Source organism: Pieris brassicae, chromosome 4 (genome assembly GCF_905147105.1).
Source record: "Pieris brassicae chromosome 4, ilPieBrab1.1, whole genome shotgun sequence".
Classification (NCBI taxonomy): Eukaryota; Metazoa; Arthropoda; class Insecta; order Lepidoptera; family Pieridae; genus Pieris; species Pieris brassicae.
The window spans coordinates 16,402,522-16,690,879 of record NC_059668.1 but is presented as its reverse complement, the minus strand read 5'-3'; the positions used below and the strand labels follow the sequence as shown (position 1 = coordinate 16,690,879).

The following is a 288,358-nucleotide window of genomic DNA, read 5'->3' as shown; positions in this document are numbered from 1 at the left end:
TAACTCATATTTGGAATACATTCAAATATATTTAAATAGAAAACACGTGATGAAATTTCGATCCAGTGTCGAATGGTGCATCTGTTTATATGCATCTGAACGTAAATGTTTATTATGTAAGTAAACAATGAAGATATTTATTTTCGTTTGGATAATATTAATGATCAATGATGCCTTATTTGTTTGCAAAACTCCGCAAAAGCTACGCAACGTGGAACAATTAATGAAATGAGCAGCTTCTTCAAACTTTAAATGCTAAACAAAATTCATATATTACATAATTGAAAAGGTAGAAATAGATAGTCTTGAGATCTGATAAGGATTGTATGTCAGAAGGCTCGAGGCTGCGCAGACGGATGCGCGTAACTCCAATCGATCCAAGGACACTTATTTTGCTAGAGGTACACGAATTCGCCACTTCATCTGTACAATTGCTATTTTAAGATATCTATGAATAAATATACAAATTTACTATTAAGACAACATTCGCTGAGTATACTCAAATAACATAGATTATATTTTAACTTGCTTATTACCGCAGATTTTTAACTTATTTAATAGGGTAAGGTACAGAAAAGGTTCGAAGCGTTATGCTAATCGTGGATTTATCGACATTTTATTAGACAGTTGTTCTTTTCGAAAAAATAACCCACGAAATATGCAATGCACTTGGTATTTGCCTGTATTATTGAACAGTTAAGCTGTTAAACAAATGACACTCTTAATGATTAAAGTTTGCAAAGACAATGCGTTACAATTATCAATTGTGATAAAATAAGAATTGAATAAAATATGCCTATAATATATTGCAACATTGCAATGGCATATTTTTGGGTTCTTCATACAGTTTTGTCTTAAATCCTTGCATGAAGTGAAAATTGCATACAAAGAGATTTAATTAAATAACCATGTGGATAATATAACAATATCTGTGATAACATTCGTTGTATAATTTCTCAGGTATCTTTTTCAAACTAAAATGAACAAATTACTTTTAAAAGAAATATAATTTTCATACTTTACAATTGCCTATTTTCATATAAATTTATATTATACATAGTCAATCTTTAAAACTGGCTTTGCTTCATTCTAATGAATTAAGCATAATTAAGAACATGCTTGTGTCTCTAATTCAATAATAGTATAAAGGACCCTCTTTAACTACTTTTTTAAATTTATAAAACGCTTATAAATGTGTGAGATTGTGTTCTATACATAACTGGGCGTTAAAAGGGCTTTAATTAATATTAAATACATTTACCCTAACCAGATGCCATATTACGAATGTAGAAAATCCATGGACGCCATATGTATTGGCCACCAAACCATGGAAATTAAATATCAATAAACTGATAATTGAATGGAAAAATACTTTAAAACACTTTAGTCCGATTAAATAAATTAGTCTAGAAGCTTCTTATGTAGGTTTCCCTAGCGAATAACTAAGTACGTAATGTATGGTATCTTTCAGTTATTTCTATTTTCAATTTGTTACTATCAATGGACTCTTGACAAACCATTGATTCACACCCATTTGTGTTAAACCTTTTATATCGAAAAGTATCGAAATATATTCATGAATAATTTTCTTTATTTTAAGTAAAGATTCTTATGTTTGAAGTCCAAAAGTCCATAGGTTATGTAAACCATATTATATCTATAATCATAACGCGTTAAATTACACTTGATTTTAATTATTTTCATTGTCATATTGTTATCTCGCTTTAACTTCCGGTAGAGTTATGCGTCTGCGCAACTATATCCAATGTGCTAATTACCTGAACTAAATGACCCTTCAGTTATTTATTTTGTTTTGTTTAGTTCTGCATATATTTCAATAGCTAATTCAGAAATATTTTCCTTACATTGAGGTTTCTACTCTGAGTCTTCAAATGGTACGCCAAATTAAACTGTTTTAAATATTTAACCAATATTATCTACTTAGATAGACAGATCGAATCTAAAGATAACTATGAAAGAAAAATCAGTTACACTGTTAACAGTCTGCGCAAATAGAATATTATGTTATTGAATTATATGAGCGGAATTAAACTTTGTAAAATGAAAAGAACTTATGCTAAAATGTACACGACCTTGTTATGTAATGGGGTGGTTGTCAAACTCATTACATACTATAATCAATACTCTTTTTCTATATGAGAAAATTGTATATTGCGAATAGCAAGAAAATTTAATTCGGATCGATAAATCGATTTTCCCTCCATAATAATACGAGACGAATACTTACCCCAACTCGATCCCGTGCGTCCCAGGACCTGCCCCGTCTCCGAGTTGTAAAGGAAAATCCTGAAGGACTCCCATTTTCCCAGATCTGGTGGGGGAGCATAATACTGTTCAGTTACTTTAGTCTTGTCTGCCATGGTCGAACGCTGAGCCGGACTGCGGTGCGGAATCGATTGTAACCGCTGTGCACCCTCTCGCCCCTCTTCAGGTCCCTCCGCACCCCGTCGTACCCTCTGCAACCCTCGTCGGTTACGTAATGATTACGTAACGCTGCGCGCGCAACTTTGAAACCAGAGAAAATCCCGCCTTTATATGCCAGCTACTGTAGGGCGTGGAAGCACGAGGGAGGTCAAATTTAACTGGGCACGGAATTAGGCTACGATATGAAGTATTTTGAAATGTGTTTGACTGACATTTGAAATTATCTATAAATTGTGGATTGTTGAATTTAACTTCGCCAAATACACTTTTTTATTATCAAGTGTTATATATATTTTGCCTGACTGCTAGGAAAGGCTTCATTCCGGTTCAGGTGTTAATATTTTGATATTAAGCTTAATAAGAACATAAGCCAAAATTTATTGTACCCGAAACTAAATTCTTATAAGGCCGACAACGCACTTACAAGACTTCTAGTAATGTGTTAAGTGATGGCGGTATCGTTTAACATATCGGTGTATATCATTTTATACATATTACTTAAGTCATAAGCGACATACCTTACCTGTTAAACGACGAAAACGTTTGACTGACCCATATATAATTAGTAATATAGTATTTTTTTAAAACTGATGCAGGAAATAAAAATTTAGTTTGAACCATGTATTTATTCAAATATAAAATGCGTTCACAAACACAATAGCTTAAAAATATACGCCTGACATATTTCTCGCAGCAAAAGTTAACACAGTGCATTGAACTGTTCTATTTTGTAGGATAAAAATATATACTTGGTTTAACTCCATAAAAGTTAAGAATCAAAGCTAAATTTTGTCAACTTAAATGGAGTTTAGCTCATTGCTTACATAATGTCTCATAATATCAATCTTATCTGTAAAACGTATACTTAGAGCATTCTACTTTGCATGACATCTTTTTCAACTTTTTCTGGAATCGGAGTATCATTCATCACATCAGCTTGAGGTTTCGTCCACGCTTGGCAGACACAGGTGGGTCCCTGTCCTGATTGCCCATTAGACACCATGAAGCCTTGTCCGTTAATTTGTCCAGAACCATCGCTGCCACTTCCTTGGAACTGCCCATTTGTACTTTGGTACTGACCTGTTCCAGAAGTACCTTGATAGTGCTGTCCAGAGCTACCTTGATAAGAACCGGTTGTTCCATGATATTGACCTGTACCACCTTGATAATGGCCACCGCTTGGTTGGCTGGATGCTTGACTTGTTCCTATGTATTGTCCACTTCCGCTGGCATATTGACTACCATGGTTCAATTGATTTGGCACATTTTGGTAGACAACTTGGTATTGTTGATTTTGGCCTTGTGTGGTGAAACCTTGATTGCCGGCGAAGCCTTGGAAATTGCCATTTTGTGGAAAATTCTGTTGATTATATCCGTTTTGATAGTTAAACTGGTTCTGTGCATTGAACTGTCCCTGATATTGAGATTGTGCGTTGAATCCGTTTTGAAAATTAGCGTTTTGGTAGTTGTTTTGAGAGTTCCATTGTTGAGGGTACTGCTGGTATGGTGGGTTTGGTTGAGGTTGCTGCGTTGGTTTGTTTTTATGACTTTGTACAATGTCTATCACACCATTAATGAATTTTTCTGGCAGAAGAACACCTGTACGAACGTCTTTTGTGGTTGTTGTTGAGGTGACATCACGACTTGCAATGGCTAAGATCTGTTAAAAGATTAAAATTATTATTTATAAATTATTTAAATAAACCAATTTACACTACTTAATTTATAATCCCAAATATTTGTGTTATAAAATGTTTATTTACATAGATACTACACAATAATTGTAATAAATATACTAACTTACATATTACCGTAAACTAAAAATTTTATTACTTTAAAGTATATAGTTAGATTATCGAAAACTGATATATTATTATTATCATATAATATTTAATTCGAAAATCAATTATTATTTGTTAAATACGAGGAAGTGCAATAAATAGTGATAATGAGAACTCCTTGGAAAGAAAAGAAAATGCAGATGCATGTATAGCCCAGACACTAGAAATAATAACAATTACACAATTAGCTTATATATAATTACGCTTAGACTTGAGAGCAATATTCATGTTCCTCCATATCCTATATCGGTTGGGCGTTGGTTTGCTGAGTTCAAGCGAGAACTTCCATAAAAGCGGATCTCCGCACCGGACACCCTACACCCTACACAACTGATTAAACGTCGAATAAATCTACAAATCTGTTGGGGCTAGTTACAATAAGATCTTTCCCGATTTTTGGCTTGCTTCAAAACTATAGACGAAACATGGCGTAGCGACATCTAACTTCTACGGCATCAATCACTGCGATGACGTCATATCCTGAAACGTGCTTACCCAGTTATGCCGGCCACTAAGAATATGTACCAATTCTAGATCTTAGGCACTGGGGCCTTTGGCCTCGCTTTAGGAGTTGGAAGACCATCATCTCCAACTCCAAAAAAAATTATGTCGATTCTGTCCACCAGTGAAATCACGGGCTGTTTTTTTGGGACAGCCAAAGGTTGCCTTAATCATGGAACCACAGTTAGACAGAGAATTTTACGCAGGACAAATAATAAAGTTGCAAATTGCTAACGCAACGGCGTGCTATCCTGTGTAAAGTTGTTTCATTTACTATGTTAACGCTTTGTTAATATTCAAGCAGCTGGCTTCGAATTGATGAAACGTCCTCCATATTCAAAAAACCGAGCTCCTGGAGATTTCTACCTATTACTACGGTTAAAGGAAATTCTCAGCGCCTACTGAGTCATCTTCAATTGAGTCGCCGCGGTACACCATTTTTTAAGGGATCAGGAACACGGGAATATATATTTTTAATAAGCGAATTTTAGCTTTAGAAATCTGGTAGGTAAAACAAAGTAACATTTAATAAAAAAATATTGCGTCATACTCAATATCACTTCTTATTGAACACTCCTGGTATTTAAATCTTTAGCTGTATTCTGTAATTATAATTATGTATTGTAAAAAGTAAGGACATTATGCATAATATAGTTAAAACTTTTTAATAATTTATAAAACGCTTGAATAATTTTAAATCTCTTTTTATTCTGTAATTATAATTATGTATTGTAAAAAGTAAGGACTATTCTGCATAATATAGTTAAAACTTTTTAATAATTTATAAAACGCTTCAATAATTTTAAATCCCTTTTTATTCTGTAATTATAATTATGTATTGTAAAAGGTAAGGACATTATGCATAATATAGTTAAAACTTTTTAATAATTTATAAAACGCTTAAAGTATTTTAAATTACTTTTTATTCTGTAATTATAATTATATACTGTAAAAAGTAAGGATCTCTAATGATTAATCGAGACTTAATCAATTGTTTGCATTATAAATTAAAACTTTTAACTAATAACTTACGATTAAGCAGACGGTGTACTTCACTTCCATATCGTCGGACTGAAGGTTCCTTCCGTGATGGTGAAAATTCCCAAGGACGCGCTTTTATATTGCACTCGACAAGATAGAACCTGCCCCTCTGTCCTTTCTCTTAGGGCTGCCACTAATCGAAATATATTTTTAATCAGTTAACTAGGTCAAAAGTTAAAGAGGCCTTTTATAAATATATTTCAAATACTACTTCAATATCTACTAGCTAATATAGTAGTGGTGATTTTTAACCGTCGCTTTACTGGTAACGCACAATGTTGCTAGGATGTCCTAGATTTGATTCTGAGTGATAAAATGATTTCAGATTATCAAAGACCAATAAAATAAAGGTGCTGCTCTCCCTCCAACCGAAAGGGATAAGATGTATATACATACATAGCGGTCGGATTAACTTTGTTAGAGCGTTTCAGGGTATGACGTCACAAAACAAACTGTCAACTTTGTGTGAAATGATAGACACGAAGCAATGATCCTTTTATTAATAAGTAAATATAAACAAACCAAGAAAAAAGAAAAATAAATCTTTAGACAGCCCTATAAAATTGCAAGTTGTTCTGTATCTGAGTGATGTACCGATGTGATCGAGGAGGCGGTGCGCGAAATATCTCGCCCTGTGGCCTACAGTCCCGCTATACGAAAATTAAGTGATGTGTTAATAGTGATATCGATAAATTATGGTCTGTTTCTGCGGATTCACCCGTATTCATTTAAAGTAAAAGCGTGCGTGGTAATTGAGTATTATGTAGAAGAGTTACAATTATGATGTCTCCTTAGATATTCAATGAAATCAAATGATTGTGTTTAAAATAAATTTATATGAAAGACATATTTATTTGGTAACCAGAAATCCTAATGGATAAATATTTTTTTATAAACCTTCAACACCTTGGCAAGTTATCAAATATATATTGCAGAACAAATTTGAGTATCGTATCATTTATCATCACGTGAGCCTTCTGCCCGTTTGCCCCCTGTTCAAATAAAAAAATTGAAATATACATAGTCTTTGGATTAATCAAACCACCAGAAAATGCAATAATATTATTTTTATTTATTTATACTTTGTTACCATAATACACATAATTATACAAACAAAAAACAAAAAGTAAGTAGGTTACATAAGTTATTAGGTAACAGGCGGCCTTACCGCTAACAAGCGATTTCTTCCTGGCAACGCTAATATGGGAGAATAAAAAAAAGAAACACCTACAGAGGGTAAAGTACAAGAAGAGCATAGTCGCAAGTCGAAATAACATACAACAATAACTAAAATTAAATAGAATGAAAAAATATAAATAATAATATGTGTAAACAGACATGTAAAAACTCTGACAAAGGTTAATTAACTATTACGTAACGTTAACGTATAAACACAACCAACCGAAAGTGCAAGCAAAGGAAAAAATCATACGAGCAAATTTAAGTCATTACAGAAACATAATTAATCATCGATATCGATTGTGACGATTGCATCTCTAGACAACCAATTTGCTGATTGACGCCGGAGCCAGGCAGTCCGTTCGATACAAATACTTTTTTGTTTCTTTTTAATAAAATTAACTTGATCATTGTCGATTGAGGATTTATTATCTTAACCCCGATCGCATTCGCGGAAGGCGCATTTGTACTTCCATTTGTGAGGTAATTTGATTTTAAAATTACGTACTTGTAATAACTTTAAGGATAAGTATCGTAAGAACACTGAATAAAATACTGTCATAATTTAAAAAGGCAATAACTTTAACTTCCTTTAAAGTTAAATCATTAATATACAATTTCAATTTTACGGTAGGGTATTAAGGGATTGAGAGATGTGACTTAGCACAAACTATGACTTCAATATGGAGCAGAATCTCTATCTAAAGTTGGGCCATGTGGTACAAGTGCGTGAAAGATTTATATATATTTTATACATAGTAGATATAGTAACAGCCCTGGTTTCGTATCCTGAATACATAATTACGGGTACTGTGCAAAGTATGTTTACAACTAAGAGTCTCCTTTAGAGATAAAACTTCTTAAGTGTCTTGTCAAATTTATGTACATGCAAGACTTTCAAGTAAATGGAGTCATCATTATTTACATATCTTGTATAATTTCTATATTATCCCATATAGTATCCTATGGCTAATATTACCATATGTAGTTGTAAACCCAGCAGACACGAATTCCATTTAATATGCAACAAATATTTGATTCGAGTTGGTACAAATACAAGTCTTATCATGCTATAAAAACATGAACACAAAGATATTCTTAGATAGAAACACATTCTAACAGCCGCAATGTCTTCTAGAATAAATAACTTGTAAGATACATAGCCATTCATCCACGGACTCTTATCCCTGGGGTCGTAGTTTCATTCCCCGGACTTACCACTCGCTCGTACGGTGAAGGAAAACATCTAAAAGTCTACAGTGTGTCAGACACAGAAGGTTGATCATCCTCGTATTAGAAACGATTAGGACACAGACACAGAAATCTAAGACCCAGACCTAACACATTTTATCGCCATTGGTAATTTCTTTTTTGCCATTTTATTAATAGATAACTTCTGTTAATTCCCGACACGTTCCTAGTTCCTCCTCACTAATTCACTAACACTCCGCACATTCGCAGGAAACGTCTGGTGTCGAGGCAAAACTAATTAAATGACGTCTGAAATTATAAATGGGAGGTGAGATTGCTCGATTATTCCTATGTGGGGTCAGGGATAGCTTCATGCAGTAAACACGCATTACTGAAGGGAATTCCGGGACGAGTCTAGGCTAGGTATATACCTAGTCTAGCCATAAATTATGAAACAAGGTAAAAAAAATGTTTTTCTATTGCAAATAATATTGTTTTACTTTTACAGTGTATTAGTTAAATAGGTTCTAGGTGTTATCTTCATCTCCCGAGATAAAGTATTTTCGAAAGTCTTTTAAAGTATTTTTAGCTTTCGGACAGGATTTCTTCAAATACTTTTGCTTACTACTTTGACCACATTTTTCGTAGGAACAGTTCGCGGCGGCCAGATCTTTTTCTGTCACAAACAGAGGAGGTCTCGTTGTAACTATTAATAGCCAGGTACACAAACATTTTACTAATACCATGCGTTTGGAGAGTTTTAAAAATTGCATTTGGCTATACCTACTTTGTGTAATGCGATTCACGCCACACACGCCATTTTAATATCGCAAAATATTGTACAATGTATGATCGTCGAAATGAGAAAACCCAATGAACAATGATATAAAAATGACAGATTCTAAATTTAAATGTAATATTTTGTTAATATTCAATTGTAACAGTATTAAGCATTTTAGAAGAACAACTAAACGATTTCGACTTCAATGCTGAGTTTTTGTACCGCGCAATCCGCGTAAGTAGCGTTGAGCATCAATATCTGTATATTGATAACTGTCAATTTATTACCTATATCAATCACGTGATAGAAATTATATAATATACTGGTCCATAAATGCCGGCACATACCCAATTAAAATCCACAAGGAAAGCGTCCCAAACAGATGCTGTTGAATGATTTGCTCTTGGGATAGCTATTGAAACTTGCAGTGTGAAAATACAGTTGCAGTTGGGGCAGAGGAAATCGAAAAGACGTGGAGCAAGGTAAAACAGGAAGGTTTACTGTGAACACATATCTGCAGAAAACTAACACGTCTGATGTAACATAAACCAATATTATGATAAATTCAAATACTTGTTACCCGCGACAACGCTTAAGCTATCCCCAAGCTAACTAGGTATATTAAAGAAAACCTCCTACAAATCATATTAAAGGTCAGTAATTGTCTAGTGACGCATTACATCGTCCTATTATCCTGTGTCGGTTGACGGTTGCGCGGGCGCATTCATTGCCTGCACACTACTCTCCCCATCTTCCAGACATGTAAGTTGCGAATCTTTTTAAAAATACTATTATCAACAGATTTAAATGTCTAATTATTAACATTAAAGATACAAAATAATACTATCATTTATTCGATGCGTCAATCTTTAACACAATTATATTGTGAATTATTTATTTACTATTATTTATTTATCTTTATTTTTTAACAATTTTATTTAATTATTAGGACAGCCCCAGATGAAAGGATTAAGAATATATTTTTTAATCAATGTTATAAATATGTTTTATTTTATTAATGAATTATACAACATTATTCGAACACTATACATCAGCTTTATAGATACTAACACTTCTCTTTCAGACCAAATTTTTCAAGATGACAGTGAAAAAGCGTCCATCAGACCTCTCCAGTCTGGAGCGTTTCAACATGTATTACCGGGAGAAGGAAACACCACTCTCAAATAGTCAGAAGATGAAGAGATTCGTCTGGAATCCGAAGACAAGACAGTTCTGTGGCAGGACCGGAGCTAGTTGGTGTAAGTTTGCAAATCCCAAAGTAGTTTTATTTTTTTCATCTATTAACTTTTAGATTTTAGTTAAAAATTATTTGTCTAATTGTCTGAGTTTAAAACTGTTGTGAATCAACGCAAATCAGCTTGAGAAAACTAAGTAAGGTAGGTAACAAATTGATTATAGTATCTTGTCTGTTTTTTAAACCGTTAACTTATTGGCCACAAAAGTTAGCGCGAACAGAGCGTACATTTACGTATTTACATTCATTATTACATAACAATAAAACTTAATTTACTTTGGTATTGTTTAGGAATATCAGGAATGAATAGCATTACCCTTGGCAAGGTTTAAAACTATTTAGAATTAGAATTTCGGTAGTTAGAAGCAAGAGCAGTCAAGGTCCGCACAAGACGGCCCCGCCGGAAGCGACGCCGGTGCAGAATTGGACTCATTGCTACATCCTGTGACACTGCCACACTAGTTGTGGCTAGTAGCGTCCAGTTTGATCTTGAAATTAATACTATTCAAAGATTTTGAGTATATAAGCAATGAGTTTATTTAATTTAGGAAGTTTTCGTTGTACTATGATGTGATTAGTAGAAAAAATCTACAAAGGTTCGAATTCTTTCTATTCTTATTTTAAAAGCCTTATAAGTGATACTACTATACTACTTCCACTATATTAGTAGTTCACTCGTAATACTTTGTGTATGCGTATGTATAAAATCAGTAGAATTGTTATAAGATAGGTTGTGAAATCTTCTTCAATGCATTTGAAAAATGCTGTAACGGATCGGTATGACAGCTGTAAAGCCTTCGAAATGTGTAAATAAGGTAACAAGTTTGAATTTGGACAGGTTTAATAAAAAAATATAAGTAAAATATATATTTAAGCAAAAAGAATACTGTTTAATTTACTCGTAAGAGACTGTTTGAATGTAAGACTATTGAAGAATTTTAATTTTTCAGCGAAAATAGCGTTATTTTACTTTATCTTCTATTCGGCGTTGGCTCTACTCGTTGCGATATGCATGTGGACCTTCCTCCAAATGCTAGATGCTCGTGAGCCTAGATGGCAGCTGGAGAGCTCAATTATTGGAACCAACCCAGGTCTAGGCTTCAGACCTACTCCACCAGAGGTCGCGAGCAGCGTAGTCTGGTATCGGGGAAACAATCCGGGAAGCTATCAATTGTGGGTGAAGGAGCTATCGACGTTTTTAGAAGGTACTAACTAGTCTTACTGCAATTATACTATTGAGAAACAAACGCAGATGACTATGCTCTAAGGGTACAGAAGCGAGAGACTTAGAGCTTCGTCAACGCCGTACGTCAAAAATGTATTGAATTTTGATGGCTCGCGCTAAGTCTCGTTTTAGAATACCACCCTAAAACTTCATCGCTCATCAATAATTTCCCTATGACAATTACCTATTACGCATAGTTAGGAACTAGAAGGAACACGAAAGAAAAAGAAGGAAAAAGACTTTTTAATGTGTTCCTATATTTTTATGTTTTATGCTCATCACCTTGATTTTAGTAATAGAAAATAATTACACTGATTTTGTAGTACATACTTAGACAATTCTTTAATAACCTTTGTGACCTTACTTTTGCATGCCATTTTAATTAGCTGAAATTTCGAATGTTGTACACATGCAAGGGACTAAACTACCTCGTACATATGTAGCTCCGAATATGCAAATAAGCTTTTTATTCTTTATTTTAGCATACAAACGTGATGGGAAAAAGACAATTGCCGGCCAAAATATTCACAATTGTGATTTTAAGCTACCGCCTCCTGCCGGCAAAGTCTGTGATGTAGATATCAGCGCCTGGGGCCCTTGTGTTGAGGATAATAACTTCGCATACCACAAATCAACGCCGTGTATCTTCTTAAAACTGAACAAAATTTACGCTTGGAAACCAAAGTTCTATGATAGTTCTGAAAACTTGCCTGAACAAATGCCCGTTGATTTGAAGGAACATATTAAAAACATGACTGCGTATGATAAGAATTATGTAAGTAAGGAATTCTATAAGCTGACAACGCACTTGCGTTTTGCCATTGTGATTATCCATGAGCAGTATTGTTTATGATCTGGCAAATAATAGTAAAATGTGAATCTAGTATCAACAATTACCTTTAATATGTTACTAGTAGAAGAAATGAATTTTCCACGAAATAATATTTGCCAATCACTTTAATTACCAAGGATTTAACAGTCCAAAACATAATGAAACATAATATAAACAACCAAAAAACTGCTTCTTGTTTAAAGAAATATCTAACAAAAAAAAATATGTACGGGCAATAAATTTGCACCCGAAGAAAGCTTTGTAAAACGTATACCAGTTTTATAAATAATGAGTATTCATTGATCTAAAATAGTAATAATGTTTAACAGCTTAACATGGTGTGGGTGTCATGTCAAGGCGAGAACCCCGCTGATAGAGAGAACATTGGACCCATTCAATATTTGCCTTATAGAGGTTTCCCGGGTTATTATTTCCCGTATACAAACCAGGAAGGTTACCTCAGTCCTTTAGTTGCTGTTCATTTGCAGAGGCCTAAAAGTAAGTGTAATTTAATCTATCCATTAGGCTGATATAAAATGTAATAGTATCCGAGTCACTTTCGTTTTTCATTACAATTATTGTAGTGAGTAGACAGTGAGTCTTCATTTGCTCTTTTTAAACTATATGGACATATATTCGTAACGGTGTTGCGAGTCATATGTAATATTGTATTTGCTTTACGAGACCACATTTAAATGGAATTCCTTATAGACTATAATATTCATTGAATACGACTAATCTAATTTGAAATTCACGTATGTAATTTAAGTTATGTATGAAATAAACTTTCGTTATTAAAATTATTAAGTGTATATATGTATAATTCATAATTTTATATTGCCAACTTATGTATTGTTACCAACCAGAAATTTCTACACAAATACAACCGTGAACCTTAACTATCAAAGCTGCTTACGTCTGATACATAATAAATTACTAAATTACATAACTATTACAGCCGGGATGCTCATAAACATAGAATGCAGAGCGTGGGCCCACAATATCAAGTACGACCGAGGAGAGGGCATGGGATCTGTGCACATTGAGATAATGGTCGAATAATTCACGCACAAACGACGTAAGCTAGTTTGAAGAATTATCAAATTTATCTGGCGATTTTCATTTGATGGATCTCAAAACTAGACATACGGGCGTACGACAAATTGTAGTTATTGCATATTCATTTGAAGAATGTTTGAGTAAATTATTGAATGATATGTATTTGTATTTTTTATTACTTCATTTAAAAAAAAATATCACGTGCGTGGCTAAACGTGCAAAACACAATTGAGTGTATTCAACTAAAATGTCAAGGATTTAATTATAAACTTAAAACTCCAATAAAAACAAAACAATAAGTTTTGTTGGTCGAACAGTGGATCGCAAAAGTGTAGACACATAGACAGATATTCAACTCGATTAGAATGTACCTAAAGCATAAGACAAAACGATGGCTCCTTTCGTATGATTGTCATTGTGTCTGTGACTTACTCAACCAATCACAATAAAAAGAAATGTCGCTAGGTCTTACACTTCAGATTCTCATAATCCGGGATACATCTTTACAATTTTATTTTGTTTGTTATTTTGTTGTGTGTAATCTCTTTGAATATTTTCTACATGCAAAAAGGCTTGTGACCACAGAACTTCTATAGTCCTATTATAGGCACCCACATCTCGGTCTCAAAGATGGTCTATAACTGGAGTGTACAATAATGTGTAGAGGCAAAGAAACTTTATTATTATTTTCACAATATCTTTTTTTTTATGTTTTGGTTGGTGTAGGTATAGTATGGGTAATGAAATAATATGTAACTCAAATAGGATTTAATAACTTCTCTAAAGTGCATTTACAATAAATACATAACATCAACATACATTTCCAATGTTTCGCGGAACCGACGTTTCCAAAGGCAAATTCAAGGCACTGCTTTAATTAACAAATAATTATTAGTTCGTCTTGGTTGGTCTTCGAAAACTTCGAAAAGATATTTAAGTATTCGTTTTATTTTTAGGTTTTAATTGAACAATTTTATCAGAAATCTTTGCTATCAGAATTCTATCATATATGTAAACATTTGTGCTTAACATCCATGGTGTGTATAAGGAATATTTTTTGATTCGATATCCGGTTAAACAAAAAATTTAGTACCTATTTGTGTAAAAACAGCTGGATTGAGAAGTCTTAGCCTTGAAGCAACAAAGGAGTGAAGACTTGCTTGACAAAAATTTTCCAGTTCAGTTTCCTAAGCAATAATTAATTGTAAAACGAAGTAGATTATTTAGTAATTACGAAAAATATATTTAAATAAAAGTTGTTAAATAGTGTTTACTAGCCGAGCCTTAGTAAAACAATGTATTGTTAGGAGACACAAACAGTTGTAAACCAGAACTTCAAAAAAAACTGTAATCTTTTGCTACAGATTGTTTATCGAATTTTACAAAGTTCCGCTTACATTTTTCACAAAAAAAATATGTTTGTACAAAATGTACAGAACATTCGCCTCCAAGACTCTAAAATAACATTATTTTAAATACAATTTCATCTAATATACTAGTTCAGTACATTGACGCAGAAATGTGCGACAAGCAAAAAAGCAATGTTTTCTTAGCGTAGACTATAGAACAAGAATTCTTATAAACTTCACACTGTGGTATCAATAACAACTAAGCAGCAAAAAAAGAGAATTTCCCTGATTTTCTCTTAAGTTGTTTAATTAATCTCTTAAATTTTATATATTTAGGTATTATTTACTGTTTGGTTCGAACGCCGCGAAAGACGCGGTCTACGCTAAAAAGGTTTGTATATCACTTGTAAAGCTATAATATATATAACGTATTTATATATAGAGATTATTTTAAGATCATGTATAAATATTAAGAATTTAAATAATTATGCGTACAAAAAACCTACGCACGAAGGTTACTTTTAAAAACCTTAATAATCTGAAATTAGCCGGTTTAAAAAATGGCGCTATCGACAAAACCCAAATTCGATATAGTTTTTTAACTGTTAAAATCGGAATAATTATAAGGGTACAGACTTGTTTAGTAAATTTTATATATTCAGTAATTTACATTAGTTCGCTATGAAGTTTATAAGAACCCTGAGAAAAATTGACAAAACCTAGTCCACCATAATCTCGAGGTGAGTGGAGCCCATTCTCTCCTTTAAACTCTCAGTGAAGACAATGTTGCGCGCCCAAGCTCTGCACCGGATGTTTATTATTTGACCACCTGGAATAAAAGAAGGTAATACTTTATTCTCCAAGCTCAAGAAGAATGTACTGTAATGTAATTTGTTTTGGCTTTGTATAATGTCTAAGTGTTTTTTTGTAATATGTATTTGTAAGCTGTGAAATATTACTTATAAATAAATAAAGAATTATCTTAATTGACTACAAAATTATACTAAAATCTTAAATAATCAAGAAAAGTTATTTAGATCTCGCGCTGCATTTACACCTTAGGAATTTTAACACCAACTACTATTTACAGAAAATATGTTATTATATTATTTATTATATATTTCGTGAATACCCGGAATTCGAACATTACCGATATATGCAGTCTAGTTTGCAGTAGGATATGCTAAATGAATAAATGTAAAATTGACTTCGCACAATAACATTATTTGTACATTTTTTTAAAAACATTATCAATAAGAACGAAACTAATTTATTATTTTAAATTAAACAAGCATTATTCTAAGTTTGAACACTCACGTATAGGATTTAAGAGTTGCACAGCGACTAGAGGACTGAGGTATCCGGGGGTATTGTTGTAGGGGAAATATATCTCCGGTAGTCCAGGATATGGCCAGTACCGCAAAGGTCCAAGTGATTCTGTGTCTGCTGGCCGCTCGCCCATGCACGATAGCCATACTTGGCGACGCTAATATATGATATTAAATATTAAGCACCACGTACCGACAGTTAGTTGTAAAACTATATTATTGTATACTACTATAAGCTTTATAAATTTATTTTGGGAAGCTCTTTAGGATAATGATCCTAAACAGAAAATATATTTGACAAAAAAAATTATAACTATATTGCAGTAACTTGTACTTTATTGAAGCGATATATTAAAATTCAAGCAAGTAATTCTAATAAACTGATTTCTATGTGCTTCCATACTGACTAAAGTTAATTAACTTTCATCCGCATGCAGGTCAAAATTTCACCCAATATTCGTTTCTTAAGAATTGCTTAAACACAAATACTTATAGATTTATCTTTGACGACGACAACTTCCATACAAACGTCTACAGTTATTTTAACCTCTTCAACATACGGGGGATGTTGCTAAAAATTATTTACAATATAATATATAGTAGCCTATTGTCTGTAAGATATTAAAGTTTAACGAGAACTATTTTCCCTTTGTAAGAAATTACACTAATCCTAATTCTTAACTGTTTAACATCTTCAAGGCTTAATCGGTGTTGCAATGAGTACGAGCACCATAAATCATAAGTATAAATAAAATACGGGACTATTTAAAATCAATTTAAAAAAATTGCCAACGTATAACAATATATTATCAGCCTTATAAATCGTGGACTAAAGATTTTAACTACATATGTGTTATTTCCATATAAGAAATGATAAAACAACAATTGCCGACACATACTTAAAAATTATGATAAAAAAAACTTTTTCATTTTATGTTCGGGCTTAACCAAAGTGCAAGTGGTCTTACCTCTTGTGGTGTTTTAGTGGTATTTATATAGTTCAAGATGTCCGGTGGCATATTGGATGGCAAGTCACCAGGATCGTCGTAAAACTGGGGCTGCCAATCGTATATCTACAATAATATAGTTATTGACATTTTATGTGTTCATTATGCTGATATTCATTCTTAAGAGAAAATGTTAAATTTATCAAGTGCTAGATTACGGGACGAATTAAATTTGAAAGAGGACGTTTAGGCCATGTATATCGGAAGAATGAGAAGCGGCTTACAAGTAGCAACCGCAACAGTAGATGGTGAGGTCGGGACGGGGTCGGCGGAACAAATCCGGGAGGTATTATACAGAGAAGGGACAAGTTAAAAATTCAAATAACCAAGGAGTATGCAAAGTGGATGAAGCGAGAGGGGTATGTCAGGGAAAAGGGCTAAAAAATACATAAATTTGATACCGGTTATAAACACACCTCAATATCAAATAAGTTACTATTATTGTACAAATTAGAAGTGCAAAAAGCATACTAAAGTATCTCGTTCAGACATCCTAATAAAATCGGGTCTAGTGGCGCTACAACCCAATGCACAAGTCTCAGATTGCATTAGTTTCTTTAACAAGAAAAAGATCAGCCGTCTGTGCTCGATTTGTGGATTAAAGGTATTTTTTTAATTGCACACTAGAAAAATACTGTTTACACTGGAATAACTACTGATATGTAGTCTTATCAAAATATCTTAAATTTCTATAATTATATAACCTTATTAAGTTTTATAATCAGACAGGGCGTGCCATCAGCGTAGCCATAGTCGTTTTCGCTGGAACACGGCCCCAGTAGGGACGTGTCGAAGGCACACACTTCACCCGCATGACGCCTCTTCTGCTGACAATCTACTTGGTTATCTCCTTTGTTGATTAGCAGAGATTTATTCTTATAAGCTGAAAACGATAGTATATTTATTTTTTAATTATAGATTCAGAACAAATTAAAACGTGTAAAACCTCTTTATTAATAGTTCTAGTTCTTATTTAGCTGATTTAAAAAATGTGTGCGTGTAGTAGTGTACACACGTAAGAAATTAATCTTCTTTCTGACCTTATTTAAAAAATATATATATACTATATGGAACTTTATAGAAATTGGTTAAATAAAGTTACATGAGAAAAAAAATAACAAAAGGCTTTTATTATCATAGACATGAATACAAATAATACAATTATTTAATTTTACCTTATTACTACTAATATAATTATAACTATCATTGTTATCGTTATTATATATTTGTGTTATTAATGGATTCGAATCTTTTCGAATCCACCGTGGTAGGGACAAGAAAAAGATGGCGCGTAACGGAAAAATGTAACACTTAACCGAATAATGTGACGCATAAGCGAAAAATGTGACCCATAAGCGAAAAATGTGACGGATTTTTTTTTCCAACGCCGATAAAGAATTTTCACTTCAAAAAGTACACTTCTTAATTTTATATTTTATACAGTATTTAAAGCAGATTTAATACTAACGTGCTAAGAATTCATCTAAATTGTCCGTATACTTTTTGTACGAGGTTTCATTGTCCAATCTGTACCAGATAAGAGCCCCTTCCTCAAACACAACAGGCCTATGTCCCATACCGGGGTTGTTTCCTGAAAGTAATTACATAATATAATTAAACAAATTAAGGCATTAAGGCAGATAATTTTTTTTTGTTACAAGTATATCGCCGAACGAAAAGTAGATTTATGGACAAAGTAATATGACTAGATTCGTCTCCCGTAGAAGTATGACTCCCGGTTGTAAAAAAAACGTATTGTATTTAGACATATGGGTATATTTCCTGAAAGACCAAATAGTTAACTCGGTACAACATTTAGTAGACTGAGTGGAATTAAAATAAATATAAATTATGTAGGTAGTAACGAAACACAGTTTCCGCCATGTTCAGAAGCAGATAATTTCAATTTTTTTTTCTCCTGACTTTAGATATGTATATATTTGAATATAGAGCGTCATTTTCTTTTTAATTAATTTTGATCCAATTATCATAACATAACATTAGTCTTATTATTTTCCTAGTAGCAAGTAGGTGATCTTCTATGCTTGACGCGTGCTCGCAGTATCGTCCACCGTACGACAGTTAATTGCACGTATTATATTTCTAATATATGGACTTACCAATAATGGAGTCAGCGAGAGTGAAGTAGGGTATATGCTCGTCCACGGATGCGAGAAGACCACACATGCAGATAGAGAAGAATATTATAATGCAGATGTACATCACGAGGTAGATGAGGCCTATGACTCCTGTAAAATATTGATTAGTTTTTAAACTTAAAAACTAAGTTTATTGATTGATTTATATGGCAATTGGATATTGGTAGTCAAGCTAAAGCCCAAATACTCCGTTGGACTAGTCATCTTGAGAAAATGGGATATCGAAGTGTTAAAAAAGCGTAAGTAAAAATCTGTATGTTTATCGATACGGACCGGCCCGTCACAAGCCCAGATCAGTGTATTTCAGTGATGATATACTTAGTTTGGCCACAAATACTGTTACAATTAAAAATAAACAAAATATTACATACGAATTTGGAAGCTGTAATTTTTATATGATTGTTCATTGAGTTTTATCATTTTGTCGCCAATACATTGTACAATATTTTGCAATATTAAAATTAAGTGGTCAATAGGTCAGTGGTCAGGTCAATAAAGTTTATATTTCAGGTTGATAAAGTTTATATCTCAATTTAATAAAGTTTATATCTCAATTAATTAATAATTTATATAACCATTTTTCGGCACTAATTTTCACGAGATATTAATTAAACATTACGTAATTTGCCTTAAGTTTTTTTTATCGTGGACACAAAAGTTGTTCGTAATTTGTATTGATTTGTTATAATACATATATAGTGTATTTGTATCGCTTTTAACTAAAGTACAAAATCCTTTAAGATCACATGGAATTATAAAGCATACCTAGACAATTATATATGTAGAGATGTAGAAATACGTGTGTGTGAAAATATGTGACCAACTAAAGCCTTTAGATCTATATTCTAATATTAGGTATCTGTCATAACCACACTTGCCTATCCATTAAAATAAATGTTTTGGCGTGTGTTAGTGATGGACGTGTATGAATAATATGTAAGTATAGAATATTGTGTTACGAAACCACAAACATATTTCTTTTATTTCAATAAAACCACAATGTTGTATTACGTATCAACAAGTATGGATATTCAATTGAAAGATATATCGCTTACAAAAACAACCAGTAGCACTACTACCTTTAGGGCTAGGCCTCAAAGTTCTGTATATGTTTTAAGTGACCAACACCGTTTCCTCGTGATATTTTCTTTACTGTACGAGCGAGTATATAATGCGCACATAAACTGAAAGTCCATTGGTGAACAACCCTCGACCTCAGAGATGAGAGTCGCATTTCGTTACAATAATTGATTTTAGAATCATAACAAAATTATTAAACGCTTCACTCTACTTCAGGTAACGTATACGCCTTATAAAACAAAAACAAAATAGTTTCAGGAACTAATGATTTTTAAGAACCTTATCGCTCGTAAATCATCAATCATTAATTGGTAAAACCATTGTTAGAAGCAATCAAGAAGATCAAATGAAGCGTAAAAAGCTAAATAGCCATGATTATGGAGAGTACTTTACAAACTCCTAATTCCGAAAATTCCTCTGAGAATATCCCAAATGACGCGATTCGGACGTGGTCGAAATAGCTCGGTCAGGGACTGTTTACATTTACGTAAATCACACCAAATCATACTTTATGGGTTAGCATAAATATTTCTAGATCATATACAATACATTATATACTAAAAAAATTCACATAGACGGGAGCTAGATACTCGTTATAGTGTGATCATTGCTTTTGCTGATAGGAATAAGCATTCTATAAAAATGTAACTGTAACCTTTCGGTAATTACATTGAAACAAAAATGATAGCATTTTTCTCGTCCGCTCTACACTTTTGATTTGGGTTGGTAAAAAGTCTTGGCGTCCACAGTGAGAATCTTCCAGAATTTTCTTCTTCAATGCAAATTATGATCTTTTTTTTAAATGAAGTTCATAAGTGTTTACACGTACCGAGGTATAAATAAATTTTCATTTGATTGATGGAAACTAAATAAGAGGTTATAGTACAACGTATTTTTGTAATAACTAATAAATATCTTGGTTATCTTAATTAATTATTAGTTCGTTTAAATGCTTAGGTTATGCTACAATTCAAACCCAAATACTGTAATAAATTTGATAGTTCACAGCGTGTGTACGTCTTAGTGTGAAAGACTTAATATCGATTTGTAATATCGTAATATGGTCAGTTGACGCATAACACAAATAGAACCTCTCCCATCGGGAGGTTGTCCCCACCTCTTGACACACACTTACGTTACATAGCCAGGACAAATATAACAATTTTGGCGCTGGGAGCGGAAAGTTTTTTGTTTCTTTAATCATTATTTTTATTCACAAGTATTCTGTGAGTGTGTATACCTTAAATTATATTCAGAAAACACGAAATTGGATGATGATTGATAGTCTTATTGGGATTAAGAAGTCCAAGCACAAAAAAATAATCAGAAAATACATTCTTCTACGAGCGCCACAAAATTATATTTGTTCTGTATACATATAATTCTTCTTAAGTTGTCGTCCCATTCAGGAATTATTCTATATATCTATGACTACAGATACCAAACATCTGAAAAATAACAGTCTGAAGTCTTTTTCATTCATTGATCAGCCGCTGTCCAGTATATTACACTCGTCACAAGAGCTCAAACGATTATATGTCCAAATTAGAACTATTGTTTGAAGATATTATTAGTTGAATGAAATTGTATTAAGTCTATTGGGACTTCAAAATATATTTTTTAAGAAAAAATATAATATACTAACAATTTTTGTTTAGAATGTGACAAGGTAAGTAAATTTTTCATAAAAAATATACAGAATTGTTACACAAATTCGTTACTACTATCTTTCAATATATTCCCCTAAAGAACAAAACTCGTACGTCAGGTATGTACATATGTAGTTTTTTATCGTATTGAAATTCTGCATAAGTAGGTATAAAATGAATGCGGCTAGTGTTCAGGGTAATCTGAGTTATGGCTTCCAAAATAGATGCTGAAAGCATGTTTCAACTGACCATTAAATATGAATGCATTACTTTAGATCTAGCCTCGATACGAGTTTGTAAAAAAATATTACGATCCATGATGGAATCGCATTAAACAAAATTTATTGAGTGTTCTGGTGTAATAATTTTATCTTAGAACTAACCGTGTTCAAGTCGTGTCGTAGATGTAGCCGCGTCGTAATAACCTTTTTCCATAAATGGACTATTAAAATGTTTTTTCTCCACTTAAGTTTATGAGGTTCAATGTATTTTTTTTATTTAAAAACCCTTGCCAAAGCTGGTACATAAAATAAAATATCATACAAGATATAATGTGACAAGCGCGTATAGGCAAACATAAAAACACAGAGCAAAAAAACGATTTCTATATTAAAAAACTACAGGAGGAACACTGATTTCAAAGTATGAAGGAAGCAACTATGGATATCCATGCCTAGATTTCATACGTGAATAATCATTGCCTAAACATTTAAAACGATGTTAACGTTTCGTTAAAATACATAATACAGTTATACTCGTAATATTTTACTAATTATTTTTAATTAGAATCCAGATTCAAAATAGCGAAAGAAGCCCCTACAACTTTTTACTTCTTTATAATATGAGATACAATGATGTTCTAATTTTGAATTTGTTTATTAGAACTATTAATTATTGAAGTGATATTGTTAAAGTTCTTCTGCATCTGCGTCAAAAATTAATAATTTGTGTGGTTTATAAATTAAAACGTTCCTTTATAATCGACAAGAAAAAATACGTTTAATAAGAACTTTATGTAATCTTGATGTATAGCTAAGTCTTGAACTTTAAGATTCCGAACATGAGTCACTTTTGGTGTAACGTTCTTAAACAAATTTAAAAAAAAATTGTGAGTTCCAGGAATGGTATATCATGTAATGTGGTGAAATACATTTATAATATACTTTGAGTTTTAGGAAGTAACAATACCTAGCCCGACTTTCAACCGCGAGACCAGACTTTGGATAGACTAGACCTATCTGTAAAGCAATTTACTTGTAATACTTATTCGTATCAATTGATAGCTTTTTGATTTTAATTAATATAAATGGCTAACAACACCGTTGTGGTAATCGCCATTTAAATAAACAATTATACAAAGAGTGGAAATTTACAAACACGTGTTTATACTCGTAATCAAGAAGAATGGATGGACTCCGATATCTTATAGAAACCTACAGAACATTGTAATATCATTTTTGTTTTAAAATAAGTTTAAGACACTTTTCGGTCGTAAATGAGCTGAATGAGATGACCAACGGCTCGCATATAAGGTTAGGCTAATACATGATTATAATAAAATCGATATATACTGCAAAAACCTTTTTTTTAAATTCACAAATTATAACTTTACCTATCGTTATAACCACGAAGGTAGTATAAAATTCAAAATAACGGCCAACTCACCCCATCGTTTTGGCGTTCGACCCAGAAATTTTCGTTCTTCCGGATCCCAGATCGCATATTGTATCCTCTGAAGGAAAGGTCTTTGTGGTGGTCGTCTACAATAGTTCACAACTCCATTTGCTTGGTCCACACCCATCTTGCTCTGCCCACCGAGGTATACTGGCCAAGAAAAGCGGCATAGATTGTATAGGGGCGTAGAGCTAGCATAGATCTGGGTTAGGTTTTACCGCTCCGTTGTAGTCTCGTAAAGGCTGTACGTAGCTAATACTCGTAATATTAGCTGGCTTGTTAGTAAACGTTTTGATGTTAACGTTGCTACAATTTAGTTAACAGGCAATGGTATATTTTTGATTGTTTTATTAGTGAAATGGACCTGTTCTAGACCTGAGCTAGACAAATATAAATATGTTTATTCTATTAAAGACCTTTTCATGACCCATCTCAGAAAATATTAAAAACGATACCAACGACTAGTAGATAATTGCTACTGACTTTTAAGGACTTAGTGTTCTTCAATTGTTCCAAATAAAAATAGTTCTCTGGTATGTCTGTTCTTTAATCTTTGCCGTCCAGATCCGCCCAAATCTGCCAGCAACCGCCCGCCCAGCCCTGACCAATTAGTTCCCGATACTATTAGCTAAGTGACGAAGGCAGTGTTGTTTGAACTAGTTAATTGAGGTCCGAATAATTCAATTATACTAGGAAATGTGATCGAACCTTAATCTAGATTGAATTTAACATTGACGATTACTATTAACAAAATAAGTTCAACATCAGGGATATGTATTCAGTATAAAGGTGAATAACATTATATTATTTCTGCAATAATATAAAACAAAATGTCTTATTTGATATAACCAGACACAATTAAACTTTTGCAGAAATCAAACATATATTTTCAGTACTTATAAGTGATATAAGGATTTACATAAGTTTTAAGAAAAACAAATTCTGTATGGGTGATTTCATTTATTCATTATAAATCTCACGTACAATTTTGTACTAATAACAGGTAATATTAAATTTACAAAACACACACAATTTTTAAATAAATACCAATGTTTACCAATTACATTAATATAATACGATAGATGTACAATTTAGTACTACATTATACCTATATTAAGCAGTAAGTTGTTTCAATTTAAGAAAATTATTATACACTAGGCAATCGTTTTTAATTGATCTAATTCAAAGGTCTTCTCAATCATCTTCAAGAGATTTCCTTGGTGGATTTTTAGTTTTAATTTTATTAGTAAAGGTAAATTAGGTAAATTACTTAACTAAGCCTTATACGATGTAGCATATCAATATTGTTGCTTTTAAAAATTATATATTTTTTTAAATTTAATTTTTAAATAAATATACAGTGAAATTTTCATTTGTTTATTCACATGAAAATATGGACGACCCGTCAGAAATCTATAACTTCGCTATAACAAAATTATTTACAGACGGGAGTAAAACATCGGCGGGAGTGGGAGCGACTTTGGCATAACGGTACCGAGACAAAAAATGGTGAGGCTGACTCCCTACTGTACAGTGTTCGCAGTGTCATGTTTGACTAAGGGGTGGCGGAATGCGGAATACGGCAATGCTCAGCCACTCTCGCTCCACATTGGAAGCCATCACGGCAATTGAACCCTTCTGTGTGAAGGTGCACTTTGGCATACCGAGAAAAGAGAGGGCGGACGCTCTTGCTCTGCCATCGGGGCGACGGGGACGCGAATAGGGTAGGACGTTTATCCGCTTGTGACGACTGACAAGACTCAATACGCTTGACACCTGGAATAAGCCCTAACAGCCTCAGTCACAAAAAAAAATATATGCAAACTCGGCATACAAACAAAATAAACACAAGGCGCTTTGCACCTCACATGGACATTATTTATTCAAACTGAAGTGTTCGTCACAGTTACCCCGCGTGTAACTGTGACGAAAGAACCGACCAAACGGTAATCCTTTTACTCGTTGACTGTCCGAGTTCAAAAGACCCAGGTGGGATCTGGAGCTTGGGACTGGTATGAAGGTATCCCGGGCTATCTGAATATATTGCTTGAGAACAGATCGCAGCGTAAAAATTATCCAGCCAGCGGGCTCCACCCCACCCATAAATATCATAAGGATATTTCCGAAGTAGCTGTCTCTCGAGACCAGCGGAGGACGCCAAGCCTTTTAAGTAAAGGTCCCAACAAAAGTGCCTTTTTAGGAAAGGGGAGATTTTGACACTCACCTACGGCCTAGCTTCTCGGCCTCAGATCTGCCTTATCGCGTGCCTGATATGCTACTGTATATAAATAAAAAAATACACAAAAGAGCATTAGCCATTATTAAATTTACTATAGTACAGCCCTCAGCGTAAACATCCGTACTTTTATTAACTGCTAGTAATAGAACGTTTGAGTGATACGTCGCTGCCTCTAAAATATTGAGCTAAGTGAAATTTTGGGCGCCGAAACCCAAATTAGTTGGTATATAGAGCAATGTCATACATGTAAGATGAAATTAAAACTTTTTTGCTTAAAAATCGTTTCAAAAATGTTAATAGAATGTTTAACCTATTTGGATTTGGTCGTCACCGGAAAAATTAACTAATACGAAAACATGTGATTCGCATAAAACAGTGCATACAGCATCATAGGCCAGAAGATACATACCAATCCTAGAATAGTGTAGTCAATGTAGTCTTGAAAAATATTCCAATACGCCAATTTAAACCAGTGAAACTTTGTGTAATTTTAACATAAAAAATAGTGATAATACACAATATTTGGACAATAATTAAAGACTAAGTACGTCCTGATTATTGTCAAATTTAAATATAATTTATTATTTAAAACATTTAATTAATTCTAAAATGCGGGTATATGTCCTTAAACTAAATTATTCGAAATGGGAATGATTTATCTATCTTAAAATTAAGGTTAACGGGTGTTCGTTCTTTGCTTCATTTATTTGAATAATACTCTAATTACCAATAGTTAAATGTTCAATATATATTCTAACTGTGTCGTCTAGGTCATATATAACTTTAGATTTTAAGTTAACATCTCGAAATTATCTACTTAATATCGTTTTGCGTTGAATTAAACAATCGTTTCGTTGAACAAAACAATATGATCCATCACAGTGATATCAAATTAAAAACAGACACAGAAATGTGTTTGTTCCCATTTGGTTGCTTTATACAAAATATATGAAACAAACAAGAATAACCAAATCGCGAATAAATTCCTATTTAAACCTCGAATTTACATAACTAGTAGTTGTACGTTAACCGATTACTCATCATACCTCTACAGATAATAATAAATTAATGCCAATTAATATTACGTTAATGCCTATTTCTCAAAATATTTTATTTGATTCCAGCGCCATCTGTGTTCGTTGAGTTAAGACTTGTGTTATCTTCGACGTAAAGTTGAATACGAGTGTAACCAGATGGCTCTTTCAAACTCTTGTTGTAAATAATATTTTTAGCCCATATTCTGCATCGAATCGTCGTTGGGGTGTTCGCTGAAAATTTTAATCATTTTTATATTTAATATATATTTATTTATCTTATAAATTATCTCTCTATAGTTAAGCCAGTACTTCTAACCCACATTATGTAAATTTGTTATAATTGTTTATTTATAACACTGCAATTTACTAATTAACATCGACCATTTTATTTTAAAACATTTTATAATATGAACTACTTCAGTTGGAGTTGGTTGGAGCCTGAAGAGCCACACCGCAATACATATTCAATTACTTAAAACTAATAACAATAATCAATGGCGCTACAACCTTTTTAGGTCTGGGCCTCAGATTTCTGTATCTGTTTCATAATAGTTTGTGAATTGAATAGGCAAGTAGGTGATCAGCCTTCTGTGCCTGACACACACCGTCGACTTTTTGGGTCTAAGGCAAGCCGGTTTCCTCACGATGTTATCCGTCACCGTTCGAGCTAATGTTAAATGCGCTTAAAACTAAACTAAAGCCTTAATAAAAAGATTAAACAAAAATAGAATAGCATTAAATTTTATCAAGCGTTTAATAAAGATATTACTCACCAGGTGGCGTTACTTTAATCGCCAACACGGGGCTAATATACCCAACTTCATTTTGGTAGGGGTAGAATCTACCCGGAAGGCCGCGTCCCCAAGGGTATTCGATACTCGTCGCATTTGACACTTCATCCACACAGGATATCCAGATTTGTTGTTGCTGAAAAAACATTTAGATAAAACATATAAATACTCCAAGGGATACGTATGACATATATGGTTCATTTCTCATTGAAACTGCTATAAGGTTAATTTCTTATACGTAATTTTATAAATAGTTTTTTAGTTATAAAAGCAGATATTTTTTCTTATTTGGACCTAATAAATTTAAAATTGTATTACCTCCATATCTGGTAATGATGAAATGTATTCCGAGAGGTGATCAGGCATGTCTGTAGGTAAACTTTTCGCAACATAGTATTGTGGTTTCCAACCGTAAATCTAAAACAGGCAGCTTACTGTTAGTGTGTCAAATGTAAATAATAAATAAATAAGAGATGAGAGATAATAATCAGATGTACAAAGGTATTTTCTTAAACACCATTCATAGTATATAAATACAATTCCACTCATGTCTTAAGTTCTTTCCGTCTATTTCTGTCAAATTGACTTAACGTAATTACTGTGATGACAGATGACAGCTGACATTAGTTAAAACAGCAAGTCGACTGAGTTTTTATGAATCTCCCAACCTAATTTAAAACCAAAATCTTGCAATACTTCAATATATCATTATAAAATCTGTGCATGTCCTACCCTATTTAACTTAATGAAAAAGCATGGTGATGTGGGATAGCCGAAACTTTCTTCCTCTTTGCAACCCTTCCTCGATAAATACCACTTTTCGGTGGCGTAATCTGAAAATTAAAAAAAGATCTTAATTTATTTGAAATAGGAATCTCCGTAAGTTAATAATTTTGTATTATTCTTTATAGCCCAGCGGCAATGTCTGTGTGCTATTTGTGTCTTTGTGTGTGTTTTGTGTAAACTTCGTTTTAATGTGAACTTGTTAAAAGTAACAATATACTATAAAAAAAAGATAAAAGTAATTGTCGTTAGTAGTGTTTACAAACATGGTACGTTATAGTGACTGATGCGACGCCATTTGCCTAGAGATGCATTTTGGCGGGTTTGATATAAATGGATAATTAGAACATAATTAAAAATAACATTAGGTGGTATAGGTTGTATAGTCACTAAAAAATAATTAGATATTTTAAAATCTTGATTTTTTTAGAAGCAATCGGATTAAAAAGTAAGCCTCACATTAAACATAAAATTATACTAACCCCTAAAGAAATATTTCAGTTCATCGACGTAGATGTCATAACTGCTTGTGTTAGTATTGTCTAAGAGGAAGGAACCGTCCACGGCCGGTCTGGACGCAACTCCCGGATTCGCTCCTGGAATTCACAATTAAATTTATTTTTAGCTTTTCCTGTGTTAGTCGGAGTATTTGACAATTATATTTTTTTCATTCTGATTCGCATTAGTACAAGAAAAAGCAAAACAATTTAGCACCGCAATATTTGTCACTCCCGTCAATAGGAAATTCTCGTGTCATAGTGTTCCTAACCAATCTGCTCCAAAACGGCTTGACCGACTTTTATGAAATTGTTTGTTTATATACACATATTTATATATTTTGGCACCTTTTTTGTAGTTGTATTCATATCCATATAACCTTACATTTCATCCTCCTTCTACTAACCCCCTTTTTTAATAGCGATATTAGTACTGTAACAATGTTTATATGGCAAAATAACAATTGCCGGGAGTTATGTAAGTTTAGTTTAAATTACATTTAAATATGTAGAAGCGTAAACCAAATGTAAACAATCATCTCACACTTGAAGCCAATGTCTTGAATTTTGATCTTGCTTTAGTTTTTACCACACTGATAAATTGTATTTTAACATTCTCGTTTCCGACAATATCCAAAAACATAAGTGTCATTTAGATTTATGAACCCTTAGATAAGCCAAGTTTGTTTTTGTTAGCGTCGCAACCCCTCTACCCTTAATTCTGTGTTAGTTATACGCTCATATTTTAAACCATACAAGTCAGCTGTTACATAGCGCATCGCGTCTATATATTATCACTACAAGTCTTCTTAAAATTAGGGGCCGTGGAATAATATAGAAATATCGGTGACCTATTTCTAAAATGGAATGGGAATACCGAGTCGCGATCAAAGAATGGAGTAAGGTGATGGACGAAGCTTTGTTTTCACATAAGAAGACAATTCAGTGAAAGTGGGTGCAACTCGGTTACGCTAATAGGTCAGTGCAATTAATTCCTAAAATCGGTTCAAACTTTTGAAATAAGCAATTTGTCTTCTTCTTCCTTCTTTCTTCTCCCAAAGCCTGTCCTATGCGTATCCTTAATAATTCAGTGCAGTGCAAGTGATTCATAAAATCAGGTCATATTTCTTTGAGAAATATAACTTTCAAAGCCTGTGCTTTATCTTATATATGTGTATTCTTAATAACTTCATGAAATGTATGTTTAATCTTATCGCTTTTATCTTATATTTATATATAATATATGTCTGTAATGTAATATGTATCGTAGTCATAGGCAGTGGAAGTGATTCCTAAAAGTGGGTCATATACTTTACATTAAGCTTACAATCTGTTACTTCCAAGGCTTGTACAATATCCTAAATATCTTATATATGAGTATTATTAATAACTAGTATAATAAAATGTGTATAAATTTATCTTAGATTGATTCTAATGTATGTTAATGTCATTTGTATCGTTGCTATAGCGTAATCAATATTGACCCACAACTAAATCGAGCTGGCTAGCATTCGACCTAGTAAACATGTCTGAAGAGGAGCCATTCCTACACTTTATTACTGGAAACACCGAAGATCCACGCAGGAGCATCTTCAACGTGCTTCTCTCTGAGGGAGAAGTTATCTAACCTTACATTAGTTAAGTTACATATATATATTATAGTAAAAATTAGAAGCGCAAACCATCATCGCGCATATGGCATCAAAAACTCAAGTCGATACAACATGGAGCCTCATATATTAAAATACAATTATTCTTGTTTCCGATAATGTCCAAAAATGTCGATTTCACTTGTACTGAAGTATCACTTAGATTTAATAACCTTACATGAGCCAAATTAGTTTTTGTTACTATCGCAAACCCACGCCCTTACTTTCATGTTAGATGTTTCATGTCACGTTTTAAACCATCAAAGCCAGTTGTTACACATCTTCAAACTAAGAGTTTTATTTTAAACATATCCTCATATCATAAAAAAAACCGAACTAGTGCATGATACATTTACCCCGAAAATGTATTATATATATAATATTATTTTTTTGTAACGAAGATAATAAAATCTATTATAACGTAGTCAAGTGAATAATGCATTAATAACATACCTATTAATGAGCTCTCGAGAGTGTACATAGGCCTTTTGTCATCTATGAGCATAAGCAACACTCCCATACACGCTGCAAACATGGCTGCCAACACTGCGTAGAAGATCAGGTAAAAAACCAACGCGATTCCTGAAAAGTTAGATTGTTTATACAAAACTAACTTAAAAGTTATACACCATATACTATTTAAGGGACCTTAGGGGCAGATTTTCCAAAAAAATTACCCATCATAAAAGAGAAATAGAAACATATTTTCATATCGCCAGGAAAATGGTATAAGCACAAGTCATTTTGATGTATGTTTAGGCATTAGAACCCACGATAACATTTTCTTTGATAAATATGAAAGTTATATTTTTATAATGAATTTATGTCCGGCTGATGTCATGTGGAACATGGTGTTATGGTTGCAAACGTTGTGTAATACAAAAAAAACTTGGCGATTAAAAAGAGTGGCGGAGAGTTTATTGCCAGTTCTTCTCTTCCGTTCTACGTCCTTGATTTGAGAACTGGCAGAAAATGTAAAATTAGAAGCATTTAATGTATATTTCTTTTTTATTGACTTTCATAAGTGTACATTGTGTTACGTATATGAATAAATGATTTTTCACTTTGACTTTTATGTAATAAATTGATGTCATTTTGGTGTTTATAATTAGACATTGAACATCGAATATTTTGAACTCCACTATTTTGGATATATTACAAAATATTGAAGATCTGAGTGGGAATTTGTAACCATCTGTTTAATTTTAGTTTTATATACATTGTAAACTAATAATAGTATAGTTAGTTGGATCTACTTAAAAAGGGCATAGTTTATCTTTAAATCAACACAATCAAATCATAATCATACTAATTGTTAAAGATATTGCTTTCCCTCCCTTCTAAAAAGTCCTAAAATTTCCATTTATCCAGGTCAATTCCTGCGGCTATTTATTTACAGTGAACTATTGCGTCCGCGAGCTATTTCAGTACAGTACCGGTACATTCAGACTCGTTACGTCACAAATACTGTCATACGGAACGTACGTTATACACTATATAGTTTGTGATATTTCAGTGTAATATCTGAAACGGTTAGAAGAAAATTCGCTACGCAGCCATAGCGAGGAATGTATAGTATAAATGCCTCCATGCTTCATTTTTTCGTCACAACTTTAAGCAGAAGGCTGCTAAAATTAAATGAAAACATCAAGCCGTTCAATTATTTCTATACGAATTTGATTAACGATGGCCAGACACGGGTGTCGAGAAATTATTTGGTCCCAATTATCGACGAAATAATAATATTGCTTGCTTCCTCCCGACCTTCAGCATCGCACTCGTCAAGTCAATCAATCTCTTCGGGAACAAGCAAGCGATAACGCTAGTAATGGTTCCTATTCGTATAATTTATAAGAATTTTAAAACTTTTTGTACACAAGACAATTTAAAAATTCGGTTTTAATTAATAATAACACTCGAAATACTTTGACGAACGTTGTTCGCATAACATTCGTTTAACTTTTATGCATGTATGTAGTATAGAAATAGGAAGTTGCATATAACATTATTTCCAAATAGTAAGTTTTTTTTTATTTCTGTGAGAAATATTTTTTAATATAATTTATAATAATATAGATTCCGCTACTGCCGCGTGGAATGACATTTTGACAATATTTTTTTAATGTGTGTAGCCCTAGCCATACGAAGGACAAGAACGTCCTTTCTGTCAAATTGTGCAACTTAGCGTAATAAAGACACTTTACTCTCGTACCTAAGTACTCGTATAAGTGGGTGACTTTATAAGTTACTTAGAATTTAGATATAATCTAGACATGTAGAACAAAGTGTCGACACTTTGCAATTAAATTATAAGTTTAATTTTTAATTAAATGAGTTTATAGAAGTTGCTCTCTTTGAGACATATGATGGCAACTGACATAATTAATATCTGTTCTATATTTGTAAACATATAATGTAAATAAAGATATTAAATAAATTATAAAAGTAACATATCGTTATTGTTACAATGACCTGGCAAAGTAATAACTCGTAAGAATAATTTCGATAAAAATTATTTTATTAATATAAATTTTTAAAGTACTTTCTCGTTTTTCCATAACAGAGTACCAAAGTGGTGAAATCTATGAGAAATAAATATTTTATGATCTACTAAGACATACGTGTATTATAGTTTGTATAAAGACCTGTCAGTCGCTAGGCATAGGGCAGATATATGTCGCCGGGAATAGAAATGAGGACTTTGATGCGAGGACTGTGAGTAACTGTAATTATCCTCGGCGTTAATAAGCTCCGTCCGTGTTCCACCCAGACTGGTGCGGATATCCTGGGGTGGACAACTGTCCAATGTCTTTGTTGCCGATTCGAAATTATAGAATTGACACCTATAAATACTCATGGTATTCTCGCTAAGAGAAATAAAAAAACACCTAAATACAGTAATGTTACTGTATATCTTTGAAAAGTATTGGTACAAAAAACATGCTTATTATATCATAAACATTTTAAGTGTGTTTATAAATTTAAACAAACTTAAAATGTAAAAGAGATCGCACATAGTTTATAATAATAGTTTTCGCTGGGACTCGAGCCTATTGTATAACCCTACCTTGTCATTCAGGAGACCACAATGTATGTCCTTGAACGTGCAAAGGAGCGACCAATGGGGACTATTCATATGGTAATTGGATAGTCAATAGTTATTCAAGAGTAATGAGGGTCACATATTTCAACCGTTGCTACTTGGATACTGTGCCCTTACGAAAAATCTAATGACTATAGAATATCAGGCGCGAAAATTACACGAACTCACTTCTAATGTAGTAGTAATAGTGAATAAAAAACCGAAAGTAATAATCATTACCCAAAGTGCCTCCAATGATACAGATAAAATGTAGGCCAAACGAAATTGTCGATTTGACTTTACTTACACAGATATTCAATGATTACTTATAGAGGATCATCATACCCCTCCTAGTGAATAAGACTAATAAACAGTTACAACATTTAGTTTTCTTGTATAAGGCCAATTTAAATGTATATTTTTTATAATTGGGGCATAAATTATTTAGATATATTCATTTTTGCCTTATGTGACAATAGAATTGGAAATCAAATCGGCCAACAGTTCATATTTACTTACAATACAAGTAAACTTTATAACTGATAATAAGGGTTAATTTAATGATTAATTAATGTGGAATTTTATAACTGTGATAGGATAAAACATTGTTTATATAATATACTTAATTAATAAATATACATAAATATTAAATTCGTTTAAAACATACGACAGAATATAAGGTAAAAACACTCAAATGTCTCTGTCTTCAAAAGAAAAGAGCGTACAAATTCTTAAAACGCCGGCAACGCACTCGCGAGCCCTCTGGCATTGAGAGTGTCACTGGGCAGTATCACTTAACATCAGGTAAGCCTCCTGCCCGTTTGCCCCCTATTTTATTTAAAATATATATTTATCTCATATTCGCATTAAGTACGATATAGTAACTAACAGTGCGTCAGTCGTTGGCTATTTACTGCAAAGGTTTTCCTAAACAAATAATTCATACAGCCTTCTGAAACATTTTTTCTACGCAATTCAATCAACTTCATAAACTAATTACACTTAAAAGCCGACGTTACGGAGGCATTTACCTGATAATACGACCAAATAAGTCATTATAGTATAAAAAATAATCATTTGCGGTCTGCACTTAAATCTATTATTTCATTATTCAAGAGGAAGGGTAAACATAGTCGCTGCAGTCTGTATACTTCAATCATATGGTCCGAATCAAATACTAATTGATTTGAATTATCTAATCTGTATTTTTTTTACCTAGTAATTATTTCAAGTAGTGAATTTTGTTTTTATGTATTATAAAAGTATTGTAGTGAATGTCGACTCGGTGGAAATGTGACCATTTTGTGTTAAACCGGCGCGTCGCATAATAATCCGTATTTTTATAAACGTTCTGACATTTTTGTGATATTTCACATTTTCGAGAATTATAAAAAATACTCTCTTTGTTACTCTTTTTGGTCCGAATGAAAGAATATGATATTTGATAATATTCCTAGATAGATGCGATAAAGAAGCTAAGATTTGTGGAACGTGTATATAGTTGTTTTTAAACAATGTTCTAATAAGGCTTGTTTTCAAGACGATACGCATAGATAGTATAATTATATCTATCTATGTACAATCATATTCATTTATATGAATAAATATGTGTAAATGTTTATTTAAGTGCAAAGCCACGATAAGTGTGTTTAAACTGATATGAATAGCAAATACAAATATAATAACATTATTCTAAGGTGGGTCGGAAATAAAGCAAATAAATGCAGATGTTTACATCATAACAACAGCACTAGTTCGTGTAGAGAAAATTTATCGTATTTACTTTCATAACTTGGTCGATTATGTTCTTGGATGCGCTTAGCGCGTGATCTTAGAAGTATTATGATTTCAAATAATTGTTATTAATATTTTATACAGTGTAACCTCTTTATAACGACATTCGTTATAACCAAAACCTCTATAACGTAAAAATGAGTTAAATTTGTTTGGATTTACACAAACCCATACATTCTTTATAACGCAACATCCATACTCTATTACGAAGAAATATTTTCCTATTTAAACATCAACAACATACTTAAACGTAATTGTTTTTATAATCAGCTAACAAAACTAACCTTTCCAGGTGCCGAAATTTCTAAGATAGACACCTGAGGTCATTATCAGCCATCTCGCCTTTGTTATTGTTAATTGAATTAACATAACACGTGTGCCATTATTCTTAGATTGCATTGCCTGTAGGAAATTTTGGTCTCAGTTACTAAACGCACCAATGTCAACTACCGTGTATTACAGTAAACCAGACCAATAGAAATTTTGTACACAACAAATTAATACATCTGTGTTCCTATAAATGACACCTACAAGCGGTATTCAAATATTTAATATTCAGCCTGCGTTTTGTAGCAGCTTACCGCTTATTAATATTTCATGTGGTTTACTGAATATTAGAATATTTCTTGTAGTCTAGAATAAATGTTTAGTTCCGAGTACTACTTCTTCATAAAAATATAGAGTGACTGCAGTGTGGCGTGAGGCAAATACGATCTTATAATTTATTAACAAATGAACTTACTTTGGATCTTTTATATATAAAACAATAATATAATTTACTGGCATCAAATCATAAGAACATACATTCCAGGCTTTATGTGTTCCAAAGTATTTAAACAAGTTAGTTTTAAGTTAAGTTTGGTAGGTAAGTAATTTCATAATTATTTGCTTATTTATATAATGCCGAAGATTTGTTACATTGTTACAGTCCCATTGGTGATTGTGCCATTGACTATTTGTCTTAATAAGTTATTATTAACCGAGATTTTTATACATGATTTTAATTGTTTTTCAACGATCATAAGGTTAGTCTGACTCGTGAAAAATTCATGTTAAACATTCAAATAATATACATATTTATTCATAGTGACTTGTATATTTGCTTTCGCAAATAACAATTTTCATGAACTGATTAACATAGATTGCATACGTACCTAGTTAGCAAATGCTTTTACAGTAAAACTATATTAACAAAATTCTCACGTTTATATTAGATATTAGGAGGATTAGAGGTATTTTCTAAGGAGAGATTGTATTTTTGGCAATAAATTAGAATTAAAATTACATACAGTGTAAGAGACAGATACTTTAATAGTTACACTACTTTACTGAAGAGTTCTACGCCTCTTTCTGTCAAAATATGTATTCGCTTATTAGTATTTATGAAGAAGTCTGTTATACTTATACTGTTACGCTCTATTATAAAACCATAGACAATATGTATAATATACCTAGATAGATATTATACTGAATTTCACAGAACCGATTAGTATCACATTACAACAAATATGAGACGATGTTTTGATAAACAATTGTTCATACCGCACGGATTCTATGCATATGCAATTAGTTTTGTCACGAAGCATTGTGTTATTATTGAGAAATTACATAAATTCCAATAGGTAAGATATTATGATCTCTATAATGGATTTAGAGAGATGAATTTAGCAATATTGTAATAAATTGTAGATGCATTTATCACATTAAAGTTGTTACGGGAGAGCTTGCCAACGTTACGAAGATAGTTGCCATAGATTCTATCATTTATATTCCATTCTCATATTTGCCTTATAATTAATAATCAAAAATAGATAATACTTATATTAACCTAAGAAGTAGGTACTACATTACATATAAACCACTTTTTATCCACTTTTTGCAGGACACTCTTAGTTTAACAAGAATTATCATATATATATATATATATATATATATATATATATATTGTGATGTTCTGGTGTTTGCTTAAACCTGTTAATCTCGAGACCTACTGGATCGAGTCGACTACTACTTTTGTGTGTAATGTACAGAAGGAGGAAGGCTATATAACATCTCGCTAAGACCAAATTAACAACCGCAGGGCAAATTATATTAATTAGCTCTTAAAAGTATAATATACTAAATAATTTGGATGTACAATATCCTGCGTGAACATATTTGGTTAAGAAGATGCTTTCGTATGTGACAAAAAAAACTATCTATAGGTTCAATGGCGTAGACATATGCATCAACGACTTCAAAACAAAATATATAAGTATGCTAAATCATCTTATTTCAATCGAACCTTTATCAATTATTTGATATACAATAGCAAGTAGTAGGTAGTAAATTTGACAAAAGGTCCTGGTCCGAACCTAGGACCTGGTTCGAGAACGAGGGTCCTTACTCTGTAACTTCCAATAGTAATACCGACGATTTTTATTCCACGCGATCTCATGGGTTTGGATCCCAAAGCAACATACGGATACTTAAAGAACCATACCGAAGTTGCATACAAAAACGTCGGAATCGGTTTTTTGAAAGTTATACAATATACAGTATATAGAGTACAGCAGATATACGTATAGCGTGTACCATAATAAATAAAACCCCGTTCCATTTACCTTTGCAGTCAATTGTAATTTTAATTAATGACCTTTGAACGCGTTAAATACGGCGTTACGTTAATATTTTAATACCCAAATAGCTATTAAATAATGTGTTAATACACGTAGTCGTAACAATCAATGTGTCTACAGATTAAATATTCACAAGAATTAGATTAGACGAAATTAGATTTTAAAAATATTATAGAATTTTTGTTTGTATAAAACAGTTCTGGAGAATGTCGTAAATATAAAAATGGTAAGGATTCGTTGAGTGTAGCACAGTAATGTATTCATATCTTATTGCACATAATACATATCAATAACATTTATTGTGTATCGTAGTAAGATTTTAATGTTTAATTTTATATGAATATTAATTAGTTATCAAGTTTATACATTACTGCATGCTAATATATATAAAATATAAACGCGTTCGAATTCATCAATATTATATATCGACGGCAGCAAAGAACAAAATGACATCTGCATTTTTGCCAAATTTGCCAAACCTGTTTTTTGCAGAATTCTTTGCTTTATCTTATTATCGTTATTATGTATATAAACACACTAGAAACTTAATAAGCTGATGCGCGCGTATTTGGAGATTTGGAGAAGCCAACCTATTTTTAAAAGAGTTCAGAGACGGTGCATTAATTACACATCCCGAAAGCCTATTCCAGTCGGCCACTACTCGGTTTGGAAGAAAGTTTTTTAGGGAATTTGTGTTATATTAAGTGATCTTCAGTTTAAAGAACTACCCCTCAAATGTGTATTTTCACTTAAAATAAAAAGCTTCTCAATTCCTGGAAGATTTTATCGGTTTCAATGAGATTTCCTCTTAATCGCCTACTTTATAAATCAGTAAGGTCGAGTGCTTTTAGACGCTCCTTATAAGATTTGTTTCTGGGTGATTTAATCATTTTCGTGGCTTTTCTTTGAACCCTTTCAAGCATAGGTACTAATATCCTTTATGAAATAAGGATCCCAAATGCTGTGGACATACTCTAATACTGGTCTAATGTAACATTTATAGATCTTTAAGAGTGTTCTTGGTGAATGATTTTCTCACTAAATAGAGCATCGAATCTTGTGATATTTTTCTTTCTCGAAAAATTGTTTTTTACTCCAATTTTATCACATACGTTACATGCGTACTTTTTATACGTTATTCACGTAATAGAAAAAATAATAATGTAAAAAAAATCATTTACACTGTTAAAAAAATACTTTGTAGAAACTGACATATACAGTTGTCCTTGTGTGTTTCGATTGATTCGGGCGCGTCAGCTGTTATAGACAAAGATATCAGTTAATTGATTGTTTTATAAAATTTAGTCCTATAAAAGGTTCTGGTAGTATTTTGCGACTACTGATAGTCGTAAGAGCCAATGACGTTATTATTAAGCACCTAATACTTTTACCCGCCTGGATCTTTGTTTTTGGTCAATATAACCAGTATGTTCTTCGAAACTGTCGTCGTAAACGGTTTTGACTGTATATTGCCAATAAAATCTCATTAATAAATAATTATCTGGTCCCAAGGAGAAACGAATATATGACGGTTGACTCCGTTTTTTTGTTATTTCGACCGAATTAGAGACATCTTCCACATTTTGAAAAATAATAAAATTATTGATAATCAACTCAATAATTTTATTATATCTAAATAATTGATTATATTATAACAATTAACTATTTGAAGATATCTTTGATATTGTTGATGTTATACCGTTATTGCACTAAAAACGTTCTCCTGAAAACTAGTGATTTTGTATTGACCGATTGTTCTTTGCTGCCGTCGATATATTTATAAGGTCTAAATGTAATCCATAATATTTACCTATCCGTAAATATCTATTATTAATCATAAAACCTGCTTACCCTTGTACGCTTAAACCGCTAAACTTATTAAGATATATTTTGTTTGGCAATGTTTTCTGTCATAATAAAATATTTTTTCTTAATAAATAAGAAGAAAGTAAATGAGAAATAACATATATTAATGTATTAATTTTAACACGTAAAGCCTTAAAAACGCTTAACATAATTTTTTATTACACGTTTCTTACATTCAACCCGAATGAAAAATGCCAGGCATCAATTGTGTTCCCAAATGTGGGTAGCAGATAGCTGTCAATCAAAACATTCGAACAGGTTTTAATTTAAAAAAAAAACTCACCCCAGCGTTTCGGAGTCCGGCCCAAAAAGCTTTTGTCTTCTGGATTGTAAATTGCCTTACAAACCCTCTCCCATAGGGGCCCTGAAGTGGGTGGAGTTCGAGACCAATCCGACGTATCAACACCATTCGATTTACCCGCCATTTCTTTTAACTTAATACACGTCTGTTAATATCGGAGGTATAACTGCGACTGCGCGCGCGCACGTGTTTGGAATCTCATGACATATGGGAGCGATTGATGTACACAGCGCATTTCTTCTGCCCACATTTCATCTGGTTTATAAATAAGCTTAGCTTCGATGAAGGGATTTTATACCTGAAATTTACGTTCGGACGGTTCAGTCTTATATAAATGAGGTGAGGTGAGCAGAATAACCCTGAGGGGAGGGTGCAGTAGTTTCTAGTCGAGTATTTGGGTTCATTATCATGAATTTACATTGTAGATTTTATTTTCTACAAGAGATCTTTTTTCTTTAGAATTACTACGTAACTATCGCTTCGTAAACATGCCCATCTCAAGCAATGCAATCCGAACGATGCGTTAAAAATCTAATTCAGAACGCGCTCTGGATTAGTTACTACGCCATTGCTTTTGGTGCAATTAGATACTTACCTAAATGTATTGCCTGTCTGCAGTCTTTCAATTGATTATATCGATCCTGCTATATTTGTAATGCAAAACAGCTATCGCAATAATAACTATACTCTTTTTCTAATTACTTCATATATATGACATACATATTATCTAGTAGGTTAAGATACACCATAACTTATGATATGTGTCCATTTAGTTTTTTGTATTCATATAAGATTAAAATAAATAAAAACAATACTTATACAATATTAAAACACACAAAAACATCTTTAAAAATCACGAGAATTCTAAAGTGAAAACATCTGTTTAAAATAAAGATTTAAATTGTTGCAGTAAGAGTTCTATTTATTTTAACTATTTGATTTATTTATAAACACGATCAAATCTTTGAATGAGTTGAATAAAGTGTATGAATGGCGCCAAAGCTAGCGCAGCCATAGATTACGAAAAAAAAACACTACAACAGACTACAATAATAAATGAAACGAAGTATATTTTTAAATATTTAATATCAAAATATACAAAATATATCAGATACACACAGTTGGACGGTATAATTACTTTCTAAGTACGAGCAAAACTATATAGTACAAGATAAATGTAAAAAATAAACTGTAAAATTAAAAAAGATGCATGCGCTGGCAATGTAAAGTTTGTATGATAACAGAAATTAATGAATAAAACAATACATTTTTAAATTTAGGCTCTGAAACATAAAATGTAAAAACCTTAATTATTAAATAGTTACGAGGAATGAAAATGTATCTGCAATCGAGTTATACGGTTAACACAGGATATAAAATATGTATGTATGTATAAAATACTATATTTTGTGTGCCGATTTGATTTTATTTTTAAATAAAAAAAAATCCTATAAAATAATAAATGCTATATTAGGATTAAAGTATTGTTTATATAAAACTAAGGTGGGTTGCTAATTTGTGTAGGTAGACTACAACCGAATATAATGAATAATATTAGATACAAAACGGACTCGTTCAAATAAAATTAACGAATGTTAACACGAGCTTTTACTATTTCCTCGAACAAAAATGTTTAACACTGCTAATGAAAGTCACCCGAAACAAATAATGTAATAAATGCGCGTTTATATCCAATTAAGTTTTATTTTAATGTTAAGTACTTACGTACAAAAGGAATCTGTTAATAGAAAATAATATCATGATTCATTTATATTAGACACAAAAACTTTTTTTAGATAAAACTTCTATATACCCGCAAAAAAAAATAAGTATATCGATTATAGTGAGTCATTTATTAAACAGTCCCTAAGGATACGAATTAAAATATATTTAAAACACACTACATACTAATTACATACATTACATATTAAGGAATGGTAAATATAGGCACAAATGTATGGACGGATAACTAACTTATATGAGAAACATTAATTAAGTCTTATTGTCACTATCGTGGCCTAATATAAAAAAAATGATTTTAGTATCAGAACACGACATCTACATAATCCCATAACAATAATTAAAATTAGTAATTTAGTTTTAAAACTTTCAATTGAAACAGATTCAAATTATAAAAACCAGATCCATAAACAATTATAATTGTCAAATTTAAAAGTAAGTTAAAATATTTTTAAGTGCAATATTCAAACATAAATGCTAAGATAAATCTGGTTAAGATCTGGCACTACTGATATAGAAAACCTTATATAAAGCTACTCTTGCGACCAAATATATATTCCTCTAACGAGTATAAAAAACTAGCATACACGATAAAATTTTATGTAATGTATGTCATAATATAAGAGATTACAGCATATAAAATCAGATACAAATTCCCTTTGATAACCAAACCTAAAAAAAACCTTACTTTTATTTATATGTACCCGCATAATTTGTGTTTTAAAAAAAAACAGGTCAAACAAAACTATTTTACAAATACCAAGTCTAATGTCAAGTATTGTATGATGGGAATTTCATAATAGATTATTTATTTTAATTTGGTTGTGTAAAAAATGTCAGTCTATTCAATCATAAGCTCAAAATGTACCACACCCAACTTTTCTCTCCTGTCATATTTGATATTCTGTGCCCAAGCGCGGCACTCAATGTTGATCACTATACCAGCTGAAATAAAATATCTTCTATGTATATAAAATCATCAAAGCTGTTATTTGTTCAAATTAATTGCATGAAAATTAATTTTAGTACTACAACACCCAAACGTAGAAGATATATAGAATATCTGATAAAATTAATATGCCAACAAATAAAAATGACACTCAACCTCGAACTTATGTCACAAATTTATTATCACTTCGTTCCACTACAATATTTAAAAAAATTGCACATAATTATACCAATGGCGGCCTTATGGGTTTCGAGCGATCTCTTCCAGGCAACCACAGTGAGTAAAGGAAAAAAAATGTAATAAATTACATAAGATAGACAAGTAGTGCAAAAGTACATGTTATACACAGTTATTAAGACAAAACTACACAGGAACAAAAAAAAACAAACGAAACTAACAAGATGATACATTAAAAATAGAAAGTAAAAAGACACGTAAATCACGATAATTTAAGATAAGTCTCACGTCAGTAACTAGTTAGTAAGAAAGCTAGGGATACGATGTGGACAGGTAATGTTTGTACAGAAGAAATTTAATTATTCTGTAAAAGTTAGTTCAACATACCTTTGGGATTCTGCAAATGTACTGCAACCAACGGACTAAGATAACCCTCAGCATTGTTGTATGGATAGAAATATCCTGGAAAGCCTGGATATGGAAGGTAAGTGATGGGTCCAATGTTTTCCTTGTCTGTCGGTGTCTCTCCTTCACAAGACACCCAAATCATATTTGCCTGCAATAATGCAGTCATTGAAGCATAATTTTATTTTAATATCACAGAACCGCTGTGGCTTGATCGAAAGTGGCATAAGAGATAGCTAGAAGAATATTAGTATGATTTTGCTAAAGGCAGTTTGTTTTAGACAACTAAAGGAGGTACACGTATAGCTTATAACCTGAAGTATTATTGTTTTTAGTTGAAAGGTACAAAGTGTTACATTTAGAAATGTCTGAAATAATATATTAGGTCCGTACATATGAAATTGGCGTTTTGTATGGGAGGAACAAAAAGTCGAATATTTTTTAAATATAATATATTTAATTAATCAAAGTATGAACCATTGTTTTCTATGCACTTTTGCCATCCCATAGATAGTTCATTGATCCCTTTACCAAAAAAAAATCAGTCGGACGGGAATCAATAAAATCTGTGAAGGTGATTTGGACTGCCCCATCAGAGTTAAATTTTGTCCCTTGCAAGAAGTTGTCCAAATTTCGAAAAACATGGTAATCTGATGGAGCAAGGTCCGGGGAGTACGGAGGATGTCTTAGACATTCCAATTGAAGCTCTTCTAATTTGGTAGCCGTCTGTTGTGCAGTGTGTGGTCTAGCGTTGTCGTGAAGTAGCAGTGACGTGGAGCGATTGACCAGCCTAGGTTGTTTAGCCGCTAGCTTTTCCATCATGGTTTGCAATTGCTGACAATAAACATCAGCCGTAAGTAGTCTGGCCAGATTTGAGAAAACTGCAATGAACAATACCGGCACTAGTCCACCAAACGCTTACAAGTAACTTTTTGGGGGTTAATTTTCGCTTGGGGCAGGATTTGGCTGGCTGGCCAGGATCCAACTATTCCGCTGAGCACTTCCGATTATCGTAAAGAATCCATTTTTCATCACAGGTAATGATTCGGTTTAAAATACCTTCATTATTGTGCCGGTTCAGTAATGTCACGCAGCAGTCGACGCGCGTTTGCCGGTTTGCTTCAGTCAATTCGTGAGGTACCCACCTTTCAAGCTTTTTAATCTTCCCAATTTCCTTCAAGTGAATTACAACAGTTTAGTCACTAACACCGCAGCCTGCAGCTAACTCGGACGTGGTTTGCGATGAATCCGCTTCCACAATAGCCTTCAATACTTCATTATCAACTTGGGTCTCAGGCCGTCCACGGGGCTTGTTCTGCAGGTCGAAATTTCCAGAACGAAAACGTTGGAACCAAAACGAACTGTGTTTTCTTTTGCAACATGACCGCCATACACATCATTCACCCTTCGAGTCGTTTCCGCAGCACTAGTGCCACGGCGGAACTCGTACTCGTAAATAATGCGAAAATTTAAGTTTTCCATTTTGTAAAATGAGTGACGCAAACAGAAAACAAATGAATGACGGGTCATCGAAGCACAAATACATGAGTAAATAGCTGTACAAATTTGAATTTGAAATTCCTAACCAAAGAGGAGGTATTTGAGGTCAAACTGGCCAGTACGACAAAACGCCAATTTCATATGTAAGGACCTAATATTTGGATTACAAAAGTACAATTTATTTATTTCAAACACAAAAACTTATATCTATAATTTAATTAAAATAAATTATTGATGTATATTAAAATAAAACCCTTTGTAAATAATTATAGCTACATAGTTTTTAGAAAAAATATAATTGTAAATAAGATATACTAATTGATCATAAGTTTTCATCAATGTCAATCCACTAAGATATCTCTGGACTGAGAAAATATTATAAGACTATCATTTTTTACATTATTAATACATACATGATCCATATTATTGAAAGTGATATTCCTTATGTTATCTTTGAGTTCAATAGGCATCTCCACAGGCAAATTGTTTGTGTCATTGTAGAACTCAGGTCTCCACCCATATATTCTGAAATATTAATATTTTTACAATATTTTCTATAATTGACATTAAATGACTAAATGTGCATTTTTATTATTATACCATATTATAATTATACAATAATAAATTACTTTTTATCAATAGTTCAAAGTGTTTTTACATGGTATTGTAAAAAAGGATATTATTTAAGGGTTTAACAGAATAATAAATCATGAACGACCAAAGCATCAAGCAATTGGTAATATATTTAACACTATCTACAATCATGGTTCATACCTGTTAAGTTTTAAGAAGATACATGGAGATGACTTATGAAATGAAAAGTGATTTTCTTCTGTACATGGATCAAAACCCCTGGTAATATCAACATCACACACTTTCCCTGGTGGTGGAGAGTTTCTAAAGTTACAGTTGAATATATTCTGACCAGCGCCTACCGTTTGACCCTTCTTTTTATACACTGTAAAGAAATATTTTTTAATATATTAAGTCCACACTTGCCTAACTATAGCTCAGAAAATAGATAGATTATAATATATTATGAATAAAATATCTATTTATTTTCTTTACTTGCACTTACAGTTAAGGAAACCAACATGTCTTAAAACCTAGAAGTATGTGTGTCAGGCAAACCACCAAAACCTGCTGGCAAGACCCATGTAGGGTTGTAGCGCCACTGGATTATTATAATTAATACCAGTACATACTTCACATTCTCGTGAATGAATTTAAAACCAATACTTAAAATTCTTGCATAATATACAGATAGCAACTTTAGTCTAGCAGTACAAGTTTAAATTTTCAAGGTATTGGTGCCCCAGGTTTTTATTATATACATATATAATAGTATTTCAACAAGTAATGCTTGCTCATACCTGATAGAAATTCAATAAGCTCATCTTCCCAGTATTTGTAACTTTCATAACTAGTACCTTTGTACCAAATAAGTGTACTTCTTACATCATCTGGCAATGGACGGAAACCCAGCCCAGGACTACTTCCGATTAAACTACCTTCTTGTTGTAATCGTGGCACTCTAGGATTAATAAATTGTTGCAAGAATGTTGCCATACATACTGAGAATAATGCAACTAGTGCCGAAAGAAAGATTAAATAGAACAAGAAAAGTTTTCCTGAAATATTAAAGAAGAATTAACACAAGATATATATAGTTTATATTGTTTTCCATATATGGAACACTTAAACTATAGTTAATTTAAGAGAATGTATTTAATATTATAATTATTGAATAATTTCTCTTTCCGAGTCACATTAAATTGATAAGAATAAAACAATAGGATATTGCTATTTAATGCCTAATTTCTTTATATTATTTAATAACATTACCATCAATATTTGTGAGATTATTGTTTAAGCATTCTATATGATATCATGCTTGTTACAACATATTATAGAAGATTTAAGGATTAAAACTTTGTCAAAACATTCTAGGGTTTCCAAGATTAGATATTAACCTCAAGCAAAAGAAATACACACTATTTAACTATTGTTTAATTAATGTAATTTGTATGGCTTCTTGGACATGATACTAGTAGTCGAATAGTTAACTATAATATTTGTAATCAAAATCTGATACAATAGATAAAATAACTCTTAGGTTGATTTTGAGTTATCATAAGCATAGAAAAGATACTTTAGTGAATTAATGTTAGATAAAAATATATTTTATAATTTGTATTGTTCAAAGAAAACACTTTTTTACCGGATTGTGTAATGTTTTCTTTAAATGTGGAAAAGCTATGTTAACAAAATTATGCTATGTTGTATTGTTCGGCTCAAATTGAGCTTTGAATTTAAAAGTGACGCGCGCCACGCCCAACGATAAACATTAATCATACAAAAAATCAGTATGTATTAAACTTAAATAGAGAAATATGACGAAAATAATATTAATTAATGTCTGTATTAATTCATCATAATCTTTAACAAACCCCATCTTTCAGGTGTTCGTCCGAAAATTTCCCTAGTGTCTTCATTGTACAAGAAGTCTGAAAACTTTTGTTTTCCTGGTTTTCTTGGCTTTGTTTCTATCTCAAATTCTTCAAGTTTCGGATTTCGAATCATATTTAATTAGTTTTCTAATAACTTTTTTAATAAAAAATATTTATTACAAAACAAAAGTAACGTTTTTATATTGAAACCGCCGCAACACCATAACTATGGTACTAGATCTTTAAGTCTGACAACACAACAGATATGGTAGCCACACAGATTAAATTAGAAAGCCTTCAAATGGTCATAGATTTCGAAGTTAACCGAGAACCACAGTTCAATTTAAGCAAGAAGGAACGATTCAACAGACAGAAAGACCTTCGACTCGAAGGCTTTAAGCTGGAATGGTGATCCAACGAACACCTAATTCGAACAACAAACTGGCACTCGCTGCAGACCGCCCTTGTACTAAAATAAATTATGTATATGTTTCCAGAGACTAAAACAATTTAGCTTCAAAATGACGTTGCTTCTGTTTTACTACTATTTGTCAAGACAAAGGTATGTGACATTTAAAACTACCCCTATCAAAATCAAAGTCCCCAGCCCCTAAGTTCTTTGTGTACGTTTTCAATTTTTGTGCATTCTCATAAAATACCAATTTAAATAAGTTGACTCTCCGCAAAACATACATAAAAATCTAAAAGAAAAACTCCAATAATGTCTTTCCCAAGAGTATTATTAACAGTTGGTTTCATTTCATTATTCCATTCTGCATTTTCAGCAGCTCAGCGTAAGTTAATATCTGGTAGTCCTATGAAAGCTTTAATCGTATTCATGATTCAAATTAATTGTTATAATTTTTTAGACCGTTCCTATCTACGTATTACATCGCAGGAGTTCACAACGTTACCTTTAGATGTGAGTGATTATTATTATTGATTAATTACTCCACTGTTGAAATAATTCAAACCAATTTCAGAGCCTTGATATCTTATTTTTTTATTGATTAATAATATTGAAGCCACCATCACTTACAAAAAAGATGCTTACATATTATCAATTTTCTTTCAGATAGTCATACAAGCAGTTGGGAGCCTATTTGCAGTCATGTGGGGTGTTATGTGTATTGCTGGAAACTTAAGGGAAATACAGGCAGCTGCTGAATTAAACAACTCAACCTGGGAAACACAAATGAATCTACCTTCATTCTACATATTTAACCACAGACAGAAGGCGTTGAGCTCAGAATATGTACAAACTTCAGGGAAAGGAGACTTGGAGAATCCTGAATAAATATAGCTTTTCATAGAGTTTACTTATTAGTAGTAGTAGTTTATTTATATTGTTAGGATTAATAATTGACATGGGCGAATGTTTAGAAGATGCTTTTTGTCAATCTCTTCATTAATAATATGTAAGAACCATGTTATAGTTTTCCTAATTAAAGTATTCAGGAATCATTTTATTAAATATTTATTTTGGGTTACACATTGAATTGAAATATTAGTGTTGGCAGAAGCATTGCTAGATTTAATGGGTGTTAGTCGCACACTTTAATAAAGTTATTTTCAAACATACTACATATTATGTGTATTGAGTAATGTATTAAAAGTTTTATTTTTTTAGTTACATTTTAATATAGGGTAACATAATTCTAAAATAAAAGATTAATGTTTGAATTGGAAAATTATTATTTTAGTCAATTTTTTTTTTTAGTTTGTTTATTGAGGAAGACTTTATATATAGGAGAGGAATATAAACACATAAAAAAGTAATTCTGTTTAAAGAGCTTGTTTTGGTTGGTTGTCATAAATGTGAAAATGTTGTAGGATTGGATTATTCATACTAATTTTTATTATAATAACAATTTCAAAGCTGCTTCAAGAAACAATATTAATCCTTAACCAAAACAATACTTTATTCGTGATATATTCCATAAAATTTACCATGTTATATAATTTGATTGATTTCATGTTGATAAAATAACTATCAAAATAAGTGTCAAGTATACAAACAAACATTGTTTGTATACTTGACTGATGATATATATGATTGCACTGTGATGTGCAATGGTCCTAACGCTGGTGAAATAAAGCCCTTGGGGGAACAGCTAGTGGAAATATAAAAAAGACAAACTTAAAACTATTTATTTATCCACAAGATAAACTTAATAACCTTTACAACTTTTACTTAAATTTTAGGTTGTCGCTTTACACACATCTTTTTATGGTGATTCTGCTAAGGTTATCCACATACACTCAATCTTCATTGTTAACAAAATAGTTTTACTTTCACCACTATCTTCCCCCACGACCGCCTCTGAAACCGCCGCCACGGCCCCCTCTGCCTCCGAATCCTCCGCCACCCCCGAATCCTCCTCCACCCCGACCTCCGAAGCCTCCACCTCCTCGGTTAAAACCTCCACCTCGACCGCCACCTCCTCCTCTGCCGAAGCCGCCACCACGACCTCCACGTCCAAAGTTCCCGCCACCTCCTCGTCCGCCTCTACCACCGCGGCCGCCACCACCTCGCTTGGCTCCAGGCGGTTGTGGAAGGAACCTTTTAAGTGGTAACAATTTTGCAGGATCAATAAAGAATTGTTGACCTTCCTTAAAGCTCTTAGCCTTTATATTTTCACCGAGTTTCACGGACACGTAATAGTCGCGTAGATTACCGAAGATTTCGTCGATTTTGCCGACCTGTTCCTTGTTCTCTAAGAATATTGGAGCGTTAAAGTAGGGAACGTCTTCTATATCAACTTTACATACGAGGTCATCTTGCACAGTCCAGCCGTAGTGGCCCAGAGGGATCACACTTTCAGGAGGACCAGCATCTTGATATCTATTTCCACCGCCGCCGCCTCCTCCTCTTCCGCGGAAGCCACCGCGACCTCCTCCTCCACGACCACCAAAACCTCTTCCTCCTCCACCTCCTCTACCACGAAAAGACATGTTATTTAAAAATTTAAGGTTACGTTAGTAAAATAACCTCTTATCGTGTTGTTTACGAAACGGTGCACACTACACAGTACTGAGTACACGCGACTTCAGATCATAGAGTATACCATAAACTTTTTTTTTTAATTTCATGGATAGCATAATCTTTATTACTTACTAGAGAATCTAATTTATATAGCATATGTAGCTTATAATTATTTCTAAGCTTTAACTTTAGATTATGAATTAAAGAGATACGATACTTGGTCAACATGTTTCAGAGATCTGTTTTTTAGGAAAATAGTTTCAAAATATCAATATAAGTATAATTCTCTGAAAAATATTTTCATAGTTTTAAGACATGTTTGATTTTAATTGGCTAGCATTCGATCTCTATCATTGAGAGTGTAATGTGTCTGATTTAGGTTCTGTATTAACAAAAGTTACTTTTAAATCTTAACCTCTCTACGTCCTTTTACAAATTTACTTCAATTCATCATAAATCGTTACAGTCACAATTTAATGAAGACTGTTTTATTTCCTACATAAAAAAGTCATTAAAATGAAAATTGCTTTGTCGTTCTATGTGATATCTTTATAACATATTTTGCCACAATTTACATTTCTTCTGCCATCTATTCTCATTTCTTTTTAAGGTCACACGAACTAAGGGATAATGCAGAACCGACAATGCTCATCCTGACCCTGGGGTCTAGACATATTACTACCGAAAAGTATTCTATATACACTACCGCTTTTACGTAATTGTATTTTCGAAAACGTTTCGTTCGCAGCCAAGAGACATATTTCGAACTGCTATTCGTAGCACCTAATTCCGTCATATTGTGTCTGGATTAAATGCATTGCTTATGTCATATTTATAATCCTAATATAGGTAGTAACTTCACAATATTATTTTAAATTTGGAATAATAAGCTGTAAAATGGACATAAGAATGCGAGTACGGCGGAACAATTTTCTATTTTAAAATTTATAAAAAGGTACAAAGTGGCATTATATATGAATTTAAATAGTCGACATTAACTGTCATTTTCATACAAACTTCGTTTTCGACTTTCTACATACAGCTCTCTTAGACCATCTTGTCTAAGCCTCCCTGTAACTTCCAATGTCAAAAACGTATTTAAATATACCGGATGTCATACATTCTGTCAAAACTCAAACTCAAATAGAATATAAACAACTATTTACTCGTAACTCCAATTCAAATGGTATTTCGTAACTAAGCTGGGATGTTATAGTTTTAAAATTGTGAATAACATAGTTTCACATATTTGATTTCTTAAAACCTACCTACATTTAAATAATAGTTTTAAGAATGTCAAGCTTAGAAAAAGAAGTCCGAGATTTACGTGAGCAGAACCATGAATTGGTCCAGGCAGTGCAGAATTGGAAGATGGTTGCTGGAGAAAAAGACAAGCATATATTAAAGCTAACAAAAGAGACTAATGACTTAAGGATTCAAATAAGCGTGAATATTAAAAAAATTTCTTATAATAAACTACTTAACACGAAAAAGAGTATCACTTTGGGAATAATATTTAGACTACTTAAACTAATTTAATGACATCTTTCTAGGACTTATCCATTTAATCTTCGTGAAATATCCTTGTCTATTTACCATCACTTTTACAGATACTAAGGAATAAAGGTAGCACCAGTGCACGAAAGCTGCAAAGTGCTTTGCAAATAATTGGCGAAACAGCATTATCGCATCTAGTGCAAGGATCGAATGCTGTTGCTGGTATAATGGAGCTTATGAAAAACTATATGCAAGAGAGAGAAGAGATAGAACTCTCTTCGCGCCAGTCTCTAATAGATAGCACTCCAAATAATGAACGAGTCCAAAGAGTTCCTCCTTTAATGCTGGGAGGAAAATCTATACAGCCTGTAGTATCATTAAGTCGTGCAATGTTACCTAGTAATAGTTGTAAGTATATTGTTTGTACAAATAAAAAGTTTCTGAGACAAACAAGTACAGTTTCCTATAAGTCTACAGCTGATTTTAGGAATATAGGATCCCAACAGTATATGATTGACTTATTTTCTGAGTTTAGTATTTGTTTAGTTTAGTAGGAATATAGTATTGGCATAGAATTATAATAAGCATGTAGCCTCTTGTATATACCAGTGTAAATATCTAAGTAATAGGATGTCCTGGGTTGTATATTAATTACTATTAAATATATTATCTAATATTTTAGTGACAGAAACTCAAGGATCAAATGAAAATCACAATGGACTAGTTAGACCCTTGCCAATGCGAATATTACAAGGTAAAGCCTTTAAATAGTCTATTTACTTTAGTAAAAAAAACACATAAAAGTGAAAAATTTCTCTATACAATAATATTTCCAGAAGTATACATACCACTTACAAGGATAGATGCCGATATGACTCCTCCTGACATAGAAAATAATCATGACACTAGTGTGGAAGACATGGGATTAGACGGTAATACAATTTAAGTAATTATGTATTTAATATATAACTAATTCATGTTTAAAAAAAAACTATAATACTTGGTTAATCTACTATAGTAAAACTATAGTACTTGGAAAATCAAATGTAGTTTCTACAAAATAGAAAGTAGCAAATTTATACAAAACTTTAAAAATGAAGGACCTAATTATTATTGGTTATAAAATACGTAATTAATTTATGTCACTTCTCTATTAAAAGTGATTGAACGTGAATGAAACCTACATTCTAGTTCAACAACAATGTTTTATTGAAAATTTAAAGTCTCATTGGAAATAAAGAAAGAAGGTCCCTTTTGAAGTAAGAAAGATGAATAAGAAATTTTTTTTAATTTTTTAGAAGAAAGTGGTGAACTATCTGAAGAAGATGATGGTGCAAACACACCGAGAGATGATAGAAGGTGAGAAGATCAAATATAGGAATTAATTGTAAAATTTATATATTAAATAATTTCTTAGTTGATATAAATTGTCAAGTTTTCTAGCTGAAACTTCTAATGAAACTGGATTCAATATGCCTTTACTGTTTGTGATTTCAGAGACGAATTAACCATTCTTCTAGAAGAATCTGAAGAAAGCAGAACACCGTCAATGTAAGTTTATTTTTCATAATACTTCATTTAATTGATACATATTTTAACAAATTGTTATAAGTAACCTCTTCTATTTATAAACATAAAATGGCTACAGAGAGTGGTTATTTAAATGACTCGGGCGTTATACGTGCACGTATTTCTAACTTCCGGGGTAACTGGTTTGATTCCTGGAATATAATCAAATGGTCTACCTTCTCACATGGCGGTGACATTTCAATAGCAACTCTCATTAGAGTCACGGCATTCCGTATGGAAGACAGTAATACTGAGAAATTCGCTGGTCGATCGTATTTGTTGGCCCCTTAAGTTGAATAAATAGAACAAGCCCTAAGACCCCTTAGATTTTTGCGCGCTCAGACATTTAGAACATCCAGTAAAAACTACGATTTCTCTCTTCTTCGCTTACACATGCAATCACAGGCTATTCACACAGTCCGGACATTCGGCAAATAAGATAATTTATGAAAATTGCTTTAACAATTTGTAAAGGATAAAGGTAGCATAACTTTCCTTAATATTTGCCAATTAAATGTTTCAGAGCAGATCCATTGGAAGGCCCTAGCCGGTTACTTGACTCTCCCAATGTGAGTATTTTAAACCGCAATAAAATAAAATAATTTATTACATTAAATCGATAACAAACTGATTATGATGTTATGTAATCACTGCGTTACTTCTATAAAAGAAAATTTATACCTAAGGCATATATATGATATAATATAATAGCGGACAAACTACCGGATTTTTATTGTGATTTTACCTTAATAACTATGTATTTTACACCCCAGGGCCCTAGAGATCAGACTGCGCGTGAATTTACACCAACAATACGCCGGCGCAAACGCATTTCCTCACCGCGTGCTGTGGAATCGTCGCCTATACTCATACCCCGTCATGTTATACCGAGGTACGTTTTTAATGTTTTTATGTTCTAATGACAAAAATCTAAATAGACTGGATCGTCTCCAAAATTTCTGTATCCGATTTATATTCGGTCTAAGAATGTACGACCATACCTCTGCGTTCAGTAAGCGGCTAGGCTGGTTACCGATTCGTCAGCGACGTGATGCTCATGTTCTCCATCCTATCCATCTCCTATATTCCACCCTGTTCAACCCTAAAACTCCTTCCTATCTCAAAAATGATTTCAAATTTTTGGGAGCCCAAAACTATAGCTCACGCTCTTCCGAAAACTATACCCTTGAAATCCCATCTCATAACTCCTCCTTTCTTGGCGATTTCTTTAAGGTCTGCAGTTAGGCTATGGAATGGAATTCACTTCCAGTCCCTATACGCTTAGCTCCTTCTCTATCTTCCTTTAAATTTCTTCTGTACAAACATTGCCTGTCCACTTCGTATCCCTAGCTTTCTTACTAACTACTTACTGACGTGAGACTTATCTTAAATTATCGTGATTTATGTGTATTTAAACATTTTATTTTTAATGTTTAGTTTAGTTTAGTTTGTTTGTTTTTGTTCCTGTGTAGTTTTGTCTTAATAACTGTGTATAACATGTATGTTTGCACTACTTGCCCATCTTATGTAATTTAATACTTTTTTTCTTTACTCACTGTGGTTGCCTGGAAGAGATCGCTCGAAAGCGATAAGGCAGCCAGTTGTCCTTCTTTTGACTTAATTATGTTCAATTTTTTATATTGTAGTGTAATAAAATAAAAATAAAAAGTGTTAATAAAATAAAAATAAAACATCTACAGACATGTACGAAAGTTCAATTCTCTTTACAATGCAAACACACACAATTATGTTTTATTTCCAGGCATAAGACGCATGGTCGCATTCTAAAGGTTATTGTTGCAAAAATGCGGTTTGACGACGACAATGCAGGAGTGTCCCCTCCTAAGAAAGAGAAGATAGAGGCAAAAACATCAGATAAAAACGGATCCTTACAGGATATAGATACGTGGGAAAACCCCAGCTCATCTCAAGACAAACAGCTCTCTCCGTTTCAAAAGACCAATTCACCACAACATAAAAGTGTCCCACCTTGGGAAAAGCCTGGCTCATCTAAAGATAAACACGTTTCGCCCTGGGATAATCCCGAGCCAACCCGGGATGGGTCACCCTGTAATAATACCAAGCAATCCCGAAATGGGTCACCCTCGGAAAAACCTGATTCATCTCGAAACGAAAGCAATACCCCTCGGGACTCATCGCTTGAAAATGATTGCGTGGCTGAAGTTTCATCTCACTTGGCGTCGCAGGATAGTGAACAGGGAATTTTACATAAGCCACTATTGAAGAAATATAGATGTCAAGAAAAGCCCGCGTCTCGAGATAATGAAAGTTCTGGCGAAAGTAGCCCATCGAACTTAAGAATCCCCTTGAAGGTTATGCGAGATAGGCGAAAGCCAAAGGATTCACCGGGAAAGTTTCGCAATGATATATTTAGGTTTTCCATTGATTCTCAAAACAGTGAAGATAGGCCAGAGTTTGATGCGCCGAGCCCCAATGGTTCGACTAACACTAGAGTCATTGTGCAGTAAGTATTAACCTGGATACGTCAGAATTTGTCATTCATGAAACTTGTCATATTACGATTATGTTGAATCTGGTCTACAATACAGACTTTATACGATATAACGGTTCGCAAATAAGTATTTTTATGCACTTTTGAATTTGGAATACACAAACCGAGCGTTTGATAGTAAAAGTCATGTCTAAGGTTTAATACATATAAATTATGTTTACAGAGAATCTCAAGTTAAAATAGAGCCGAAAAGTCGTTGTGATAGCCGCACTGTTAAGCGGAATAATAGTACGGATTCTGTCAGCGAATGTAGCGATAGTGTACTGGTGACGAGGACTAGGCGGGCGCGAAAACCTGTTTCCTATAAGGAGGATATAATAAGGTAAGTAATCATCTGCGAATCGAAAAATCCTCTTGCTGTGTTCAAGTGTATCCGAGAACGGTTTAGAATTACAATTAGATTATTTTTTTATTAAACACGTGTGTTCAGGAAAACGGCTGTCAGGTTTGCTAGTTTAATGCTGCTATTTTAAGAAATAACATAATTACCCTTCATAATGGTGCTCTTAATTGATTTTTTTTCCTATCACTCCACTTGGCACTTTGAAGAGAAAATATTTAATTCCTCTCTTTATATTAGGTCCTTACATATGAAATTGGCGTTTTGTCGTACTGGCCAACCTACCTCAAATACCTCCTCTTTGGTTAGGAATTTCAAATTCAAATTTGTACAGCTATTTACTCATGTATTTGTACTTCGATGACCGTCATTCATTTGTTTTTTTCTGTTTGCGTCACTCATTTTACAAAATGGAAAACTTAAAGTATCGCATTATTTACGAGTACGAGTTCTGCCGTGGCACTAGTGCTGCGGAAACGACTCGAAGAGTGAATGATGTGTATGGCGGTCATGTTGTAAAAGAAAACACAGTTCGTTTTTGGTTCCAACGTTTTCGTTCTGGAAATTTCGACCTGCAGAACAAGCCCCGTGGACGGCCTGAGACCCAAGTTGATAATGAAGTATGGAAGGCTATTGTGGAAGCGGATCCATCGCAAATCACATCCGAGTTAGCTGCAGACTGCGGTGTTAGTGATAAAACTGTTTTAATTCACTTGAAGCAAATTGGGAAGATTAAAAAGCTTGAAAGGTGGGTACCTCGCCAATTGACTGAAGCAAACCGGCAAACGCGCGTCGACTGCTGCGTTACATTACTGAACCGGCACAATAATGAAGGTATTTTAAACCGAATCATTACCTGTGATGAAAAATGGATTCTTTACGATAATCGGAAGCGCTCAGTGGTTGGATCCTGGCCAGCCAGCCAAATCCTGCCCCAAGCGAAAATTAACCCCAAAAAAGTTAATTGTAAGCGTTTGGTGGACTAGTGCCGGTATTGTTCATTGCAGTTTTCTCAAATCTGGCCAGACTATTACGGCTGATGTCTATTATCAGCAATTGCAAACCATGATGGAAAAGCTAGCGACTAAACAACCTAGGCTGGTCAATCGCTCCACGCCACTGCTACTTCACGACAACGCTAGACCACACACTGCACAACAGACGACTACCAAATTAGAAGAGCTTCAATTGGAATGTCTAAGACATCCTCCGTACTCCCAGGACCTTGCTTCAACAGATTACCATTTTTTTTCGAAATTTGGACAACTTCTTGCAAGGGAAAAAATTTAACTCTGATGGGGCAGTCCAAATCGCCGTCACAGATTTTATTGATCCCCGTCCGACTGGTTTTTTTTAAGTAAAGGGATCAATGAACTACCTATGAGATGGCAAAAGTGCATAGAAAACAATGTTTCATACTTTGATTAATTAAATACATTATAAAAATATTCGACTTTTTGTTCCTCCCATACAAAACGCCAATTTCATATGTAAGGACCTAATATTAATATAATCTATAGAATGTTAATATTTTAATAAATTAATATGTCTATACGGTAATTTTACGGGATTTAATAATTGTAATCGTGTAAGATACATATTGTGGTAAAATGTGGTTAAAAAACAGACAAAGTATTAAAAATAGTACATATAAGATAAACTTTTTTGGTTGTACTTAGTCTCTGGTATCTTTTTCCTTATTACCACTAATTAGCTGGTCTCTCGACAAACGCCTTCTCCAAATGTCGCCATGTTTATCTGTCCTTCGCTAGCTATACCATTCTACCTTTCTTATCTCATCTTGCCAATATCAGTTTGCAATATTATCCGTTTTGGTCCTTCGTGCCGGATTATTTCGGAAAATAACACAATATTTCACTTAAAGTACTTTTATGATAATCATTGCCTGTAATTATAAATATCTATATAAAAAATTATATATACTTAAGTCAGTGTGTCTAACTAAGGTGTAAATAGTGAATACAAAACCGCACAATTTTTTTTTCAGGAAACTTCGAAGGTAATTGGAAGATTTTGTACTGTTAGACCAAACGCTATGTTTACAATAATTATTTTAGTAATCAATTGCCAGTACTGATTTCGGTGTGATATATTTATTATTATGAATTATGTAAATGTCCTTAATTTATAGTTGTAGTAACTGAGTAACTCACCGAACGTACTTACGCTAAATTAAAATTTGACAAGTGACACTTGATATTGCTTGTTTTGGTGTTCATGTAAGTTCTAAGTATTAGAATATAAGAGCTAGGGGATCAGATAGCACATTCGTAGACCTTCAAGAATTTAAAAATAATTGATGAGGCACTTCACTTGTCTTCACTATTGCCACTTTATTTTTTTTATGTATATCTCTCGGAATCTCATCCAAGACAGAATTCACTGGCCACCATTCGGCCCGCTTGAATATACATACATATACCAATGGTAACAAACGAGAACTTTCTAGGCAGGAGTAGTTGTTCCATCCTTATTGCACTACAGTAGAATGAAAATAAAGAACGTTCTAGAATGTTTGTGCTTTATATCCCTATCGTATATCCTCCGTCCTTATCTGACGGCGTTCTAAAATAGTCAGACTAGTTTCGAGAAGTGATCTTCTCTTTCTCATACCTATAAATGATACACTAAAATTTTCCTTCACCAAAGCGATTTAACCAGTCTACTAAATTGTTTTGTTTACCAAGTAAGCTCGTACAGAAACTGAAAACGAGGGAAATAAAGTCAATTTCAGTAACGTAATGATGCCTCTCTTGAAACAGTCATAAAAATATTTTTTTATGTCTACTTATATGCGTACTTGATTAAATCCCTTGGCTCGTGAACTCTTTATTCAGTGTTAAATGACGCAACGCTGTGCGCCACTGAAAGTGAGTTGTCACACCGGCGCATAATTGTAAGTTTACTTTCTGTAGTAAGTTAATTCTTAAAAGGCCGGCAACGCACTGGCATTATGGCATTGAGTGTCCATAGGCGGTATCACTCAACCTCAGGTGACCGTTTGCCCCTGTACTATAAAAAAAATTGTTAGCGCAATTGCGCAGTGTTGTGTTACAAATTGTTCCGGATTAACATTAAAACCTTGTTAAATAATTGTTTTATTGTCTCTATTTAAATTCAACAATATTAAGTTTATATTGCCTGTATATTTTAGAGCAAATGTCCCTTCAATGATGTCTGTATTGTATTGAACAACTCGTTAATTTTGTGTCATAAAAACTGATGCTATATAACGTTAACTTATTGTAAAGAAACAAAACAACTTGTAACGAAGTAATATTTTACTAAATTAAAACATGTATTAATACAACTACGAAGCTTAGTTATAGCATATTTTTTCGGACTCACAACAATTTAAATATCAAATATGCCTGTTTTGGTTACAGAACAAAAGAACTTCTAAATAGTAAAATATATGCTGTTATTTTATTATTAATAATACATGCTTTAATTTATTACTGATATTTTTGTTATCCTAACTAATAAAAAAATTGTTTTGAAATCGCTTTTTTGTAGGATCGTTAAGTTTTCTATTACAAAGCCATAGTTATACAAAAAATTGTATGTCGACGTCCTACAAATACGTAGGTTCATCATTGCTTGCTATTAGAAATAGTAACCTGTGTCTATGATCGCTAAAATAGTAGTAACACAGCATCAATGCCGCTAGGCAAATTCGTTAAAGGTGTACGAACATTATCGCTCTCTTCAAAATAGCACTTATGTTTTTGTTTGTGTTTTAGTACCAAGCAAGTTTGTTACTGGCAATAAGTGTTAATTTGTATAGTCTGACAAGCATGAAGTTTGCGGTTTACGCTGGGCTTGAGTCAAAATCATTTTGCAATAGGCGTCGCCCAATCAGAATCAGATTACCTCACGTTTTGTCACGTGATTTCCATACAAATATGTTGGGCGTTAGCTGGTCAGATCTGACGCAAAGTGATTTTCTCTCAAGAACCAGGTACCTTTAGCACAAACTTACGTTCAGTCAATGGTTTTCACAGCTCGAACGCATACATATTTGGTACACACAAATACTATTTGAGTGATATAAATTTCCGTTACCCCACAGGGGCCGTTGAAGTATTACACACAGAGTAACAACATGAACAATAAATTAACAGAATGACTGCAATATCTAGCACAACAATATCAAATATCTCCCCCCCCTCTTGTCAGCAAAGCACAGTTCTCAAAAAAAAGTTTAAAGAACTTTATTTCTCATTACCAAAAAAAATACATACACTATAAATTATATACAATATCTAAGGAAAATCGCAAACAGAAGTATAATAGAAGCAATTGATAACCAACGTTATTCCTTTTTAACACATTAAAGTACATTCCTTTTGGTTTGTATATTTTGATATTAACTTGTTAATCAAGTGCTATTATGTAATATAACATTGTATTGTTTAGCATTAGTTAATATTATGAAAACTTATAATTATAGTTATTAAATTAAATAATTTTTTAATCAATCCTGTTTCTTTATATATCATGACTGATGTCGGAGAATTATGAAAATAGTGGTAAAGCCATTTCACTTGTTCCAATTCTACAATTTTGGACCTTAGTAAATAAGAATTGTTCTACGCAACATTGAGTAAACACTTAGTTCTTAGAAAATAAACGGTTAATTTAAGAAAAGCTCTTTCAAGTAAACATCGTTGGTATCTATAAGTATAACTATAGTTTATCTGTTTATCTAATACGATACTATATTTTAAATTCATACTTGGCTGTCATTTGACGTCCACAATTGTCATAAACGCCGTAAAAGAATAATAATGTACTAGTGTTTAATACACAGAAATTATTTCTCCAAGTTGACTACGTTTTGAAGAAGATAAATTAGGAGAACAAATCGTTGGTTCATTTACTCAAACGAACTATATTGGGCAAATATTAAATTCAGACTTTATTGTCTTTTAATTATCTTTTTTTTTCGAAAACTTACCACCAAGATTGAAGAACTTAAAAAGAATGAAACATGAAAAACAAGACTTATTCAGGCAAGCCAGTCCAAGAGATTTGGAGAAGTTAGCTTTTCTGGAAACACAGGAGGTATTTATTTACAGCGTATTGAATTCTAAACGCTAAGAAGTTTGTATTCTGGCAGGTTCGCCTTATAACTTGGCGTGGGTGGGTTTGCTGCTTGGCTATAAATAAAAGTCGCCTACAAACTAATAAATATATTCTTCATATTATATATATTAGGGAGTTAATCCCTTTTTGTATTCCTTATAATATTATACATCTTATAGAGGAGGTAGCTATATAGCGTATAGGTAAAAGGACCACAGAATGTAGTCGTATTAGTTCGGACACGGCATCAGGTTCTGCGCGGCCTAAACAACCAGCAAGTATTAACATTTCTGACTTATTTAAATAATCATACAATATAAAGTCTCATAAACAGTATACTTCTAGCATCCGTATTATATGTGGTGGTCACAAGGATGTCTCTTGCGCACATTTTTTCATCTTCCAAATAAAACTCTATGGAACTGCTTCGTTTGCGCCACAACGCTGACAGCTGTTGTACTTATTGCTATCACCGGGGAGTATGAAATTAATATTCAAGCATTTTTCAATGCGGTGTATATTATTCACGTGGCAGCATTGATGTGTCAGGTGGTTAGACGGCTGCAGTATTCCAACATCGATTTTTGTACAGCGGGTAAACCATTCAACCTTATTATTTTTAAGGCAAATATTAGGTCCTTACATATGAAATTGGCGTTTTGTAATGGTAAAAAATGGTAATCTGTTGGAGCAAGGTCCGGGGAGTACGGAGGATGTCTTAGACATTCCAATTGAAGCTCTTCTAATTTGGTAGCCGTCTGTTGTTCAGTGTGTGTGGTCTAGCGTTGTCGTGAAGTAGCAGTGGCGTGGAGCGATTGACCAGCCTAGGTTATTTAGCCGCTAGCTTTTCCATCATGGTTTGCAATTGCTGACAATAGACATCAGCTGTAATAGTCTGGCCAGATTTGAGACAACTGCAATGAACAATACCGGCACTAGTCCACAAAACGCTTACAAGTAACTTTTATGGGGTTAATTTTCGCTTGGGGCAGGATTTGGCTGGCTGGCTAGCATCCAACCTTTGCGCTGAGCGCTTCCGATTATCGTAAAGAATCCATTTTTCATCACAGGTAATGATTCGGTTTAAAATACCTTCATTATTGTGCCGGTTCAGTAATGTAATGCAGCAGTCGACGCGCGTTTGCCGGTTTGCTTCAGTCAATTCGCGAGGTACCCACCTTTCAAGCTTTTTAATCTTCCCAATTTGCTTCAAGTGAATTAAAACAGTTTTATCACTAACACCGCAGTCTGCTAACTCGGACGTGGTTTGCGATGGATCCGCTTCCACAATAGCCTTCCATACTTCATTATCAACTTGGGTCTCAGGCCGTCCACGGGGCTTGTTCTGCAGGTCGAAATTTCCAGAACGAAAACGATGGAACCAAAAACGAACTGTGTTTTCTTTTGCAACATGACCGCCATACACATCATTCACCCTTCAAGTCGTTTCCGCAGCACGGCGGAACGGCCACGGCGGAACTCGTACTCGTAAATAATGCGATACTTTAAGGTTCCATTTTGTAAAATAGTCACGCATATAGAAAAAAACAGAAGAAAATTCAAATTAATGACGGTCATCGAAGCACAAATACATATGTAAATAGCTGTACAAATTTGAATTTGGAATTCCTTACCAAAGTGGAGAACATCGTGATTAATGTGGCCAATACGAAATACGCCTATTTCATATGTAAGGACCTAATATTTAGAAACGAGACTTGGCGCGTAAGTCGGAGCTTATGTTAAAACGAGTGGGATACGACTTACGGCAATCTTACCCTAAGACTTAGTAATATGATTCATAAATAATGAATGAATGATTGAATAACCTTAATATAATATAATAAAGAATTGCCACTAAGTTACGTTTAAGAATAAACCCGTTTTAATATTTAAAATTGTATACGCCTACATCCGAATCCTATAGAGCAGGCCACAAAGCGTCGAACTCATCTTCATTCCAATCCGTTATTTTTTCCATTATGTTATCTTTTCTACAACTTCATTGTACTACGTTGAAATCTGGCAAACTCGATTAATTTAAAAAATAAATTACCGGTTATGCACATAAATGAATGTACACATTAATTTGTCTAACACTGATTGTTTTAGCTGGCTTCTTAATTGACTTATCTACGTTTTCTCACTACATAATAGAAGTAAAGGACCACGACTTACTAGAGCTAACTTGCTATTATGTACGGCTTCACAGACCTATGCGTTATCTATGTAAGTATTATAGCCGTTCACTTAGAATTTAGATTATAGCCTAACGTTATTTGTTTTTCTAGTCTTAATGCAACTGTTTTACTCCGTATCTCGTGTAATAAAATTCTAAGAGGAAGAATATTAGTTTGTACTACGATATAAAACATGTGGTTCCAAAGCGTTTGCTTATTTATTTTACGAATGAATAACATAAACATTACCCACAAAATATAAAGCTTTATATTTTCTTTTTTTTCTTGCCTTTCAGGGTCTCTAAATAATGAGAACATGAAAGGCAGCATCTTGGGTACCACACTGAAATATTGCTACATTTTTATGGTGCTGAGAGTCACCTGGGCGTTAATTTGGCTTCGAATGGGTGTGGTAAAAAACTTATGATAGTGTCTAAATACTTCCTCAGGACTGCGTAATTACTATCTATTTAAATATATTTTTTTATTATAAAGGTAGGTTGTAGATACTTGCTTGATAAAACAATTTTGTTTACTTTAAAATAAACTTTAGTTCTCTTCGGCGATAAACCCTGAACACGCACTTAGCAGTCGGCTGATGAAGAGTGATATTTCTCTTGGACAAAATCAAGCTACCGATCCTGGTGAATTCCTGATTGTGTTTTATGTTTTGAATAAACTGTTTATTCCTATTGGGTAAGTTCTTACTTTACTACTATTACTAAACCAACAGTGGTTTTGGGCTCATTCTTAGTAATATTATTAACGATAAGATAGATACTTTAAGTCGTTATTTAGTTGTGTGTCTGTCAAAGAGTCAAATAAATTATCGGTGTTGGTTGTTATACACTTACATTAAGTGAGTAATCACAGAGGGATGGTGATCAATTTAAAGGTTGCGAAGCGCATAACTGTTAGGATGACCTGATGCTAGAAAAATATATTAATTTATTTACACTTCGTAAAGCAAGAAATACAGATTAACAATTAAAATCATTAAATAAAAAGGTCCGAAGAATAAAAATAAGTTAATTTAGGTGATCCCAAATAGTGCACAACTACTTCGACATTAGTAACGGTACAAAACAATGCAATTAAAACATATGTAGACAATGTAAAGGAGACACATGAATCAAGATAATTTTAATTAGATGAGTTAGTACGAGAGGAATACGTTGTGGAATCCTTCTCTCCTTTCTGTCCCTATCACAAAGGGACAGAAAGTGAATTCCATTCTACTGCAGAGACCTTAAAGGATTCACCAAGATAGGAAATTATTTAAATGCTACTAATAAAAAAGTACTATTTTTACAAATAAGAAAGGTTCCTGGCCTATATATATTAAGATTTTAAGTATTGCAGTCCTTCTATAATGCCAAGGAATGATATGGAGCGAATAGCCTGTCTTCTTGTGATGTTGTCTGGCTCTTTAGTGGTGACAGGAGTTGCTGTGGCATCCTTGTCCCTTGTTATTAGTCTCTACATGGCGCCTGAAGAGACCTTTCGATCCAGGTTCAAGCTCATTATGAAAGAAATGGTTAGAATTTTGTGTGCCAGCTAGAAATATTAAAAAAAAACTATAGGTTTTCACTTCATTTCTTCATAGAATTTTTTTTCTAAAGTAGTGAATGTTTATTGTAAAACAAAACGTTTTGAGTTTGTAAGGATGGAGGAGTGATGACGTCATACTTCCCGGTGCTCAGGAAGGATGGTGTTCCTCTTACCTAAAAGGATAATCCTTGACAAGTGTAACCATTGACTGGCCCAGTGGCTGTTTTTTAGAATAGAATCTCGCTGTTGTGCTTAAGGGCCTTCACAGCTTAGCTCGGGCTGTGACTCCAAATAGGACCCCAGTGGGTACGTCGAGCAGTTGTAATAACTTCGTAATCGCGTTTCAGGGTCAGGTTTCAGGGCTTCGTAACCGCGTCATCGTAGTGATGTGACAATCAAATAAACTTTAAATATTTTTAGAAAGCATCGCACATGCCTCAAAGTCTACGTGATAAAGTAAAGACCTTTTACAAGATGTACTGGCACAAGCAGAAGGCTGTGTCGGCCACTCAACTCTTGCCTATTTTTCCGCCAACACTCTGCGCCACTGTTTACACCGATATCTACTTCAGAGCAACACAAAAGGTGCGTATGTCCAGCTATAAAGTTCTTATAATAGTTTTATTATTATTATTATTCTTTTCAGCTTATTATAAAACATATATATATATATATATATGGTAAGTATTTTCATCCTAATAATAAATTAGACAATTCAGTGATCTTGATGAAATTCTAGAAAATCAAAACAAAAAAGGGTTGATAAGGATAAATATATTCTAAGTAAATTGTTTAGTCACAGTATGTTACCTCCTTACGCTTCACATATCATCGGTCTCTCCGGCGAAGAATCGAGAATACTATTAAGCTGCGGGAAAAAGCGGGGTATGGGATTTTGTTGATTATATAGCTTTACTAGGACACATAAACCAATCGCGCTGAATGAATATCATTCATTATAATCATTTGAAAATATATTTTTGGTAGCTTTATACACTAACTATACAAGTTTATATGAAAATAAAGAAAAAAATCTATATTTCCTTAACACTCTTTTGACGTCAACTTTTTCTTCTTTCAGAGTCGTATTTTGCGTGACCTTTCCTACCAGTTCCTTTCAGAGCTCGCGAAGAAAATGCGTACAATCCACTATATCCCCGGAGACGCTATCATTAAACGGAACACCATCAGATCATCCATCATATACATCACCTATGGAGATGTTGAGGTAAGCGCAAAAGTAAATATACGCGTACAATTCATAATAAAGACCTTTAAGTATTTTATTATGTAAAAATCTTATTTGTAGTAAAACGAGCCTGATCTATCAACACTATGATTCGTCTAACTTCCAGATGCTCACAGCCGAAGATGATTCAACAGCGATTCTTCGGATGGCTCGTGGTACTATTTTGTCTCCCCACGCAGGCTGTCCTGCCGCATGCACGCGTGCGCACGTGGAAATAAGGGCTGCTACGTTTTGTATTGCACATGTGTTGCATGCTTCTGAATTGTGGAAGACAGCATTGAGATATGGACAGAAAGAACTTATTTTGGCTTCTTTTTATGTTAGTAAAATTGCAGTAACTTACCAACGTAGAAGATATTTATCACTATAAATTACTAAGCTCAACCTACAAAATTTTGCCTAACCAACCAACTAATTTAAGTTTCAAATGGAATTTAACGAAAATGTTCAAATAATTAGCTTATATTTTAAAATTAATATGCAAAGGTTGAAGTATAATTTGATACGAATATTAGATGAATGTACTTTCAGGAGCACTTGGAAAGAGTTAGGCGACACTACTGTTGGAAAGTCCCCGAAATAGCTGCGTACGTATAATTTTTTTATCATCTATTTAGTACCAATTGTTAGCTTCTAATATTTATTTAATTAAATTCTAAACATTTTAATGAAACATATTCTTAAGAATCTTGCTACAAGTGCGCATGTGCAATAGTTTTTCATTTGACTCGTTCGGTTGTTTACGAATTGTTACGAATTGACTGGACCATCTCCTCGAAGTGGGATGGTCAAGTCGGAGTAGGGAAGTTGTGATTATAAAAGAGGTTGTGTGACATGCGCTCGGGCTATTCCTTTGTACAAGTTTGAAGTATACATTTCACGTAAAATCAGTGAAGTAAATTATGAATTAAGTCATCATTGAAGTGTTTAATTTCCTACCCTAAGAACTAGATCAACTACCGCTAACATAATAGAAGATTATAACAGAACGTAACAAGGCTAAAGTGGATAGAATTTAAGTCACGGTGCATGTGTAATGCCTTTCGTCTCTCACTTCAGTTGGTAGCTCATATCTGAGCGCCGTGGTCAGTAAAGAATGGGTCAGTGGACAATCTTTTTGTTTCCACCGGTTCCTCGTATAAGTGAATTCGTAATAATGACAAATTCATGTAATATATTTTTTTAGGTATAAGAGTAGCATCTTACATTTCAAACGCAAATTATTGAATTTGAAGGAAGCGAAAATCGGGGAGACACCTCCACTAGCTAAAACAGATGTGATGATGGAGATAGCTGGATCTTATATTATGAGAAATGTATGCTTCTTTGAGTAAATAAATATTAATAAACTAAACTACCGGTCTTAATGAATCAATAAAAAACGCAATTACATATTTTAAAAAATACCGATGCCAAAAATTCTAATTCTAAAATTTCAGATCCTAGTTTTTATGTTTCAAAAAAAATATATAAATAGTAATATTTTTTCATCAAATGTAATTGATTGTCTTTGATGATACGAAATTCCGCTTACTCACTCTCTCACTCTATCTATGGTCTCCGATGGAGTTAAATAAGGTGGTACAAGACCAGAATGCGAAAACCAAAATGACAGGTAGTTTCAGGTGACCATTATATTTCTCCAAAAGTGTGTTTATATTTTTGATCTAGGAGGTTGTGGAACTTGCTAAAATTGAAGTAATTAAGTCCAGTATTAGACAGTATTGAGCAGTGTTGGCGTAGTGGTTCTAGCGTGCGACTCTCATCTCTGAGCTCGTAGGTTCGATCCCCGGCTGTGCACCAATGGATTTTCTATCTATGTGCGCATTTAACATTACCTCGATCGCTGAAGGAAAACATCGCGAGGAAACCGGCTTGCCTTAGACCCAAAAACGTCGACGGCGTGTGTCACAGAAGGCTGATCACCTACTTGTCTATTCGATATACAAATGATCATGAAACAGATACAGAAATCTGAGGCCCAGACCTAAAAAAGGTTGTAGCGTCATTGATTTATTTATTTTATTAGACATTTATAAGGAGCAAAGCTTTATGATGGCCCTGAGAACAAATTCTACTTAAAAATAAAATATTTGCATTTCTTCATACTAATAAAAATGTAAAACTAATCAATACCGGTAATATTTTCAAAAATGAAGACTTACTTATTTATTTCAGAGAGCAGACGCGTCCCTGACGGAGGAATCCGACGCCATATGCCTACGTATGACGTTTCCGTGTATTTTACAGCCATCGTCGTCGCTACAAGTCGTATGGCATTCATTTGTGACATGCATAATACTGGCTGTTTGCCTAGTTAGTATAAAACTCATAACTTCCGCTCTTTGAGAAGATAAATAAAAGTGTCCTGTCACGATTTTTGTCCGCGATGGACTCCTAAACTACTTAACCGATTAAGAAAAACACTTTTTGAACGGATTAAAGCTATGTATTATTATTAACAACTTATAATTATTTACATAATTCTAAATTTTGATTTTTTTCCGACATTTCGCGTGCTTTTCACCGTGCGTGTCACGGTGACAAAAAAAATAAAATTTATAATTATGTAAATAATTATAAGTTGTTAATAATAATACATAGCTTTAATCCGTTCAAAAAGTGTTTTTCTTAATGTGTAAAAGCTATTTTAACAAAAGACAATACTATACTTATCCGATTTTAAATTAAATTTGCACACCGTGAGCAGTCTGGTCAAACTTAAGAGATAGGATAGCTTAGATCTTTAATAATTATAGTCGCAATGTTATTATATTGCAAAATTATTTGTCTATAATTAATTGACGGTCACAATTATCTGTTAACTCCAAAAGATTCTAACAGATTTCGATACTTTTCGACTGGATTGAGTAAGTAATCAATAGATAGCACTGCTATGGTAAACCGACAAACGTGTCATATAAGCTACAATTCAATATCATGATTACCACGTGTTATTGTGGCTAAAGTATAAATTAAATTTATTTTGTCGTAAATACCGTGAAATTCAATTATTTCTACTTTTTAATTTTTGGTGTTAGCATAGCCAACCACGTGTCAATTCAAATTCAAATTATAGTGACGATAAAACAGTGAAATTATTATTTCGTGTCACGGTATTAAGGCTAACTAAAACCACATTAAGGAGAAACGAAGTTCGCGGGGGCAGCTAGTATTTATATAGAATTCTCAATAAAGCATTTCGACATTATGGCAAACGTATGAACATGAGCGAAGAGGTTGCATTTAACTTGGATTCTATTCGCCGTGATTATATTTTTTTTGGGTTTGGTGATTGAATTGCACAGACAATTCACATCACTCCCAAAAAACAAAATAACATAGATAACAACAATGAAATAGACGTAGAAATATTTCTGTTCCGTGCTTCATAAGAGGTAATGGACTTAAAGAAACTACCATTTTGTTCCATAGACCCATCCATACTACCTGGTGTATAAGAAAGAGGTACCGCTTCAGTTCAGGTTCTATGACTACATCGTGAGCATTATCTTCACACTTGACCTAATCATACACCTTTCCACGGCTGAGAATGTTGAAGATGGTAATTATTAGATTTTTATTATTATTTTCCATCCAAAATCCATAATTTTGAAATTTGTGGATCGGAGAAGAAAAACTAAGAAACTCTACGTCACTGTATTCCATCGTCATTTTGTTTAACAACTTTCTTATAAGGAGCTTGAAGCGTTACCAGATAATCATAATAAAACAACGTTTATATAATAAAATAAAGTCTATTAACAGTAGGCATAGCACGGAGCACTTACTTAAATTGTAGCAATCAAACTCATGTAACTCGGTATAGTAAAATAAAAACCATACGTAACTAGTTTAAAAAAAAACAGACTGCTTAATAAATACGTAAGTGTGTAAAAAATCTTAGTACTAAAAGTCCTCGAATATTTACTTTAAAATATATTATTACATAATAAGCCCTTAAGCCTAAATTGCTACCCCTTTAAAGAAAACACTTTTACCGGATTGAAGCTATGTATTATTATAAACTTATAATTATTTTACATAATTTTAATTTTCTCAGGACGTTTCGCGTGCTTTACATTGTGCGTGGTCACGGTTACTAAAGACAAAAGCTGTTGAATGTCAAAAAGTATCACAGCTGTAGAGAAAGTTGTATTATTTGTATTTATTTCCTCGGACTTGATATCGACTAAAAGATGACGGGTTTTTTCAGAAATGACTCACGGTATCCTCCATTTTCGCGGATTGTTTGTCTTGGGGTTTTAATTTGGATATTATTTAGGTGTTTGATAATTTTAGGCCGTCTTCTCTATTAAAATTAGGGTGTTTTCTTTAAATGTAAGAGCTATGTTAACAAAAGACAATAATACTACCCCTTTATCATAATATAGATCTGTGATGTGAAATGAACTATTCTTACAGAATAACATATTCATGCGCTACTTCCAGGTGTACCAATAACCCTTGCCCAAACAGCGTCCCAACAAGCACGAAGCAAATGGTTTATGCTGGATGTTATAGCCACGTTACCGATATTCGAATTTACTACTAAAGGGCATTTTGCTGGAATTAATAAAATACTCAGATTACATAAGGTACTTTCTATCAATTTTGGTAAACTTTTGAAGTTGTTAAAGTTGTGAAACGCTGTTTACGTGTATACGAATACATGTCTTACATGCATGTGTAATAGTAGTTTTAACTTGTTTATTTACTTTTTTGCTGTTTTTTTATGGAATTTAAACTTTTAAAATTGAAACTGAAATTAATAATAGATTTTTTTGTATAAAAAATTAAAAACAAATAAAGTGTTATTTTTACAAGTAGCTAAATATATGTAGATTTGTTTCGAATGGAATTTTGCTATTGGCCTAAATGGCCTTGACAGCTCAGCTTGGGCTGTTTTATCCCGTCTAGCTCTACCTCAAAGGGTTCAAAGGATCCTTACATATGCAAGGTTTGCGAGAACCACCTACTTTACTTTATCCAAAGTTATCTTGAGAGAGCGGTGTTGGCCTAGTAGCTTCAGTGTGCGACGCTCACCCCTGAGGTCGTAGGTTCGATCCTCCGGATGTGCACCAATTGATTTTCTTTCTATTTGTGTATTTAACATTCGCTCGAACGGTGAAGGAAAACATCGTGAGGAAACCGACTTGCCTTTGACCCAAAAAATCGATGGTGTGCGTTAGGCACAGAAGGCCACCTACTTTCCTATTCAATTTACAAATTATCATGAAACAGATACAGAAATCTGAGGCCCAGACCTAAACAGGTTGTAGCGCCATTGATTATTATTATTATTATCTTGAGATAAGCTAATAAGCTTATTTTGCAACAGCCTATTATTACAGGTGTTTCGAATGCTTAAAGCCATTGAAGATGAGTGCGTTTACCACAGTAATACCTTGAGATTCCTCTCTTATTCACTCCTCCTTCTAATCGCCTGTTATCTCCTCGCGGCGTTACAGCAAGGATTTATGTGTTATGGGTAATTTCTTTAAGTTTTCTCCTGATTCGTTAACGTACAAGTAGATATTCTTCTGCAGGATTGAAGAACAATCGTACTTATTTTTTTATTTTGACTAAGTCCCAGAATACCAATATTCATAACTACCTAAGTATTATTACAATTATTAAATACAAGTTTATAATCTTCGCTACTGAATGAGTAATAATGAAGAATCCAATATCGTCAAAATTATAATTCGTACCTCATATGGAGTAAGTCGTGAAGCTGATTTTTTTTGTCCAGTTTAGAAAATTATTCCAGTAATCAGAATAATGAGGATGCAATAGTAATGTGGGCAATGAATTTGCTCCGCTGCATCAACTTGAATAATAACTTAACTCTAACTAACGCGATACCAATTCCAACATTTTTTTAGATAATTTCGATGTACTGCAATCGCTATTGAAAGTTACAAACCACTGTTGGATGATACTGGTTCTACATATCTAATAATTAAAAGACAGTAGCATGTTTTAATTAACATTTCATCCATAGCTTTGGTTACTGCTTAGTGACGAATATTACTCATTCTCCATACTGGACACCTAAGCCTCTAGATGACACAGTTGAAAGCCGACTCACTTTCAGCCTCTATTGGTCAATATCTATGATTACATTTACTTGTAAGTAGACTTAACATTGTAAACTCTTTTGCAAATAATCGGGCATCTAAGTAAATTTACGTTCTAAGGTCGGTTTGAGTTAATAAAATCATATTTAATTCTCTGACGTAGTCTGTATATTTATAATCCTCTAAATTAATACACGTGAAGTGAATTCTGAGAATCTACATTTTACGCGATTTTATATTTAGAACGTAAATTTCCTTAGGTGTACTTTTGGGCTTTTTTGATACTGTCTGTATATAATTAAGAAATGGCATATTATAAATATGATTATTTACATTGTTGCTTACTTTTTTTTATAAATAGTCCTGTTCTGTTTAAGATGTATCTAAACAATTGTTTGTTTATCAATTTATTGTAAAGCTCACAAACAAGACTTCGGTGCAGCAAACGCTCTAAGTGTGGTGTATATAATCTTTGTCCTGGAACTATGCATCGTGCTACACATATTTATAGAAGCTGTCTATTCTGCTACTATCATGGTTACCACAGCTATGAGGTAGTTACAATTGTTTATAGTTATTTATCATTTAAACAATTTATAATAACCTACTGATCAGTTTTTTAGTTTTGAACAAACCGTGATAACAATAGAATCATTATTATCATAAATACGTTACAAATAATTATATAATACAGTAAATGTACTCATGTTATATTAATCCTACTTCAGAGAAAATTACGACGCGTGTATCGAGAACGTCACCAACTTCTTAAACAAAAATGAAGTGGAACCCCAATTAACGAAAAGATTCAAGTCTTATCTTGAGCTTTGCTGGTACACTGATAAGGTAATATTTATTATATTTTCTTCGACATATTATGGAACGCAGCCCTATTTAACAATTCAATAAGCAACGCTACAGATACCGGCAAACTTCTTGAGCATTGAACAAGGGAGTGGGGGAATGTTTGTGCATCATACACAGAGCGGGACACATGCGTCAACTGATTTATCAATCACGCGATCGACACGTCACTCTCCCGGCGCCGCGCACCACCGCGTGTTTTGAGACGATATTAAAATATGATTTTTGAAGTTATTCTTCTTTTGGCGCGTTAGGGAAAAATGACGAGAGTAAATTTTTACGCGCACACCGTCACAATTTTTCTATTGTTAGTGTCGTATTTTCTACAAACGTAGAATAAAATGTTTGAAAAGATTTTTATCTTGTTACGCCAAAGAAGTATAACTTCTAATGCGAGTACATAAGTACATAGTTTAACATTAAAACATCTTTGTCATTCCCTTGGCTTTGTGCTACTATTTGTAATTTTACATAAATTTAATGAAGTAATTTTCGTTATATTTTCAACATAGCCTTATCGCCCACGCACCTGCTAACTACAGTGGAAAGGTTTTTAACAGGATCAGGATTTAACAAGATTAAATGCATTTTAGGCGTATTCGATGACTAATATAAAGAAGTCAATATTTCACGACTTGCCGCCACACGTACACCAAGACATTGTGACGAGGCAAAGAAGCAAATATATGCTGTGCATACCATTTATGAAGGTACTTGCAAATATTTCCTCAAGTTAAATATCGCAGCTGTAACCTTTAAAAATGTACATAGATCTGTAGACTTTAAACCCAGTCTTGTTATAATTTAATATTTATAGATTTTTATATCTCTTAGAATCAATTATGCTATGTTAATGTGTACACATAATTTGTATGATAATTTCCAGCTACTCCACAAAGAGGAATTAAAAACTATAGCATCGAACGCAACATTATTTTGCACTTGTCCAAATGAGATACTACTGAACACTGGAGACATTTCTAATGAGATGTATGTCGTTAAACAAGGGATATGTGAAGTGAGCAAACCTTCTTCGACCGGAAAATCTTTTTTTATATAATAGGGGGCATAGACTCATCGGGAGTTAAGTGATACCGTCGCCCAAGGATACTGTAAATGCCTAAGAACTTACGAGTGCGTTGCAGGCTTTTTAAGAATTGGCATGCTCTTTTCTTATAGGACTCTAAATCGGTTTCTATCAGGATCAACAGGGTGTTAGCATATAGCTTTAGTCACATTAAGTGATCATATGCGTGTTCTAAGGTGAAATATGTCGCTTTTATAATGGTGAAAATATATATCATATCATGACTTTTAGGTGTTGTGTCCAATAACAAAAACTGTTGTTCGTGAATTGACAACGAGACATCATTTTGGTGTGGTTGTTTGTTTACTGAGTAAGTACTATACATTATAAGCTTATAATTACCCTGTGAACAAAATTTGCAACAGTTTCAAGTATTCTCTATGATTACCAGATAACAACGTTGACAAAATTGCTTTTTCTATACATTTAGTTTACGAATACTGTTTAAAACAAACATCGTATATACTAATCGTGCAGATAGTAATTTTTATGTATTTAGGGAAACTTACAGCTACAGATATATTTATCCTGACATTTAAGTATAATTTACTCTGTAAATAGAAACCCATTATTTTCTACTGTTTACTATGTAATCTACCATATCCACCTGTGAATATTTATAAATATAACAATTCCCCTTAGGAATCCCTTCATTTTACACTATAAGAGCAGTGACGCACGTCCAAGTGTTCTCTATATCCAGGAAGTTTCTGAAAAACATAGACGAAATACCACAGATTAAAGATGCTATTGAATTTGCCAGAGAACAACCGGTATGATTGTTACAATATTATATTTTCTATTTATTATAAAAAAACACTACTAAAAGCTTTCTTTTATAAAAAATAAGTGAACATGGCCTGCCAAGCAGACCTCGGCTGTGGGATGTCGTACGTCGCCCGTATCCATTCTGTGGTGGTAACACTTCTGCAATTGGAAATGTGGTATGATTAAAGCTTTTGTCGGATGCACCATTATTGTTATGTAGAGCTCCCACACGAAGCACATTAAATATTGCAAAAGTGATGCCATCTCCCGACTTAAGGATCATATTTGCAGATGAGGTCTACTTGGTAGGCCATGTTGTCGAAAAGCATAACTACTATAAAAATTAAACCCACTTAATTGATAAAAAAATGTATCTTATTAACCTACGTTTAGAGTGCTTCACGGCAATTGAGGTCAGCGAGAAAATCTCTCGACTAGATTTGGGTATGTGCTGCCTTTTTGTTTGAAGGGAAAATGTGCCCATTTATTTCCGCTGGAGCTGCGTCACTGGAAATAGCACAAAATTGTATTTTCAAGAGGAAATATATTTAATCTCCTTTGTTTGTAGGAGTTCGAGTTTCTTCAGATGCCGTTTCCATCATTTGTGACATATATTCCTCCAAAACCCATACCTAATGTCGAACGGTTCCCATTACCTAGGAAACACGAAAAGGACTCTGCCTTTCTACACCCATTTAATAGACTTGGTTTCTTGTCTATATTAAGGTAAGTTGTAGATAAAATTCTTAAAAAAAACCAGTCGCTCAGATTTTTGTATGTGTTTCCTGGTCATATGTTTTTTTTATCATTTGTGATTTGTAGTCTGGGCCTGACACACTGTCGTTGACTTTTCCGACTATTTTTGTATTAATAAGAAGTCCAGTGCACTGCCGGCGTTCGAATTTAGTAAAGAGACTCGCTCGCTGAAGCCCCTAAGACAACACTGCTTTCATTAATTATCAAAAATGTATATCACATAGATTAAATCGCATTATTTTAACAGAAACACTACTACTTTTAAATACACTAGTCAAAAATAATAATCTTTTTACGCAATATTTTAAAACAACACTTACAATCTGTGGCTAGAAATCACTACTATGACGTAATGTCCTAAATCACGGTAACAGTGTTACTCCGACTGTTCAGTATATACATACAAAGTACTATAAAGGATTATCTTGAGTTATGGGGAAGCTATGTGGAACCAGCTGCCCACTCAAGTATTTCCGAACCAAAACGACGAAGGACTCCTTCAAGAAAAGAGCGTACCATATCTTGAAAGGCCGGCAATGCACTCGCGAGTCCTCTGGCATTGAGAGTGTCCATGGGCGGCGGTATCACTTAACGTCAGGTGAGCCTCTTGCCCATTTGCCCCCTATTCTATAAAAACAAAAAGATTCAGAAACTACGCTCTCCATAACAGCCCGAGCTGTCAAAGCCTTTCAGGGCAACAGCGAAGTTCCATTCTAAAACGGAACTAAAATAAGAGTTAGGCATAATTTTGAAATCGTCAAAAATTCGTGTATGTTTGTTCTGGTAATTTTCGTTATTCTTAGGTACATATTTCCACGTTACACAATTCGTCCTGACGGCCCGTATCTGGCTCGCTACGAGTGGTTCCGAGCTGCTTGTGCGTTGACTAGTGCTATGCTTTTTCCTGCCTGGACATACTTCTATTTTCAGTTCCACAACCTTTATTATATCAGAAAATTTCTAGATATTTCTGCTTATTTGGACATGTGAGTTTGTATAAATGCTTATTTATGTGGATTATTTCATTCACATTCTGTAGCTCAATTTATTTAAAAAATCACTTAAACACGACTGTCTTTAATAATAATAAAATAGTTTATTTGTTAAGATAGTGGTACAATTGGACCGATTAATTATAAAAATCCGCACAATCAGCCATATACTTAGTCCAGCCATAAATACTAAAACAAAGTAAAAAAAAATCTATTTCAGATAACATTTATTACTTTTACAGTGTATTAGTTTAATACATAAATATGAAACAATTTAAAATATAAAAAACTTATTCGAAGTAGTCTCCATTGGCTGCAATACATTCCTTTAAACGTTGAGGCCAGATATCAATAGAAGCACTCTTTCTATAGGAAAATTCTTCATTGCCAATCGTAGGGATTGTGTTAGGGACTCTAAATTATCATGGCGTTTAGAGCAAGCCGTACTCTTGATCTTAAATCATAATCCAGCTGATTAAGGTCGGTACTAGACGATGGCCAGTCTTTAGCTCTGATGAAGTCCGAAACGTTGGAAACGAACCAAGACTGCGTAGACCGATTTTTATGACCCTGAGCCGAGTCTTGCTGGAAGGACCATTCTTGGTTATTGAACATGGTGTTGTTAAGGGGCTTCATTACCGTCTCAAGAATGGTATCTTGGTACACTTGTGCCGATGTTTTGATACCTTTTTAATAAAAGTATGCCTCAGTCACTCCTTCATAGCTAATACCCCACCAAACCATTACTGAAGTCGCATAGTGCCCACTTTGCAGTCAGTAGACTAATTGGAAAGCTTCCTTAGAGCTTTGAGCATAAATTTGGTCATATTGTTTCTTAAAATGTTGTTAAATTGTTAAAATCTCCTCCCTTTGCGTTCCGCTTGAGTAGTTGTTTCGGTTTTACCACCTTTTCTTTTTCATAACTTCAAATTAAGTTAAGAAATGACTAGTAGGTCTTCTATCTTATAGGCTACAAGTTCTAAGTTATCTTTTAAAATACGCGACATGGTACTGTAGGTGTAATCTTCATCTCCCGAGATAAAATCTTTTGCTTTCGGACAGGATTTCTTCGAATTCTTTCCCTTACTGCTTTGAGCCCCTTTTTCAAACGAACACTACGTGGACGGCCAGGTCTTTTTCTATCACAAACACAGGAGGTCTCGTTGTATCTATAAATAGCCCGGTTGTGTACTGGGCAACACCGGTGTAACATTTTACTAATACCAAGCGTATGGAGAGTTTTAAAAATTGCATTTAGCTCCATACCTACTTTGTATAATGCAATCACAGCGATTCGGTACACTTCACACACTATTTTAATATTGTATTTAAGAATGAATTAAAAATGACAGATTCTAAATTCAAATGTAATATTTTGTTAATTTTCAATTGTAACAGTATTTATGGCCATACTAATATTTCCTTCCTAGAGTTAATAGAGATAATTATTTTAATTTTCTGGCTAATTTATATTATTGATATTCTGTTTATATTCTTTTTTATTTGCTCTGTGTAATAGTTTACAAAGAGTTCTGGTGGGATACTACAATGATAAGGGTTTACTAGTGTATCATCCCGCAAGTACAGCAGCTCACTATTTGAAAGGCACCTTTCTCATTGATCTCCTGGCATGCCTGCCCTTAGAATACCTGGAAATTGTGATTAAGGAGACCTATGGTAAATAATTATATAGTACTCTTAAATCTTTAATTAATTGATTTTGATAGATTTTAATCTATGAAAAACGATAATCCCCTTTATATTAAGTAGATTACAGCATATTGTTCAAAAGGCAATATGTTTACTTCATGACAATTTAGCCATGGGAACGTCAATATAAATGTCACGCATTTAAAAAAGTAATTGTTATAGAAATATTTTACACATCAGTTAAATTGTTTGAATTATTGTGAAAACAAGTGAAGATCGCTCGCCCGCGTTTCTGATCGGTAATATTAGGTCCTTATATATGAAATTGGCGTTTTGTATGGGAGGAACAAAAAGTAGAATATTTTTAAATATAATATATTTAATTAATCAAAGTATGAACCATTATTTTCTATGCACTTTTGCCATCTCATATGTAGTTCATTGCTCCCTTTACTAAAAGAACCAGTCGGACGGGAATCAATAAAATCTAGGTTGTTTAGCCGCTAGCTTTTCCATCATGGTTTGCAATTGCTGACAATAGACATCAGCCGTAATAGTCTGGCCAGATTTGAGAAAACTGCAATGAACAATACCGGCACTAGTCCACCAAACGCTTACAAGTAACTTTTTTGGGGTTAATTTTCGCTTGGGGCAGGATTTGGTTTCCTGGCCAAGATCCAACCATAGCGCTGAGCGCTTCCGATTATCGTGAAGAATCCATTTTTCATCACAGGTAATGATTCGGTTTAAAATACCTTCATTATTGTGCCGGTTCAGTAATGTAACGCAGCAGTCGATGCGCGTTTGCCGGTTTGCTTCAATCAATTCGTGAGGTAGCCACCTTTCAAGCTTTTTAATCTTCCCAATTTGCTTCAAGTGAATTAAAACAGTTTTATCACTAACACATGCAGGCATGCATTTAATGCAGGCTGCAGCTAACTCGGACGTGATTTGCGATGGATCCGCTTCCACAATAGCCTTCAATACTTCATTATCAATTTGGGTCTCAGGCCGTCCACGGGGCTTGTTCTGCAGGTCGAAATTTCCAGAACGAAAACGTTGGAACCAAAAACGAACTGTGTTTTCTTTTGCAACATGACCGCCATACACATCATTCACCCTTCGAGTCGTTTCCGCAGCACTAGCGCCACGGCGGAACTCGTTCTCGTAAATAATGCGATACTTTAAGTTTTCCATTTTGTAAATGAGTGACGCAAACAGAAAAAAACAAATGAATGACAGTCATCGAAGAACAAATACATGAGTAAATGGCTGTACAAATTTGAATTTGAAATTCCTAACCAAAGAGGAGGTGTTTGAGGTCAAAGTGGCCAGTACGACAAAACGCCAATTTCATATGTAAGGACCTAATATTATGTATTCATATGTCATCATACAATTTATATAATTCTCTTATAATTTATGAAACGACATTAAAGTATATATACATGACATTATAATATATAGCTTTCCTAATAGTGGTCTTCTTCATCATGCTTGTCTTCTTAACACGTGTGTTTGGATATCACAAGCTCAAAAACACGTACCACGTCCAGTGTTTCTGGTAACTTTTTTCCCCGATTATTATTATTATTAAAACTATTATTTTACAGAAGGTAGATACTTCATACGTCCAACCATACAATACTTATCTTTGAACCGACTCATACAGCTTTATCGTACGCCGAGCGCTCTCCTCACATTGAAAGGATGCGTGCGAAAGGATATTATTATTGTGTAAGATTAAATAAGTTTCATGTATGTTATTTATATTAACTTACTTGGTCTAGTTTTCAACATTTAACACTCTTAAGCCTAAGGCCTAGGCTATTAGGTGCTAAGGCACGTAATTGCAAAGGGCTTCTTCAAAATTGCGATTACGCTTTTCGAATTCTGATTTTCGTCATATGCATCCCATATATAGGTAAGACATCACGAATTAATCATGTAAAAAAACCTATTGTGATTAAAAGTGAATACATTTTCAGACTGAAGGCAATTCCCCCATTCTTAGCTCTACTAAATGTGCTGACGTGTTTAATTATATTTAATTCGGTAAAACTTGCATTTCATAATGCGGACTATCAACTTGTACCATTTGACGATGAAGGTGGATCCTGGATAAACTTATACAGGAATGTTTGTAAGTTTAAGCTGTTATGAAGCATCCTAATGCTTGGGCCGCGCATGTTAAGACTAGTTTTTTTTTTATAATTACACTGTTTTAAAGTACACACATTTGTCTGTTTTAAAAACAGATCCTCTGTTTTGTCTCTACATTGCAAGGTCATTAAAACAGTTTGAGAACAAATGTTTTGAGTTCCATTACTTTTTAATACAATTGTTTTTTGGTTCATTTTATAATACGGACTACGGTTTCTACGTGTATATTACTTATTATATTGTGAGTTCATGACCGATAAGGATCTTCTCTACCCCACCTGGACGACCTTTAGTCAAGTTAGTCATATTAGGAGTTCCAAGTTGTTGTGGAAGTATGGAAAAAGCTCACAATTGCGTTTATAAATACTAAAATATAAGAATTAATTCTAGTTCGTTTCAATATCACTGAAAATGCCTGGAACCTACATCTGGCGACATATTTCTGGGTGGTTTATGAGACAACAAGTACGGGATATAATACATTCAGCCCTAGTAATTTTATACTTATGAGGATTTTGATTGCTGGAATGATAATTGGTGAGAAAATGTCATGTGTAAAATTTGTGCGCCAGAAATATCTTGTCTACATTATAATAGTACTGATTACTTTCAAGTACCTACTAAATTATGGTTTTCTTAAATAGAAGGAATTAGCGTTATTGATTTTGCGGCAATAGTTTAAAGTACACCAGCAATAAAACTTCATTCATAATAATAGTAGCGATCCACCTCCACCTATGTTACCCGTAAACCTTCAAAAATTATATACAAAAACCTTCTCTTTTAATATTCTAGATGTTCGACCGTTTTATCGTAGTAAGTGTGAACTTAGTTTGCCAATTTGACTGAACTATTGGTTCTGTAGATCCAGAGATTACGCCCTACATTCTCACAAACTTTTCCTCTTTATTGATATAGATCGTAATCTACCACGACAAAAAATAAATCAAAGAAATTTCGGCACTAGACTGGTCGATTTTAAAGGCATTGATTTTGCGTTGAAGAGTATTTAAAATTGTCTTATAAAAGGATTATGATTTGGCAGATAAATTAAAGTAACAAGAATTTTGTAGGAGCAATGATAACTACTTACTTCTCCGTTCGGGTCATCAGCACTCGTGCTAATGTTAATAAGGCACTGGCTTCTTTCCAACAGCATATGCAGGATATTGAGAGGTTTATGAAGAAGGAAAATTTGGAGTTTGCACTAAAAAGGTACTCATTAACTACTGAAAAATAACCTTATTTTTAAGGTCTAAGGTCTATGTTTTAAAAATTAATTTTAATTTAAGTAAACTTTTTTTACCATATTACAAGAAATTATTTTCTATTTTTTAATTCTTTGTCTGTTTTAGACAAGTTCTAGAATACTATAAACTAAACTGGGACAACATGGGTGGCATGGACTATCGAAAAGTATTAAAACTATGCGACCATATCACACTTCGTACTGACGCCATTGTCTTCATCTATGGACCTACATTTTCAAAGGTAATCTCTTGAAAAATAAACTTTTTCTGCAAAGCTTTTTAGAGATTTAATAAATTCATTATATACTTCCGTGAAATTATCGAAAACAAAAGTAAAAATTACAATTGTGAAACTGGATATAGTGGGAAACCGCTCTATTCTAGAATTATTTTGGCCTTTCACCTATTTGTCCATATCCCGACTAAGAACATTTAAACTCATCAATATCCGTCTACCCTAAACTGGTCAGTTTGCCATTCATCAATGTTTTCTCGTGGTAAACCTTAAATTATCTATCCTCCTATAAATCTTTTATCTATGACTTTAACATTTTATGCATATTTCATAAGAAAATGTAAATTAAAGGTATAATTTCAGTGTCCAATTGTAAATAAAACCGACATAGCGTTATTAAGGATTATAGGGCGGGCTGTACATACGCTCCATTTCCTAAAGGACACGTGCATCATATCTCAGGATGATGTCACATCCGATTTATTTATTATTGATCAAGGTGTCGTGGAACTGAGATATTATGACAGTGATGGCATCATTGAAAGGGTTAAGTTAGGAAAAGGAAGGTTAGAAAACTTATTTTTTGTTTCGCCGATATTGCCTCTATTGAGGAACGGTACAAATCCGTAAATGAATAAGAATATAGGAATACTAATAGAAAAAACTAAAATTTCTATATTTGTAATGCAAACAAATAAAGTATTAAAAAGAAGAATGATCATTAGTTACTTAGTTTTTCTCTCTCAATAGCCCTTACGTTAACTTTTCAGCATATTTGGTAACTTACGATGTTTTGAGACCATGCGTAGTACGGTAGAAGTGGTATGTGTGACCCAAGTCCATCTATTGTATATGAATACCGTAAAGTTTTACAAAATCATCGCTGAATTTCCCAATGTTTTTGATTTATTGGAAGAATGCCTAGACCGTAATGAGGTAATATGTCATTGATATTCGCAAATACGTTAATTAAACTTCTTTGACGAAACATTTTTATGCAGTTCCTCGCCTACCATGACTGTGATAGAGACGAAATGTTGAGTAATGTATAAGTATGTAGTAATGTGTAAGTTGAATAATGTAATAAGTTTACGCTTAAAAAGCTGATTTTATTTTGCTGCGGCTGTTAATTTACGTTGCTTTTTGAAAAATTTGGAAGCTAGTTCAGGTCACAGGACAGTCCCCGATCCGAGTCCCCAGTGATCTTTTCCCGCGTAAAATAGATATAGTAATATGCCGCATATATATGTGTATACATACGTAGACATTCCTTATAAATAGAAAATTAATTATTTTTATGATAAATTTTACCATTTGAACTCTTTGGATTTTTGTATAAAATCAAAATTTGCCTTCCAGAACTATGTAATGGGAACTGAGGAAGTTTTAGAATTGAATACAAAGGAAGTGAACAATTCTTCAATTTGGATCATTTTCCAAAAGTTACTCGCTGTTACCCAACATCAAATCTCAATCGTTCAAATTTACTTGATTCTAATTTCTCTTGGATGTATCTACGCTGATGTGTATAACGCTGGTTTTCAAGATAATCGTACAAGTTTAGTAGTCGCACTGTATTTAATGGATTTGGGATTTCTGTGGAAATTTTTAATTTATATTCTCATGCCGTACTCTGGGAACGAGATGGTGGCCTCGATTTGGAAGGAAAGACGCAAGTACTTAAATCCTTTTAAATTTTTTAAAGTGTAACTTACTCGTACACTACGAAAGCGTTGATAGGTTTATTAGCCGCGCCACTCACTTTTTCGAGACCCGAAGATCGGTCGCCTGTTCGTAAGACACCAGTTTGAAAGTTGGAGAAAAAAAATCAGTGATGGTGCAAACTTTTAGTTTTGGGTCTTAGAATTGTATCTGTTCGTGATCATTTATTTTTTCTTATAGGAAAGTAGGGGATCAGTTTTGTGCCTGACACACGATGTTGATTTTCACGTCTAAGGTTTCTTCAAGATATCTTCCCTCACTATACGAGTGTTAAGTGAAACAAAAAAATCCATTGGTGTACAACCGTGATTTAAACCACAATCTTGCCAGTTAATAAAATGAAACGTGCTACTAGAGATATTGATAAAAAACCAGTCACATACATTATCAAATTGTTAACGCTACATTAAAATTACCAAAATCCCTTTATGCATAAAAATTAAATTAGTTGCACTTAAATTTTAATTAAATTGCTCTTTCGTCTGTTTCTGTCAAATTAAGTTTACTTAGATGAAAAATGACTACTTTGGTAAAAACGGTATGTTTTTTTTTAAATAAATAGGAGGATAATGCTCTTAATTTGATTCACAAAAACCTAATGGGTTTTTGGGTTCACACAAAATGACCTACCAATAAATGACTGAAATTTTAGATATTTACAACGGGAATTCAAGATGGATTTGATATCAGTTATACCGTTCGAAGGTCTTTCATTATTCAGTGTAACTAACAGGTGGTTGCTGTTTTCAAGTTTTCGTCTTAATCGACTGTTTCGAATTGTAAGTTAAAATTTGTCCCAAGCAGGGCCTCCTAATACAATATTAGCCTACGTAGATTAACAAAATCAGTTTAAAATCTAAGTAAAATTATACATAACGAACTCACATAATAATTAGATTTATTTGCGATTTTGTTACGGGAATATTACGTTTACTATATATGAAACGAGAAGCCGTTTGAGGCTATACCAAAATATATTTAGTTATATGCAACAAGGTGTCTGTGATATTTAATAATAATAAACTAAATATTCCACCAGGTAACCGTATACAAATGCCTTCAAAAACGTCATGAGAGTATTTCAGTAAATCTGATATTCACGACGACTGTATCCGTGCTTATTTGGATGACGTTATTCATCCATGTATCCACTTGTATGTGGTATTTTATTGGCGTTATGGAAGAGGAAATTTCACCTAAGTCCTCTTGGTTTTATGATGGTAATTTGTTTGATTTGTTTGAACGAACAAGCAAAAAAGAGATATATATTTGTATATTGTTTTATTTCTATTTCAATAGATAACTACGAAATCAAAGCCTTCCAAATTGTCCAAATTGTTATTTTTAAATAATGTGTTTAATAAAACTATAAAATGAGTTTGTTTGTTCTTTTAACTTTTAATGTGTTGTGTGAACTAACATTAACGAATTGGTTAATATGCTTTTTCAGTTAACGGTCATCCTGTTTGTCAGAGTAAATATATTTGTTCGTTGTACTTCGTCTTAACCACCTTTACACAAAATGGAGTCGGTGATATTTTGCCAAAGAAACAATCTGAGGTAGGGATATGTCACAATATTTTTAAATTTCCCATCTCTGTCTTATTTAGATCGGACATTACCTTCCTATTTAAGCTAATTTATTGTATTATGTATTCCAATTTACCCCGACACGAGGGCGATAGCTTGCCATGCATCGTGCTCATGAACGGGCGTTATTAGTGGTCGTGTTTGAACTCGTGTATGAGATGATATTATTTATAATTTCAACCAGCTTACACGTTTTAACCTTAATCGACTTTGTTTTTATCTTACTATAATGAAAGTGTGTGTTACTATTTTACCGGCTGATGATATATAACATGTCAAGTAAAGCATGGCGTAATGATGGCACTTCCTTACAATACTTGTCTTCTTGTATTTCTTTACACCCTAAGCCCTTGATTTGGGAAGTACCACGTAACTGAAAATTTAGATCTTTCCTTTTTTATATTGACATACTTATGAACGTATGATGTTATGTACATACCTAGATACCAAAGTAAATTTTGGTTTTGTGACAAATCATTAATGATACATCTATAATACAAGTTGACTAGTCTAGAACAGTCGTATTTTTTCTTCTAACTTGACTTAGACTATGTGTAAAATTTTAATGATTTTTAGGTTATATTTGTTTCAATACTTCAGCTTGTATCTACAATGATATATATGATCTATGTCGGTGAATTCTCAAATATTATACAGTATTATTCCTTTCGATCTTTTGGATATTATTGCAAGATTATCGAACTGCAGGTAATGCATTTTTTAAAGTAAAGTGTTTTACGAAAGCAGTACGTAAATAAATGAAAGACAAATGTCTGTAATATTTCTCACATTACTAAATAATTTTAATTATAGCATTTACAAATATAAATCAATTTTGTTTAATGTAATTTTTCCAGGAATTCCTAAAAAATAACCGCGTTTCCCAAAACTTAGTAAAGCTGGTTCACAAATACTCGCTGCACCTTTGGTCGGAATCCCGCGGGGTTCAGCTACCCGAATTTTTAATTAATGCGCCGAACTGTCTCAAACTTGATGTGATGTCTGCGGCCTATTTGTACCATTTAGATGCTGTGAGTATAAACAGATACTGTATACTCGAAATAATCCTTAGCATTTTGTGTATCAATGTACGTTGGGTGTTGACCGATTTATGAAAATGGCCAGAACACTATAAATTAAAAAAATACGCCATTTTAAATAAAATAATTTTTTTTTTTTTAAAAAGTATCATTTCGAATATTCTTTGTTCCAGCATCCTATATTTAGGAACTGCGAGCCAGTGTTCTTACGACAATTAGTTGGTTGTTTTAAGCTCTTTACTTATAGCAAAGGTACACATATTGTATATTACATTTAATTTAATTTGCTAACCATAAGATGTTTAACATGTAAGGAAATGTACCAAAAAACCTTCTTAAAGCAGACTCAATTAGATTTCTTTCATATAAGAAACTATAAAATAGTATAAAATTTCATTTTTAAGGCCTTTATGTTGTAAAAGAGAACGAGAGAACAGACAGCCTTTACTTCGTTCATTCAGGGCGCGTTCTAGAAACATCCGAACAGAATAGCATCACTCGACTATATTTTGCTGGAGAGAGCTTTGGAGCGGTATGAACTCAAATTGTTTGTGATATGAATTCGATTATATTATGTTTATATTTTTTACCATATAAATGCTATTTATAAGATTGAACTTCATTAGGAACCAAAATATACATTTGAAATGAGCCTTTGATATACTGTTAATATTTGTAACATATTGCTACACTTTTATATAAAAGATACTTTATGAGAGACTTTTACTATATAGTTCACAAAAGAGCTTTATAAGAATTATCATCTAACCTGTACAAAAATTATAGAAAATTTAGTGAACAACTTAAATTAAGATAATGTTTTTAAAAATCTCGGTAATGTGCTTTAACAAAGTGAACTAAAACTGAAATATATTAATGATAAAATTCTTTCATTATTTCAGCTTCATGGTCTCGTTCACAATGTACCCTATACACACTCTTATATAACAGTTATGAATTCGCAAGTATTATCCTTGTGTTTAAACGATTGGGAACATTTATTACAGCATTTTCCTGACAGTAAAGAAGTTATTGAAAAATCATTGACAAGAGATGACAATTCACCTGACGATAAAATAGAAAAAGGAAAAAAAGAACGAAGGGTTACAATATTTCACGATTTTAAAGACTCATCTGAAGCAAATATTCAAAGATCAGGGAAATCAAAACCCTTTTCGAATAAAAAAAGCAAAGAGGCAACAGAATCGCAAGATCAATCAAGCGATGATATAAACAGGTGGCCTCTTAATAATCGGCAATCTCTAGTAGAACAACATCTCCATACCTATGAGCCTTCTAAAGAGGTTCCGTTTGCTATAAAATCTTCAGAAAATATCTCAACTGTTGATCGAAAGAAAATAGAATCGGCGGTTAAACTAACTGACCAAGATGTATTAAATGAAGAAGAAGCTGCAGAAGAGCTTTTAGCTCGCATGGAAGCAGTTAATGATTCTACTCAAGAAAATATAGATTCTCTACCTTCAATAGGAAACATAACATTAAACCGAGACATTTTGAATGCTAATTTGGATGTTAAGCAAATGAAAAGCGTAGCTGTTGATCGAAAGAAAATAGAATCGGCGGTTAAACTAACTGACCAAGATGTATTAAATGAAGAAGAAGAAGCTGCAGAAGCGCTTTTAGCTCGGATGGAAGCAGTTAATGAGTCTACTCAAGAAAATATAGATTCTCTACCTTCAATAGGAAACATAACATTAAACCGAGACATTTCGAATGCTAATTTGGATGTTAAGCAAATGAAAAGCGTTGATGAATATATTTTGGGACGATATGGTGAATATACATCAGTAACAGACTCAAGTAAAAATATAGAGGAAGTAACCGATGCTACTTTTGATGATCCGACGTCTACATCACGTCTTCAGCAAAGTATGCATGTAAGGTATGATGAGATCAGTGTAACAAAAAGTTCATCAATTGAATTGCATGAATTAAAGCCAATGCGAGATTTGACCACAGATGAAAGAAATTTCAAGTCCCTTGATAGTGATATAGATCCAAACACGACTAACGAAGATGATAATAAGAGTGTAATAACTCGATTATCAGAGGAGAGCGACAGCGATTCATCTATAAATAAGAAAAGAACTAGCTCCCAATAAGCACTAATAGCAAATGTAAATAAATTATAGTTATCTGACTTTACCAGTTAATTCTCATGACATTGCATTACAAGTATTATAGTTTCATAAAAACATGTTGAAAACAAATTCTTTTCATAGTCATGATGCAAACAGACATGTTCAAAACGCGCCTCTTAAGATGAAATCATAACACTGAGCCGTAGTTTTTGTTGACCTAATTAATAAAATAATATTTTTTGTGTTACCGATTCAAGCACTACTACTTATATCCAAATGTTCATTATAATTATTTTATTAATAAATAAAACTGTACTCACTCTTACTTTTATTTACATTAATTTATTGTCATCTACTAAACCATGTTCATTCATAGATTTGTAATCAGAACATGGCCAACAGATTGGATCTGCGCCAGAGTACTATTCTATTTCTGGTAATGTTTAACATCGTGGCCTCTTGACCGAAGTTCAATCCAATTGCATTGCGATCTCGCCTGGAATTGTAACTATTTCTGAATCTTACTGTGATTATCTAACAAAAAATCTAAAGCATAAGACAGTCAATAAATTTAAATGTTATGTCAAAGACGTATGTTCAACATGCTTATGGTAAAGCTTTTTTTTAGATTAGATAAAATTATTTTTTTATCCTTTTTAACGTAGTTCAATCGATTTTAAGCTTTTTAGATAAAATTAGTATTAGGTATTAAAATATCTCGGTATTTGGTAGGTATCTCTCTCGAAAGTCGGAAGGTTCTTATAGGCATGTATCGAATGCAAACACACAAAATAGCTTATAAAAATCTGCTATAATAATTTCAAACCCAAACCTTTTTTTTAATTGACCTCAGTAATTAATAGTATAAAAGGCAAACTATATTCATTTAATAATTAAATTATGTTGTAATGCTGATTTTAAAATGTTAAAGGTACATTATTAAAAAGCCAGATAAATACAAGAATTTAATTACAAATCTCTTAGTTCTTAACAATAACGATAACAACCTTCACAGAATGAAAAACATGGCACACCGTACTGATTTGTGTTTCTAATTCTTTTATTGGAATGCCCAGCACTGAATAATTGTTGATTATTTTATCCCGGTGTCGTCGTCATCGTAAATGCTTGGGGTCTTAACTTAGTCTAACATTACGGTTTCTTAAAATTAACTTATGTGGTATTTTCGATTTCCTCCATTGGTCTTTTTTGTTGCCTCTTCCCGACCATTATCTGTAATAAAAAAAATGCGTTATGTACCTGTTTTATTTATCAAAGATATCATTGTCCCCAATTATTTTAATAACAACCTAAAAAATCTGATGCAAAAAATTAAATTGGAACCAAGGAATGCAGTACGCTAGAAAAGACCGTAGATTATTATACATTTTGTACACTGGGATCAGAAATAGAAAGATTTTATTGTATAAATATAATTTAGAACACAGCTAGTTGCGTAAAACGAATGGACATTAAAAAGTAATGAACTTTAATTATCATAATAATTTAGTTCTGCGCCAAAAGAGAATTTATGCTTAGCGAAAACAATTTGTCCGATTTTTATAAATGTGATTTTTAACTTGCTGACAGTGACAGTAAGTTGCTGTTTATAATTATTTATATTTACATTAATTATATTTCAAGTGGTAAATCACTTCGACTGGTCTACTTCGACCAAATTCCGACAGTTTGTTTGTTGTAATGTGTTTAATTAATTAACTGCGGTGCTAATCGAAATTGAATTGTAACGTCTGAAAGACAAATGTGTGACCATTTGTCAACCTGCTTATGCGACGTCGTTTCAGAGTTTTGAATGAGAACGATAATCAGCAAATGGTTTATGAGTTTTATTCTGAGAGTTAGTTATTGACGTTTTCGTAACTATATAATATTTAGATTATACATTAGATAAGTTGTAGAAACGTATTAAGTTTTTCATAATATGTTTTTATGAGCTATCTCGGACGTTTAATTTAAGTATTTTTCAAAGATAGTGGAAAACATAAATTTTAGAAATACTGTATTCGAAAGTGTCCTAATAGAGCCTAATAATATTAAGTTTCGAATACAGTTAATAGTTAATAGTTTCATTTTATCCCACGTTATTGCCCGTTTAAATCTGGTATATTAAATTAGCCCTGGAGAAAGAGGAGAATAAGGTCTAATTTTTCACTTTACTACGAATATTAGAATGCATAGTAGTAACGTAAATCTATGCAAAAAAAATACTTTTCGATAATTTGTGTTTCGAAAAAGACATCGTGATGTTCGATTCAATCAGTGCAATTATATGTATGTACATATGTTGCTGATGGCACGATGTCAGAAATATTATACGGATTATTTACAATCCAAACATTTTCATTATGCATTACTGTATATTGGCAGTGGTACAAATTCTTTTGAAAATTTCATTTCTGTCCATTACGATTATAATATCGCAGACTTTCGAAAGCTATTTTAGAAAGTTATGATGTGGAGAGCAACAGAGGTGCGGACATTTATAGAAATACGGATTCTCTGCGATTTTGATTGCAATGATTCATAATAAAGTTTCAGCAAACGTACAAAAATTCCTTTACAAAAGATAACACAAAGTCACTTCCTGCCGTCTGTACATTTCGATCTTTTAAGCTACAAACGATTTCCAAAGGAATGTGTCCAATAACTAGTTAGTAATATAATGTTACTATGCGATACATTAAAACAATATACTGAGTTTTCTTATGGAACCGAATAACAAAGAAATTTTATTATCCATTGAACCATCTTTTACGACCCCAAAAATATACATCATGAAAATATTCAGTGAAAAAGCATTCACTATTTAAGACCACTTCTGCACTTTGATTATAGGATATATTATGCATAATGCTAATTAAGAAAAACGTGTTAGAATTACACGCGATTAATGCTCTCAGAGATTACAGTACCAACTACCGAAAGCAATAAAAATTACAATGTTATTAGCATATTTAAATTTTCATTAACATTAACGACAGTTTCATGATACCAATTTCCTTTTCTACAGAAATTTATATAAAAATTAGACAGGTATTAATTTCTTGATCATATAGATAAGCTGCACTAGGAATATTTTAAAAAATGCGGCGGTTTTATCATGGTATAAAAAAAGATATCTTGTAAATCCTCTGGAGCCAATTTAATTACTCTTTCGCTGCTCCAAATTGTTCAATCAAAGGTAACTTGTAGAAGCTATAAGTATAGCTTTAAGCAGAAACTAAGATATGACATTGCAGCGATATGACAAGTTCAAGCTCTCTCTATTCTATATAGAATAGAGGGCCATAGAGAGAATAGCCATTTCAGAAAGCCAAGTAATTAGTCATAAAAAGCAATAGAATAATCACCTCAAAACATTCCGGAGTACAAGAGCCAAAGACTGGCGAGAAGAAGTACCAGGATAAGGTAAGTTGCGATTAGGCTCGTTGTCTCGTGGTTCGGCATGGCTGAACAGTGCTCACTGGACAGGACACTCCAGAAAACTGATTCTGACAGCAAAGTGTCGCGACCGCCCACACTCCACGCCCCTTATATCCACATTTATAAATATATTCGGGTAATTATAGAACTGTTGACAACAGGAACTAATTCGGCATTGGCCCTTGATAACAATCACAACAAACCTTATCGTAAAACTGTCAGGATATTGACGAAACCTATATGTTGCAGACTGTAATTAAGTAGATTTCAAAGCCAAATTTAGACATAAAGAAATCCTTTAAAGAGAGACGAAAAAAATTTAATGTTTTATCAACTAACTGAACCATGGCTAATGTCAATGATCCATTTGTGTCTTCAAAGCAACATATTAGTATCAAGAATCAAATAATATTAGAATGGTACTTAGCTACGATAACGAAAGAAAAGGATATTATTTCAGAAGCTGTAAGCATCGTTGAATTCAAAGACAGTCGAGAGAAGTACAATAGCCTTACGTACTAGTCTTAGTTGCAGTCCGCGGTATATCTCCGTGTGGTCCTCAAAAAATAGCACTAATTACACATAGTAGAAATCTTACCAATACCGTCTCTTTTATATTATATTTACTTCCCAAGACATTTTCTTTATTGAAGCACTAATTACACAATAATTTGACACACTTACAGTCGACAGATGAGAATTAAAAGACAGCTGAGTACAGCAACCACAAGAAGAATAACAGGATCACTAGGATCATGTACGTAGCAGCAAGATTAACAGTCTCGGCGTTTATCGGCATGATTGTGGTAAGACAGGGGCTAAACTGAACGCTGGAAGGTCCTCAGCAAAAGTATCACGTGAGTACACAGGGCCATACTTCATGATTTAAGGATTAAATACATTTTCGTTATTCATTAAGTTCATAAATATTTAAATTATTGTATGAAGTTGGATTCAATAGATAATATGATAAATGTTCCAGCATGTAATATGTAATACGGTACACGCATAAGAAACGAAACTAAGGAAAACTGTTGTTGTTTAAAACAGTTATACAAGGATTACCCTGTAAAGTAGGATTATCCTACTTTATCCGAAAAATATTTAACCTCTGCGTTACGAAAGCATATTCCGTTGTTTTGATATATTAATAATATTTGAAATTGAATTATTTAAAAGTTTATATATTCATCCGACTTAACTTGATGTAAATCTCTACTTACGTTTATATTCCATTTTAGAATGCAGAATATAATGCCCAAAGAGACACCAATAGAAGCAAAAGGATAAAGTACGTTGTAAATAAATTAGTGCCTTCTGAAGAAGAAATCATATTGAATGAACCACCGCGATCCACGAACAACACGAAAATGCAGAAAATACAACAATAATTATATAAAAACCACCAGTTTAAATAAGTTTTTGGACGTTAGGAATACGAAATTAATTACACGTCGCATGTCATGAAAGAATTCGTCGTTGACTCATGAATTTCCACTAACGTCTTGTTTTTCTTTGAATGCTTTGCCAGATTTTAAGATAATTTTTTCATTGTGTTTATGTTTTCGGAGGGACATAATGACGCCTGGCGTCTTTTCGTAAGTATGTTAATTAAAAATAATTGTGAGTCATTAGTCAAATTGGATTAAATACTAAGCTTTTAAGCTTAAAAAAGTTTTACTTAAACCTCTTTTTTGTAACCCTAATTTATGTAAACAAAACTACAACATTTTCTTATTGAAAAATCTTTTGTGTATGTATTATGACTAAACACTGAATTCTATACTATTTTTATTGGAGAATTTTGTTTTATACATGATATTACCTAGAATATGACAACAAACTATGTTTATCGCAATGTTACTAGAGAAACTACTTCCTCTGACAATATTAGCGATCATTAAAACAAGAGACTGTAAAATTGGGATTACTTATGATAATAGATTTTTTAACACGATACATTTATGGAATCCTAATTAATGAATACGTCCCTGTGTGGCCATTTCTGGAGAATGATAAGCGTCTAAATTTGTATGGAGCATTGCTCGTCGGGATTTTAGCAAACCCGGTTCCAGTACTAAATCAATCAGCCTTGCTAAGCTCTTTGAAGATTCGCTTTGTTGCCAGTTATAAATTTTAGTACAACTTTAATGATAGTGTTTTATACATTCATACCGCGGGCAACAATCAAATGGCCTTAAAATTCCTCAAGTATTATTCTTACGATTATACGCAATTTCATTGCAGACACAACAAGTGATTACAGTGCTGTATACTATATATAATAATGTTTAAAATAAAAAAAATATTCGAATTTACTAGTTTATCCATAAAAACTATATTCTGGTTATTTGTATTTATTTATCGGTCCGTTTCAAATTCAAGACGTTTTAGTGTTCTGTCTTCTATCTACCTAAAACCATTATTGTTTCGTTGGATTCGAACCTATTCGACCTGCATATATCACTATCGACGAATCATGACGGCGGCGGATTTATTTTGCTGATCAAGAGTCATAAAGGTTTAGGTTTTAATCAAATTATTTTTATTTGTAGTGAAGTTCTTCATTTGAAAGCAGTGTTGGAAAGTAATGTTGGGTTGCTGAATATATGCTTAATTCTTAAACGCTTATGACCCTTACCCTCTAACCCTGAGGCCTTGGATTCAAATTCCGGATACTTATACTTACTAATACACTTTTCGTTCACTTGCTCATAACACAGAAGGAAGTACAACATCAGATTCAACATATGTTGCACATAAGGTTGATCAGTAATCCTTCCGGATGAAGTAGATCAATCATCGTCTATAAATATTTTTTTTAAATAAACAGATGATGAAGCCAAGGCCGTATAGCCTTGTATACAAGCTAGCTATGAAATAAATTCCCATTAGTAAATAAAATAAGTTAAAGAAACGTAGAAAATCTATTAAGCGGTCTAGTATTTTCTGGATGCAAGTAAATCTAATTATCGATCTAGGGACCAGTAAAGACGCCGAGACACACCTACCTAAATTATTATTATTTATTTTCCCTTATAAACAGGTTTTTTTCTTAATATAGATCTGCATATATATTTTTAGTTCTGTCACTCGAAATCAAACTAAAGGACATTTACCTTTTGGCACCTATAACATTAATATCTTTTCAGCATATTTTCACCGAACGGTGATTTTTAACGGCTATTTTTACCAAATACTTTCATACTGAAAATGTTTGTCCGCAAAAATAGAATTTAAGTGCGTCACATTCTTTTTAATGGAGGAAGCCATGAATCATATCAATTCTACGAATAGTTTCAAATCTTTGTCCAAACCTTGATAAAGGAATGCGATATGTCGGTCTCTAAACAAATTATAATAGGTAACTAAACGTGACCATTTTTTAGGAATTCTACAATACTTTAGTCAGCATGGTCCCTCAGTACCTTAGGCACTATAGAATTAAGATTTAGAGTCGAGACTTTCTCGAGAATCTTGTTATGAATATTACCCTTGATGATAAGTCTTACCCTTATGCAATGAGGTGCCAAAGTCTATAAAATGCTGAGAGTGGATGTGGGTGGAGCGTACGCTCAGAAGGAACATAAGACACATTGCTTAGCAAGACTGGAATTCTCAAGGCAAAAGGACCGATCAGGCTGATCTACTACGATTGATACCCCTTGCCCAACCAGGAGGACATACGGATTTAATGTATCTTGGCGCTAAGTAGGTCTCTCGTACGTGAAAAGAATTTTTATCCAAAGATTCATAACTGGTCAACATTAATGTGTGGTATTCCCAGGATACGAATTTGAAACTACCTCGATTACACAATGAATAGACGAAACCGGCTTTACGATTAATGCTCTAGTAGTTAAGGCATATTGAGATTCAGCGTTCGTTCTCGGCTAAAACAATTGAGTAATTCTGGTCGGTAGATGCCGGATGACGTGGCCCGGTACGTCAAATAGCTAAAATAGTATACATTAATAATTTTATCTATGTCAATTACTAAGTTGAATAACTATAAACTATAAATACATAAAGGTTGACTACAAAGTAATATCATCGTTAAAACATGGAACGGTTTTTATTGTAAACGATAACCTCACAAGATATGCAGCCGTACTTATTGAACATTTTCAAAAAAAATTGTAATCCATTGAGTAGGTTTATTTACTTTTACGAGTCATCATTTGATTGTCTAGAATCTAGACTACGCTCGGCAGTTTAATATTAGTTCATGCGATAGTAAGTAAGATGTAAGTAAGTATGTCAAAATCATTTGGAAGCCGAGCACATATTAGCAGATGGAGTTGTCGGGTTTTAGTGTGCCACGGACCGACCTCCACACTCTCCGTGTCACTTAATGAAATGGAATCCACAGCACAGGCTGTTAGGAAAACATTTGAGATAAGAAATAACGAATTTGTTACTACTTAACCTATTTAAATAATTTACATATAATATGTAGGTATATCACCTAGGTAACACTGAAAATGTTCAGAAAATGAAAAACGGTTAAATGTTGAAAGTTGCCAATACTTTTATTGTTTTTCGAAGTAATCTCCGTTCCTTTCTACTAATCGTCGCATTCGATGGAACCACTGAGAAAAGCAGTGGGCCCATTCTTTCTTACGGATCTATGGCATTTCCGTACACTTTCACCGCATCTTCAGGGCTCGTAAAGCGAACAACCTGAAAATTAGTTCTTGGCAATAAATGAAAGTCGCAGAGAGTGAATGAATCTCGACAGCTGCCATAGTCAAATATTCAACAGTCCGTTTTGCGGAGTATGCTGAAGCATTGTCGTGGTGAAGAAGGATCCTGCTTCGAGGGCGCTGCTGTCGATTTTATTCCAAGACAACAGACAACAGCGACTGACATACCAGTCTGTATTAACTGTCCTTCCAACTTCTAGCACAAGTGTCGCGAAATGACCTTTCCAACCATAGAATAAAGCAACCACCTTTTTTCCGTTCCTTGAAAGGAAACACTCACTGAGCTGATTGTCTTTTGGTTTTGGGTTCGTAGCAATATATCCAGCTTTCATCACTTTCACGATGTCAAATACAGCATTTGATTCACCGCCGTTGAAATTATGTATCATTTGGCGATACCAGTCCATGTGAAGGTGTTTCTGGTCGTCGTTTAAAGTATGGGAATCCATCTAGTACAAAGCTTCCTTCCTAATGTTCGTGTAATATTTTTTGAACTTGACTCATACCAATGCCACGGCTTGCGCGTCCCTGTTGATAAGTTACTCTTATCCTCCTCTATCATGCATCGCACAGCACTGATGTTATCTTCAGTAGTAGCTGTTAAAGAACATCCCTCACGCGGATCATCATTGAAATTGCTACGTCCACTCTTAAACTAGTTAAACCAATTGTAAATAGTGGCACGAGATGGGGCTTCATTAAGAAATACTAATCGCAGCCTATGATAGATTTGTTGTTGAGTAGGCCCACAACGAAAGTCATAATAAATCATTAACCGAAAATTTTCCCGCGTTAGGTTCATTTTCACGTGTAACGAGAGTTTTAGATTTGCCGCCAATTCACAAAAACAAATGCCAAATGAATGCAATATACTACATTAGGTTACCAAGAGTTCTAAAATTTATATTCAAAATAGTTTTCATTAGCAATGTTTCTAACTGGCCAGTTCTAAATATTTTCAGTGTTACCCACGTAATCCTAATTATAATCTAGCTTATATCATTAGTTGCTGTATAATCTAAAACAATCTGGACAATATTTGAACAAATTTCCTCGTACAAGATTAGATTTCCCATAGCAATAAACGTCTGGAATAAATCCAATGAATTCCTGCGGGGCAATAACTGTATTTATTTATATTTTTGTAAAAATGTACGTCAGCGGCGTAGTGCGAAATGCGAATTGCGCGTGGAAACAAAATAATATTAGGCAACTACATTTAAACTTATTACGACTTTGTACATACTATCCAAAGTCGAAGTACTTTGGGGGCAATGACAATTTTATAATGGATATTTACAGTCTATGTATAAAAACGATGCCAGTAGTTCGTTTTACATAATATTATAACTCCCTGAAGCGATTCCTAGTTACACCCTTAGATAATAAAGATACAGAATCATGCAGAATATTGAAGTTTGTCTCAAATATTATGTACTGTCACATTATAACTAAAAGGTTTTTTTTTATATAGTTTCTAATTATTATACTAAAAATAATACAAAACGTTCAAACTAAGAGAGGAAATTATATTAAATTTGCGTGACCATTGGTCGGATCGAAATATGACGTCAGGAGACAAGTTGGTAAGAATTTTTCTTACCACATATAGGTTTAGTTTTATTCTGTACCGATATTTAACGAGTCTAGGACAACGGCTGAAACTGTTTTTGCCCCTTATTCGACAAAATTTCGTAAAAGGACAGTGGGAAGACAGGTAAGGTAGAAAGAGTACGTATAGGTTTTTTTTACTCTTTAATTTAACGTTAATTAAATAAGTGAAGTGCTCCAAAGTGAGGTGCTCCACTTCAAACATCGAAAGAATTAATCGATACGTACTTCAAACATATATAAATCGAATTTACCTATTATAAAAAAGTACTAGATGCTGTATTTATTTTTATCGTAAGTTTAATTGCATTCAATTCTACTTATCAACGGTCATCTTTTCAGTAACATGACCTATTGTTTAATATTGTAACTTCAACATTGTAACGTGGTTCAATTCTCTTTAGAACATAATTTTTTTATTATGCTTAGAATGTAGTGTAAAGACATTGGTTAAATTAACTTCTACTTATTATCTATAAAAAGTGATCTATTTAATTTGCCCTACTATACGTTAAAATTGATCTTCAGAACTATATAAAGTGTAACATGAACATTATTTGGATACTTAATTCTTGTAATATAATATAATATAATATAATATAATATAATATAATATAATATAATATAATATAATATAATATAATATAATATAATATAATATAATATAATATAATATAATATAATATAATATAATATAATATAATATAATATAATATAATATAATATAATATAATATAATATAATATAATATAATATAATATAATATAATATAATATAATATAATATAATATAATATAATATAATATAATATAATATAATATAATAGAAAAAAACTTTATTGAGTGTAATTATATTACTGTTCTTGCACAAACTTATGAGAAAGGTTTTAGCTTTGTAAATTTTTCTCGGGGTTTTAACTGGTTAGAGGTAAGCCCCAATTCAGCTAATCGATTTTAGATACGTTACCAATAAAAACAACATTATACCTATAAGTACTTTTCAAAATAACTGAGGCCGATTCATAGATAATTAATAAGTAATTATACATTATAAACACGGTTTTTTGATTTTAATATATTATTATTTTTCTTTATGTAATAATAATCTCCATCGAATAATTGTGTATGAGTATTAATAATGGTATATATTATAATGTATCATGTTTTCAGATATACCAAAACTGTATCTATCAAAATGACACTGACTTTCATATACTTAATATGTAGCTACTGACAACTAAACAAATTTTCAGTTTTCTAATAATTATTTCTGTCAATTGCTGCTGTCATTTGCGACGAACAAAAATAAAGATTTTTAACCCAAATTTTTAAAAATATGCTAACATAGTTTTATCCTTATATAATGTGAATTTTTGATTCATTAATGGCAGACCGTCATCGTACTTTCGACACAGAAGAAATGGCAACAACAAGTACAGCGGTAACGACGGTACCCCCACAACTTCAAGAGGTAAATAATGACTTATCTTACGTATTTGACTTGTAAATATCTCGTTAAACATAATCTTAGATTAAAATACCAGTTATTGTTTAACACTTGTGTATTGAAGCCGTAACGCGCTATTTAGATTAACAAATGGGCTCTGTGGAAAAACTTAAAGCTAGGCTAGGACCTATTTTTCGGGTTATACTATCTCATACAATTAGAAAAACTTCATATTCAACTAATACAGGGTTATTACGTGATATCAATGTATTAGATTTGTCAAGAATAATAGCAGGACCATTTTGCACCATGACATTAGGGGATTTGGGTGCTAATATTATAAAAGTAGAAAGTTTTGATGGTGATGAAGCCAGGAAGTGGGGACCACCTTTCACAAAAGGAAATGATTCATATTATTTTCTATCTGTAAATAGAGGCAAAAAAAGTATATGCATTGATTTGAAGTCTTTACAAGGTATGTTTGTTTATTTTTAATGAACCTTATTTTTTATTTGTAATGTGAAACCTTTGATTGTTTTTGTACTTTTTCAGGGAAAGATATTATTTATGACTTAGCTAGAAAATGTGATGTCCTTGTTGAAAACTTTCTCCCAGGAAAGTTAGATAAATTAGGAGTCGGATATAAGAAACTGAGTGAAGTGAATCCAAAACTTATATATTGTGCAATAACAGGCTTCGGACCAACAGGACCTTATAGCATGAAGCCCGGGTGTTTATTTTAAATATTAATAACTTATTGAGTATTTACTTAAATCAAATTGAAGCATTTTGTATAATTTTTTTTTCAGTTATGATGTCATTGCAGCAGCAATGGGAGGGTTTCTTAATTGTACTGGTGAAAAAGAAGGCGGTCCGGTAAAAGCTGGAGTAGCAATTACAGATGTAACTACTGGTTTACATGCATTTGGAGCCATTATGACAGCACTATATTATAGAAAGATCACTGGAAATGGACAGAAGATCGACTGCAACTTACTCTCAACACAAATATCTAGTATGATCAACATAGCTAATAATTATTTAAACTGTGGTATTGAAGGACAACGATGGGGTACGGCTCATGCCAATTTAGTCCCATACCAAGCATTTAAAACAAATGATGGGGAAATTGTTATTGGGACAGGATCTAATGCTCAGTTTGCAGATTTCTGTAAAATTATAAACAAAGAAGATTTAATAGATGATGAAAGGTTTAAAAATAACTCAGGACGTGTTGAAAACCGTCAAGAGATAATAAAAATAATTAGTGATATCATAATAACAAAGTCAAAGCGAGAATGGACAGAACTTTTTAAAACGGCTACATTCCCAAACGGGCCTGTTAATACTATGAAAGATGTGTTTAATGATGAACATGTAAAAGATATAAAATTGGTAAAGGAATTAAAACACCCAGATGCTGGGATAATTAAAGTAGTTGGACCACCCACTGTTTACTCAGAGGGGGGGAATGATGCTAGATTACCTCCCCCCACATTAGCTCAGCACACTCGAGATATATTGTCTAACTTTCTAGGTTATGATGATATAAAAATTCAAGAGCTGATTCATAATGAGGTTATAAGATAACTTCATGAATAAAAAGTTTAATTGTTTGAAGAAAAGTACATCTTGTATAAATTTATAGCCTTTTATAGAGATATATTATTATTTATATTTAACACAAAATATTATTTAGTGTGCATATGCTTTGGCTAGTTATATTCTGTAAACTGTAAACAGTATTAGTTGTGATGTGTTTTTCATACTTTAGGTATGTTATCTTTTGTTTTCATCATTATTATCATAATGTTTGTTCTAAGAAAATAATGCTGTTTTATTTTTATCTAAACACAAAGATAAAATGCTCAATGATCAAAGGCAATAAAAACTTAAACTCCATAATAGTTAATGGTATAAGAATTTCAAACAGACAGTTTAAATCCTGACCTTTATTTAAATAACAATGAGGACCTTTGTGTCGCATAATCATAATACCTTTTAATATTCTGTAACAGGCTATAAAATGATTTTATTAAGGATACTTAACCATACTGTAAAAATACATATATCTATTTTATTAGTTTCATTGTATTTTGACCTTAAACTAAAACATAAGATGTATATAGCTAGCAAATGTGATAAACTGAAACACAATACATACTTTTGAATGAGGCATCTTTCCAAACCGAAAATTCTGTTTTGAAAAATTTGCTTTAAAATTAAAAATATTTATTGAATTAATTAAAAGTGTATTAATTTTTGAGTATCCTCTTTTGTCGATATCAACCATGTGGCGTATGAAGAGATATTATATTCTTCAATTAATTGCGGTTCAAAAGTAAGTCTTATTAATTGTTTTGCTTGGACGTTTCAAATACATTACGTTATGTAAATCATTTCATATTTCAGGAGCCCGTAGAGCCTGTAGCTGTGTTAACTCTGAGACCCACAAAGAAGCAGCAACGCAAAAAAGTTGTATGGACGGAGGACACCGTCGACAATGAACACATGAACAAGAAAAAGTCTAAATGTAAGTACTGATATTTTAAATTCTATAATATGAACTTCAACGATATCTATAAAGTACTGACGAATTACATCCACGAGAACATTTTCTCTCCTTTTCATAAGCTTCGATACACTATTCTATATAGAAAAAATAACTCCCCCTCCCCCCCACTTCTATTACTTTCTTCTATTTAAATTCATTAATTTATGCGAAATGTATCTTATTGATATAACAGGTTGCTGTATATATGAAAAACCCCGTCGTTTCGGCGAGTCCGACTCGGAAGAGAGTGACGACGAATGTGAACATTGTTTTGGACATGTTGAGAAGAAACGTACTAAGCACAACACACACGTACAAGTTAGTATTTTGCGCATTTTCTCTCTTCATTTTTATCCAGTTTCTTAAAATTCAAATTATGACACTCGATCCAAAACTTGGTACATTAACTAACAATCTTAAGCATAATTTAACCGGTCTTATGCTCAAACTGAAGCTATACTTCTTGTGTAACACTAGTGAAATTATAATAAGTGTTATGTAGTATGCATAAGTACCCATAATTACCTGTGATTATTGATTGATTGATTGATGAAAAATTATGTGTAATCAATTTTTTTGTTACTTTCTTTTAATTATAGTTGCAGCTGTATGCACTATGCAAAAACATTAGATTCATCAACAAGAATAGAATTAATTTTTATTAATAATAAGCTTTTGGGGTAGAATTCAGGGTCGTAACAGTTAACTGTCACTCCCATCAAAACCCTTATGGATTTTGACACACGAGTGGTTTAGTTTACACTAAGACACTGACACTAAGGTAGACACATGTAACATGCTGTAAATGTCAAATCAACGTTGGCATGCGGGAGTCATACTTAACGCTAAGTCTCGACTCTGAATCCGAGGTTCAATGCGTGTAGTAATAATGTGATGGATGATGGTCTATAACTTGATTGAAGCCGCGTAAGCCCAAAATAGGGTATGGTTTCTGCGTCTGATTAACTGATTTCTCTGTACGTAAGCCTTCGATGCTTAGCCACAAGCCAAAATATTTATCCCAGGAAAAAATAAAAGTGAAGTAGTCTTTAGATTTTATAGATCAATAGTTATTAGTAGTTAGTTAATTATTAAATAAGAGTTGGACAAAATTTTTTTTTATTATAATTTCACATTTATTTAATATTTTAATAATGAAAGATTTAATTTCTTCCTCGTAAATAAATAAATATCTTGTACCAAATTTCAGGAGAACACTGAACAACCTGAACCAACAACATCTGTGACGTTAAAACCTTCGGAGCCTGCGCTGGCGCCGCCCGACAAGCCGCCCTCTGATACTTAATCACGTAAATTATTTATACCTGACTTTTAAACATTTCAATGTATTTTCGTATTGGTAATTTTTTCCATAAGAGTAATTTTCTTCATCCTATTTGGCGCCTAGCGAAATATGAAGATCCAAGGTTTCACAAACGTTCATAAGTCTCTATATTAAAATTATCTTGACTAACAGATTTTTGATATATGTAACAAAAAGAATTCCATTTATTTTATAAAATTTTATTTTTCCACAGAGTGAATTATTCAGTATTCTGACAGAAATCGGAATCTTAATATGTGGTTAACATTTATAAAATATAATTCCAAATGTTTTTCAAGTATTTGATACAATGTCACTTTATCTTTAGTTTTAACATACTGATTCGTACAAAATACACAAAAAATATCTGAATATGTTGAAAAGATTCGCCCTCAAAGCGCTGCTCAAATATTTCCATACAATTTTTATATCGTGTGCTATGTGAAGCGTACTTTACAGTAGTAACTGTTACAACAATTTTATTGACAGCTCGAAACATACAGCTCTCGGTTCATACAATTTGTATAGTTTACTATACGCATTAAATTTGACGCATTCATCCGTTTTGTTCTAAATATGCCCACGGAGCGCTTTAGTTTTTCATGTAAAAATCTATTTATTTTTCATATGAAGATTGTATGTATGGTTCGGTATGTCTCTTTGTCGTTATTTACTCATGCCAGAAACTTGCATATTAATAAACGAAGTCCTAATTGAAAGAATATTCATTCCCAAGTTTATTTCTCAATAGAAAAATACCTTTATATTGTAAATTCCGGTAAAATATGGGAACGCTTGAAAGAGTAAACTTGTTGTTATGTTGAGTCTATAAATTAATGAGTAGCCACGAAACATTTCTCAACTAAGGCTTTTAGTTTCTTTATAAGACAGTATATAAGGTAGGGAGTGGGAAAAAGTAGGTTTAACTGTTAAAAAACCTATATGTTATAGTGTTACCAGTTTAGCAGTTCTACGATAGTGTTTACTAATTGTTAATCTTCTTGATTATCTATTGTTTCATATGAGAAGTTTGGGTATAAATTACCGTACTATATAATAGACATTTAAAATTTGTAACAAATAAATTCTCTTATAAATAACCTTTTATATAGTATTTTTGGTAATCAAAAAACATTTACCCTTTATTCATACAAAGCAGTATAATTGCACTTTTTTAACTAATGTATCTCTTCCGTATTTTTAAATAAATAGTTTATATGCCGTTATTAAAATAGAGAGATTTACCCACTTTAGTTATAAAACGGTACTATGGGCTGTTTGAATAGATATAAAAACCATTTCATATTATTTTGTAGAACTTTAGAAACTACACAACTTGTTATTTTGAATTCTGTTTAATAATGGCTTTAAAAAATATAATTTCAAGAACCCGCCAAAACGCTTTGCCACACAAGATGGCGTCGCTCCTGTCTTAACGACGTACTACGCTTTTAAACACGTAACTAGATGTCAATTTTGATAATTATCATTCTTAAATTACGCAAAATATTATAATTTGTCCAAAAAAGCTTCCAACGGAATGAAGCTCCAGGCTGGGCCGGATGAAGACCGTTGATTTATTATTGATAAATTAATGATTATTTATTTATATATTAATGTCATGTCTTATTCAGATAACTCTTAATACTATATTTTTATAACTGTCATAGCCTGAATTTTGTATGAATAAAGGGGTTTAATTCCTAAAATATGTAAAGTAAAGTGAAAACATTTCTATGTCATGTTTAAAAATAATTCACATCTTATTATGGTAATAATTTTACTGTAGTATTTAAGTATGTTAAATGAAATATATTTACTAAGTAAATCGGTATTTTATTAGAAAAATGAACTGTGTTTATAAATAGAAATCTTCCGAGCAGATTCTTTTCTTTAGATCATTTTCAGAAATTAAACTGTTATAGCTATTTATTTTATTACTTACTAAATACTTGTATACTAATTTTACTAACATAATATGGATCTCAATTTGGGCGCCCACTAAAGCGTCATGATCGATAGACCGATGTATGATATATAAAGGGAAACGTGTTTAAATGTCTACGTATCTGAATTAAAAGGCTATTATTATTATTAGCTATTTATTTTATTAAAATGACAGTAAACTCATATATTATTACGATAACCTTAACGTATTTTCTATATTTACATAAAACAAAGTTTTATAATAACTAAGTGACATTTAATTTTACGTAATGACTCGAAAAATTTATTTCATTTCACAAAAAAAAAAATTGTACAGTACTCTCTAATTAATAATGCGAAGATCTGGCCAGTGGTCGTATTCCCGGAAACACCCGAATCATTGAATCCTAAGAGCCCTAAACAATGCACTCGCATTTTGCACCTTGTTCGAATAAAATAGGAGTTAATATCGTGTGTACACAATCGAAAACGATTCGGGAGGTCCACGGCTGTCGCCTGTGAATCCAAGTTCAATCAGTCGTCTTTAAATATTGGCGTTGAATTATCGAATCAAATCTCGTGACTGATAAATCAATATTTATCTCTGTTCGCACAAAACACATAATTCTACTAAATTATGCATGAAGTAAATGCACTTTACCACCCTATATAGATATCATTTCCTAACGACGCTCGAAAAATACGACCGTTATCACTTTGGAAGCACTGTATATGCTCACTGTCCCATAACCTTTGAAGATATTTCTAATAAATTTTATAGATTTTGAGACAGGTAATTCCGCCTGCGTAATTGTACTAGTATATTCTAAGATCACTGAGCCTTAAGCTTGGTATTTCTAAAGTGCTCGTTTCTAAAGTCTTTGTTCATGTGATGTCCAATCCTCATTCGTAGTCGTTCCGGCGCCAATTTTATGAAAAAATACTGAAACAAAATATGACATTGTATTTTTATTACACATTTTAACTAACTTTTATAGAAATGGGAGCTTTATAAACACGATTGCTAAAAAGTACTCGAATAATGTTTAAATTCCGTTAAAGAATGATATTATACTGTTGTACACTTAAAATGTATAATATAAAGTATTAAAACATGCCAAATTGAATTCATCAGTTATATACATGATGATTGCACTGATTAAGATGCAATGCAAGATGCTTTTTGCTATTGCTAATCATAATTACGTTATTTAGTAGTTAATATAGGAGACATGATCTAATTACCTGTATGCCATGCAGCCAGTAGCCTGTAGTATTCTGCACTCTACCAAGTAGGAGTACAGCACTTTGCGCATATGTCGCAGCATCGGGAACTAGAAGGTTGCCATCAATCAACCTTTGGGAGAAGTTGTTCATCTTGGTGGAGACGAAAAGTGGTGAAACGTGTTGCACGTAAATGCCTAATGGAGAATATTCTTCGCGTATGGCTTGCGTAAAGTTACGTACGTACACCTGTAAGTGTAGAAATATGATTTACAATAAAAGGCAAAGTATTTTTATATATTGTTCTACTGTAATACAACCGGTCGTTGTTGTAGAGATAGCAACGCATATTGTGTATAACCGGGATATAATTTTTTTAATTTTAAAATAAAGGAAGCAAGTGACAAGATATCTTGATTTAAAATGTACTTAACGTTTTTCAGAGTACTAGATTTACTTGTATTATCTTATAGATTCCACCAGATTTTCTGTCGATAAGTAATATTCTGTTTGTAATTAATATAAGCACATTTCGTTTGCTCTTTTTCACCAACTTTTAATTACCTTACTAGCCGCGTACACAGCCATCAGAGGCAGTGGCTGGAGTTCAGATCCTGAGGATACATTGACAACTGCCCCCTTGCCCCTGGCTACCATCGCTGGTAGCAGCATTCTTGTGAGGGTGGTGACAGCTACTACGTTCACGTTGATGATTTCCCAGGCTTTAGCCGTTGGGAGCTCGCATAGAGGCATAGGATATTCATACTGAACTCCTACGTTGTTCACTAAAACGTTTTACATCAGTTAGAAGTATAAGGATTAATATAAGTAACGACCTATTTTAATTGTTTTTACCTGGGAACAGCAGAACATTAGTTAATATGTAATAAATCTCATGAAATAGAAACATTTTAACAAAAAAAGAAACTCAACCTACAGGACAGGGACCTTACTACTATAGTAATAATGAATAATCCAGTGGCCCTACAACTCTATATGGATTCCAAGCCTCTGATTGCATCCGTTCCGTAGCAATAATATCTGTGTCAGTCACTGAATTGTTTAGAATAACTTGACGTACACGAGACATATACTCATAAACATCATAAAAACATTAACACATGAGAGATTTTTCTATATTGTTTCATTCTTGCTGATATTGGAATCAATATTTACTCGTGGTTGTAAATTAGATTCACGCGTTATGTAACAATTCTGTGAATGCCTAATTCTCTCACGTAGTCGTAATATTTTACGATAGCCTATTAAATGTTATGCAATAAAATTGAATTTTACATTGTAGCTAGAGTCTATTTTATATATACATATATATTTAATGATTGCATCACAAAAGTAGACCGTAAAATTGATCTTATTGAGAGCAAATAATCACAGTTGCATTTTAGCCATGGCTAATATATTAGAAACTTCTCTGAAAAATCGTCATGACCTTAGTTTTTTTGTTTAACCTAAGTTGTTGTTTATTTTCTAAACTTATTTGATATCAACCTTTCACACCCACAAAAACATTTTTCATTGCTTGTAATATTTTGTCATACCTAGAATTCCTATTGGTATGTCCTTTAGTTCGTCTTCAATGTGCTGATATATTTCAATTCCTTTGCTGAAATCAGCTACAATTATTTTCGTCTTTACGCCATATTTCTCTGAAATAAAACGAAGAGTTTCAAATTACTCAATTTCTGTAAAAAAAATATATTACTACGATTTACACAACACATTTGAACTAAACAGTATTTAACCATTTGTAATTTTAATAATTAATTTATAATTGATGACAGACAATTAATCCACGGTAAGTAACAAAGTTGGTACAGGCTTTAGACAAGAATAAGCTAAGCTGTTCATAATTCAATTTTTTTCGAAAACCTCAACTGGCAGTCGGCAGGGATAAGAGTTAAGCATTTTCTTACTCGCTGACACAAGTAGAGATCTAGGAAAGATGATAATTACCTTAAACGAAGAAAATAAAAAAGTAGGTCTTAAAATGAACGAGAACAGAACTAAAATACTCACAAACTGCGCGATTGCTACAATTGAGCCTTGATTGACCTAAAGCCTCATGAATATGTGAAAATCTACATATACCTAGGTAAACAATTATCATTCGATGATAAAAATGAAGAACTTGAGGTAGAGCGGCGAATTAACATGAGCTGGAAAAGTTTTGGTCCCTTAAGGAAATCTTAAAAGTGCAATTTTCTCTCCACGTAAAGAAAACTGTATTGAACACTTAAATCTTATCTACTCTTACATATAGCTGCCAAACGTGAACATAGAACACAAAAAAAACAAACTAGTAGCATGCCTGAAAACAATAAAAAAGTAGCGAACTAAAAATTAATAATATTTTTTTCAATACATAAACTTTTTTAGTAAAAAAATAAGAAGAAACACAAAAGTGACAGATGCCCTAAAACAGAAGTGCCAATGAGTGCGGCATATAGCATGATGCAGAGAATTTAAACGCAACTATATATTTGGAAAGGACCAAGGGAAAGAAGAGGGCGCACCAAAAAAAGGCAGGAATCGAATGGAGAAAGAAAGTCATGGACAGAGTAAGTTGGAAAAGGCTGGAGGAGGCCTTTACCCGTGAAGAGGTTCCGGTACTGAAGTAGCTAAGATGTAGGATAAGAAGAAAATAATGTAAAAGTTCTAAGCTTTTTTTGTAATGGCTGAAAGTAAAACGGGCTTTTATTATTATTATTATAAGTAAATAACTTACCAATTTCTTCAGCGACGCTTTTCAATTTATCTGTGTTTCGGCTGATCAGTACAATGTTGATACTCTTTTGTGCCAATTCTAACGCGTAGTGCTTTCCGATACCATCCGTACTGCCAGTTATAACTGGAAATTTATTTCTCAATTTATATAATAGTTTTTCAATAAAGTTTTCAAAGATTTCTTATGTCAAGATTTGTGATCTCATAAAATTTTGAGAAAGGTCCCGTAGATACAGTGCTAGTTTTTTATGAATACTTGTTATAATGTAGTTAGGCTGTAGGTCTATTTTTTTATCACTATCAAATAAATTTCAAACATTGCTCCTACATTCGCTTCTATAATCACTATATGCTTATTTTTCATGAAGTAGAATAATCTACCATTTCTTGAAGGTGTGCACAATCGAATTATCCTTTAATCATTAGATAACAAAAGCATTTACATATCAAGCCAAAAAAAAAACAATAACGTAATCTTTTTTAAAAACTCTGTAAAACCAAATGTATGACTTGATTCAATATCAAACGAATAATAAAACAAAAAACAAAGTTTTTCTTGCAATTTGTACATTTAAAAAATAATCCTTAGAAACACTTATGAGTTCATGGTAGAACAGTGTCAATAAATGTCTATTAGTAAAATACTGTTGAGACGAAAACATAAACGGCAAATATTTACAATTAGTGTACACTTGGATGATTCCAAAGTACATTAAGTCCTCAAAAATACTTCAACTTTACACAACCTTAATATTTAATAATTTTAAGTGTTGCTAACAATCCACATAAAAGCGTATGATGTAATATTATTTGTGTAAAATTTAACAACAGTAATATGTTGTTAGCAGAAGTACGTAATCAAATTAGCAGGTACCGAATTGATTAAGAAGCATTTCTTACGTCGAAACATTGCAATAAGGCTTGAAAAAAACGCCTCAAATGATATAACATCAATTCATCCCATCTGACAATGCAATACAAGCTGCCTTGCTGTAGCATTTTTATACGCGGGTATTTACTCTATATATAATGTAACTACCTTAAAAAATCATTTAATGTCGCACTAAATTAGTTATTTTTTAATGTCGTATTATGGACAAATATAGTAAATTGATTTGTGCCAGCTGCCGGCATGTTTGGGCAGTGACGACTCGAAGACTCCACTATCATATCGATGTTTAATATTAATACTTAATGCTAAAATGTTTAACGTAAAAGTAATAACACAGTAACAATAAATTATTAGTCACTATTAATTTCCCTAATGAAAAGATAAAAATCAGATCCACTTACATTTGTAGAGAATTCGAAAATACAATATAGTAGCAATTGAATACTTAAATGACTCAAAGATCTAGGTTCTTAGTTAAAATTTAACAAATTCAAAATCCTTTTACGTTTTTTTTAGAAGTTACTACATAATAGATTAACTATTTCATGTTGTGTTGCTAATTGCGGTGCGATGCATATATGTTGATTATGGCGAAACTTGGCTAAACACTGGATCCGTAATATGAAATTTAAAGGTTGCGAAAGATGTGAAATAAGTTAGCAAAACTTTGCAATGATTGACCTTGATTTTTCCTTAGATTTAATGATAATCCAGCATTATATCTATAAATCATAATAACATTTGCAACGTTGCGGCGCTTGCATGTTGCCGTCCCCATTCAAGGCACTGCAACCTCAGTGACCTACTAAGATTCAGTCCGCAGGAGTTATGTGCGTATTTCAAGTTTTTTTTAATATTTTGAATTATAAAGTCAACGTCTTTTTTTGATACAGCTGTGACTGTGTCAAAATTTGTAATTATAGAATTATTGGTCATATATATTGTTTTTTAATTACATAAAAATAAAGCGAATTTAAGTTAGAATTACTTTTTAACTAGCAGTCTGTATAATTAAATTTATAGACCTTGACCTTTTTGTATGGATTGTGTAATTTGGTGTCGCAATTTGTTGCGATGTAGTTTGGAAATCAGTTTTCACGGTCAAAAGACAACATTGTGAACTTTCTATCTTCGTTTTGACTTAGGAATAATAAATTATAAAGATATATTAATTTCGAAGGAATACAGATATACGAATGACAGGAAGACGCAGTGTACACGAGATTTTTGTATGATGCACAAAAATTATTATAGGTAGATCTAGAATGTATAAAGATAGATGATGATCCCGTTTTTATACAGATCTGAACAGACAAATTTACTCCGCGATAGGTGTGACCCACTTAAGTTAAATGAATTTGTATGGAAATGGTCATGTGAGTAAAAAATTTAATTTTACGTTTGTGGTCACGCCTTTCTTAAAGTGATACAATTTCTCTTCTATCAAGCTAGGGGCTTGATCTCTAACTCTTTACTTTTATGTAAATCAATCATTCACAGTTTTAAAAACCATGGTAGCTATCTTGTTTTTTTATATTCATGTAATGCATCAAATATATTAATGATTTAATATGTTCTGAAAATTATTATCTATTTATAAATGTTTACTGTTTTCAATGTTTTTCTTATATTTTCAAGTAATGAATTACCAGTAGATACTCATCAAGAGTTAAATTATGTTTTGTAAAAAGCGTGCATACCGAAAACATAAAACACATAATATGACGATACTATAGCAACAGTCCGAGCTAGCAGCTATGCAGTCTACTATTTAATAAGTAAAAATCTAAAATAATAATATTTATAAAAAAAAAGAATCACAAGGAAGTAAGTAAGCATTGCAATACGTAAGTAACAATTGTAATACGTAAGTAACGTATTACAATGATTATTTACTATATTAAATAAACATAACTACATACTTATATACTAATAGCTAAAGGAGCAATATTGGTTATACTAAACAGTCACTCTACTGATTGTTATCTGTGAAATGAGAAATCTTAAGAAATGACATCCAAGTCCATATTTTATAAAAATATTTGATGTTGTGGCAAAAAAGAAATTTATATGTAAATGGGTGCGAAGTTAACTATCGAATTAATTAGTATAAATCAGACATTTTAATTATTTTGCCTCAACAAAGTGAGTTAGTTGCTTGTTCTACAAGCATGTTTACGTACACACAAAAATTCTGTGTATTTTGATTACGCACAAAGAATTAAATCGACAAACTGTACTTTACTGTGTTATTAATCTACGATTTTTTTTTGCTAATCCTATTTTAATGTACCTACCTGAATATTTTAATATGTATCAGAGCTTCCTTGATATGTCTTGATGATAAGTTTGATAAAAATCTATTATTGTGCATTCCCTTGAATTATTACACAAGAAAAGACGTTGCATAATGACAAATGCTCAGATGTATAATTGAGAACAGGGCACATATATTTTTGCTTCGAATATCGATTTTTTTTTTAATAAATACACCACTCTATGAAAGAATCGGATGGTATAATCCATGATATAATTGAGTGGACAAAGCCATTAAACATTATACAGTAATTATTCATTACCTAATTATTCGAAATTGATTAAATGATTACAATGATGTAAGTATAATATCTAGTAGGTAAATTCTTTATTGAAACGTATTTTACCTGAAGAATGATATTAAATTTTATTTTATAAAATACAGCGAAAACAAACATAAATGCAAATTTAATTATGCGGTTTTGTTTTTTACAGCGTAATGTTATACGTACCGTAACTACTGTCTATGGTACTATGATACTATGATAATCCTTTCGATAGTTTCGCCAAATGGAAAGTGTACCGACGAGTCGCTATATATTCTTTGTTTCGATGTTTCAACTATAATAGTTCCATGGAGCGAAATTATGTTAACATATTAATTGAGCAATGCAGTTAATAATCCTATTGTGAATTGCATTGTTGGTGTACCTTTATAAATATATATCTACCATATTTTGTAATTTTACATACATATTAAGAAAAAAGTATGAAAAGAAGAGCTTGTGAAGTGAAGTAGTTCTGTAGCCTAAAATTTTAGGTGGTTATCTAAAAACACAATTACATCAGAACAACATTATAGTTAATTTACCATGTTACATAAGAGAACGTGAGATGAGATATTGCTACATGAAATCGTCTTCGGAGGCGTGTCGTAAGCTTAACAAGTATTGCACTTAGTTGTTAGTTAACGGTTTGGGCTAAGCTATATTCTGTAGTACTAAGTAGGTACTTTTATATGCTGTGGTAAATCATAATGGCTTCTGTTTGCGGCTTAAATGTTGAAATAACTTATTACTTGAATAGTTTTGGCGAAGCTAAATGGTTTTTTAAGAAAAAGCTATAACTAAACCACAAATGATTTACGAGTAAGAAAATATTATATAACAATTATGTATGTCGAGTTGTAATAAAAAAAAACAAGTATTCTTCGGGTTTTCTTAAAGTCCTTTAAAAATAATATTTGCCTAGATCAATTTAATTTAATTGTTATTTTATTTAATTGTACTCATGAAGATTGTAATATTTCAAGAATATCTTTTAAATATATATACCGTACGAGCGAATGGTAAACGAATTTAAAATACAAAGAAAATAAATCTCATTGGTACTCAGCCGTGATGAGAACACACGACATCAGGTTTCTGAGGCGCACGCTCAAGCCAAGGCCAACACACACCGCACTGCTCATATATATTATGCTATATTGTATCCGCGTAGGTAATGGAAACTTAGGCCTATGATCTTCACCTCAAAGGAATTAATAAATTAAAGCTATTTGAGAAGGCTCTATGTACTTGTATCGCAAAGTGTATAAAAACAGTAGATATAATTATTAATAACAGTCAATTTTTAAAAGGAATATAGCATTAACATAATATTTCACATGGTAGTTTGTTAATGCTGAAATTTGTTTATTTTAAGATTGAAACCATTAATTACTTAAACTTTTTTGAGGCCGTAAAATTATTAACATTGATACGCTTATGTCGCTTGTGCAAATCCGGTTCGTAGGAGTACAATGTACGTTGCTTTTAGGTAATATTCCATAGTTCTCGGGTGAATAATAAAATAAAGTTTTAAATACTTGGTACAATTGCAATTTTCCCTCTACGCTCCTACCTAGTTTTAAACACTTTTTTGGAAATAAAATACTGGAACTGCTTGAGCCCCATCGAAATACGCCGTCGCCTAAGCCTCTTCCTTTACAATTTTGACAGCGTTCAACAGTTCAACACCCACAAAAAAATAGGTAGACTATTTTCTGAGAAGCGTATCCTACATTACTTTAATCATATCGATTTACGTACAGCGACATCGTTCATGCTGTAAAATATCATGTGTCATAAGATAGTCTTATTTATCTTATGTTTTTTATAGATTAAATATGTTATAACATATATTATTTTTTATATTTTTCATAAAGCATATACATAAAACTAAACCTTGGCGAAAGTGCTACGACCGTGATTTTGAGTTCAAAATACTTAAGGATGTATGTAAAGTCAAATCCACAGTACATCCATTTATATTTTAAGGTTCATTTTCATGTGTCAAATATCAATGCCCAATCATTTCTATTCGCATTTTATAATTTAGCATGATAAAAATTATGTCATTTTGATTAATAATATAAATGAGGCTTTTACTCTCAAATATTTCTTTCAAATCATCGGCTAAGTCCCTTTTTCTTTTTTCCAATCGATGCAGCGTAATCAACTCTATTATATGCATATTTATCGAAAGTTAGACAAGTAGATATATTTTACATGCATCCTCAAGGTAGCAGTTTTGATGGTTAACTATTTACTGAATAAGTATAATCGTCAACCTCAATTAAATTAAAATTACAAAAATAAATTATTTAAATTCCTTCTCCTCGTTTTTGTTATTTAAATAAATTAAAGTTCATTTAACGAGAAATAATCTAATATAACATTTTTAATATCTAAGTCTTCGATATCCGTATGCACCTTATAAATATGTGGTACGAACTAGTATTTGGTGTATTATCTATGGTACCAACCTGCCCAATTTCCAAACTTCTTCCATAGAGGTTGAACGTCTTGTGGAAGAAAATATGGTGTCAAATGCGATACTATTAATTCAATGACACTCCTAAAGGAATCTATTATAATATAGGCCACTGTTAGCGCTCCAATTACTGCTAAAGATACTATTATAAACATGTTTAAAAGCGCAAGAAATTATATTTTAGAAAGTAGGTACACAACATTCTTACACTGCGCGCGGTCTTATACTAAAGCTGAACTAACAACATATTACACGACTCGCTTTACTATCAAGTATCAAATAAATGGCCACTTGTTGACCTACAAAGTTAATGTCATTATGTCACTGTGTATACTATAAATTACTTAGTTGCTGAGTCAATCTGTGTGTTTTATACTTTTTGATCTACACAAAACTGCATCCTACCAAGTACAATACGTTTTTAACCAATATAATATTTAGTCTTAATACAACCACATTATATAGGCACAAATTCCGGTACTATTTAGAGAATTACATTCCCCTGAATGTATTATACTGCAATGTTGTACTCTCACAATTACTAAGTTGACGCCATTAGCGCTGTCTTTTCGCAAAACCATCTTGCTATAGCTTCGTTTTTGAATTAGCGAAAATTCTAGGACATTCAGCTAACATGATTTATTTCAAGTTATGTATACATTGTTTTTGTATATACTATTTTGTTTCTTAACTAATAGGTAAATATCTATTATGAAAAAAAGGCTATTTGACAGCATGAAAAATAAAGTGTTATTGAGAGTAGGTAATACGTATAAAAACGTGATTTTTAAAAGCCGTCGTGGAGTGAAGTAACTATTAAATAATTATTTATTTATCATTAAATCCATACTAACAAAAATATTGAGTTTTACGTAAGTCACGTGACACAAAACGGTATGTAGTAGTACTAGTAGTAGCGACGCCTTTTTGGCTAGAATCTAAATTAACGTTTCGGCGGTTCTTGCAATTACGATGATTTATTTGAATTTTTAAAGTGAATACTTAATAGAATAAAAAACTGATAAATAATATAAAATGGCTTTTAAAATCTTGTCAATTAGCCCATTCTCAAGTGAATTTCCATCCTTAGTATTCTGCTCAATATGTTTTGCTATCAGGAAACGAAAGCTGTTTCAATGAAGATTAGTGTTTGTTTTGGTGGGAGGTAAAAATATGTTTAGAAGTTTTGATACAATTAAAAAAGTCAAAACTGTACAACCGGTGAAAACTTTTGTCGTATCTATTAATTGAACTTACACTCTCTTTTTAGTGTAAACTAAAATATTTCAGTTAGAATTAAAATAAGTAGCCATGGAAACAGATAACAAAATAAAAAAAAAACATCATCGTTCAAAATTAAAATTACAATATAGCACGTTTAGAATATTCCTTACAAACGGCGATATATAGGAAATAACTGAAGTTTGATTTACGTAACTAACATTTACGTAATTCACATTAATTCAACTAAAACATACCTACCCCATACCTATAATGGAACCAAATGTTGGATTTCCTAACAGCTTCTTCTTTTACATCTATAGTAAACTACTCCATCACATATGCCCACGATGCTAAATGAGGATTTACACGAGCGTCGTAAAGACCTATTGAGTTGTGAAGCTTAGATAAAAGAAGAAAAAAATGTTATATACATAATGTTGACCTTTTCATCGGGTGTCTATGCCATGGACATACTCGAGCGCGTCAGATATTGATAGCATTCACGTCCTACGTATTTTTTATTAATGTTCGTATATTAATCATGGTGGTCGTACGTAAGGATTGAAAATTAAAAAAATAATAATCGAGTGCAGCAGATTTTAATAGGTGTTAAGTGAACCTAAAACAAAGCTCTCATCTAATTATCTGACGATTAGGATGTGATACAAACTCGCGGCCGTTATTAGAGTATGCAAAAAAAATTGCCATTTTGAAATACTCGAGCGCGTAAGATTAAGACATATGGTTCATCTTTATGTCCTAAACGTGATAACTCATAATCTGACGATCATCTGGAGGGATTCGCCTAATCTGATAATTAAAAAAAAATATTTATTAAATCATTGAACTTAATTGATTGATAAGCTTAGAAAAAAGTGTATGTTGTTCAACTAGAACTTGTATTTTTTTGTATTTTTTATTATTTAAAAATATTTATACATTTTTCTAATGTATAAATATGTAAATTTTATTGATTTTTGCTAAGTTGTTTCACCACAAAATACAGACTTTATGTTAACATTACTCATAGTTAATATTTTTAAACGAATATATGCATTATGCAGCCGCACGTGTTAAACTTTATCGATATTATTTTATTAAGATATTATATATAAATATCCTTCCTATACTAACTTTTGGAAGCGTAAACAAATCATCACACTTGAAACCAATATGAGCCCTTTACTTTTTACCATACTTGTATTTTAACATTCTCGTTTCCGATAATATGCAATAACATAAGTATCATTTAGATTGATGAACCCTTAGATAAGCCAAGTTTGTTTTTGTGAGTGTCGCAACCCCTCTACCCTAATGTTGTGTTAGTTATAAACTCATATTTTAAACCATTGAAATCAGTTTTTACCCAGTTTCAAACCGAACTCAACTCGCTCTATATTTTATTTTCATCAAAAAAAAGGACGGTACTAGCTTAATTTTGATTCATCAGAATGGCCTAAGCATATAAAGGACCAAAACATCGTTTGCTTTTTTAGCTCTGTTGTATGGTCTATTCTTAACTCAAGTTCCCTAATTTGGTTACAATTTGACATTAGAAAATTGACATTTGACAAACAAAACATATAACGTAAATGACAAATAGTATTTAAATTTGAGAATTATAGTTCTTTATTCGTGTGTATATTTTTTTATTTGGATTGTGTACTGTGTAGTGTGGACATATTTAGGCAACTTTGTAAAAGCAAAACAAATGCAATGCAATATATTCAATAATTGAACGAGAAATGTGATTCTTGAACGTCAAAACTTCAAACATACACAGAGTTAAGTCGTAATTTGTATTGTGAATTAAAAAGTACTGACTGTTTATCTTTCTACAATACGGAACATTTTCCAAGCATGGAGAAAGAGCTGGATAAGGTTGTTGAGGAAATAATGTTGACACCAAAAGTTACTGGATGTATATTTGCTGATCATCAAGGCTTGTGTTTAGCAGCAAAAGGAACTGCTCATGTAGATTCAGCTGGCATATTAGTAGCTATATCTGAGCAAGCTTGTAAATTACAGCCGAACTTGAAGCCACCGACGATATACCTAGAATCGGATGATAAAATGTGCCTTATACAACGACATGGTACTATTACTGGTGGAATTTTCAAACATAAAGAATAAATCCTAAGATTTCGTTAATTATTTGGTAACTCTTAATTGCTATATCAGATATTATAGCTATATTTACATTGCTATAATTTCTTTAGAAAATCAAAAACATTTATAAAGTATAAATATGTTATGGTTAGAACATAGAACTTGCTATATTTTGCACTGCAAAATAAATATCACTATATTTTATAATAATTGATTTTATTGTTTATATTTTAAGAATAAAGATAATGTGAGCTAATTGTATTTCCTGTTTTATTGCACCTTAACAACATAAAATGGTCATTCATTCGTAAGAACGATACAACTGTATTTTATAAATAAAATAAACCTTTTAAAATACACACATTTATTACAGAAATGCTGTCCTAACAGTAACATGACAAGAACAATGTTATAACCACATCTATAACTATAAATAGCATTCAACATTATAGTATATACTGATTGCCACTACAAGTAACTCTCCAATTGTTCTATATTATATAAAAAATGATTGCTATAATAATTATGAATATAAAATTTATAAACAATGTAGATTTCTTTTCATTCTTGACTTTCAACAAACCATTATATTTTTTAAGTCATATGCTATTTCACAGTGCAAGTTAAAGATTTTATAAATAGATAATGTATGTATAATGTGTCACATAATTTAGTAAGAATTCTAGAAAGCTACTAAATCATGTTTGTCTATATAAATTGAAATTAATTTACCTAAATGAAAATAATTTAATGAAAACTTTTTCTCTAGGCATTTACAAAGGTCTATGTTACAATACACAAACCATTTACAATATCTCTTTGAAGCATTACATTATGCTAAGGTTTATTATGTTATGGATATGTCATAAGCACTATAACTTCTTATGGAGACTATTTTTCTCAGATATAAACCAGATATTAATCCTATTCTTAATAATGTCAAGTGATAAAATAGCTATAAAAGCAAAAAGTCAATAACATTAGGGATATCATTTTGAATAACATGACAATAATAATGCTGTCACAATTCTACTATCTATTCTTAAAATGGGATAACATAAAAATATATACAACTTACATAATTTACATTCACTTATTAATTAAGAATAAATATGGACTTATATGATGGAGGAAGATAATTAATTCTAAATTGAAAGTAATAAATTGAATGGAATTATATAAATTCATTTTTGATATATGAGCAAGTAATGGTAAATATTACTATCTACAGTTAGGGTCCAGCTGGCTTTAATACTATTAACAATATTGTAAGTGAAATTATTTTAAGATTACTTACTTATTACAATCTAATTTTAAGCACACAAACAAGAGGATACAATATTACTCCTTTTATTTATACAATTCTTTTTATAGTCAATAGAAAATGATCATGAAATATTAAGATCATCAATGACACTTATACAAATAGTATATCTACCTATACCTTACAAACTCTAAATCGAGCTGGTAAATTGACATTAATTACAAGGATTAATGCAAAATAAATCTAAAGTTAATAGTACAAGACCCTAATTTGGAATGCATACAATCAAATAATAATTTTCTAAATTTATTTATCTTTTAGTCTACGGAAAGGGAACCAGCATTGGGTTTATACAAACTAATATAATTCTTATTTGCTAAATGTCTTTTCTTTTATTCACAAAAGTTTAAATAGCTTTTTAAATTTTTTTTCATAAAAAAGGGCAATGTAACACAACAACCTCAAAACCCACAATGGTTCACATTCCTCAACTGCTTTCACATACTATTATGTATTTAGTCTTACTTATAACTTAGATCTAATTACATGATGCAACTTACTATAATATTAGGTATATAATAATTTTTTGCACAAGATATGATTTATAAAGTGCCCATCATTAATTTTGCTATTGAGTAGCAGAACATGTTTAATGCAAATTGTTTATTATCAAGTTATGCAAACAAAAGTTTTGCATGTAACACAATGGGTGGCTGGTAGTTTAATAAGTTCAACTACATGATACAATAATGCATTTGTATGGTGGTTGTATTTTATTTTACTTGTAATTTTAAAATTTCTGATTATGATTAATTAACTATAAAAGAAATCTGGTTGCCTAGAACATTAATAGCAAACTAAGACAAATGTTTCACTACAAAATATCATTTACTAATATAAATAACTAATATAAGTCACAGTGAAGTTATAACGACTTTTATATTTGTATGTAACAAGTCACACACATTAAAAGGTTTTACAACATATCACAAAATAAATATCAGTCACATCAATTTAAAAATTACTAATTACCTACACTCAATTTGTATAAAGTATCTAAACCTTTCAACTATACTATACGTAGTTGGTCCCAAAGTTCTGTCACTGGCACATTATTTTTAAATTCTGAACATGATTTTATAAAAAAATTATTGCATTCTATTTTAGAATGTTTGACTATTGTTTTAAAACAAAAAAAACAATTTTTCACAATGGAGTGGACATTTAAAGAAAACTGAATAGTGACAGAACTTTGGGACTGACTACATACTTTAAGAGTAAGCCAATTGATGTTGTCTTTTCTTGTGTTGTATTAATCTGTGCAATTTGAAAATATAATAAGTTTTTATAAGAAACTCAATAAAAACTCAAGTACACATGAATAAAGAAAAAAATTAGTAATAATAAGACTACTATAGTCAAAACATCAAAAAGAGACTTATTTGTAATTAGAGAAATGTGTCACTAGAAAATGTTTTAATAAAAAAATATTCTGTAAGTGTTTATGTTGGACTATAAATGTCTATTGATTCTGTACAAGATTTTTTAACACAACAGTTTTATAATCGTTATTTGAATGACTATTCGTAAATCCTAATACTATCATAAACAAACAATTAGGATTTCTCAGTTAATATGATATAGCTTAAATGCTTTATAGCCTTGGATTAGAAACATCTAAACACAACTAGTTGCATCAACTACTTGTTTGCTCAACGTTTTTGAGCACACAAACCATTACATGCATGCATAAATGGTTTTAAAATCAAATATTATTTAGGTGACACAAATGTCTCCTATCATATACATTAAGTTCCTCAACAATTAATGTAGTATAATACAAATCAAGTCAAAAACATAAGAATTCATCAAATAGCAATGGGATAAATTCACTAAGTAAATAGAGGTCAGTTATTGAGAGGTGGTGGTCCAGTGAAGCTGAATGGTTGTTCGTTGGTGACAAGGTTGGATCGCGGCGCTGAGTTTGGCTGGAAACTACCGGCTTCTAAGGTCGCCGCTGACGTTCTCATTTCATCGATCGAAGCTCTAAAGTACATAAACTGTTAATACAACATCATAAACGATTTCTTAACAACAGTATTAATACACTATTCAATAGTGCTTATCTCTCAAAAAAATGCAGTGCATATTGTGCATTTTTTTTTTGTGTGACTTCATATACTGACTACATAACTTCCACCAGCAATCTCATAATCTAATCATGCAAATACTTAAAAGCAGTTTCATGCAATGCATAGCATATAGGCTACTGTTTGGTACTTCATTTTAGTAGAGAAGAGACAATAATTTCTTATTACCATCAAGGCTAGAGTTGTGAATTTGTAAAACACAACAGTTTAACATATAAGACATTTATAAGCAAAACAATAACAGGTGAAAGTGTTGAAAAATTTATAATTAAGTATCTTAATGTTGTGGGAAAAGGATTAAATCTCTTCTGCACTTCAATGAAAGTCCATGTTATTGCCTTAGTTAGGACGCCACACGTCAGGATCCTCCATGAGTGTGACGTTATGATCTTGGGAGGTCGGCATCGGAGCGCCCGGGGGCGTAGTCCCACCTGCCGCCATTGCAGCCATGTCATCACGCGATCCTCTATACAAGCGTGCAGCAACCAAGTTAGGTATTATACACACCACGAATAGTTATTTACGTATTATTATAACACAACATACAAATTTATTCACTCACATTGTTTTCATATTGTGGTATGGTAATAATTGTCCAGTTATATCATACATTTGTTAGATATTTACTATCAATTGTTATAAATATATCTGGTATTTTATGCATAAAATATTACATTAAAATTAGTAACAGTATGATTCTCTAGAAGCTTAACATTAAAAATAAACCCCAATACATACTAAGCTATTATAAAATTGTACTTACTTTTTACCAAGAGCCATCATGCCATAAATAATTCCTGTAGCAAATATCATTCCACTGCCAAACAATGTGCTCATACTCAGAAAGCACAAGAAGAATGGTGGAAGAGATAGCCTGATAAACCATTATACTTATTAATTAAATGATTTCTAATTTGAAAGTTAAACTATTAAATTAAAAATTAAACTTTTATGTGACAAAAATAATAACTTAAGCTTGCTATGCATATGTCTATAATAAGTAGAAATTTATTTTATGTCTCTTGCTATAAGTGTCTTATCTTCATTATCGACTAGTTATGGAAGAGCTAGTTAAGAAGCTCCTACAGTTGTTAGTACTGTAGTTTCTATTTTCTTTAACACCACTCAGATAAACACAATTAAACATACCCAATGTATAGAGCAGCTTTGTTCCAATAGGGTCGTCCCTCAATTTTTTCAGAAAGAGCTTGCACATAATCTATGAAGAAGCAACAGCATGGTGCTTCACATACAATGACTATAAATCCTGCAAACATTTGCCACACACCTGCTATCAAGCAACCAACTTGGGCAACTATAATACCAGTGCAGTTAAGTAATCCCAGTATGATGGCAACTGAAAAAATTAAACACTTTGTTATTTGTCATACCCAATGAATGTAGACTATACATTTTTTAAAGCATAAATTATGTGAGTAATATTAAGTCAAGCATGTCAAGTGAATTTAATTACATAAAATCATATGTAACAACTTATTAGATAATTTCATAAAGATAAATGTTTATACTGAATTTAAAAGAATTATTCTTCTTATTAAGTTATCATCAATAGATGTTCAATTTAATATAAATTATGCATCATAATCTTGGGAACCAAGTTAAATACAGCATATCATCATTGTTTTTAACAACAAAAGTCAACAATTTTAAGTTTATTGTGCAGATAAACTTTTTTAACATATGATGATATATCAGAGTATAACATGACATATTACTAGATTGCTCATAGTAATAAATTTATTACTAAGAAATAAAAACTTATAGAGTTATGCTTAAGCATACAACAAGGACTTAGTGAAAGGTACATTAATTCCCAATATGTGATGACTTTTAAGTTTGTAAGTAAGTAAATAATTACTAAACACACTTTATCTATGTACGCAAGTATACATTGACTATAAAATATTATGTGACTTTGGGGCATTGAGCATTGTTAGTTGTTTGAATAAAATTTTAATAAGATAAACATGTATTTAAGTATGTCAAAATTCTTGGTTTTGCTATGCTATTGTTCTTGGTTATTGCGTTTTCTCTATAATGGCTAAAGTATAAGTATTTATTTAAAAACGGAATATACATACTAAAACTGCCAATCGTCCCCAACCCTCGACCAGCGTAGCGTAATGTCCAAGGTACATCATCTTTTTGGTCATTGTCGGCTCCCGGACGGGCCCATAACATAGTAATCTTGTTTGCAAATGACTAAAATTATATTTAACCAAGATTAGACAAATATTTCACAAATAAAATCAAATTAATTAAATATTATTAAAGCTTACCATCTTTGAAAAAATCAATCGCCTTGGCACTGACTTGTCAAATTGCACAATGAACATCGAATTTCAAAACTGCATAGAATGTCGAACACAGAGCAATGTCACTTATTTTATTTTGGGTCACACTATGACTACCTACCATAGATTAGAACACTACAAACCTTGTTTTTAGGCATTGTTTAAACTTATGTATCGCAATCAAAATAAAAATTTACGCGTAAAGCACTCTAATGCCAAGACAAAATACACTGGGCCTTTATTTTCTAATGCCATCATTTCAGTACACATGCTAAAAATGGGTTCAAAATGAAATGTCAATGTCAAACTATTGGCATTGGACTGGCATTTCATTTCTTTTTGCAATTTTAAATTTGCAATCTATGTTGTACATGTTCGTGGTACTTTTCTTGTACTTTCGCTCAGTTTGGCATTTTGTCGTTTCCAAATAATTTTCTTAGTAACAGTCGCCTTATTAAATTCTGCTTAACTTTATTCTGTATATCAGTATATCATATAAGGATAAGTTTATTTATTTTCCATATTTATTGTGGTGAATACAAAATGCAACCGACAACCATGCATCCCAAACTCTCCGATACTACCCAAAATATGTAAGTCCCGAAAATAATTTATCCGCCACACAACACATATATGAAAATTGTTTGTAGAATGGATCTAATAGTAATAAACAATAGTTAAATAACCTTTATTACTAACATTTTATTTGTTAAGTTCCTGTAAAATATTCTCGCTATTATAATAAATTATATCAGTGTAGTAAAAAAAATATTTACAGTGCATTTGCAGAAGAAGATGATATGTGCAATGCTGTAGTCTTTGCAACTGATGTGGTAGTTACTACTAACATTGGTAACCATAATCATGGTAGCTCTAAGGTAAAACTCACAAATATTGTGGATTATAACTGGGAAGCAAAATTTTATCCAGGCCGCCTAATTGATGTGCATAACAGTGGAAAATATTTAGCTTATTGCATTAAACGTAAGTAAATTTTCAAGCTTCTTGTATAGAATTCTCTATTTTATTAAATAAAATTGAGTAAATCAAGTAATACAATATTTTTTCAAGACTTAATGCAACATTAATCTTAGGAAGGTTTGTTCATCCTTAGATGCTAAAAATTTATGTATTAGATGTCTTATAAAACATTCAATTCTTGTATGACATTTCAGCTCCAGTATCTGTGGATGGAATGGTCAGAGTTGTATACATGGAACCTGATGTAAATGAAAGATGTCTTATCAAGGGTATGAAAGGAGAGGTAAAATATGATTTATTGTTATTAATTGTAACCAGTATTCCACTTTAAACATAAACAAGTTTTGCTTAAATTGTATTCTTAGTCTGGTTAACCCATTAACACATTACAATAATCATCTTTTCTACTTTTTTAAATAAAATTGTTGCATTAATATGTTTTTTAAATAGGATAAAATTTGATTAACACTTCGAGAATTAATAGATATAAAATGTTTTTATATACCTCAAAATGTTTCTGGTATATATTTTTTCCCTACTATTTTCAATATGTTTCAGGTCCAAGATTTGGCTTTTGCATTCATTCAGAATCAAGTTCTCCTCGCTTGTATTGATGAATATGGGAATATTTATGTCCATGAGTTTATCTATGGAGATGGGAGACTCAGGTAATAGAAATAGATTCTATGAGCAATTCTTAGATTAATTAATAGTTGAGTCAAACATTGACATCACTTTCGAAGTTAGCTGATATTTACAAGCTGTTCACTTTTGTTATTATTATTCTACAGTAAATAAATTATAGCTGTCATTTAGATACTATTATTATATAGGTAAAATACACTAGTAGTGTAATGAACTCTTTAAGCTGGGGGCTGGGGAGCTGGTTTATAAGATGTTATTGAAGGTGCATATAAATTACATTATTTCTTTATAAGATCAACACTAATTGCGGAGATTCAAGAGGACACTGGCCTGGGGGGTTCTGCTCACTTAGTAGCTTGGTGCCCTTACATCCCTGATGAAGATGACGACTCCAGTGATGATGATGTAGCCAAGATGCTACTCAGCACACATTCTAATGTTGGTATGTGAAACATTATAATATATGTTTATTGTTAATCCTTCAAGCTGGCTAATGTATTAAATTTAATTAAAGTTAAAGTTATTACAAAATTGGTTATTACAAATACACATGTTTAGTTGAACTATGTACATATGTAGGGGCAGGTTTGCAGTACTTTTAAATTGATTACTTTTAATATGTTAAATAATCTTAATGTTAAAGTGTTTATAAATTACGTTTTCAGCTCGAATTTGGAATATACGCGAAGTGAGTGCAATAACTGGTGGCGTTGTCAAAGGTAGAGAAGCGTTAAATCGAGGCTTGGGACAGATAGCAAGTACACACGCAGCAGCTCTACGTGCTGCTGCTTTCTCCCCTGATGGTACAGCATTAGCAACTGCAGGGGCAGATGGATATGTTATGTTTGCACAGGTAAGCACTGTGTTAGCAGTAAAAGATTTTTACAGATAATTAATATTAGAGTAGATATCCAATGATACAAAGAGTAAAAATGTGTTTGTAATAAACTCTAAAAGTTATTGAACTGATTTTCATGTTAAAAACCTTTCTGGTTAACCCATTAACAAATTTATTTATGAAAATTAAGTTATAAGTGATGTAACACCTAAGTAAGTAGTACATAATATGTCATTCGGAATAGTAAATCAATCCCAATTTATATGACGACACATTTTAACAAACCTATAGCATTATATGTATTGTTTTACTCTAAAAAAATACAATAAAGATTTGGTTATATGTTAAGTCGCTTTAAGGAAGATAATTTTACGTGAAAACGTCATAAGAACACATTAAATAAAAACTCCATATTTTAAAGAATTGATTTGAATTACTTACTAAATTGTCATTATTTTGTACAATGCAAAAAGTAGTTAATTGATAATTGAAACTTTTCGATAAATTAAGATATATTTGCACTCGTTAATTTTTTTTTTAATAATCGAAGAACAAATTAAATTTTTAAAATACAAGAAATAATTGTTGTAATAAACAATGGAATTTACATTAACTATCCATTTCACTTTATAAACAGTTGACGTATAGGTTGTGTGCTGTCGTTCTCTCTTTTACTCGGACGCATTTTCCGATGGAGAGTATTATAAAAGCCAAACGATTAGGCGGATCGTGCTTCTCAATCGCTTGTCGCGCTCTAGCTTGCACGCTCGACTCGGAACGTGACAATAAGTCATGTTTTTATGTTCATATATTTATAAGACGTTATCACAACAATTTTTTTAAGGTATGCATAGATGGATCAGATGTACCCCGTTGTCTTCATAAATGGCAGCCACATGAAGGCAAACCTCTCACCTGTCTCTTCTTTCTGGACAACCGTAAAAATTATAATACTGAGTGAGTTTGTCATTATTTTTATCTTCTCTCCTTTACATTTCAGATTTTGAGTAATACCGCCTGATTCAGTGGGATATTTTTTTGCGTGCCGTGCAGTGGTCCTAATATTATTATTTATTCACTTAAACATGTGAATATCCAGTTATATTTATTTTTAGTTGTATTATTTTTTTTTACAAATTATAAACATTTTTCTTATTATTTTTTGAAATGCTTTTAATGTTTGTTTCCATATGCACATGGAGAATTGGTTGTACTATTACTATTTTGACTATTCCATTTATCCTACATTGGATTAACGGTTATATATTATTAATATTAAAACATTAAAAAAATATTGAGAAATTTTCTTAATGGTTTCATTATGTGTTTACTAACCAAAATTATAATTCTATAAATTACAGTGTCCAATTCTGGAAATTCGCGATAACAGGCGCGGATAATAACACGAACATAAAGATATGGACCTGCAAGACCTGGATGTGCCTTCAGACGATTACATTCACTCCTCCCTTGGGCACAGATCTGCCGTTGAGTTTGAAGGCCCAATTAGATGCCAGTGCGAGCTATTTGCTTCTAAGTGACTTTAAAACTAGAAGTCTTTATGTGCTTAATATGAAGAGGGACGATGAAGACCGAATGGCATATTGCAAGAGTGTCTCTGAGTTTTTGCTACCGTATCAGGTGCTCGGGTTCTGTATTGTAGATGCTGGTGAGTTTTTAAATGTTTTTATTTTCATAAATATTTTTATAACATAAATGACTAAGTGAAAAGTGTCTGTTGTTTTTGATGTCCTTAGAGGATGGCAAATTTTCAATTAACTTTTATACTATTTAATCAGTCGTCGAAGCGCAGCCGTGCGAGTGACACGCGTATAATCTAACACGATCTTTTTAAGACAATCTAATCATGTCTAAGTGTGACCAATGTAATAAACCTTTTTCTAAATCTTTGCCTGGATGTGAATGTGCCCGATGTGAAAAAATGGTACACCTAAATACCAGATGTAGTGGTCTTACCAACAAACAGATAACCGCATTAAAGGCGGCCCCAAGCTTGGACTGGACCTGTATGGAATGTCAACAAGAATCCCCGAAGCGAAACTCCTCTTTGTATCTAACAGAGGATGCAGAGGAGGATATACCTATGGACACTAAGGGGCTAATACAGAAAATTTCAAAGGAAGTAGAAAAAACTATAAAGAAGGAAATAAACGAATTCAACCAATCTCTGCAATTTCACAGTACGAAGCTGGACGAAGTATTAGGTTGTATTGATGCTTTTAAAAACACCATAAAAGTTTTAGAAAGAAAAAACACGGAACTAATACACAAAAACAACAATCTGGAATTGAGGGTAGGTGCATTGGAGCAGCGTTTCCATGAGATGGAACAGGAGAAACTTTCTAATTTTATAGAAATAGCAAACGTCCCCCCTGCGAGTGAAGAGAATGTGAGAAAATTAGTTGAAAATGTAGCATTAAAACTTAAACAGCCCTTCGACAGTATCCGTAACACAATGCGATACCAAGGTAAAAACGACCAACCGGGCATTATACAAGTAAAACTTAATGATAAAGCAACCCAAGAAAAGTGGATTAAAGCTGCAAAAACCATTAAAACTATGGTGGCCGATGTTTGCCCCTATGAACCCAACAATAACAAAATAGTATTCATCAGGGAAGCAATGACTAAACACAACAAAAGCGTTTTATGGGAAGCCAAACAGGAATTAAAGAATAAACAAGGATATAAATACGTATGGTTTAAAAACGGTATGGTGCGTGCAAGAAAGGATGAAAACACTAAAATACAAAACCTAAGATCAGTGTTGGATATACAAGTGCTAAAAAAAAGACAGAATGCCAATTAACTGACCAATTTAAATGCATATAAATTATTATTATTAAGATGGATAGTTTAACTAGTGATATTTGTGAATTAGAAGACTGTATAAACATAAGTGATTTTGTGAGTAAAATTCCCAGTAGACATTTAAATCTATTGTGTGTACACATAAACATAAGGTCAATCATAAAATACTTTGATAGTCTTGAGCAGTGTATTTATGCGGCTGGAGCTGTTGACGTTATTGTGCTTACAGAAGTAAACATTTCTGATAAAATCAGTTGTCTGTATAATTTAGATGGATACCATATGTTTTCGGCACTCAGAAACGGTAGGAAAGGTGGAGGTATCGTAGTATATGTAAAAAAGAAACATAAATTTAATATGAAAATTGTAAAAAGCCAACATTTCGAGAATATACTTTTTACCATCACAACTCAGACAAAATACACTGCTCAAATTTGTGCTATTTACCGCCCACCTAGCCTAAGCAAGAACCTGTTTATTGACGAACTTCATAATATTATTAAGAACAACTGTCAGAAAAATATTGATTTGTATCTATTGGGAGACGTTAATATAAATCTAAAGCTAGACATTCCTATAAAACATAAATATTGCAACACATTACACAGTTTAGGCCTTATGTGTGGGATCACAACTTACACTAGGGCGGAACTATACAAAGGAACCATTACAAAATCATGCATAGACCACATATACGCTCGATCCCAAACACACGACCTATACACGGCAACGGTTGGCACAAAACTAGCGGACCATCGAGCGATCGTGCTTGCTTGCACTAAAACACAGTCACAGGATGTTCCAACATATAAAACATTAATTGACAATAATAAATTAGCGATCCTTCTAGAGCAAATTGATTGGAAGCCGACATTAGAAATGAAGTGTCCTATTGGTATATATAACTTCATACAAAATAACTTAACACAAGCATATAAAAAATCTGAATGTACAGTTAAACTTAAATCTAACTCTCTTCGAAATAGTAACCATTGGATTAATAATAGAATTATTAAAGGATGTCAGTACAGAGATAAACTTTTTACTCAATATATAAAAGATCCAAACAACTTAATACTCAAACAAAAATATAATAAAACCAGAAATTATGTCAATAAATTAATAAATAAAACTAAAAATAAAACAATTAGAATCAATATAGAAGCTAATAAAAATAATCTAAAAAATCTATGGGACATATTAAACCAACTAACAGGAAAAATTAAAACATCCATGGACGTAGCTATACAAAACGCATTTGCAAACCAAAATATTACATGTAAAGATATTGCAAATAATTTTGCAACTTCCTTCCACAATAGTATTAGTAATATAGCAACCAACTGTGTAAATCCACTGTTAGATAAAAGCTCCTACCAGCATACAGAAAATACTAGTATGAGATTTCAGTCAGCAGACCCTAAATCAGTTGCAAAGATAATTAAATCATTAAACGACAGAAAGTCTCCAGGTGCAGATAAAATACGAGTTATGGATATTAAAACATTATGTAATAAAATCAACGTAGTCATAGCTAACCTTATTAATACGAGCATTTATACTGGAAAATATCCTAACTTACTAAAAACAGGCATAGTTCGACCAATATACAAAAATGGTAGCAAAAAAATCTATAATAATTATCGTCCAATAACTATATTGCCAACAATTAACAAAATAATAGAAAAATACATATGTGGACAAATTCAAAATTATTATAAAAAACACAATATTCTTTCTAACAAACAATATGGATTCCAACCAAATAAAAATACCACACAATTGCTATCCGCATTCACAGACCACATTTATAAACATTTAAATAAAAAAGATCATGTTCTAGTAGTGTTTATTGACTACAGTAAGGCATTCGACACATTAAAGCACAGCGTAATCCTGCAGAACTTAAATGACTGCGGAGTACGAGGAAACCTACTCAAGTGGTGTGAAAACTATCTGCAAGACAGAACTTATCGTGTTAAAGTGTGCAACGAAGAAAGTTTTCCAATATCTATTACAGAAGGTACGGCTCAGGGCTCAGTCATTGGGCCTTTACACTACCTTACCTATGTTAACACATTACCTAACATAATAAAGTATTGTCAGATATTCCAATTTGCAGATGATACATGCCTAGTAGCTGCAGGGCCTAACATCCAAGAAGCAGAAACAAAGCTACAATCTGATTTCGATACATTGGCTAAATGGTCCCACGACGTAGGACTTGTACTAAATCCTAACAAAACAAAGTTCATGCATATCCGATCCAGTCACAATCTAAATTCACGTACACCCATCTTAATCTTACACAACCACACATGTGCACATTCTTATAACTCGTACCCCAATAGCTGCAACTGCAACGCTTTAGAATTAGTTCATAACCATAAGTACCTGGGGCTTACAATAGATGACCGAATGTCCTGGAAAATGCACATTAATTCTGTCTGTGATAGGCTAAGAGCGATACTTGCCAAATTCACTTTAATAAAAAATAAAATACCACTTAAAACTCTGCTACTATTATACAAAGCACTAGCCGAATCCATTATAACATATGGACTTACAAGCTATGGGAGAACATGCAAAACTTATCTAAATCAAATATTTGCAATACAAATACGTATTTTAAAAACAATTGCTCCCTTAAAATTAAAATCACAATATAAAGCGGACTACAGAAAGCTATTTGCATTTTTCAAAATTATACCTATACACGAGAAAGTACAACTAGGATTATTAAATGAAAACTACTTTACAGAAAATTATCTCAAAACAATTAAAACTCACTATCACTACTCAACACGTAGAAAATTAAAAAACGAATTTCTATTACCCAAATACAATAATTTATATGGGAAAAAAACATTAGATTACATTATTCCAAATTTAATAAACTCGATACCAGCTACACTTCTTACGAATATAACAAGAAACAATATTAAATTTAAATTAAAAAAATACTACATAAGTCAAACAATTATAAATTATGCATAACATAAATTATGCCATATACGTCATTAAAATATATATATATTCGAATATAGGAACTCATCCTGTATGTGAATAAGAATTCTCGACAAGAACAGGTTTCCTGCATCGGCTAAATATGGCGCGTCAGTGTTTAGATTTGTTTATGACGTTTTACGTGCAATTTTAAATCGTTTGAATGGTTTGATTGTTATAAATTTACAGTTTATATGTCACTGGCCTTAGTATATATATATGTGTGTTAATGATTTAATTATGTTCGACGTCCTGGTGGATAGAAAAACTGTGCACAGTTTGTGTTTCCACCACATCAACTACCTTTATATTAAGAACACTTATACAACAATAAATAAATAAAAAAAAAAAAAATAAAAAAAAAAAATCTTAAGAAAATTATAAAAGCCAATAGTTTACTTACGTACTTGTTCTGTTGAACAACAAATTTGAACCTGTTTTAAATTTAATGAAACTCTAATATGAAAATCTTAAGTATCTATTGGCAATGTTTTGCTTTTATAATAAAATAGTTATTTGAATAATATTTATGATAAACTTATTATGAGTATATTATAATATAGAAAAAAGATTGTTATTAGTATTGATTTGATTATGTCAAATTCATTGTTTTTGACAGAGTACCTATTCAAGGTTGAAGGCTACAAAATAAGCATCTTATAAGTGGGTGTAGGTATAGATTCCAGAATATATAGTATAGATTATAATTTGTCCACAGAGGAGCAATTGGTGAAGTGTGAGTCGCGTTGTGACGATCCCTTTCACAGAAATGGATCCGCACTTGACAATTCCCCTGCTGATTTTGATTTACATGTAAGTTATTTACCCTATTTTTTTATATAAAAATTAAACCCTTATTGCAGTCTAATTGTGCTATTTTAACTGATGTCTTTTTTCCAAAGTCTTAAGTTCGAAAGTTTTAAATTCCCTGCTTAACCAAATTATTCGAATTTGAAAGACAACTTGCATATTCAAAAATAATTAGTTAGAAGTCGACGAATTGAATGAGATTCAGAACATTACCTGAGTGATAACTCTATAAAGGTTCTTTTAGTTTTAACAACTACAAAATCTATGCAAAACTTTGGAAGTTTAATATTCTATTATCGTTTCTAGGACAACGAGGTGTGCACAGAAAATGAAGCAGGTTCAAAGCGGACTAAAGTACGACTTTATTTGATGCAGCCCAAAGGTTTACAGGAGGCAAATCTTATATACACACAACAACCCACTGAAAAACAATCAGATGGTAAGTTTTGTACTTTTATTTTTGAAGCTTGATATCAAGTTGACAGATTGAATTATTTTATATTTTGATTAGTCTATGGAAATGTTGCCATATTTCGCCGCCATGTTGCTGTTTTCTATTTGATTTCGTTGATAATTGCTAGATTGAAGCTATGTATGTGCGTCGGAAACAATTAAAATTATGTAAAATAATTATAAGTTTATAATAATACATTGCTTCAATCCGGTAAAAAAGTGTTATCTTTAAATGTGTAAAAGCTATGTTAACAAAGGCAATACTATGATAATTACTAGTTTTTGTCTGGCAATTGAAGTCAGGGTTCCATGAGGTAAAAGCTAACAAATATTTAACAATTTTTTTACCTCATGGTTAAGTGGTACAGCGTGTCGTCTGAGGTATCAGATTCGATTATTATATATTTCATTAAAAGCGAAGATCACAGCGATCGTTAAAAGTCTTAGCACTAGTTAAAACTATGTACCAAGTTTTGTGAGACGTACACGCAACATATCCCTAATTTTTTGTTTCATTATTAGATTTGGAAAGTTTAACGCTTGAAGAGCCAGTGGAAGAAGACGAAATTCCTTCAAATATCCTACAGCAACAAACACAACAACTCAAGAACCTACTTCTTAGGTCACAGGTGAGGTTTTTATCAACAATGAAATGCAGAATTTTATATTTATAAGCAGCTTGTAAAAAAAATATATATGAATGGCGCTACAATCTTTATGTAACAAGGAGTTTATTAAATCGATGTGATTTTTTTAATATGAACTGAAGGTGAAGTTACCATTACCTTCAAGTTATATGGAAAACGCGTATTTGTTACTCTGTCGTAGTTGTCGTATACAATTTCTCCTAAATGGTTAAATACAATTGTCAGTTAATTAAATTATTGTGATATATGAGAAGATTTGTACAAAATACATTTAGTATATTAATTCCATGTATCGATTTAAAATGTATTACTAATTGGCTGGTGTTTCAGAATCAAACAAACATTCTTATAAATCCTCGAGTCGAGTCACCTACTGATATGCCGCAGCTGAATCTTATGACGCCGGACGCTTTTAGGTAACATTATAAATACTTTATTTTAAACACAACCATCCTGGTGCTACCACCCTTTTTGTATTCTACCCTCATATTTCATATTTTTTTTCTTTTTTAAAATAAAGTTATTTTGACTATAACAATCTTTATACGTACGTACTCTCAAAGCTACTATGACACTACGTGAATATTTTAAAATGTATATTTAAAGTCTGAGTTTGGACACCAAAATTTGCTCAGTATCGCGAAATCACTTGCATAATACGCTAATTGTTGCAGAGTCGTAATAAAACACGATTTTTATTACAAATGATTATTCCTAACTATATAACAGTTTTCTGTAATGACAGCAAGAAATTACCTTGTTTTTTCATGGTATTTGCAGCCATACATTAGACAGCATTCCTCAAACAACACGTCACCAATAGAATTATAAATGTGTCGCGTCACGTGTACGTTAATATATCATGTATCGTGTACAATCTTATGTTACGCCGCCCATTGGTAAAATCACAAATTACGCTCATTCACATTAAGATGGACAAGTAATTTGGTGTACAATTTTCATTACCATAAAAAAATATGTTCTTTAGTAAAAAAAAATTGTTTGTTGTTTATCTAATTTTATCTTGCTACCTAGATATAGAGGCTTTATGTTTTTTTTTTATACTGAATTCCAGCTCTCCTGGTAAACGTGATGAAGAAGAGACTTCAGTGACCGTTCAAGACATTCCGCGACTATCAAATGCCGGTCAGTTACTTCAATTTATAGAAAATTAAAAAACTTAATCACTTATAGCATACTAATATTTGCGTATTCTACTTCTAAAAATATTGTGTACAGGTTGCGAAGAAGATGAAGTGGTCAGCTTCAGTTCGGCCAAGCAGGTCTCCGGTGGGTCCTCACCAAGTCGAGAGGTTCAACAAATTATGTCTCATAACGACTTTTATAAGGTATATTTAAAATACCGTGGCCCCCATTTGGGCAGTTTTCTGGATATCTCACAAACCCAATTTGTTATAGAATGAACATGAATATAGTTTTAACAATCTATATGTTACTGACTATAGGATGATGAAGAAGAATCTCAGTCCCCAGCAGTAGAAGAGTTGACCACAAACGGAACAGACACAATTTATCCAACTGAGTTGTATGTTTCACCTGAGAAACCGCAAGCAGCCGCCAAATTAACCCATAGCAGTAAGTTACATATGTTAATTAAATGGGAAATTTAGACACATTTAACCAACTTCAATACGTTTCTTGTTAGGCAATCTGATAGAGTCTACGGTCAGTGAACCAGCTTTTTGCTAACAGATATAAATCTTCTTCACTACATATATTTTATTTGTTAGCATTTAAAAGGTGAAATATACTGTTTTATTTCATATACAATAATACTCTAATGTGGATGCACAGACTACTTTACACTGGAACACTGACATAAGCTTCTACCATAGAACTAATGATAATGAACATAGATAAACTAAACATTTTGTGCATACATTAACATTTTTTTTTTTCATATTTAGTATGAAGTAACATACTTTTTTTAAGTATCCATTTATATAACCGACTTCAAGAAGGTTAGCTGTTTGACCTCATGTATATATTGTTATGTTAGTATCATTATCTTTTATTAGCAAGATTAGCAAAGCATGCTTAAAATAATAAATTTCGAAATGTACATTTGTTCATAAATTTTTCTGACTCTTAAAGGCCTATGATATGATGTTTATTAATCATGCCATGTGCAGTTTTACATACAGGGCATACATAATGATTAATAGATCACATTTGTCTTTTAGCTTTATAGTGAAGTGACTGCTTAGAACATCGATTAAAATGAATGAATCGATACGAACTATTAAAGTAAAGGAATCTGTTGAATTAAATTAAAATAATAATATGTTTTGATATTACCACAATGTGGTTATTAATGTATTATGAAATATTCCTTCACAAGTAATATTGTAGTCCATGTTAGAAATCACCCTTAAATAAAATTATTCATTTCAGACAGCGAAACGTCCTGGCCGCAAATTTCGTTAGCTCAAATCACGGAAGCAAACCAGCGTAAAGCGTCTAGCGATAAATCAAGCAGTCAATCGCTTTCCGCTCCGCTATCAGCACCGCTAACCGCTCCACCGCAACCTACAGTTGTAACAGTCGTAGATGAAACCACTAAGAATAAACTGGAGTCTTTAGAATCTAAACTCGATAAGCTAACAGGTATTCTAAGATCATTTTTAAATTATAAAATGAAGAATAACACACAGTTTTTAATTTATAAATTAATTTTCATTTAAGTTTTTGGATTATCTATTTGAAAGCATTAAAGAGTAAATGTTCATAAATTATTTAAATAAAATTCCTTTCAAGATATTCTAGTCAAGTAAAATCATTTATAATAAAAAAATCTCTCAGTATATCTATTAATATATTATGTTTGTACTTAAATGTGTTTTCTGTCTTTGGCTATCTATAGTTAAAAAAAAAACTTTTTTATAATTTTACTATTTTTTATGTATGGGAGCGTTCAAGTTAAATTATGTCACGCAATGTTTGTGGATTCGTGACAATAAATAGTAAATAAGGGTGTTCCCAATGTCCGCATTGATAACATAATTTTTCAGATCTAGTAACCCAACAAGCGCGTGAATTACGTGCATTGCGCAATGAAAGTCGACCTGCGCGTGAGTTCGTAGAACAGGCGTTACTCGAACACACGCAGAGGACCACAGCTGCCATAGATACAGCTCTTTCTAGCGGGTATAATATATGCTATTTTCCTTAAATATTTAATTGTGATTGTTTTGTGTAGTCTCTATCCGTGTAAGAGAATATCTTATATTTTATACTCTACTACTACCACGGCACCGTACATTTTTGTAAATTTGTCTAATAACTTTAGATTACAGGTTGTCTGTCAGTCAGTGTCTAATTTGATAAATGTGGTAATATTTTGTTTAGATACGCTGAAGTATTTCGGTCCGATCAATTTTAATAAAATTTATAAATAAATAAAAATTGTCTGAAAGTCATATTAAAAAGTCTTGAAATACTAAGAAGTATGAAATATACCTACAAAGAAAAAGTCTTTAAATACTTTTAAGCTTATGTGTCATTATAACCCTTCTTATTATATATATATTATGCAGTTGGGAGCGCATATCTCGTATGGGTGAGTCCGCTAGCGTAACAGCGGCACAAGCAGCGGGAGCTGGAGCGGCAAGAGCGTTGGAACCACTCGCAGCGGCTTTACAACACGAGTTGGCTGTCAAACTCACAGCCACGGACAAGCTTCTTTCTGAGAATATTAATAAGCTGGTTAACAGTAAGGTAGCTAATCTAATTTGTGTTGGACTATATTTTTTTAGTTTCATAACTTCGAAATTGGCTGTGACTATAAAATAACTATAACACGATACTCATCTCACAAACTTTTTTACATAATTTTACAAAAATAACTAGTTTATGTTAAAATAAACCTATAAAATAGATAAAAACCTCTTTTAATATAATCCGTGTATTCTGCTGCATCATCAGATATAAATAAGGCTTTAATATATCTTTAAACATACAAATATGACCACCATGCACATGCTTGACCATTGCCATACATATTTGTTTAAAGTATAAATATGACGTGGTTTACGAATCTTTTTGAAAACGTATGTTTGTAGACCGTAATGGAACGTCTCAGCGGGTCTATAGCGTCCTCATTATCGGAAATGGTGCGTACGTCGTTCCGCGATGCGTTGCTAGAAAGCGCTGTTCCCATGATGGAGAAAGCGCACGCGCAGATATTCCGACAGATTAACCACGCTTTTCAAAATGGGACTAAGGAATGTAAGTATAAGATGATGCTATTATTTATTTACAGATTAAAATTATATAAAAATAAAACTAGTAAAATTTATTGCATTTAATTTGTGATGGTGTTTCAAGTAAATTTGCAGTCCATCAACCAATTTTTTGTACGTGCTTCATAAAGCTTTACTCCAATATTACATTTTAACTGTTAACACTATCTTTTATAGCTATCGCACTAAGTGTTATATGTATTATATTCGTCAATTAACTATATTTGCGCATATACAAGCGTTTACATAAACATTTCACTGTACAGACTAGAAGAATACGTAAAAAAGAATAGCTAACAATGCAAATGTAATGGTAGATTTTAGTACGGATAATTTAATATGCGTTTTGTATTTGAAACCGAACATTACAATGTATCGTTTCAATAACTGTGTGTGGTACACAAATTGTATGAATAGTCGATACGTTTGCTCTCAAAAACTGAAGTTATCATGTTGACGTATACGAATACTTGACGAAGCTATCATAAAGTCCGTACGCGGACGTAGGAGATTGTTTGGAAAATATATTTTCAGAATCTTACAAAATAATGAATATATTATAGTTACAGCGAACACAGAGCAGGCAGCTCGTTTAGCAGCAGAAAGGGGTGGGGCAGCTGCCGCCAATGCCTTGCGATCAGCTCTCGAACAACACACGGAAGCTCTTGCTAGGGCCACACCAGTGCAGCCTCAATTGTTTGCTGCGCAGTTAAAGGAAGTCGCACATAAGTATGTCTTGTGTAAATTAACTTTACGTCAATACTAATGTTTACATGTTTGTTTTTCCAATGAAATTAGTAGTGGGTGGTGGTAATTGGTAGCTCTTTATTATTATAAAATGTTTCACTTTAGATTATTACCATATATATATTATTACAAAAGAATGTACAAATAACAACTAATACATTTTCTCAGTGTACTCGAGAAAGAAATGTCTTGGTGGCGTGAGCAAGCAAGAAACGTGGCAGTTCAAATGTCACGTGCACAAACACCTGCCACACCCTCCGTGTCTGAAAGACAGGTAAGAATTAGGTTATTTAGTCTAAATATAGAATTATATTGCATACAATAACTATCACATGCTAATAAAGAACGCGTACCACAAAACAAAGAAGATATTTGTGTAACTTTTACTTGCATTAATTCTATTATTTTTTTTAATAAATCAGTATAATTATTAATCTATTTCGATTACGGCGTAACCATAATTTGAAAGGGGACGAAATTGTTGGAATAGTTTTAATGTAAATAAACAGTCCATGACCGGCTTCAAATTCCTAATTGTTGAAATTCCATGATTCGTTAGATGGAAGATTATTTAAAATTATGTTTGGTAAAACAAGATATCTTTGAAGCAAATAAATATTTATTTTCAGAAAAAATTTCGAAATGCACCAAGAAACTGTGTCCAAGAGTCCTTACCTTTTTTGTTAAGGGTACTGTTTTTACTTTGAAAATATGTTTGTATTTTAATTGAATATAACATAGAGCCGATAATTGTGTGTAGTAAATATTATTTATATGTGATTTATTATATGTAGTGGTAATTAGTAAAAAAATGTGTTTTTCTTACCATGCCTGTATTTTTATTTTTCTTTGACTTGTTTCAGTTGCAAGTTAGCCAAATTCAGCAATTGTTATTAAATGGCGATGCAAATGGGGCCTTTCAAATGGCTTTACAAGCAGCAGATCTAAACTTGGTAGTGGGAACTTGTAAGAGCACGGATCCGTCAAATATTTTTGGACCACCGTGCAAATTGAAACAGCCCGTCCTCCTTTCTTTAGTACAACAGCTAGCTGCTGATATGGGAAGAGACACGCAAATCAAACTTAGGTAATTAATTTTGGTCCTACAAGCCGGAATGTGAACATTTCTTCAATTTCCGAGTAATAAGTTGTCTATAGTAATTTTTTTACAAAGTAGAATTAATTCAATTTATTTTGTAAATGGCATGTTTCAGGATTAATTTTTAATTTCTAATGTGTTAATTTTACAGGTATATAGAAGAAGCCTTAATGAATCTAGACACAAACAGCCCGGCGACAATAGAAAACTTACCAAAAGTGATACCAGGGCTACAGAAAAACATAGCAAATTTCCTCAATGCTAATCCTATCCATGCATTGACTCGACAGTTCAAAGTTCTTTTGATGGCTGCCGAATCACTGAATAAGTTTTGTGCCTGACCGTGCTGTCACTGTATTTGTGTCAGGCGTTGACTAAAATGGACATTAAATCAACGCTTCCGGGTCTAGATCACGTCAGAACCATATTAGCCAAGAGCCTGTTTTTTTCTGACGGTTGTACACACTCGATCTCTAAAGATGTCCACAGGTAATGCCTATATAGCGTGCTCTCACTGAGACCCTGAGATGTCGAGACTCTAAGAGTAAGATTAAGAGCCCAGACCTGAGTCTTATCTTATATGAAGAGCTTGACGAGTGTGACATACATTATTTCAGTAATTGAGCAGTTTCTTGCCTAATGTTTTTGATCTATATTTAACTTTCGAAGTTATGTTATAAAAATTGGTTGACATCTTAACATTAACATTTTAAATAATATATTATACTAAAATTTTCAAGTGAAAGTTTCATTATAGATCAAAAACTATGGTTGAATTTTCCCGAAAGCAGTGTTGATTTTATAGTGCAAAATAATGGAAATATGGCGTCGGTGAAATATGAGTGAAAAGTGATTGGATGCAAGACAATGATGATTTCGTATATATAAATAAAACAATTGTGTATTAGTCTGTTATAATTTAGTTTTTATATCTTAAAATATGTGCTATGTATAATACAAGAATTTGTTTCAAGCGTAGTGTTGAATTAAAACATCTTACTACCTATTAAAAGAAGTCACTTAAGTGCCTACTTCATGGCGGAGGAAGGTATGATATTATTAATTTACTTGAAAATGTAAATTATTTGAATTTTTAGTCAATTATGTAATTATTATTTAATGTGCTACTATCATTCATACATAGATACTCAGCTATATGGTTTAGATTCCAAGCTTTTAAAAAAAAGCTGCTTCTGTGAATCTAGTTCCTGGTTTTTTCCTTGTAATTTGATTTGTAATAGTTAAAAACAAAATTCATGTTTTTTATTTAAAATTTTATATGTATATATTAAGAAATGAGCAAAAAAGATAATTTTGATTTTTTTTTAATAGTAGGTACTATATAATAAGACTGGCCATTATGTATGTATAAGTAGTATTTGTTGGGACTATTAACATAAAAATATCATTGTTTACAGTTAGTGTTTTATTAGCAACAAACTGAAATCAATACATTTAAATTATTAGATTAGAGGTATTTTCTAAGTCTTTTTGAATGATTATAAAAATATTAATAAACAATAGATAAATATTTGTTGTTTAGTGGAATATAAAAAACAAGAATTGTAATACCTGTCAACATTATTTACCAAAGTGCAAATAAACCTGATAAGCTACTGAAACAATTTTGCTGAAACTTGGATAGTTCCTATGTTCCAATATACCAAAAAGTATCTATGTGTATGTTAGTTTACGAGAAATTTGTGGATAACCATACACTAGATTTATGAAGTTGCTGTGAAGCCTAAATAGATATGTAAACTCAAATATCACCTTATTTTAACAAAATCTCAAGAAAAAAATTATAACCTCATTTTTTGAAGCCGGATAAAAATACATGCCAAGTAATAAAATATGCGCGTAGACAAGTACAGTGCTCAGTATCAGCGCAAAGTGATAATACGCATAGCGATCAGCAAGTCTTATTTCCCGACCGACGACGAGGGGGACGATATCTATATAGAGTCTATCTCAAGCATATTTATATTCAGCGCCAATATTTAAAGACGACTGACTGAAATTGGACTCACCGGCGACCGCCCGAATTGTTTTCGATTCTGTACACATTATATTGACTCCTATTTGTTTCGAACAAGGTGCATTGTTTAGTGCTCTCTCATTCAATTCAATGATTTAGGTGTTTCAGGGAATACGACCACTGGAAGATTTGTATGCGCATTTTACCTTTGGTAGTGCTGTATATTAGATCTTGTTAAAGTTAAGTGTATTAAAGTTACTATACTATACTACTTAATATACTATATATATTATACTACATAAATAAGAACTCTGGGTAAGATTCGAGAGTTGTTATGAATCTCAGCTCCTTTCTAAACCTTTCTAGTCTCTATGTTCTTGATCTGTGGTCCTACAAGATGTACAGTAAACCTTGACAGTCTTAATTACTTATTACAATGGAGGTTTTGACAAATGACAACATCTAATTCTGAATATAGGAATCAAAATATCTGAAACTGAAATTTTAAACAAAACAAGTGGCTTATATGGTTACTTCCATATATGAAACATAACCCAGCACTTGATTACATATGAAGTAAAAGTAATAATGTTTCAACGACAACAGTAACCTAATAAGCACAAGTGTCTCTTAATTTAAAGTGATTTTATTAACGAAAATGTATTATCAATACTACGTTTCGTTTGTATTATTGTTAACGCCTAATATTTTATTCTGCGCGTCGGCTGCTGTTCACAGCCATAGTTTAGATGATCCAGAGCGAGAATCTGACGGCGCGTATCGGCCACGAGATTCTGAGCACTTTAATGATATAGGACATAATGTTGAATTCGACCATGAAGCCATTCTAGGTACCTTGTGTTTATAGTTAATATAAACTCAAGCTAACTCAGTTGTGCAATCCTAAGTTGATAAGGAGCACAGTTGCGTTTGCTATGTCTATAAAACTGGGTTTATTGTTTCTTATACCTACAATGCTTGTTGTAACTTATTATTATTCAATAGGAAGCGTAAAAGAGGCAGAAGAGTTTGATAAGCTCAGTCCGGAAGAGTCAAAGCGGCGCCTTGGTCTGATGCTGCCTAAGATGGACCTTAATGGAGATAAGTTTATTGATCGAGATGAACTTAAGAAGTGGATTTTAAACTCTTTTATGTAAGATACTCCAATACAATAGAATTAATAACTAAGAAAAATAGTAAGCCTATAAATCTTACTGGTTGTTCTTAAAAAGTTCACTATTATTTCAAACAAAAACTGTAATTAAATATATTATATTATATTAAAATAAAGAAATCTGTCATTTGTTTGATGAAATAAGTATTTATATGCATCAGTTCAAGCTAAAGTTATACATATAAATGTGTAGCTATTTCTTATAAGTATAGCTAAATGTAGGTACACAATAGTTTGGTTCAAACATCTTAACAAAACATTGATCTGATTATTTCAGTAATCTTGCCAGAGAAGAAGCTGAGGAAAGACTAACAGAAGCAGATGAAGATGGTGATGGCCTGGTGACATGGTCAGAGTACCTTAGAGACTCGTTTGGGGTTGATACTGAGGAGGAACTTAATCCAGAAGACACAGGAGATACTGGCATGGTAACATTTTATTACTAGATTAACTACTAGTATAACAAGTTTAACAAAAACTTGCATGTCATATAATTATTACTTACAGTATAAGTTATTTTTAATTACTGTATTCAAAATGTAAAGTGTAAAGGTCAATTATATACAAGTATCTGATATCTACATAAATGTAAACCATCAAGATTTTCAATGCAATTTGTTTGGCATATCTTTTGATTAGGCCAATGTTTCAATTTGTATCTCAAAATACACTTTTTTATAAATTATATTAAACTGTAAAAATTATTGTTTTTGCTGTGTATTTGAATTTTCATGATTATATGTAAAATTTAGTGTTAAATAAGTGATTATATACAATATACATTTATTGTCATATCAGAATTTTTTGTTGTTGTTTTTAAGCAGTTAGTGCGTGATGAGAAGATAATGTGGAAGACAGCAGACAGGAATGGAGACGGAAAGTTGGATATAGCTGAATTTGAGGTAAACTAAACTTTTTTATTACTTTTGTAGACTCCTGTGTCAACCATATTATAATTGTAGTCTTCCATCCAGAGTAATAAATATATAATATTGTTAAGGTTGCCTAGCTAAATCAAGTAACATGTCAAACAAAATGGCTCTATTTACTTCCCAGTATTATGCACCAAATCCATGTTACTTTTTAACATAATAAGACATTTAAAATACAGGTATTTACAAACCCAGAGGAGCACTCAGTAATGCACCCACATCTAGTATCTCAGGCTCTAAGGGAGAAAGACTCAAATGGCGATGGAATGCTTGACTTCCATGAGTATATTGGAGAGAGAGGTTACATTTTAATATTATTACATTATTATTTATGTATGTTTATAGAAGATTTTGCCACACTATGTTCCCAGAAATTAGCAAGCTATAAAACTTGCACACTCTAACAATAAACTATAACTCGATATTTTTTTTCTTCTGTTATAAATTTATTTTAGGGCAACTAAACTGAAATTTATTCTAAGTAGGTTCTGAGAACTTAACACCCTCCAGAATCATAAACATTTTCTTTATGTCTGCTTCATAGATATTTTTTCATATCTAAGTAGGCATGTGGAAAATTACTGTTTTCCTAAAAAAACTTAAATTATTTTACCAAGGAGTCGGTATGATTGCAGCTCAACACCAAGATAAAGAATGGGTGATAACAGAGCGGGACAAGTATGACCATGAGCTGGACTCAAATGGAGATGGCTTACTTGATGAACATGAAATACATCGCTGGATGATACCAGATAACAAGTAATATTGAGCTTGGGCTTATTATAAATATGTATTTTAAAGCAAATTAAACTTCAAAAATAATTAATATTTCGTGTTTTAAACTAATTGTTCAATATGTTGGTTTCAAGTATAGAAATTATTCTAATAATAGAATCTTAATGAACCTGTTAAGAAATTCTCTGAAATATATTTTTTTTTAGTGAAATAGCTGAGGAGGAAGTGTCACATTTGTTTGCATCCTCTGATGATGACCACGACGAACTCCTGTCATTCGAGGAGATACTTCAGCATCACTATGTCTTTGTCGGTAGTGAGGCGACAGACTTTGGAAACGATATAGATCGATTTGACGATGAATTATAAGGAAAGGAATTAGAAAATAACACTTAAGTGCTTATTTATGTGTTTTACAATTAATAATATCTTTAAGGCGCCAAATATTACATGTATGTAAACTAAATTAAAATTCGATTTTTTGTCACGTTTTTAAGTAAACCTTAAGAGAGCTTTTAATTGAGAGTTTGAAATTCTTGTATGGGAAATATGTAAATTAGTTTTTTAAAACTATTAACACACATTTATCAATAAGTTAATAAAACACGGTTATACTTCAGCATAACCGTGTTTTATATTTCATATTTCAATATACCATATAATTTGGCTATATGTACTGTAAACTTAATACCGCCGCTTTTAAAAGTTCTGATACGCACAAGTACTTAGTGGGCTTAAGTTGTATGATTTATCTGTTTACTTAACCATAATGTTCAAAGAAACTAGTCAATGTTACTAATAACAAGTTAAAATAAAGTAGTACCCATAAGGTATTTCATACATATATTTCACTTATATGTGAAACTCATGGGTATGTTGTTGAATGCAGTTTTAGATAGCGAATCATTTGGTTTTTAGAACTGACTCCATTTTTCACTTTTTTTATATCTGCCAGTCAATATGAGTATGTTTTGCCCTATGCGGAAAAAGGAGTAAGCCGAATTATATACACTATGTAACCAAATTATAAACCATATATACAGAGCTTGAATTTGCTAATAATTATTTTCATTGATTGAAATAATTTGACAACTATGATCCTGTTATAATTTCATATTTTTTATATTGTGGGAATTTTCTTAATCAGCTCTCCTAAAATTGTGCCATTTGATTTAACATGTAGTAACTACAAATTAGTTTAATTGAATTATTATTTTAAAATTATAAATAGTTAATAATAATTTAACACACTAATATTATACTTAATGTATTTGAAATAAAACACAAAAATCATTTACAATATTTTTTTATTCAATATAATAATCTTAATAAATCCAAAATATTTACACAATACAAAAACATACTATATATGACCTTCCATCTCCGCTTGTTTTAATTTCATTACATGAATGTTCTGATAACGTCTACATATAACTATAAAGGATCATACCGCATCCTGTTTTTAAGCTTTATGGTCCTTTTAAACCAGATAGATTATATTTAATGTCAATTATATTTTACTGGATTATATTAATTTAGACATTTTTAAACAGGAGACGGTCTGATTACTACTAAGTATTGCACATTTTGTGGTATGATGTCTAATTTTTATATGCCATATTTCATGAATTAATATTATTTTTTCGAAACAAATATATATTAAACACAAGACATTACACCAAAAAATGATTTTAAAAGCCTAAAAGCACTTCATTCTTGAATGAAATTACATTTGTAATGTAAGGCTTAGTATAAAATTGATTTGATTAGTTATGCCCTCTAGGTAGAAATTCATTGTTTTTACTTTTATATACGGAGTTGTCTATTATTATCGAGCATAAATAATGGGATATATATATATATATATATAAAAGAAGACCATAATTGACAGATAATAAATAAGCGGCACTGCTACATACATACATGTGCAATAATGATTAAAATTCAATTATGTTACAATCACTATTTTAGTTCTCATAATATTTTACAGATGAAAATTCATTCCTTATTCTTAGGTTACGAAAATTATCAGTATACGAAGAAAAAAGGATAGAGCATAGACAACCCAGACTTCTACAAAGGAATATGAAATCTTTTTAATGCACTTTTATTATTTTGGGTCTCAACAACTGACTCATGTCAGTTCTGTTGTTTATGTGTAAAGTTTGGCTCTGATTTTTCACTATTTAAGATACTGTTGCCATCAACCAGAATTTAGGTTATATTAATTCTAATTATGCATTGGATTGTGTTCACATCCTAACAACAGAATTGACCTCGTCTACACCCCATTGGAATGCGATAGTAAAATACAGCTAGAACTGCCACATAGTACAAATACCCTTATAACAAAATTATACATATGTTACTTTCACTGAATATTAGAGTATAAACTAACGAAGGCGTTCTAATTTTATCTATATTAACTAAAGGTGATCTCTAGTCGCGGTACGGCAAACAAATGATAACGATAGTCTGTCCATTGAATACGGCACTACGGAAGTGTTATTAAAATAGCTTTTTTTTACAAATTCAAAACCTTGTAGCATCTAGATATAACAGCTATCTCTATTGTGATGTCATAAGCGAACAAAGCACCAGTCGCATTCAATGGACGACTATCGACGGGTAATATACAGTAATCCTACCAATTCGTTAACATATCCGTAAATGATTGACGCTATTCTCGACTGGCCATGTTCAACAACAATACATTTGATAACAGGTTAACATTTGAATTATAGGGCAATTACTAGAATAGACAATAAAAAGGAAATCAACAGAGATTGTAGTTGTCAAATATTCCAGTCTGAGAATGGCGAGGTATATACACTTTGTCGAGTAACGTTTGTAAAAGCGTTTTTGCGAGAAATAAGTTCGGTTATATTATGCACAGATGAGAGCTTTTAATAATTATCAATTATGCTTGGTCCGCTACCAAACAAAGTGTAAATAACAATAATGATAAGGTGTTTCGTGTACCCAGCCTAACGAAGCCGTGACCTGAGCAAATAAAAAAATCATTTAAACAGAAGAATATTAAAAAACATACTTTATTAGATTTACTTTACAGTATAAGACAAAGGCAATTATGGCTTGGTTTCTCTTTTTTATTATTGGTACTTCCTTATTTTATCTTTACAATTATTTTAGGAATATAAAAAAGGGCAGATAGATACATTCATTCTACAAAAATCCCCTTACTTTTTTAAAGCCTCCTACAGAAAGGCCTTTCTACCTTAACAGTGTTTTAACCAGTACAGAGGGAGATCACTTTAGCAAGTTGTTTAAGTATATTTATTGCATTGAATTATCATAATAATGACGTGATAAGTTATTCTGAAATTTTATAAAGAAGAATATTGTAAAAAAAAAAACAAATATATTTAAGGTGTGTATATATAATTTCGTTACGTTTCGTGTAAACTGACAAATCTTCAACAGGCAAGCTTTCCAGAGAAAATATATTTTACCGATTTAAAACAGCCTAATAATTGTATCATTTCATTCACTAAATAATTTGTATTTAATATGTGTAAAATAACATCACATTAATTGTGAAAATCCTTCTTTAGACTTTATTAGTTGAAGAAAAGAGGGATATTTCTATGTACAGAATTTAGATTAAATTATCTAATCTAACCTTCAATACATTAATTTAAAGGAAATTACTGTAAATCAAAATTTGAAAGACTATGTATAGCATCATATATCCGGATATCACTTTTATAAAAAACAAAAATTAAAATAGGTAAGGTTTTGCTGTCCTCGTAATACACTAGTTTACGTATTTGTGTGAGTCATACCTCATCCGCGCGCCGCATCGCGCCACAGTCCCACACTCTGCTTCTGAAATTAAAAAAAGATAATGCCCTAATAATATCTATTAATGATTATATTTCTTAACTTATCTGTGTAATATGTTTGCAGACTTAAAAGAAGCTGCATTAGCATCTGTATTGTACGCGATAGTGCCTTTGGGAACAGTACGTCGACCTGACGTGGGTACGTACCGGGCGGTATCACTTGCAGCAGGTGGAAGACCGCGGCTGGTCGCCGTCTGCGAGACGCCGCGCGCCGCCCGCCGCGCCGCCACCGCCGCTCTCACTCTTTGGTAACTTGTTCGCTAAAAGGGCACCATGTCAAAATATAAGCCATTTAAATTATACCAACTTACATCTATCAACTGAATTTACAACCTATTGTTTAGCTATGTTGCTATATAATACACATCCTTTCCACAAATGGGTGGAGACGGTCATATTCTAATAACTGGACAAATACCAAAACTCCCTAACTGTTTTTGATGGAACTTGGACTGTTTCATAAGTTGAATTTAATTTATACCTAACAAAAATAGTCATATGCTTGGTACTAAGTTTCCGAGAGATTTATGGACACAATCACGAAAAATATAATTGAATAATTAATGTAACAAAGGAACTTTACGTAATATAAAATAGAAAAGGGCAGTCAAGAGCGTAGAATGGACGATAAGAACTGACAGGAAAGTCTTCTGGCGTCGTTTAGATCGTGTGACATTAGAACTTTAAACTTTTCTACTTATGACTCACCAATGGCTAGGAAGATATCGTTGACGTTCATTGCCGTCTTGGCGCTGGTCTCCATGAAGAGTAGACCGTTCTCATCGGCGTAGGCCTGTGCCTCATCAAATTCCACCATACGTTTGGCTGCCATGTCGCTCTTGTTACCCGCGAGTGCGATCACGATTGATGGTGACGCCTGCCTCTGCAGTTCTTTTACCCAGTTCTTGGCTCGGCCGAATGTGTCCTAAAAAAGATGTAGTACTTGTTTAGAAGACGGTTAAGATATATTCATATACAGTTATCGGAATTGGTCAATATTTAATTCCAAAATTTAAATCAAGACGTTCACAAAATTATTTTTACCTTTCACATGGATTAGATAAAACTATTAATAAAAGTAACTATAGAAAATTTAGAAGAACAGTAAGGCTAAGAATAATGTATGTTATGTTTCCAAAGTTAGTCTTTTAACATAATAACAACTTTAATATATACTTTTGTTAATACATAGACCTCAACTCTTTTTTCTTTAACGCTGTTTTAAGATGAGGAATACCAGTTATTTCTTAAGCTTATTTTAGTAGTTAGAAAATCATATTCTGTCAGTATTTACTGACACACAATGAAAGAATAGTAGGAAATTTTATATCGATCACGCTTTATTAAGCCATAATTAATACTATTCATTGACGTTGCCACACATAGGTATGTGAAACAGTTATCATCTAAAAATAAACGAGAGTGTGAGTACAAATTTTATTGTACACAAAGAAATTGCGCAGCGCATTCTTTATGTTATAAACAATATAATGCGATAGAGTTTTGCCCCTACACTACCCGTTGGACTATCAATGAGCGATAACGCTATCAAAGGTCTGGGAAATAGTCTGGTCATTGAACGAAAATCATATTAGTGCCCCACATTGTAAGGGATATGATAAAGTAGTAAATGATGTCTAAGAATTCATTTACTTTGAATAAATGTATTATTTAGTCAATATAGACACATACTTATACAATTGTTTTAACAAAACATGCTCGTAAATAACAACAGTCCAGCTGATTGTCAAAACACTCACTCAGATTATACTGAGCAAATCGGTTTTTTAAGACTATTATCTTTTGTAATAATTACATACCTATTAGTTTTTGTGTTGGCTGACTCACCTAACACTTCACTTACCATACAGTAAAAGTTGGCAATATGACGTAACCGGCAATCAATATCTATACATTACGCCCTTGAACTCGAAGACTTATGCGTGTAATACGATTGACGGCTCACGCACACGTCAAATACTATTTTCGCTACTCTCTTTACATAATTAAGGCAAGTAATTCCACATCAATCTAGTTGGTTACCTGATCACAAGCGTCATTTTCGTATATTGTTTTAAATAAAGATATTGCTAACAAATTGGATTTGTTGAGCTCTCCCATCACAAGCATACTTTTTGTCTAAAGGACACGATAATTGGTTAAAGAAATAAAATTATTATTTGTTTCCGTAATGATACATAGCAAGTGGACCGTCCGAAAACGTAAACAACTTCCAAGCCACTGCCCTTCTGCTGCATTGTCCACGCGAAATTGGGACAGTGCATAACAACCTACATTCCGGTACCAATAGACAATTGTAACGTGAACATACGGTACATTAAATGCTCGGTTAAATCCCGTCTCATAGGATGTCTCACACCGTGAAATAGATTTGCAAATGAGATATTACTGGCATCGTTTGTGGACTGTGGCGACCGTGAAATAAGACTTTTTGATAAATTTACGCTATTGATCTCGAAAATGAATGCTCGTTTTTAGTATAGTAGTACAGTACATTTATTTTAATTCATAAACGTCCATTCTATAATTTATTCCACCACTAATGCTGTATGTAAAAAGGATTCGCTTTACCCGTTGCAAATTCGCAAACCGCTATTTTTATATTTCAATTAATTTGGAATAGCGGAATACCGCGCCTTTCACGGTTAATATATTTGAACTAACATGTCCCGAAAGTTTGCTAAAATTGTAGGATATAACATTATAGAACTTATGTTAATTTAATTGATATAATAGATAAGAACATCACGTGCGCACGCATCTCCTGATAAGGGGATTTAATATTATTAAGAACTGTAATTAGCACCTTTTCAGTTACTACTAAATTTGTCACACTTAATAGAATTAGTTTATTTCAAAGCAAATTAAATAACGTTTTGTGCCAAGGCATTGTCGTCTAACTTTTATTACTAAACTACATATATTTTCATATTAGATTTTTTTGCTTAATAAAACAATACATAAGTCCTCTAATACAAGGCTACCAGTAACAATTGAATGCAGTTTAAGGCGCAAATTAGGAATTCTGTGTTCGTGACAATGCGATGTGCTTCGACCGTGACCAAGTATCGATGCAATCCTCGACCATTTTGTTACCAGCACAAGACTGGCTTGAATAGTAAATGTTAGATGCCGTAACAAAAATAATAACGAGGATATTAAATTTATTATTATAAACAATTAATAGGTTAACTAAAACAATAACAAATTTTATAGTAAATAAATTCCAACTAACTTTTGTATCGAAGGTAAAAATCACATTTATTTTATTAAAAATTGTTCAGTCGGATCTTCGGTTACATATTTTTTGCCTAACGTATATTAAGCGTCTTACTTTTGCTTTAATATAATTTCATATAGAGCATAGCTAAAATACACCTGAAAAGTTTTAGTATTTAGGCGTCTTAGTCTAAATTTATACCTGAATTAATTAACTCTTTCGTGCTTCAAGATAATGAATAACAATACGCTTAATAGGCCTGAATAAGAAGTTACCTGTACAAATAATCTTTAGGTATTAATATAACATTAACACGCCCCAAAATTTAGGTTAAATATACTAGTTATTTAACGATTTTCCACGTAATCATAATTTGTTTCGAGTTCTACAGAAATACCAGGTAAGAAAGAAAAAAAAAACAAATATATGTCTTTTGAGGTTTTTTGATAAATTAATAAAATTTTTAGGAATTTTAATTTTATCCAATTATATCTTAATAATAGCTCAAGCTGCCTAACCTTATTTTGATGAATACTAGAATTTAATAAAGATTAAAATTCAACATGTTTTAATGTTTGATAATAAATTGACAAATAATTAAATAAAACAACAACTTAAGAGCGGGTCAAAAATCGAATAATGGCGACTATAGGGACAAATATCGCTATTTAAATTTTACATAAATGTTATTTTTATTTCGTCTACGAAAAAATACCTCTAACAATCGTAACATAAAAGAACTCGAAGTACGTTACTTCTTTAGTGTTCTAATTTTCTTAAAATTTTAAGTCATTTCTTTGGTAAATCTCAAATGTCAAAATGTGGCTGGGCTTTTGAAATGCTTTGTTACATATACGTATACGCCTCGCAGTAGTAGTCTTCAATAATTACGGAAGTTCCTAAGGAGATGTACAATAATACCATAGTGTCTTGGTCTAGTTTTTATTGATCAAAGTTGATTAACTGGTTTTATAAAGACAAACACACTAAGAAATATATATATATATAATTCACACACCTCATTTAGCCTCACAACGGCAGGACATACCCGCTAAGCGTCGGCACCGTTATAAAATTATAAATTAATCTAATTCAATTGTGATCGCTAAATACGCTGTAATCTCGTAATTCTGTTTGTTGTTTAAGAAAAATAATGAAATAAAAACATTTCTCCTTTGTCATCATTGAGTGTTCAACTCGGTTGAGAAAGATTATAGGTTTAATAATAAAATATACATTATATATAGTGTACACATCTTCAGAAGTATATTTTAATTTGATGATCGTATGTAATCTTGATATGTTATCTTCATATACGGGTTTATTGACATAAAATTCATATTACAGCAAAAAAGATATTTACTCGAACTGTTGGTTGAGCCATGCAAAGATATTTAAAAGTCTAACAAACAAGTATTTATAGCATATGTTTATACACGTGTTAGTTCAAATAAAGACTTTAATACTTATTTAACACTTAAAAACATGACATAACACTGAGAAACATTACAGAAAATATAGAAAAAGGGTTATAATGTATAAATCTGTCTTTCCTCTGCCCCGTTAGAGATGTTACTGAGTGGTGATATGAGTGGTTACTAAGATTCAAATGAAGTCCTACGTACCTGATTAGTAATATCGTAAACTACGATAGCTGCCTGGGCTCCTCTGTAGTACATTGGGGCAAGACTGTGATATCTGAAATAAGAAAATAACATTTAGATACAAGTTAGTTGTTGCGAGTTCATAACAATTAAAACTAAAAATCAAGAAATTTATAAAAACGAACTGAGAAGTAATTTTCGATGTTTAAGCATTGATGCTAAGTATGACTATGTCAATGTATGTTCCCCTTAGATACTAAGCAATCATCACTTGTTTTCTATATATCGTGACTATCGGAAACATTTCTAGAAAAAGAAAAAAATGTTTTTCGGCATAAAATAATGTCCAGATGTAAGAATTTATAATGACCTTCAAAGTAAAATTTAAAATATCTTTGATTATGCAGTGAAAGATTTTGTAAAAAGTAATATTTTGAAATGAAGGTAAAAGACCTAACAATCATTGAACGTTTATAAGCGGCACGTTTATTACATTCAAACAACTTTTACGACGTACCATTCCAGTACGCGATCATTATAAGTTATACACGTGACGTAAATTTTAAAATTAATACGTAGTATAAAAAAGCTTAATTAACATTAACAATAACGAACAAACGGCCCAGGCCACATTAAATATATGGATAACGTTTAAGTAATAATAAAGTATAACTTCATGTATATACTTTTTTCGTAAAATATTTTTTATACACTGCTTACAATGTAGAATATTGAGAGATTCTTTTATATCAAAAAATAAACTACTGATCAAAAACGAAATACAATTCGACATCAGTATAATAATATTCAAAAGTCGAAGGCAAAAAAAACTGCATACCGTGGTACCGACAATAAACAATCATTATATTTACATTATAATAACAAGACAACATGAATTGATACAGTATACAATATGCATTTTATATTAAGATTGTACCTACTATGTAAATTATAATTTTCATAGAAGGTATTTATTCTGACATTTTAGAGAGTTATATTATGATAGTGTTCTACGTTCGCTTACACTTTAAAACAAAGATCGTGTTGATTTCATTTAATAAAAAGTGATTTCTTCACTCTCATACCTATTAAAAATATATCATATTTTAGTACACTAAAAGCAATATCATACCTCTCCTGCCCTGCCGTATCCCAAATCTCAAACTTAACAGTAGTGTCATCGAGACATAGGGTCTGCGTGAGGAAGGCGGCTCCAATGGTGCTCTCCTGGTACTCGTGGAACTGTCCCTTGACGAACCGGAGCACCAGTGATGATTTGCCGACCGCCGACTCTCCTAACAGCACCAACTTAAACTGACAGACCTTCGTCTGCGGCGCGCCGTTTGGCCGCTGCGCACCGCTTCTGTTTGTTGCCATCGCCTATAATAATTTAAAAATACGGTCCAATTTAACATACATATACTTTTAAAAAAATCTCTATAGAAGGAATAAGAAGGGTAGTATGTCGTACTGTGTTTACAACATAAACGCAGAAAGAAGTCGAAACCACCCTCAACTACTACTGCTGACCCCGAATTGTACTTTTTTAAATTAATTATCTCAGTATTTAGATGGGCGTACGTAGCTTTACTAAATACATTAAACTTTTTGAAGTAAGTTAATTGCTTAATGTCTTGAGTCTCACTTCTATGATAGTTATGTAGTGCATTATCCCATGATTTATTTGTGTATTAAAAATAATGTGTGTTGAAGGGTATTACTAAACAAGCAATATACACAACAATCATCATATTACAAGCTTTTCTATGACGCTCTATACACCACATACGCAAATTTACTTTTTAATAGATACCTCATCATTGCATCCGCTGGTATTCATGTCTCTTCTGTCGTGCTGGATTGAAAATACAAAACGTATATATGAATTATTAATACATTATTACATTTCGACTCAATATGTAAGTTGAACAAAAATATTCGTTAATCAAGGCATGTAGGCTTCTTTTTATCTTAAATGTTAAGAGGTTTTGATCTAGTAGACCGCGAGTACCAAAAATACATTTTCAATAATAGCAGAGTAGTTCCCCCTATGGCTAAAATTTTACAACAAAACTTTAAACCATACCATATATTTCCTAAGAATCCATACAATATATATTGTTGCTTATATTTTAGTATTTTATCTTAGTAACTAATTTCGCAAAAATATTTTATAATTCAAACGAGGCTATTCGATTCCGTTACAGGGTGAAGGATAAATTAGCGAGCGAGAAAACCTCGTTTCGCAATGAGAATATTCTTCAATGTGACGTAAGAATGTACGTAACGCGTGGACCGTGTGGGTTAGTTTTTATTGGATTAGCTTCTTAGGCTCGCGTCGACTAATTTGTAACGGTTCCTTCGAAAGTGTATTTGCCTTGTTGTATTAAATATACACAATAATAAACAAGACAATGTATAATATTCTCTTATCATCTATAAAAAAATGCATTGATTTACATGTATATTCTTATCATACTAGTACTTCAACATGATAAATTACTATACTTTTGTCTTTAATTATTTGTACTAATCATGAGAGAAAGGCACATTGTATACATTTTTGTTATACAAAAATTTAGATATTTACACTTACAAATTAATATAAAAGGCTATTTTTGTTGCGACTAATTTGGTGCATGGTACACAAATGGATCCCCATTTGTGCGTTATACAGTTATCCAACTATTGACAATAAAATATCTGAATTAGAGATCAAAATCTAATAAGATTTATTATTGTAAACACTTTCTTTTTGATATTTATGTTCATAAGTATATAGATTATAATGAATTTTGAATCGATTAGATACACTTTTAGAATAGAGTATTTTAAAATATGTATATACTTAAACATTTTGTTCCAACTATATAACCACTTATAAAACAAGATAATTTTAAATCATATAATAAATTTCTATTTAAAAAAATATTATAAATTTTTAGAAGTATACATCTTAAGACTTCTGTTACTTAATAGTCAATATCATGTTCCAGTATATATTAATTGTATATTAGAAAAGTATAAAAAAAAACTAATAATGATAAAAAAAATTTTCATAATCATTTTCATTTTTATCAAAACTATGGAGTAAGATTTAATTTTATCTAACATTTAAGTTAATAAGCATTGTCAAACATGTGAAAACATTCAATTCTATTTTTAAATCATTTTGGTATCTGGGGCAGTGTACCCTATTTCTTTTAATTTTCTTTTTAATTATTTTTAATATTATTTTGTAGGTTATGTACACTTTTCTACTAAAAAAATGTTATAACTTATTTTTAAATGAAAATTTACACAAAGGATGTTATGATTCACATGCAAATTAAATTTGTTTTATTTAATTATAATATAGTCCGTTTAGAGCTACTCACCAGACACCAGTGACACAAACACAAATTAAAACCATTGACAAAACCTTTGATTACTTGATGATATAGGGAAATAATTGTGACGAAAAGTCGCGAAAACGGTAAACACAGTTGTTATCTTTGAGGCGTTATGTCGCCAAGATCACAAAGAACATATTCACAAAGAGAAAATAACCAATTATTTTGTTGCAGAATTGAAGCCTCCCATTATTTCACATTACGATTTATGTTTGGCGATACCAAAAAATACGTCTGCTTTTGATGACTAACCGTTTAACTCCGTATCAATTCATTTCCTTGGCTGAACAATCTGTGAATCGCCCCCTTGTCAGCAGGCTTGCAATACATCCCTTTTCGATTCTTTGAACCATATCCTGACATCTAACTACTTAATGATAAGTTTTCATCATACCAAACCAACAATAAACTGGTTTTAGTAGACATTTATTCGATAAAATGACGCATTTACGTGTATTAAAAGGACGTAAAAGACGTACCCTCCCTGTTGTTAAATCACCGTGATGCACTTTCTGCTCGGCGACAAATCCTTACAAGGTCGCCGTGTTTCCGATAATTTCATTAATTACACTCCTATTGGAATTTAATCACTAGATACTGAAACTAGGAATTGTAGCACAAAAATGCAAAATGACCACGAACAAACATGGATGATGGAAGCGAGAGAGCGAGAAGACAATTAGTAAAACCTTGTCTATGTATTGTATTGTCTATACATTGAAGTTAGAACAGATTATAGACACAGACGATACAACAGTAAAATAAGGAATGCGTTTTAAAGCCTCCGTAGACGAACGGCAAGAAACAACCCTTTTAGATTTGTCGTGAGTTTGTATACCACTTTGTCAGCATTCGGACTACACAGTTAAACTAGGTGAGTAAATATATTCAGTAAACCACTTACTTCATTCTTGGTTTATTCAAAAATAAAAATTTAAAGGGGCTCTGATATATGGGGAATGAAACCTAAAAAAAAAATTCTTTTTGCCTAGACAGGTCTTTAAAAAAAATCATATAGCTCTTGAATAATAAACCCTTTCAACGAAAATAAGGACTTTGCTTTACCTAAAAATAATGAAGGGTGTACTATGAAAAGGCTTCACTTGTGTCTTGTACGACGAACTGGCGGTTGTGTATTTGATCTGTGGTGACGATTGACTAATTAGTAATTTGCCAGTGTGTGTGTGTGTGCGTGTAACTAAATAGTAAAGCAATTGGGAAGTAAGCTACATTTTAACATTCTACACGACTAGTGAACGTCCATTCTGACACTCACGGGCTCGAGACAAAATTACTTGTCGAGATGCGTGACTGACAACCGCCAAACGATTTTGTATGACAATGGTCACAAAGCGTGAGCAAATGTCATTCCCGCAAATGCTTTGTTATTGGAACTCGCCTGTCAAAAACTGATTTTGTTTAAATTCTCTGGTAGTTGAAACTTAAAGCACTCTTAAATGCACAATCCCTAAGATATATATATACATATTTATTGTTTAATATAGTATGGTCAAATCATAATAACAATTTACTTTTAAATAATCTCTAATATTTTTGTCAAAATTCATTAACGATAATTTGAATACATATTTAAATAATTTACAGTGTTCTTATTAAAATTTGAATTTGATTTGAATTTCCAAAACAATGGATAGTAAAGTTCGTCGGAATGGTCGTTTGATAGACATTGTTGATGAGGAATGGCGTGCGGAGATTTTGCCACACGAAGATATACAGGTTCCATTAGATGAGCTACCAGACCCTGAGGCAGACAGTGCAGACTCACACCTTACTCTCAAAGAACAAAGTCTCAGATGGCAAGAGAACTTTCCCGAGCCAGCTAATGTAGAGCAGAATTAGGCTTAAACTTCAAAACTATAATTTATTTATAAAAATTCAATTAGAGATGAAATGGAAAGAAGGAAACAATATTTTATTTTGATTTAAATGGCCACAACAATTTAAGCCTAAAGCTACCAAATGTTACCAAATGTACTAAAGGCAAATTTGTCATATACATTGTGTGGAAATGTGACATTATATCATAACATTCCTCTGGTTCAAATACAACTTGACCATCTGGTGAATCCTGAAAAAACTTTGTATGTAAAAATTAATCTTATCTTATTAATCTAAGTAATATATGAAAATTATTTTTTTTGATAGTTTTATTTAAATCTAATCATTTATGTAAGGGCTTATCAAGCTTGTCTTCTACTCAACTTTTAGAAACTACATTTTCATAATATTATGATTTAATTATATTATTTAATTTACCTTAATTGTATGCCTGATCATGATTTCTTTAAAGTACTGCCAGACTGCCATAGGTGATATCCAGTAATACCACTTAAAATGTATGTGTGTATATAAATACATAGTCATTAAACAGGCAAGCTTAGCTGGAGGAAATCCCCTGTGAGCTGCATAATCAATTGCCTCCATAATCAAGCTAATTAGAAAGTTCTTTTCAGAAAGGTGGTAGTTTGGCACCACATTCTTTTTAACTAAAAATTCTCCTAAAAAAATTATTATATAAGTAAATAAAAAAGTATTACTTAAAAAAAAAACTTAAAACTGTACCTAATGCACTTTTTAAGGATTCTCCTGTTGCACATGCAACTATTTCTATGCAGTCTTTTTCTGTCACCAATGTCCCAATCAATAGTTTTGGTCTAGCTTCATGCAGTGGTATTTTAAATGGTGGAGCTTTATTCTCTTTTAGAGAGTGTAAATAAGATGGTGCTGATATTTGAATAGTAAGCTTTGTTGCATCTGAAGATGTTGGCAAGGGAATTATAGGTGCAGATGCTACTTTAAGCTTACCAGATATGGATTCTGTGTCTACAGCACTGGATTTAGAAGGTAATACAGTCTCCATTTTGTAATACAATGAATGCTTAAGTGACAGCAGTTCTTAATTCAAATAAAAGCAATAAACATGTATTAGATTATATTGGATGTAGATAATACATTGCAAATTGATTAAATAAAGATGTCATAATCTTGTCAAAAATCAAAAAACTTTGGATTAAACACACAAAGCTTGGATGATGGACAAAAAGTAGTAAGTAAAATAAATACTTGCAGTCATTTATTACAGATGTATTCACTAAACACAAGCATATTACACAATTTTTATTAAATAAATTTATATTGCTTAATTGATTCATCGTCTACTTTTTATTACCCTTTTATGTCTTGATTGTCCCTGGCTGTCTCTTGACTTTTCTGTGTCATAACTGTCCCAATATCTTCCTATTTTGGGTTCATCCTTTTTCTTTTCTTGTGAATTTTTCACATATTTATCTCTTTTATTTCTTGAATCAGAATCTTCTTCAGGGGTTCCACCACTCTTACTGTCATCTGAATCTCCCATGGGTTTTAAATTATGTTTGCCATATGTTTTTTTATTTCTAGAATCATCCTCTGAATCATCACTACTTTCTTTATCCTGAGCCAGTTGGACACCCCTTTTATGTTTGTATTGCCTATTATAAGAATCATTTTTGTCAGTTTTACCTTTCTCTTTGTGAAATCCTTTATCTGCAATAATGTCTTGATCAACATGACTGCTATTTTCTGGTCTGCTTGTGTTTCGAGAACTAGTTTCAAGGACTTTTTCTTGATTCTTATCTCTTTTAATGCTGCTTTTCATATTACCAACATCAAATTTTCTTTGCTCATTACTGCTGGTATTTACAATGGATTTCTGGTGATTTCTTTTTTCATACTTATCTCTTCTGTTTACATTTTGCTCTTTCTCACTTCTCTCTTCAGATTCTTTGTAATTGTCCTTATCTAAATCTTTGTCAGCTCTCCTATTTTGATCTCTGTGTCTATATTCATCATCTCGATCTTTACTAAAATCATTTCCTTTTTTTCTACTAGTGCTATTCCAATATGAATCATAAGTGGGGGTGTGTTCTTTTACTCCTTGTTCACTGTCACTTCTGCTCCTTACATCAAAATCATTCATTTCTTTTTTGTTTGCACATTCCTTTCTTTTTTGTTGTGTTTTACCCTTTTCCGAAGAATTCTTTTGTTTTATGTCAAAATTACTACTTCTCTGGGTATCCATAGTACGTTTTGATACATCCTTGGGTCTTGCAAATTCCTCCTGCTTTGATCTACCCTCTCTGCTACTCCTTTGTTCATCTCTTCCATATCTTTCAAAATAACCATCATGACCCCATCTTTCTTCTTTATTACTATTTCTGTCTGGATTATTAGATTTTGGAGCATTACTACCTTTTTTTTTAGTTTTATTTTTACCATTTTCTGTATCTTCTTCTGAATCTATCAAAATAAAACAATGAGAATAAATAAATATAAAATTTCATCAGGTAACTATTCTTAACAAATGTAGAAAATATACAACAACTCACAGGTTTAATCAATGCTATTTGCAAGTTAAGTTTTCTGCTAAAGAAACACCATAATACCATTGAGTTAATCAATAGTCTTTTTTGTAAAAAAGGTGTAAAGAAAATTAAGAAGTTCATAAGTAATTTACAGATATATACACCTCATCTCATATTTTATAAATAAAACAATCAAACCTTGATCCATAGATTTTGATATTATGACTAGTCTAGCCATAAATACTGTTACATACAATTTTTCAACTTTTTAATTATTTTGAATTTAGAACACATATTATGTATCTTGAAAACTTCTTTCAATTATGTGCCACTTCACATATTTTTTCGTCTTCATTATCAAATTAAAATATGGAATGGGGTGTTAAATAAAATAGGATTGCAGTGATCAACTGATACAACAACACTTCGTCTGTTGAAGACCCGAAAAGATCGGAGTGACCGCGTGCTGTTAGAACTGCAAAGGCTGTTAAGCTAGAATTCGTTGAAACCCCATTAGGAAGCAACAAGTCTTATAAGGAGTCACAAATCTACATTTTTGTGAAAAAGGAGTGGAAACTTCAGGCAAAGTATATATATATATATATATCAAGATACAGTTTTGGATCATGTGAAAACTCTCAGAAATACACTTTTAAAAAATATAACTCGGACTTTCCCGAAGGTTTCTGCACTTGGTGCAAACACACAATGCTCAAACTACCCAAGCCTTGCTTGAAACCAATGTTCCGGGCTTTTTAAGCTGGCCCTCATCTACCCCAGACCTCAACCCCTTAGAATTTGGAGCAAGCAATGGGGAAATTTCCCTTGAAACCAGTGCAATATCCATAGATTTGTGGCCAAACAGATTAAAGGCCTGTATAAAAGCCAAAGGTCGCCATTTCGAATATACTATTTTATATTTTTTGCTGAGACTTTTATGAATATGTAGATATTAATTTCAATATTACATTACTTAATTTAAAAAAAATGCATTATCATTTGTAACAGAACTTATGGCTGGATTGGGTATATTCTGGTAACCATCTACTCCTGGGGCTACTTTAATATGCTATGATAATAAAAAAGGTTCACCACTTGAGCTGGAATCACTTGAAGATGATGAAGAGCTGGAACTGGAGTCTGAACTTGAGTCACTATGAACCTTGATTTCTGCTGGGACTGGTACATTCTGAAATATAATATGTACATCCATAATCAGTTGTTTGTCTATGAATTATCACATTACAGAATTTATCATCAAAAATGACCTAATGATTGTCAGTGAAAATTAGATGATGCCTTATTATAAGATGTTATTGGTGTTCTTATTAGCTTATATTTTATTATAACATATAATATACAAGTAATGCAAAAGTTTTACCTTAGGCATTTGCTTAAGATGTTCTCTTAAGTCATCTGTAAGACCTCCTAACCCAATAGAGGTAAAAAAGTTGATGGAAAATCTAGTATTCTTAGGATTGTCTCTAGGAAATATTCCTAGGAAAGCTTCCTGAAGTGTCCTGAAAAAGAAATTAAGATATATTTAACTGTATTGAATTGAAATTTTATATACTTGTATATAATAAAAACTGTCATACTGATGCAAATTACAATAAAAACAAACTTTTAAGATACAAAATAAAAATAATTTAATAAAATGGTAATGCTTATTTACTTTTTTAAATTATATAAGCAGGACCTGAACTTACTGATCTCTCAGCCGGTCATTAAGCTTTTTTAGCCCCATATACTCGGCTAGCTCTTGAAACAGAATTTTTATATAAATACGACTTGAACTTGTAGTATCTTCTTCATTAAGTTTCACGCAGTCTAATGCTTCCCAGCTAATTGAATCTGTGAATAGGAGATGAGCAAAAAACTTGCTTATATTTCTAAGCCGATTGGTATCTAATCTGTGAGCTGTTGCATATGAATCTTTGAATATCTCTTCAAATGGGCCAACATATATTCTATTGATATTACAAAATCGTTGTGCTAGAAGACCATAAAATTTTTCATAAGTTCTCTGTTCAGCACAACAGTCTAGAAACATGTGACACAGTTCAATTTCTTGGCCAGGTTTGAGTTGCATTTTCATAAGTTTATGTGCACATTCCTCGAAGTCCAGACTTGAATTAATAGTTAAATAGATAGTGCGTCTAAGTGCAACAAGATTGGTTTCTGTATTGTCTATGATTGTAACCGGCTTTTGTTCATCTTCTTCGTCATCACTTTCATCACTGCCAGATTCTGCTGAACCATCCTCTTCTTCACCAGATTCAGCATCCGACCCAAGAATCTCTTTACTCAATGTCTTATATTTCTGTTCATTGTCTTCATATTTCTCATCGAATTTAAAAACATCTGTAATGTAAAACTAAAATTAGTACATTTAGAGACAAAAAAAATTGAGGTTTGTAAAAAACCTCTACAACAATAATTTTATTTTTTTAATCAATTATGAAAATTACTTAGGATATCCTGCGCATCTGTAGCTTCATCCAGCATTAATAGGTGAGTAAACTGTTCTTCCTCAGGTACTAATTCTAGCTCTTCAATAACTGAAGGGTGATCCTTAAAACCATCTTTCCAAACTTGAAACATAACTTCTATCATGTACTGTACCCTCTTATCTAATTGACCTTCATGTAATATATTTCTTAACATCTCAAAAATAGCATTAACACCCTTAGATGAGACTTCTGTTAACTTCTGTCCACATTCCTTTAAAAATGCTATAGCAACTTCCACAGAATCATCAGACGGAGTCTCAACAAGAAGTGTTAAAAGCTCCAAAGCAAGAATTTCATGTGCAACCCTCTGATTAACAAGATGGGCTACAAATGAAGCTGATGATATGCATAATGCCTTGTCATTCCTTTTAAAGCCCCGTTTAAATTGTATTACTAATCTTTTAAGTAATAGTTCCCCAATGTTAGGAAATCGTGAATTGACAGCAGCGACGAGGGCTGCATAGACATTAGTAAATGTTGGTGATGCAGCCTGTGCTTGAATAACTGAACGACACAACAAACCACGACCACGGACAATGTTTTCTTTAAGTAGTTCTTTGATAATTATACCAATATTGCCTACATTAATTTTGTTTATATGACCGTGAATAGATTTTTTCAGAGCTTCCCAAGCTAACCTCTGATAAGCAACAGAAGCTTTATCTGTGATTTGAGCTTGCATCATCCTGAGACGAGCGGGTGGAATATAGGCACCTCCAGTCCTAGTATTCAGCATATCATCTGTTTTTGATTTTCTAGGAGCTTCCATTTTACCCTCATTGCGTCTTTCATCTCTTTTTGGGGATCGTGAACGTCTTCTTTTCCGGCTGGCATCTCTTACAGAATCTCTATCGCGATCACGGTGTCTCTCGGGGGATTTAGAGCTATGTCTTCTTGATTTCCTTTCTTTGTAATACTCGTCCGATTTCTCCTTTTTACGTTTGCGCTCTTGGGAATCCTCCATTTTATGTTAACGGGACTAAAGGAAACTTTTTTTCACTATAACTTATCAATTGAAATAGTAAATACAATTATATTATATAAAACAATTATTGCAATATGAATAGATAGAAATGTGATTTTATTATTCATAAACAAACTAGGACCAAAGAAGCCATGTTTGAATATTCCCATTTACCACAGATCAAAATATTACATTCGAAGTTGACAATAACAATAGATAATCCTAACCACTCTGACGTACGAACCGCGCGACTGTTTTCACGTCACCTGTACAACTATTCGCGCGGCATAGACCCGCGCGCAACGTGCCCGCTACATCGCAACAAAAACCATTATATCTCTTGAAATATAATAGCTACAACTATGAAAAAAAAACAACAAAATATATTGAAGTATATAGATTAAAATCACATTTTTATTAATTGGATAAAGTTAATAAATTAGTTCTTAAAACGGGATAAAACATTTTAGTCTTAGCAAAAATGCTTATATTTTTCATAGATAACCATAACCAAAAATATAAACGATTTCATTATAAGAATAATTTTACGAAAAACTAGACTAATTGTCCTTTCAAACGATGCCAAGATGTTTATATTTAATCAACATTGAGTGGGCTAATAAATCAATCCCACCCATCTAAGGTCTGCCACACACCTTGTACTTTTTTAATTAACTAAAAAAAAGGGTATGTTCGATTTCTTTCAATCGTTTCTTTTAAATGAAAAACAGAATAATATTGTCGTGAATTTTAATGATACAATTTAAAGAATTAGCAAATGAATGAGCAAATAAATGTTCGTATATCAATTAAATTAATGCAAAGTAGCATTATGATGCAATTCACATCAAGAATGAAATTATTTTCCAATATCTTAATCAGCAGACATAAATAAACACAATATACCATGCGTAACAAAAATTGCTAACATATTTTTTCGTTTGTACAAACCCTTATTTATGACGTTTGTTCTAACCGTCCGTCCGTGGATACCGCACTGTCCAAAACAATAAACCTGAGTAACACGTCGATATTATTTGGGAATCTTAAATCATCTTAATGTATTTCTATTTAAAAAAGGCATGAATATGCTGATGAAGGACTCAATATTCATATTTAACTATTAATTCACTAAACAGACGTAAACAATTCATCAAAATCAGCATACAACTTCAAAGAAGCCATTTTGCCCATGATGATTTTTTTTTAAAGTTGAAATTAAAGTCAATTTAGCACTTAAAACTATATAACCTTATCATAATCATAAAGTACAAATATTCAAGTTTCTTTTGATGCATGATAATTAAAGAAATATAATATAAAACTACTCCGAAACTCCGAAACACTTGTTTACAAAATTCACAAGAACGAGTCGACTGAGTTTGGATTTTTTTTTACAAAGATCTAATCATATTTCATTGCCATCTGTAGTTTATTGGGTGAACAATTTCTTAAGCTATCGTTCTACGTCGATTAAAACGTCTAGTTTCAACTAGATGTCATTTAAACTTGTCGCTTTGGATACTGTGAGAGTGGCTAATTTCAGATTTTTAAATTGTTTTTTTGCCTTCCGAGTTCCGATCATATACTCTAAGATATACTATCTAATTTAATTGTATGCAAAGAGACATAAAATCTCATTACCAGGCTATCAAATTTTAAAAATATGGGTGGGGTAAAATCTTAAAACTACATGACTGCGTTTGGCTCACTGTGCTTGAAGCTCAAGCAAGACATAGAATACATGGACATTGATGGAAGAAAAAAATATACGATCTCCTCGACACAAAAATATTTGTGATAGGCATTTGGTGGTCAGTGTCTTTTTATAAAATACAATTTAATTTGACAAATATATTTAAAACATGTTAATTTATACATAATGGGAAAACTTATCAAAGGTTAAAGTATTTGCCGGATTGTTTTCTGATAGAAGAGGAAAAACATGTTAAAGATTACTTTATATATAGATTTGCCATAAATTATAATTTGAGGATATTTTATCCATAGAGGCTTGTTGTAACCTTCCTTGGTGTAATTTACTTTATAGTTCCTTAAAAGCAAAGTTTATGTCATGTCATATTTTAGTGCTTAATCATATTCTAGAGTCTAGACTATGTCATATTGAGACTATGGGCTTGAGACAAAATCCAAATAACTTTTTGACAGGCGTCACTCACTAACGCTAAACGAATTTGTATGGGAATCACAATAGTTGACGCTTTGTCACGTGACCATTTTTAGCCAACTTTTTAAATGTTTAGTCTTAATAAGTCACGCCTGTCGAAGTGATTTAGATTCATTGCAATAAAATGCGTTTGATTTTGTCCAGTACAAAAATTTACATACGTACTTCATCCACAAGGTCGTTTGCGTTGTCTTTTTTTAATCCTACATATCTTAGGTCCATATTCTAGTTTTATGAGCTGTTTGGCTTATTGGAGTCCTCAAGACGAGATTGTGACTTGATATTCTAATGATAATATGGACCTTAGGTGATACTCAAATATTACTTCTTAAATTTTGAACTTGTTTCAAATTTTGTATGCTTGTTTTATAAAACAACTCTAACTTTCTAGTTTTTTAGCCATAGACAAATTACATTTACTCCTTACGAGTAGTAGAACAACAATAAAACAAAAAAATTGTTAGTATTTATGACTTTATTCAATACGACAATGAAACTACAAAAGTTGCTTGCATTTCAAACAGCAATTTCAAATACCTCACGAACTGAAGCATATAATTATTACATAAAAAAAGAAACGTATAATAAGAGGGACTAATTACTAAAATTAAAATCAATAACATTTAAGCATTGCTATACATGATTTGTCCCGATCTCTCGAGTCTAAAATGCTACACAATATCCAAGGCAAATTGGTCAAAGGTCACGTGTCCCGAGAACAAGCTGACTTACACCTAACCTTACTTGAACAGCGTTAGTAATATGAGTGGAAGCTGGCAAGCGACCGCCCCGCCCAAGCTCTACCGCCTTATTATATACAAATACATCGAAACGAATGGCAAAAATATATAATATCTTCCGACCCGCGTAATTTCGAAATACCCACACCGATCAATCGACACTAGATATGGTTACCGATATAATTTGTGCCTTATCCATTCTATCCTACAGCGATACATCACAGAAGCTGTTGTCCAAACCATACATACCGGCCCGGCGTTAAGAAAATATAAAGGCAGCTCACGTTAGCGATACCGAGGCACTTTGCTTTCACATTGTGCTTGAGATCATAGTCTACACTTAAATTTAGCCTTATAGAAATTAAAGCATATTCATAACATTTCAAATAAAAACCCCTTTAAGAGTGCCAAAATTATGTATCGATCGCTGTATTTTTGCATTATCTTAAATAAATAATAAAAATGGAACCAAATTCCTAAAAATGAATTTCCTACCTAAAATGAAAAACCTTCTAAAATATAAATAATAAATTCATAGGAATCCATGCTCATTTCTTTCTATAATTTTGTAAGTATTTAGTAGGAGACGTAAGTTTTATAAAATAAGCTTGCTGATTAATGAACCATTAAACGCATTAACCGGGCTTACCAATCCGACATACCCCAAATCCGTTCCTATACAAAATATTTTTATTACAGTCTATAGAGTGACAGTGTAAAAGTGACCCAAAGGCAAATGAGTGTTTGGGAAATTATAATCGGGCAACACTGATGTGTCATTGTCAAGTTCGACAGCTGCCCAATCACTCAATCGTCAAAGACAATAAACTTAAATTTATTTAATCTTCCTAACAATACTGCTGCGTACAATTAAAAATAATGATATAAGTTTATTAACTATTACTAGAAAATTCCTCCTCGTTCACACTCGCTAAGCAACGGGTTCCGTATTACTAGCGTTAGTTATCTTGTACTAAGAACCCTACCAGCTTTTAGTATTCGAATAATATGAAGACAACTTCGAATACAATACTCGTTCTTAAAATACGCCTTCATCCGTTCCATCCTTTGCAACGCATTTTACTAACGCACCAATATGACACATCTAATATTTGTATATAATTTTATTTTATAGGCCTGTGTCAGCAGTTGCCATGTGAAAGTTCCTAAATAAACTTCGAAAACATAAAGCGAGTTAACGAGGGTACTTGATGCAATACCGATGTTGCTATTTTCTAGTCCCACGCCGCAAGGTGTTACCAGTCGCCGTACTGGAATTATTGATTAAATTTCATGGTAACTTAGATGGTTGGAATTATTTAGAGTGTACGCGTTTTTGCTAGAAATTTCTGGTACTTTACATCATGACTTTCTTAAGTTTACAAGTATGTTCAAGTAAAAAATTGAATTGACTTTCTAGCGGTAACTTGTGAATTTAATAAATGGCTTTCGCAATATCCGGTTTGACTTGGCGTGTCATGTGAATCGTAGCTGCGACTGCAATGTGACTGGTCGCGGCGTGTGCGACTAATTGCGTTTAGTTGGTTGGAGCCTCGCTCTCAGCGCGCGCAGATTTGTTCTGCCGAACCATCTCAGCACGTCGCTCCTGAAAACAACAAAAACAATATATATATACTGAGTGACAAACATAAATAAAATGATTCAAGTCATTAAATGATCTATATCGTTTATGTAAGACAGTTCATGAAGTCTTAGAAAATATTGAGTAGCAATGACAATGATAGCAACGAAACACTTTTTTTGCATTATAAACAAACCAACCTTAAATTTATGTATCTATTTTGTGATCAGTTGTAATATCCAATAAACAAAAAGGTGGTCAGCCCTCTATGTCTGACACTCGCCGTTAATTTTCGGTTTTCCTTACAATGTTTTCCTTCACCATACGAACAAATGATAATCGTCCGTGAAAGAAAAATCCATTGGTTTGCTGCTGTAATCCCTAGCTCTAGCATTTTCGCTTATCGTAAAAGTAAAAACAGACACGATGTCACACAATCTCAGTGACCCTACCTCCTTCTTAACAAAATCGAGTTTCCTCTGCATCTCCCTCTCCCGGTTGAGTTCGGCGGCCGTCAATTTGGTTTCTATACAGCCCTCTATGTCTGACACTCGCCGTTAATTTTCGGTTTTCCTTACAATGTTTTCCTTCACCATACGAACAAATGATAATCGTCCGTGAAAGAAAAATCCATTGGTTTGCTGCTGTAATCGCTAGCTCTAGCATTTTCGCTTATCGTAAAAGTAAAAACAGACACGATGTCACACAATCTCAGTGACCCTACCTCCTTCTTAACAAAATCGAGTTTCCTCTGCATCTCCCTCTCCCGGTTGAGTTCGGCGGCCGTCAATTTGGTTTCTATATCCTTTGTTATTTCCTCAACCTTCGCAGACAGCACCGATCGTACTTCGGCCGGTTTATTGTTCTAATGTGATCGAACAAAAAATCAACTAAAATGGTTATGATTAAACGAGTAACACTAAAAGTGAAAAGCTAAGTAAAAAAAACTGGTCTAAACAGATGAAATGAGTTTCCAAATGATATGAGCACGACAGCGACTTTAAATCTAGATATGGTCAAAGTAATGATGATGATAGTAAAAAAAAATGCATACCCAGTTTATCACGTCGTTCAAGGATCATATTGAATTCCTTCTATTTATTTATCTAAATTAAAGGCATCCTAAATATATACTTACGTGGTTGCGCAGCTTCTCTTTTTGCTCGGCTTCAAGCTGAAGACGCCTGTCGGCAGCCTGCTGAAGCTTATCCTGGATCGCGCTTTCGAGCTGCTGGAAACGCTCTTGGTTTCCAGCACGTACTTTACGTACTTGCTCCTCCTAGAATGTTTGATAATATAAAGAGTCTTCAGACTTTCTTACTCCTCAAAAATGTTTTATCTTAACATGTTAGCTGAAATCTTTTTAAAACTTCTTAAAAACCATTAAATTTTGATAACTACATTATTGGAAACGACTGAGTAATGCTCGCAAGAGATTAATCTTTGTTTAAGATTTATACAGTTAATATATTTCGTTATTATGCCATAAATAAATAATTTTAGTAGTCTTACATGTTCACGAAGGCGCTCAAGCATCTTCTTAATGTTCTCGTCACGCTTGTCAGCTGCCGTGGTCATCTTATCTTCGATCGCCTTGTACACTTCAGAAGTCTGTTGCTCCAGAGTCAGCCTGGGTAAAAGAGCTCAGAATACTAATATGTAAAACATTTATATCTAACCCCGAAACCCCAAGACTTAACATAGACATTTATTAATGAGTGCAACAATCGGGAGCAAAAACAAAGTCAATATAATAGTTTAAACACAAAATGCTATAGAAAAATCGTAAAATCTACCTTTTGAATTTTCCAGATGTGAATAATACAACAAACTCTTAGAATTGCAAACAATCTCTAACAATGGGCGAACTTAAGAACAATGTTTATCTAAAGCTAAAGAACTAAAATATTTATATAAATATAGTTGCTAGCAATGCATAAAATATCTATAGCAGCAAACTCATCAGTGTCAATAGTGAATTGGCTAGATTTTATGTAACCTTGGTGTAATACTTCAAACAACGTTAAAATTCCAGTGGATTTTTATTATACCGTATTAAAGATATGGTATCCTTATTATGGTAACAAACACGGTACTATCTCAACGATTTATAAAATGCTGGAATAATTTAGAAACCAAACGATTCTTTATTACTAACAAGACTTTAATATAATTATGTGATGTTTTTAACAAGCTCTTAACTATCGTTTAAAATTTCATGAAGTTTCCGTAGTGCATTAAAATTAGTATCGGGTTTAACATGCGAATGATGGTGTGATCTCAAGCGTGTGCTCAGCTAAACCCGGTCGAGTGAGGTCGTCCTCATAAACTCATTGACCTAAAGATGATGACTAATAACTTATAGATTATGATATCGTAACTATATTAATAATAAATGGTGATATTATAAAATATGATATTTTGGTTGAACGAGCTTATTTTAAATTAGTGTTAAATTTTATAGCCCATTATTGAGTAGCCTTATTGGATGTGCTACCTCCGAATTAACAGAGGGAAAACCCATAAGACACAAATATTTTGTTTTCATTGCAGTTGGTTGTCGGGTTGATGCGTTAAATTCTTGTATCATTTCGAAAACTGATAATGTTTTAGAGAAAATAAATGTATTTATTTCCATAATTATTCTATCTTAACAGTTACTACTGATTTTATGTAATGATTGGTCAGTTACAACTAATGCGATAGAACTACACAATAAGTGTAGGTAACACAGATAATTCTACAGTTAAAAATCAATAAAAAAAATATATATACCTAGAATAAGTAACTAAATAAATATAGAGATCTGTGTGGAGTCGAAAACGATAACATACACACAGGGTTTTCTATATTAGAATAAATTGCATATGTCATAACAATATAAAATTAATTTTATTATAACTAGCAACTATGTATAACATCTTCTAACCCTTCATGCACTTCGCTTACGTTTTACTTTTCTACGGAACATAAAGGGGAAACCGATCTCTTTGCATAGCGATACACCACTTGTCCACGTTCTAAAAAGAGATAGTACTTTTCATCAAGTACCTTCACGTTCAGTTCCATCCGCTTTGAACACATGGCTTTAAAATCTTAGAATAATCTTATAAATGTCTAAGTCTGTTAGAAACTGAAGTATCGAATTATATCAAACTTTATAAAAATGTAAAGGTTTCGAATTTGAATATTAGTTAACCTGTGCGAAAGCTCTTAGACTATCTGCATCGTAGAAACGTAAGATAAAATGAGTCTAGACTATTCTAAAAACCTATACAGACTATACAATTATACAAAAAACAGACTATACAAAAAATACGATAGCCTTTCTGACAAGCTCAGTTCTGCGACATACGCTATTAGAAAAATTAGGCAACTCAAAGACGAGGAAACAGAAAGAATAGTATACATATTTTAGTTACTTCCACAGCGTTGTCGTATGGAATTCTTTTATTGGGCAAAGCAGCAGATATACAATTGATTTTACAAAAACGTGCTATTAGGTCAATTTATTCCTTGAAACCAGGCACTTCACTTAGAAATTTGTTCAAGGAAATCGATATTTTGACGGTACCTTCCCAATATATTTGCAACTGTAACGTTTTTGTGCGTAGTACTATTAGTTATATTTTAAAGAACAGTGACATTCACAATAGGAATACAAGAAATATGGGAAAACTTTTCCAGCCATCTTACAGGTTGCAGAAAATAAATACTTCATTTCTAGTGAAATATTAGAACTGTCTTTAAACAGATTCAAAACACATAGAATTAATGTGTAAACTACCCAGTTAATGATTACCTAGAAAACAAAAAATCTAGTTATATTGTTATAATTTATTTTGTTATCTTTGAAGTGTTATAAATATGTGTGTAATGATGACTGTGGTAAAAAATCACAGTACAGTTTTTTTTTTTAAGTGAAACTTCTTTATCGGCGTTAAAAAAAAAATACCGTCACATTTTTCCGTTACGCGCTATCTTTTTCTTGTACCATGGTTGATTCAAAGAGATTCAAAGAGATTCGAAGCCATTAATAACAAACATATATAATCACGACAACAATGATAGTAATAATTCTATTACAATTCATGAAATTCTGTAATAATCTTAGTAGTAATAAGGTAAAATGAAATAATTGTATTATTTGTATTCAGGTCTTTGATAATAAAAGCCTTTTGTTAAACTTTATCTTATTTAACTTTCTTTAACCAATTTCTGTAAAGTTGCATATAGTAGGTCATTTTTCGAAAAATAAGGTTATAAAGAAGTTTCACTTCTTACGTGTGTACACTAGTACACGCACACATTTTTTTTACTAATGTAACTTTAATGACGTTGTGGTTTATGACATTTTCCTTTGAATAATTGTAATGTAGAGGGAGGGTAAAACTTGCTGAGTTTCTTGCCCGTTCTTCTCAGAACCAGGCCTCCTGATAGTTTAGCGAACGGATGGCGTAGTCTTGCTCTTTTGCGAATTTTGTAAACGTTTTTGACATTCATAAGCATGCGCAAAGACGCATCTAAACTGAATAAGCGTAATTTGATTTTGAATAAAACATAAAAACTGCCACGTGAGGTGATAAAACTTTTGGGCTCCACTGACCTGGTCTTCTCGACACCCTCAAGGTGATCCTTCAGCCTTGCACGCAATTCGTTGATGTAGGCCTCACGTTTCTCTTCATGCGAGTCCATCTTCGCGTCCAGGGCCTCTTTCGTTGCGGAAATGAAACTATTCGTCTGTTCGCTACGGATCTTCGACGCTTCCTCAATCTTTGCCATCTTTTGAGCGATTACAGCCATCTTGCTTGCTTCTAGATTCTGGAAAATATAGTATATATAGTAAAGTAGAGAAATACAAACTTTAGAATGTTGTAAAATAATGTTTTTTTTTTTATTTGGCATGTGATTGATGAAGGTTATGAGATATGACAATTTTTTCCGATCCAAATTTTAAGAGTCATAGCACTTAATAGAACTTCGGAAAGTATTCTATGTCTAAGTTATACATACGCGTCTTCTCTCCTCAGCAGCCTTCAGTTTCTCTTGGATCTCCTCAACTGATGGTGTCTTCTCGGGAGAGTCAGCCCGGCGTGGTACTGGGACACCCACCGGTTCGGCGAGTATCACTTCGTACGCAAGACCTCCCTTCGACATCTCTTGGCAGCGAATTTCGGTAGCTATTGATTAATGTATAAATTTTTATTTTATCTGGCTGACAGGCTGATCTTACGAGCTAACAACGTTGATATTTGTTGTTATATACTTAATAAAATATACTTCCACTTAGTAATTTTAAATAATGTTTCGTAATATTAAAGTAAGGTAATAAACTTTGACATAATAGATATTATTTAGCTATAACTTCATATATTAGTTATATTTTAACTATATTAATATTAAGAAAGAGGGGGGCGGCAAAATACAAAGGTAATTTACTTTAAGCTAAACGTAAAGTTAAAAAAAGGTCGTTAAACACCCAAAAATAATAAAAGCCAGATAGGAGCGATTAATAATATTTATTTCCAATTCAAAATATTCATTCTTCAAAATATTTTTATTTTATTTTACTATAAACAAAGTTATATAAAGTATATAGTGGTTATTATTTTAGGTCCTTACATATGAAATTGGCGTTTTGTCGTACTGGCCACTTTGACCTCAAATACCTCCTCTTTGGTTAGGAATTTCAAATTCAAATTTGTACAGCTATTTACTCATGTATTTGTGCTCCGATGACCGTCATTCATTTTTTTTCTTCTGTTTTTTTCTGTTTGCGTCACTCATTTTACAAAATGGAAAACTTAAAGTATCGCATTATTTACGAGTACGAGTTCCGCCGTGGCACTAGTGCTGCAGAAACGACTGGAAGGGTGAATGATGTGTATGGTGGTCATGTTGCAAAAGAAAACACAGTTCGTTTTTGGTTCCAACGTTTTCGTTCTGGTTATTTCGACCTGCAGAACAAGCCCCGTGGACGGCCTGAGACCCAAGTTGATAATGAAGTATTGAAGGCTATTGTGGAAGCGGCTATTGTGAAACCACGTCCGAGTTAGTCCGATAAAACTGTTTTAATTCACTTTAAGCAAATTGGGAAGATTAAAAATTTTGAAAGGTGGCTACCACACGAATTGACTGAAGCAAACCGGCAAATGCGCGTCGACTGCTGCGTTACATTACTGAACCGGCACAATAATGAAGGTATTTTAAACCGAACCGAACCTGTGATGAAAAATGGACTCCTTACGATAATCGGAAGCGCTCAGCGCAATGGTTGGATCCTGGCCAGCCAGCCAAATCCTGCCCCAAGCGAAAATTAACCCCAAAAAAGTTACTTGTAAGCGTTTGGTGGACTAGTGCCGGTATTGTTCATTGCAGTTTTCTCAAATCTGGCCAGACTATTACAGCTGATGTCTATTGTCAGCAATTGCAAACCATGATGGAAAAGCTAGCGGCTAAATAACCTAGGCTGGTCAATCGCTCCACGCCACTGCTACTTCACGACAACGCTAGACCACACACTGCACAACAGACGTCTACCAAATTAGAAGAGCTTCAATTGGAACGTCTAAGACATCCTCCGTACTCCCCGGACCTTTATTGATTCCCGTCCGACTGTTTTTTTAGTAAAGGGATCAATGAACTACCTATGAGATGGCAAAAGTGCATAGAAAACAATGGTTCATACTTTGATTACTTAAATATATTATATTTAAAAATATTCGATTTTTTGTTCCTCCCATGCAAAACGCCAATTTCATATGTAACCTTATATAATCTGAAAAAAAAACTGAAAAAATAGTCTCTAGTACTCGCTAATCCAAAGTATACTGCTAATATTTCTGAATTGGCGAACTGTTCGTGAGTGATCACACCTACAATGTACGACATTTCTCCCACATCTTAAAATTAAAATCTTAAGCTTCAAATATTTTTTAAGTATTTAAAATAACTTATTATCCGTTGCGTCATCTCAAACCAATTGCTGCAAACAATTGAATCTGCCATCCGTCAACATAATTTACATCTAGTGCTTAAACAAACAGTGAGCGTAAGGCGAGGCATTATGGCTCAAACAAAAAGCCACACCGCGATACGCAAACATCCAGACACATTAAATTATGATTACAGAGCTATTAACACCCCACGTCGGGGAGTTTTAAGTATGTATTATGAAGGCACGGGTCCAATTTCAGACTTTTTAAAACGTGACAAACAAGCGGGAGCACTTGGGTTGAAGTAATGCAATTCTCAAGGTAGAGTCGCTTGGTCCTTCCGACCCTGCGTTTGTTAAGAACAAGGGTGAGTCTCCCCACAAATGAGTCACAGCACACACCCGAGCTATACATCTCCATACGCGATACGACATATTCCCTAGACGGTGAGTTACTTTAGAGAGCATGTCGAAATTTGATGCGAGAGTTATGGTCGTTTTGTTCTAAGTAAAGTTAGAAAGGGTGGTGGTATATTGCAAAGTGAAAACTCCACTTGAAATAAAAACAACATAAAGTGCAACAAAACTTTGACTATTAGCATTAAACTTACTGATGAATTTGACTTTCTTTGGTTGTTTAGTCCGTGGCTTCCCAACGGGTTTCTTCACTGGTGCTCCCCGCCTATGCACTAAGAAAACAAGATATTTAGAGAGTCGTGCATCCATCGCATTCCACCCATTGCCTTACCAAAATTGACTCCATAATTATTTTTTTTATAGATTCATATTCCTAAATGTGCTCGACGTCGTCCAAAAACAGTATGTACGCAATAGTTCAATTTCTATTGCTTCAACTTTGAAATATATTTTATGGACCAACTTTAATTGAAAACTTCTATAAATAGATTATCATTGTAATTCTACCAGAAAGAACAATCGAAATGCCATTAGGGTGAATTCGGTCAGCTAATATTTATTCGAAGAGCATTTAGACTGAAGCTAATGAAAGGATAGCAATCAATAGTTGTGTCACATGCTAGTTATATCGATTTTGATGGGATACTCATGCTTTATGCAAGTTGCCATAGTAGTCTAAATATATAAAAACATTTAAGCATCCAATAATCATTTATGGAACAACTTAAATCAAGCCAATCAAGTGATCAAATCAAATCCTCCCATTTTGTGAATGAGGTTGTTAGTTCTTTAGAGATCAGATATAATTTTCTAAAAACATATTAAATTTTATCAAATACGAAAATCAGTTGCCACAGATATAAAGGTATAAGTTGTAAGTCTACGAAAAGCAATAGTTGAGAGGTAATAAGGCGACGGCACGACAGGACAAGATGAGAAGCCACTACGTGATAAGAATAGGGGATTGTCGGGAAATATTCCAGCAAATACAGATAATCCCTTACGGGAGACACGGTTTACAGTGTAGACGACGTACCAAGTATTAGTTCTAAACTTTAATTTAACTTTTGAACTTTGTTAAAATATACCTAGTTGTCGTCGTGCTGCTTACGAAGTTCATAAAGTTACATTTAAATCGTAAAAAAACAATTATATCACGACATAATATTTAGAGAGGATTAAAAAAATCAATAACAGCAGCTACAATAAGGAAAATAAGGAACATCCTGATCATTTTAAGAATATGTCGACAGTCAGACGATGCAGTTGGAAACCTTACGTCACGAATTACGAGGTCAGCTCCTGGCTAATGCGGTTGAAACTGACATAATGCGGATTGGCCCACAATATATATTTTATAATTTTAATACGAATAGCCTAAATTGTATCGAAGCAATATGATTCGGTGATATACTATAAAACATTTACTGAAAAACAATTAAATAAGTTGTGAATAAAATGAACACAAAATTTGAATTTACAACTGAAAGGGCCAACCCCTCTGGCGCCACACGATACGGCATGAAAGTTATAATTTATTAAAGACTAGGTTTATAACACGGGGGGAATTCAATATCTGGAATGAAAATCCTTAGGGATTAAGGTCAATCGACATATTGCTGATTATTCTTTTCTAAAGTTATCTCTGACTAAGTTGCATTTACTTCAATGAAGCGTTCTGTATAGTTCTGATATTTTGAGATGAAAGTTGGGGCTTAAAATTTACGTCAATTACATTAATAAATTACTTAATGGTTACTGTGACTGAAAAATGTCTATGATTACTCTTCTTTGTTAAAAAAATATTGATTACTGTTACAAATTCTATAGCCGCAAAAGTAGAGGTGTAGGGCCGTGAGACACGCAAAGCTTTCAACCGCAATGCATCACGGTGACATTTGTCATTTTATGTATTTTTTTTCAAAATTAAGTAAATGAAGTAAATATTGAAAACAAAAAGTTAGTGATATCAAGATCTTTGCGACACGATATTAGGGTAACAAAAGATCGCATTGATAGAGGGCATACGCCATATCAGAAGGGCGATAACTTGTTGAGCCAATTAAATTCAGCTCTTATTATGTCACCCTAAACAATTATGTCATCTGTATGCCCCAGTGCTTGTTAATGAAGGGTATGTTCACAATTTGAATACATACACGGTAAAATGCAAATGACTTAATCACTACCCTTATTATGTGGGATTTAATTTGGTTAAGAGCGATGACTGAAATACTGGAAGGCCAAGTAAAAAGGGGCAATGGGTATGTGGCACATGGGATGACACATGACACTACTGGTCAAAACCGACGATTTTGAAACAATAACCAAATAAAAAAGAACTATATCCTATGAATGTTAAGATAGAATCTTAAGAGAAGACAGATAGGATAATTTTACACACGCAAAATGGTGGACGTGTATCCTACAGACCAAAATGGTTGACAATGTCGAATCAACGTAATCGTATTATTTTATACGTATTGAATTTAAAGAGGACATTTTAACCATAGCTTAATTACAACAGTAAATATACAAGATAAATTGCTAACATATATATATATATTACAATCATTCACAATGTCAAATTCTCGTAGTTATTCTCGACGATTGAGTTTGCCATACTAGTCCCGTCGAGGATAAATCTGCACAAGGCTACGCCGGCCGGCTTTTTAAATTTCGGTTTTTTGTAATGCATATATAGTATATACATGAGTTGCATTTACAAGCCGAATTTTGTCAAAATTAATATCATAATCGTCTCCAGTAATTTTGGAAACCGATGTTTTGTTCGCTGTGATGTTTGAACTGTATTTTTATAATATATGACATGTGATCTGGTAATATACTGCACAAATCATCTGGAACAAGAGACTAATAAAAAGTGATTTGATAAATAACACAAATATGGCAAGGCAATGGGCGTTTGTCACCAGAACGCTTCCGGCAATGGTAAGAAGTAAAAGATCCAAAATCTGGTAATGCTGCAAATCCAACCTGCGGGTAGTACAGGTGCTCTGCACGAGTGGCAGAAGCACTGCATAACCGAGTCACGAACGAGTCCTATCAGCATGGTGGCAGCTTGAAATTAACTATCTAAAACGTGACGGAGTCGCGTCGCGAAACAAGCGGTCTGCGCGACTCTCGTCCGGAAACTGAAAGAACCGGGGGGAGGGTAGCTGGTCGATAGCTGCTCCCCGCGCAGCCGTCCCGCCCTGCAGACCCTCCGCCACCCTAGCGCTTCATCCCTAACTTCAAAACTCGTACAAGAAAATAAGCCCACCAAATGGAAAAATAATATTTTACTTTCTTCTTCACACGTACAAGTTTATCACAAGTAAAAAAAATCCTACTTGCTGAACATAATTTACAATTAGTATTGCTAAATAACCACATTTACTCTTACATATATATTGTATATTCTCCGTGTATAGTTATTTTTTTGCAATATTTTTACGGTATACACCGTTTGTATATATAAAAACGGTATATAGGTACATTAACCATCATTTACTCTGACAGAGACACATCGAGAAAGATACACCTAGTTACTAAAGGGACTAGGATCCTGAAGGATATTTACGAGCCAACAAGGCTCGCGAGGTCGACGGTGGGAATCTCTGGCACGTAAAAAAAGCTTTAGGGCGGGCGGGCGTCGCGAGGAGGGTATGCGGCGGTTCCGCCGCCGTCTCGGCGCCGCCACCCGCAGCCAATTAACAGCCGGCAACGCCACGTTGAATTTGTTTCGCCACTTGAATTGCTTCCGATTGATTTTCTGTTCTTCAAACCCGGAGATGACGAATCGACGGCACTTAGACTTAAGATTTACCGGCCTTTGGAGCAGGTAAATCTTTACTTAAGGCCACGCTAAGATCGACGTAAAAAATACGTCTGCAATAGTTTAAGACATTTTTTTTATATCTAAGGATACGGATGCCTTGATACTTGAAAGAACTGTAATTCCCGATGGTAACCTCGTGCACCGGTAACAGCGGTGGTGCGTCGATCGATGCGGGCAACAACCCCGAGTCCCCGTCCCCCTACAGTAATAACTGGGAATTCCAGAAGAGGCGCGACCGATGTATACAGGCACATATATAACGTTTGAGGCATGTTGATCTACACAATCACATTGAAAAGCAATCATGTAAAATAATTACGAAAAAATTACATTAGGTTCGTGCTACATTTTGCATTATAAGTTTGATATTGTTTGATATTTCTCTATCTCCACGGTAAATTAGCGAATGAGAACACCAATATGAATGATAAGACCCTGACTAAACAATAATCGACTAACATTCACGAGTACCCACTGAACTTCACTCCATCAAAAGCACATAAAATCGAGGAAATAGTGTCTGCACTCCATAGATCATATCACCGGTGTGATAAGTTACTTTCTTCGATACATTTTTCCCTCAAAAATTTCGAGCTGTGATTTAAATGATATTATGCCCTTATTTTTTTTCCTGTTTTTAAATAATTTTAATTGTTTTTATGAAAATATATGAAAGCGGCGGGTTTTAGATTATTTGATTTAAGCATAGTTTCTTACTTGATAATAACTTATTAAAACAATATTACTCATTTATTAATTATTTAAGAACCTTACTACAGTTCTTTAAGGTGTATAATTTCGATATTCAGATTAAGGTCGTAAAATAACAGTTACATTTAAAAGCTTGGTGAATTCTAAGGCTCAGACTGTTCAGCATAAGTTATTGGAAAGCTATAAAACCGGCTTAATTTGTATAGGTTGCGGCAACAAGTTAAGTCACGTGCGTTAGAAGATATAAACCGGCGCGCGTCCTGCGACGGCATTCGTATCGATCTTCTGCTTTAGACTTTTGGATATAATCGCGGTGTTCGGATACAACTCGACACAGCTGAGATAAACAGTATTTTAAGATGAAAGCAGAGCAAAATATAACACATACATACAACAACATATTACATAGAATATTTTTTTATTCAGAATATAATCGATGTATGTTAATTATATTCTATATAAAATAATAGACGATCCCCGGCGCGATAACAAGTGTTTACAGTACAAATACTTTAGGGGATGTGGTTAGTAACATGCATCACTTTCAAAATATCTATACAGTGATATTATATACCTAGTTTGCACTAACCTATTTCCGTTTCTGCGTCTAGACAGAGTACTAGTACTGTCGCCATTCCCCTATCTGCATTCACAAATCACATCTCAATTATACTTAACTTTTTCTTACGAAACATACTCATATTCATGGACAATTTTGTCTTGATTTGTTTGACTTGCATTATTATTTGTGTATGTGTATAATGGTAAAATAACTCGCAAGTGTTATAAGTGTTTCCTTAACTTCATGCATACAAAAAAATATTTTCCTTAGTTTAAAAACATAATATGGCCGGAATTTATAATCTAGTTTTTATTCTAGAAAGTAACATTAAAAAGTTAAATAAGTAAATACTACTAATAAAAACTATTTACGCAACTCAGCCATGTATCGTATACCTTCAGATTATAACACAAATTACCAGCAAATAGATATATTTAATGTGACTAAAGAATGCTTAAAAAAATATTTAAAAAGCTCTGGTATCTTTTATTAATAATGGCTTTGTTATTCTTCCTTTATATTAAATATTTATTAAAATGATCAATGAATCTTAGAACTTATAATTTAGAATTTAGTATGAATTTGTACTTTGTATAAATAGGTAAAACTGTGATTTATGTTTATGTTTGAATGTGTATTCCGTTTTTGGCTTTTGTGTATAATGTAATTGTTTGAATATTGTTTGTGTAGTGTGTGTGTTGTGTGAGTAGCTGTAGGAATACTTTAATAAAATAAAATATAACAATAAAAAAGTCCTTCAATGTTTAAATTTGGTCTTTTCTATCATCATATAAAAACTGAAAGGTAGTTTTTAATTTAGTTATTGTGAAAACCAATATTTAAAGTAACAAAACTCGTCACCATTGCGTGAAACGAAATGTGATGACATTGGATGAAACGGCGTCGATATTCATACTTCATTAATAGTGTTTGTGAGATTTTTTTTTAAACAGATTGCGATTTGAAATGCTTCTAGATTTGTAGTGAATCTAGGACGATGACGAAACTGGTTTTGTACAATGCACAATCTGATATTATTTCAAATCTGATTGTGCAAATCAGATATTAATATAAATAGATGACACATTTTTCATCAATAATAAGTAACTGCACTCAACAATTGCACACTTACTTACTTTTTGGGAATAGTAGATACGGAAGATGTATATTGTGTTATAAAAAATATTCATTAATGAAATATTATTTGAAGATAAAACACATTATCGGCGAGTACTTCAAATACTTCGGTACATTAGACTTGTAAGTAAGGTTTTTAAGCTTCTTCCATTATATAAATAACAATTTAAACTGAAAATCTGATAATAATTAAAACGCCGTACATAAACACTGGACGAGTCAGGTGACGAAAGGCAACACACGAGCAAAATGTCGGCGAGTCAACATTTATGTAATGTTTTAAATTTCATTTAGAAAAATAATAAACACAAATATCTATTTCTACGTTATAGAGAAGTACGAAAAGTAAACAAATAACATCACCGGAAAAGCTTTAATAAATAAGAAGAATGCACAAATTTGTCAGGACATATGAATCATTGTGATAAATTAACAGTCTCCTCCTCTTGGCAAAGGTGCAAATTTTAATTTGAACTATAAACGATTGTGATCCTTATACCCTAAGTGAAAGGACCATTTTTGGTTCGCGATTAATATTCTGTAGTTTGAACTTTTGAAAGTTTCAGTGGCAGTTCTAAATGGTAACTCGATTTGTACACGTTGAAAGGATTTTTAATTAAAATTTAACTTTGACAAAATAAGTTAATTCACACTATTAATTGCTTATTAGGTATAATTTTTAAATACCTTCACTGCAATTGTGTCGCGATTAAATTAGTTTCACTATTTATGGGTAGTTAAATGGAGAACCGACAAAATCTAAGTACGAAGAGACTTCTAAAAAAAAACTTATCATCATAGACCAACCTACGTATCTATTGATTTTTTACGCTTTTGTAAATAATTTAAAAACTAAAATTTTAATACTTTGATCAGGACATCTGACATAGACTGAACCTCTTTACTAATCCACACAGCGCATACAAATGAAGCGTCTGGTCCTCAAGCATTATGAAATATTCATTGATAATTTATTTATTATTTACTAGTAATCTTACAGCTAACGTACACATTATAAAATAAAACACTTAGTCAATACAGAAAGCCAAAACAGATTACATAGATTAACAATATATATGTAACAAAAAACAAGTAGGTACATTTACAGACATAATATATAAAAAAAATTTAACTAAAAAAACTGAAATTTGAAACAGCAAATAATAATTGATATTTTAAATTACTGTTTAAACAAAATCAGAGTCTTCTCGCCTCTTCAAAAACTTCCTCACATCTTCTACGGTGAGGTGGAAAATATCAATATTGTCATAGTTGGTGTCATAGTTAGATAAAACCCGAAACATTGGCGAATTATGTAGGTAATTTGATTTCTTACGAGGCACATGGAACAATTTTATGTATCTTGTCGCATAAGGAGGAGGGAATTTAATATAAATTAACGGTAATAATTATATTTCCAGACTTGCTATATCTTCAACAAATTATATTTTATATTCCCCAAAGGGTTGGTTGTAAATAACACCTGCTTTTTTTATTGAAAATACCTCTACAAGTCGATAGGAATTCTAGGATTGTAATCGTAGAAATAATATTTTTTTTAGAACAGCGCCTCTAGCGTTTACTTATATTATGAATCTCTAACACCATAATTGCACGACACTGATAAGTCTGCATGTTTTCATACCAATTTTTATGAAAAATTGTGATTAGGCAGAAATAAGAATGAATGTTCCAGAGTCAAACCACTACGTTTGACCAGCTAATGATGATAAAACAAGTGTAAATACCTCAAAATTCAATATTTATAACATATATTTTTTATTATTTTCGGACAAGTTATTATTGAGTCTGTCGCAAAGTTTATTGCTTACAATGAATACAGGGGGAAATGACGAAACGTCCCATTCCAACTTTCTAGGGGAAAGGAATGGACGTATAACACAAGTAATCTAGAATAATTTTCAATATTTGCCATTATCTGATCGCAACAGATTGCGGCGCGTCATAAGGCGCTGTTGCCAAAAGCTATAAACCATCTGCGTCTTACTTATCCCTGCTTAAGAAAATTTTGTCATTGAAAATTTAAATATTTATTGCGAAAAACTATATTTTAACTATTATCATTTCCACAATATCACACGACTTATTTCCATAAAAAATATAACAAAATAAGACTCTTTTTTTTTCAATGATTTTATATACATTAAATAAATTAACTTTTTAAAATACAAAATAAAAACTTGGTTTTATTATTGATTTTATCTTATGCCATAAAATGTACAATACACATCAATAAAAGCTCAACTCAATACGATCAGCAACATAAATTTGATATCCGCAGTAGAGGGGTCGAGGGTGATATTATAATGTCCCGCACTTTGTATAACAACATCTTTATTATCCTCTCATTCCCTTCTGATTCGCTTCATTGGATTTGATGGACTTTGTAAATTACCCTGTGCTTTGGTTTACGTATTCGTGGTGCACGTCATTGCTTTAGCCCGCTTAAATTGTTTTAGTTGTATAAGAAATTATAATAAAAATTATAATATTAGAATGCTTGGAAAAATCGGCTTCAGTGGGTATGTAACTAATAGTGCAAACAGTTCCGAGATTGATGAGGCACCGACAAAACAATAATTGATTTAGGGTAGAAGTTTCTGAGGACAATTAATCTTCTTGTCTATGAAGAAAAATAATCGATGTAATACAAGCGGACATGTGTGCTACCTCCAGACCCATAGTGGAGATATTGGACTTCAAATATAATCAGTTAGTAGATAAATCTTAATGGGCTGCTTTTAGAGTTGACTCAGTAATTGGTACACAAAATATTAATTTAATTAAAATGCTGGTCGCTAAGAACAAGGCATTTCAATATTTAAATACTCGTACAAGTTATACAATAATTATTAGTCAAGGTTTGTGTAGTTTTGACAATAATCTAAACGTACCCTTCAAATAAGACAATGATTAAATAGGGATACGCCTTTGAAAGAAAAAAAAAGGTCTGAAACTACACATGGCATACGTAGGCGTCTGGCCTTGATCGATCCGTGTGTCACTCTTTATAGCCCAAGCCCTCTTTACGAGCACTTGAAGCTCCCGTCTACCCCACCGTAGGCCTACTTGCCGCATTATTTAAACCTTAGTTGAAAGTCTAGATCTAGTAATGAATACACTTCAATAGAAAATGAATACTATCACTGGTTTTTCACTATTACTCATCCCTCTAGGAATCTAAACTCGATAGATGTGTAATGATTCTTAAATTGTTTCGTGAATGTAATTGTCATGAAATATTAAAGTTTCTTTGTTGACCGGTAATGAATGTTTATCAAGGTTAACAGAATTGTATGTATGAGTAAAGATGTTTTTGAACTTTCAAGGATAAATACTGAACCTTAAAAAATGATTGTGAGAATATTTTTATCAAGTATAAATTGCATTTGTTATTAATCTATATAAGATGATAAGTCTGCGATATGGACAAAAGATGAATAATTAATAATTTCAGAGACAAAATTTTTGTCAAATGCCGACGTACGATTTATAAATTTCCTATTTTTAGATGCGTTTTAGGAATATAAAAAATAATAAAAGCAGTTTAAAATTGTTGGCAACCGCAAAAATATTACTACGAGCCAACGTTGTGAAAACACCCTTTAGTTGGGAGGTAACTCATAAAAACCAACCAGATAATTAAATAAAAATCTTACGGTGATTAATGACTTACGCAAACTTTTTCAGACAATTCCAAATAACAAGCGTAATCTGTTATATTTCTAGAATAATATATATTTTTTCTTTAATGGATTAACTAAGACATATATTCACAATGTTACTGCACTTATTGTTATATAAATATCAACACCGGCCGTGTCCTGGGAACAAATTGACTACAAGCTGAAGGACGGGTAAGGGCACGATATTTTGAGCACAAATTTGACGTGTTACGATATTTATGACTCTTGATTTTCCCGAAACAATTATCTATAAATATATTTTCCGCATAACAATATATTCCAAGGAAACAGTAGCCATGAAAATTGGACTCGAAATCGAAATTTCGCGTGACCTAAACTAAAGTGGTGGCTCCACTCGTCCTTCGGCCATCGCTCAGACATACCTGGCGGTAGATTCTCATCCTCAGGACCATCCCAGATGATTGACGTGACGTCATTGCTAACCTTTATAATCGGGTTGCTTGTAAAACAAGGCATTTTGGACCTACCAATAGACTATTTCACTAGCAACTGAATTAAATCCTACCTATAATCGATAGCAAATTGGATCAGATCAGAAGCCAAAAACCACAACCGCGGATTCACTGGCGAAATATGATAACGAAACCTTATATTAATTGCAAACTTTCCAGTCACTGTGTCGTACATATAGAATGCACTTATTTACGTAATACAATTAATTAAAATATGTAGGATACTAATACTATACATAACCTAGTGTTGTTTAAAATGGGTTAAGTACGGGGTTATACATCTACCTAGTTAATACTCGTAGCTGTGGAGGACAAAAATATTAAATAAATCTTCTTTAAATATCACTTAATATTTTATAATCACTAAGTGATATAAAGATAAGGCATAACGCATTAAACAGATCTATGAATAAACAAATTCTTTATCAACCTACAATGGTATTGATATCAAGATAATTTATTCGAAGCATAAAGTGTTAAGTACTCTGAAACCATGCCCGATGATTTCATTGTTTGCAGGATTGGGTTTCGTCCAAAAACTTTAGCAATATTGAACTGGGGGAGCAGCAGATTCAGAACAATAACTTTACCAAACTACGCGACGAAAGTATTACATTTGCTTCTTTGCCAGAATTTGTATATTTTTGATATTCTTTAACTGAACCTAGATATTGTAAGTAGTAACTAGTACTGTATTAAACCTGTTAATTCCTTAAAACAACCGACTTATGTTCTATGCTCGAAGATAAAAAGATGTCCTCTTAAATAATAAATCATTTGTGTCAAAACATTGATGCGTAAATAACATTTAATAAACCCTTTTAAACAGTATTTATTCACACAAAACATAAAGTGCAATAACCTTACGAACTATAAGGAATTGTGCTCAGCAATTAATATGGATGACATAAACAACGCGTTAATAAATTTATGAGTTCACTCAATTATTTATACCAATATTATATATCTGAAGTTTATCAGAGCAATTATCTACTGGTTCTTATTGAATTTCGTTTTGTGATGGAGGAAATTAGAGGAAAATATTTTTTAGTGATTTATTTTATCATGCTTTATCACAGGTTTTATTAGAATTAAGTTAACAATTATGTTGTTTATCTACTAGTTTACTAAATCTTGTACTTAATTAGAATTATAATGCATTAGGAACACAATAACGAAATAAGGATTCATAATTTGTTCCTTTCATCTGATATTTTATATTGAAACCGATAAAATTAAAAAGTTGGATGTAACATCAAAATAAGGCTTTACACTCTACTAAGCATTTGGGAAACAGTTACCTTGAAATCTTTAATTGCACTAACTCAAGGTGGGAATTATGTAATATACTTTAAATTTACATTACAAAAATTTTGCAATTTGTTACAAAATAGTATAACCGTTTTAAGTCTTCAATATTCGACATTTCCAGGTGTCAAATATTTTTATTATTTTTACAGCACTCATAAAAAATTACCATGCGAAACTACGTCTAATAACGCCGAATACATTGTCTGAAACATGATTATTTGTAATAGGCAAGTGGTAAGTAGGCCTCCTGTGCCTGACGCTCGCCGACGACTTTTTGGGCAAAAGCAAGCCGGTTTCCTCACGGTGGTAAATAAAGTTAATTGGTGCATATCCGGGGTTTAAACCTATGACCTCAGACATGAGAGTCGCACGATGAAGCCAATTTCTCAATAACGAAGCTAAAACCAAATAATTAGATGACAACATCACCAATTTTTTTATTGCTTCGTTAAACGTTATAACTGCCAGCAATTATTATCAATAAGACGCACAAATTAATTTACTTCAGATCACTAGGTAGGCTAGAAAAACTAAGAGTGCGCGAAAATGCGCAGTCCACCAATAAAATTCCTAATCTTATCCAAAGGGAACTAGACCAGTCTATTCCATTAAGTTTGCCTCAGCGAGACAAGTAATCGTGTTAGCGAAAGAGGGGAGTAAAACTATCTCCCCTAGCGATTAACGTCCAATAAAAGTTACTGACAATTTCATTATTCAATGTTATATATAACTGATAAATTAAGTTATTTTAAATAAGATTTAAGACATTAAAACGTGTTACGATTAAAAATTTAAGAGGCGTAAAACTAGGTTACTTATGATCTATAATACTTATACGGACTAGTGAAATGATCCCCAATAATCTTAAACGCAAACATGTTAATAGCCGTCTCTTCGTTAACGCGCCTTTCAGGGCTTCATTATAAATATTCAAAGCTATAAAGGTGAGAAGTTCAGCATTACAGATTCAGCGCTGAGGCGAATTTAATCCAGCAGTTCGTGTTTATTATTATCATCATTGATGACTAGAGAATGTGATAAATTTACCAAAAATTGACGGAACACTTAGATGCAATACTGTGAGGCACTGTATAAACTGTAAGTCGTAATCGACGCCTATGAGAACTTAGTAACATTTACACAAATTGTTTTACAAAACGAATATGAAAGACAATACAAACCTACAAAACAGAGAAACATCTGATTAAAAGGCCAATCGATGACTTTGTCAGAATGCGGCTGTTAGTGGGGTCAATGTATTTACTCCTAAATAATACAATGCTATTGAAAGTCAATATTCGTTATTGTCAAGTTATTAGGCAGTTTGTTCAAGACAGTTTAAACAAATTTTTAATCTGTAAAATAAAACAACCGACCTATAATACCAAAATAGGCTTGCGATAACACAAAATACAAAGGTTTACACGCGCATTTACTACTCATGCAGACATTAAGACTCCAGAGTTGAGTCAGCACTTAATAAACTTTTAACGTGTAGTACTTGCCTAAAAGAATCGAACACACGAAACAAAATACGAAGGTACAAGAGATTTTATCAAGTTTTCGAATTTAAAATCTAATTTTATTCAATTTTCTAAGAGATACATATACCGGAAATATTAAAGAACTCACATATAGGCGGTAGATAGTATTATATAGATAGGATGAGTCAGAACGATATTCCCCTTCTACAGTGTACTTAACTTTTACAGTGAAGTTCTGGCAATTCGCTGAAAATCCTTATAGGCATAAATACAGTTCCAGTTACACTAAAAGTTTTGGGTGCTGTCAACTATGGTATAGCCATATAGACAAGGACATCGGCCGTTCACAATTACACCCTCTGTATGTACGGATTAGTCGCACCACAGCACACCGCAAAACTGTGAGTTTAATGACCCGAGCTTATTTTGCAACTACAGTCTCTGATCACAATGGCAAATGGATGTTATAAATACATTGTGTGAAACAGATACCGTTTAGTTAACCTGATATTATTCTTTATAATGCTAGCGTAAAATTCTAAAATCTCCAATTAAATGGGTAAAGCTTTTTATACTTTCTATATTATATTCTAATAGTTTTATACCCAAAAACTAGTATATTTATCATTAACAACAAGTATATTATTTATTTGTAATGTAAACATAAATAAATAATACGTGCAAACGAAAAATCAAGCAATAATAATAATAATAATAACAAAATTTTTTCGACGTCGATTGCTCACACAATATTATATCGTATCATAACCCTCGAGATCTTCAATGGATTTGGGGAGGAAATGCATTGAAAGGCTCCTACAAAGTGCAATAAAAATTCACATTTTACATGTCATCTGAAAAATATACACGAAACAGAGGGGGAAAACCCCAAATTATAATCAAAGGAATGGAGGTACAATTTACGGATAAATTGTCGGTTTGTTTCTTTTATCTGTTTTGTTTTAGAAACGATCAGGTACTATATCTGTAGTATATATACAATATGTGGTGAAAAGACTACCAAATGCATAAAATATCCATATCAAAAAGTAATTAAAAATTTGCATGTAAAATGCAGTTCGATAAACCTGGGCCCAGTCTCTGGACCGATTGGACTTGCGATAAATATAACGAATAGAATAAAACTTGTCCTATTCTCTGAATTGCTACAGACTGCACTACATGACAAACTTAAAAAACAAAAGAAAGTGTTACTAGCTAAAATTAAATTTTCTCTTTCAGTTAAAGGAAAAACGTTTTTGCTTTGTCGTCAAGCAGCCTCTCGGGCTTAAACACTCGGCCTATGGCAAGTGCAGTTAAATAGCAGGTTTTAACTTAAAACAGGTTTTCTGTAAACTTCTTGAAACTAAAAATCGCTTTACAACCGAGTACAGAAAGTAACACGATTGTCATTTAATCTTTAATCATGTTGATACAGAAAGCATAATTTTCTAGAAGCACAGGAAATATACGTATTAGCAGTGTTTCAGCAATGTAAAACATTTCATAATTATTTGTATTTTTTGTCCCACTTGCATAAACAAGCACTCGGAAAGAAAGTACACTCAAAATTTAAACAGGAATTTGTTACCTCTATAATGCATATCAAGTAGGCACTGTATATAGGTAGTTAATCCACCCACAACCTGCCTTATTTGGCAAGAGCCAGCAAGACCGATTGTAATTTGTATTTTGTGAAAGTAATGACAGTAGAAAGCTGTGTAGGAAGACAGTATCATTTCTTGAACTTATTAGAGATTTCTAAGAAATCAATGAACGAGTCATTCTGTATGACCTAGACTAGCAGTCAATTTTGTCTACTGATTGAATGTAATATTTCTTTTTAATACTATCTATGTCCCGTAAAGTTTAATGTCAAGTACTCGAGGAAAAGACGGTATTAATAATAGATAGTTCTTGTTAGAATTTAAATGACAGTCTAGTGGGCTGACTATCACATTTGCTGTTTCTTTGTATCGAAAATGCTACGTCCATTTCGAAGCTAAACGTCATTTGGGTTTTATGCAGGTTGTAGATAAACAGTAATACAGCGTCTGTTAGGGAAGTATATAAGAAATCAAAATAATAATACAAATTCCACGTGGTATTAGTTAAGTGTCACATATAGGCAAATAACATGCCATAAATTTTATAATTACGAAATCTGAAATCACGACCTAGTGATGTGTATTCATTCATCTCACTAATGGTAGCATAATATACACGGCCATATTTTAATTACATTTTATACTGGAAATACTTTTTATAGGCGGATGAAAATGAACAATGCTAAATATTTGCTTTCAGTGCGGAGGATCCCCATTGTGATTGTAATGAGTCCGGCGGAAAGGGTCGGGTAGAAGGAACTAGTTTATAAACTCACTACAGTTAAGAAATTGTCCATAAATAAAAAATAGCTTAACATTAAATAAACAGGGAAGGAGCTTAAGCAGTGTAATGTTTCGCCGAAAACCTCCGATCCTTACGATCTCTTTTTAACGATTAACACAATTTAATTTACACGATTTACACATTTTTTAACTTTCACTTGTGAGTCTAAGGGAAGATAGGCAAAGGCATTTAATTCCAAGCCAATTTAAACTGAAATTGATATATATTACAACCCACTATAAGTTCACTAGCTGTGACTAAAAGGTACCTTCTTCGCTCGCCACGCGAACGGGTGTTTTGCTAACATCGGAATTAGTTTTATTTCAAAAATGTCTCATGACTTCATTACATTGAAGCTCATGAATGGGTTATAATGAACAGACTAGCTAGTATCTTATTTTATCATGTCGATGCACTATCATTTAATTATGCACTTAAATAGGTAGGTAAGGTATGTCAATACCTTAAACTTAACTGATTTGGATGAAATTTGGTATATTGAACTACATTCTGATAAATTCTTCAATAATTTACACACGTTTACTGGCATTACACGAAATCAACACTCGATATTTATTCATCTACCGTCAATAAGACGTTAATGCAAGCTAAGCTATTAATATTGGCTGGGGGATGCAATTGCTTCCACTCTTAATTAGATCGATTGAGGCGAAACTTCGTTCGTCTGCGAATCGTTCCAAGAAATTCATGGTTTGTTAAATGTTTTATCTGAATTGTTATAACAAACGTGTCCCTGATTTCTTTTTATTGTTTTTTCGTTGCTACTCTGAATTAGTAATAACTAACCATTTTGGTTCGTCTAAGATTAAGGCTAAGATTCAGAATGTGAGTTAAACGACGAGTTTAATTGTTTTGATAATTAATCCATAAGGTCGTCACAATATTTTATTAGCTTTATACGTAAGTATAAGGTAATTGCTAAGTGAATGGTCGTAAGTACGAAGAAGGATTTGCAGGAAGTAGACTTAACACTGTCTAGGCTTTAGTAATGCTCTATAACGTCAGCTAATACCATATAGAGTTAAATCAAGTGGAACTAAGTAGATGAATTGCGCATACAACAGTTCGTGTAAGAAACCTTAGGTAATTCCTTGTGTAGTACAAGTACATATTATATTAATTGCGTACACAACTTGTTACTCTTCATTACTGTTACGTACATATTATACCACAATTTTATCTTAAGGCCCTACCCCAGCATGAATTGCTGTGTCAGTGTCTCGGGGTGGACTGCGGTGCTCAGTGGAGAGCATCGCAGAGATTTTATCAATTGCTTTTCTGAAATGGATTACTCTTGGCTTGCGATAAAATATATAGTTTAAATTTCATAATGATGTTCTTTATACATTTTCGTCATAAAATGACTTCAAAGTGCCAAAAATTGGCTATGTTTTTTTTCTATTGACCGACGTTATTTAAATCGTGTTATCGATCTTTCAAAATGGATACATAAACTACTCTACTCCAGCAAATATTTCTTCCATTCGCCCGGCCTACTTCAAGAAACGATGACAAAAAACGGAAATAAACAATGTACTTTTTGGGAGATTGGCGACCGATAAGCATCAAATATGTGAAACTTCATACAGAAAAAATGGTTTGACAACTCTTGAAACTAGAGTTAGACTTTGTTAAAAACTAATAATATTATTTAGAAATTTAAATTAATAACAATTTCTAACGAAATATTGCATGATATTGTTTCAAAGTGATAATTTCCTAATAATTTTAAAATTGTAACATAAGCTGGTTTCGAATACAAAATATTGTCTTATGATTTCTTATTGGTTTTAATGATACTGTAGATTTATAAAAGGTTAGGTTAAGTTTAGATTTTCTTTGGTGTTACTAAAACAATCTCCTAACGTACCGCTATAAGGTTTTTATAAAAACTAGCACAAAAGAATATTTTCAATATCATTAAAATTGTGGCATCGATATCCCAGGGAAAGCAATGAATCCTCGGGTCATTGCGCAGGAACAATGAAAACCCCCACCAGCAAATTCAGCCATAAACTCTCAATTTCAATTAATGGGAGAGCTTGAAAATAATACTTTGTAAGAACAAGTATTTTTGATCAAAATATACAGTGGCATAGTACTTGATTTATTTCAGTTTTGCTTGTAAATAAACTTTTTCCCACAATATCAATAGTTTACCGTAATAAATATTAATAGTTTTACCGTAATATAAACTAGCTGATAACGACTTTGCAAATTGTATGTATAGAAATTATGCAAACGTAGAGAATAATGATGATGTATGAACAAAAACTATCCATAAACGTTCTTTTTTAACACAAAAAATTACCGGCTCCAACCGCCATATTCCATAAAAGGTAAACAATTCAAATATAGAACGTTGTCGCGGGCGCGGAAGAGATGTGCGTGAGTCACCGTGTACTTATTTTTAACGGTCGATCTTCTGAGATGATTTCAAGTAAAATATTATTTTTACACACTTGACATCATCTCGAAAGTTATAATATCCTATATAATAAAAGCTAGTGAAATAGATCTACAGTAGGAAACTTGCTGTTTTGCATTGCATTCTTAAAATAAAACTATCAAAATGCATTAAACGATTTAACTCAATTTTACATAAGTTTCAGCTTAAAAAATCTAAAGTATCATGGTTGTAGGTAATAAGGTTTTATTTCAAAAATTAATTGTAAAACTTCTTCAAATAATTCACCTGTGGTTAAAATTAGGCTATCATTTTTTTTATGCTAGGCTAAATGCATTGTATATTTTTGCATCCATTGCAGTGTTCATATTAAAGAGTAGAAAAATTTTGGTAAAAAAAAGAATTTAAAAGTTTAAGAATATTTAAAAAGAATACACTGGAAAAAATAACGGCGCGTCGCAATGTGTGGGCACATGACACTCGCAAAAACAATAATTATTTGACTTTGACTAATGCATAAACATTTTTAATTGTTAAATTTAAATGGTTTTTTCCCCCGGAAGATATATATTTACACCTTCCAAACTTGGATGACTCACACAGAACAGAACAGACCACCCTATGACAAATGTATGGAAATTATATAATTCCTCAGAGTTTTTTATGTACTGTGTAATCTTTTATTAGTTATTAAAAGTATATTTGAGTCATTACAAAAATACGGTGAAAACAAAAGCTATTTTTAAATGATGAAGGTGGTTGTGGCACCTTTTTTCCCGCAAAGTGACGAAGAAACTTAATTTTAACGCGTCAGTGGTATAAGTTAAAAATTCATGTAGATTTGTTAATCATTTAATTTTATTTGTTCTTAGGTCTTAAATATAACTGCACGAATAATAAGTAACTAAATAGTATTTATGTTTAATTATATTTTTTATAATAACTAATTTTCCTAACTTATAAATTGATAAGACAGAACTAATATTTAATACAGACACATTTTCAATTTAGGAATGTTTGCCAATTTTTTTAAACAATAAATTAATGTTAGGTACTTAATTTCAGTTAACCATAAAAAATATTAAAGATTTTTTAAATGCACGTTTTCTGTAGAGAACCATCATTGAAATTATTATTCTTGATAGGAAATAATTTCTACTTACTTTTACAATATTGCTGTTAAATGTTTCATCAAAAGAAAATATATACAATATATAGAAAATATACACTTACATTTGGTTTCAACATCCATATTCGTTCAAAAAAAACAGTCGAAGGCCCAATGAAAATATTATAAGATAAATCCTTTGTACGTCTAGTTCTCACTGATGATGAACAAATTGTATGAAATATCCTTATGGGAGCTACTATTTAATGATGCGGCTGCGTCCGTTAAGACAGTTATAAATTGAATTTAAATAGCAAGTTACAATTTAAACCAAATCACTGAAAACTCGTTAAAACTTCGCCAACTTGAAAATAAAAACGATCTTTTGTATTCAAGTTCGTTGACATCAATTGACATAGTGATGAAAGCTTTTATGTGATTGGTCGAAATTGAAATTGCCGCTTAAATTTGATTTTTCATCGATCTTGTGATCTAGGGCCATCGTACCATAGACAATAACTATAAAATTATTTTATATAAAACGGATACCAACTATGTTTTCATATTACTGGCAAATAATGGTATTAGCATGCTTAAGTACTGCATACATTGCACAATTACAGATTTAAAAGTATTTTATTAAAATTATAATACTATTGATAATAGCGCCACCTATTAAAGAGCTAGGATAGCAACTAACTACTGGTGTTTGCGGCTCCCGCCTGCCGAATGGCGGCACTTTTTGAGCATTAATACACTGTTGGGTAAAGTATAAAATGATAGAGAATCTGTAAAAATCAATTACAGTCACATGTTTACTTGACAATAAAATATATTGTAACATTTAGTACAGAGTTTAATAAATTATTAATATTAGACATATCACTATCGAAACTTAGTCACAATAATGACAAAATACAAGTGTCCTTCATTAATATTTATATTTACCATAGAATATTATGATCAACAACCAAATTTTAAGCAATTGTACTGTGATAATAAATTATACTTATGTAAAAATGTGAGCACCCTTTCGCAAATAAATATTATAAGTGATGTAATAAGTAAATGTGAATATGTGACTAAATATATTAACATTATAAAATACTTACAAATTTTAAATCTACATACATTGGCCGCTTACTTTTCGTTGGTAAATAATTACTACAATAAATATACAAAACAGTACAATAATGTTATGATATACATAATTTAGATCTAATATGTCATGATCCTATATGTCCCTAAATTCATATAATGCAATTACTAACACAGTCTACATATTACACATTTCTAGATTTAAATGAAATGACTTTAAAACACAACAAAAATGAGTATTCTAATTACTAATAAAAATATAATTTTTAATATATAGATTATTTTGAAAATATGAGATCACTATGATCATTAATAAGAAAGTGATACACAAATTGGGCTTTTTTCTTGTCAATGACCTGTTTGTTTATACGAGATTGAGGCTCTTGAATTAAATTTGGATTATCCCTTAAAAAAATTGCTCCAAAAAGGGTTGATAATGTCTTGGAATCTAGACCATTTTCAGCACTATGTTGTAAAGCTTCTTGTAAAAATTCACATAAGTAAAGAAAAACATTTTTTCTGAACTCAGGTAACTCCATAATAATTTGTTTACATTGTAAATAATTAGTGGATGCTCTGAGACACACGGATTGAAGATTATATGGAATGATAGGGTCTGCTGTACTTTCAAGTAACAGCAGGAGAGCTTCAGCAACAGAATGTATGCTACCAGGAATAGGATCAATTGACCCAGTATCTAGCCAATCTCGAATCTGTAATACTTCAGAATGTAAACCAGGTTGCTCAAACAAGTTTGGTTCTTTTAATCCATGTAAATAAATATGGTCCACTAAGAACCAAATTTCCTTTGGTATGGAATATGTTGACTGGTTTGACACACATTGATCTCTCTTACTTTCGAGTTCTACCAGCTTACCAACAGGCACCTCTTGTATAGGCATATTTAAATTAACTAAAACTTCTATTGAACACCCGAAACAACTTCTTTGGTATGTTCCATTTACTGTGATAAAGATGTCTTTGCCTCCATATAAATGCAAAACTAAAATGTCATATAATTGATCTGTCCCAGCATTCATTTTGCATGCAGATGTCTTATTAATTAATACTTTTAACTGGATTTCACAAGTTTCATCAGCACAAATACATTTTTTGTATGGTTCAACAATGAGCCATTCCTTACAGAAGTTTGCTTCGTCTAGTTTTTTTATAAATTCAAATTCCACAGGTAATTTTCCCGTATTTTTAATTGTGATGCTTCGTACTTGTAATTCTAAATACCTAACTGTACCAAAATCAACTTCAGTAACATCAACTTTTACTTGTGGAATAAGTTCATTTTCCAACTTATCCAATTGTTTTATGACTTCTTCATATATTTTCCTGTATTTTTCTTCATTCACTATTTTAATTTCAACACTAAAAATAGCGGAAACAGGTTTGTGGTCACTTATGTTTAAAGCTGGATGACTTCTATAATCTAATTGTTTAACATGATCTCCTTTCCAAAATATTCTATCACACCAGGCTGGGGCTCGATGTTTTTCACTGGAATCCCAGTTATCAGTCCCTGGGTCATATTTGTAGGTGGGTTTAAAAGCTATGAGACCCTCATGATAACCAGCAAAAACATTTTTGTTTTTATGCTGTTGTTTTAACTGATCCCATTCTAGAACAGGTCCAAAATTGTTTTCATTGACTAACTTCTTCACAGTAATTGGATCTAATTCAGTAATTCGATAGTTGAGGTCACCTAGCCAATATATTTGGTCATGATCTTTTATTGCCTTAGGTTGTTGATTTACTTGTGGAAACCGAGTTCTATTGCAGATATCCCTAAAATCTTGGTTTCTCCTCTCATATTCTTCTACATGAGCCGCTAGGTGGGAGTTTACAAAGCATAGAGACGTATTGTGCAAGTCAAATCTTATTGATACACCTCCCTTATTTCCCATTTTACCCATAATACCTGTTCCAACTGTGTCACAAACAATATTACGCACAAATGGATAATGTTTCTCTTTAATGAGGACAACTAGCATCATTCCAACAAGTCGTACTTTTTCTACCTTTATATATTTTGCTCGTTTGTCAACATAATTCAAAACTGCACAATACCACTCATCTTCCCTAAATGTTTGGTCAAAAAGAAAAGTTTCCTTAGACAGGTCAAGCTCTTGAAAACCAATAGCATATATATCTGGTGGTTCTTTGTCAATATTTAACCATCCTTTTAGTGGGATAATGGGAGACTTATCATTAACATTCCATGTACCACAAAAAACAGTAAACTGTTTTGTAAATGTGTACTCTGACTCCTTGTCACACATTTTCCGCTTTATTAAGCTCTCTCTGATAGCCACTGGAGCTGTGTTAGGCATATTAGAAATGCCACTTCTGGGAAGCACAATATTTTCGGCTATAAAATCTTCTTCATCTTTAATACTATACTTATTTAGCCAAACAAATTCTGGCTGTCTCGAAATCTTATTCACTGCTTCTATTCCTCTGAATAAATCGTCGACGAAATTATCAACGCGCGGAGTCATTTGGATTTCAAACTTAAACTTATTGTTACGAGATTGTAAATTCAGGTACAAGATTGCCTCGGGGTCCGAGGGCTTGTTATCTATTTCACATTTAAAACTGTTATCTATCGGTAATACAATTTCAATAGATAGGTCTGTAAAAGACTTCGGTGGGTAACACGAAGAAAATAAACAAAAAACAGCTTTCTCATCACCATATTCCACAATAGCAAGAAGTCTATCTCTTTTTACCCATTCTGGGTGGAGCACTTTAGCATCACACAGAAACGCTGTAACTCTTTCGCTGGATAGGAATTTCTCCTGCACGACTGACTTTATTTCCTCGTGATTCATATTTAATACATTAATTGGGACTCTTAGTTAAAAATCATTATCGCTGACAAAATAAATTAAGTTTTCCAACCAACTACATCTGTGGAAACGAGCGAACATATTGACATATCTGCTATAGTGGTGTCATCTTGTAAATGATGTTAAATTACAAATGCTAATTGTTCACGATAATCGATGATGAAAATGATCGGTTTTAAACGCTAATTTAATAATCTTAAAACTATATTTAAACTAATTATCATAAATTATTGAGCAAGATAAGACGTAAGAAATGTTTAGCAATATTAAATATTAAATTTTGCTCACTATCAAGTATCAATAGCCGATTTAGAGAGTGTCACTATCGAATGAATAATCAAATGAAAATATACTTATTCGAGAATCGATAAAAATATTCATACGTTTGGATTTTTTTGTGATACAATCGTTAGGGTTTATGTGTTCTGTGTTGTCAGTTGTCAAATCTAAATGGACAAAATTATTTATGCGCCCTGTGTTTCAAACAGTTACAATAATTTATTAAAATAAATATAATATCATATAGTTTTCTGCACGTTAAATTTAGTTATATTAAGTATAAAACAATGGCGGCAGCCCCAACTGACTGGCAATTAGAATGTATAGAATTAAAACAGCGAGGAGCATACTTGCTCCAAACTGGCCAGTGGTCGGATTGCACTTTTCTGGTGGGTTCCGAGCCTAATCAAGTGGTGATAGCTGGTCACAAGCTTATCTTGGCGATGGCATCTCCCGTGTTTGAGGCAATGTTCTATGGTGGCATGCCTGAAAGGAATGATCCAATACCAATCTTAGATGTTCAGATTGATGCATTCAAGGCCCTTTTAGAGTAAGTAGTTCCCTAAGCCACGTGTATATATTTACATTTAAAGATTATAATAGGAATAACATTTGCTTAACAATGTATTTTCCATGGTTTATTTAGTAACTTAAAAAGAGTTATTACAAATTATGTAGGACAACAGGTGACCTTATTGCTTACAAGCAATCGAAAGCTTAGGGTAAATGTGTATATAAATACTTTATTTTAATAATATATGGTATAAATGTAATAGTTATATATAATATTACAGGTATATTTACACAGGAAATATAAATTTGAGTTCATTTGATAAAGCTTGTGAGCTCTGCTATGGAGCTAAAAAATATATGCTGCCACACTTAGTTAAAGAATGCACCCGTTACCTCTGGTCTGATCTCTATCCAAAAAATGCTTGTAGAGCATATGAGTTTGCTCGGCTGTTTGATGAAAATGTTTTGATGGAAAAATGTTTGCAGGTAAAATATGAGGGCATTTAATCAGATTTTCTGGTTTAACATGTCTTTGTTTTATCAGCATTGTGTTACAATTTCAGATAATCAGTACAAATACCAAAGATGTCTTAAATGATAGCAGTTTTGAAGAAGTGGAATTGAATACAGTTATTACAGTCTTCTCACTGGATCACCTCAATATTGATTCAGAAATGGATCTATTTAATGCTGCTGTGAGGTGATTGCAAACTACTAAGTTTATGGGAAAGATTCATTGTCTAGACTTAATGCTAAGATGACTCCCATATCTCAAAATGTATAGGATTTGTTACATGGGAGTCATACTTAGTACTAAATCTTATCTCTGAACTTTACTGTAAGATATAATTTCTTATTAGAATAGCCTAATAATTTGCAAAGTTTCTAGTGTTTAAGCGTAAATGACTTGATAGTTCTGAATAAACAAAATTATTTTTATGAAGAGTTTTGAATGTTATAATTAATATTGTGTTGTCAACATTATAATTTATTAACATTTCATTAATACCATCTGTATAGTTTTCACTTTATGCATTATATTAAAAACAATTCAATATTTACCATAACTTAAAAATTATATTTATCAATAGTTCTAATAATAATTAATAGGTATTCAAAAGCTATGGATAAGCGACATGCTGAGCGGAGCAGTAGTCCTTCTACTGAGGGTCCCTCAGCTGAGGGTACATCTGAACAAAGAGAATCTGAAACTGCTCCCAAAAGTCCACCACCATCTACATCTAAGGATAATACACAGGTATTGCAGCAGATAGACACAAAAGTTAAAACAAAGCAAAGCAATAGTATTATGCTGAAAAATAAAAGAATAGGTCACTATAAAGCTCCTTCATATGTGGTATAGGTATTAGCTATTATTCAAAATCTTATTGATTGTTAAAGTGTGTTTATTGTCTTATGCTTAATTATTTTGGATTAGATAACCCACCCGTTCCTTTACTACCTTAAAAAGTGCTAAGTATCTACGCTAGGTAGTATTTTATACGAAATTTTAAAATGTATTTAATGCTTACTTCATTATGAATTGGTACCAGTTTATTGATTACACACTATCATAATTGAAAGATGAGCTGTAAAATTAGGTTGATACCTGATAAGTCTAACTGTCCTAAACTCATCAGAGTTACACTTATAGTTAGACTTTCATTTTATTATGCCGGCATAATAAATGTTATAGATCATTATAATAATTATACTTACTTACTTTAATAAACCAGATGCAGAAATGTGTCTGCCCCATGCTGCTATAGGGTAAAGTTGGTTCATTTTACTATCTGAGTCTTAGTTTTTTAATTGAATTACTTACAGGTGGTTAATGTTGAAAGCAGCGCTGAAAACAGTCCAGCTGCTGCAATGGAGGCATGTCGCTCCTGTGACAATCCGGACCATTCTGCTCAGCCCCCAGATAGCAAGAAGCCTAAAAGTATGATATATTAACCTCAAAGTCATTTCAGGCCCTCATTTATCTTACCAGGTCAAAATAGGAACTTTAAATTTCCCTTTATGTTACAAAACATACATTTTAAAATACATAAAAGTTTTTATTCTACAGTTCAGAATTTATTGAATTATTAACATTGTACCATTCACCATGTGCTTCAAAATCTATTTGTCTTTTTTTTTATTATAAACATGCAAATTAGGCATGGCCACAGATAATTAAATTTATAATTTTCCATATTGTGTAGTAATTGCAAGCTCTGCTTAGCAACCATTGAAAAATATAATAATGAGATATAGACTTAACCTAAAGGAATGTCAGAAAGTTGTGGAATAACCTTCCTTCCATAAACCTGGTGGTTATGCGCAATAGAATAGAATTCAATGTCTGTGTTCTATAATTTCAATATGCCACTATTACTTACTTTATATAAAAAAATTTTAATTCCGATATTCTGTGGAATGGATGTCAATGAAGAAGATAAGATAAATATCTACAGATATAATGTGTTTCCTATTCTAGCTTCTGAAAGCAAGCCAACCCTCCGCAGTGCTATTGAAAAGGTCAGATTTCTGACATTGTCTGCACAACAGTTTGCTGAGGGCCCGGCGAGATCCTCCCTTTTAACCGAGTCAGAGGCGTTCACAGTCCTTATGAATATTCTTTCAAACAACTCCGATGTCCCAATGCCAACTGGTTTTTCAACTTGTAGAAGTCCCAGGAAACAGCTGATTGGTTGTGGACCTTCATGTAATGTAAGTTTATATAGGCTGTACAGATGTCTGTATTAAGACCCAATACTATAATACGTATGGGGTTATATAAAAATAATAGTACTCAAAGCAAAACAAGCTACGGCAAAAAATTGAGACCACAATTTATATGAAGGCGTCAATAACAAAGATCAAATTCATCACTGATCTTTTGATAGTGCTGTTTATGCCTTATCCTTCTGTGCATACATGGAAGTAAAGAAACCAGTGTTGACCTAGTAGCGTATGTGAATCGCGGCTGTATACCATTGGATTTTTTTATATGTGCGCTAGAATTTGCTCCTATGGTGAAGGCAAACATCGTAAGGTAACCGGCATGTGTCAAACTGAAAAATCGATGACATGTGTCTGTCTGACACTGAATTATATGCTTGTCTATAATAATTTAAAAAATTTTCAAAGAACCTGATGCAATCTGAGGCCAAGATAGTGCAACATTTGTAGATCCACTGGATTATTATTATTACATAATTTGAATAAGACAGCTGGGATTTGAACGCGCGACCACCGCGCCATCAAGTTAATTTAGTATAAACGATCCTAAATTTATGATAATTCTTGCAGATGACAACATTTGTGGTCGACACTCCCAGTCCAGTTGCAGTAGAGCAAGTTTGGGACAACAGTCGTCCCGCTCCTTCAACAAATACCTGTCCCTCTTACCCAAGACCGACCCGCCATGAGAGTGAGTACTTTATTATTATCTTTTATTAAAATAAGAGTTCTCTCTTCCCTGTATTTTCTGTATTATGCTTGTATACTCATCTAAAATCATACTGAACCGGTTTTGATGAAACTGATTGTTTTCTTAGTTGAATATACTTGATTCAAAATATTAGCGTAAAATATAGCGTCATCGCGATACTATTTTGTTTCTGAGAAATTTGTGAACAAACATACATTTACTAAATTTACCGCATGTTATTTCTATAACAAGCGGCATTCTGCGGCAAGATGGCATTCTTGCCATAATACATACTGTCAACCTTTAGTCGGTTAGAAACATCTCCTCCTTTCTCATTGGCGTTAATAATCAGTCCCTCCGCCCATAGTTTTTTAGAACACTGAATATGGTATAAGGTAATAGAAAATCAAACTAAAGTTTTACATTCTACCCTCGCTTACATCACATAATGGCGTGTCCCCGTCTCTGGACGCTGTTGACCAACGAAAAATATCATAATTTTGTCTTACATTCCATCTGGTCTTACCAGGTCTATGGCCAGTCCTGGGTATGGTGGTCGACCACACAGAACGTCACAATTCTGACCTGCATAAGATCTACTGCCAACGCGCTGTAGTTCAGCAAACAGATTGCCTTAACACGAGTGTATTAGATTGCTCAGTTACCTTCATGGTTGATAAAAATATATGTCTGCTTGGCGTTCAGGTATGTTTATGTATTAATTGATGACTTACACAAAAGAAAAAAAAAAGAAATGAAAATGTGTACTTATTTAAGTAGTTAATACTGAAATATAATTACTATATCGAGCCTAACTCATCTGTCACCAGCAATACTGATTTTCAGTGAGCCCATTTTTTACATATAAAAACACACAGCGATAAAACATAATACTAATAAACAGTAAAAATCAGGTACCAACTCAAGCCCCGAGCGAGGAAAGCGCGGTAACGGGTAGCGGGGCGGGGGGCTATTCTGAGCTTCTGTACGCACATCTATTGGATGCGGACGGAGCACGATTGACGTATACGCACTACACCAGTCGCGTCCCATATCGACATTTACTCGACATCATGTTCAACCGACCCGTTTATATACAACGGAATAAGGTATTTATATTTACACACTACTAACTTGAGATCTGACCATTGATTATAATAGAATAATATTTGTCACTAAATTAAAATCAGTGTAAATAGGAAATGTTTTTACAATTTATTAGATTAACGGAAAAGGTTGCAAATTGCTTTAAAAAAATGCAAATTGTGTAAATATGTTTTACGTACTGCACATATGTATAAACTTCTTTAATTTACGCGAAAGCATAACATTATTATTTAGGCAGGTCGAAATTAATGGATGTAAATAATTTTAATTTTATATCAATTAAAGACATTTTATTTTAAAATAAAGTTTGGAACATATGAACAAACTTATATTCAGATAAAAATCAAGATTATTTTATTTATTTATTAATTGTTTACATTAACATAGACCTTAATTGCTAACACACATAATAGGATTATGTATATATGGTATATACAGTTAAAATCTGTTATAACGACATCGAAGGGACTACTTATATTTGGTCGTAAAAACCGATGACTTTGTTATTAAGACCTAATACATAGAATTCAGCCGTTACCTATGTATTTGGTCACTAACGGGTATGTTGTTCTAAACGTTGTCGTCGTAAACAGGTTTGACTGTATATAAATCGAGGCTTAAAATTGGATTTTCAATTGCAGGTGTACAAAGTAGGTATAGTATTTAATAAGGTGGGTTGGTATCCAATGGGCACGTGCGCACAGCAAGTAGCTGCGGAATCAGTCTTCTTCAACTTTGGCATTGGACAGAGCAGCGACTCTGTCCGCGATGGCCTTATCCGGTCAATAATATTCACATACTAAACCACTCTCTTAGATTTTACTTTTATAACGAGTGTGCATATAAACGCGATTTTATTACATTTTTTACTAAGCATCCCGGAAAAGCTAAAAATTCTCACTCTGACTAGATTGACATACATAACTTCGTATAAGATGTACAAACGATTAAGTAGTACTCAGAGTTGTTCATTAACCGATCCCATAACTAATAATATAAGTATAATGATGACATTGAGATTTTAAAATATACGTACCGTTCGGTTTTTTATTTTAAAAACACATATAATTTGATTTTGGAGATATTGAGCGACTAAAGCTGTGGATATTAGATATGTGAAATCCATTTATTTTTTCCCTAATTTGCAAAGGGCTATTCAGGTTAAGATTTGATTCGAGACTTAGCGCTAACGATGACTCGTATGTTAGAACATTTTATGACATAAGTCATGCTTAGCGCTAGGTCTCGAATCTGAATTATATATATATATATATTTTAGACAAAACTCTCTTTTATATTTAGATCTGTGAATGTACCACAGCTGTAACTGTAACTGTGACGAAATAATAGTAAAAAAATTTTGTGTTCTGGGAGATTTGTTTTAATAGCTTGGATTTTGCCTTACATTTACTGGTTAAGCAATTTACTTGTAATGAGCATTTGCGAATATTGTTTTATATTCTTACATTAAAGAAAAATAAACGAGAGTTTCAGCGAGAAATCTAGGGAAATAACTGTAGGTGTTTGCCGTTTGTTCGAGATGAATATTTGTGTGATGCGTATCGACAAAAGCGTTCGGTAGAAAGATCATCTGAATTTTCGCGATGTTTGGCTCTGTTCGTCGTTCAGTTTCACAAATTTCAAAATGACGAATGCTTGATGTTCTGTTACAAGTGAAGTGTATAATCTATCTAGTATATAGCACAACAAGTAAGATGCAAGGTAATGGATGCATAAGGTTAGAGATAAGACTACTCTAAATCTGATGGTTAGTGAATCAAATTATGTTTTACAAGCCATTTTATATTTAAGTATAAGTTTTCGTTAAAGATGTTTCAATTATTCATAGATAGCAGCAACATTACTTGCTGTACAATAATGCTATCACATTACTTTTTTAGATGTATGATATTACAAACATATATTATAACCGGAGCCGCCTTCACTATTTTGATTAATTTTTAGATCTCAATTATTTTTTTAAAACAACATATGATGCATCTTCATGTTCAACACATCAACTCAATGTTCGTGTGTTTTTGTGATTAAATATTTGTAAGAATAATGACGACTTAAACATGATTGTAATGTTTATTGGTATGAAATAAATATGGATTAATTTTATTTATTGAAAATATCCTTTCGCATAAATAAAATACAAAATATTTATAGCCTTGTAAGTTGTTAATAAAATGATTTATAGCATATGCATTTTTAAATATTTTTACGCTTTTAGAATAAAGTCGTAAAAGTGTTAGGCGAATTCCCAAGTTTATATACTTTATTTGAACTTAAACGTTGATTATTTTAAATATTCTAAAACGTAGTAACATTCTCAAGGTTTGCAATCTGGCTGTTTATATTTCATTGACAACATTGCCGACTACTATACTATCGTTGCCGACTTGTTATTGTTATGAATGAATTATGCTTTTACTTTTTTTTTATATTATGGCAATAGTTTTGACTGTATGCCAGTTTCAGTGCTTTTACTTTATAAATTAACGCATCGTCGCAAAGCTTTAGAAATCTTGAGATGCATTATTTCCTAATTCGACATTCTATACTATAAATTTAAGGATTAAAGTAATATATTTGAATTACAGTTGGCAACATTTCTACGTCATTATATGTCATTATACAGCTGTCAATATGTCAGATAGTGACTTTTGTCATGTTGGAAGTTGTGAGATCTAAGCCAGTTGTTTAGTTTGTAATAGTATTTTTATTCTAAATGTTTATTAAAATGTAATGGTCCTATAGTATTGTGTTTTAGTTAAGATAAAGTAAATGATTAATTATCAGCTTATAAAACTGTGGTGTGTGATAATTATCAAAAATGGCCCGAAACAGATGTGATGGGCTACTTGCAAAGGTTGATTTTCCTCTCTACACTCTTCAAACTCTTACGAATCGACATGTTATCGTGGCTGGTGGAGGAGGAGCTTCTAACACAGGCGTTGCAAATGGATTTGTAAGTATACGTCATATTAATGTAATAAAACTGATGAAACTAAAGTACCTATACGCGTCGTCAATTTTATAACAGCTTTATCGATTATAACAGCACACAAATCTTTTTTGTTTTCTCACCGAATTCAATTTGTAGGAAATATTTGAACTCTCGCACAATGGTAGTAAATTTGTGGCAGAAGAAGTGATGAGGCATGAGACTGGTCCAAATGTAGTGATGAACTTATCAGTTCGAAATATCCAGAACCGAACCTACTTAACGGCTGGTCAAGAGAGTCACTGCCAGCTGTACAAGGTGAATATTCGAATGGTGGATGCTGCTGAGATGAGAAGAGGGAGTTTTCGAGCAGAAAATGGTCTAGTTCGACGTCGTCGCCGCACTGTATCTGAAAATGATAATATTTCCAAAATGGATAATAATTGTAATACAACAGAAAAAAGAATATCATTTGAAATGAGGCCTGGTGATAGTGTGCAGACAGATTTTGGGTAATATATATAATAAAAGTACCTTCAGTACAATAAAAATAAATTATAAGTCCTATCTTAATATAATATCATTCCAGAGAGGATCCATTACAAAGAGTAGTTTCAATAAGTCCAATTGGCAATCTTATGGCAACAGGAGGTGTAGATGGCCTTGTTAGAGTATGGAGTTTTCCACAAATGCAATTGTTGTTTGAACTTCAGGGTCATACAAAAGAGGTAAATTACATACATTACATACATCCTATAAATGTTATTGAAACAATAAGTTATGTTTTCAAAAATATTACATAAAATAATAGAAATTGAATTATCTAATAATTATTTTTTGAAGAAAAATTTAATTTATGAAAAATTAAATGAGTTGCGTTGTTTTGCTTTAAATTATGAAATGAAATAAAATATAGAAATGTATGTAAACATTTTGTGCAAAAAATATCTTTTGTATCTTAATTTAATAGTTATAATATATTGTTAGTAATTAATAAAATAAAATGCTATTTGTGGTTTATACATATAAGTTGTCTTAATTTGTTTAAGCTGGATGACTTAGACTTTAGTCCATGTGGCAGTAAGCTGGTTAGCATTGCAAAAGATGGCTTTGCCCATGTCTGGAGCTCGGAAGCTAAGGCTGCACCTCTTTTGCAACTAACATGTCAACCACCCAATGGCACCAAGTTTCTTTTTAGGAGATGCAAGTAAGATGAATATAATTTGTGTGAACTGACCTTGATATTAGATGTGAAATGATCAACATCAATTAGTTTCAATGATATCCTTTAAAATCTTTAATTACTTTGATATAAACTATTAAATTTGTGATGTACAAAATCTTTATTGTTTTCAGTATTTGAGAAATTAATAATTTCATATAATAACATTTTGATTGTTATAGATTTGCAATGGTAGAAGATAAGCCAGGTCAACACAGAATGTTCACGATTGCTAACCCATTGTCACGGTCTGGCAAACAACGTGGCTTATTACAGTTATGGGAACCTGATAGTGGGGTTTTGCAAAAAAGTGTTGTGTGTAATGAAGCATTGTCTGCCTTAACCGTGAGAGATGATGGTCGATTTGTTGGATTGGGCACAATGTTTAGTGGATCTGTTGATATCTATATTGCATTTAGCTTGCAGGTAATGCAATAATGCAATTATCATGCAGCAATGTTTGATGATTAGGGAGCGTTCAAGTATTACGTCACGCAATGGAGATTCTTGATCCCCCCACCCCCGCAATGAAACGCACCGTAACGTTTTCTGTATCCAATAGTAAAACATTTCGTGACCACCCCCAAGTGTCTCTTTATACCTAAAACTTACCATTATGTGGTGTAACTAACGCGTAATTCAATCCCCGCTCCGCATCGTAACGTTTTACAAGAACTCCCCCCCTCGCCCCAAATTACGTTACGTAATACTTGAACGCTCCCTTAGTTATGATGTACCATCTTAGTACGATAGTATAATAACAGTTAATCAATAATTTTTTGATGATCGAAATTTCATAGATTAATGTTTTTTTAGCGTGTGTTGCACGTGAAGAGCGCGCACCGTATGTTTGTGACGGGTTTATCGTTCCTTCCCGTTCGCGGGTACGGTCCATCAATCACATCGCGCAGTGAGGCTGCGTTGCTCTCAATATCAGTGGACAATTGTCTCGTCGTGCACGCCCTGCCTGAACGCAGTAAGAAAATTATTGTTCTTATGAACTTATTTTTTTGTCTATATTAATAAGAAATAGTGTTTTACGACAAATACATTTTGGTGTTTAGTAGCTGTAGTTTACATATTTTTGTGAAGCTTAGGTTTTTTAGGCACTGATACTTTATTTATTGTTTTTTTTTTTTTTTATAAAATAGGGGGCAAACGGGCAGGAGGCTCACCTGATGTTAAGTGATACCGCCGCCCATGGACACTCTCAATGCCAGAGGGCTCGCGAGTGCGTTGCCGGCCTTTTAAGAATTTGTACGCTCTTTTCTTGAAGGACCCTAAGTCGAATTGGTTCGGAAATACTTCAGTGGGCAGCTGGTTCCACATAGCGGTGGTGCGCGGCAAAAATTGCCTTGAAAAACGCTCAGTCGTGGAACGTCGGACGTCGAGGTGATACGGGTGGAATTTTGTATTTTGCCTCGACGTCCGATGCTGAAACTCAGCTGCAGGTATTAATCCGAACAACTCCTCTGAACACTCCATGGTAAATGCGGTAGAAGATGCAGAGTGACCCCACATCTCTACGCAACGCCAAAGGATCGAGCCGCTCGGAGAGGGATTGGTCATCGACGATTCGAACCGCTCTTCGTTGGATACGGTCAAGTGGAAGGAGCTGGTACTGGGGAGCCCCCGCCCAGAGGTGAGAACAGTATTCCATGTGGGGCCGTATTTGCGCTTTATAGAGTTGCAAGCGGTGGCCCGGAGTGAAGTACCGTCTCGTCTTGCTGAGCACACCAAGCTTTTTGGAGGCTAATTTAGCCTTTCCCTCCAAATGACCGCGAAACTGAACGTCGTTCGATATGTCAACGCCAAGTATTCCGATGCTGGCTGTGGCTTCAAGAAGAGTGTTTTCGAAAAGAGGAGTAGCGACAAAGGGTATTTGTTTCGCGGAAAACGCGCAAACTTGTGTCTTCTTGGGGTTAAATTGGACTAGGTTTAGTCTACCCCAGTCCGAGACTCCACGTAAAAGACGACGACCACGACTTCAGACACAAGTTTGTTCCGGTACTCATCGACAACTGCCCGAGAAATACCTGCCCGGCCAGTGTAAAGAGTATCCCCAGTGCTGTCGTCCGCATAGCAATGAATGTTGCTAAGTTGCAACATGTCATTGATATGCAGAAGAAACAGGGTCGGGGACAGAACACAGCCTTGTGGGACCCCAGCATTCACGGGTTTAAGGTCGGAACATGCTCCGTCGACGACGACTCGGCTAGATCGGCTAGAAAGCTGGAGATCCAGTCGCATCATTTCTCAGGAAGCCCCAAGGCTGGAAGCTTCGAGAGCAGTGCTTTGTGCCACACCCGATCGAAGGCTTTCGCTATGTCCAAACTAACCGCTAGTGCCTCCCCCTTGGACTCAATTGCCTCTGCCCATCTGTGAGTAAGGTATACTAGAAGGTCACCAGCCGAACGACCACGACGAAAGCCGTACTGATAATCGCTAATCAGCTGGTCGCCCTCTAGATAACTCAAGAGCTGGCCATTAATAATGGATTCCATTATTTTGGAGAACAAGGAGGTTATTGCGATTGGGCGATAGTTGGATGGATCAGTGCGATCGCCTTTTTTAGGGATCGGATGTATCGAAGCGATCTTCCAGCACTTCGGGACAGTGCCGAGCGAGTACAGGTACCGGAAAAGGCGCGTCAGGACCGGAGCCAACTCAGGAGCACATGTACGCAGCACAATTGGAGGGATACCATCCGGCCCGCTCGACTTATGAATGTCCAAGGAAGATAGTGCTCTGCGAACAGCACGTTGCTGGAATGTGATTTCCGGCATTGAGTTATCACACCGCGAAATCGCCGGTGGTGATCTCCCCCGGTCATCCAAAGTCGAGTTGGACGCAAAGAGACAGCCCAAGAGGTCGGCCTTCTCCTTCGCAGTGTGGGCGAGCGAGTCATCCTCTCTGTGCAGCGGTGGTATCGATGGCTGACAAAAATTCCCTTGTACAGCTTTGGCGAGAGACCAGAAAGCTCGGGTCCCAGAAGGGAGTTGGGCCAATCTCTCGCCAAATCTGGCGATGTGCTCTGACTTTGCCTTAGCGATTTCCCGTTTGAAGGACCTGGAGGCTGAGTTATATGCTTTTTTATGTTCGCTGGTATTGGCATCACGAGATATCGCCGCCTCCGCCCATGCATTAAAGCATTCTCGCTTTCGACGCGATGCCGCCTTGCAAGAACGCTTAAACCAGGGCTGTGACCTGCCACCGATCGGCACCGCAGAGAATGGAATAAAAAGTTCCATGCCCTGCAGAACCACTTCGGCGACAGAGGCAGCGACGGAATCTGGAGCTTCCGACGAAAAGCACATAGGCCCCCAAGGGTAGGACGCAAAGAAAGACCGCATCCCATCCCAATCTGCTGACCGATAGTGCCAAATACGACGACAACCCGAAAAACGGGGCCGAGGAGGGCGCGTAGTAGGCACAGTACTCCGGACCACACAATGATCCGATGAACCCAATGGCGGGTCAACAGAGACTTGATAGGTCTCCGGATGTGAGGTCAGCAGAAGGTCCAACAAAGAGGGTTTATGACCATCCACATCTGGTATTCGCGTAATCGCAGGGACCATTTGTGACAGGTCGTAAGCTAAAGCAAAGTCGTGAAAGGATCTTCCCGCGTGATCGGTGGTTTCCGAACCGAGCCAATCGGCATGGTGAGCGTTAAAATCGCCAAGTATCACGATTTCAGCGGTAGGAACCCCTTCGAGCAGGGAATCTGTAGCCATTTGGATGTGCTCAATGAGTCGCTCAGTTTCGGTATTTCCGCTATGGGACCTATACAGGCATGCGTAGAATCGCGGATGATCATCGCTGTCTACGCGCAGCCAGAGGCTAGATAGGTCCCTTCCTTCAAGCGACCCGAGGCGACGAGAACAGATATCCTCTCTGACGTACACGCAAACTCCCGCCCGCGGCACAAATGAATGTTCCAATTTGTACCCCGGGTAGGAGAGGTAGGAAGTATCAGCCGGGGAGGATATCTGAGTCTCAGTAAGGAAGAATAGGGCCGGCTTCGCAGTTTCGAGGTGAAAGTGAACCGCGTTAAGATTAGAGTTGAGCCCCCTAACATTGGTAAAGTCCACTGAGAGCGTGGAAGGGGATGCCTTCGGTAAATTCTTCCGTTTGCCCCGAGATCGAAACCTATAGTTTTTAGCGCAGTTTTTGCCCACCCCAGAATACGAAGGGCAGCCTGTGCATCCACCACCGAATACTGATTGTTCCGATGATGGACGCTCAGAGGGGGATTCTCCACAGCGGAAACGTGTGGTACCCCCCTGGGGTAATCTCTGTTTAAACTGCATCTTCATATTCTGGGGGGGGGGGGGAATTGATGGGCTCCGGGAGTCTCACTCACCGCACGAAACGCGAGTACAATAAGATGAACCTATTGCATCACTTCACGCCGGTTTTCTGTGAGACAGTGGTACTGCCCCGGTCGTGCCTGCCCGATTGGCTGAAGCCCGAAAGCAACAGCATGGCACTCCCACTAGGAGCATGGCACTCCCACTAGGGGCATGGCACTCCCACTAGGTATTATTGGTAATCAAATCCACAATCAAGATGGGCACTTACCAGTAAGCCACGGCGTCAATGTTAATAGTTATTTATGACTATGAATGTGGAGCCTCCCGAAATTATATTTCGTGTAGTTCGATTTTTGTGGCATCGTATTTTTTTCCCTTTTGATCTAAAGTTGAACAAACTAAGATTTGTTTGATCGTATCAAAATTATTACATAAAAAAAACTACACAACTAACAATTTTGTACTTAATTTCAGGTACGATGCCCGCATGGTTGGCGATAATTTTAATAATCTTCGTATTATTCTGCACCTTTAGCGTATGTTCATATCTAGGTATATAATTCTTACCTAATTGTAAGTATGTGGGGATAGGCTAGGTAAAGGCAATCTGTACATCGCTCATTTAAGTTATCATATTATAAATAGAATCAAATAAACGAATTGCATATTTCAGTTAAATGTGGTTTTATTTCTCTACTATATAATAAAACAATACCACATAGTCGCGTTGGTAGGGCTTATGGAAGACATCAACTGAAATAAACTGTCAAACAGGCAAACCCTTTGAAAGGTAGTACACGAAATTCCCACTCCTTATCTGATTACTGACTCAATACGAATGCATCGCTATAGGTATATACTTTCCTACATTAACTTAAGCTATGGTTAATTGAAATGAAAAATAAAAAACTATATCTTACCTAACCTACATGGGTCTAAACAAACGACAATAAATATACCTAACCTATATTAACACCACTATCTATAATATAATTAGATGCAAGGCTTACATAGTTAAATAAAACATTTTTATTCCAGGTATTATTCTTTTATTACTTGTTCATTTTATTTCTATTCAAATTTACTAGTACCATATCATTATTCACTGAGTCACGTAAAATTTCTAAGAAATTCTTCTAATATTTTTGAAATCTCCACTAATTCGAATTTGTAGTATACATATACCAAGCAGTACTCTCCACACACCGCTGATAGATAATCCTGAACCGTAACGCTATTGTACCTCCACATGTAACAATTCCTCCTTAAAAATTCTTCTATTGCTTCAATAGGTTTACGTCCAAATTAATCAAAGAATTCCCCAACTCTTTCGACGTTTATATGAATAGCTACCCAACGAGACTCCGGCTGTGAATCAGGGTCAAGATTGCTTATCATAAGTGCGGGCACCTGAACATACACCAGCAATCGATTTGAAGGATATACGTTGCTCTGGAGGCTGGGATGAATTCTACGAAGACTCATTTGCACTTCTAGTGTGTTCATACATACGCGTTATTAATACGCGTTTACTCCCCTACTCTTTTTCTGACTACATTTCTTACTATCAATTCATATTTGTACCAATGAATTCGTTTAAACCCACATAATATGATCTCAATATAAGTCATGAGTCTATTTATAAAAAAAGTAATGAATGTAAATAAAAACCATGTCATATTCGTTTATATTATATTTTATTATTCTTAATATCACAATAATTACATAAGTGATTGCTTAACTACTATAATCCACACATACATTTCTGCTCTTATCTATTTCTATAATATTTAGAAAACTCCAATAATAGAAAACTCTGCGTAAACTACACAGTTAATTGTTTCAATCAATGCGCTCTCTAATCTTACTTCCACTCTTAAACTACCGTGGCGAACAAGGTTCCAATGAACATAGGAGTTAGCCGACAACTCAGGTGTTAAATCAAAAGCTAGTAAACAGTAACCGTTCGAATATTGCTCCCTCGAAATTCCATTACCTTCGTTAAGAAAATGTATACCGGTGCCTGAGTACAGGGTGTGGTATGCGCTACTAAATACATCGTTTGGAAATGATGGTTGTAACGATTTTGAAGGTATCTGTTGACCATCTATATGTATAGGCTAAATGAGCAAATACCAAAAATTTCAAAGTTGAAAGGATTTTTAACATAACTACCGTTAAATGCTGTATTATTGACAAAACCTAGGAACCTGTCCTAAAAATATATTGTTCAGTGTTTTACCCTGCACACCAGATGTAATGGTCAGGACTGTCACTTCACCTGTTATAGGATATTTAGCTGTAGTCGTGGCAAGAATTATTGATGAACTATTAGTATTGGTGGATTAATTTTTGCTCTGCATATTATTAATGTTGTATCTGTTATACAGATTTTGTACTTATTGTCTGCATTTTGTGACATGAGGTTAAATGTTTCTCTCGATCTAACTAATTTTATAGATAATTCGACTCCGCTAATGAGGAATTTATCTTGATTGAATATATCCCCATGTAAATGTCCAATAATTTCAACATCCTTACCATCATTCTCATAATCCTTACTTTGAAAGTTGTTGTCTTTTGTAAAAGACCTTATTTGCCTCATTAGTTTCATTTATTTTACCAGCTATATCGTCGTACCACAAACCACATGTCAAATGTGATTTTTTGGCGGATGGTGAATAATTAAATAGAGTTTCTATAAAAGCACGATATGCATAAGTATTATTTGGGGGTGACACAAGATTTTGGTTTAGGTAAATATCCAATTGGTTAAATAAAGTATGTAACCAATTATTGACTGGTGCCACTACATTATCTGCATTAACTACAGAACCATCTTGATTTTTAATTTGAGCCTTGAGATGGAGTAGTGTATGTCCTGTAGCAGGTACTTGGATTTCGATAGGTCCATCATCACTTAATGAAGAAATTGGTTTGCAATGTATCCAGGGTACATATTCGATACTTGTTTGTGTGGAAGGAAGAGCCATCAGATCCAATTCAGATTTAACGCACTCACATGAATGATTATGAATAAATGACATTATGATTTGTTTGAAAATATAGCCTTAAAAGTTTTAATATTTCTGTTTCTTATTTTCTTTAAAGCGCCATAAAGTTAAAGTTGAAACAATGTCCCATTCCTATTGTCGTAAACGAGTAAATTTAACGCAGGTCTCGATTAATTATTATGAATGAGGAATTAGGATGAATAATAAAAAACAAGATATTTTTCATAACATTTAATCAATTACATCAAAACAAATAACATACATGATTGTAACACCGGCAAGTTGCATTGATATTTCGACCGACTAGAGATCTGCGCGTGCGCGCCGCTTTACTAGGTACAATATGAAGAAACAGGCGCACCATTAATAATATTAATGTCGTTTATTTTCTCCATCGAATAATATGCCGAGTGGTAGCCACTTTTTATAGTTTATAATTATAAAATAATTAAAAATATTTACACCTCTTTTCATACTAGTAACAAGAACGTTCGTTGATAAATGCGTCGTTTTGTGCCTTTTTAGTGGAAGACAACTCTTACACCATATATGTTTAAAGTCCAATAAATTCTAAAGGATACATAAAAAAATTATTTATCGCGTCCCAAAAGTAAGATTAATAGATATAATATAATTCCGTATATTTAAATCTATAAAATTAATAATATCTATCTATATAATTTTGGCATTTGTAGAATTTTTGTGTAGTGATGCATATGGTCCCTGTTATATAGCGATATATAAGCGACATGCTCAACGTATATATATAAAATATTACATTTGTCAAATGGTAAATTCGGAATGTTGTTTAATATTAAATAAATGCGTTAAGCAGTCACTATATTTTTATTTTAAAGGCACGTTCCCAGCTGTCTAGACAATTTAACGGGCATAATTGGTATAAATTATTCGACCAACCAATATTTATAAATTATCATTTAATATTATTGTTCTTTGGGTAATCGATTTAAATATAAAGTTGTGGAGTTTGGCAAATATTTTGAGTATTTGTTTTTAGTTATAGTGCCTTAGTTATTGGGCACCGTTATCTTTAATTATACCTATATTTTAAATTTATTGAATAAAACATATTTGGAAAAAAACAATTCTCTGTCACCAGCGTAGCTGTTAGCTTTGTAACATTGAGTAGGACTTGGTCATAACTTAGCTACAGTACATTATTACACCAATAAAAAATCTAAAAAATATATACTTTACAACTGTTAATATATAGTAGTGTAACTTATTATAATATTTACTGTTATACAGTACAAATACAGTTGAATAAAATACAATATAGCTAAAATTTTAAAAAGAGTACTAAGGTGACGGTCCTCCCTACGTACTGGTTTAAAAAAGAACTGTGGTAGGGCCAGACGTGTACCCAACAGACCACCAAAAGTATTATTTTAACAATACAAAACCAAAGCAGTAAAAATTACAGTTAATCAACTCGCGCAAAACTTAAAGGTACATCAGTATTATATTTATAATATAAAAATTATACTAATTATCAACATCAATAGAGATTAAAATTCAAAAGTAGTTTCAGGACGTAGATTGATCGAATAACTTCATATTTGGTTTTTGTTAAAAAGTAATTAACGTCGGCCAAAGAACTTCGACACTAAAATAATTCGCACATATAAACCTAACACGTAGTATCCTAGAGTAACATAATGGCACAATTAACAAGTAGCATTCGACATTAGCTATAAAAATTAACATTCATTATATATTTAAACATTTGCTCTATACACATCAGTACTTTTGCTTAAAATTAACTAATTCTCAATAATGTAACATCTTATAAAAACGCATTTCATTATTGTATGTGCATTGTCAATAAACTAATTAAAAGCCAATTCGTGTACCTAATCGAATTGTCAGAAACTGCGCAATACATTTTAATTATTTTTCTCGTAAATTTAACTTGAATTCATTAACGGTTATTCGGAATGCTTTTTATCAAACACCAGGTTTCAGCAATCGATAATGAAAATAACATAAATACAAAGCTATCTATTATTTACATAAACTTCAAAATATTTAACTATCAAAATACAACATCTCATGTCTCATATTACAACAAATACATACTTTAATAGCAACAACGATCAGCGACACCGACAAACAACGAACGAATGAAATCCCTCGTTCATTGAGTCACTCGGTAAGTACCAAAGATTCAATTGACATTCGCATCCGAGTCACAATTCCTCATATTAATTTATAGCCCTGTAATACTGACTCTTGATAATTGACACGCCGTCGCACCAATTCATACTCCTAAATATATGAGAATCATTTTGTTGCACGCACTGAGAGATTACGTTAGGGAATCGCACGTCAGTGATTTATTACGAATTCACATAAAACTGCCCTCGGTACGTCACGAGAAATGCTTTACGAGATGTGAGTAACGACTGCCGCGAAGCCTCCTTCACACTGCAAAAGATGGCGCCATGTTACTTATCTCAGTCTTAGTACTAAGTTAATCTAGTATGTCATTCGTTTTGCAGTTGTTACAAGAATAAATAATATCTAACTTAACTGGTATCTTATAAGAATCCAACACCACAAAAACACTAACTTAACCAAATAAAATAAGTACTCTTGAAACAACAGCGGTTGAAGCAATAAGTTTAAAATTATCTGATATAAGAAACACTAATAAAACACAATCCAAACTAAACAAAGATAGCATCACCAAACCGGGACTTCATTGTTACTTCATATACTACTAGTCATTGGTATTTAATTTAACCTATTTGTATTAATTGTAATTAGTCAGTAACATTGGCGTTCCGGTTAGGTACGGCACTTAAAGTTTTACATCATCGAATAATCTAATAAAGTTAATAATAACTAATTTGGCTTCGACCAAGTTTATAATAATTGTCAAATACTTTGACTAGTGAGACTTTATTAATTCTTTTGGAATATGAAAAATATTTATACAACTTTATAGCAAATCGCATTGACGAAATGCGTAAGAGTTCATTTTTCATATTCTGAAATTTAATTGATCTGTATAAAAATACTGTTAATCTATTCGCTATAATAAACGTCCATGTGGTAGTACTCACCCTGGTCAAAAGTCGAGGGGTTAATATAAGATAGGAGGTCATGGTCGCTCATATCGGTTAGCCCTTGGACAGGGCCCGTCATCTCTTGACTCACAGCTTGACTCACCGCCTGGCTTACGGCCTGACTAACGGCCTGAGTAACCGCCTGACTGACAGCCTGCGACATGGCGTCGAGGGGGGTCTCCGGCGGGGGCTCAACCGACGGCTGCGCGTCCGTCGTCGTCATCACCCCACTCCCACCCACGCTCTCGTTCGTAAAAATATTAGCCGTACTTATGGCCGACTTCACAAGAGCGTTCATCGCCGAATCCGATGTCAAGATCTCGGCGGCCGCATTCAATATCATAGATTTCACGGCAGCGGGCGGAGTCTTCACGGAGGTGGGTATGTCAGGAATCATCATGAGCTCCTCTTGGGAAGGGCCGGGGGGCATGACGATCCTTTGATTGTTTTCGCAGAGGAGGCTTGGGGAAACCTGCGGGTTGAGAATGGCGTCGGGGGACATGGAGGAGGGGGGCATGGGAGCGAGCAGGTCGGAGCTGGAGTTCCGCTGCACTATAGGGGCGTTGGGGCTCAGGAGGATATCGGACGCGTGTGACGCCGATGACGGAGACGAGGCCGAACCTGAGAGGTGGTCCTCCACTCGAGAATTAACGAATTCGTCGAGTTTGGCAGCGTCGGAGGGTAAGATGGCAGCCGTCGCCTTCATCGCGTCCTCCACTAAGGCTTCCATCTGAGCGCTCTGTTGCGCTAACCGCTGCTCGATTTGGGACGCTTCCATTTTGGTCATTCCGCTGAACGGATTATAAGTCTCCTCCCTGTTCTGGTTCACCTGATTGTAAACCATGAGCCTCTGTTCGGTAGTCGATTGAAGCACCGACGTCTGCATGCTCGTGTCGGTCATCATCATTTCCGGATTTAAAACCTTCATTTCGGTTTCCAGCGGGTCCATTTGAGCCTTGGTGGAGATGAGTTGCTGCATCTGACTCATTTGACCTATGGGCATGATCGGTGGGTCGCCGTATATCTGTCCGCCACCGTCAGAATTAAATATGGCGGCGGTGACTGACTCCACCATTTTGTCAGTCTGAACTTGGTTTTGTATGGCGGCGAGTTGCTGCGAGAAGGATGTGATAGACGATTGAGGTTCGCTTTGTGAATTGTTGGAGGGTGACAGCTTTATGGAGTCGAAGCCGCTGACGAATCCAACCTGCTTTAAGGATATGGTATTAAGATTTTAAGATTATACCTTCCATAAATTCAAGATTACATAAAGATGAAGATCATTACATATGACATTAGAAAGCGTGCATCAAACAAAAATTTTCGCTAATCAATTTGAGAGAGAGCGGAAGTGAGGTTATTGGGCACAGACCTGGGGTGGCCCGGCTGTGGCGATGTTCTCGGGCTTCAGCCGCAGGTCCATCCCGGCGAGTCCATCCGGGGCCGTCTCGTCCCTGTCCTCTCCTTCCGACTGCTGGCTGGACTCATCCGTCACCTGCGCCCAACCAACAACCAACCCCCACTTACTACACGGATACACACGGGTAAAAATCTCTAAAATAAACTACACCATATGGTAAGTCTTCAAACCAAATAACTTAATTAATTTGAATAAGTGAAGAAATGGAAAACAACTCACCTCGCTCTTGAGTCCTAAGGGCGAGTGAGGATCGGGAACTATGATGGACGGTCGGCGATTGGGTGGCGCAGGGGGCGGCATGAGCCCCAGTCCTATGCCTCCGCCCCACCAGGCCACAGGCCGAGCTTCGCGATCGTCTCCTGAGAGAGAGCACGATTATTCTTGCACCCTTATCGTGGCAAACGACCCACGCCTTAACGTTTACAGTATCCATTGCAGTCAATAAGTGATGTTTTATTCAATTACTTGTAATCTTTATCAAAAATGTACTCTTGATATTCATACTTATAAATTCAATAAACAATCAAATACCTATTAAAACTTTATAGCTTTAAATTACGTTTAGATTGTGGGAAAATCTAACGAGTAATTCATAAACTGAATACGCATTATATCTTTAGTAACACTTACATATGGACCTCTTCTTAATCTTGACGATTCCTGTAGGCTTAAGGAAAATAACATTAGACTGCAATGGATACAAAACGTTCATAATTTGTAAGGCGCGAACTAAATCTACATCGGGGGTGTATGGGGGCTGAACTGTCAGTGTACAATTCTTGTTTTGTATTTCTTGTGTAGGAGTTGTGTGTGTAGTAAAATTGTGGTAAGTAACATTTGTAAGTGTATTATGTAAATCCAAAACATAGTCTCTACAAAAACTTTATTATACTTTATAATATTAAATTTAATGAAAATGTTCACATTATTATTATTAATAAAAATAAAAGACAATTAGACCTGTTTGGCACAGATCTAATAAATCTGATACATCTATTCGATTCCAATGGGATGTATCTTATCGATTCTGTCTGATTACTTCATTGCTTGTCATTCAGATCAACCCGTCAAAGTATGTTGAGTAATATACGATTAGTGTAAGTGTGGAGTGAATCAGTACGAGAGTGTGTCGTTGTGGGTGTGTGTCAGTACCATAGAGACTTGGGCGGCGCCGGCGGGCAGCAGGCGAGCTCGCTACCTAGACAGACCTAGCTTGAACAGAGCAGAAAGAAATAGTACGCATATACGCATCAGTCATTTCTTTCAATACTATAACTAGAACTGTAAGTTATCGTATACAATTACATGCACAGATGACAAGCTAACGACATTTCAAAGCAATTAATATTTATACCCGCGTTGCGTTTCATACGTAAAAGCAATATATTTGCTAACAAAGACCCCACGTCATTATGATACAAGTGTTAAAAACATTCAATAATTGTAATTAGATTACTTTTACGTACGTATTCACAAAGTTTTCTTATACTATATTTTCATTTAAAATATCATTGGATACAGATTAATATTAAACTTCAATTAGTAGGATGATTAGTTCATAATTTAAAGAAATAGTTGTATCGGTATAAGAATGCTGAGTTATGAAGCTCCATTGATAATACACAAGTATTTAGTATATCTTAATTCTTTGATATTAAATGTACACATAAATCGATCATTTATTCAGAAAGCGTTGCTTGAAGTGTTAGTATTTTGCATTTTTATAAAATAATTATTATACAGCAATAATTCTTATTTGACGCAAGCGACACACTGTTAATAATCATGCAACATATTACAATCATATACGACAATTATTAAGTTTCCGATGGCAGACGTATACATGCAGATCGGGCATTTTTATAATTATAAACGAATGAAGTGTAAATGATATTGTTTTATTATTGTATAAAAAAATGCACGGTCTTCAGTGGTTGCGTAACGAATGGGAGTTGAGACATACCTGTGTGCGCGTGCGCATGGTGTCGCGTGCTGTGCGCCGGGCCTGTCTCGAGTGAGAGCGGCGTGTAGAGGAACGAGTGAGGTTCGGAGGTTTTGCCCCCAGACCGTACAAACACTTGTACACCTACGGACTCGGTTATTTCAGGCCTGGCGAATGGCGGGACGCAGCAAACTAAGTGTGTCTGAAAGAGATTATGCAATTATACGTCTTATACGCCCGAGTTTTATACGTAATTATAGTAGTAATAGATGTTTCATAGGTGTAAAAATTACTTTAAGAGGAGCAGACGGTACGAGAAAGGGAAATAAAGACGGAATACGGGAAGAAAGGTAGAAGACACGAATGCTATTTGCAGTGAGTTGTACCTGGGGATGGCACTATCACCATATAAGGTAAGGTTGGTCGATGCATAGATTATTTACTATTATTAATCACAACAAACAAGTAAATTTAGAAGATAATAATATAATTATACTTGATTCTAAGTACCGACCTGCTGCAAAAATTCTTTGTCAGGTACCACCTCCTCTTCCCAAGTTCTGCCCTCATGGACCCCTCTAAAGACCACACGTGTTTCCTTCAGAAAGTTCTTACCCAGGAGATATAACTCCAAACCTCCCGACGCCGGACATGATACCAACGACTTTCGACACACTTCTGGAACTCCTGGTGGTTGTGCTGGAAGGAAATATATTGTTTTACTTCCTTTTATATCTAGTTCTTGTTGACAAAATATACATAATGGCTCGAGCCAGATACAAAAAATAGTCAACGAAACGTAAAATAGTTACGTTAGTCAATATTGAAGTAGCAAATAATAATTTAAAAAAACATAAACGGATAAAGATAAATTCTGAGGAGACGAACTTATACATAATTATAATTAAGCAATACAAGTTAATATTAGTGTATGTATTTGTTGGAAAAAAAATAAGTGCCACATCAACTAATTAGATTACGTGGGTAACACTGAAAATGTTTAGAACTGGCCGGTTACAAACATTGCTAAAGATTTTTTTTTAAATTCAATTTTAGAACTTTTTGGTAACCTACTGTAGCATATTGCATTCATTTGTCATTTGTTTTTATGAATTGGCGGCAAATCTAAAACTCTTGTTACACGTGAAAACGAACCTAACGCGAGAAAATATTCGGTCAATGATTTATTATGACTTTCGTTGTGGGTTTACTCAACAACAAAGCTATGATAGGCTGCGATGAGCATTTGTTATTGAAGCCCCATCTCGTGCCACTATTTACAATTGGTTTAACGAGTTTAAGCGTAGACTAACATTCGCGTTAATCTCAATGATAATCCGCGTGAGGAACGTCCTTTAACAGCGACTATTGAAGATAACATCAGTGCTGTGCGGTGCATGATAGAGGAAGATAGGCGAGCAAGCCTAGGCATTGGTATGAGTCAAGTTAAAAAAAATCCCATATATATAATACCCAAATAATATAAATAGTAGGTTACACGAACATTTAGGCGTCAGGAAGCTTTGTATGAGATGGACTCCCATACTTTAATCGACAACCAGAAACACCTTTCCATGGACTGGTGAATATTTGATTATGGCAGATGTCGAAATTATGAATCATCCACCATAGAGTCCAGATCTGGCGCCTTGCAACTTTCATTTATTCCCAAAAACTAAAGATACAATTCGAGGTATTCGGTATTATATTACGAGCCCTGAAGATGCGGTGAAAGCGTACGAAAATACCATAAAAGAGACCCCTAAGGAAGAATGGGCCCACTGCTTTTCTCAGTGGTTCCATCGATCGCGACGATGTGAAGAGGAACGGAGATTACTTCGAAAAACAATAAAAGTATTGGCAACTTTCTACGTTAAGCCGTTTTTCATTTTCTAAACATTTTCGGTGTTACCTAGTACTTGTAAAAACCGCAACAGCAACCTTAAGCAACAAATGCTAAAATATCCTAGTGTAATTGAATCAATATCAAGATTTGATCTAGCTAATTTGATTACAATATTATTATAAATTAAATTAATTAGTGACTTAAACAGGCTACACAGCCATGTGAATGCTGAGACATACCAACTTCGTGACACAACAGGAATAAGACGCCTGAAGAGAACTAAACCTTCTGAGTTAATAAACCTAGTGAAGTGAATATATGTGCACACAGCACACTCGGACACATGAACATAGTGACAAACACTATATATCACTAAGAATGTTAATGAACATTACCTTAGTTTAAGCTATTCATTAGTATTGTAGCAAATTAATTCAACATAATATTACTTATAACTATTGTATAGGCAAAATTGTAATTCATGTAAAGTCGCGCTCTTTTTTGTGAACATTTTTGTAGAAAAAAAAGTCACTTTAGTGCGTACATTTTTCGGATTCGGATTTAACTAATACACACCAAGCTAGCATCTAGTAAAAATGTTTAAGCGGCAAGATTCATACTCACTGCATATAATTTGAGTTGAGCACACTTGCAAAGTTTCAGAACGTCCAGCAGCGTCAACTATTTCAGTTCGGAAGACCATGCGACAGCGGGTGGATTTTTTCTTCCCTCGAGCTGCGTGGGGCCCGCCCACTCCCGCTCCACCTAATGACTCTCCAAAACGGTGTTCTACGTCTACATTACGCTCCTAGAAACAGACATATATAATTGGTATTACGCTTGCATTTTATAATTTATATAAGTATATTTGTAACCAAACGCGATACGCGACGCTAGAATAAAACCAAATGAAAAAGAACTAAAATCATTCAAAAAGGCAAAGTAGCTAGAAGTGGCAACAGGAAAATGATAATAGTTCCGAGGGCTGTCTATTGTCAAGATATGTGTGCTCCAGTAATCGGCGCATTGACCCTAGATAGTGCAAGACGAAGATTGGGGACAAAGGGCGATGCTACTATATTAACGTCCGATTGCTTATCTATCGTTCGCGTGCCTTTGTAGTTTAAAATTTGTATAGGCTATGATTTTGTTAGATAAAATTATTAAACCAGTAAGAAACATTTCAAACTGGGTAAAGTTATTAGCTAATGTGTAAGATTTCTTTCCTATGCTATGATATATGGATATTGTATTATGTATAAGGAAGCGTTCAAGTATTACGTAACGAATTTTGGGGGGTCCACTTATAAAACGTTACGATGCGGGGCGGGGATTGGATTACGCGTGATAATTTTAGGTATAAAGAGTACTGGGGGGTGGTCACGAAACATTTTACTATTGGGTACAGAAAACGTTACGGTGCGTTTCAGAGGGGGGGGTCAAGAATCTCCAAAAATTGCATGACGTAATACTTGAACGCTCCCTAATACACTAACCATATAGAATAACATAACTAATAAACATATTTACTGAAAAAGAAACATTCAAATTTGCAAAATTATTCCACACAAATATTATCTGCGACATTAAGGACTTTGTTCAACTGAAGTTGCCAAACTTCTACATCAATGAATTTATGAATTCGGTCAAGGTAATTTTATTAAATATTTTTATGAATAAAGTTATGAAATCTCTCACAGAATGCCTGAAGGATAAAAATGTTTTATTTGTCACGGCATAATTAGATATTATTATCGTTTTGTTTCAGCAATAATCAAATTGCATATTTAGTACAATGTCTGAATCTGGTAAAAAATATTATATTACATTCTTGGAAATTATTATGGATAAATCCCGAGAATTATTTTAGACATAGAAACGTACCTTCAAAATTCCGACACAGTCACAGGTGACCTGCCAGTTCTTGGGTGGTTCCAGGTCGATTTCTATGACGACGGTACCATCATCCTTTCTCTCCTTACATGGAGTTGAATTTTTGCCTGACACTCGACATGCCTGGTAAAACATGTGTGGCGCCACTCGGCCTGTGTCCGTGCCGATAAATACCTGTAATAAATTAACAGAAATTTAATTAAAAAAACATACATTGTAGTTTTTAATATTTACAAGATACACCCTCATATCTGTTAATATTGAAAGTGCCCGTTCTGTAGGTTAAGCCGGTAAAGACAGGCTAGCCCACAAAACGGACACTTACCTACTTCATTCGTTCAGAAGCAGCTTTTCTAGGGAATATTTTTATCAAATTTTCTATTACGACATATAGAATAAAAAATACTACACAATTTTCGTGTAGGATGGAAAAAGGATAAAAATCTCGAATGGAGTAAAGTTATAACGATATCATTACATTTTTAATATCAAGTTATAGGCACATCTAACGACAAATGTATAATGTTAGCAGTATTATAATCATATTACCATTCGCAACAGAAGATAGGCTAACGCTGTAACAAGGTGCTTCCTTGTCTTTGGCCTTGAAACGAATTGTTCAAAATGATATTGGGACACAAGGTCACAAATAGCACTATGAATTAGTATTATTACATAATTGTAATTGACTGATACTGAGTGATATTGTCTAAGGTTTTGACCGTCGCTTGAGTGGACCAAAATTATGTTGTGTTCGAGCCTGAGTGAAAGTGCTTTTTGGGTTTATAAAATTATGAAGCAATAGAGAATGGGCTGTTTGTGTATAAATATATATATATTTTATTATTAAATATACAAAAACTGCTTTAAATTTGAGAATGGTTTCCTATAGTTAAATGTTTAATAGTATTTTAAAGTCTTCATAATTTCAAATATTCAGTTGTTTTTTTTCCTAAATTGATCTCATCAAGGCAGATTGTTAAAATAGTCTACGATTAGAATTATAAGGAAAAATTATTACCTGTAAAACTGCCGGCTTATCATAACCGACTAGCTTCACTATTGGGAAACCATTACCGGAGTTGTCCTTCACAGCCCCTCTGCTTCCCTCAGTCTGATATCTGTAATTAATTAATAAGGCATCAAAAAATGTTACTGCCCCTCAACAATATGTCGTCGTACTTAAATAATACTGTCCGTAAACTTCCAACAGTATAATTAGGACAGGGCAGTAGTTGATACCCTTTGCATCTCTATATGGCAAAATTGTTATATTAACAACATTTAGGCTTCAGCTGCACATTTCTTTATTCAGAAATTTTTGATAAAGAAATAATATTCAGTATCTTGCAACACCTATTAATTATATGCGATTTGAGGCTTTAAGGGTTTTAATATTCACCTCGCTCTGTGTTGCGATTCGGGCTGGCACAGTATCTGTAACTCCACTGTGCCATCTTTGGACTTGCTTGACAGTGGCGCGGCTAAACCAGGAGGCCCGGCATGCGTCATCGCAAGAGCTCTTCTCCTGGCGAGAGCCTGCGCCAGTTTACCACCGTATTTGCCCCCCACCTTACCAGATAGCTTGCCCCCTGTGGCGTACTTGCTGGCAAGCTTACCAGACGTGCCCACCTTTCCGCACGATCTGTATGACGGTTCTTGAAATCTACTCGGTGATTCTGATATTGTTGGACTAGATATACTGCAACCAGCTCGTATCCTGAAAATAAATATTATAAGTGAGGCGTATGTTTAAAAAAATATGGGTTTTGTTATTTACTGTATGTTATATAATAATACTAGTAGTTTGAACATAGACTTTTCGATATACCTGATTCTTGCACAGGATGATATTAAATGATTCACAATATAGTGTTTGACTAAGTTTGCTATTAAATATCCAATAAACGGATCTAGGTAAACTACTTTAAATTATAATGTAATTAATGGTACTGTACATGTGCACATCAAATGTTTTAGTTCAACGAATTAAGTAAATAATGAATCATTAGTACGAACTACGTAGGTGAATTTGAATTGCTGTGGACCCACCATTCTAAGTGATCGAAGTCACTTCAACGTTGTGTCCACAGTCCTGAAAACGTATTAAATTCAAACGTACGCAGGCGAGGGCAGAGTGGCGGACGGGGCATCGAGCGGAGCGGGCGCGGTTGCGGGCGCCAACGGCGGTGAGAAAGCGTACGCATCATTCGCGTCGTCACACTCGACCTTAACATCTGAATCGACACGACGACGTTTCGCTTCGGGCTGATCCCAGTCTTCAGGCGCATCTGACAATCTGCGCATATCCGTCACAATTTTGAATTTTGCCACTTTTGGATTTATAATAAATAATTCAGCCAAAAGTATGAAAATAAAGTTAGTGAAATGCTTTATTAATATTAATGTTTGTTATTTACCACTTGTTAAGATACTGACGAAGAGAACATCATCCTTATAGGGAATTTCACTTCAAAATATATCAGGGGTTAGGTTATGGGCCTATTTAATTTCGATCGAGGCTGTCTCGAATCTGATCTTAGGCTGTATATAGAATTAATATTAAAGAAGCAGTCTTCGTATGGTCAACTGAGCTCGATGTGGCGTTTCTTTTTATGCCGAGGAAGGACACGAATAAACTCGTTGAAGTAATGAAAGTAAAGTATGTCAATGTTTTCCTGTCTAACCAACGTGTACTTGTCTGCCTTAAGTCTAAAAAGTTCATTAAAAACGTAAATAAAACCGCTAAAGAACTCAAAACCTTGTTAGTAGTAAATGTCGCTCTAAGACTCTTATATCTTTATGTTTTCTAATATTATAATTATATATTGTGTTTTTCGTATGATTAACTTTAATAGTTGTGTTAATATACAAAAACTAAATAACTCAATAGAAACCATCTATTCTATTAAGACGAGTATTCGGTATCCAATTTTAGCTTTACTTGTGATATTTTTGGCACGAAGCCGCTGGAATACACTCAGTTATTTTAAAGGTATAAATAAATTAGTAATGGTGTTAATAACTTTAGCGCATGCGGCAAAATTATTACAGAAGGTTATTTTCGCCTACGCTTGTGCAAACAGCTTAATGCTCCATAATTATATTTTTGACAATTAAGATAAATACGAAAAAATTATTCATGATTCATGATCCGTGTATGTCAAAGAAAACCTAAACTATTCATCGTGCCTGGTCTGAGAGCTTTGTTATTTAGGGAAAAATCAAAAACAAAGATCATACGAGTTTAAACTGAACATATGCCAAAAATACGTCAAAACACGCGGCAATTTTATACACAACTGATGTAATAATAATTTGAAATAATTTTATTTTTACACTCAAACATTAAAGATTACTGTACAACGAGGACAATCAGATACTTATGAATATTCATAAAACATATATATGTTATAGACATTATATGCATGTGTAAAAATAACATGAGAACTAAACCAGATCCATACAACTTTCTCAAAATTGAGTAGTATCGCAATATCGCAACACACAACGCACTTCTACACTTTGTATTGAAGTAGCATGGGTCTGCCAAGCATCCGGAAATATACACTGTAAATACATAAATACATATTTTTTACATATAATTAAGCACATTTTCATTACTCATAGCCTACGAAAGGCATTCTTCAGTTTTCAGTCAGGATATTGGTATGTATGTACTTACAATTCCATCTCGTTTTATAAGCCTGTTAATATATATTCTATTCACAATTAATAGCCAAGCAATATCATAGTAATGGTTACATTCATTTTATCAGTGATAACACAGCAAGCCGCGTTGGTAAACAATTCATCAGTATCTATATATTCTGTATCTATAGTAGTTAGCGTTTTAGACACCTCTGTGTGTGAATGTTTTAGAAATATTAATTTCAAAATTTTGCACCTCAAACTACATACATATAATATCTAGTTTACTATACACAAAACCAAAAAGTTTTTATTTTACTTTAAATAAATTGTACCATGAGAACCTTTTAGATTTTAAACGTGTCTTCCGTTTTTAAAATTAAGTATAGATTTACTATCATCTCTCCCTCAGTCGGTAGCCCATGTCTTAACGTCGTGGAAACATCTGGAGTGGAAAATCTGTTTTTAACTCTCTTGTTACAGTGTACAGAGGAGGACGAGTCTTTCGTTCTTAAGCAGCCGTGATGGATCTTGATCTTTTACCTTCTAACTTACTAAACAACGATCAGTTTATCCAAGTTCTCATCACCTCAGCGCAATGTATGGCCGAAATATAAGATAATATGTTGTGGCATATGGTAGACAGGCGAGTCTGTATGCGGCGTAGAGTCAAGATGATGTATTGGCGCGCATCACAGTCCACGATATTCTTAATATGCGCCTCCAGTGCCACCTCTCAAAGGCATCAATCCAACAGCATCACAAACTTTTCATACAACTTAATGCGAACGCTGCACGGTCATGATTTAGTTCCATTGGCGCCCACGGAGTTCTTTTTAGATTTTCCATACAAAAATGTCCTTCTTCTATTTTAGCTATTTGATATACAAATTTCCCGTGCAACGGCTTAAGGACGACACATTAAGTAGTTTTTCAGGCAATAAAATTAAAAGTTTAACAAATCATATGTTTGATTAAATAATATTGTTTTTAATATTCTCTTTTACAGACGCGGTAGACAAAATAAAGGTGATATAACGTATTTTATCAAACAATACCCAATTCCATATAATTTTGTTATGCTACAATATGCTAATGGCCTGGCTGGCAATATGCTAATATGCTAGTGGCCGTCGATACATAGCTTTTTAACAATTTATAGTCCCGTGTACATACCTATATCTTTGTTTGATTGAAACTTAATAACGAAAAAGGCACACAATTGACCATTATTAGTATTTTATTCATTGATTCCGCGAACTTTGAGAAGGTTTTTATTCCCGAGAAGCGTAAGGCAAGTAGTTAATAATTTAAAAAAAATTAAACAGTGAATTCAGTTTTGCTAAGACAGAATTGCGTTTGTAATTATTACATGGGTATAACTTTAAATACGTATTTATAAAACTTCTCATCTAATATTGCAATTAAACATTTTCTATTCATTATGATAGATAACTTATCTACGAAGGTCAAAATACTTGCATGTACTTTCAAAACGACTTATTTATATGGATCTTGATGTCTGAAGAAAAATAATATTATGCATGGTGCACACACACTTGCATTTAAAGCTAACGGATACTAAAGTATTTAAATCAGTTCATCATGAATTCAATCGGAAGTAAAAACGACCTTTCACTACCCCACGTTGGGTTTATTACATTTCGTATGTGACTTTCACTAATTTGGATACTTAAAATTAATATTTTAAATTTCGAAACGTATTTTTGTGAAGGTGTTTTGTGGTCAACCAAAGCCCTTATTGCGTACTTTAAGTTTCTTCAAGAATCCGGTTAATATAATTTTTATTCTCTCCATTTAATTTATTTTCGTGCTTAAATTTAGTTCGAAATAAACCAACGCTAAGTTTTACATACAAAAATGTATACCTGTTTTACGTATTATTCGTCCTAAGGCCTTTGCCGAAATTCATTGTACTACATAGTTAAATGAAATAATAATAATTATATTTCGATTTTTAAGAAACACTGATTAAGTTTATTTACAATTGAAAATACTAGTTATAATCTATTTTTATCCATTTAAAACGATTTTGAGGTAAAAATAGACAGACAAGTAACTTTGTTCTGATGTAATCTTAGTCAGTTCTACGAATTGTTGTTAATGATAACGTGCTTTATTTACGCATGTATCAAAGTGAAATACAGTTCTCATGTTCAACGCAGTAAGATAAGATCTAGAGCAAACATTACGATTAAAACAAATCAATACCATCCTCGAGCTGATGGTTCTTATATTTATAACAATTAATATAATACGTTCAGTTATTTGAGTATAGTATATATTTATATACATTCTTAAACATTAACTCGACTATTGCATTCTTTATAAGTCGACATAGCTTTACAGAAATCTTGGTCAGCGAGAAATTAATTGTATTATGTAAATAATGTAATAAATTTATATCCGACCAAAATGTTCTATTTAAAAAATATATACTATAGTTAGCATTTGTTTTTTAACTCACCTCACCTTCGCTAAAAACTGTATTTCATTTGAATATATTAAACATGCATTTTACGACACAAATAATGAAAATTGTGATCTTTATTAGCGGTTTGGTTGTATGGCATAACATGTTACAATTAAGTAAAAACTGCTTCCCGTCGATATATTAAACATACCTATACAGACAACAATACGACAGAAACGTTTAATAAAATATATAATTAATAAAAACTAGACATTGCAATCAATATCAAAGACAAGCAGTACAAGGCAGGGGTAACAAAAGCATAACATGTTCGCATAAAACATAACATTCCAAATGACTTGAAAGATTATGTCTCACCTGTGGTCGGGGCCCAAACCGCTGTCGTTGCTGTTCTCGCAGGGCTCCGGGGGTCTGAGTAAGTGTGTGTGAGCGTAGTGGGCGAGTTTGCCAAATTTGCCGAGGTGCGTAAATTTGCCGGGATGGTGCGCACCTTTGCCGGGGTGCGCCATCTTGCCCGCGTGTAGGTATTTGCCGGTGTGTGCGCGTTTATGCGGCGCTCGGATTACCTTCCTGTGAACGCGGGCGCTCATAGTCGCCGTCGTGGACATGGTCATTTTCATGCCTGCCAACAAACAGGGGTGTTAAGATTCGCAAACATAAAATCTTCTACTCATGCTTTGCAAACTTGAACGTAATAAATAACTTGTTCTTTCTCAGTAAGTGCAACTAACGTAGATGTTTAATGCTTAATTTTTCCTACCACAACTGTTTATTCACTTTCCCATCCTTACATTGTTATGAACAGAACATTTAATTAGTTGCTATCGTACAAATTCGCAATTACCTACTTTGTGCGTTCAGCCTCAATTCAAATTACTCATTCAATTATTCATGTGAGGTGGCCTTGAACCGTTTACATCACTATTCAAATATTGTGAGTAAGCAAGATGCTATCACATCGTAAAATTGTAACGTATCATACATAATTGATTGAAGATTTTTAATCTAGCATTTGTTGAATTGTTAATGCATGAACCTAATGGTCTAGATATAGCCTCCCAGTTTTAAAAAAAACCCTATCACTTAGAGCTTTATGTCTGTAGAATATAATCGACCTTAATCTGTTTAGGATTACTATTAGCTATTTTTTCAATTAAAGATATTAAGGAGGAATTAGTCCGAACTGAACTGAAGGTGAGAGGTCAAACAGGTGCGACTCTCCTTAATAATAATAAGTTATACAGAGTTTAATATTCACCCTCTTTAAGATATAAATGGAAGTCAAGGTGAAAATGAATTATTTTTAAATGCAAAGTTAAACTTTTCGTCAGGATACATCTAATTTGTAAGTGAAATCAGGAATATACATTTGTAGAGATCTCAAATCTCAGAATGGTAAAGTCACTATACAAAATTACCTTACTTTATCTTTCGTATTGAAATAGATATCGCTAATTATGGTTACCAAAGGATTTTTTATCCGTACAAACCACCTAAACAAACGTTTGACTTAGGCGAACTTAATTTTTTTTTAAATAACTTTTAAATATGTGTAAAAATGAGGCAATTAACCTTAGGTATGGAAGTGAATAAATTTTCAGAAATTAACAACCATATCAAAATGTAATTGTATCAAAAATGAAATTCAAATTTCATTTGTTTTTGTAAAACGGAAATAACAAACAATTAACATGTTATTAAACTCTGACGCAAATGCAGTTAAGAATGTCGTAGGTCCAGTTTCACGTACTTTGCACATTCATCGGATCAGCTATCATACGTAGACTTTATACTTGGTTTAAGATTAACTTTATCGTATAGAATATGTTTAAAATAGTACAATTTTAATATAAGAAACATTGGGATAGATACTAATTTTTGAATATATAGATATATAGTAGCGTATAACTGACAATAATAGAAAACTGCCATATGTGCGACTCTTATTCCTATGTAGAATGATTTACTCAGAGAATTATAGTCAATCCACAGGCGTAAACATTAAATGGCTGGTTTCAGTGCGATACACTCTAACACTTAATTTTTTCACAATTATATTTGTGGTTTACAACCAGCATCACTAAAGTAGAAAATTAAATCTATTTTATAACCTAATTAGATTTAACTAACAAGCAGCTTGCAGCAACAGAGCACACAGTGGTGCAAAGTGCTTGTACTTCCTACTTTTAAATTTAATTGTCTAACACTACTGTCATATAGCTGTATGATATTAAATTTGCTTACTATTTCCACTCGTCTTATGTAATACTTAATTTTTTTTAGAATCTCAATATTTTTGTACTTGTACTATAATTTGTTGTTTTCAAACGATAACGAATATCGATGTAATCGGCTATCTAGGTTTAAAGTAGTTTATCAATTAAGATAATACTTACTGTCGATGTTTTTGTCCACTCTATTTAGTAACATTGCGCCATGAAATGTATTCATATGAATTCAGCTATTAAATGGATTGATGGTATGAATCCATTTGTTCCAAAGATGGCTCAAGTATTGAATATTTAGCAAAATAATAATAATTCTCTATTATAGTCCACTACATTTGTAATTACTTTATAAAATTTAGCTTTAAATATAATGATTATTAACACAAAAAATATAATTAATGTTAGGCTGTCGTATAACGTTATCTGCATTCTAAAAATTACATACATTTTAATTACGTTAAAACTGAATTAGTTTCTTAATAAAGTTACTTATATTTCCATAGACGAGTCGCTTCTTACGAGTTTCATTGTAAATTTCATTGAATAAATTTAAATTTAGATGTCAAAAAATTACGCAACAAATTACAATAATGGATCACAAATTGAATAAAATACTGTTTATCGTCTACGTGGCTCGACTCGTGACTGATTTTAATTTTAAATTACCTCCCGTTGTATTTTAAGTAAGGCTGTCAGATTAATTATTTAAATTCAAACCGATCTCTCTGTATGTAGATGTGTTAGGAAAACGAATTATTACTATTTTTTCTATCCTGAATAAATGTCCTTGTTTTAGTTTAGGTTATTATTGTATTTCTAGGATTAATAGGAGTTGAAATCTACAAAATTTAAACAAATTATTAAAAGAGAAACGAAAGCATCATTTGATGTAATAATGACTAAGGAAAGTTGAAAGCTTTTCTTTAAGAAATATAACTAATAATAATAATAAATATAACACCACAAAAGCGGTGTTAGTGTCTTCAGCGTGTCATCCCTGAGGTCGTAGGATCGATCCCTGGCGGTGCACAAATGAACTTCCTTTCTATGTGCGCATTAACATTCGCTCGAACGGTGAAGGAAAACATCGTGAGGAAACAAAAGTCAACTTACCTATGAGATTGACAAATGATCACGAAGCAGATACAGAAATCTCAGATTTCTTCCCACACCTAAAAAGGTCACGCCACTTTATTTAATTTATTCACATAGATTCAATGGTTTGATAGCTCATGATACTAGATTTATCACTTTAATCATCTCAGAATGAAATGCATTCAAAGTATTTATTTACCTTGAGCTTTAAGCTTACTCAAGGGCGCATAATACTGAGTAGGCAGACTTTGTATTACGCATATTATTAATACATATATTGTGTATAAGGTGGATTGTTTGCGCGTGGGCGATCACATGCGATATGCAAATACCGCATTATCAAAGCAATTTATAAAGACGGGGCTGACGACCCGACATCGAGTAAATAAAGAGGTGAATGCCATTCCAGACTTTTCTTAATGAGTCTGTTGTGAATGTTCGTAAATATAAAAAAAGTGATTTTAAATACGGCTTATGGCGAAATCTACTAGTCATTGTCATGAACAGCAAAACAAACGAATATCTTGTCCGTACAAGATTCATCCCGTTTTATTTATAAGGTATTGCATACACTCAGTATTCAGAATAACAACACATCAAGTTGCTCTTGGGATTGCCGAGGTCATTTGACACATCCTCCAGACATATAAACAGCTTAACCAAATAATGAAATAGCCATAGAAAATTGTAACGTAAGTACACGTGACAGTGAATGACAGCTGACTTTTTAAAATATATGTGTTGTATGTACGATGCACCAAGAATACTCTTTACCGAATGATGGCATTAAAACGGTCTGTTCGCTCAGCAAACGTAACTGACGTATGGGAGAACCTCGATAAGCACCGTAGCAATCTAAACGGGTATATAGGCTCCACAAGTGAGACTAATTACAATACGCCTTGAACATACATAAAATATAACATATAAAGCTACACTCTTAATCGTAAATCATTTAATATCAATAGAAAATTGATTACAAATATCACCTTAGATAAAGAAATCTAAATAAACAATGCCGAGTAAATAAAGATAACACATGCCAGCAAGTAGGTCAGGGCAGTTTATCTTTCGATTGAATATATGTACATAACCGATGCAGGTGCATAATTTCAATTACGTAATTACATTATCACTAAATTTTATATAACCAAGCCCTATGTCAAATTTAAAAACAAGTCCGCTGCTATACAATTAATAATGAAAATTAACAAATGTGATATTATTCTAAAAAAAAAAATGTTTTCCCGGATCCAAGTGTATCTTCGTGTTGATAAATATATTATGCTACGTGTTTATTAAATTTATTTGGTATTTAAATAGAAAACGTGTTTTTATAAACTTAAATATAGACGAACCGGTCTAAGCACGACGCAAATTTAAATCGCCTAATAGATTAACGTAACCACCTCAATTTTTTTGTGTCATTAAGATGTCGTGCTTTGGGATTATGAATGTTAAAACAACAAGAAATAACGTAATAACACACGCAAGTTATCGTAATTTTGTGTATGTAATGTGTGTTTTTTAATCAGCTATTTATACACAAAACTTCAAATAGACTCACTGACAAGAAATAGTCCTCTTCTAGAGCTTGATTTCTGTTTAGGTATTCAAACTTCAATAACACAAAAATATGTTTTTATTTTAATAAAAGGCATTGTTGCAATTATATCTGTATTATGCTTAACAAATTACTGGTAAGAGCCTCAGCACGATCTATGACTGTATGCCCTCCATCAAATATTTGATATATACACATCCGTGTCAATTGCTAGTAAAAATAATTATTAAAAATTACATAAACATAAAATTGGCTGAAGTGCAGAAAAGTGCAGAAAGAATAGAAGAAGAAACGAGGCATTAATAAATTGTTTATTCATAAAGATCAATAAATTACTTTTCAATAATACGTCAATGTTTGTCAACATCGTTCAAGGAAGTTTATTATTTTAAATTTTCAGGTTTATAGAGAAAAACAATTTTTTAAACAAAATGGATTATATAAAGAATATTATTGTAATGTCATCTAAAACTTAGTAATTGTCAGTAATATTTGTATGTGTCGGCTTCAGCGTGTGACTCTAAAGACTGTTAGAACGTTCGAATCACGACTGTACAATAATGTATTTTTCTTTCTATGTGCGCTATATATATGTTTTACACAGTTACTTGTCTGAAATCAAAATGATCATACTTAGCTATTATCGCATTATTAGTAACTGTATGTTTGAAGGAACATGTCAACCTGCCGATGTAATGTGAAACAAATCATTCGCAAGCGTTAATGTCATTTAGATATTTCACTTGAAACGCTTTCGCTCAATACCAACGCCAGATGCAGCGGACTTTTGGCTCAGCACTTTTTAAACTTGAGCTCAGCAATTGTAATCAATAATCCATTCCAACACTCAACCAGAACTATTAAAAGATTCTTTTGTTTAAAAGTCAACGGTTCAAGTACTGAAAAAAACATGTATTACAGAAATTTTCAATTTACTACAAACAGTTCAACCGAATGTTTTTATATTTCGGAACATTTCTGTAATCGAATAACGCTAACAAGGAGATTAACAAATTTGATATGATTTACACAACGTATACGATTTTTTTTAATTCAAAATTACACACGACGACAAATTACGTTAAGGATTTCGAAAATGATTAACTATATAAACTTGATTGATTTGTTTTCCTGCACGTAATTACAGTAATTACTAAATAAAGTACAGTAAAGCATATTACATTAATTACACTATTATGGTATAGGTGCATTTCACGTGTAGCGGACAGCGACAAAAAAGTGTGGTCGTAGATTATAGTGACAAATCAAGGACTAATTTAAGGAGGGGGAACTGTGATACGGAAATAGCATTTTCATAATTGTATGATTTTTATATTTCACAGATAGTTGAATAGTATAGAATAAGAGTCCAGTCCAGAATCCAGGGAGTATTCTATTTAAACAAATATATACATTCCAGTAGAATTATTTTAAATAAATTTGATAACTTTTACAAAAAGAAAGTTTATTACAGAATAACGATTATTATTATATATATTATTTTTAGCTCTGTTAAATCAGTCATGTCTCTACATGTGCTTGTCTAATGTATACATCTAATATATATCTCGAAAGATGTAATGAATTTATTAATCTGTCAAGTAGCTTCCCAGCTTCCCGATGTTGCCAAACCTAAAAAATACCTTCGTGGAATCCCCAAGATTAACGTGCCTAGCGATAAATAAGGTTCACTCGTGTTTTTATTCCAATGTTTTATTTAGATGTCGAAACTCTGAAATGTAAATGGAACTACTGACTATGAGCTATTAGTAAACGATTATGGGCCGTTAACCAAACATTAACGATAAGGGACACTTAATTTATCTCATTAACTGCGGTCGACAATGCGCGTATTTGTAATTTATTAAAAATAAAATTGTTTTCCGCAAATTTCACACAACTTTACCGATTTAACTGTTAATTGTAAAGTTAATTGTCATATTACACTTATATTGGAAAATAAATTAACGAAATACGTTTCCCGTCTGCCAAAATATTTGTTTGACATACAGCAATCCTACTGAGCTATGAAATTAATTCACTGATTATTTAGTGACTTGTTTAAAGCTTTATTTACCTTGCTGTAGTTTTCACTAGAAAGAAATATTCTTGTAACGTAATAATAAAACATATTGCAAGTTGTGGTAGGTTTTTAAACCAATCAAAATTCGTTTATTCAGTTGAATCACATGATCACTTTGAATTGTCAACTCTACCGCCTGTTCGGAATCGCGACCAGCACATAAGGAGACCCACACGCACACAATGACCTGATAAATTCATTAATTTCTGTAGCGTAGTAAATTTTGTTATTTACGCACTAACGATCCTTCTACTAATGTCAATGTCCGTGGGCGGCAATATCATTAAACATCAGATGAGACTCTTGCCCGTTATATTAAAAAACATCACTTTATCTGTACTTTTATTAACATTATTGTCGGCTTGGTGGCGCTACTTTAGTCTCGCACAATTCGCCTATTTCCATCACTTGCCATAAACTTTGGACTAAGCCTAAGTTCGACCCCGAGAGTCTCTGAATACAAATATGTATGAACGTTATGGATTTTGACATAGATCTCGCTAATTCTCGTTTCTGAATCTTACCCATATGACGGTTAGTTAATAGTTAGGTAGGTATAGTTGATAGAATTTTACTTTTAACTTAGAGAATTTTAAATAAACAGTGTTGGCGATGGGAAGAATGTATATATTTATGTAAATAATTAAAAACAAAGTTTGTACCAATTTTTATTTATCGGTCCGATTTAGGGCCAAACCTGTTAAGATTCTAGGCGGTATGCCTGACGGGTGGCTGTGGGTGGTGTACGGGTGGGTGTACAAAGCTCTCGGAAAGTGTTATTGAACGACCTGTTCAAGCGTAAATAGATGTGCACTGACGTATCGGAAAACTTGTGCAATTTCCTTACTCAAGGCAAATTGTGTTTGTGTTTTTCATAAATTCGTAAATCCTTCTAGTACTCATTGTCTTATATTTTAAGACTATTCCACTGCACTAAATTGAGTCCCACACAAATAATAAATGTTTACGAGGTACATGATAAAATTTTCTTGCTGTGTTATTTGAAATAAATTTAGTACAAGTTAGTTATTTTTGTTAACATGAGTTATAAAGTTAATGTTAACAAGAATAGCTTCGCAAATATTGATTTATTTTAGAACAAATTTTCTTACAATAGAACAATACAGTCATTATTAGTATTGAAAGGTCTTTTCAAGCACTTTGCTTTCATCATAGGAGTTCGAGGCAGAATGCGAAATTCCATCCTTTCCATTTCGACGCCTGGCGTTCCATAGCGCTTTTTAAGGCACACACCGTGCACCACCACTTTGTTGAACCAGCTGCCTATAGAGGTATTATGGAACCGATATGACTTAAGGGCCTTCAAGAAGAGAGCAAGCGTGGCAATTATCACTTTATAAGTGACCCGCCTGCTGCTGCCTTCTGACGTATAAAAGTTGTATTTGCAGCACTTTTATTTCTCGTATAATACTTAGTTTACATCATGAGCAATATCGGTACAAAAGTTTAGCAAAAGACAATGAGTTCTGAAAGCTTCTTTAACGGATATAAAAATTTCGACATTTCGAAATGTAGTCTGCTTTCATTAAATATGTAGTAGGTAGTCGCGTAAACCCAGACAACAATAAATATAATATTTGTTATGGTATTAAATGTTCACAATCATTGTTGGCCTAGTGGCTTCAGCGCACGACTTACGATATATGTGCGTATTTATGTGAAGGAAAACATGAGAAAGCGGCTTTCCTTAGATCCAAAAATTCGACGGCGTGTGTCAGACACAGGAGACTGATCACCTACTTGCCTATTAGATTGACAAATGATCATGAAACAGATACAGGAATCTGAGGCCCAAGCCTCAAAAAGATTGTAGCGCTACTGATTTATTTCTTTTCATAAATGTTCTCACTTTAATATTCTTGTCTAATTTAAACTTAACTGTATTCGTAATTGCAATAAAATGATTATATAGGTACATTTTACAGCCCGTAGTAACAGAGAAGCGATAAATCTCAGTCACATAACATCAGACATTGGATCCGAAATAAAGATAACACTCGAATAAGTTTAATGGTCACGCAATAAAATTGTCGTTAACTTGTGTTTGCTCGCATAATAATTTCATGGGTACAGTATATACACTATCTACTTATAATAAAATATTTTTCATTGTGAAAGGTCAACACGTGAACTTAAGGAACTTTACACAGGCTGAATTTATAAAAAAAACTCAAAATAATATAGGTCTACCGGAATTTCATGGCATAAAACAAAAATAAAGAAATTAAATTTTTATATGGCAATATCAAGTGTCACCTGTCAAATTAAAGATTTCTATCCGAGATCTGTGATCGGCTGCTGAGATTTTGTGATTACCTTCTTGAAATTTGTTGTTTTTGTGAAAATCTCGAAAAGGCCACTTGGATCTCAAGCTAGAAATATTGTTTTCAATGTTTATTGCTAAATAAAGGAAAAGATGGTGTAAATCAAACTCAGTCTTTGATTTTAAAGCGCGTGGTTGATCGGTAATTTGGACTGAGTGGTTTTCTTACTTTTAGTTAATTTTATATTTTTCTTCGGTACTTAATAGAATTTTCCTTTCTTAAGAACCCAATGTATTCTTCATACAAATAACTTATATACTTCATCCTCATTAATAAAGACATAAATAAAAATTTAACACTAGAAAGATCGTTTCATCCAATTTTCCCTGTAATGCCCATAACAAAATTTTATTCCCTATTTACCATGAGATTCCGGTAGAACTATACCAACACTATCTAGATAAAGTATATATAATAAGTAATACACACAAACACATCTTAAAATACTAGTTTTTTATTAAATTAAATCGCGAGTATTAAATTGTTTCTCAACTGAATGTCAATCGCTTAGATTTATCAAATTAATTACAGATACTACTATTATTAAGACTTTATTTATTTATTTAATATCTTAAATAATAAAATATTTACAACAACACCAATATAACACAACAGAAAAAAGTATATTCAATGGAATTGAGAATAAATAATTATTTAATTAAATAAAGTATAGTGCTTAAGCCTAAATACTCTACAGATATAACAATCTAAAATTCTTTACCAGCTGTTGCATTTATAGACATTGTCTAGGCGAATTATTATGCGTTTGACGTATCATCGGAAACGACGGGTAATCGTCGATTAAGGTAAACAAACATACATCATGTGCAAGCTTATCGCATACAAATGTAAATATTATACTTAGACCTACGGAAGGTATTACGATACTTTAGTTTGATACACGGTCCCTCAACGGTTATATACCTGAAATGCATAATCGCGCTAACACTGCCAAATATTTATTAATTTGGTAAAGAAAACAATGAGAAAAGTAAAAAAAAATAGTAGCAATATTATTCTTGTTAAAATAATTTTCTTTAAATTGGGCCAATTCACCGATTTTCTGCACTTAAGATTCTAAAATTTTTGTTCTTACTTATTCCGAGATACAATATTTTTTGACATACGGAGGTCACTCTCACTTAAGTATCAACTCTTAATATCATGCTAATGTTGTATTTTGCCTCAATCCCTTTAGACAATTATTATTATATAAATAAATATATTTTTATTAAGTATTATTTACCTTACTACAATCCTAATATACATAACTATATATACCCTTGGGTATCGTAGGAGTTTAGTATGGCTTAAGCGACTGGTGTAAAAATTAAATGACCTTTAATACTATAGCGGTTAACGGTTCAGAAATGCAGCAGACAGCTGCTTGCCGTAGGTGTATACACAATTGCATCTGTTTTAATAATAACTATTTTTATTTTGATAGGTGAGTACTTAATGTGGCTTTTAATGATTTGAAATGAAGAAGGGTAATGATAACCCATAGGAAATCACATATTAACGTAACATAATATAACGTCTATTCATACATATATTATACGCGGCAGCAGCAGTTGTTGAGCAGTGTTGGCCTAGTGGCTTCAAGCGTTCGACTTTCATTCCTGAGTTGGTAGGTGCGATTCCCGGCTGTGCACCAATGGACTTTCTATGTGCGCATTTTACATTCGCTTGAACGGTGAAGGAAAACATCGTAAGGAAACCGGTTTGCCTTACACTGGCCATCGACGTAGGCCATAGTCGTAGTGTCGACTGCATTATGCAGTCGTGTTGCAACCATGCACGACTTCAACGCGACCGCTCTACAGCAGTCGGTCTCGACTGCAACATGCGGTCCGTCTATGGCCAGCGTTAGACCCAAAGTGTCGACGGCGTGCGTCAGGCATAGAAGGCTGATCATCTACACGCTATTAGATTAACAAATGATCAGGAAACACATACAGAAATCTGAGGCCCAGACCTAAAAAAGGTTGTAGCGCCATTGATTATTTATAAACGGCAATAAGCGTTAAATAATATGTAAAATATTAGTAGAAATATTGGGCTTATCAAGTTTTTTATTGAACTTAGTATAAATACAATATCGTAGTAAAAATGCATTATGGAACACATTGAATATGACAGGTACATTTCAATGTTTTTTATCGCTATTTGTTTGCTTATTCATGTGATCGCGTGTTAGTTAACGGTCTGCACTCTGCAGTAAAGGGGCCAACCGGCAAACCGGTAGTGTTTTTACCGCATAGAAAACATAATAAAAGAAATCAATTTTACGACAATTATTCAGTTTAGTTTCATGTGATTGCATTTATTACTACGAACTATGGTGCCTGTATACTGTATATTGATATTACTAAATAACAGTTGATAATTAAAGCGAACAATTCAAGTTCATTAGGGTCGAAGCTATTAAGTTAAATATTCCTTAACGTACGCCCTTACTTGCTCAGGCTTCCTTAGGTTATAAGCGCTGAAGCGCAAATAGTCACAAACTGAGAAAGCTAGTCGCCGCCGCTGTACGAGAATTAATATTATACTATACATCGAATATCATTTCTATAAACAAATAGTATTCGTAGTATAGTTTTATAGATATTTAAAGCTTAATCGAGAATATATTTTACCTTAAAACATCTTTGTGCATTATCTGTCTGTTTTAGTATAGAATTTTCTCAGTGTTTAGTTGTATTATGGACCTTTTTTTAAAGATAATCGATGAATCCATATTCTATTTATTTATTTAGGAAACAAAAACAGATACATCTCTAAAAGTAAAAAAACAAAACAAAATTAACACATTGGATATATCCACAAAAAGTTTCAGTAATAAAAAATAAGATATAAGCAAAACAAAACAAAACATGTCAGCAGAATGTTATTTAAGTAGCCAAAACAATACAAAGTTTATAAATCGAAAGAACGACAAACATACTAGTAGCTATAATAAAGAAGAAAGATACTAGACAATATTAAAGCTAATTATGTTTTTCAGTACAAACCGGTTCGGTTACACCGTATAAAATATATTACCTAGCGAAACAACAATGTTTTGGTTATGGGTAAGAATTCAGAACCATCACTCTATAATAAATAGTACCAATACAATTTATAAATAAAAGCTTGTTTTTAACAAGTCCTCCTACTGACCTAGTGGCTTCTTGACCGCATTTAGTTTGAATAATAAATTGATTTTACAGAGAAGTCATAACTAGGTATGTGGTTACAATAATACTTTTTAAATCTTATTTTAATGGAATAACCATAGAGTAGTACTTCTCAATGGACGGAAATGATTAGAAAAATAAATAAAGATTATTAGTATCTTAATCATACAGTTATATTGATAACATTTACGTGATTATCCATAAAGCTTTTCGATTATCACATGGCTGGCATGTGCTGAATCTTATTTCACTTCTAATACTATATGTTTAGTTGACTGGATAACTCGTATTGTTTGTTGTACGTTAGGTCTATATGACTTAATGACTTTCAATTGCATGTATGTACTGTACTAAAGAAATAAATATTGTAATAAAACCTTTGCAACGGCAACTTATATTTGAATGATTAATCATTCAATTTGCCATTGCAATCTCGTTTTTTAAACAGAATTTAGTTACAGTTCAATTAAAGATGTTGTATTTAAACAAAATAATAAATCTTTGTTTGTTTTAGAGGAATTTGAGTGACAGGCTTTTTGTTCATCACTATTTGATTTAGGTGTAAATGCCAAATAGGATTCCGTCGTAGATTAGTACAAAATATACATACACAAATTTGCGAGGGCATATTGATAACGTCAAGTAGGTCAAGAGCCTCACTTAATTGAGTATAATTATTTAAGTTAATTAAACTTATTTTTTCTAATAAGCATAGTTAAAATTAACAATTACAGTTACGTAAAAACGTGTATAAACCATAATCATCCACAAAAAATTACTTACGTTTGTCACATATTACAATATCTAATGTCGAATTCGCTTTAGACAAATTTGCATCGAATTCATAGTAATCTAAGTATATAATAAAATCGATAAAATACTGATCAATAAAAAAGAAACTAACGATGAACTTAATAGCGTCTCACGTGTTGAGGCACGTGGGCTATTTCTTTAAAACTGGTTAAGAAATCTCGCTCGCCAGTTATCTCACGCGGAAATACGACGTACTCTTGAGGCCGTCATGGCGGTTGCAACGTTTAATATTTACACGGTAAATAACCACCCATTACATTATGTAAATTATATAGCTTTGAATATTGGGCAGATTTAAATAACAAATGGTCTCGGCAGAAGACCCGCTTTTGCGCGTCAATCTAATAATGGCGGGAAACTTAGTAAACGTGAAAGTATAGCAAACTGCGTCAAATAATAAGGCTTGTGTTTTAGGGTAAACCGAAATGCTTGCCACGGGTTACTAAAAAAAAAAATTATATTTTGTTTTGTCATTTTCATCATGTCCCTGCATTTAGCTCATTGAAATGCCGTGTTGTGGTCACTAGACCTAAACATTACGACTTCACTTTGCACATCTTCTTTCTTAGATTTGTTTGTATGAATGAATATCTGTCTAATAGTATTTTTTTAGATTGTAACTAATAACGCGAGACGGTTGTTACATTACAAGTAAAAAATGTTTCAACCGGAATCCTAATTATCAAACAATTTGTGTTTAGAAACCGAAACCAAATAGCCTGATTGACACGTTTTATGCTGCACTCGTATGAAACGCCGTTTACACACTGAGAATTCAAGTGAAATAATGACAATTATACTCTATAATCGGTGGTTCAACAGTTGCTCACTCTGGAGGTTCGGCTGTCTTAAGACAAACAATAGCTGAACGTTTTTTTTAAATACAATCAAATTCATAGCAAAATAGTATATTATATATTTATAGTAATGTAAAGGTGATCACTGATCAACCTTCTCTGTCTGAGAAACGAAACGGATTTTTTGGTTTTATACGTGCTGATTTACTTACAATATTTGCCTACCTAAGGTATGGACCATCGTTTGAAAGTCGTACAGATAACCACTGCGCTATGTTTCAATCTCAATGCTGCTGGATTGAAGTATTTGGTCGTAACTAAGTAAGCAAAGTAGGGCCGTCTAATGATATACAGATTCTCAAATAAAAAATGATTATAATCTATGGCGGCGCAAAGTATGAAGTGATGAAGAAATACGTTTTGTAACTTCAAGACTTAAGTCTTAATAGACAAAAAGTTCTCTTCCGTAGTTTCTTCTACATTTTAATATAATTATTCAAAATCTAAGCTTTAATTCTAATTAATATTAAATATGATGCGTCTATTTAAATATTAACACTATATTTAATAGTCTAAAATTACTTAAATTAATTGAAGAGATTGTATGCATTTTCGTACAACTTACGTTCGACCGTAATTAGTGGACCTGATTTGCTAATTAACGTCCATTTTATACCTAGCTTTATATTCATGCTTACAAAACACATTCTTGTATTAACATGTTCCTTTTTAGTATTAAAACATAGTACAAAAAGTAAAAAAAAAGTTATTTCTTTTACGAAGGTTTATTATATGACCTCCAGTGTACACGCCAAATCGAAAGCTTTAGTCTGAAAAAATAAATCTACAAATTATGTAAGACAATTAATTATTGGAAGCCGTTAAGTCAACTGCGGAGTAGCGTAATTCATACATATATATACAAATTTCCGCTAAAACCACCCTTCCTCGCTACTCCTCCCTTCCAACGCGCTCCCCTTAAAGCTACAACTTCTACACGTTCTACACGTTCTGGCAGCGTGAGTGTCTATGTACGGCGGTGTCAGTTAACATCAAGTAAGCCTCCTGCCCGTTTGCCATCTGTTCTATAAAAAAACTCGTTGCAAATAATGCAATCAAGCAATTATACTCACTAATTACTTGTACAACAGCATATATTGGCTTGAATACAAAAGTGTCGGTGAATGGCGCTCAAGACTGCACACTAGTATCTCTGATTACATACCAAGCCAATATTATGTAGAAAGTTGCCTATCAATATACCATCGACAATTTTTCTTGTCCGGTGAAATTTGCTTGTAAGTAAAATGAAAACCTGTTACATAGTTCTTCTATTTTCTAAGGAATTTGTTTTCCTTTATTTATTTGTTATCCTCCATTTTTGTTCCTAATCACAATTCAAACTTGCTCATACGTCAGAAACACAAAAATAGTGTGCAATTATTTTTGACAATTGATACTGAGTATGATTGAGTGAGATACTGAAACGTAAAAACAGGTACAGAACACATCGAAAAGTTTTTATTATTAAAATTGAAAATTATTCGTAAATAATCGTTTAACTATGGTTTAGGGCGACAAAAGCAATTGTATACGAATATAAACTGCTCAGTTCTATTAATTACACAATAAATCAGGACAAACGCAAATTAAATTTTATAATGGTCAAACATATCAGACGATGTGTCAATTGTCAAAAAAAACCAGACTTTTTGTTTAAACGCGAATCGTTTCATGGATTTTGAAAGAACCGATAACCAATGAGACACTAAATACTAGATATAGATAATAAATATAAAATAAAGAATATGTTGTAACGGTCCAGCTAAGCAATTATTTTGTTTATATTTGACCAGTAAGTGATATACATGACGAATGAATTTGCTGTTTTTGTATGCTGGCTGGCTAGACTGATTTGATTTTAATTATTTGATTAAATATATGCTGATGTGGGTTACGTAAAGTCTATTAATTAATGAATGTTTTGTTATTAATAATTTCAAATTACTTTAAACCTATTATTACTGTTATCTAGCTAAACATAATATTAGGTATTTCCGTGTCTATACCCATTTTTACTGATGTCTTTTTTCACGTTAAAAGATTGTTGGTACACGTTTCATAACAAGCCTATCTACAGCAATATTAATTTAGTAATAGTAGTAAAATTGACAGTAGCTCACGCGTTTATGTATTAACTCCACGAGAGGCGTCCTTGCCAACCCCCTATGCCCGGCAACAGGTGGGCGGGAAGGAGAAACAGTGGAGGCAGCCAACAACTGAATGGGCAATCCACTTCTCATTTCACGGCCCCATTATATACGTTTTATGGTATTTACTGTAAGTGCAATTTGCATGAATAAATATGTTTAAAAATAGGAATTTTTATTATGTTTATTTAATGAATGTCTACCTATAATAACTATTCGTCTGCGAGTAATTCAAGTATATGTAGTGCATAAATTAGAAATAATCTTTTTCACAAGAACAAATTATATATAACTCAAAGAGTTCGCGAAATAATAACAACAGGCATTAGACTTTTTATAAAAATCCGTATTGGAGCGTAACTAAAAGAAAGAAAGAAACATTTGCAAACAATCTTAGATGCCAAAAAGCAATAACTATTTCTGTGATTTTTTAATGGATTTTCTCATTGTTTAATTATTATTTGACAGTTTAACAGGTAGGTGGTTTTACTGGTTGTGTTGCGCGTGATGTAACGGTAGTTAATTTAATCTTGGGTTCTTAATTTAAATAACACTGTAGTGTATGTAATGTGGCTCAAACATTTATTCGCTTCGTAAAAGTAATATACTTTTATTGGAAGCGTTAGAAGTCGATAAAAATTCCGCAATACAGCACTTGATTGAGTAATATATTACAGGTTCTCCTTTCATTTTATGCCTCGGGTTCCTATCAGAAAGTTGTAGGTGTGGGCTATATGCATGGGCTTAGTCAAGCCAGTGTCTTTAATGTGATTGGAGATGTTGGTTACTTGGTCCACCACTAGTACCCAAAGTACAACGTCTCCGTTTAGTATTTATGCTTAATATCTGTCTAGCATAGTGCTGGACAGATATTAAGCATAAATAAGAAAGTGTAATGATACAACATACATACGGTTAGAAATAGTACAAATAAAATAACTATTCAGTCTCATATCTAGTTAGATAGATAGTTAGTAAACATTTTTCAACGTTCTTCAGATTACGATGAGCCAGATCGGTAAAAGTTTAGCTTAGAAGCAAGCTCATTCCAGTTTAAATACAGCATCTTGATTTTGAACCAATTTCCACCCCTTTACTAATGTAGGATGCTCGGTAAGCAATTCTAGCAGGTCATGTAATTGACTGTAATTTGTCATCACACTGATACTTTAATTTACTATTTGAAACATATGTTTGACATACAAACATTTATCAATTCAGAACTTATCAGGTCATAACTGCACAGTCACAATCAGTAGACAATAAGTACGTAATGATTTAGCTAATCAATTTTTATACACTTTTGCAATTACTGCAATATATTTATCGATTCCTTGCTTACTGCTTATTTTATGTAATACGGCTGTGAGTATCCCCAAAATACTCATTCTATTTGTTTTCGAATGTGTTCACGAATCATAGATTGTTGGCTGTCAAATGCTCTTTCTTTACTTTATTATAGAAATACATAAGGCCCTGTACGTTTTATTTTTGCAACACCATTTAACGCAATACAAAACAACTTTCAAAATGTGCAATATTCGTACTTTCGCTATAATAAAGCTTATCAATTAAATGAAAAATGTTAACGATTTAAAATCGTTAAATTGACATTAATTATGTTAATGCATTTATAAGGTTCCACAAGCAATATTAGAATTCCAAGCGGATTGGTGTTACTCCGCACAACATCCATTACCGGCTTACATTCAACGATTTGAATAAATATTTTTATGGGACAGGGATTAAACGATTGGATTACGTATTAACCGCCTTTTATAAACTACTACAATACCAGGTAAAGGTGCATTTGCATTTAATATGTTAATTAGAGATTGCAAGTATATTGGGCAGCAAGGAATCCTGTTTGTCTTTGCTGGAGTCGCGGAGCTAACACAATATCCATATAACGTTGAGTTGTAGTAGTTATCATAAGATTATACTATATGCATACGTTGCATGGGCGGCGCTATGCAGCCCTTATCGATCGAGATAAAGAGGGCATTGAACTTACTGACGCGCGACGAGCAATTACTTTCATATGGCTTGATATAAACGTCGAAGCGACGCCGGTCATAATTGTCCCAATAAATGGCAAACAATTAAGCTTTTGCCTATTTGATTCTATTTGAACTTTATGAAGCATGTCAGTGTTACGCTTTTATTTATTCATTTACACATCGTTGCATTAATAGTTATATCATAGTAAAATCAGGCAACATACATGAAAAGACAACGGACGTCCATATCGCTAACAAGCGATCTCTACCAAGAATTCCAAGGACTTCCACTATTGAGGAAAAAGAACAAAAAATGCAGAAACTGTGTAGTTTATCAATCTTATCAAGCAGTTCCTCATTCACGTCAGAGGTGCATGAGTACGCGTTATCAAGAATATGAAGAAAAGTTTGCGCTTACATATTTTCATATATGCATATTGCTTATATAATTATCAAAGCTTAATAGGCAGCGTTGAATTTGCGGCTGATTTCTAATACGCTATGAGCCCAGGACAACGTTGGGCAGAGAAAACATCAAGGTTTTTAACAGTCTTGCTGAGAGTCAAGGCCTAGCCGCTGATCTCAGTAGTAAGGGCTTCCGATGACGCTAACATGACTTTTGGCTAGTCTTTACTCCAATAATCTATATTAAAAAGATTCTCAGTGTCTTCGGAATTGCGAGAGGAAGTTCATCGAGTGTTGACAATATAGAAGAGAAGTAGGCCGCTGTTTCGCAGCAGCAGTATTTACATTAATCCACTGATAATAGATTCCATTTACTCCAATATAATGGTGACGACTGCAAAAAAACTATAAAACCAGTCTATGGGTGGTAGATAAATTTTATTGAGCGAAGCAACCCAAATAGAGTTTCAAAGTCTACTATATTGAAGGCATTGCTTGTTGCAGATTGCTTACCTGAGTGAGAACAATGAGGTGCTTAGAACCCATCACTTAGCGGATGTCGTCAGAAACCTTAACTACTGAAGTAGGCGTGATACATAATAATGTTCATTAAGGTTATGTTATAATATTAAAATAATAATTCGCTAAATAGAGCTTTTTACGACATGTACCGGAAGCATCTTTCTTGGTTTATGTTGCTATTCATTATTAGATTACGGTTAAAAAAATATAATCCTTTCAAGAAAGACTAACTAACAATTATAAAATTAACTTAGACCGTTAATTTTATAATTTACAAATCATAATTAAAGTTGATCGAAACCTTAACCAAACTTAGTTTATCCTTACATAATTGAACAAATTTACAACGACATTACTAAAAAGACCAAACTGTCCAATATTTTTATACGCACTGAGTGAACCATTCACGGTCAAGTGCTAAATAATTGTTCATTTTAATTATTATTAAGTATTCAAATTATTGAATTGTAACCAATTTAAGATTATCAAATATAGGAAAGCGAGAATTATAGCGGTTTGCCGGGGCGACATTTAACGAACAATTGTTTCGATAACAATGATATGCAAGTTTGACCTATATTTTACGCATTTAGATTTGGGTCATACTGTAAAATTAAACGTCAAATAGCAATAATATCAATAATAATAATACTGATAAAATGTCGAAGCGGCGCATAAAAAATAATTTAAATTGTTCGATGCCTCTGATAGATTCAAGACACAACCGAATTGTCAATATTTTTAGTTCTATCTTACGCCCAAAATTAATAATGTATCCTCAATCTAAGATTAGATATCCTCAATCTAGAAATAGATTGAATTGTCGATCTAAGATGGCTAAAATCGACGAATAGGCGAATTCTAAGACGAATACTTATTTCATAAAAATAATAATATAATCGCACGAGCCTTGACTTTAATAAGTAAATGAAAGGGTTGTGAATCGTGACGCACTTACCCCGGTTTACCTTCATCACGAGAAAAACCCACAACTAATTGTACAATCGATAATCAACCTTAATATTTTGCAACTAAAGTCGATATTTAATATGGAGCATCGCTAATTAATGCCTTGGTTAATTACATGGAACGCAGTTAGTCGATCGAGCGCACGAGTCGATAAATTGTATCGAAATAACAAGAATCGAGGTTGTGGTTAACAGTAATATTTTGAATTTGCATAATTTATGTCGTTTGAGACGTTATTTACTATATTAAGTGATTAAAATTCAAAACAAAAATACACTTAATTTTTTTTCAATAATATAAATTGTTTACGACAAGGAAAACAGCACTTAGTTAAGTTATTTAAGAAAGTAAATATATGAACTACATATATGATAAATAACTGAAAGCTGCTGAAAAGTCAAACATTAATAAATAATTTGCTTTATAGTGCCAATTAATTGACTATTGATTTGGTGAATTGGCTGCTATTTGAGCAATACATAATTATGTGATTTCTAGGGAAGAGTCATGACCATTGAATCGGAAATGAGAGGTATAGTAATTAGATAGGGTATCAAGGGAATTCTCTTAATAATTACTCGTTATTAGAGCATATTTGTATGTACAAAAATATATAAGAATAAAATCATCATAAAATTGTCGCTTCACTGGTATTTTAATATTAAATATCACAAGAAAGTTGCAAGATTACACAAACAAATAATCGCTACCGGTTCGTAGGCGTGCTACGAAATTGTTCGTTAAACTTGTGATGTTGACGAATAATTTCGTAGCACTTTGGGTTCTCTGAATATGATTGATGGATTATAATCTAATATTTAACGTAGTCGTGATAAAACAGAGATTGTTTTATGTTTTAAGTGCGTAGTTCACAATAATATTCAATTATTCAAATTGATCAAGCAAATTGTTATCTAGTATTTTTGCCGAAACTAGGGGTTTATTCAAAGGCTACGGTGCGTAGAATATGTTAAAAACCTATTTCAATTAATACATGTTTTAAGTTTTAGACTTAGTTGTGCTTTCATGAAATTGCATAAAAATAAACATGACTAGTAAGAAAACGCATTAAATAGTTAGAAAACTACTATTTATATACTAAGGTCCGAGAAACAACGATTTCATACCCGTCTGATCTACGTCACAGTAACCAGAAACGCATGGCAGTGACTAAGACACTACATCCTGACTCGTTATTAATAGTGCATTACTATTAACCACTCATAATTTCCGGTAGGAAAAATATACATTGTTAAGATGTTACTATTAAGTTATTTAACCAATACCTGGATTAGATCTACACTGTATAGATGGATCAGTGTCCTGAACTGGGAAGCAATTTTGAAAAAAGAAACCTCTTTGTTTTGGTTTTAATAGAAATCTTTAAAAAATCAGAGTAATTATTATTTATTTGATTTTATCATTTGAGTGATTGATAACGTGATAAAATTATTTTATTCGAAAAATTTTAATAGCATCACAATTGGCCTAGGTTCTGTTATTTATAAATAAAGATATCAGATATATTATCTATTTAAAAGATAGGGTAGGATTGATACATCACAATAATTATTGTCCAAGGTTCAACAGGTTCAGAGTTGATTTTTTATTTAATATATATAAACTTTATGTTAAGTGGATTCCCGCAACATGCTGATTTATAAAATATAAAATTTTGGTATGGTAACAATGTGTATGTAGTCTCATCGGTTTTTGTAAATAAATTTATTCGTATCATTCATGTTATTAAGACTAATAAGCTTTTTACTCTGTGTACAATACTTGTGACAGAACAGATAATCCGAATGAATAATAAATCAATTAATATTACAAAATTCTAGAGCAAAAATATACATTATAAAATATCGATTCTACATAGTCATTATATTCAAATTTGGCCATGTTGAACCCATCCATTAAGGAAATCAAGGTCAATTTGCTGTAATTTTGTTAATAGCTACGTAGGTCGCGATTATCAGTGCAGTAACTATTGACAGTATTTTACAACTGAAAATATAAACAATTGGCCCACTAAAAAACTTTATTTTATAAAGACATTCTTATTTCACCTTGTTAAGAAGGTAACTAACTAATAGAGAGAAAGAAAAGTACGTACTATTTATAGGCAAGCATACCCTGCTAGCTGTCAACTGTCAATCCAAAAAACACAGATAGCACAATATTTTACACAATGCAGCCATGCACCATGCACCGGCGTCCGACGCTGACTGACTCAAGTAAACATTACATAAACTAATTGCAAAAAAATACGCATTAACCGCACTAGTAGCACGTAGCGCATGACGCACTCAGGGTTGTCGCCTTGGACGACTGACGTACAGGGTTTTTGCAAATTATATTTTTTTCTTTCTTTTTAATTATTTCTTTAACGTTATAAATAAAATAAGACTACAAAAACACCAAGCCCCACTAAGGGTGTATGTACCCTTGATATCGATGTAAATAATTTCCTGTTATAGTGTAGGTTGTTTGGTAGGTACTTAAAATATTAGTTGTTGCAAGTAAATAAAAAATAGCCTTTATTCGAGTCCGAGAGGATGTCCTCTACTTTTTCTGCCAGTAAGGATCTTTACGATCACATCATTTTTAAATACCATTTTTATACGGATAAGTTAGTTGTTACTTTCTTCGCTGCTCTAATGTGTGTCGCGACTCCTTTTTTAGAGATATCAGATGCTTTATATAACTTGAGAAAATACCTTTTTGGTAATAGCTATTTTTAGTTTAGATCTCCCCTTGGATCCCGGTTACCAAAGCAATTTGTACTTATTACTTGTTTTTCAGCAAGCCTTTACCTTAGGCTAGCATTAAAGTCTCCTGCTTATATATACTTCTTATTTAACTTACTATATGTACTTTATAGTTTTACGTACTTGTTCATAAAATTAATCTAATTCATTTTCGCTGGCTTCGGAAGTAAGTAAAATGACTTGGATAATAGACAAAGCTAAATTCAATGCATTTCTCAATGTATTATTTTAATATTTCTTTAGAAAAACCTAAGGTTAAGTGAAAAAAATATAAGTTCACTATCTTCAATTTTATCCTCCTCCATCTGTTCTAATTTCCGCCAAGCTTATACTAACTGACCATACGCCAGCTCTATATTCTCCGTTGTGTCCTTAGGAGACACGCAACCTCTCCACATAAAACAGACACACCTCAAAAAAGGACCCAACATAATATAATAAGCTACACAATTTGCAAGACAATCTTTGCACGTAATCAATACAACAATCGCTCAGCTTATCTCTATAATAGTTTAAATAAAACCCTTAGCTTTCATAATCTTACATACCATAAATGTAAAACAACTCTAAACCATTGGCTCGGTACACTTAACTACAACAAAACAGAAGCATTGTTAAATCATCTAATATAATTTTTTCCTTAATCCATCTTTTCATGCAACACGCGCACACATTTGTTTCGGCTTTCACAAACACATTACATAGTCATCATAATATATTCATATATTTGTTTATTTTTATTTATTTATTTTTCTTTTTTTTAAAACCAATTGTGTTGGTTGATTTAAAGAAGAGCGAAGCTTCCCTGTCACAGGTCTCTGACTTACTAGGGAGGCCTCTATCTGAATTGTATTGTACATGTATCTGAACAAATAAAGAATTTTGAATTTTTTTTGAATTTTTTTGAATCTCTCTATATATAGCATCTATGCAATTGAATATATGCTTGAATGAATTCCAAGAGTTCTTCCTCTGAGTATATGCGAGGCGACAGAGATGTGATATGGTGAGATAAGTAGATCACTTGGAGTGAGATTTGGTGAAATTAATAGAATTTAAGATTTGTGAATTAGGAGGAAGGTAGTCGATAAGCCCCACGGTGACCAAAGCGTTTTTGTTGTTGATTGAGAGATTAGGATTTTCAGATTTCTCACGACTATTCTGATATATTTTCGAAATTCTCTTTTATAATATATGTTTTCCCTTTAGCACCTTCAGCTTTTAGTTCGGTTTGTAACTATTTTCTTTTATTTAATACATCTTTAGTGAAATCTTATTCATTTATTTCAGATATATTATCAATTTGATCATGCGTGTAAAGAGGTTCTCCTTGTTTATTTTCATTTATACCAAAAAATACTAAATTATTTGTTCTATACTGAACCGTAATTATTTTACAGACACAATATTTTCGTATAGATAACACATATTATAGGTACATGTATTTTGTGCCATTATTTTTAGCGGTAACAAAACAGTGGCATTGCATTCATATCATGTTTTATTGTAGAAATAAAAATTCATTTTAAAACATAAAAAGGGTCATGAGACAGCCCTACGCTCTCACGGCAAACAGTGCGCTAGACCAACCATTCATCTCAATTACTGCTTCAGTAAGGTCTATTGCTTAGCTATGTACTTTACTTATCAAGAACATATGAACTCATCCAAGTCGCATTTTGATTGAGATCCTTTTATTCCAAGAACTCGTAGTCAACCCGTATATTATTTTAAAATATAAAAAATATCAGGACATATAAATCCTCTCAGATCACTCCGAAAAGATCGCTCATACTTAGTTATAAATTAATGCTTTTTTATTCACGTATACGCCTTTATATTACAAAAAAATCCATAAATAAGTTTTATTATATATATATATATATACGTTCGCTTTTATATATTTTTATTCTAAATCTAAGAATTTTCATTATTCTTAATCTAGAATTTTACATTTATTTAATTTCTAAATGTATCTACAGTGCAAAGTAAAAATAAATAAATAATAGTAAAAATACTACTGTTACTGGCCATGCCCGCTTTTCCGGGTTTAAAGATATTTTAAAGCGACATAAATATAAACGACTTAACATAGTTTTTATAAGAATAAAACCGAGAAACCGAAATGGTCAATAATTACTGGATTTTCCACATACGTAGGTACCGCCATTATTTTATTTTTAGGAGCAAAAACAACATTAAAAACTGCATCATTATCGTTGCTTTTTACAAAACATTTTATATATACCTTGTGTTAATCGTATACACATTGCTGCGCATTATAAATAAAAAAATATATTTTACTAAATGTTTTTCGTATATTTTCCAATCAAGACTGGAGCGTCCTCGATGAGGTGAACACTTTTAAAATCTACTAATCATTTGGCTACGTTATCTTAAAAGCATTCATACCTTAATCCTTTCTTGAAGCGATGTAACAATTTAATAACATTAACACTCGTAACAACCAACGTGTAATAGACATCATCATTTACTTACTAAAAACAATCATGACGACCAAGGCTTGCAAAGCGAACCTTGAGAAACAAGGTTTTACATTAAGGAAATCAAACCGATACATTCGATTGGGAATGCTTTGAAAGGTCCATTTAAAAGGGATGAGAAATACCTCGATATACCTCACCAATAAATCATTGTATTCAGTTACGCTTAAATAAATTCAACAGATTTGGTGTGCCTTTTTCAAGACCGTCAAATTATACCGATATTTTTTTTTTAATTTACTCAGACAACTCGTGGGAATTATATAATAAATAAACGTTACACAAAATACAAAATGGAAATTTAAGTTAATAATTATAATAGCTGTAATTTAGTAAATGAGTTACCTATATATTTAAGATAAGATTTCAGTGAAATATTTGGAAGTACATATACGGGAAACAGAAGTAATTATATTTTCTAATGTCCAAGTATATCCAAAACAACGAAACGTAGATTTATCCTATTAACAAATGTGACAACTGTCTTATAAGGCAGATGCTACATTATATATTTAGAAACCGTATACGGTTAAGTCTAACGGCTGAGTTTTATAATTTCAATTCAGCTAATCATTAAATCAATTAGCACTTCCAAAGTCCAATTTAAGTAGAATTTTGTCTTATCACTTAAATGTACATTCATTAACACTATTTACTACATGAATTAGTTAATCACTTGTAACAATTATTATTTACAATATATCTACTAGCAGTATTTCAAAACAATATTTGTATTTTAGATACAATTAACCTAAGTATGTCACCGACATCTATACGACTACCATTCTGCCGCACTTTCGACGGCACCATTGACGCATATGGTATTATGCCGTATTAGAGGAAACTGGATTTTTAAACAAATGCCGCAATAACTGCTCCAACGTGCTCTCCGAGATACACTTGCAACAATTTCGTGTTCATTTCATTTTCTAATAGCCTAGTAAGATTCTTTCTCTCATTCTTTGTCTGACACAGTGAGGGAGTGGCACATAGACAGAAAATTTATCAGGGATGTGTCGAGAGCTGAAGCCACTAGGCCAACACTGCTCTGAACACTATGTACTGTAACTACTATATTAATAATGTCTTCAAAATTATAAATATTACTACGGTCTTAGTCACTAACGTAGATAGTATAAGTCTCTAGCTTTTGTTTTATGTAGTAATCCATAGTATTATCATGTTGATTTAAATAAACGAGATTATTATCATGATTAATTATTATTTATGCGCGTTTTTTGATTAAAAAGACCCTTAGTCGCTACTCTTCTGTTCGAACACACTCTTCTTAAAGCCACAGCAAGCATCGGAATACTAGGCGTTTACATATCGAACGACGTTCACTTTCACGGTAATTTGGAGAGAAAGGCTAAATTAGGTTCCAAAAAGCTTGGTGTGCTCAGCAAGGCAAGACGGTACTTCACTCCGGGCCACCGCTTGCAACTGTATAAACCGCAAATTCGGCCAAAAAGGAGTACTGTTGTTACTTCTGGGCGGGAGCTTCCCAGTACCAGCTCTTTCCACGCCGAGGCAGAATACGAATTTCCAACTCACCGTATCACCTCGACGTTCGGCGTTGTATAACTTTCCATAAAGCGCCTTTTATAGCAGTTTTGCGTTCTACCACTATGTGGAACCATCTGCTCACTGAAGTTTCTCCGAACAAATTCGACTTAAGGTCCTTCTATAAAAGAGCGTACGAAATCTAAGAAAATCGGCAGCGCACTCGTGAGCCCTCTGGTATTAAGAGTGTCCATGGGCGGCGGTCAGGCACTTAACATCAGGTGAGCCTATTGCCCGTTTGCCCCCTGTTCTATAAAAAAAATCGTATGATTAAAATGTACATTATGCAACGACTGAGCAAATACTGTGTTTGTGTGTACTCACATATTACTGTTAATCTCTCAACACTCAATGACGCTATTTAAAAGTTATTACCTGAAACAAAACACAATTCATAAATAATTGTATGCTAACTAATTGTCTTATTTCAGATGTGGCAGAGGGCGTGTCTTGTTGTCTTGAGCTTAAAAACTCAGCAATTAATTCGGCACGCAGTTGCGGATCAGTTTGGAACAGCTTTTCTTAGGAACATAAAAAAATTGAAGACGCAAATACAGTATTTAGCGTAGAAAACCTTAACATGAAATAAGGATAAAAATACAATAATAGGTAATTGCGAGAAATTGTCATACATTTGCAACAAAGTAGCACGTGCAACGCTGACGTACAAGATGCAAAACAGATGCGCAGGAGCGGCCAGCGCTAAACAATAGGCAAATTTACACTGGCGTTAATCCAATCTTTCCACCTAAAATTGGTGTAGAAACCTTTATCCCTCCAATATAACTTAAGTAACAATAAATTACATGAAACGCTAAAATTTATATTTAATGACGACGCTCTACTTTAGACAATATGTGATAAAAAGTCTTCCACTTCATAGTTTAATAAAATAAAAGTTATGTATTAGCCTCTCCATACAAAACGATCTCAACAAACCGACACCAGTGTGAGCCAAGTCCAATAAAAATAAAAATTATGCAAACTTTACCGCAATGTCATTTCAATTGATGTTTCCAGATCGTTAATATTTATACAATCTATATGGAAACAGAACGTATGTTTTTCATTTCTTCCTTATTTTTAAACCTCACTATACCATATATGTAAATGTAGCGTTGTATATGAAACTAAAGTATTGATAATTTTTTGTCTGAATAAATTTATATTTTCAACAGTAAGGCATACATTATATTTATTTTTAGGGTTAGACTGTTTCATAGTCGTATGTGCGACATTGTGCGACACCAATATGATTATCAATACTATCATATTTTCACTTCGTAATTCTCAATTGCAAAGCAGGTTTTAGAAAGCATTTCTGTGTATGCTATATCAAGAGGTTGTTGAACTGATATTCGAGGGGCACGGCTCACATGTTTTTTGTTTTGATGTCTTGATGTTAGCATAATTTACTTATCGCAAGTTTATTATTACTTTTCCTTATCCAAACATGACGCATCAACGACTGACTCTCTTTGACAAGAAAATATATTTCTTGTCGGCCCACAAAATATTGAATGAATCTTCGAATACATGCAACGGCTGAGTGGGTCACTTTGCGTTTTCTCAAATCACAGCATTGTCCTTAGTACTGTCAAGTAGATTTTACTTCAAATAAAAAGCAATTAAAGTTAATTTTGATTGGCATACTATTTACTCTTAGGCCGTAGAATGGCGAAAGAGCATGAACAAATATTAAAATCCAACTTCTTCATACGTACTTTCGGAAGTAGCTATTAATACTGACACCATTAACAACATCCGTCCTAGCTAGGAAATAACTAGAATACAGTTTCTTTAAGACATAATTACATATTTATGAGCCTTCTAGTTAGATATTATAGTCATTACTTGCATACTACTCAGTAAACAATTATTGACTATATACATTACGTAACTTAGAATCTCGTTTACGCTTATCCTCATGTATTAAAAAAATATATGTGTATATAGCTTAAAACGTATTATTATTTATTTCTCGATGATGGAGCCTATTTTAAATGCAGTAAGAATTTTCTACGGTTTCTACTGGGTTAAACGTAGTCAATATTTGGTCCAATACCTCTTATTTTATACTATAAAAATGTTTAAACTTATACATAGATATTTTTACGCATATAAATTATAAAATATTTTTTTTATATTTATTTAATTTCCAAGTGATACAAGAATGATAATGACAAAACTTCTAGTGTACATATGATTTTATAATATGTCATACATGAGCTTATGCCAACGATTGCTTTATGGCAAAGAAACTAAGGGCTCATTCAGACGAACGGCACGCGCCAACTGCAAGCGTCGACGGCTGCCGTCAACGGCATTCGACGGCAACCGTCGATGGGTTTTACGCTTGCAGTTGGCGCGTGCTACGCAACTAATATAGACAGGGAGCCAGTTGCAAAATAGCTTCCGATGAAGAAACACTGTTATTGCTTCTACTTCGCTGTCGTCGCCGACAAAAGCGAAGAAGACAGACACGTTTATTATGGGTTGAAGAAATATTGATGTACAGAGAACAAGATGGAAAGTTTTTTACACTCTATCCACGTTTGCCAAGAAATTAAAATAAATTTTTCAATTATTTTCGAATGTCAACAACACACAGCCGCCCATGCCCTGTTTTTTTATTGTTTTGTTACTATAGTCTCGTAATTTATAATTCCAAATACAAGCTCTTTTTTTTTACTGCAACTATCAGCAATTCAATATCAATCTCTTCACTGGAGCTCATTGTGTGGATGCGCGACGCTTGCGCACTCTTGCGGACTATTTGCAGTCGACTGACAAAATGGCGGTCGTGGCACGCCACAACTGCAAGCGCCGATAAACGTTGACGCCTGCCGTCGACGCTTGCAGTTGGCACGTGCCGTTCGTCTGAATGAGCCCTAAGGCGGTTTACAATTTTTACTATTTTTAATATATTCTTCTGTCACATATCCGACTGTGAACCGATCTTAATGAATGACGTGACAAACCATTCGCCTGCTAAGCAAAGAATCTATATTCAATCAATATATTTAATTTGTGTTTCAATATAAAATCAATTGAAATAAACATTATTTAATACTTTTTCAAAGGAATTGATCCGATTGTTAAGTATAAAATGCAGAATTTGAAGCGCGTAGTATGTTCTAGTGACCCTAATAACGCCGGTAATATGATAATCAAGATTGTGATGAATTATATAATTGAACCGTTCTCAGTTGTCTTCGGGCAATTTTGCGTAACGCCAAGTAGCTGTGTCTCCAAGGATTGTTGACTTTGTGATAAGATAACTGATAAACGATTGCATTCACGGTGTGCCTGATATGCATGATATTTATAACAAATAGTTTTATTTTAAGACATACACTTTACGTTTTCTTAAAATAATTAAATAAAACTTTAAAAAATTGTGAAGAAGAGTTTTTTTTATTATTTTATACATTATTTACAACTAATATTTCTCTCGATAAAAGCCACCACCAAATGGCGACACTTGTTGTTCTGCTCTTCTGCTATTTTGTAACGTTCTACCCCAGATAACCTTTTTATATCGTCTTCTTAACGTCTCACCTAGGCATCTTACACTCTGTAATTCTAGACTGTAACCTTCTTACTTCATGTTTCTCTTTACTACGCTTAAAATGATTTTTTAAGCCTGAATCGTTTTCGATTGGCAATAGGTACCATTATTACGAGATAAAATTTCCAATATAAACCCTAACTTTTAAGATGGGATAGAGATTGTAAGCGACAAAGTGTTTATGTAAAAGCTAATTGCTGTGCGTAAGCTTTTAGGCTAGCGAAGAACTTAAAAATTATTATTTTTATTATTCTTTAATCCATACAACAATTGCTTAGTTTTCATTCTTTAATATACGTATTAGTTGTGTTAGTATAAGTTTTATAATTTTTAAGTCTTGAAATTATTATTACAATACTACACTACAATAATTTCTCTAATTGTGTCCCTCTGGTAGGTCCGCTAATTTCTTATTCTTTACTAACTTCAGCAGCGTCAAGGAGGACTGACAAGGTGAAGACGAGTCTCATACTTTGTAAATGTCAGATAGTAGTATCTATAATACACACTACAATGTCGAGCGCGTGCCTTCTTATCTTTATGGATATTTTTAGATGTATGTAGGTAGATACATATTTACAATAAGAAAAACTTAATTTGAAGTTGAACGTTCCCACTACGACTCCCAATTTTCACATAGTTCTTTTAAAAACCTTAGTGCTTATTTGCATTATTCGTAATCCGTTGAAGCTTTAATTTAATAAGTGAATCAGTGTAGTGAAATGAAAAATCAGATACATTTGTTGTAACGTATTTAAAATATTTCAACCGCCTTAGTGGCTTAGTGTTTGACCTCATATAGCGTATAACCCTGAGATTTTGTTACGAACTTGATCATTTCATCTTTGTAGGCAAGGTAGGGTTGATAATCAACAGATGCAAAGATGTATTAAGTGTACGTGTTTATACTGACATATAAAACAAGTATGACTGTTATGAGCCTGTTCTCATAACTATAGTTACCATATTATTGTGAAATGATATATCTTACCCAGTATTGACGTAGTTCCTTATTTGGCATCGTTTTACAAAATACTAACAGGCTTTTTAATAACATTTCAATTCAATTTACAATTCCTTACGTCTTATACTAGAATATTAGAGGTGAAAGTCACATGTTTCCACATATACTAAAAAAAAATCCGCGTCAATTTATATACAGTAGAACCTCTATAACTCGAACATCAAGGGAGGTGCCAATCGAGTTCTAGAGTTTTCTAATTATGGTGGATGTTGACTTACGCAGAGTTTGATTTGGTTAAGATTTATTCTAACTAGCGAGGTGAAATATATAAAGTTACTGAGGTAACAAACATATTTTATTAATGAAGTCAATGACTATATTTTATTTCTTTCTTAAAATAAAACATTGCTATGTTCGAGATACAGAGGTCCAGTTTAATTTTTGAAGTTATGGAAGGACTATATGTAAAACAGCTTGCTCACTGATTATTTCGACTAATAGAGGGTTGAGATTTTGAGCTACGGAGGTTAGGTTAGGGGTTAGGGGAACTTGAAGGGAAGGGAACAAAACATCTTTTCGAGTTTCAACTTATCGAGTTTAGACTTGAAGAGTTTCTACTGTTAGGTACTGTTTTCGATTTTAAGGTCGGTCAAAAGTAGTAGTAGCCGAACTTGCAAAGTTCTATCTACACCGAATTGATTCAGTAAAAGCGCTGTTTTTCCTGAAATCTGTCTTTCTAGTCTCGCCAAAACCGTTGAATCGATCACATATGGCGATAAAAGACCGAATACAATTCACACTTTGTCTTACATTGAATAAAACTAAAAATACCTCACATTACTATCAGTAACGCCTTTATCATATTGTACTACTTGTTACTGATAACGGATATGATTGATAATATATTTAGAAACGCCCATAGCGTATCTAATATAATGTATGTAACACATGTAATTAAATACAAAGATGCCATTTGTCTATTTATGCTAAAATCAAATATTATAATCTAGTGAAAGTGTTTTGCCAGTTGAATACGATGTTGGGAAATTTAATTTATATAATAATATAAGCGTAGAATAGTGGGTGGTGCTTAAAGTTATAGCTCATATTAATCTCACTCTATAATTAATCAAACACCAAAAGAAGTCTCTGCTAAAAGCGCTACAAAAAACTCCGTTCGTTCTACGCCCTTGATTTGAGAATTGGCAATAAATGCATAATTACAAGCATCTAATATGTGTTTCTTTATTGACGTTCATAAGAATACATTTGTTACTTAAATAAAAATTGATTTTTTTTGCTAAAGAGTGCCACCTACTGGCTAATTTTGGGGCGTATTTACGATGATTTAGGCAATCGCTGCGCTAAGAAAAACGGTCCTAGCAAAATTATGAAGACTTAGCTCGCACAATATTCTTAGTAAATTATCTATATAGTGAGAATTTAGTATGGATTACCCAAATTGATTGTAGACATGACCAGTAAAAAATTTACATCCTTAGAATAGCAGTAATAGGCTATGTGAATATTATGAAAGTTTGTCCAATATTCTTTCGTTGATAGACTGTAAAGTATATTTAAATAACGGGGTTATATAGTTATTTGATTAAAAATAAATCAGTTTAATTCCACGCAGAACTAATGTGTCTCTTAGTCATCACAATGTAAACACAATTTGACTGAAAGATGCGAAATATATAATAAAATACTAATTTGTCATTACCAATAAGAGGGTTAAAATAAAATTATCATAATAAATTAAACATTTACAATTTTGCATACTAATAAAAACTGTATTAAATTTCAATTGTACAATATCTATCAATGACAAATTAAAAGCCAAGCGATAAAAATAAAACTAAAAACTCAATTTAAATTCTTCTTATATGAATTTTAATAGGCAGTTGGTATCTCAACGAAGCGGAAATAGGAATTAACTCAACATGGCTTTAGAAACTTGAATATATAATGTGGTGTAACTGACCTCTAACGACGAAGAATTATTAAGCTGATCTATGTTGTCTAGGACGAATTCCTTATCTTTTGAACACACTAATGTGTTGTGCCGAATTTATATTATTTTTTGCTCTGGGCATCATTAATGTCGATCACAATACTAATAATTATTTAAGTCCCTTAGGGTTAATTCTCTGAAGACGTAGTCATGCGCATAGTTGTAATAAATCTCGGCTGAACCGATTTCAATTCAATTTTTATTGACCAAGATTTTGCAAAACTTGCTTGGAGTAAGAGAATTCATAATTATGTTGCGCTAAAAAAGGTCATCAACCTTTCAAGGCTTTCCAAATCACAATTAATTTTGTTTATCAAATATATACGTAATTATAATGAAATCGTCATTTATGAAAAGATTATATTATATATCAAGGCTATACTGTTTGTACTTAAAAGTAAAATAACTCGTCTTAACTGTTCTGCTTAAAACCAGGCTGGTAGATTCGGCAAGTATGATAAAAAAAATATGTCATTATAAAAAAAAATGTGTGCGTGTACTAGTATACACACGTAAGTGAAACTTCTTTATGATCTTATTTTTCAAAATATGATCTACTGTATGCAACTTTTCAGATTAGTTAAATAAAGTTAAATTAGATAAAGTTTAACAAAAGGCTTTTATTATCATTGACATGAATTCAAATAATACAATTATTTCATTTTACCTTATTACTATTAAGATTATTACAGATTTTCAATAATTGTAATAGAATAATTACTATCATTGATAAACGATATGCTATCCCTATTCCGCTGGAGAAAGTACTCTTCGAATCAACCGTGGTAGACAAGAATAAGATGGCCCGTAACCAAAAAATGTGACGCGTAACCGATTTTTTTTTCAAAGCCGATAAACAAGTTTCAGTCAAAAACTCATCCTCTTCAAAAAAAATGTACCTATAAAGCCTCTGTAATAATAGCATAATTTCAATTTGACTTTTAGGGGTAAAAAAAATTATAATTCTGCAAAGCTTTAACACCTTAGCTCCATCGCAATATCTAATAATCGTACGTATCATGCGCACGACATATTTGAATTAGTTGGAACAATGTCTGATAATTAGACACCTTATCAGCGCATAAGTAATTTCATGTAAGAATAAAAAATTATGAAAAACCGAAATATTCGTATTACGTTACATAAATTACAAGGTCGATGATGTAACTTCTGTTTGTCCCGACTTCGTAAAATGTTTACATATAAAATTCAGACTTAAATTGTTTGAACAAAAAAAAATATTAAAGTATGAAGTTGCTTTAGTTATTTCCTTACCTTAAATCAAACGGTATTTTCATCTAAACTCAAATCAAATCTCATCAAACAAAACCTAATACTAATAGCCAAAAAAAATACGAATTTATATCTAATTTCCTTATAAAATACATATTGAAAATATTAAATAAAAACCACGTCACTAAATAGTCAAGTTTGTCTGACAAACAAAAAGCTAATATTTTAAAGACGCAATACTGCTACGGTAGGTATTATCTTTTCATATTAAGATTACTAATCCAAACTATACGTTAATTATCAGTTATTGGTTTAGATAAACACATAAACGTCAGTTCTATAGAAACATAAATATTCAATGAAAATGAGAACGCGTCATTACTGTGAAACGGATTGCGTATGAGCAACTTAAGTGGTCTAATTAGGTAAATAAACATACATATGGGCTATAGGTATCTACCTAATTAAAAAAGAGGTGATATACACATATATTCGTTTAAAAGATTATAACATTAAGTACACATTATTTAATGCATTTAAATACGTTTAACGTAGAGAATAAGATCTTTAAATATATGTTTGTATGAAAGTTTAATGATATCGATTTAAAGAGAGCTCTACATGTATAACTTACGCGTTTGGAGAAAAGCTCTTCATTGAGATAAAACGGCCGTTGAAGAGTTGAAGAGCCGGCTATAACCAAAATCACCCATTGTAGATTTGATTTCATCTAAGTATGTGATGTTTTAATGAAAAACAATAAATATGTACTGTTCCTTCACTATAATTTCAATGGTTAACTCTAACTCGAAACAAAAAATGCCAAAGTCACCTCTAACTTTTGCCTAATTTCGTTTTTATTCAATCACCCTCGCTATGATTTTACGATATTATGCAGTAAAAAAATACAACACATTAGTTTGGCCGCGAGCTGTTACTTGCGATTTTATGAAATATTTTATTTTATGAGTTATTTAAATAAAAAGCATTTGGCGTTTAATTCATTTTTGTTCCGCGAACAAAACACTATCGTCCGTCTCATCTCACGCGAACTTCAGGCACTCGTTTGTTTACTCGTCCATCGCGACAAGAATACTATGCTTCTGAGCGCCAGCGTTATATAATAAACTACCACGAGTAAAATAAAAACTATTCCCAGAAAGTAAACTTAACACTTTCGCATTCATAATATTAGTAAGAATATAGAATACGTAATTATTCAGTTTAAAAAAAGATTCCATAAAATATGTAGTATATGAAAACTAAACAGAGTTTTTATTTACAGTGAACTTTGCACAATTTTGCTAGCATATATAAAAAAACATTGAGACAGTGTCATCATTATTGAAATATTTTTTAGAATCGGTTTAGTAGTTATAAAGATTACTCTTACAAACAAACTAAAAAATATTAGCTTTAAGTTTTTATAATATCTACTAGTATAGATAATTTTCGGCTATGTCAATTACAGGTAAGCAGGTTTGCATACGTCGTGCTCTTTGGTACGAGGCTCTTTTCTTTCCACGTGGTTAATCTGGTTAAGTAAAATACATATTAATATTTTATCTCATTGAATTGCATATATACTACGCACTGTTCAAAATGCCCTAAGTACGTGCTATAGATACGCGGCCGTTGCGCGGGGTTATTGCGTTTGTCACTAAAGCGGGCGGAGGAAGACGCGCGGTTGAAATCATAAATTTATGCTCTCGGCCCATCAAAAGTTTAACCATATTTTAATTTATAGCCCCGATTAACATTAGTTTTTTCAACAACGAACACATCAACATTGCAAACTGTTCGACTACGTACGGCGATAGCTCTACTACAAGGTCAAGGCTGATTGCGCACAAGCATCATATTGGCAGAACTATATGCTTCTCGCTTACACTCATAATAAAATGGACTGTAAGAGAAAGGGCGAGATAGAAAACTGCTAAGGCAGCGTTGACAAGATTTCGTCCGCATTCCTGGCTGAAAATAAATCATTAGCGAAATTAGACGAAGTGATGCGTCGTTCATGACTAGTTAGTTGGATACAAGTTTGTGAAAATCAATTCACTTGTTTCATTACTTAAGCTTAAGGCGCCGAAGATTGTATTTATTTATTTACACTTCGTTACCTTATACAAAGACATAGATATAAAAAAGCAGGTTACATAAGTTATTAGGCATCGGGCGACCTTATCGCTAACTAGGGAATTCTTCCAAGCAACCCTAATTTGGAACAACAAAAAAAAGACACGCTTACAGTGGGTAAAGTACAAGAAGTGCATAATGTTTATGGACCTAGGTCCTACTGCACTAGTGCACTAGTCCTGCACTAGTGCAGTGTCTGTGAGAGTAGCACAAATTTGGTTTAAGCGTTTTCAATCCAGAAATTTTGATGTCAAAGATGCACGTCGCTCTGGCCGCCCTATTACGGACAAACGGATGCCATTTTTGAAAAAGTGGAGTGAGATCGGCATATCAGTAGTTACGTAGCTGAAAAACTGGGAATGACCACAAAACAGTTTTGGCGCATTTGTAAAAAACGGGGTACACAAAAAAGGTCGATATTTAGGTACCTCACGAGCTCAGTGAAAGAAACCTAATGAACCGTTTACTCATTTGTGATTCTTTATTACTACGTAATGAAATCGAACCATTTTTTGAAGAAGCTGATAACTGGTGATGAAAAGTGGATCACGTACGACAAGAACGTGCGAGAAAGGTCGAGGCCAAATGCCGGTCAGGCTTCACATATTGTGGCGAAACCCGGGTTGCTTCGCAACAAGGTGATACTGTGTGTGTGGATATTGGAATGGCATTATTCATTATGAGCTGTTACGACCAGGCAGGACCATCGATTCTGAAGTCTACTGCGAACAATTGATAAGATTAAATCAAGAAGTTGAGAGAAAGCGGCCAATAAATGAACAGAAGTGTTGTGGTTTTTCATCATGGTAACGCTAGACCTCACACATCTTTAGCCAGTCAGCAAAAATAAGAGAGCTTGGCTGGTTAGTTAATGCATCCGACGTATAGTCCTGACCTTGCACCTTCAGATTTCCACCTGTTTCGGTCTCTTCAGAATGCTTTAGGTTAACGAGGTTAAAAAGGTTAACATCACGAGAGGACAGCCAAAAACAATTGTCTCGTTATATTGATCAGAAGCCCCAAAATTTCTATAGCAATGGGATCAGGTCTCTACCTACTAGATGGCAAAAAGTTATTGAATAAAATGTTACCTGCATACTTTAGTTAATTGTAAATAAACTATATTAAAATGTTGTGAATTTTCTTTAAAAAATGCGAACAAACTTTTTCCCTAACCTATTATTTGAACATTAGAATATTCCATTATACCTGAATATGAGTATAATCCATATAACAATATTTTAAATTCTGAACTTTACATAATTATTACATTTATAAAGTATAATTATAATGAAACTTTACTTTCTTTTTCAAGTGTCTTTTAACCTGTGTGACAAAGCCTATATTTATTCCAAAATATTGAAAATGCCGACATGACGGCTATTTTCAATTGTTTATTGTTCAGTTCCAGGACGTAAATTCTGAAAATTGCAGTTTTATTTCAATAGGTACTTTTTGCAGACTGGGATGTATTTGTTGGGCTTACAAATTCATGATTTGTATCAATATCTTTTTCTTAAGTGTGTAGTTTCGAACAAAAGTAATTTGTACAGTGGTGTGGTTTAGACACAAAGGAACCCTCTTATATTTTTAGTTTGTATAAATAATGTTTGAGCAATAATAATTAATAACTTCTGGTTCTGCATCTTGAGGAATTTGGTAATAAAAGCATTCTACCGCTCTATCGCAATTTGAGCTGCTCAAATAGAATATTATACGCATATATGTTTGCAGTGTATCACAAGTTATGATTGAATGAATGACTACAATAGATCTGAATCGGCAATTAGGCGTATCCGTTATTGAAGTTGCACAATTGAAAGACCACTCTCGGTCAATAAGACCAATGATTTAAAATATTGTGAGTGGCATGTCTCCGACTAAAGACTTTGTTAGCCATATTTTTTACTACGGTTCTTTTTCGTTAAATAAGTTTATTAACCTATTCACAATTTTGCATTTTACAAGTATACATAATACAGATATTGATCGTCTGTGTGATATACCAATGGCGATACAACCTTTAAACGGCCTCGGAAATATGTATGTGTTCCGTGATAATTTCTATTAGGCAAGTACATGATCAATCATCTGTGCCTGACACACACTGTCGACTTTTTAAGTCTAAAGAAAGTCTGTTTCCTTCACCGTACTAGCGAGTCGTAAATGCGCAAGTAGACATATAGTCCAGCCAAGGATTGAAACTATGACCCCAGGCATGAGAGGTGCATGTTGAAGTCACTAGGCCAACACAGCTCTTTTGAACTTTGTGAGACGCCTAAAACAATGTTCTGTGTAATATAAGCGCGGCAACTTATAACGCTTTAAAGCAATACTCTACTGATATCACGGTTATTTGCCGCCGAAAAAATTTATTAATTTAAAATAGAACTGACAAACAGCGTTAAGATAATATTGTGTCTGTAACATTGGTATTTAGAGCGTCTATCAAGCTAAAAATAATTATATTCATTGACTTTAACGAATTTGAGTTATATTTTATTCTATCATACATATTAAAAGAACCAAGATAATAAAACAAAATAATTTTTATTTTAATAGACTTGGAATAATTTCATTATTGTCAAGCGAATACTGTATTTTTATAGATAACCTACGTAGACAATGGTAATACAATTATTGTTCGAAGATGAACTAAAGTAGGCGTGTCTTAAATACTGTCTTTGGCTTACGCAAATAATTACTACAATGTATAAAGAACTTTATTTCTAACTACAAAAAATGTATTTTATTTACATGAGAAATTTAATATGTATATACGAACGAGATATTCGTCGCCAACAGCCGTCCCAATTTTAGTCTACAAGGCTCATTCGGTTATGTCTCTTTAATGCCCTTTTGAATTGGTTAAACGCGCTAATACTATGAAATATTAGTCGGTAACGTTATTTAAAAGATATAAACGCGATTTTTTTTTATTTACGTAATTTAATGTTTCGAATTCTTAGCAAGTCATGGTCATTGAGATTGCTAAATCAACAGATAACCATTTGACATTAAGATAACAGCCTAAATAATTTATTCGGTTAGTGATGGTTTCAAATGCTCCCTTAATATATAAGTTCTATAAGGTTTCTACAATAGTTGACAAACAGAAACGTTTAAGGCATAAATATGATGTTGCCATGTCGCTTTATTGTACTCGGTGACTACGTTATCAGTAACAATAATCTTCAACCATACTTATAATCACGTTCCAATCAATACATGATATATAATATAAAATGATTGCACGAATTGTATCGTTAGAATTACATCATATTTTTTATATCAGCATAAAAAATTATGGTAACGATTTTTCTTAAAAGATAGTGCAACGTTTAACGTTTTAGCGGAATCAAAGTTACCAGTGTTGCGTTGTACCATATACTACTGTAGTACAATTGTAACTGTACTGCTACTGTGACGTAACTACTGTTTGCAAAAATAAATAAATTTCCCCAATTTTTATTACTAACAGTAATATATTAAAATTCTTTAGAGGTACCTAACACTATTGTGTGGCAATATGTATGAATTGTATAAACAAAAGAGTGCTGGAGGAATATACGCAAACGGCAAAATATCCGCAAAAGAACATTTTAATAAGCCAGATATCCGATATATACTGTTTTTTTTATAGAACAGAGGGCAAACGGGCAGGAGGCTCACCTGATGTTAAGTGATACCGCCGCCCATGGACATTCTCAATACTAGAGAGCTCTCGAGTGCGTTGCCGGACTTGGTACGCTTTTTTCTTGAAGGACCTTAAGTCGAATTGATTCGGAAATACTTCAGAAGGCAGCTGGTTCCACATAGTGGTGGTACGCGGCAAAATCTGCTTTCAGAAGGTGAACTTGCTAACACCATTATTTCATAAACACGCATTTAAAACATTTTTGTTTAAACTCAAAATATAAATTAATTAATTTGTGACCGACCCGTCCCGACTTCGAACAGTCCTACTCATTTCAGTATAGATAACGAGTAAACTCCGAAAGCGGATATTTTTTTATAATACATAGTTCAACGAAATGCTATGTATATCGCACGGTATGTATTTAACTAGTTACATAAGGTGCTAACTGTGGCACAAAGGCCTATTATTTAAAGTTAGTTGAAATCGTGATGAGGACGTAATAAGCGTTATATAAATAGCTCAATAGGCCGTCACAATATCACAATAGTTTGATTATTAGTTAGTTGATATTTATTATATAATTGTTAACAATAACAATAATTAAATTTTAATTTTAAAAGCTTAGTTCGAGTTTGCCCCTTCTTTATATTTATCGAACCCACTTTACTTTAGTTAATCGTAGAGCTGGGTGAGCGAGTTCGAGTCCAAATCGCTTCGTCAACTATTTAATGGTTTTCCTTTTTAATTTCCTGGAAATTCGAATATTACGGCCATGATGCATTTCCTGGTCAAATGATACCATGTCTCAAGGTCACATCTTCGATTCGCCGCAAGGAAGGCTGATCACTTTCACTTACTTGTTTATATAAATATTTTATTATCTCATATCCCATATAATTCATAGGAATGCAACGTCGAGCTGCAATTGTTAATTCAAGATCTCGTGGAATTACACAATACATTCCGCGAGATCTCAGTATTTTGGAGATTTCGGGTTGTTTTCGAACGATGAAAACTGCCGAGATGTATTTATGAGTCTTATTATAATAAAGATATGTATTATACCTTATAATTTAAAATAAAAAGTATTATACCTATTATTTATGATTAAGCATATCCATTCGATATTTCGATACAAGCCTTTACAATGGTGAAATAAAGAGTTATTTACAGAATTACTTTTATCTAGATATTCTCGATATTTAGGAGTGATTTTGGAAATAACATGTTAAGAAGATAAGAAAGTCGAGAGTGATGTCTGATATGCGGCATCTTATATCAATCGCTATGTATGTCTAAAAATGCCTGCTCAGACTCTATACTGGTAAAGCACCGGCGTGAGTAAGCTATTATTAGCGAAAATGTAAAAGTTCTAGGGGTAGGTCCCCCATCCTCTTGTAGATTGTGATCTCTATCTAATCTCGCAGAAACAAGGGAAGGACTTATAGCTGCTCTCAAAGCCTAATTCCTCCTTAAGTTGTGTTGGTTTTATAACAGCAGTAGGTACGTAAATTAAAATCATTTGAAATCACTGACAGAGGCAATTCATCTTAATTTTTGTTGCGGTGTTAACCTCACTACCAGCAGTGGCGCCTCCACTTGCAAAGGTTATCGTTTTATTATATTTTTAATGTCTTTCCATACGATTGCATTAAATATTATATTTTGGCACCTTTCAACTGTTTATGTCATCTTTATAATTACAGGGATTTTAAAGTATAGCAACACTGCCGTTGTATTTCTTCGATGCTCAGAGATACACTTGTTCATGAAAGAGATCCCGAACGAATCATCCCGTTAATCCTACGAGATCTCGGGATTGATGTCGAAAAATGGCACATGATCTCGCGGGATCGGAATCTCGCGTAGCATTCCCTACTAATGTGGGCACGGTAAATATTTATCAAGATATCTTAGAAAAACTAGGCATATCATTTACAAAATTAAAGTCAATAAAGCTAAGTTAATTGTTCAGAACAACACCAGTACCTTTATCCCCTCTACTACAAAATGGACCCTTAACACGTCGACAACAAAAGACTTTCTGTGCCAGCCTCCATTCACACATTCCATTCATGGCATTAATCGTCCCTTTTCATAAGATAACGCAATATTGGTTTAACAATAACTGATATTTACTCAATATGTGTACTTTGGTCCACACTAAGTAAAATGTAAATCGTGTACTACATATTTAGAACCGACCAACTGCGCCGGTACTCTGTAACTTGGTATAACAACGTTTGGAAGTATTTGAATTCAATTTCGAATAGTTTTTACATTATTACGTCTACGCTACAAAAACATACTCATTCACACGGGATGGATTGCCCCCGGTGTTGCTATGGGGATTAACCGAGTAAAAGCGCTGCTTTCATTCACATCTAAAAAAATAAAGAATATTTAAACATTTGAAATTCGAATTGAAACAAACATAAATGTCTACGTTGTTGTAATCACCTCAGCCAGTATAGAATAAGCTATTAATTTCAAATCTCTTATTCTCAAATAAAGAATGATATTATAACATTTTCGCGTCATAGTGACAGTTTAATATCTGCTCACAAACATAAATTTTATATATGTAATATAAAGTTAAAAAAAACCTTGACATTTTATTATTAAGAACTACTACCTGTAAATTACGCCGTTTTATTTCATAACTTCATCAATATTAGTGCCATATTAATATTGATGAATAAATTGACCGTTTCAATAGTTGTTTTATGACGCGCCTAAAACTCAGTAGATATTATATTTTATTATTAAAATCTTAACACACCTAAGGAAAACATACAAAAAAAAAATAAAGTATGAAGCGAATTTATAACTCCTTAGCCATTTAAAATAATACAATGTTGTCGTTTACGCGAGAAATACACATTAAAATAAAACATCATAAAGTGTTTAAAGCAGCGACCATGATTTAGCACTCGTCGAGTTAGGTAAACTATGTTAATAAATTGCTTTACAGTTTTATTTAAAGAAAAATACGAAGACCTTAAGCGCAAGGGCCATGATCGGGCAGTAAAAAAAGCATACCGAAGCCGGCCCTGGTACAGTGGAGGATCTGCTGCAGCTGAAAGCCAACATTTTCGGGAGGTGGCACAAGACAGGGAGCTCTGGCAATTTTATTTAGAGGCCAAGTCACATTTTGTGTCGCAGAGCCAGCGGCGTGAGTGAGCGAGAATGATTTAAGACGCTATGGTTGACAAATGAAACGTCACTGTCCCAATTTGGAGAGGTGAAGGACATTTGTAGTGTCATATGATTCTCGCGTGCTATACCGTATGTAAACAGTCGGTTGCGACCCTTGATCCACGCTAACGGCGATAAGCTATACTGTAAACATGTCTAATGGATCTAGTTTGCTTGTTCAACTTGATATAAATCATGTAGGAACTATAGGGAATTCGGTGTGTGTCGGAGATTACCAATACCTTGCAATAAAGTTCGAATAACGTGATCGCTTAACTAACGGTGGATACCTGTCAATCTCTTTTTGCTTAGCCACAGTTCTGTAAGTTGCTGTATGTCTATATTAACTGTTAAATAACGAAGGTTTTAGTTGTATTTTAAATCCAACAAAAAAATACGAGTACAGTTTTTTTTAATTTGTCAATAGATATGTCACTGTCGCAACCGACTTGCTTAATAAGCCGTTCAGTTAAAAGGCTAGGCTGTTTAGTTAAAAGGCTAGGCTGTTAATTGAACGGCTTATTAAGCTAGTTAGCTGCCACATCACTAATGTTTAGGAAGTATTTTGTCACTAATTGGTTTTTGAGAACAACTCACAAATAAATATTTGTTGTCAATATTTAGCAATCATCAAATTCTTTATAAAAATTTCAACGGAGGAGGATTGAAATTAAAAAAAACCAAATAAAATCACTAATATGTATATTGCGGATTTTTAAACAGGCGTAAAAATGTCTGAGTTAAAAATACGATACTAAGATTTCATTATAATATATTATTTCATGGCGAATATTAAACGTAAGACAAAGTAATAAGCCAAAGTGTTTACAGATTATATTTGAACGACGCGCGCTAAATTATTAATAGCCTACACATCAAACTATTTGTTTATTTATTTTCCGATTTCTGGCGTGGTCCAATTAAATTTTCAAGGTACATTAACCGGATCTTTAAACTGTATCAAATGAAAACCTTTGATCTGCCAATATTATGAATGAGGCCCGGGAATAAACAAATATGTTATATTTTAAAGCAATTAATCCGATCTTTTAATAGTATTTGTCAGCTCAGAGGCAAAGCGCTGAATGTAGTATTTGGAAGTTGAAACGTATTGGTGAAGCCAAAATTGAGGCACTTATCTTCCTATACAATTCTGCCCAAAATAATTTATTTTTAAATTTGCTTCGCTTAGTTTCTTTAAACAAGTGTCTACAGAAAAAAAACGGTTTACCAGTGAACAGTAAACTGCCAAGGGTTACTTTGTACCGGGCGGAGTGCTAGAGCAAAGGTGGTTGATTAGCAGAGCATTAAAACCCCAAACCCAAAAGGCGGTTTTCTGCCTTACATAGTTTTGAATCGTCTCTTATTAACTTGGTTCTATGTAAGATTCCCGACGAAAATAATTGTTTCAGGTTATTAATAACAAAATGATTTTACCTACATTAAAAAGACCAATAACAGAAACTAAGAATATGCACAATACATAAGAACGACTATTGATTATTTCGTAATTTGTTTGGATTTGTTTTATCTACATGACATTATATTAAGATTAGGCGACTGAGACTATGTTCTTAAGACCGTGCGGAACTTTAGACCGCTGTGGTAGTGGTATTGCAATTTGTAACTAAGAGTGATTTTGTTAGATAATGATTTGACTATCAGAAGCCGTATTTATCATATAAGTTGAGTATTTTACGTCATTATAATTTTTCAGATTTTTTTATGTACTAAATATGGTAATGTTTTATGCCAACATTAGTAAACATATTGGTTGCGTTTACGATTAAAACAAAGTTGTTATGGTAAGTAATGGAACATAACAATATTTTGGTTACAATATATATACCAAGTCCAGCCAGAAGTTCTGTTACAAATGAAAATGCATTTTTTTAATGACGTACTGTGATATTATTAAAATGTATACCATCATATTTATTAAAATCTCAACAAAAAATGGCTAAAAAATTCGAAATGGCCATCTTTGGCTTTTAAACAGGTCTATAATCTGTTTGGCCACGAATCTATGGATTTACGCACTGCTCCTGAAGGAAATTTCGCCACTGCTTGCTCCAAAGATTTTTTAAGAGACTTAATATCACCGTGTAGTTTAGTGCAGGCCATGTCCTCTAAAGCTGACCATAATTTGAAGTCTACAGAATTGAGGTCTAGGCTAGATGAGAGTCAATCTTCAGATCTTATAAAGTCCGGAACGTTGGTTTTAAGCCAGGCTTGAGTAGGTCGTGCCTTGTGACCAGGTGCAGAATCCTGAGGCAATGTACACGTTATATTTTTTAAAAGTATTGCTGAGAAGTTTCACAACATGATCCAAGAGTGTTTTTGATACACTTTGGCTGAAATTTTCATTCCTTTTTTTATAAAAAAGTAGTTTTGTGACTCCTTGTAAAGACAAGCCCCACTAAACCATCACTGACGCAGGTTGATGACCACGTGGTACCTTGCCGACCACTTGAGCAGTTTCTTTAGAACTGTGAGTGTACACTTTCTTTTCATGTAACTTATTGTAGAGTTTTTCAATCGAAAAAATGTTTTCATCGTTAAAGACGATATTTCGACTGAGTGCGTTTTGATCGATCTTATTCGCTTTTATTCTAAAGATTTATTCAGTGCATATCCTGTGTATCGATGATAAGCACAGCACACGTACCAAATTCAAAATAATTAAAAAGTTGAAAAAAAAAAGAAGTTTTTATGTAACATTATTTATGGCCAGACTTATTATGTATATGTATAATATGTAAATGTTGGACAAGTCAAGGGGATTACGAAGAATTTGTTAAATCAAGGAAGTCAATATATTTAGGTACGTTATATTAAGGTTGCACTGTATAAATTTATATATTTGTTTTTATTTAGAAGCGCAAACCAAATGTTAGCAATTATTGTACAATTTTAGCCTATAAATTGTAAAACGTCAGTTAAGAAATAAATGTGCCGTTTAGTTTTTGCTACACTCATGAGTTGTAATATATCATTCTGGTTTCCGATGGTGTCCATTAGGTCGATTACACTTATATTGAAGTGTCACTGAGATTTAAGATCCCTTAAATAAGCCAAGTAATAAGTTGACATCCATCTTCAAACAAAGAGTTTCATTTAACATACATTTGAACATCCTTCCAATAACCGCCACCGAACTTAACCCTCGTAATTTTTTATGCCATATAGGAAGGCAAGCAACGTTTAGTATAGGAAGGAAAGGTAGATTAGATCGATAGCTTATGTGAAGTAATATAATAAAGATATATATGTAGGAAATAAATATAGACAGCATATAAAATGGTGAATTAAAATCTTTAGTATAAAATATATACTGTTACCAAAAAATATTACTTAATCTTTTCACGCAGATTATACATAATGCTGAGCAAAAATTAAAGAACTGTACTGACAAAAATATAGATTTAATTGAGATACATTGTGGTGTCAGCGGTGGCGCGAGATATAATGCCATGTTTAGCAACAGGTGTCGAACCACGAGCAACAGTTGCGTCTAAGAAATCACTGGCCTAATTTTATATTGCGTAGAAATGTAAAATATATCAGATATATGAAACAGAGAATAATACTAGTAATAATGTAAGCAATAATGTCTATACAAAATGCATATATGTCTCTTGATAATATATAGTACATATATTATGATACCTACCTCTCGCTACATTCCCTTGAGTGACCGGCGCTCCGTTCACTTTGATACGTCTCCCGTCTGCAGTACATTTCAATAGCATATTTTCAATACGCACTCACGTGGTACCCATTCAAAGCCGATTTAAAACAATTGTTTATATTTTTATTATTATCACACATTTACAACATAATCTGTGACACTAAACGATTGGTCCAATTAGATCACGACTGACGTCAACGTCAATTTATTACCAAATCGACACAAAAACTAGTTTTTTTTAAAGCTAAAAATATTGTAACTTATTAACACAAAAATGGTACACTTTTTATCGACTAACATACAGTTTTTGGATTGCACTTCACAATATTGTCTAAATTTCACGATTTTCGGAGTTCACTTGATACAACACTCCTAATCAGTCAACAGATATAAACTGAGAATTCGAGAAAATATAAGAACTGCGATTTTCAAACACCAGCTGTCATAGACAATAATAAACTCACAGATGACATTGATATGTTAGGTTTGACACACTGGGTATCATAAATGTGAACATGAAAATAAAAAGTTAAATATTTAGATATTTAAAGTTACCAAAATGTAAATATAATGCCAATCTTATTAAAAATAATTTTGTAATATTAAATTAGACAAAATTTTATTCAATGGATAAATCAATTAAATGTGTAGTTATGTATTTTAAACATTATAGGGTTTTCTTGGTAACAAGTCGACCCCACCATTCAGTGATGAAATTACCGGTGCTGTATGTTATTTCACACTGGACACTGTTCCTAATGGTAGTACCATACTGTTGCTTTGTGCTAAGAGTTTACCAGTGATAATATATCCATTGCTTAAACAATATTAATTTTCGCAACATTAAAATTATTAACAAGCAAAAATTACCTAATGTTGTTTTCAAGTTACAAGCAAAACTATTGATTTAGTCTCTAATCATACATACACTTCATGTGACACTAGTATACACTATACTGTTAATAATTAATCTGTGATTGGCACGGTGGCGGCAACCCGTGAACGCTATGTAATGTCAAATATGTTTAATACGCCATTTTGAAATTATCGTACACTCTTACGAATTCTTATTGCCTTCTTTTTGAAATTATTAAGCTTTCCTTTACCATGGGAAAAGATAAAAAAGCAGAAACTGATGCATCAAGTGAAGAAGAATATGTAGTTGAAAAGGTGTTAAACAAGAAGATCGTTAAGGGCAAGGTTTGTACAATTTTTTGGTTGCCGCTTGGCTCTTGCCGGGCTTAAACAACATATCCAAGAACCTAAACTTCAGAATTTTTCCTCGATTAAACAGATTAAACAATAAAGTTGATTTGTTATTTATAACTTGTTTGTTGTAACTAATTTGTGACCATTTACAGACCCAATATCTTTTGAAATGGAAGGGTTACAAAGAAGAAGAAAGCACTTGGGAGCCAGTAGAAAATTTAGACTGTGAAGAGCTGATTAGGGCTTTCGAAGATAGTCGAAAAGAGAAAGAGGCTCAAGTAAGTTAAGACATATTTATTATAAATTATTATTTAAATGTTTCTCTGCTTTAGGTGTCAAAGAATGAATTGCATTTATAATTAAATATATTTTTATTATGTAGAAAACAAAAAAAACAGAAGAGCGAAGCAAGAAGCGAACACATGAGTCAAGTGAAGAAACAAGTAGTAAAGGGCGGGGAACCAGTGTATCTTCAGTGGAAGAGACTAAAGAGACAAAAAAAGATCGTGTTAAGGGACGAAGAACTAGTTTATCTTCAGTAGAAGACACTAAAGAAGCAAAAAAAGAAAAAAAGGACGAGAAAAACAAGTCAGGCTTTGACAGAGGACTCAAAGCAGAAAAAATTATAGGTGGGTTACACATCTAACTGCTGGTCAAATATTCATCTGGATTAAAGATAGGCAATTATTGCTATAGTAATTAATAGTGTAGAGTTGTCAAATTATACATATATTTTTGGTATAAAAGACCGTATGCTGATTAAATCTGGATAAAATGGTGAAAAGGACTTTCATCATTACATGTACATCATTCTTTACCCTAAGTCATTTCACTTAAAAAAATATTCAACTTAACATTAGAAGTATGTACTTTATCATTTTATATTATATGGACATGATAGCATGTGCCTATGTCACAAACACTGCTGCCTATATTTGAATTAAAATATGTAATAAGAAAATCTTGTTGATTTATGTGTGTGTGCTATGTCCATATGTAGTCAGTAATTTTAATAGTAGATAACAAATATTAATTGATTTTCATAGCCTTCCATTGGTATATAGTTATTGTTTTCATATCAGGTGCATCTGATGCAACTGGTGAACTGATGTTCCTGGTGAAATGGGCTGATTCTGATGAGGCTGAACTAGTTCCTGCCAAGGTTGCCAACACCAAGTGTCCACAGCAGGTATGAAATATTCCTTTCATACATTACAGTATTCTCTTTTTTCATTGGAGTTAAAAAAAGTTTGGTCTGTATGATATATTTCAAATCAAAGTATATTTGAGTATGATAACATAATATTTAGACTTCAAAGTGTGTGTTCAAAAGTTTGTATGTTAGTATAAATATGTTTCTCCACAAAATTATTAGATATTAAAGGTGATCTTTTTTGATTACCATGTAGTAAATTCTACTAACAGTCCATTATTCTCAAGATTCGTTTAGTAGTTTTTGAGATACAAAATTCTGGAGGACATATATATGCATTCGTCAAGAAATAGACTTCTCAAAACAAAGAATAGATTTTCAGTTTGACCTAGTAGGTTTAGAGATTGGTGTATTTAATCAACTTTTCAACTTATAAGATTTTACTGACTAAATTGTTGTTGTTATTGAGATACACAATGTTTTTTTTCTCAGGTTATTGCATTTTATGAGGAGAGATTGACTTGGCATAATCCATCTGAGTCTGAATGACTGACAGCTCAAGCCTGCTAGACTCTTCAAACTTTGGCCACACAGTGAAGTGACTTAGTGTAAATGTGAAGTGATAGTGCTCATTGTGTATTATAGTCTCTTATCCAAAGTGACTATCATAGATGTTTATTCAGCTACTTCTAAGTTTTAATATTCTTCACCCATATGAGTTACTATATAGTAAATAGTTATTTAATTTGTGACTTAATTTAGTTTTATGCATACAAGTCTAATTAAATAAAGGCTATTTACAGTTTTCTTTCAACTTACACTACAACCAAAGGGTTTTCTACAAAAACTATATAACTTTTGAGCATTACTTTATTTAGGAAATATAAAAAAAAATGTTCATGCAAAATATTATTATTTGATATATAGCTAAAATTGTGATATATAGAATTTATAATCAATCTCAAGCCATCATTTTGTAAATTACAATTTCAAGGTTTGTTATGTTGTTTTTGTAAAAAACAAAACTTCAGTGATTTTTGTAACAAAACAAAACATACTGTATTTGTAAAAAGACCATTATTATTAATGCTAATCTAAACAACGTCTTTTTATTCTTCTCCACTAGTTTTGTTTTCATTAACAATTACAACAGCTTGCAGTTACTTATTTACCTTTACTTAGAGCGTGTACATAACTCGTCGAGCGCCTGAAAAGCGCGGTGTATGCTACCAACGCGCGTCAAACGCTCTAGCTCTTACTGCTATAATTTGGTCATAGAAAGTTGTTTGTAAAGGGTCACTTAACTTTAAGATAAATATTTTAAGATTGTGCAACCCTGTTTGGGTAGACCTAAAGGCTACATAAAATACTCACTGGGAAGTTTTATAGTTTTGGGTTCTTGTCCAATCTCCAGGATAATTGTACTCTATATGAATAAACTGTCTTTATAAATTTTTACTATTTGGCAGGTTTTCTAATCTTCAAAAAGAGTCACCTTAGAAACATCTTAGCCTAAAAGGGAATCTGCAAAAGCATGATTGCAGTACTTATAATAGAATCCCATTCATCGTCAATCTCAACTTTACATGTTTTGCTTTAATTTGTTGATCAGTGAAATATCTTGATTATTCAGAAGAGAAAATTGTCTTTAATGGACTTTTGAATGGTCTTAATATATGAACGAACTCATACAAAAAATAAACCATCACTGAATAGTACTACATGCTATGATTATCAATGCTTGTTAAGACACTTCAAAAGCAGCGATGCTTTTTCCGTTTGTTTCAAGGTAAGTATTATTCATGCTTGATTTGCAGCTAAGTGATGTATTAATATATTGTACATATATAGTATTATGCCATAGTTGTCTTGTATAAATGACATCTCTTATATGTGGCAGATACTTCTTGAGCATGGTCCTTCGCTGTGCTCGTGCTTGAGCAAGATTTTTCTTGTTTTTTATATTATTACTATTTCGCCGCCTTGTGTTTAAATTTAAAAATCACTTCATCACAATCACATTATTTGACAACTAGAATTAACGACTTCTTTTTTTACAAAAAACTAGCAAAATGCGTCCACTTAAATTGTTTTTACATACATAATTAATACTTTCGGTAGTTTTTTGTTAAGGTAGTCGACTTTTTTTGTGAATTGCGATAACTTTTTTAACCGAATTGAGCGCTGCTAAAAGAATTATTTTTCTTCGATTTATAGTTTCGTAAAATGCCCTTTGTAACACACACATACTTAAGAAGCCTTATTTTTTGTGTAAAAACCTTCATCTAATACAATCGTTTTAGTTGGTTATGAACATACATGTTCTAGAGGTAGAATCTTAATTCTAGACGTATTTGTGTCGAATGTGCAAACAAGTAGCAAGTTTAGTGCAGACATAACCAATTTTTATTGGATTGTGATTGTCAATTTTTAACCAAGTTTTGACGTATAATGTTATTTTTGGATTTACGAATATAAAGGTGGAAGATTGTATAAATACATTAATTAGATTTTATTATTCCATACTAAATGTTTGTCAATAAGTATTTGACTTTGCCCTAACACTACGGTAGTTTGTCCTTATTTCGTCTGTGCAACTAATTATCATTAAATATAAATAAAAACAGTGGCTCTAGAACTACTAGGCCTAGGTCTCAGATTTCAGTATTTCTTTTTCTCATATGAAGTAGGTGATCAGCTTTCTGTGCCTAAAACACGACGTCGCGTCGAATTTATGCCGGTTTAGTCCTGATGGTTTTGTACATGTACGAAATAGTATTAAATGCGCAAATAAATAAGAAGTCCATTAGTGCATAGCCGGAGTAAGAACCTACGACCTCAGGTATGAAAGTTTCACACAGCAGCTACTAGGCCAACATTGCTCATAAATATGTTAACATAAAGATGATGGTAGTGTTTTGTATAATAAATTAATAACTACTTAAGATAAATTAAGTATTAGTGGTACATGTTTTTTATTCCCAACGTAATAAGACTAATGCCGTCAGGTTATGTTGATTGCATTTCTTTTATATTGCCGGTTTACAGTTGTATTTTGACGCTAAGCTATTTAAAAAAGCGCGTCACCTTCACAGTTTCAATAAGTTTCTGTAATGGACATAAGTCTAAATTAAGTCAAGTATAATAAATAATAAACATTAGCAAAGTTCTTTTATTTCAAGAAATGTTTTCACAAATATTTAAATAGATCTTGGGATAATCTATTTTTTAAAACGTGTTGGATACGGTAAGTCAATTTAACTCCCAAGTCTTTTCTATATATCAGAGATAAGTGCAATAAACAATTGTTCTAAAGAATAAATTAAATAAACATTAATTAGTAAAAACTTTAATTTTCGAATTGTTTCAGCTTTAGTGGTTGAATAATTGAATTAATGCATTATAATCATGTAATAATAAAGGTGTAAATTCAATACTTGTCTGCATGGCTTTTTCTTTCGGAGGGCGTGCGTTATATACTTAAGTACTAAAGAATTATATTTCATTTGAATAGAGCGAAAAATACGAATAATTCTTAAATTTTTAGAACATTCAATAAATGCAAGTAATGTATATGATTGCATGCAATAAATAAATTAATAAAAAAGTGAAGTCTTAAATACAAATAGCACGAAATAATTACATACAGAGATACCTGCCTAATTCCCATGTCCCAAACAGTATTATGATTTAATTATGAGAGATTGATTGTATTTTTGGTGTTTAATAGGTTAAACGCGTGGAATCTACATAGTGTAGATTTTTAACATATATTAGGTCCTTACATATGAAATTGGCGTTTTGTCGTACTGGCCACTTTGACCTCAAATACCTCCTCTTTGGTTAGGAATTTCAAATTCAAATTTGTACAGCTGTTACTCATGTATTTGTGCTTCGATGACCGTCATTCATTTGTTTTTTTCTGTTTGCGTCACTCATTTTACAAAATGGAAAACTTAAATTATCGCATTATTTTCGAGTACGAGTTCCGCCGTGGCACTAGTGCTGCGGAAACGACTCGAAGGGTGAATGATGTGTATGGCGGTCATGTTGCAAAAGAAAACACAGTTCGTTTTTGGATCCAACGTTTTCGTTCTGGAAATTTCGACCTGCAGAACAAGCCCCGTGGACGGCCTGAGACCCAAGTTGATAATCAAGTATTGAAGGCTATTGTGGAAGCGGATCCATGGCAAACCACGTCCGAGTTAGCTGCAGGCAGCGGTGTTAGTGATAAAACTGTTGAAGCAAATTGGGAAGATTAAAAAGCTTGACAGGTGGGTACCTCACGAATTGACTGAAGCAAACCGGCAAACGCGCGTTGACTGCTGTGTTACATTACTTAACCGGCACAATAATGAAGGTATTTTAAACCGAATCATTACCTGTGATGAAAAATGGATTCTTTACGATAATCGGAAGCGCTCAGCGCAATGGTTGGATCCTGGCCAGCCAGCCAAATCCTGCCCCAAGCGAAAATTAACCTCAGAGAAGTTACTTGTAAGCGTTTGGTGGACTAGTGCCGGTATT

At 32.9% G+C, this 288,358-nt stretch overlaps 26 protein-coding genes and 1 long non-coding RNA gene across 43 annotated transcripts in view; 13 read left to right on the top strand and 14 right to left on the bottom strand.

Moving 5' to 3' along the window:
* Positions 1-2,424, bottom strand: part of LOC123708101 (sodium/potassium-transporting ATPase subunit beta-2-like) — a 6,917-nt gene extending 4,493 nt beyond the window's left edge. Inside the window, exon 1 of the mRNA XM_045658605.1 lies at positions 2,249-2,424. Within this exon, the coding sequence (XP_045514561.1) occupies positions 2,249-2,381 (133 nt within the window). The 5' untranslated portion in view covers positions 2,382-2,424. The remainder of the gene's footprint in view (positions 1-2,248) is intronic.
* Positions 2,425-9,636: 7,212 nt separating this feature from the next.
* Positions 9,637-13,508, top strand: LOC123708100 (sodium/potassium-transporting ATPase subunit beta-2-like). The gene is made up of 6 exons (XM_045658604.1): positions 9,637-9,741; positions 10,064-10,238; positions 11,185-11,439; positions 11,942-12,234; positions 12,621-12,789; positions 13,250-13,508. Exons 2-6 carry the CDS (start codon positions 10,079-10,081, stop codon positions 13,351-13,353), a joined length of 981 nt encoding a protein of 326 aa, XP_045514560.1. The 5' UTR covers positions 9,637-9,741; positions 10,064-10,078; the 3' UTR covers positions 13,354-13,508.
* Positions 13,509-14,103: 595 nt separating this feature from the next.
* LOC123708102 (sodium/potassium-transporting ATPase subunit beta-2-like) lies at positions 14,104-23,762 on the bottom strand. Its single transcript, XM_045658606.1, has 7 exons — positions 23,588-23,762; positions 19,155-19,283; positions 18,503-18,625; positions 17,739-17,917; positions 16,996-17,100; positions 16,017-16,185; positions 14,104-15,528 (listed from the first exon to the last, which is right to left on the bottom strand). Exons 1-7 carry the CDS (start codon positions 23,721-23,723, stop codon positions 15,419-15,421), a joined length of 951 nt encoding a protein of 316 aa, XP_045514562.1. The 5' UTR covers positions 23,724-23,762; the 3' UTR covers positions 14,104-15,418.
* Positions 23,763-26,576: 2,814 nt separating this feature from the next.
* LOC123708940 (sodium/potassium-transporting ATPase subunit beta-1-like) lies at positions 26,577-40,996 on the bottom strand. Its single transcript, XM_045659975.1, has 8 exons — positions 40,849-40,996; positions 40,236-40,551; positions 31,046-31,174; positions 28,929-29,042; positions 28,396-28,496; positions 27,982-28,080; positions 27,646-27,799; positions 26,577-27,103 (listed from the first exon to the last, which is right to left on the bottom strand). Exons 2-8 carry the CDS (start codon positions 40,375-40,377, stop codon positions 26,946-26,948), a joined length of 897 nt encoding a protein of 298 aa, XP_045515931.1. The 5' UTR covers positions 40,378-40,551; positions 40,849-40,996; the 3' UTR covers positions 26,577-26,945.
* A 352-nt stretch (positions 40,997-41,348) lies between these two features.
* Positions 41,349-47,703, bottom strand: LOC123708871 (sodium/potassium-transporting ATPase subunit beta-2-like). The gene is made up of 6 exons (XM_045659811.1): positions 47,475-47,703; positions 46,398-46,655; positions 45,799-45,982; positions 45,438-45,549; positions 43,507-43,675; positions 41,349-42,938 (listed from the first exon to the last, which is right to left on the bottom strand). The coding sequence occupies exons 1-6, from the start codon at positions 47,605-47,607 to the stop codon at positions 42,835-42,837; spliced, it is 960 nt and encodes a 319-aa protein (XP_045515767.1). The 5' UTR covers positions 47,608-47,703; the 3' UTR covers positions 41,349-42,834.
* Positions 47,704-48,041: 338 nt separating this feature from the next.
* Positions 48,042-49,098, top strand: LOC123708358 (ER membrane protein complex subunit 5). Its single transcript, XM_045659034.1, has 3 exons — positions 48,042-48,268; positions 48,344-48,396; positions 48,550-49,098. Exons 1-3 carry the CDS (start codon positions 48,196-48,198, stop codon positions 48,769-48,771), a joined length of 348 nt encoding a protein of 115 aa, XP_045514990.1. The 5' UTR covers positions 48,042-48,195; the 3' UTR covers positions 48,772-49,098.
* A 513-nt stretch (positions 49,099-49,611) lies between these two features.
* Positions 49,612-50,522, bottom strand: LOC123708301 (probable H/ACA ribonucleoprotein complex subunit 1). Its single transcript, XM_045658968.1, has one exon. It carries the CDS (start codon positions 50,427-50,429, stop codon positions 49,776-49,778), a length of 654 nt encoding a protein of 217 aa, XP_045514924.1. The 5' UTR covers positions 50,430-50,522; the 3' UTR covers positions 49,612-49,775.
* A 1,099-nt stretch (positions 50,523-51,621) lies between these two features.
* On the top strand, positions 51,622-64,165 carry LOC123708450. 2 transcript variants are annotated; one of them, XR_006753606.1, is made up of 12 exons: positions 51,622-51,906; positions 52,071-52,365; positions 52,640-52,711; positions 52,794-52,889; positions 53,256-53,316; positions 53,455-53,508; positions 54,050-54,095; positions 54,300-54,418; positions 55,289-56,011; positions 56,223-56,381; positions 63,621-63,737; positions 63,985-64,165. XR_006753606.1 is itself a non-coding variant. In XM_045659160.1 (11 exons), the coding sequence occupies exons 1-11, from the start codon at positions 51,754-51,756 to the stop codon at positions 58,421-58,423; spliced, it is 1,794 nt and encodes a 597-aa protein (XP_045515116.1). In that variant the 5' UTR covers positions 51,622-51,753; the 3' UTR covers positions 58,424-60,793. The 2 variants fall into 2 exon arrangements, 1 of the variants encoding a protein (XP_045515116.1); XM_045659160.1 differs by lacking the exons at positions 63,621-63,737; positions 63,985-64,165 and adding an exon at positions 58,408-60,793.
* Positions 64,166-64,273: 108 nt separating this feature from the next.
* On the top strand, positions 64,274-88,987 carry LOC123708449. The gene is made up of 37 exons (XM_045659159.1): positions 64,274-64,384; positions 65,051-65,225; positions 65,660-65,824; positions 66,321-66,467; positions 66,595-66,807; positions 67,020-67,075; positions 67,675-67,804; positions 68,667-68,804; positions 69,924-70,053; positions 70,941-71,086; positions 71,843-71,979; positions 72,496-72,623; positions 72,990-73,125; positions 73,300-73,417; positions 74,029-74,145; positions 74,322-74,453; positions 74,754-74,832; positions 75,165-75,295; positions 75,859-76,016; positions 76,850-77,032; positions 78,558-78,715; positions 80,302-80,425; positions 80,677-80,831; positions 81,242-81,388; positions 81,925-82,066; positions 82,207-82,342; positions 82,700-82,902; positions 83,107-83,272; positions 83,696-84,012; positions 84,711-84,837; positions 85,098-85,278; positions 85,509-85,618; positions 86,225-86,356; positions 86,506-86,679; positions 86,862-86,940; positions 87,093-87,220; positions 87,591-88,987. Exons 1-37 carry the CDS (start codon positions 64,287-64,289, stop codon positions 88,809-88,811), a joined length of 6,417 nt encoding a protein of 2,138 aa, XP_045515115.1. The 5' UTR covers positions 64,274-64,286; the 3' UTR covers positions 88,812-88,987.
* A 755-nt stretch (positions 88,988-89,742) lies between these two features.
* Positions 89,743-92,906, bottom strand: LOC123709057. Its single transcript, XR_006753676.1, has 2 exons — positions 92,162-92,906; positions 89,743-90,023 (listed from the first exon to the last, which is right to left on the bottom strand). It is a non-coding gene; the product is annotated as an uncharacterized LOC123709057 (long non-coding RNA).
* Positions 92,907-99,828: 6,922 nt separating this feature from the next.
* On the top strand, positions 99,829-105,815 carry LOC123708078 (E3 ubiquitin-protein ligase PPP1R11-like). Its single transcript, XM_045658570.1, has 4 exons — positions 99,829-100,021; positions 102,410-102,530; positions 102,745-102,869; positions 103,762-105,815. The coding sequence occupies exons 1-4, from the start codon at positions 99,935-99,937 to the stop codon at positions 103,855-103,857; spliced, it is 429 nt and encodes a 142-aa protein (XP_045514526.1). The 5' UTR covers positions 99,829-99,934; the 3' UTR covers positions 103,858-105,815.
* LOC123708076 (succinate--hydroxymethylglutarate CoA-transferase) lies at positions 100,029-102,397 on the top strand. Of its 2 annotated transcripts, none has more exons than XM_045658566.1 (3): positions 100,029-100,472; positions 100,550-100,727; positions 100,783-102,397. In XM_045658566.1, the coding sequence occupies exons 1-3, from the start codon at positions 100,148-100,150 to the stop codon at positions 101,585-101,587; spliced, it is 1,308 nt and encodes a 435-aa protein (XP_045514522.1). In that variant the 5' UTR covers positions 100,029-100,147; the 3' UTR covers positions 101,588-102,397. The 2 variants fall into 2 exon arrangements, with proteins under 2 accessions (XP_045514522.1, XP_045514524.1); XM_045658568.1 differs by having other exon boundaries at positions 100,807-102,395.
* Positions 105,816-105,948: 133 nt separating the features above from the next.
* Positions 105,949-115,999, bottom strand: LOC123708077 (inactive hydroxysteroid dehydrogenase-like protein 1). Its single transcript, XM_045658569.1, has 6 exons — positions 115,725-115,999; positions 109,772-109,894; positions 108,585-108,692; positions 107,590-107,810; positions 107,047-107,274; positions 105,949-106,744 (listed from the first exon to the last, which is right to left on the bottom strand). The coding sequence occupies exons 1-6, from the start codon at positions 115,885-115,887 to the stop codon at positions 106,634-106,636; spliced, it is 954 nt and encodes a 317-aa protein (XP_045514525.1). The 5' UTR covers positions 115,888-115,999; the 3' UTR covers positions 105,949-106,633.
* A 3,401-nt stretch (positions 116,000-119,400) lies between these two features.
* LOC123708361 (calcium channel flower) lies at positions 119,401-124,986 on the bottom strand. 2 transcript variants are annotated; one of them, XM_045659037.1, is made up of 6 exons: positions 124,780-124,986; positions 124,582-124,702; positions 123,629-123,836; positions 123,243-123,353; positions 122,818-122,945; positions 122,242-122,375 (listed from the first exon to the last, which is right to left on the bottom strand). In XM_045659037.1, exons 1-5 carry the CDS (start codon positions 124,834-124,836, stop codon positions 122,819-122,821), a joined length of 624 nt encoding a protein of 207 aa, XP_045514993.1. In that variant the 5' UTR covers positions 124,837-124,986; the 3' UTR covers positions 122,242-122,375; position 122,818. The 2 variants fall into 2 exon arrangements, with proteins under 2 accessions (XP_045514992.1, XP_045514993.1); XM_045659036.1 differs by lacking the exon at positions 122,818-122,945 and having other exon boundaries at positions 119,401-122,375; positions 124,780-124,964.
* Positions 124,987-125,175: 189 nt separating this feature from the next.
* On the top strand, positions 125,176-142,523 carry LOC123708135 (enhancer of mRNA-decapping protein 4). Of its 2 annotated transcripts, none has more exons than XM_045658669.1 (23): positions 125,176-125,387; positions 125,555-125,778; positions 125,970-126,058; positions 126,334-126,443; positions 126,714-126,862; positions 127,086-127,273; positions 128,103-128,215; positions 128,620-128,927; positions 133,815-133,909; positions 134,213-134,345; positions 134,882-134,988; positions 135,337-135,422; positions 136,082-136,152; positions 136,246-136,355; positions 136,473-136,602; positions 137,422-137,634; positions 138,039-138,174; positions 138,564-138,744; positions 139,089-139,254; positions 139,832-139,997; positions 140,184-140,289; positions 140,879-141,102; positions 141,266-142,523. In XM_045658669.1, exons 1-23 carry the CDS (start codon positions 125,338-125,340, stop codon positions 141,453-141,455), a joined length of 3,345 nt encoding a protein of 1,114 aa, XP_045514625.1. In that variant the 5' UTR covers positions 125,176-125,337; the 3' UTR covers positions 141,456-142,523. The 2 variants fall into 2 exon arrangements, with proteins under 2 accessions (XP_045514625.1, XP_045514626.1); XM_045658670.1 differs by having other exon boundaries at positions 125,177-125,387; positions 125,573-125,778; positions 141,266-142,522.
* Positions 129,063-132,671, top strand: LOC123708136. Its single transcript, XM_045658671.1, has one exon. It carries the CDS (start codon positions 129,126-129,128, stop codon positions 130,086-130,088), a length of 963 nt encoding a protein of 320 aa, XP_045514627.1. The 5' UTR covers positions 129,063-129,125; the 3' UTR covers positions 130,089-132,671.
* A 1,013-nt stretch (positions 142,524-143,536) lies between the features above and the next one.
* LOC123709119 (reticulocalbin-2-like) lies at positions 143,537-147,230 on the top strand. Of its 2 annotated transcripts, none has more exons than XM_045660252.1 (7): positions 143,537-143,943; positions 144,098-144,245; positions 144,544-144,694; positions 145,091-145,168; positions 145,378-145,498; positions 145,834-145,957; positions 146,140-147,230. In XM_045660252.1, the coding sequence occupies exons 1-7, from the start codon at positions 143,751-143,753 to the stop codon at positions 146,300-146,302; spliced, it is 978 nt and encodes a 325-aa protein (XP_045516208.1). In that variant the 5' UTR covers positions 143,537-143,750; the 3' UTR covers positions 146,303-147,230. The 2 variants fall into 2 exon arrangements, with proteins under 2 accessions (XP_045516208.1, XP_045516207.1); XM_045660251.1 differs by having other exon boundaries at positions 145,088-145,168.
* Positions 147,224-158,716, bottom strand: LOC123709121 (ras-related protein Rab-5B). 4 transcript variants are annotated; one of them, XR_006753683.1, is made up of 8 exons: positions 158,516-158,716; positions 156,458-156,499; positions 155,777-156,024; positions 154,666-154,738; positions 150,508-150,724; positions 149,947-150,059; positions 149,740-149,782; positions 147,224-148,936 (listed from the first exon to the last, which is right to left on the bottom strand). XR_006753683.1 is itself a non-coding variant. In XM_045660253.1 (6 exons), the coding sequence occupies exons 1-5, from the start codon at positions 156,482-156,484 to the stop codon at positions 149,956-149,958; spliced, it is 669 nt and encodes a 222-aa protein (XP_045516209.1). In that variant the 5' UTR covers positions 156,485-156,499; the 3' UTR covers positions 147,224-149,782; positions 149,947-149,955. The 4 variants fall into 4 exon arrangements, 1 of the variants encoding a protein (XP_045516209.1); XR_006753684.1 differs by lacking the exon at positions 158,516-158,716 and adding an exon at positions 158,022-158,261; XR_006753685.1 differs by lacking the exon at positions 156,458-156,499 and having other exon boundaries at positions 158,516-158,714.
* Positions 158,717-159,322: 606 nt separating this feature from the next.
* LOC123708140 (anaphase-promoting complex subunit 13) lies at positions 159,323-160,194 on the top strand. Its single transcript, XM_045658674.1, has one exon. The coding sequence runs from the start codon at positions 159,684-159,686 to the stop codon at positions 159,894-159,896; it is 213 nt and encodes a 70-aa protein (XP_045514630.1). The 5' UTR covers positions 159,323-159,683; the 3' UTR covers positions 159,897-160,194.
* LOC123708139 lies at positions 159,951-161,033 on the bottom strand. The gene is made up of 3 exons (XM_045658673.1): positions 160,620-161,033; positions 160,314-160,555; positions 159,951-160,125 (listed from the first exon to the last, which is right to left on the bottom strand). The coding sequence occupies exons 1-3, from the start codon at positions 160,915-160,917 to the stop codon at positions 159,970-159,972; spliced, it is 696 nt and encodes a 231-aa protein (XP_045514629.1). The 5' UTR covers positions 160,918-161,033; the 3' UTR covers positions 159,951-159,969.
* Positions 161,034-161,108: 75 nt separating this feature from the next.
* On the bottom strand, positions 161,109-166,047 carry LOC123708137 (pre-mRNA-splicing factor CWC22 homolog). Its single transcript, XM_045658672.1, has 5 exons — positions 164,872-166,047; positions 164,110-164,764; positions 163,782-163,920; positions 163,493-163,589; positions 161,109-162,335 (listed from the first exon to the last, which is right to left on the bottom strand). Exons 1-5 carry the CDS (start codon positions 165,875-165,877, stop codon positions 161,206-161,208), a joined length of 3,027 nt encoding a protein of 1,008 aa, XP_045514628.1. The 5' UTR covers positions 165,878-166,047; the 3' UTR covers positions 161,109-161,205.
* Positions 166,048-168,522: 2,475 nt separating this feature from the next.
* LOC123707986 (stathmin-4) lies at positions 168,523-197,309 on the bottom strand. Of its 5 annotated transcripts, XM_045658380.1 has the most exons (9): positions 180,736-180,880; positions 177,933-178,010; positions 175,401-175,567; positions 174,994-175,208; positions 171,900-172,017; positions 171,526-171,666; positions 171,145-171,252; positions 170,840-170,872; positions 168,523-170,411 (listed from the first exon to the last, which is right to left on the bottom strand). In XM_045658380.1, the coding sequence occupies exons 1-9, from the start codon at positions 180,809-180,811 to the stop codon at positions 170,343-170,345; spliced, it is 1,005 nt and encodes a 334-aa protein (XP_045514336.1). In that variant the 5' UTR covers positions 180,812-180,880; the 3' UTR covers positions 168,523-170,342. The 5 variants fall into 5 exon arrangements, with proteins under 5 accessions (XP_045514336.1, XP_045514337.1, XP_045514335.1 ...); XM_045658381.1 differs by lacking the exons at positions 170,840-170,872; positions 180,736-180,880 and adding an exon at positions 197,017-197,309 and having other exon boundaries at positions 171,112-171,252; XM_045658379.1 differs by lacking the exon at positions 170,840-170,872 and having other exon boundaries at positions 171,112-171,252.
* Positions 197,310-197,820: 511 nt separating this feature from the next.
* Positions 197,821-200,923, bottom strand: LOC123707985 (type II inositol 1,4,5-trisphosphate 5-phosphatase). Its single transcript, XM_045658378.1, has one exon. The coding sequence runs from the start codon at positions 200,830-200,832 to the stop codon at positions 198,268-198,270; it is 2,565 nt and encodes an 854-aa protein (XP_045514334.1). The 5' UTR covers positions 200,833-200,923; the 3' UTR covers positions 197,821-198,267.
* Positions 200,924-201,313: 390 nt separating this feature from the next.
* On the top strand, positions 201,314-207,432 carry LOC123708755. Its single transcript, XM_045659620.1, has 10 exons — positions 201,314-201,679; positions 201,924-202,128; positions 202,206-202,342; positions 202,753-202,900; positions 203,470-203,584; positions 204,125-204,357; positions 204,940-205,060; positions 205,590-205,765; positions 205,975-206,169; positions 206,809-207,432. Exons 1-10 carry the CDS (start codon positions 201,417-201,419, stop codon positions 206,968-206,970), a joined length of 1,755 nt encoding a protein of 584 aa, XP_045515576.1. The 5' UTR covers positions 201,314-201,416; the 3' UTR covers positions 206,971-207,432.
* A 1,390-nt stretch (positions 207,433-208,822) lies between these two features.
* LOC123708913 (prolactin regulatory element-binding protein) lies at positions 208,823-215,340 on the top strand. Its single transcript, XM_045659922.1, has 7 exons — positions 208,823-209,141; positions 209,277-209,629; positions 209,707-209,845; positions 210,167-210,324; positions 210,522-210,765; positions 211,156-211,315; positions 215,130-215,340. Exons 1-7 carry the CDS (start codon positions 209,007-209,009, stop codon positions 215,213-215,215), a joined length of 1,275 nt encoding a protein of 424 aa, XP_045515878.1. The 5' UTR covers positions 208,823-209,006; the 3' UTR covers positions 215,216-215,340.
* Positions 215,341-217,885: 2,545 nt separating this feature from the next.
* LOC123708994 (nuclear factor of activated T-cells 5) lies at positions 217,886-281,903 on the bottom strand. Of its 5 annotated transcripts, none has more exons than XM_045660064.1 (13): positions 281,452-281,902; positions 234,326-234,590; positions 229,985-230,161; positions 229,265-229,582; positions 228,884-228,983; positions 227,854-228,036; positions 226,594-226,777; positions 224,638-224,822; positions 224,145-224,325; positions 222,401-222,540; positions 222,134-222,256; positions 220,759-221,971; positions 217,886-220,117 (listed from the first exon to the last, which is right to left on the bottom strand). In XM_045660064.1, exons 1-13 carry the CDS (start codon positions 281,528-281,530, stop codon positions 220,113-220,115), a joined length of 3,153 nt encoding a protein of 1,050 aa, XP_045516020.1. In that variant the 5' UTR covers positions 281,531-281,902; the 3' UTR covers positions 217,886-220,112. The 5 variants fall into 5 exon arrangements, with proteins under 5 accessions (XP_045516020.1, XP_045516021.1, XP_045516022.1 ...); XM_045660065.1 differs by having other exon boundaries at positions 220,759-221,968; positions 281,452-281,901; XM_045660066.1 differs by lacking the exon at positions 281,452-281,902 and adding an exon at positions 256,298-256,401.
* Positions 281,904-282,482: 579 nt separating this feature from the next.
* Positions 282,483-284,636, top strand: LOC123708996 (chromobox protein homolog 1-like). Its single transcript, XM_045660069.1, has 5 exons — positions 282,483-282,669; positions 282,831-282,956; positions 283,061-283,307; positions 283,761-283,867; positions 284,324-284,636. Exons 1-5 carry the CDS (start codon positions 282,577-282,579, stop codon positions 284,378-284,380), a joined length of 630 nt encoding a protein of 209 aa, XP_045516025.1. The 5' UTR covers positions 282,483-282,576; the 3' UTR covers positions 284,381-284,636.
* Positions 284,637-288,358: the final 3,722 nt, after the last annotated feature.

Bases quoted from the DNA above. Each gene is read 5' to 3' on its own strand.
- LOC123708137 (XM_045658672.1), bottom strand. From the start codon at position 165,877: ATGGAGGATTCCCAAGAGCGCAAACGTAAAAAGGAGAAATCGGACGAG. The intron at 163,921-164,109 runs GTAAGTTCAGGT...TTTCTTTTTCAG, and splicing joins AATGACCGGCTGAGAGATCA to GACACTTCAGGAAGCTTTCC. The intron at 163,590-163,781 runs GTAAAACTTTTG...ATTATATTTCAG, and splicing joins ATCTTAAGCAAATGCCTAAG to AATGTACCAGTCCCAGCAGA.
- LOC123708139 (XM_045658673.1), bottom strand. From the start codon at position 160,917: ATGGAGACTGTATTACCTTCTAAATCCAGTGCTGTAGACACAGAATCC. The intron at 160,556-160,619 runs GTACAGTTTTAA...TAATTTTTTTAG, and splicing joins ATCCTTAAAAAGTGCATTAG to GAGAATTTTTAGTTAAAAAG. The intron at 160,126-160,313 runs GTAAATTAAATA...AAGTTTTTTCAG, and splicing joins TGATCAGGCATACAATTAAG to GATTCACCAGATGGTCAAGT.
- LOC123708140 (XM_045658674.1), top strand. From the start codon at position 159,684: ATGGATAGTAAAGTTCGTCGGAATGGTCGTTTGATAGACATTGTTGAT.
- LOC123708135 (XM_045658669.1), top strand. From the start codon at position 125,338: ATGCAACCGACAACCATGCATCCCAAACTCTCCGATACTACCCAAAAT. The intron at 126,059-126,333 runs GTAAAATATGAT...AATATGTTTCAG, and splicing joins TCAAGGGTATGAAAGGAGAG to GTCCAAGATTTGGCTTTTGC. The intron at 136,603-137,421 runs GTAAGTTACATA...TATTCATTTCAG, and splicing joins CGCCAAATTAACCCATAGCA to ACAGCGAAACGTCCTGGCCG.
- LOC123708301 (XM_045658968.1), bottom strand. From the start codon at position 50,429: ATGTCTTTTCGTGGTAGAGGAGGTGGAGGAGGAAGAGGTTTTGGTGGT.
- LOC123707985 (XM_045658378.1), bottom strand. From the start codon at position 200,832: ATGAATCACGAGGAAATAAAGTCAGTCGTGCAGGAGAAATTCCTATCC.
- LOC123708078 (XM_045658570.1), top strand. From the start codon at position 99,935: ATGGCAGACCGTCATCGTACTTTCGACACAGAAGAAATGGCAACAACA. The intron at 102,531-102,744 runs GTAAGTACTGAT...TTGATATAACAG, and splicing joins GAACAAGAAAAAGTCTAAAT to GTTGCTGTATATATGAAAAA. The intron at 102,870-103,761 runs GTTAGTATTTTG...ACCAAATTTCAG, and splicing joins AGCACAACACACACGTACAA to GAGAACACTGAACAACCTGA.
- LOC123709121 (XM_045660253.1), bottom strand. From the start codon at position 156,484: ATGAATACCAGCGGATGCAATGATGAG. The intron at 156,025-156,457 runs GTATCTATTAAA...AAATTATTATAG, and splicing joins CCAGCGGATGCAATGATGAG to GCGATGGCAACAAACAGAAG. The intron at 154,739-155,776 runs GTATGATATTGC...TTCTTATTTCAG, and splicing joins GATACGGCAGGGCAGGAGAG to ATATCACAGTCTTGCCCCAA.
- LOC123708450 (XM_045659160.1), top strand. From the start codon at position 51,754: ATGTCAAGCTTAGAAAAAGAAGTCCGAGATTTACGTGAGCAGAACCAT. The intron at 52,366-52,639 runs GTAAGTATATTG...CTAATATTTTAG, and splicing joins AATGTTACCTAGTAATAGTT to TGACAGAAACTCAAGGATCA. The intron at 54,419-55,288 runs GTACGTTTTTAA...TTTTATTTCCAG, and splicing joins CCCCGTCATGTTATACCGAG to GCATAAGACGCATGGTCGCA.
- LOC123708449 (XM_045659159.1), top strand. From the start codon at position 64,287: ATGAAGAGTGATATTTCTCTTGGACAAAATCAAGCTACCGATCCTGGT. The intron at 82,343-82,699 runs GTAATCTCTTGA...GTATAATTTCAG, and splicing joins ATGGACCTACATTTTCAAAG to TGTCCAATTGTAAATAAAAC. The intron at 86,680-86,861 runs GTGAGTATAAAC...TCTTTGTTCCAG, and splicing joins ATTTGTACCATTTAGATGCT to CATCCTATATTTAGGAACTG.
- LOC123708361 (XM_045659036.1), bottom strand. From the start codon at position 124,836: ATGTTCATTGTGCAATTTGACAAGTCAGTGCCAAGGCGATTGATTTTT. The intron at 123,837-124,581 runs GTATGTATATTC...TAATTTTTTCAG, and splicing joins GGGGACGATTGGCAGTTTTA to TTGCCATCATACTGGGATTA. The intron at 122,376-123,242 runs GTAAGTACAATT...TATGTACTTTAG, and splicing joins ATGATGGCTCTTGGTAAAAA to AGCTTCGATCGATGAAATGA.
- LOC123708755 (XM_045659620.1), top strand. From the start codon at position 201,417: ATGGCGGCAGCCCCAACTGACTGGCAATTAGAATGTATAGAATTAAAA. The intron at 203,585-204,124 runs GTATGATATATT...TTCCTATTCTAG, and splicing joins AGATAGCAAGAAGCCTAAAA to CTTCTGAAAGCAAGCCAACC. The intron at 205,766-205,974 runs GTATGTTTATGT...AGTAAAAATCAG, and splicing joins TATGTCTGCTTGGCGTTCAG to GTACCAACTCAAGCCCCGAG.
- LOC123708871 (XM_045659811.1), bottom strand. From the start codon at position 47,607: ATGATTCGAAATCCGAAACTTGAAGAATTTGAGATAGAAACAAAGCCA. The intron at 43,676-45,437 runs GTATGTATTAAT...GCATTATTGCAG, and splicing joins CTTTCAATAATATGGATCAT to GCAAATATGATTTGGGTGTC. The intron at 42,939-43,506 runs GTATGTTGAACT...ATTTTATTTCAG, and splicing joins ACATTTGCAGAATCCCAAAG to CTGGTATAGTGATCAACATT.
- LOC123708994 (XM_045660064.1), bottom strand. From the start codon at position 281,530: ATGCTATTGAAATGTACTGCAGACGGGAGACGTATCAAAGTGAACGGA. The intron at 234,591-281,451 runs GTAGGTATCATA...GTTTGTTGGCAG, and splicing joins TCAAGGGAATGTAGCGAGAG to GCATGAAAATGACCATGTCC. The intron at 228,984-229,264 runs GTGAATATTAAA...AATTAATTACAG, and splicing joins GAATCGCAACACAGAGCGAG to ATATCAGACTGAGGGAAGCA.
- LOC123708996 (XM_045660069.1), top strand. From the start codon at position 282,577: ATGGGAAAAGATAAAAAAGCAGAAACTGATGCATCAAGTGAAGAAGAA. The intron at 282,670-282,830 runs GTTTGTACAATT...GACCATTTACAG, and splicing joins AGAAGATCGTTAAGGGCAAG to ACCCAATATCTTTTGAAATG. The intron at 282,957-283,060 runs GTAAGTTAAGAC...TTTATTATGTAG, and splicing joins GAAAAGAGAAAGAGGCTCAA to AAAACAAAAAAAACAGAAGA.
- LOC123707986 (XM_045658379.1), bottom strand. From the start codon at position 180,811: ATGCTGATAGGACTCGTTCGTGACTCGGTTATGCAGTGCTTCTGCCAC. The intron at 171,667-171,899 runs GTAAGACTACTA...CAAACATTCTAG, and splicing joins TTGAGCGCCTTCGTGAACAT to GAGGAGCAAGTACGTAAAGT. The intron at 170,412-171,111 runs GTAGGGTCACTG...TGTTGTTTTCAG, and splicing joins TCGATTTTGTTAAGAAGGAG to GAGCGACGTGCTGAGATGGT.
- LOC123708100 (XM_045658604.1), top strand. From the start codon at position 10,079: ATGACAGTGAAAAAGCGTCCATCAGACCTCTCCAGTCTGGAGCGTTTC. The intron at 11,440-11,941 runs GTACTAACTAGT...TCTTTATTTTAG, and splicing joins GCTATCGACGTTTTTAGAAG to CATACAAACGTGATGGGAAA. The intron at 12,235-12,620 runs GTAAGTAAGGAA...AATGTTTAACAG, and splicing joins CTGCGTATGATAAGAATTAT to CTTAACATGGTGTGGGTGTC.
- LOC123708913 (XM_045659922.1), top strand. From the start codon at position 209,007: ATGGCCCGAAACAGATGTGATGGGCTACTTGCAAAGGTTGATTTTCCT. The intron at 209,630-209,706 runs GTAATATATATA...ATATCATTCCAG, and splicing joins AGTGTGCAGACAGATTTTGG to AGAGGATCCATTACAAAGAG. The intron at 209,846-210,166 runs GTAAATTACATA...AATTTGTTTAAG, and splicing joins TTCAGGGTCATACAAAAGAG to CTGGATGACTTAGACTTTAG.
- LOC123708136 (XM_045658671.1), top strand. From the start codon at position 129,126: ATGTCTAAGTGTGACCAATGTAATAAACCTTTTTCTAAATCTTTGCCT.
- LOC123709119 (XM_045660251.1), top strand. From the start codon at position 143,751: ATGTATTATCAATACTACGTTTCGTTTGTATTATTGTTAACGCCTAAT. The intron at 143,944-144,097 runs GTACCTTGTGTT...ATTATTCAATAG, and splicing joins CGACCATGAAGCCATTCTAG to GAAGCGTAAAAGAGGCAGAA. The intron at 145,499-145,833 runs GTTACATTTTAA...GTATGATTGCAG, and splicing joins TGAGTATATTGGAGAGAGAG to CTCAACACCAAGATAAAGAA.
- LOC123708076 (XM_045658566.1), top strand. From the start codon at position 100,148: ATGGGCTCTGTGGAAAAACTTAAAGCTAGGCTAGGACCTATTTTTCGG. The intron at 100,473-100,549 runs GTATGTTTGTTT...GTACTTTTTCAG, and splicing joins TGATTTGAAGTCTTTACAAG to GGAAAGATATTATTTATGAC. The intron at 100,728-100,782 runs GTGTTTATTTTA...ATCAAATTGAAG, and splicing joins CCTTATAGCATGAAGCCCGG to CATTTTGTATAATTTTTTTT.
- LOC123708102 (XM_045658606.1), bottom strand. From the start codon at position 23,723: ATGGGTGTGGACCAAGCAAATGGAGTTGTGAACTATTGTAGACGACCA. The intron at 19,284-23,587 runs GTGAGTTGGCCG...AATATTTTACAG, and splicing joins TCGAACGCCAAAACGATGGG to GAGTCATAGGCCTCATCTAC. The intron at 16,186-16,995 runs GTAAGACCACTT...ATCATATATTAG, and splicing joins CCACTAAAACACCACAAGAG to CGTCGCCAAGTATGGCTATC.
- LOC123708358 (XM_045659034.1), top strand. From the start codon at position 48,196: ATGTCTTTCCCAAGAGTATTATTAACAGTTGGTTTCATTTCATTATTC. The intron at 48,269-48,343 runs GTAAGTTAATAT...ATAATTTTTTAG, and splicing joins TGCATTTTCAGCAGCTCAGC to ACCGTTCCTATCTACGTATT. The intron at 48,397-48,549 runs GTGAGTGATTAT...ATTTTCTTTCAG, and splicing joins TCACAACGTTACCTTTAGAT to ATAGTCATACAAGCAGTTGG.
- LOC123708940 (XM_045659975.1), bottom strand. From the start codon at position 40,377: ATGGCGGGTAAATCGAATGGTGTTGATACGTCGGATTGGTCTCGAACT. The intron at 28,497-28,928 runs GTTAGTATAATT...TTTAATTTTCAG, and splicing joins ACTGAAATATTTCTTTAGGG to ATTACGCCACCGAAAAGTGG. The intron at 28,081-28,395 runs GTAGGACATGCA...TGCCTGTTTTAG, and splicing joins TTTTCATTAAGTTAAATAGG to ATTTACGGTTGGAAACCACA.
- LOC123708077 (XM_045658569.1), bottom strand. From the start codon at position 115,887: ATGTTTATAATAGTATCTTTAGCAGTAATTGGAGCGCTAACAGTGGCC. The intron at 108,693-109,771 runs GTAAGTTATTTA...GTTTTATTTCAG, and splicing joins AAGCGTCGCTGAAGAAATTG to AGAAATATGGCGTAAAGACG. The intron at 107,275-107,589 runs GTAATTAAAAGT...CTACACTTACAG, and splicing joins CTGTGTACGCGGCTAGTAAG to GTGTACGTACGTAACTTTAC.